This window comes from Antedon mediterranea, chromosome 11 (genome assembly GCF_964355755.1).
Source record: "Antedon mediterranea chromosome 11, ecAntMedi1.1, whole genome shotgun sequence".
Classification (NCBI taxonomy): Eukaryota; Metazoa; Echinodermata; class Crinoidea; order Comatulida; family Antedonidae; genus Antedon; species Antedon mediterranea.
This window is the reverse complement of record NC_092680.1, coordinates 15,582,236-15,870,593: the sequence shown is the minus strand read 5'-3', so window position 1 is coordinate 15,870,593 and position 288,358 is coordinate 15,582,236. Positions and strand designations below refer to the sequence as shown.

General features: G+C 33.0%; 20 protein-coding genes, 2 long non-coding RNA genes and 3 other non-coding genes across 34 annotated transcripts; 11 read left to right on the top strand and 14 right to left on the bottom strand.

Annotated features, from left to right (window-relative positions):
- Window positions 1-19,251: 19,251 nt before the first annotated feature.
- Window positions 19,252-22,087, bottom strand: LOC140062876 (uncharacterized). Of its 3 annotated transcripts, none has more exons than XM_072109258.1 (2): window positions 21,724-22,087; window positions 19,254-21,322 (listed from the first exon to the last, which is right to left on the bottom strand). In XM_072109258.1, exon 2 carries the CDS (start codon window positions 21,255-21,257, stop codon window positions 19,899-19,901), a length of 1,359 nt encoding a protein of 452 aa, XP_071965359.1. In that variant the 5' UTR covers window positions 21,258-21,322; window positions 21,724-22,087; the 3' UTR covers window positions 19,254-19,898. The 3 variants fall into 3 exon arrangements, with proteins under 3 accessions (XP_071965358.1, XP_071965359.1, XP_071965361.1); XM_072109260.1 differs by lacking the exon at window positions 21,724-22,087 and adding an exon at window positions 21,430-21,515; XM_072109257.1 differs by having other exon boundaries at window positions 19,252-22,087.
- Window positions 22,088-25,948: 3,861 nt separating this feature from the next.
- On the bottom strand, window positions 25,949-28,056 carry LOC140062402 (uncharacterized). Its single transcript, XM_072108608.1, has one exon. It carries the CDS (start codon window positions 27,986-27,988, stop codon window positions 26,417-26,419), a length of 1,572 nt encoding a protein of 523 aa, XP_071964709.1. The 5' UTR covers window positions 27,989-28,056; the 3' UTR covers window positions 25,949-26,416.
- A 4,143-nt stretch (window positions 28,057-32,199) lies between these two features.
- Window positions 32,200-33,555, bottom strand: LOC140062932 (uncharacterized). The gene has a single exon (XM_072109324.1). It carries the CDS (start codon window positions 33,535-33,537, stop codon window positions 32,725-32,727), a length of 813 nt encoding a protein of 270 aa, XP_071965425.1. The 5' UTR covers window positions 33,538-33,555; the 3' UTR covers window positions 32,200-32,724.
- A 5,300-nt stretch (window positions 33,556-38,855) lies between these two features.
- LOC140062423 (hemicentin-1-like) lies at window positions 38,856-43,417 on the top strand. The gene is made up of 3 exons (XM_072108637.1): window positions 38,856-38,876; window positions 39,365-39,470; window positions 40,272-43,417. The coding sequence occupies exon 3, from the start codon at window positions 40,350-40,352 to the stop codon at window positions 42,057-42,059; it is 1,710 nt and encodes a 569-aa protein (XP_071964738.1). The 5' UTR covers window positions 38,856-38,876; window positions 39,365-39,470; window positions 40,272-40,349; the 3' UTR covers window positions 42,060-43,417.
- Window positions 43,418-43,730: 313 nt separating this feature from the next.
- Window positions 43,731-61,817, top strand: LOC140062392 (uncharacterized). 4 transcript variants are annotated; one of them, XM_072108595.1, is made up of 2 exons: window positions 43,731-44,014; window positions 55,526-61,817. In XM_072108595.1, exon 2 carries the CDS (start codon window positions 55,604-55,606, stop codon window positions 58,598-58,600), a length of 2,997 nt encoding a protein of 998 aa, XP_071964696.1. In that variant the 5' UTR covers window positions 43,731-44,014; window positions 55,526-55,603; the 3' UTR covers window positions 58,601-61,817. The 4 variants fall into 4 exon arrangements, with proteins under 4 accessions (XP_071964696.1, XP_071964697.1, XP_071964694.1 ...); XM_072108596.1 differs by lacking the exon at window positions 43,731-44,014 and adding an exon at window positions 48,324-48,355; XM_072108593.1 differs by lacking the exon at window positions 43,731-44,014 and adding an exon at window positions 52,523-52,788.
- A 1,832-nt stretch (window positions 61,818-63,649) lies between these two features.
- LOC140062862 (small ribosomal subunit protein eS17-like) lies at window positions 63,650-66,875 on the top strand. Its single transcript, XM_072109235.1, has 4 exons — window positions 63,650-63,699; window positions 64,940-65,091; window positions 65,694-65,865; window positions 66,568-66,875. The coding sequence occupies exons 1-4, from the start codon at window positions 63,697-63,699 to the stop codon at window positions 66,688-66,690; spliced, it is 450 nt and encodes a 149-aa protein (XP_071965336.1). The 5' UTR covers window positions 63,650-63,696; the 3' UTR covers window positions 66,691-66,875.
- A 4,784-nt stretch (window positions 66,876-71,659) lies between these two features.
- Window positions 71,660-72,312, top strand: LOC140062736 (uncharacterized). Its single transcript, XR_011847525.1, has 3 exons — window positions 71,660-71,711; window positions 71,817-71,945; window positions 72,082-72,312. It is a non-coding gene; the product is annotated as an uncharacterized lncRNA (long non-coding RNA).
- A 264-nt stretch (window positions 72,313-72,576) lies between these two features.
- LOC140062694 (uncharacterized) lies at window positions 72,577-73,960 on the top strand. The gene is made up of 4 exons (XR_011847520.1): window positions 72,577-72,715; window positions 73,167-73,403; window positions 73,535-73,715; window positions 73,829-73,960. It is a non-coding gene; the product is annotated as an uncharacterized lncRNA (long non-coding RNA).
- Window positions 73,961-89,037: 15,077 nt separating this feature from the next.
- On the top strand, window positions 89,038-99,973 carry LOC140062280 (splicing factor Cactin-like). Its single transcript, XM_072108424.1, has 18 exons — window positions 89,038-89,376; window positions 89,665-89,841; window positions 90,807-90,930; window positions 91,368-91,433; window positions 91,807-91,887; window positions 92,236-92,307; window positions 92,967-93,029; window positions 93,656-93,710; window positions 94,040-94,131; window positions 94,304-94,457; window positions 95,041-95,114; window positions 95,414-95,596; window positions 96,076-96,269; window positions 96,962-97,151; window positions 97,705-97,863; window positions 98,045-98,128; window positions 98,548-98,661; window positions 99,124-99,973. Exons 1-18 carry the CDS (start codon window positions 89,279-89,281, stop codon window positions 99,247-99,249), a joined length of 2,106 nt encoding a protein of 701 aa, XP_071964525.1. The 5' UTR covers window positions 89,038-89,278; the 3' UTR covers window positions 99,250-99,973.
- Window positions 99,974-100,011: 38 nt separating this feature from the next.
- Window positions 100,012-104,918, bottom strand: LOC140062279 (uncharacterized). The gene is made up of 5 exons (XM_072108423.1): window positions 104,882-104,918; window positions 104,471-104,755; window positions 103,672-103,758; window positions 103,297-103,507; window positions 100,012-102,404 (listed from the first exon to the last, which is right to left on the bottom strand). Exons 2-5 carry the CDS (start codon window positions 104,747-104,749, stop codon window positions 100,552-100,554), a joined length of 2,430 nt encoding a protein of 809 aa, XP_071964524.1. The 5' UTR covers window positions 104,750-104,755; window positions 104,882-104,918; the 3' UTR covers window positions 100,012-100,551.
- Trnad-auc (transfer RNA aspartic acid (anticodon AUC)) lies at window positions 102,580-102,651 on the bottom strand. The gene has a single exon. It is a non-coding gene; the product is annotated as a tRNA-Asp (tRNA).
- Window positions 102,944-103,015, bottom strand: Trnad-auc (transfer RNA aspartic acid (anticodon AUC)). The gene has a single exon. It is a non-coding gene; the product is annotated as a tRNA-Asp (tRNA).
- Window positions 104,919-105,262: 344 nt separating the features above from the next.
- LOC140062885 (WD repeat-containing protein 93-like) lies at window positions 105,263-115,081 on the top strand. Its single transcript, XM_072109272.1, has 14 exons — window positions 105,263-105,674; window positions 106,162-106,360; window positions 106,601-106,741; window positions 107,163-107,290; window positions 107,666-107,755; window positions 108,332-108,464; window positions 108,943-109,126; window positions 109,716-109,867; window positions 111,138-111,269; window positions 111,575-111,852; window positions 112,519-112,675; window positions 112,963-113,140; window positions 113,698-113,794; window positions 114,004-115,081. The coding sequence occupies exons 1-14, from the start codon at window positions 105,417-105,419 to the stop codon at window positions 114,025-114,027; spliced, it is 2,151 nt and encodes a 716-aa protein (XP_071965373.1). The 5' UTR covers window positions 105,263-105,416; the 3' UTR covers window positions 114,028-115,081.
- Window positions 115,082-116,422: 1,341 nt separating this feature from the next.
- Window positions 116,423-150,172, bottom strand: LOC140062540 (BLOC-1-related complex subunit 8-like). Of its 3 annotated transcripts, none has more exons than XM_072108800.1 (8): window positions 150,137-150,172; window positions 149,607-149,780; window positions 148,652-148,705; window positions 146,976-147,088; window positions 135,328-135,392; window positions 125,713-125,823; window positions 125,133-125,197; window positions 116,423-116,723 (listed from the first exon to the last, which is right to left on the bottom strand). In XM_072108800.1, the coding sequence occupies exons 2-8, from the start codon at window positions 149,644-149,646 to the stop codon at window positions 116,671-116,673; spliced, it is 501 nt and encodes a 166-aa protein (XP_071964901.1). In that variant the 5' UTR covers window positions 149,647-149,780; window positions 150,137-150,172; the 3' UTR covers window positions 116,423-116,670. The 3 variants fall into 3 exon arrangements, with proteins under 3 accessions (XP_071964901.1, XP_071964898.1, XP_071964900.1); XM_072108797.1 differs by lacking the exon at window positions 150,137-150,172 and adding an exon at window positions 149,946-149,974; XM_072108799.1 differs by lacking the exon at window positions 150,137-150,172 and adding an exon at window positions 149,951-149,974.
- Window positions 150,173-157,718: 7,546 nt separating this feature from the next.
- Window positions 157,719-171,345, top strand: LOC140062757 (S-adenosylmethionine-dependent methyltransferase Rv2258c-like). The gene is made up of 4 exons (XM_072109082.1): window positions 157,719-158,149; window positions 161,408-161,610; window positions 167,998-168,120; window positions 169,528-171,345. Exons 1-4 carry the CDS (start codon window positions 157,929-157,931, stop codon window positions 170,094-170,096), a joined length of 1,116 nt encoding a protein of 371 aa, XP_071965183.1. The 5' UTR covers window positions 157,719-157,928; the 3' UTR covers window positions 170,097-171,345.
- A 1,199-nt stretch (window positions 171,346-172,544) lies between these two features.
- LOC140062297 (RNA-binding protein 8A-B-like) lies at window positions 172,545-190,646 on the bottom strand. The gene is made up of 7 exons (XM_072108454.1): window positions 190,628-190,646; window positions 188,118-188,256; window positions 186,303-186,362; window positions 186,114-186,188; window positions 185,741-185,877; window positions 178,329-178,465; window positions 172,545-173,522 (listed from the first exon to the last, which is right to left on the bottom strand). The coding sequence occupies exons 2-7, from the start codon at window positions 188,194-188,196 to the stop codon at window positions 173,504-173,506; spliced, it is 507 nt and encodes a 168-aa protein (XP_071964555.1). The 5' UTR covers window positions 188,197-188,256; window positions 190,628-190,646; the 3' UTR covers window positions 172,545-173,503.
- Window positions 190,647-197,176: 6,530 nt separating this feature from the next.
- Window positions 197,177-203,225, bottom strand: LOC140063245 (tyrosine-protein kinase Fyn-like). The gene is made up of 7 exons (XM_072109759.1): window positions 203,152-203,225; window positions 201,478-201,568; window positions 201,023-201,154; window positions 200,422-200,567; window positions 200,066-200,179; window positions 199,363-199,648; window positions 197,177-199,155 (listed from the first exon to the last, which is right to left on the bottom strand). The coding sequence occupies exons 2-7, from the start codon at window positions 201,542-201,544 to the stop codon at window positions 198,956-198,958; spliced, it is 945 nt and encodes a 314-aa protein (XP_071965860.1). The 5' UTR covers window positions 201,545-201,568; window positions 203,152-203,225; the 3' UTR covers window positions 197,177-198,955.
- Window positions 203,226-204,615: 1,390 nt separating this feature from the next.
- LOC140062010 (uncharacterized) lies at window positions 204,616-205,976 on the top strand. The gene is made up of 4 exons (XM_072108050.1): window positions 204,616-204,774; window positions 204,911-205,197; window positions 205,396-205,530; window positions 205,674-205,976. Exons 1-4 carry the CDS (start codon window positions 204,714-204,716, stop codon window positions 205,974-205,976), a joined length of 786 nt encoding a protein of 261 aa, XP_071964151.1. The 5' UTR covers window positions 204,616-204,713.
- A 1,408-nt stretch (window positions 205,977-207,384) lies between these two features.
- Window positions 207,385-215,182, bottom strand: LOC140063244 (tyrosine-protein kinase Fyn-like). The gene is made up of 9 exons (XM_072109758.1): window positions 215,114-215,182; window positions 214,587-214,685; window positions 213,728-213,920; window positions 211,497-211,560; window positions 210,836-210,991; window positions 210,259-210,404; window positions 209,142-209,255; window positions 208,540-208,825; window positions 207,385-208,133 (listed from the first exon to the last, which is right to left on the bottom strand). The coding sequence occupies exons 1-9, from the start codon at window positions 215,131-215,133 to the stop codon at window positions 207,937-207,939; spliced, it is 1,275 nt and encodes a 424-aa protein (XP_071965859.1). The 5' UTR covers window positions 215,134-215,182; the 3' UTR covers window positions 207,385-207,936.
- A 547-nt stretch (window positions 215,183-215,729) lies between these two features.
- On the bottom strand, window positions 215,730-220,670 carry LOC140062462 (cyclic GMP-AMP synthase-like receptor 2). Of its 3 annotated transcripts, XM_072108692.1 has the most exons (4): window positions 220,610-220,670; window positions 219,855-219,957; window positions 218,073-219,606; window positions 215,730-216,345 (listed from the first exon to the last, which is right to left on the bottom strand). In XM_072108692.1, exons 3-4 carry the CDS (start codon window positions 219,579-219,581, stop codon window positions 216,181-216,183), a joined length of 1,674 nt encoding a protein of 557 aa, XP_071964793.1. In that variant the 5' UTR covers window positions 219,582-219,606; window positions 219,855-219,957; window positions 220,610-220,670; the 3' UTR covers window positions 215,730-216,180. The 3 variants fall into 3 exon arrangements, 2 of the variants coding, with proteins under 2 accessions (XP_071964793.1, XP_071964792.1); XR_011847485.1 differs by lacking the exon at window positions 218,073-219,606; XM_072108691.1 differs by lacking the exon at window positions 215,730-216,345 and having other exon boundaries at window positions 217,309-219,606.
- A 1,892-nt stretch (window positions 220,671-222,562) lies between these two features.
- Window positions 222,563-228,633, bottom strand: LOC140062500 (protein FAM221B-like). Its single transcript, XM_072108751.1, has 7 exons — window positions 228,595-228,633; window positions 227,942-228,164; window positions 227,361-227,504; window positions 225,672-225,782; window positions 225,104-225,301; window positions 224,364-224,483; window positions 222,563-223,860 (listed from the first exon to the last, which is right to left on the bottom strand). The coding sequence occupies exons 2-7, from the start codon at window positions 228,150-228,152 to the stop codon at window positions 223,670-223,672; spliced, it is 975 nt and encodes a 324-aa protein (XP_071964852.1). The 5' UTR covers window positions 228,153-228,164; window positions 228,595-228,633; the 3' UTR covers window positions 222,563-223,669.
- A 1,584-nt stretch (window positions 228,634-230,217) lies between these two features.
- On the top strand, window positions 230,218-245,024 carry LOC140062847 (peptidyl-glycine alpha-amidating monooxygenase B-like). The gene is made up of 12 exons (XM_072109218.1): window positions 230,218-230,826; window positions 233,601-233,655; window positions 235,057-235,147; window positions 236,007-236,170; window positions 236,641-236,692; window positions 237,401-237,760; window positions 238,270-238,389; window positions 240,832-241,047; window positions 241,453-241,526; window positions 241,991-242,182; window positions 242,444-242,547; window positions 243,619-245,024. The coding sequence occupies exons 1-12, from the start codon at window positions 230,539-230,541 to the stop codon at window positions 243,730-243,732; spliced, it is 1,830 nt and encodes a 609-aa protein (XP_071965319.1). The 5' UTR covers window positions 230,218-230,538; the 3' UTR covers window positions 243,733-245,024.
- A 1,347-nt stretch (window positions 245,025-246,371) lies between these two features.
- LOC140062244 (parkin coregulated gene protein homolog) lies at window positions 246,372-249,077 on the bottom strand. Its single transcript, XM_072108373.1, has 2 exons — window positions 248,676-249,077; window positions 246,372-247,954 (listed from the first exon to the last, which is right to left on the bottom strand). The coding sequence occupies exons 1-2, from the start codon at window positions 248,922-248,924 to the stop codon at window positions 247,469-247,471; spliced, it is 735 nt and encodes a 244-aa protein (XP_071964474.1). The 5' UTR covers window positions 248,925-249,077; the 3' UTR covers window positions 246,372-247,468.
- A 1,061-nt stretch (window positions 249,078-250,138) lies between these two features.
- LOC140063171 (peptidyl-glycine alpha-amidating monooxygenase B-like) lies at window positions 250,139-287,696 on the bottom strand. Its single transcript, XM_072109644.1, has 18 exons — window positions 287,626-287,696; window positions 286,475-286,782; window positions 285,487-285,541; window positions 279,184-279,274; window positions 277,490-277,578; window positions 274,672-274,755; window positions 273,635-273,683; window positions 272,261-272,328; window positions 271,305-271,465; window positions 269,614-269,717; window positions 265,352-265,779; window positions 261,900-262,023; window positions 261,244-261,354; window positions 257,881-258,176; window positions 257,227-257,406; window positions 255,646-255,761; window positions 255,333-255,435; window positions 250,139-253,262 (listed from the first exon to the last, which is right to left on the bottom strand). Exons 2-18 carry the CDS (start codon window positions 286,622-286,624, stop codon window positions 252,841-252,843), a joined length of 2,631 nt encoding a protein of 876 aa, XP_071965745.1. The 5' UTR covers window positions 286,625-286,782; window positions 287,626-287,696; the 3' UTR covers window positions 250,139-252,840.
- LOC140063297 (U4atac minor spliceosomal RNA) lies at window positions 256,259-256,388 on the top strand. The gene has a single exon (XR_011847616.1). It is a non-coding gene; the product is annotated as a U4atac minor spliceosomal RNA (small nuclear RNA).
- Window positions 287,697-288,358: the final 662 nt, after the last annotated feature.

Sequence of the window (288,358 nt, the reverse complement as noted above, 5' to 3'; positions counted from 1 at the left end):
TTGCTGTTAGTAGTGAAAAGTAGTGGAATTGTACTGTGTGAACATATTGGTAAGTCTCCTAATGCAATAATTCGCTGTTAGCCTACAAATTAAAAAAAAAATATGAGCAAGTGTGTGTTTCGCAAAAATATCAAGGGTTATCATGTCACTATACGAGAGAGATTTAATTGTCATAAATTAAAAGGCTTTATTGGTAGGTCAAAAATCACGACACAATGATCGACGTATCACTAGATGTGACTTACACCTCCAGGTGGTCTTTCCCCTTTCTCATCGATTCCAACAATTGTCAGGTTCGGAAATGGTCGAGTGAATCACACAATATTAGAAATGGGGAGGGACGGTTAATCACCACCTTAATGTATTTGTCCTAAAATATACAATAATGAATTTAGAAGGTTTGCGAAAAAATAATAACTCATCTTATAAAATGTATAATTTTATATTATATTATATTATAAACATCGATAAAAAATAGGTAATTATATTCGAGTATGTATGAAAATGTATAATGTAAAATAAAAATAGAAATAATGTTTTACGAAAGTACATGCTTCTCTCTTATCCTCTGTTTGATCAAGGCAGTTGTTATATTGTCTTGATCAAACAGAGGATAAGAAAGAAGAAGCATGCAATTTTGTAAAACATTATTTCTATTTCTACATTATACAAGGCAGTTGTTATATTGCCTTCATTGGATGTAGCTCTTATAATTAAACATGTATTTTGTATTGCAGTTTCCTTGGCCCAATTCATTCATAATTATCAAGTTTACTTTACTCCAATGTCAGAACAATACAGAGAGAAGTGTTAAATAGGTTAATTCAATGAAGGCATTATAATATTTCAGTGATCAAATACACATTTCACAAATGGTAACAATATACAATTATTATTTTATACTATTATAAACATTTACCAGTTTTCTGCATGCAACAATGACTAACATTATATATGGCTAAAGCGGAAATTTCAATAATATATAATTTAGTTATTTTGTTTAGTTCTCAAACTCAGTATTGGCTCTATTCCATGTGTTGGAGTCATGTTTTAATCTGATCCTGGCTCAAGCTTATTACGTCACTGCTATGACAGATCGTTTAAGTAGATGTTGATTTAAAAATGATAAACCTCGCCCAGGAAACACAATTATGGAAATCATAATTATCATATTTGGTCTTTTTTATTCTACTTTCATTTTAAATAGTTAAAAATAGACTACGAGCACCGATTTATGGTAGAAGTCCACAATGATAATTTGCCTTTTAATTATAATAAACACTGAACACGTAAAGTGATATTTGCAAAGATAATGAATAATTACATGTTATAAGTTAAGTCTTTCGGTGACATGGTAATTATTGGTGATTGGTTGCAGTGTAATAATATTGATACTTCGATTTCCTTTAATTTATCTTGTAAGCTTTTCTTTTGACGGTATCCTCATCAATTGAGTATTCGTTATTTAATGCTAAGTTGTTCTTGATGTTGTTACTCTATATCCTTTCAAAAATATATAAGAAAGTTGCAATGAGCTTTACCAATTCATTTTCTGTAAATTAGAAATGATATTTTATTATCTAAGAAGATCCTGCCTAATGAAAGAAGTGAAATAAGATTGAAACCGCTAAGGACCAAAATCACTCGATAACATCATCCTGAAAGATAAGTCAGTTTAGTTCAGTGTTAATATCCTTTGTTTGGTTAAGGATACACATATACTTTTTGAGAGAGAGATAGGCTGACAAAAGGTTAGATTAATGAACTATAAAAGAGTAACCATTACGAATGCGAGTGAGTGGCCGAGCGGTTAAGACAGTGGAACCGTAATTACGTAGCCATAACATCGGCAAGGGTTCGAGGCTCACTCGCTCCATGGTTCTGGTGGTAGAACGAGTCTTCTCGGATAAGGACTATAAACCGTAGGTCCAGTGTACACATAGCTCATGTGCACTTTAAAGAACCTAGTACATCTTTCGAGACGAGTAGGGGGTTACTCCGGTGTACTAGTCCACACAAACACAGCCACTGTCACACACAGCCACTGTGCAAATTGGTCTTTACAAAAACTAACTCAATTCACATCCCACCAAAATTGCTATAATCTTCAAGTCTGAAAATTGCACTAAATTGGAAGAAGAAGATGTTTTTAACTTAAGCGAGAAAAAATAGAGAAAAGGTTTGTCTGTTTAGGTCATCATCATGTTGAAGACAAATATGAACAAGATAGGACTAAATTAATGTGAATATTATACCTTTATATTATAGTGTTAACGGTGTATTGTCACTGAAATCAATTTGTTTTCGAATATGGTTTACACGCTTGATAAGAAGATTTACCTGGTTGAAATAAATCTCGTTTAAAATTGTGTTATCACAAATTTCCCTTCCGTGGTAACCCCGGTAGGAAGGAAATTCTGATAAAGATGTGTAGAGATTGCAAGTTTTAAATTACTAACATCATTTGCACCTTCCCCGATAATGAGCACCAGATCCTTCCTCTAATTGTTTTGACGATAGAGGTACATCGTCTGAACATGCATTTAAACGTTAAAATTTAGGAAACAAGGGTCAGTTACTGCAATTACCAATTACGCCAAACGGTTGTACTTACTTTATTGAGAAAATTGGTGCATGAATTAGACTAAAAAAGATGAGCCTTAAAAGGGTTAAATATGTGGAAGAGTTAAATTAAACGTTACACACTTATTTTGTAATATATGTATTGTATATTGAATATTGTACTACTCTTTTTACTCATGTAGATAGGCCTAATATCAGTTAAATAATTTTTTTTTTAATTACTAAATTCATTTGCACCTTCCCCGATAATGAACCCCAGATCCTTCCTCTAATTGTTTTGAATATTGATGTATGAATTATGAGATATTAACATGGTTAAATATGTGGAAAAGTTAAATTACATGTTACACAGTTATTTCGTAATAGATTTAATGTATAGTGAATATTTTACTCTCTTCTCTCTTGCTACTAATTTAGATAATGAATTCCATCATAATTATTTTATTTCACTTTTTTTTCAACATTATGCTAAATCTAAATCTAAGTTTGGACAAAACCATTTTTTGAGCTATTATTGTCTTTATTCATGTATTGTTATCGATTTTTTATTTAGACTTTTTGGCATGACACTCTTGAAGTAACTTTGCGATTAATTATTGTTAAATAGGAGACTTGTGTTTCTTATTATAAGAATACGTATGCATTCCTGATCAAACAATGTTACAGCAATTGTATCTGTTGGAATTGGTGAGTCACATTGACTAGATAAATAGTATAATTTGTAGTCTTATTGAACAGGTTTGCAAAAGTTCGGAATGACAACATATGGGCTTTGATGGACGCATCGTTTCTTGTTTGCAAAGAAATGTCATGTTCGTTTTTTTCCAAACAACATCAAACTTGTTGAAACTATAATGACTCACAGTATAAAGATGAGTGGGTCTTAGGTATCGGTACCTGGGCTTAGGTCACTACAGGGTTATTTATTCATTGATTTTGCACAATATTTCGAATAATTCAATAATTTAGTTCAACACGATAGATATTATGCATTATTTTTATTTTCCGGACAATGGGTAAAATATAATATTGTAAAACAATAAGCAAAAGTTTCAGAAGGAAAAATGTAGAATTTCAGTTAAAAGATTAACATTAAATATTATTAACTTTGATTAAAGTTCTGACAATTACCTGACCAATAGATTTAATTTCTGAAATGCTCGCCTTTTCGTTCTAAATCATCAATATAAAGATACTTATACAAAGTGCCTAATAACAAATGTGTTTGTGTGTTTTCTATTATTATTCGTCGAGTTAAGTCTTGTATAAAGTTAAAGAGTTCATGTTACACATTAGACCAGCTGTTTAGATACAAAGCTTATGCATTTACAGAATTAGTATTTTTGATTTTAATTAATCTGGTAGATCCAGCTACAGCATTTAGTGTTAACCAAATCTTCATTGTTATCTTTCGATAAATACAAATTATATAAGATAATCGTAACCACTAACACGTTATATCATGTCGTTTTATTCGTTTGTAATATATGACTGAAATTCTCTTTATGCTTAGATTCCTTAGTCACTGAGCTATAGGAATTTATAGTACAGTAATATATTCATAGATTTTGAGGAATGTTTATTTTTATAGTAGCAGAGAGTTTAGTTGCACGGTTCCCTGTTCTTAAAGTTATACTATACTATATGCAGATCCAAAAAAATATCATAGTTTAGGCCTACGTCTCTCATATAATAATAATGACATTTATTCGGCATGTTATATCAAGAACAAACTTGTCAGGAGCAATCAATATGCGTAGGCCTGAACAACATTAACTGCTCTTGCTCCAAATCGGTGCCCACAACAACATTTTTCATAACTAATAACAGCAAAGCTTTATAAAGATTTCTGACCATCGATGAAATTATGCATTCCTAAAAATGTTGTATAATTCAAACAAATATTTATCTTTTTATTTTCACTAGAAAGAAATACAGTACTGCAACAAATTTTAATGGAAAATCAAAGTTCCAAAATGTCTCCTAAAATAGTGTTGTGTCAGAAGAGGAGTTCTATTGTACTGTAATGATAGCACCTTTTTCCTGATTTTTTTTTTGGAACATCATAATACAGTGCTAATAATATAAACAGCACAATCATTGACAAATCTACCTGTTGCATCGCGTGCACCATGCAACAAAGAGCTTAACACAGCTCTAACCTATAACATGTAATGCCAATTTATTCCAGCATGACGAATTTGGTAATTTCCATTTGAATTTATCAATTTCAATTCTTTCTCACAGTGGAGGCCTTGTCATACTTGCATTTTCTCCAGTATTTAAAACTGTATTGACTTTTCGAAATGAAGTGTTTCTTATAGTTCAATTCAATATTAAAGGTTATTTAATATTCATTGGTTGTCATCAGTAATTTAATTTAAATATTATGATGTCGATTGTAAACCACCTGTGTGTTGTGGCCTGACATTAACAGTGATTCTGATAATGGTCTTGTTTTATATAAGTTTGTTCTGATCTATTTGTTTATATATAATTTTTTTACTTGCTAATATAACTGTTATTGAAATGTTTTTGAACTTTGAACTCCACTAATTGTAGCCTTGTTGTCAGTCTGAGATAAGTATATTTTCATAAAAATCATCAGTATAACAATATAAGATAGTGATGATACAGTACAATGAAGCTCCATTTACAATCAGCAAAAAAGAGTAACTTTTATTTAAAATCTAGAGAAGTTGTTGTGACGTCATCAATTACTATATCAAGATGATGAGTACTCTTACTTTCCCTTTCTCTTGATAGTTATGATATTTAAATGACAGCTTACGATTAGCTTGATTATTTAAGTTAAATTCCTTACGGATTTATCTTTTTGACATTCTGATGACAGTATTATTGATAAAATGGAAATAACGAATGTAACGAAGGAATAACCTACATCCACGTAAATGCTAGGCCTCAACTGATAAGCATTTAGATTCTTGTCGGGATAACAAATTATGATAGTAATTGAAACATATGATTTATTACAATAATGACTGGCGTTTTTTTTTCTTTTTCGGGGGGGGGGGGGTGGGGGTCACCCACATTTATTTATTCTATTACTATACAACGGTACATTATACAAATACATACTATACATTTATGTAAAAATATAAAACAGTACAATTAAATAAAGTAGTTAAAAAGGTACTTTTATACTGTATATCTATACATGCACATACAATCAATGCAGTAAAAGTATGCTTTACCAAGGACATATACATGGCTGCAGTCGCTTGCTCAAGTTAGTGTTTACCGACCAACCGACCGACCGACAAATCGACCGACCAACCGACGCTTAAATTTACTACTTAAATTTACTCTCTATTAATACATTTTGGTTTGTTTCCTTTCACAGTTTGAGCAATTTTTTCTTTCACAGTTTGTATGTTTTGACCTTATATTACATCCATTACAAATATATATACTATACACACACATATTATAAACCTATTTACCTTCACGATTCATTTTAAGTTTAACATAGTTTCTATATTATATGCTACATTTAATGGAATTTTCTAATATATACATATTCTACTACCGATCGAAATTCCTTTCAGCGTGATAAACAAGAATTAAAGAATGAAAAGAAGGGCGTTAGGAGACAAAGTGATAGGCCTACAAGCCCACTATCGTGCTCAAGAAGTGTATATCCTCCACCCTCTTTAGATGTCTTCTATGTTAATCATTGGATCTATTTTATGTGAACAAAATAAACGATTACGATTATAAAACTTTAATGTTTAGAAAACGACTCTGTCTGTGTATAGAGTAAAAACATAGGTGATGTCAATTAATTAATAATTGCACATTATTAGTTATACATTACTGAAATTATTTTTAATGAGTTTCTAACCCATTACAACTTAAATTAACAAGTTAAGTTATTCCTATCATAATTATCGTTTGGGATGGACGTTTGGGAAGAGTATCACCTGTTTTCAATTTTTGTGAATCCGTTTTAATTATACTAATCGTGTGGAATAAATCGGAAATTAATCTTCTTATTTCTACCCAGATCATGTTAATCTCCATTTATCCCAAATCTCAATTGACTATGTCGATGTTTTCATTAACTATTCCTTGTTTCTAATCTGACACATTTTCTTTATTTATATTTTAATGAACATTTTATAATTTGCATTAAACATAGGAACTAAAATGTCTCATAAAAAAAGCGCCATAAAACGATCAATAGTGTGCCATCCTCGTTCTTTGTACAACCAAGTTCACGTTAAATGCCGAAATGATTTAGGCGTTTAACTGGATCTTATGGGAATGTATATACAACCATGAAACAGAAATTCAACCAAAATTAGAGTTACAAATCCCATTTCCATAATGACTCATATTACTTGACTTGAATATAGTTCCAAATATCCACACATTACAGACCTATTTCTGGCAAGTTCAGTTAATTTCATATTTTGTGTCTTTTGTATGTTTTTTCTGAAATAAACAATCTAAATTGTATTGAATAAATATTTCTGCTCCGATAACAGTACTTGTATTTTTTCAAAGAATTAAAACACGTAAGCGTTGTACAGGGTACGTACCCCCATGAATCCCACGAACTCCCAAAACTGGCGCACATCAAACATTGTGAGTACTACTCAGTGAGTAGTAGGGCCTACGTTTGTAAATTAATATTGATTGATAGGGGATTTATTTATTATTGTAATGAAGATGAGTATGTAGACCTTCGTAGGTAATTCTTGTCTACCCTTGGTATGCCAAAAACAGTAGAACAACGTCTAAAACCTATCGAAATAGATACGCACCTGTTAAGACCTGAAGTTACATGTGACAGACGATTTAAGATGTCTCAATGACACATGTCACTGACCGTGGAAATATCAGTCACCTCAGTAATCAAGATTTTTTTCAAAAAAGTCATATACAAATTGTTTCTTAAAAAATATTCTTGGACGACCTGCGGAAAATGGCCGAAAATAGATAATGAAGATGGGTGAAGTCAAGGATTCTCTGATATGGTACCAGAAATAGATAAGGGTCACTTTCAATGTCCGGAAAGTTAAAACGTATTCAAGAATCAGAAAATTGTGACATTTTGGCCTTAACCGGTAATTATGATGTCCGAAATACAGCTTAACAGTACCATGGGCCTTAAAACACGTTACAAATTGGCAGATTATTCTTCGTTAACAGTTCACAATGCGGTTGAAACTATAGTATGTAAAACCTCCGAATGGGCACTGATACGATGACATGCTCGTCGTATCAGGTATTCCATAACATGATGATACTAACAATATGGCAAGATGAAACTGTTGTGAAGCTTTGCGCAGGGCCCCGTTTACCGTACATAAAGATGCAAGGGTTCGAGGCGGACTCGCTCCTAGTTCTGGTTGGTGGATAGAGTCCTCTCAGATAAGGACTATAAAGCATATGTCGTCCAGTGTACACAGTTATAACCTGTGTGCACTTTAAAGAACCCAGTTCATTATTTGAAAAGATTAGGGGGTTACCTCAGTGAACTGATTCACAAAATAGCCCTGTATCAGGAAGATTACATGATAGGACAGTGATTAGTTTACTATTGGTCACATTGCCTAAAGATAAATTTAAAGTAAATAAAATTCAGTTTTTTATTATTAATTATACAGAGTAAAAAAATAGAAGAGAACATTTTTATGGCATTGTTCAGAATAATGTTGATATATTAAAATAATGTAAATGTTTTAACAATTCACATAATATTATATAAAGTATCTAAAAGCTAAGATACTATTTAGTATTGAATAGCACATGAAAAGTTCTGATAAATCAGACAAAGAAAACAAAATATGACTATTATTCCTTTGTGAATTTCACAACCTAATGCGATTTATTCTAATAATCATGCTTAAATAACCCAGCGGAATTCACGTTTTATCCAACTAAAATCATAAGCGAGTCTTCTTTTAAAATGCTGATACATGCTTTCAGAAGCAGCTAAAGTTCATTTAAAGAGAGTGTATCTCTATCGCACTTCCCTGATTTAACAAATTGTGCCGTTGCAAACATAATTACCAATATTAAATAATTAAGTTAACAATGTTCTTATCAAAGACGACAAAGAACAACATACGGAAGCAATAGTATTGGATTTAATAACGTGAAATAATAGGTAATTAATTATAGGATGTCCAGTGATCTTGCAAGAATCAATTTGAGGGCGTTGTACAGGTGAATTTCGGAAAAAGGAAATTCCTATAATAAAAATCAACAGTTTATCTACGCCTATCCTGTGCTAAAATAACAAGATATACCTATAGAGATTTACTGTAGCTGTATCAATTACATTGTCAACTAATTATTCAATTTTCGCTATGTCACTCAAGTGCACTTTTTCTTTGATATTGATAACCACACTCTATAAGTGTCAATTTTCTCACTTTTCATTGGGAATTTTTTATTTTTATAATGTATTATATCCTGTTTTTTCTGCAATTTTTCTTTAAAAACTTGACTTTATAACCTATCCCTAAATTCAATTTTTGGCAAAATTCTACTAGATTATCAGTTGGCCAATTTTCCTGCAGTATTTAGTCTAATTCGGTTAAATTGGCTATTAAGTTTTCTGTATAGGTTAATCCAATTACGTGAGCTTGTTTCGATATAATGTACACTTTTTGAAGCTATTAAATACTAATTATTTTTTACAAAAAGCGTTACTATACATTACATAAGACATCTTTCAACATATAAAATCTCACCACCGTTCTCATAGTCAGAGTCTATGCTTTTATTTTAGAATAAGTTTAAAATGTAGTTGTTTAAAATGTAATATTGAAATTATCATACTATTTTCCTTCTATAATAGCATGTATAGTCTATCAGTCATGTCAGTATGTTTATTTTTCCATGTGATGTCAAATTAATTCTTTGTTCTGTTGAAAGTTAATAATGTTTACAGATCACAAACGTAACGAACACAATGATTCGTTAGATTAGTTTTAAACCTAAATTTCTACAATTGAATTTTAACTTGTTATAAAACAGATCAGTTCATGGTAGTTAGAGATAAGTGTATGCATGTCTGTGGGAACGACGGCAACATAATGGATGACTCATCATGTCTGTGTCAAATGCAGTTCTGTCGTCACCGTTTAATGTTATATTCTATACCCTGGACTACTGAATAACAAACTAAATATAATATTCATATATTTGCATCACTATCCATGTAGTAAATATAAATACAGTATACACCTTTGAAAAAGTATTGACAAAAGAAAAAAAAATGCCTATAAAAAAATACATCATAAAGACCTGTTTTGTCAATGTAATGATATTGAATAGTAACTGAGCTGTGGTAGGATGGGTATATTTTTGTAGCTCCGTTAACGATTCATTTACACCACGCTTACTGTTGTATGGCTATGGATACTGCACCTATATATATATATACATACCCAATATCTACACACAAAAAAAGCAACGACTAAGCTAATAATTCTACATATTAATTATCATTGTATGGTCTCAATTATTTAATTGCATGTTTATTGAAATAGTTGTGTGTACTTACAACAATGATAAACATGTAGAGGGATTCATGTATTAATGTATTTGCATTGTACTGTTAAGCCACACTACCACTTTGTTACCAGTTTAACATTGATATGAAAAGAACGCTTAAACTAAATTACATAAAAACCTATTTTCATATACACTACAAAACACTAGATAGAAAACATAGGATGGATATCAAGATTACTCATTTCGAAATACTGTATGTTCTAATTAGGCCAAGTACCCACGTGACAAATTTGAAAGATAACAGATTTAACAATTTTCGTTAAGTTTTTCCACAACTTCAAAAGTCGGTTAACTTTAAAAAAAAATTAAAATCGTGCTTAAAACCAAAATTACAAGAATTTCATCAATAGATAAAATCATTTATGTTGAATCAGAGCAATTATTATTAATAAATTCCATAGGTTATGGTGTCGAATGTTCACCCTATCCCCGGTGTATAAGTAATGAAAAGCCTGCAACACTAGATAGGTACCAGGGACGTATCCTGTCGTATTTATCTCCCAGTACACCTGTCAGGTATTTTGCGTCAACAAAATTTCCTGTACCTTTACCATCTGAACTCCCGTTTCGCTATTGTGTTCGAAAACGAAACTTTTTTGGCCACATTGGTAAGGTAATAATGAAAATATATTGTAGTAATAACGATGTGGGTTTTGTTATACCGGTAATATATTATTTTTTGTATTAGCTTAAATGTCATGTATTTATCTATTTTTTAAAAATAAATCTGAAACTGAAAATACGGTAATATAGGCCTAATGAATACAATGTTTCTAAAGAACATTTTTTGTCTGATTGTTGTGGCGGTTAAAACTACTATTAATAATAACTTGATATTTTATGGCGTTTTCATTTATAATCTTATTTCATCATAATCAATTTCAATAACAAGATGCAAACAAATGCAATAAATATTAGGCCTAAAACCAATACTCAAGATAGACAAAAAACATTCAAAATACATCATAATACACAATATACCATAAAATAAATTGAAACGTAAACCCCTCTGGTTAATTTCAATGTTATTGTTCAAAAATAACAAAGACATATTACTATTAGGCAGTGTAATTATCTTATTTTCAATTACAGGTATGCCTTGTCAAAAAAAAATCACTTTTGCAATAGTGACATACATGCCACGTTTTAGATCAAAAGTGAAAGTACATGCTGCCATCCGGACACAATCTAGGCATTCTATAAGACCAGATGTTACAGTTGCAATTTCATTAAAGACACACTGAAGTTATTATGTAGTTAAATTTGTTTATACCATATTTGTCTTTCTTTTTTGATCATTATTTGTAACTTATACCAGTTATCATCAGCATTCAATCTTTATTCTTGATAATAAGTAACTGCTTATGAACAATTTCCAAGAATAACTGTTTTAAATAGTATGTGTATGCGCACGTGGTTTGAATTCAAAGCCTTCCATGCTTTTGATGAGCATTCTTTGATGAGCATTCTTTGATGAGCATTCTTTGATGAGCATTCTTTGATGAGCATTCTTTGATGAGCATTCTTTGATGAACATTCTTTGATGAGCATTCTTTGATGAGCATTCTTTGATGAGCATTCTTTGATGAGCATTCTTTGATGAGCATTCCTTGATGAGCATTCTTTGATGAGCATTCTTTGATGAGCATTCTTTGATGAGCATTCTTTGATGAGCATTCTTTGATGAGCATTCTTTGATGAGCATTCTTTCTTTCATTATGACATACATGCGAATTTTGCAGTTGAAATAAAACTAGCTAAGATATTTTGTAAATCTAGAAAGTAGAATTAAATATTCTTTTCCAATATTCACTTTAATCCATGTACAATTTAAAATTCTAGCTTAGTGGATCTGTGGCTTTGTGGTTAACGTATGTGCCTTTTAATCCCAATATCCAGGGTTCAATCCTGACTTAAGTGTCCAGGGTTAAAAAACTCACGGCTTTTTCTGTTCTACTCTCTCAAAGAATGTATTCACCCTTTTAACCATATCTTTAGATATAATTTACTCACGTTCCTCTGTCAACTACTTTCGAATCTATGTCCAACTATTGACCGAAATTACATATTTCTTAACTCTATTTTTCTAGGTCTCAAATAACTAATCTATATTGATTCTGACAAACATTCAATTGTAGAGTGAATATGAGGATATAATATTTTAATTTTAAGGGGATTCGTTGTTGTCGGCTACTGGAGCTTACCTGTATCGCTGTTTATTGCCTTTTCCACTCTACGTTTTCTTTTTTTCTCTTCTTTTTTTTTTTCCTTTTCTCCCTTTTTTATTTTCTTTATCTTCTTTTTTTTAAATTGTTTTTATACTTTTTTCCCTTTTTCCCCTTTTTCTTTTTTTCTTTTTTGTCTTTTTTTTCTTGTTTTCATTTTTTCTTTTTTTTTAGATTATTGTTTTCTTTTTTTTATATATTTATTTTGTTCTTTTTGTGGGTCCTTTTTCTCTTCTCTTTTCTTTTCTTTTTTGTCTGTTTTTTTTTTAATTTGAATTAAATTTAGTACTATCAACAATGAGTAATTTACTCATTTACAAAAATTCTACTAAAAGGCAATAATACTCTAAATCTAATTTTAACTAGAGGATTGATTCAAAACGATAAAGATTTGAAGACTAACTATAGATTGATGTAAAAATCTTAAAGGTTATTGGCTGCTCGTTCCTCCATCTTGATCAGGATCGAGGGAAATGATAAATCTCCGACGGAAATACTTAACTTTAGAACCAGTGTGACTCAGACATCAAACCTGTCTACTGATCATTTCATCCTGCATAGACGACAGACATCAACCTTCTGATAGCTTAATATTCAGCAACAGGTAAACAATCACAACATTGTTTGGGTAAAATTGAGGGCGACATTAATATTATTTACATTTGTTTTTATTCGGTATACCACTAAAATGCAATGAGAGTTGACGTTCTTATGTGTTTACAGAATATAGAAATTAAAACAGTTAATAAAAACAGGCAAGGTAACATTTCCCAGTGAAACAAACAAACAACCTGCCACCAACTTCTAATTCAGGGAACAAACATATTAAGGAGAATCTTTATTAATGTCTAAAGCTGTCTTTATAGGGATTCTATTTCAATACAGAATTATTAACGTAAATCAAAATGTATTTATTTTATTTTAAAATTAAAGTTAACGCATTATTTCTTATGATTTGTTGCTTACATTATAGCGTGTCAATCAATAACATTATCAATTATAAATCCACTTGTAATGTTAATTACTCACTATAGACTAATTATATAATGAGACAAAGTTTATGAAACATCACGTATTATAATTTATGTATGGATGCACTAAAAATGAACTGTGAAATGTTGTATGTAATGGCGCTTTTAATTGAGCTGTCACATGTCAAATTCGAAAGCAGACAGATCAATTCATGAATCCATAATTTAGCATTTGAGCCACGCCCTGGTTACTTTAGATGTCTTGAAGCAATGTACGATATACTAAAAAAACAATATTATTGGAACCGTGTGAAAGTTCTTTTTTAAATAGCAGTAACAGGTAAAGCCACACGTACCTGTTCATATATTAGGATATGACTGTTTCTTATATATACACAGGCGGACTTTTCTATATCAATGACGATTTTCATTAAATAAATATTGCCATTTACCGCTATAGGCTTATGTACAAAGGTTACTAGTCCTACTTTTATAATGATACCATTCAAGTGTCTGTAAAAAAATGTACAGTATGAGCAAAAAGATTCACATTGTTTATTTCGTAATGACCACTTTGCTTCCTTGTTTTAAAAGCATGACTCCCCTCTTCATGTTATGTGGAGAATCGCAAAATAAATCGGATTTATTTAATTCAGCAGTAGTGGGAAGTGTATGATTTCAGTATCATTCGACCCATGTATTACAATATAATTTGTGCTCTAAAACATCAGTCGTTCATGACGCATTATTATTCAACATAATAACGATTGACCCATCTTTCGATAGTTCTTACAGTTATAATTCTAATGTTAATCATTTTGATATGTTCGGTATAAGCACATAATTCCAAGGTAGGCCTACTTAATAAGTAATTCTTAGTAGTAAGTTTTTTTCTTCTCAATAGGTCATTTTCAAGGATGTTTGTATTTTGTGCGTGATTAAAAGTACCGAAGCTTCTTTTCTGTCAGTTTGAGTTATATGACATGTCAATCAATAAATTAATTAATTAATCATCATCATGAATTTAAAGTGTTCACATTCGCCAAAATGCTATATTATTGGTGTTAAACTTACTATTCCCCGAATTATTTTTTACAGCTTACGAACAAAAATAGCTGTAACTGTGTCACTGTGATGATTATTAGTATTTGTGCATGGATATGTAAATAGGCTTAAATCATGATCATATTTTTGATGAGGTAAACAAGATGAATGATCACCATGGTAATAAAGAAAAGAGAAAATAGTTTAAACCTAAAATGTATTGTTCAATGATTTGTTTACAGTAGGCCCTGCACATGTACTTTTTATCTCTGATAAACTACATTTAGCAAAATAATAGATTATTAACGAATACATCCTTATAAACTAACGAAATATGAAATTGCATCGGACTTTTGCATCAGTGGTCAAATTATCGTCAAAATCAGATAATGCGTGTACTGTACCACATCATGATGTAATACATCAGAGCGCGTTATGGTTTGCATGTCGGCAACAACACAGTTGTCTTTCTGCAAGATTGAATTGATAGCTCATGGATTAAAGCTATGCTGATACGTTATATCGGTCAATTAAATCTAATTATTAGCAAATATCCTCTTTTTTGTTATCATTTATTCATATTTATTCATCATAGCTGGACTTATATTGAGAAGAACTATTTTGTTCTAAGTTCGCTGTCAGGTTGATTACGCTCTACAAACTTAAATTGAATCGAGACATTATCTAATTTTGTTCGTTGTTGGATTTTCTTCAAAATTATTCAATTAAAAGTAAGAATAGCGCATTACTGTCTCTTTCACATCGAACTTATAAATGTGACATTATATTGCTTGTCATTTGTTAGAATATGAAACACCATTTAAAAGGGGCAACAAATACAATGTTTTTTTATATTATAATTCCAACTCAATAGTGATTCGGTTCGCTTATTGGCAATGCCGTCTAACTGAAAAAAAACCGAAATAAATTAAAAACGAAAAATACTGACTGTATAATATCATAAAAAACAAAAGCATTCCAACCAGTAAATACTGACTCTTTCTTAGGAGGAAAGTTATCTATATCTCCCCAAAGCCATAACTTATTATTTAAAAAGTCCAGTCATTGCATGGAATAAATAATAGGCTCGGGAGAGATATGTGCTACATTTTTTGGCCATTTGTTTGATTTTTCAAAAACATTCACCTCAACAGAGGTAACATTAAACATCTTGTTTCAGATGGAATACACGAATAAGTGATTCATCATGATGTTTAGGCATATTGGAAGCGCAACTGCGAACCATGGGATACAGATTTATATCTCTTAAGATCAAATCATTTAGACAGGATATGATAATAGATTATTTTTAGATCCTATTTTAAAGTACGAAACTGTTGGTCATTGTCCTTCAATTAATCAGTACCCATGTTTTGGTTGTGTTCTTACCGGTTATAAGATATTACACGCTCTTCTCTATATCGGAGTTAAATGAGTCAAAATTGCAGTTTATTTTTTTTTTCTGCGTTCAAACGCAACAGGAAAAAAAAACACAAATATAGCCTATCTCTGTAATAACGTAATCGGGTAGAAACGTATATGCGTAAAGTGGCTGTTGTATAAATAATGTAATTATATTCCAATACAGTACAAAAAAAAAGTGTATTATGTAAATCATTTCAAAACATTATCGCAGCACCATTAGTTTCATCAAGATTCGTTCTCAGGATCGAACAAAATATCATAATAACTTTTTTTTTTTGTTATCAGTATTATGTGACCTCCAGAAGCTATAAATAAGGGCCTTGCAAAATTAAAAATCCTGTTTTCTAACATCAGGAAGATTGTATGATGTATCCTCCCAGGGGAATTATGAATTTTTCCTATATATACTAATTTAGTTCTTCGTAGATTTTCCTTAAGATTTTCTTGTTTACAGTATCGTTTACGTTTGTTTTGTTTTGTTTTCCTGACGATGAATTAATCCTTTCTGACAATTTGTCTTATATATCAAATAGTTATCTGTAGTTTACTTCTCCTACCATTACTGATATTTACTTGACGGTCTATTGACCTATAAAATACATGGCAGTTGGAAGTAATGATTAGGCCTATTAGAATGACACAACATTAACGATGTTATTCTGTCACCTTGACTTTATAAATTATAATTTTCATAAATAATATTTGTGGTTTTAATGTCAATTTTCATAAATCTATGATTTTGTTCCTCTTAAAAGAATGAACATTTCAAGAAAAGCATTCCATTCAGTAAATAATCTTTAATAATGACTCTTAGATAAAATGAATACTAGTATAATGTATTTTCGGTCATTGCATGCACGGAATAAAATAAAATAAAACTTGGAGGATATGTTGGCATTTTGGTTGTAGAACATCATTTTTATTCACTATTTCTCACTAAGAACCGCGTGTTTAGCCGTGAGCCTATATTATACTCTAATAACAAACCCCTTTTCGGTCATAAACTACATGATGAAAGAGTTTCAAAGGCTAAAATAGTCATTGAATCATATATTGGCCCTATGATTTTTCCCATTCAATTTATTCCCTTCAAATAATAAGCTAACTAGACCTGGATTAATGTGACAGCATTTTTAAGTCCAGATACCCAAAGACGAAAATAAGGGTATGACTTATATCTCGTCATTCAACTAAATACACTTGACAAATGTTGTTTAGAATGTTTTTCAGATTCTGGTCGTCGTTTTACATGTGCTTAAAAGCACATGTAAAACGACGACCAGAATCTGTCATTTTAGTTCATACATACGACTCTATATTGCTGGTACCTTCCATTAACAGCCCCTATGGAAATTACTCATCAAACTTCTTATATGTTTTTTAGGAGACTCGAAAACATATTTATTGGTTCGAGTAACGTGTGTAACCGTATACAAGTATAAACTGAGAAATAAGGAATATTACTTTTTCATCCAACCTAAGGAAATTATTAAAATAAATTTAAAACTATATAAACGTATAAAAAATTCACCAGCGGGATGAAGTAGCACCTGGAATTACACCAACTTTAAGCATTGCTTAACATTTTGAACCTTTCAAACAGAAAATTTTTAGCTTATTATTATTTCTCATATTTCTTAGAAATAGATTAATATACGTTAAGACCTTGAATGGGTCGTTAATTGTAAATGAACCCAAAATATGAAGTTATTGTTCAATAATTAAATTATTTCAAATCAGAATAATAATAATAATAATAATACCACTCAATTAGACCTACTAATGAAATATATCGAACAAACATGTTTGAAAAAAAAAGTATAATAGTAAATACAGTATTGTAGTACAGAGTAGAAAAGAGCTATACTGAGAAAAAAAAGTTAAAATTAACTTAAAGAAATAGAATAGGAAAATACTGAAGCAACAGCTCGGGAATGTTCCTTTTCAGCTTTGTCGTTGTTTTATAACTTGAAAGTTACAATATGGATAAACTGCATTGTATTTACAAGTCTCATGTGAGTCTTACATTGTTAGGTAGAAACATTCTATATAACAATTATAACAATTAACCTACATTGGTATCTGCATGTAAGTTCAAGGGAAGTCCACAATAAAAATATGAATATGGTGTACCACATTATTACTAATCTTATAGAACAATGGTAGGAAACCTTGTATAAAAACAATCAAACAAAACCCTTGAAAGAATACAGCAAACACGGTTTTTTTTCTTGTTTTTTTTTACCATACTTTCGAATAATTTTGTAATTAATACTAAATGAAAATACTTATCACATTTACTTCACTTTTAGGCACATCTATGGATTACTTTTAAAAAGTTTCCAAAGCATACGCCAAACACTTTTGAAACAATCAATCAATCAATCAAAGTAACATTTATTTCTCTTGTCTTTCATAGAAAATAAATTAACAGTAAAAATTATTAAAATAAGAGGGGCAACATTCCTAAAAAGCAAAGCTTGTATAAGGCAGCCCATAAGCAAAGCTTGTATAAGGCAGGCAATGGGAAAAAATATTTATAGTAATTCTACAACGATTTTTGCCAAATCTGTCATTTTTAGGGGGATGATCGGATCAATCTTTCGCGGCTCGGTGGCCTATATTTTGTGGAAAGAGGAAGATGTTTAATCAAGGCATCATGCAATATCGTGTCAAGGTCTACTGATTGTCCAATTTATGGATGCGTTCAAGTGATAAGAAACTCAATCAATGATACTTACCAATAATCATCAAGTTTTCTAATTAGAAACATACAGTACGTTTAATTTATTTTTATCTTGGCTTCGAAGTGGGAAACTATGTTACAATTTTGTAGCGTCAATACTAAGTGATGTCTAGATCAATTGTTAATTATAAATATAATAATATCCGAGAGGATATTAGTCCCACTCTTTTTTAGCATTTGAATACACGGTACCGTACCCTGCCAAACTACCCATGGCACGTATAATCAAGGTTACTTTTTTTTTGGAGCATATTTTTGTTATGACAGCCGGCAGAGTTTATAAAAGCATTCGCAGATATTCCTAATTTATATATATATTTATTTATTTATTTGTTTTAATTTCTAGATTTCAATCTTATAAACATGTTTGTTCGCTCACTTGTTATAGTTTATACTTTCTGGAATAATACCTTATCCTCCATCGCCCAAGAGCTAGTTTATATGGACATCATATTTGTTTAGTAGGCCTATATACTATAAAGCCAAATGTAATTTCCGTGTATTTTTCTCCCACATTTTGACTCTACAGCTCACTAATGTCGTTCGGTTTGTCGGATGGTCGGTTGGTTGGTCGGTCGGTCGCGTGCTCAAATTTGAGCACGCGAATGCAACCATATATTTGGCCTTGTTTTTTTAAAAATAAAAGTTAATATTAATAATGAAAAATGAAATATTCATAAAGTGATTTCGTTTATTTCTTTTTAATATTTAATCAGAATCCTTAACCTTTGGTAAAAAAAATCATATTCAATAGTATTTACGAATTTGTACTGATACATTATTGGAATGAAATAAAAATGGAAGAATGAAAACGGTATATTTTTTTTCATCAATTGTCAAATTACATTTATAATAGAGGGCGCTGTCTCCTTTTCCATAGTTTAAAATCAATAACTTCCGATGATAACTTTTAAAATTAATTACATTATTCTTGTGTATTGCATTAAAGATGACTCCGTTGGGAAAAAAATGTTAAATACATTTGAACTCTCTATAAGTTTAATTTAAATAAGACCTAATAATTTATAAATTTATACAATTTAAATCTCACTTGAAAGTATTTAACGCATATAGGACTACGGAAAATATAAATTATAGTACATTTTTTTAAAAACTGTTTTAACCTTTTCTGGATTTTTTTCATACAATATTCAGATTATAATTAGGAATATTATAGGATCAATAAATTTGCTGATTTTTATTGTTTTATGTTGTTTCATACTAACTTATATAAAATGGTTATTTATTATTTATAAAAATATGTGAACAATATTGGAAAATGTCCAACTCACTTCTAAGAAGGATCAAATTATGTGAGTTAAGCTTTAGCAATTACTGTGCATTATAACATTAAACAGACGGTGTTCTCCACTGCTGTACTTTCCTCGTCAATGGCATTTCTTCATATGTTTGTTCTACAGCTTTTTCCATCATGATACATGGCATTGAACCTGTGTTATCGCTACTAGTCGAAGCTGCTAGTTGATTTAATGGTATTCCCTCAGAAGCTTTGATTTCCATAACTCGTTTGCTAGGTACAGCTGGGTCAGGAACTATGTAATCCTGAAGTGATCTCAGAAACGGAGGCTCGATCCCAGCTTGTGAAACAACAGGAAGTGGAGATGGCGATCTATTAAATGATCCTCTCCGTGGAAAAAACGGTGATTCACTAGCCTGTTTTGGAGATAGGTAGGCAGGTGATCCTGTCCTATTGGGTGTCTCTGGTGGTGTGTTTGACCGACTAGATCTGAGGGACCACCGTCTGTCAAAATGTGGTGAGCCTGCTCGTGAAGATGTTCTTGATGGTGTGTATGAATTTCTCAGTGGATGTGTGATTGAATGAAAGGAATCACGTCGAGTATCTATATACGATGCAGGTCGAGAAGATAATGGATCGATATATCGAATTGTTGGGTTTACTAGGCCTAAACTACCAACGCTTAATTTATCGAATGATATCGCATCACACCGTGAGCCATCCATCTCTTCGTATATACTCTCTTGATAGTTCATGTTTAATTGTCTCATGATGCGCTTTTTTCTGTAACACATGTGAACAATTACAATAATTAGTATAATTATGACGGATCCGAGAGAAACGCCAATGATTGCAATTATACTATAGTCTTCTTGTATGGGTGGCACAGGTACCTGAGGTTGGATAGTTACTATTTCCCGTACTTGAATCACCTCACTTACATTACTCGCTAGGCCTGACGTAATATATACTCGACAAACAACAATTTTACCTTTATCATTAACGGTAACGTCAGAAACAATAAGCCGAGTTTTATCCTCTGACAGTTCATATCGTTCGAAGGATTGGCCAATGAATTGGCCATCATAATACCATTCGTATTCTGTTATTTTAGGCACGCCTACTCCATGGCATTCTAGTTCTACGCTGTTACCTTCATACACGTCGATATCGGTGCGTTTAAATTCCACTGTGGGGTAAACTTTTAACGGAATAATCGTACACGTTTTTGGAGGATTCACAGCAAGTCCAAAAGCCGAACAAGTGTAAGGCATTCCGTTATCTTCTTCACGGAGCGTGATATCTTTTATTAGGTTATTTGTAATCTCGTTGTGGACCACTGTAGCGTCAGCATCCGACCAACTTAAGTGCAATAACGGATCTTCTCCTAGTGTTATACATGACAATCTTATCGAATCTCCTGGCTTTGGGTTGCCATTATACAGAGTCATGCATTTTGGATAGTTATCGTCAGGTGGTATGTACACCTGAAGTTTACCTCTGCCCGAACTCTTACCTATTCCAAAAGATACAATGCAATAAAACGTTCCATTGTCATCACGTGTAACTCTATCTATCTGTAGTGTAAAATCTCCCTTTTTTAACCCGGACGAGAAACTATACCTGTCTTTTCTAACACCTATGATACCATTTCCCTCAAACGCAAATACTTCGGAATCGTTATGAAACCATTTTACGTAAACTGGTATCTCATTACTGGTAACAACGCATGGAACATGAGCCACAGATCCATATATTGCCTTTATAGTTTCTCCAGATGATGGCTCTTCTACAAACTCTACTATTGTTTGAGCTGATATTACATGAGCGTAAAATAAAGTTCCAATGTTTAACACAAATGTAGAAATGTTCACCATAGTGTTCATAAGATGTAAATATGATAAAAGAAATACTAACCAAAACAATGGTATCCTTTTCAAAGTGTTTTCGTCGATTAAGAAATGGCAAGAAAATCTAATATAAGTATATCGTCTTTACAAATAATTACAATCAAAACATTGCGACATCAATTGTCTCAATGTTATAAAAACAAAACGTATCTTTCTGGCTCCTGACTTTTAACAAATATAAACAACTTTAAATAAATCGAATGTCTACCTTAACAACCACCTTGTTGGTTTTGAATAAACTAGTGTGATTACTGTATAGTATGTATACCGGTATTCGTTTACTGTGTTTGAATCATTTCCGTATACCACTTCTCCCGGTTTCCTAAACATACGTACAAATCGTATACGCTCTAGATTTGGTCTGTAAAATATACCGGATGCGAGGAGGAAGCAATTCCAAGGCGTAACTTCTGTAAGTTCAACAATACAAAATTGTCAATCCAAGGATTCATTATTTCGAAACAAAACCAAAACTAGATTTTAAAACAGTTTAAAGATGAAGTGTAATAAAAGCAGACTTCCAATAGAGCATTTTGCAGTTTTTATCAAGTTTTCACTTCTGTGTAAAAAAAAATTATTATTATTTCCAAGCAGTAATTTTATATTGAATTTACAATTATATTTTTAACTTTTTTATTATTTAAAATAAAATAATAATGTATATAATAATCAGATAACTGTCTGTTTATTTACCTTGTCTCAGTTTTTAATTCCATTCAAAATATTAATAATCGTTCTCGTCATAGTATTGTTTTCTTTGTATTTTTAAAATATGTTTTGTTATTGTTTACTCTTAATCTAAACATCCGCCCACAAAAACCAATAAGTACACACATCTTGTTGTTGAAATGGCTACATCATGACCCTAAAATAACTATATATATTAATGGCATTATAAGTCTATAGGAAGAGCGTATCCTGGCAGGGCTTATATTAACCTTTCACCTTTCGTCAGTTTGTGGAATCGGCTTTGGATGTTAACAAAGTAAACGTTGTTGATACAACAGAAAATAAGTTTTACCGCCTGTGAATATTATAAATTCTATCTTTTTGTTTGTAAAAACCTATTATCTGGATGTTGGTTTTTCCCGGTTGGAATACTGTTCTTACCATATAATGACTACTTATCGGGAAGAGAGGTGGGAAATGACCAAAAAAAATAACAGAAATTAATTAACAAATGTAAAGTGGATTACAGTGCAAACTAGGATTCAAGACATCAAGTAAAACTCAAGATGTAGGTGGACAAATGACATCTGCTTACCGAACCAACAGCATATGTACAACCTATATGCAGGCACACAATGTTATGGAAGACCAACAACCAAATAGAGAAATAACATTGTAGCAATTGCTGGCATACCCTATAGACGAGAGAAAAAGATGGGTTCAGCTTGTGTAGCGGATAATGACTGAAATGATGGATGATTGTTATATTTAACAAGTCATTATATCAACCGAAAAACACTATATAACTATCTACGATACCAGTTGGACTTGCATGGCATAGCTATTTTACATTACTCGATGTAATGTGTTATACAAATAACCCGGCTCCAAGCACAAGCAATCTTTTTTAATCCACGTGTTTTTTCTCTGTGTATATTATACTATCCTCTTTCTTCCTAAAGTCAGATAATAACAAACAGGCCATATACATGGCTGCAGTCACGTGTGAAAATTTGAGTTAGTATTTACCGACTGACCAACCAACCGACCGACAGACTGACCGACCGACCGACCGACCAACCGACCGACCGACCAACCGACCGACCGACCAACCGACCGACATAGTGAGCTGTAGAGTCAATGGCCTCGTGTAAAGGAAAAACTTTTTAATTGATTGACTTAATTGAATGATCTTTCTTTACTTCATTTTTATCTATTGTATTTTCAATTAGGCCTAATATTATTTCTTTTTTTTTATCGTTGATTATCCAAAATTATTTTTGTTTTTTTTTCTGTATAAAACATATATTTTAAAGCATTTTTTAAAACCATGTGTATATAATTGGAATACAATTTCAATAAATTAGGTATTAGACATATACATTTTAACACATTCATTTTTATTAATGGTGTCAATTTATATGAGATTATCTCTACCTAAAATAATGAAAAAAGAGGAAATAATAAAGGTGTGTTGTTTCCACGAAATACTAAAAATAAAAAATTAACAAATACCGGTATTGCAATATAACGCTACCTTAATAATAATGGGAAAAAAAGAGGAATTAATAAAGGTGTGTTGTTTCTACGAAAGACTAAAAATAAAAAAATTAACAAATACCGGTATTACAATATAACGCTACCTTTATTATGAAATGTTTTAATTAAAACAAAGAAAATAGTAGCATGTTAACAGCTATTTGTCGTGCAATACAAGAATTAATACGCAAACTAAAAACATGTTTTTTTAGAAGACTCCGGTGTTTCATAAATGTAAAAAAAAAATATGTTTGTCACCAACTGACCACAATAGGGAAAATCATTTCACAACAGGATTGCATCACTTCTGTGAATTGTCCGATTTTAAAAATTAAGCAGTATCGTCACCAAAGTGTTATCACAAACTCTTTATAATTATTTAAATGTACATAATGTGTTACACCTATGGATACTATCTATAAAGTATTCAATCATCAATGTAACAAAGATGATTGAATTGAAACATTGAATTGCTTTTGCTCATGTTCTGATTAGGAAATAAGTTTCTCCATTGATATTTATGCTTTAAGTGCTGCTTAAGGCCACAAAAGAAAAAATAATAACAAATCACCATCCGTCTGCATCGTTTTGAAAAAAATATTATGTTACTCATTAAGTGCTTTAGAGTTATTTTTTTTTAGTATTTTGCATGAATAAGTATTCCATAGAACCCCGTTTATTTTGTATATTATTTTTACCAAATAGTGCTTTATTTTATAGCTTAGTCCTTCGGGTGACGATGGCAACAAAACAGTTTAGTTTAGAGGCCTTAAGCTCTGTCTAAACACACTCAAACTAGTTTGAAAAAAAAGTGTGATGCATGGTAGAGATATGCCCAAATATGGTAGTGATATGACAAAATCATGTCCATAATATGGGCATATTAAATTTGTTATCACATAAAGTTAGATAGTGTAGACAGTTGCCTATGTTTTTATGTCATCTAACCAGGGATATCTAACCAGGGAGATGTAAAATAATTATTTTACATCTCCCTGATCTAACCCAATCTAATGAGCAATAGAATAGAAATGTTTCTCTGACAATTCCAACAAAACGTTATTTCGGGCGATCGTTAATTAGAACTACTCTAAGCTATACTAAAATGACTTCTTACCATTGTCCATAATGTTTAGCAGTCACATGGCAAATGAACAAGACAGTAATGAGGAATAGAATCAGAACTTCCAATTTATTTCAAATATAATACGAGTAAAGTTTAAAAAATAGTTGTTACGGACTGTAGCCTAAAAGTAATAGCATCTTACTATACCTTACCGTGTTGAAAGATATTTTTTTTATTTATGCTAATTATACATACCTTTTGTGTCTTGTTTATGTTTTTTTGATGCAATTTGGTTTTTTTTACTCTATAATGTACATTTATTACATATTATTATACATTTTAAAGTGATTATATCTGCAAAATTGTACTCATATCAGCCTTTGGATGAATAATATACTTTAAATTATAATAATGCAAAATGTATCTTTTTCTATACGTCATACAGTTGTCATAACACAGTGATGCTTTCGTCGACAATTTCAAACAGCATGCTTGTCTTAAAGTAAAATTAAAAGTGCTCTGTTTTATGTTGACAATTGTCCACAATAGAAAGTACAGAATTGTATAAATAAACAATCAAGATTGTTTCGAACTTTACCATCAAGGTGCCGGTAGTGATTTGTTTAATTTCGCAAGTATGGTCTTCTGTTTCGATGCACAAGGTCAGGACAGGTATCCTTATTTGAACAAAATACAAACAGAAGGAGAAATTCTATGTTTCAAAATACGAAGATCAAGATGAGAGAACAGTCTCAAAAAGCCATGTACTCCGTGTTCACGTTTGTATATCATGCCAACTGGTACAGAATTTAGTGTGTTAGCCCATGAATTTATGTAAGTCCACCGTTGGCCTAAAGATGAGTAAAGTCATTTTGCTCGTGACATTCAAATTCAAGTGGTTCAAACCAGACATTATGTGTGTTATTTTTACCATGTGGAATATTGAGCATGTTGTGCAATTATTCTATATTTAAGATTATTTAGACTCATGTGTATAAACGTTTTGAGATAACACAATATGAAATATACAGTCAACCTACTACTTTAAATGTTGATATTTATTTAAGAAAAAATATTTAATTAAACATTTATTACAAATATATTCTTTTACATATATAACAATTTACAACAATATTTATAACTGTAAAATTGTGTTTAAAACCTTTTTATATCTATTTACAATACTTTTGTCTATTTTACTACTATCAAATTCAGACATCTTAAAAACAAAACGGTGATTGTTGTACCCTAAAAGCATTGTGTCATTAATAACAAAAAAATGTGAATCAAATACAAACACATTTTCTTTATAGTATATTTTTGTAGGCCTATTTATTTTTTTTGTATAGCTTGTACAATTATATTTTAAAACAAGATTATACGTTATTACTACATGACAGATATAGTAGGCCTAGATCTAGGACTACTACAGTGAACCAGTACGTTCAAGCGGTTTCTTTGCCACCGGTATACTATCATAAACATTGCTTAGAGAATGCATTGAAGTAAACTGAACATCAGAGGTTTTTTCATTAGGTTTGCATTTCGAATCACGCCGTTTTCCATTAGAAAATGAAGCCGATTTCTTATGCTTAGATGCATTTTTGAAATATGGATTAGTAACATGTGAAGATTTTTCCGATACCGGGGTTGATACATGAGATGATATAGGATAACATATAGCCGGGGAATCAGGTCCTGCTTGGTAACAAACCATCGTCTGGAATCCGATGGGCTGGGCTGGTAATGTACTGGCTTTAGTAACTTCGTCCACCATAGGGAAATCGTTAGCAAACGAGTTTCTGTGACTATTTATTATGGAATCCCTCGGTGAATCAGTATGCATCCTTAAAATAAGCCCATTGCTTATTGGATACGCTGTCTTTACTTGTTTTAACCTGTTAATTTTTTCGTAGCACATACAAACAATAATTATCAATAAAATAAAAATCGCTGATAATCCTGACATTACTAGGATTAGTAAACTGTTTTGACTGCTCAACTGATGATTTGACGCTGGTGACATTGTCTGTGGTTTAAAAGTGACGACTTTGAAAATATTTAGAAATCGAGTAATGTTTGTAGCTAATCCAGATGGAATACTTGCCTCACATGTGACAGGTTTGTCGTGGTCATTTTCGGTAATTTCAGAAATTTCTAGCATTGTATCATCCATCGATAATCTAAATCGCCCGGATGTTCTTACAATCGGACGATCACCGTAAAACCAACGTAATTTTGATATGTACGGTTTTCCAATACTATCACACTTTAAGGTAACACTACCACCTATAGCAGCACTGGTTTCTGTCAGTCCTGTTCGAAACAACACACTAGGTGGTAGACTCATTGGAGTGATATTACAGAACATGTCACTATCTACGGATTCACCACTTATACTACATCGGAATACAACTCCGTTGTCGTTATCGTTAAGTGTTATAGTTGTCGAGAGTTCTCTGACTTGTGCATCTTGCCCTAATGATTTTGAATCTCCTCGTTTAGTCCAGTTCATATTCACTTTTGATGCTTTTGAATCTACAATACAATTTAGTTCTGTTTTACCATTCTGTAATTTCGAAGAACTGCATTGTGGGTATCCGTCAGCTGGAGGAAACAGAACAGTAAGAGTTCCCTTAGTCGAATAGAAAACAACACCATCTTCCTGACGTACCTTACATTGAAAGACCCCAGCGTCGGTTTCAGTTGCGTTCGAAATTATTAGTGAAAAATCGCCTTCAGACGTTTTACCAACAATTGTGTAAGTTTCCTTGGTTTTCGTTATTTCATCAAATGGATACTCTCGTTCTCTTTCATTCTGATCAATATGAATCCAATTAACACTTAAGCCCGAAAGTGACGATGCTTTTAAAATACAATCGAAACGTTCAGTAGTTTTTCCGGCCAAAACTTCACTGTCTACCGGCTCCTTCATAAAAATGACTTCAGTACTTGATGGAACCAAAAGAACCATCACCATAAGTAATAAAATAAACATGGTAATATCAGTATATCAATTTCTTATATAGAATAGTACGGTTCAAATTATAAATGTCAACACGCCGACAAATTATTGTCTCTGATTCTTAATTTGCTGTACTGTTTATCAGCAGCAGTGTCAATAGCGGAATTGGTTTCCGAAAATCCTTGTGTCACTTCCGACTACTACACTCTGAAATCACTGTGCAAAAAATATTTCAAAATAATATGGTTCGATGGCAAGGTAGATTTAATTCTACAATGTAAATCTTACCTTTAGTCGGAGTTGATTTCCGTTTTTATCTTTTCATTGTTTTTATCTTTACATAATGTTAATTTGGTGTGTATTTATCTGCCAATGGGTCAAACACATAGTACAGATGAATTTTTTTTTTCACGTCACGCATGTGTTTTATAGGCAAATATCTGTTTAGTTCCTCAACCCCGGCAGCCCCATCGGGCCAATATTGACCAGCACACAAGGGTTACCGAACGGGCCAATATTGACCAGCACACAATGGTTACCGAACGGGCCAATATTGACCAGCACACAAGGGTTACCGAACGGGCCAATATTGACCAGCACACAAGGGTTACCGAACGGGCCAATATTGACTAGCACACAAGGGTTACCGAACGGTCCAATATTGACCAGCACACAAGGGTTACCGAACACCTCCAGTTTATTTCCTACCATGGTAGGACACCTGGATAATGGTCGAGGTGGTGAGGAGTGAACCATTGCCAATTTCATTTCTTATTATTCGTGGCGCCCTTGCCTTCACCGCTCGACCACTCGACTCAACATGTTTATTTTAATATTTCCTTTCAGTATGTTAATAACAATTATTTTAATGTAGGCCTATAATAAATACAACCTATACTATGAACTAATAAACTTGTATATCGATCTAGCGAACAAAGCAAATTACAATACAAACCTATGTATTCTTGCCATATATACACAGAAATAATTGTGCTATAATTCAATTACAATTCAAATATGTTTTTTCGATTTAATTTTGCATTTAAAAGATATTTCAGGTATCAAATTACAAGGCCGATTCATAGACAAAACTATAATATAAATAATTGTATTGCCGTGCGAATCGTAAAATGGCATCGTATTTGACCAAAGTATACTTGACCTGCAAAATAATGAAAATCGTTTTCAATCTGATAAGCACACCAAATACCATATAAAACCAATACTTACTGTCAAACAGTTTCCGATCTTGTTTTATAATCGGAACTGTTCAGTTAAAAAATACATTTAAATATTATTCTGTATTATTATAATAATAATATTATTTATTCTGTCTTTATTGGATTATTTTTGTAAACAATAAAATAATTTGGGTGTGTTTGTAGCGTTGCGTAGGGGTGGATATGTGACGATACGCCTACTTAAGTCGTAGGCCTCGTCTTTCATAGTAGGTCTATCTTGTTACTGCTATATATGGTAAGAATGAAGTAGACGTCACTGGACTGTAGGTCGGTCATGGTTTAATAACATATTAATGTGACGATGTGGCCAAAGTTAAAGGTTACAAAATGTTCCTATAAATTTACAAAATGCAGTAATTCTTAACACACATGCGCAAAATCAATTCCACACTGTATGTAGGCCATTACCTAATTATACCGTTAGTACTAATCAAAAATCCCTATCATATGCTCGTCTTTACAATTAGAATAAGACCATATACATGGCTGTAGTCGCGTGCGCAAATTTGAGTTAGTGAAATAGTGAGCTTTAGAGTCGCGTTTGCACGTGACTAAAAACATTATTGGACAAAATGTACTACTGTATATCGGCATAACAGTTGGTGGCGCTAGACGCAACCTAAATAATATCCGTTATAACTCGTACCCAAAGTTTGGCTCACTAGTACCTAATGTTGGCTTACTAGTACCCATCAGGAGCTACGTAAGAGTAGCTAGGTTAGTTATTCTTCCACGGTCAATAGTAGGAAGATATCACACTTCCTATTTCATCAATGCAAATAAACGCGAGACACTTTGGGGCTCAAATTCCTCGCACGTCTAGTTAGTAGGGATACGGAACGTTAGGAAATAGGCTATATAACAGTAGAATAATATGATTGTAAAATTAAAGATTTGATACGAATTAGCATATAATGTAATGTTATCTTTATAGAAAGTGCAAATTAATCATATGTTTATGCTTTGGAATACAAATTTGTGTTCATATTTCCTCAAATAAATGTATTGACAATTAAAAATACCCAAAGAACAGTATGAAAACATCACAATAACTTTTATCTTAAAATATATATATTATCTATGAAAAAACATTTATATTTATAATAAATAACAACAAAAATAGAAGTTTGATGTTTTTTTTTTTTTTTTTTACAAAGTATTACCAAAAGCACAATTTTTGTTCTTTCCATTGCGATACCCATGTTTCATTATCGTCTATTCTTACTTGTCGTGAGAGGCGCCCTATCTCGAGCGGGTCTATGATTTTATACACTATCTTTGCTATGTGTATGAGTGGCTGACTGACCCACGTTTAATGCTGTGTTGAACATAATAATCATTATTATGTATAATACATGTAACCAGTTACTATATTTTTAGATGACATTCATGATAACCGATATTATACAGGCACACAATATTGGCTTTACAAGTATAATAGAATATGTAGACTTATACAAAAAAAAAGCACAACTGATTTGGAAAACTTGCGGTGTAATTTTGAGGGCGCTATTCTTCGTTATTTAGCCTATAGGCCTATTATTGTTTTTACATTGTATATCCCTAACCGGTGCGATGGTATTCCAAATAAGTGTTTAATGTTCCTAATAACCACGGAGGAATTATCTTTTTCAAAATAATTCATCCATGTAAAACAACCAAACCAAGTTTGGTACCAGTTGGCATAAGGTAAAGGTTGGTTTGGGTACGAGTTGGCCAGCATCCGGTCAACTTGAGGGCTTTGCCAATATCCAGAGCCATGTTTTAGTAGAAATACAGTATCAATCTTGGCAAATAGAGGGCACTATGTTTGTAAATATAGGTGAGGTCATAGTGCAGTAAACAGAGCCTGGGCTGGGAAAATGTTGTGTTAGCTCAGGGAAGTGCGAAATTACATTCTTCCCTGGTTAGCTCAATAAGCCTCAAAGCAACAAACCAAACTAGTGACTGTACTTGTTGTAGTCAATATTTATATATTTAGGTTACTACAGTTGTTGAGATGAAGAAGATTTTTTTGTCTTTATTGTCTCCATTTTGTTTCTTTTTCATTAGCACTGAGATTTCCAAATATGCAGAGAGTAGGCCTACGCTTTGTATAATTAAATTATATAAACAAATATAATAAAGAGTTCCATCGACAATTTATAAACGCAGTTTCCTATGGAAGAGTAATCGGTTATGTTACAACAATTATGAATCCGATTGTAAGTTATCATTAATTGATATCTATTGGCATAATTGATAATCGATATATAAAATATCAAATTCCGACACCATTTCAGTGTTATCATTAACTTTCAAATTTTATACAAATTAAAAATAAACTTGTGAATTTTGTGGAAATCAAAAAGTTAAGTATTGCTTAATCAGTTTTTTTTTTTTTTCATAATTAGTAAGTAAAAGTGAAAACACGGCTCTTCGTAGATCGCGTATATTTTCGGAAATGTTTTGTTCCTTTTTGTACAGAAAATATCTGAATCTCATTAGCAGTAGCCTAATTTACTATTCAATGTGAAGAATTTCTAATATCACTGTAATCAAATATTCCAAAACATTGATTAAAAATAATTAATTATAGAAATAATCGAGGATCTAAACGAGGAATGTTTAGTTTATTCGGATTTTGGTTAGCTTAGTAGAAACGTTATACAACATATAGTTCTTTGTTTAAATAGGCCTATGATTTGTCTAATTATTAGAGATGATAGACTTAGGCCCACATGTTTCCAATTATTATACTGTTTCTTAAGCTCTGTCTATACTATCAAACTTATGTGACAAAATACATAGTCATATCACTACCGTATTTGGGCATATCAGTACCACTTTTTGTCAAACTAGTGTAATAGTGTAGACGGAGCTTTAGTATATAATCTCTCAATAGATCAATCAATTGTAAACAAAATACAGCATAGTTAACTTTATTTATATTTCAATTAACAATACAAATATACAATATTGGAAAGTTAAGGAAAAAGTGACTAAACAGTGTTGTAGCATTTCTATATTTAAAAAAAAAACGTTGAAAAAGGGAATAAACTATATGGAATTATCACACAAATTATTTATGAAATAATAAGTTGGTATTACTTTATAATTGTTTCTTTCTGACCACTTAACTTACCAATGGTTTATTTTCTTCAGTTCAATACAAACAAACATTACATTAAAAAAAATTATGTTAGTACCAATGTCGCCATCCATTTTCATTTTTGTTCTTTAGCCAATGGTAGAAGCTACATTTAACATGTTTTTATTGTGGTAGTACATACAAATAATAATTATTATAAAAATAAAAATCACTGCTATTCCTGATCTTGCTAGGAATAACAAACCATTCAGGCTACTTAATTGATTTGACGAAATTGGTGAAATTGTCTGTGGTTTAAAAGTGATGACTTTGAAAATATTTAGAAATCGAGTAATGTTTGTAGCTAATATAGATGGAATACTTGCCTCACATGTGACAGGTTTGTCGTGGTCATTTTCGGTAATTTCAGAAATTTCTAGCATTGTATCATCCATCGATTATCTAAATCTCCCGGATGTTCTTTCAATCGGACGATCACCGTAAAACCAACGTAATGTTGATATGTACGGTTTTCCAATACTATCACACTTTAAAGTAACACTACCACCTATGGCAACACTTGTTTCTGTCAGTCCTGTTTGAAACGACACACTAGGTGGTAGACTCATTGGAGTGATATTACAGAACATGTCACTATCTACGGATTCACCACTTATACTACATCGGAATACAACTCCGTTGTCGTTATCGTTAAGTGTTATAGTTGTCGAGAGTTCTCTTACTTGTGCATCTTGCCCTAATGACTTTGACTCTCCTCGTTTAGTCCAGTTCATATTCACTTTTGATGCTTTTGAATCTACAATACAATTTAGTTCTGTCTTACCATTCTGTAATTTCGAAGAACTGCATTGTGGGTACCCGTCAGCTGGGGGAAACAGAACAGTAAGAGTTCCCTTAGTCGAATAGGCAACAAAACCATCTTCCTGACGCACCTTACATTGAAAGACCCCAGCGTCGGTTTCAGTTGCGTTTGAAATTATTAGTGAAAAATCGCCTTCAGACGTTTTACCAACAATTTTGTAAGTTTCCTTGGTTTTCGTTATTTCATCAAATGGATACTCTCGTTCTCTTTCATTCTGATCAGTATGAATCCAATTAACAGTTACCGAAAGTGACGATGCTTTTAAAATACAATCGAAACGTTTAGTCGTTTTTCCAGCCAAAACTTCACTATCTACCGGTTCCTTCATAAAAACTACTTCTGAACTTGATGGTACCAAAAGATGTAACATAAGAAGTAACATAATCATTGCAATATTTATATATTATATAACATAAATCTCACATAATATTTGTTCAAACTAAAATACACTGGTGCTTATCTGTTATTATTGTCTCTATTTGTTTATCCTCAAGAATTAAATAGTGGGATTGGTTTCCTAAAATAAGTGTAACTTCCGTCTACCAAAATGTAAAGTTATTTCTAGTTAGTATTCTAGTTTCTTATTCAATTACTTACTACCCTAAGGAATGAATGGTCAATTACCAAGTATCAACTAAACGGACATTTTGTTAAAAATTTTAACACAAAATAAGAGCAATCAGAGAAATTAAAAACCAAAATATAAAATGTGTAAGCCACGTTTTAAATTCCTGAAAGAGAACTGTGGTGTAGGCCTAACAGGGAGTTGTTTTATGTTTATTTTATCAAAAGAGTATGTTGTTTTCAGTTGCTGTGTAGTTATAATTTAGGTGTTGATAAATAATAGGAATGATTAAATTAATATTTATAAAAAAAAGTAACAAAAACAGGATCCATGTCAGGATTTGCCACCAAAATATAATGGAGTCGTCCACTATGTGTACAGTTAGACACAAACTGTAAGACAAAATGTTCTCGCGTTAAAAAAAATATGTGGTGAAGAAAAAATTAAAATGCTGATTCATACATTCTATGAGTTATCAGGTAGTCTATTATTGTTTTATTCTATTATTATTGACAACTTTTTAACATGACCAGATACTAGAGTGATGTTTCCATTTTTCCCCTAACTGTATATGTGGCACACTCAATGGAAATCAGATATAAGTCGATTAGGTAGTTTTGTATAGACAACTAAAAACAATGAAAGGCTGAAAATCACAATTTGTTGTTTACAGATAGTATTTAAATTTGTTTTTCTATTTTCAGACAAATTAATTCAGGAATTTTAACATTTTGTGTAGTCAGTTGGTTAAAAATGGTGTAAATTGTGTATGATTTTCATAAAACCTATAATGTTTTATGCTTAAATTGAGAGTGTTCTGTTTTTAATAAAAATTGAGCATTATAATAGAACAGTTAATGAACAAATGTGCTAAGTTTTATTTAAATGCAACAATTAGAATACCCCTTTACGTACATTTTAACGCGCCGGTTTTTTTTTGGTTTTTTTTTTCGTAGGCCTACCCACTTGTCATTTCCTGATAAACTTTAAAAGCATTTTTCTCAAAACACTGATTGTAACGACCAAAACTTTATATCTCTGGAAGTAGATATGTCAAGACATTATTTTCAGTATTTTAAATCTTGGACTATGTAGTTTCAGTATTTTTTTTAAATGTCAACTTGTTTGATTTAGCTTGAGTATGAAAAACATTCACTGGTCTTTCATGTTTTTCTGGAGTCTGCTGCCGCCTATCATATATTTTTCTACAACATTTCTTGAATCTGCCGCCCTCTATTCTCCCATATTTCTCCATTAGTATCCTATATCACCAACCTCCAACTCTATAATTTGCTGATCAATGATATAGACTGTACAATACAGATTCACATTCACAATTACAATTTATTATATTCGAAAAATAAGCAAAATCTTAGGCATATCCTTTTTTTCATCTTCGTATTGTAATTACATTTACTAATAACACTTTATTGTTATATCATTATGCCACAGCCATTATTAAATCAATTGTTTATAACACATCCTGTGAACATCATTCATTTGTAATTAATGGAAAGAGGAGTAGTGGATTAAGTGGGCTTTGTTTCATTAGGGCTAAAAAATTCCTTGATATGAGATTGAGTTTTTTTATTAGTTTTACCAGGGTATTGGAGCCTGGATATGTAAGTTTACGTATATATGTGACCTAGTGCTGTTTGGATATTACCAACAGTAGTTTATTCCCTTCATGTTGCCCTATTAATATGGTCAATCACCTTATACATTGTTAAATGGACAATTTATCGGCAGAAACTGGAAACGATGACATCATTAAATATCCTCTTCACACTGTTTAAATGGTTATTAAAAGATTAACCTGACCTTGGAACAACTTTCAGTTGAAATTGTGAAGAAAGTATTGCTTCTTTTTTTTCTTCAAAAATGTCTTTAAAATGTGATATTTTAATCCTAAAATTGCCTTTTAGCTGATTTAGTTTCTTGTGGTTTGGTAAGCAAGTCTCCGGCATTTCCTAAGAAGAAAGTTTCTTTATAGTAATGCCCATTATTGTGCAAAGTTCACGTTTAATTGGAACATCACGCTTTTGATAGGCCTACATTAATGATTATTAATTTAGTTTCATTTTAATTACATGCAATATTCAATTAAATAATGAAAGCACTTAGAAAGAAGGAATAACATGTTTTGATGTAACGCCTTCAAATTAGCATATGTTTATTTTAAACAGCTCTAGAACTAGTTACATACGAAGGATGGTTCCGAAATATCTCGAATTATTACCTGCCAAATGAATTTAACACTCAGTTTATTGACAAAACCTAATTTAACTTTTCTTGTGTCCATTTTAATGCCAGAAGCCTGCAAAAAAATGTTGATTCTATCTATGATTGCATTCAATCTTTAAACTTTAATTTCAATATTATTTCAATTACAGAAACATGGATGGATCACCCAAGCCCACTTATTCAGATACCCAACTATACATTTCTTTGCAATCCTCGTTCATATAAATGTGGAGGAACTGGAATTTTTGTAAATGATAATACACGCTATTCAACCAGAGATGATTTAACTTCTACTCAATACTTCTGTGAATCACAATTTATTGAAGTGCATACAGACAAAGAATCTATTCTAATAGGTACTATATATAGACCTCACGAAATTAATATGCCTTTTTTTACTGAACAACTTGAACTTCTTTTAAAACAAATATCTAGAGAGAAAAAAAGGTATTTCTTTTAGGTGATTTTAATGTCGATATTTTAAAATTTGATTCAAATAATAATGTAAATTATTTTGTCCATTGTCTATTTAACAATTCTTTTTATCCTCTTATCCACAGACCCACAAGAATAACTCCCAGTTCTGCCACTCTTCTTGATAACATTTTCTCAAACAGTCTAGACTCTTCAATGAGCGGCATTGTCATTAGTGACGCAACTGATCACCTTCCCGTTTTCACTGTGAACATTACTAATTCAAGTAAGTCTACAGACAAAGTGAAGCGTAAATTTAGAAAATTTAATAAAAACAATATTCATCACTTTCGAAATGATCTGTCAATAACATCGTGGAATGATGTTTTAGATAAATTAGACCCTGACGAAGCGTATGATACTTTTTTCGTAAAGTACAAAGCCCTATATGATAGGAACTTCCCTTTGTTAGATCCACCTAAAACTAAAAAGAAATTAAAACCTTGGATGACCAACGGGCTTTTAACCTCCATCTCATACAAACAAAAACTTTATCTCAAGAGCATTCGGCACCCTTCCAACGCTAATATATTGAAATACAAAAAGTATCGTAATAAGTTAAATAATCTTCTAAAAAGTGTTAAAGTGGATTATTATAAAAACTTTTTTAATGAAAACAAATCCAATATTAAAGCTACTTGGCGTACTATAAACTCTATACTTAAACCATCAAACAACACAATTCCTAACATTGAGATAATGAGTAATGGAAATCTAACAAAAGACCCGAAAATGGTGTCCAACTTATTAAATAATTTTTGACACATAAACTTAAACACACATCTGTCAGATTTTTTGTTAAAAGTATTGTTTTATGAGTGCAAAATTTAATAATACTTGGTTCCCACTAGAGATGCAGCACAAGAACGTAACGCAACGTAAGGGATTTGACCAATAACAAGCGATGGATTATTCAAACAGTCGTTTGTCATTGTTCAACTCATCTGCGTTACGTCTACGTGGGAATTAAACGTAAGAATAAACTGGGGCTCATGTCATCATTTTTTAATGATACAGTACATTCGCTACTGGATGTATACGAATAATGTTACACCATGAACTTGCTGAACTGTGTTTGTTAATATAATAAGTTAAAAAGAACTAATTAACATTTATAACCCTTAAAAAAACCCTCACCAAAATACCTAATTATATCATATTGTTTCAGATAAACACTGAAAATAGAAACCTTGAATAATAGGCCACTTTTAAATGTAGAACTTACTTATATAGAACTCAGCTAGGTAATAACATAAGTAACATGACAAATTGACACATTTTATTTAAACGTTCAATACACTAATATGATAATGTAATATAATTATTTATCATAATTAATGATAAATGACATGTTTTTGAAAAATTGTTAGTCAGAAAAAAGACCGAAGGGAATCCAACGTCACGTGACGAAAACGTCATCGATGATTCAACCCCGGGGCCACATTACTTCCTTTCAAACGTGTATTCTTCTTAGTTTATCATAAATCTCATTTACTATACAGCGCTTTGTAGGCCTGAAGTTGTAAGTATTATTTCCATTTTTATTTGATTATGTTGTGTGTATGTTGAATGTGTTTGTGTACTGATTTAGTTAGGTACGTCCTTATAGTGTAAATATAATTGGCTCTGGGGAGAAACTTCCCCCTCTGGCCTCTACTGTACACCTGATTTAACATATGGGTCAACATAATCATAAAATTCTTCATAATATATAAGCATTGTTACCTTCATTTTTATTTAGAATAAATAATATTAATAATTGTGAGAATTTTTAGAATTTGAATTCAATCTGTCAGAAATTATGAATAATTTCTAAACAGTAAATTTAATACGGTACAGAAAATAGAAAATGAAGTTTAATGTGTTTATGTATCAAAAGTTAATGAAAATAATCAAATAATAATAATAATACAATTACATAATATTAATTAATAACACTTCCAAAATTGATGATTAAGTTTCAACTTTTAGAAAATTAGAATGGGAAAATGTATTACAAGAAAAGTGACTTTTACCGTTTATCAAACATAATTTTCATTGCAATGTTTTAATACCCCTTATTAAAATGACTACAAATAAAGTATATCTAGTACAGACGATAATATAATACTGTACTATAATGAGTAATAGACAATAATTAGTTTCATTTCCAGACGTTCAAAGCGAAGTAGTTTTACCAGCCGCTGTGTTGATATAGACTTACTTCCAATGGTTTCGGCATCTGTTGAGTGTTTTCAGACCATTTAAATGTCCAAATTTATATTATAAGTTAATATGCCACTAGATTGTCGTGTTTATGCCATAGTTCGTCTGGAAATGAACAAAGGAGGATAGTCTTTTACACGCAGACAATAACGATGAGATTTGCAGCTTTGTGGGCTTGGTTTAATATCAGCTGGTAGAGATATATCACGCCATGAACGTTGTATTATGTTGTAGGTCTTGTACGTATATTCTGATACGTTATAGAAGAGTATTATAATATCTCTATGATTATAGTAGGCTACATTATTATAATGTGTTTGTTGAATTGCTTTGTATGATAATCTTTGTTTGGTAATCACACACATACACGGAGAGCCCATTGAAATAATATTACTGATATTTTAATGTTGTTTAAAGCTCAACATTTTATTTTAATTACTCTTGTGTATATTTATACTTTTTTTTCTTCAATTTTATAATTTGTATGTGATTGTGATATTGAATCAAATAGTTTTGCGTTGTGTGTGCCTTATTTCATCAGACACTGGGTAGGCTACTATAAATTGTAGCGGTATTGGGGAATATTGTTCTCAACAGTTAGGCCTATTCCTCCACATTGCTAATCAACGTGCACTTGCATACATTATCTAGAATGTTAATAATCTACATGAAATTTAAAATGTGTGTTAAAATGAGATATTATCTAAGCTAATCCATTTCCTTTTAGGAGGACGGTTGGTTCAAGGCTGAGCTATGTTGAGTATTTCCGATGATCTGGACTGCTGCAAGAAAGTTCATGTCAAATTTTTCTTCGTGTCCACATACTAATACGGGTTAGACATAGTTTAGTACATTCATTTTCATCTTACTTTATGCAATGGCATATATTTATAAACCTACATAATATAGTGATTAGCAAATAGAGGCACTTTGTAATCAGTTGTTTGATTGCCTTGGTTGAAAAGGAGCTGTTAATGAATGATACATCACAGTTTTGTGATTAACTTAAACTGTGATGAATTCAGAATGTGTACAGTAACCAAATAGAAAACGAGGGCGTGTAAAAATGTTTTTACAACTTAACAATAGGAGGCCAAGTTATTATTATTATTATTATTATTTTTCTTTTTGGATTGGTTCAGTGTAGTAGATCGCGACTTATTGATATTTCAGTGGATCCATCGGAAAGTACCATATTCTTCATCTTCAACTTTATTTATTTCAGATATTAATGATTCTTTAACTGTTGATTGAATAAATGATACAATGCTGATGATAAATTGTTAACATAAATTTCAAATATGGTATACTCATAGTTTGTTATTGTATTGCCTATAAAGCTAACAGAATCTAAGGATATCCGCCTAAATTGCGGATATATATGATTTCCGCTATTTTTATATGTATAGACCTATGATGTGTATAAAACACCCAGTTAATTGTATACGATAAACGCCAAGCCTCTGCAGGCATGACATTTTAAAAACTCACTACATTAATGAATTGGTACACGCTTATAACATAATCGATTTGTATACGTCCGTAATGCACCGTAGAGTTTCAACCTACAGAAATGTATGAACTCAATTTTCTACCATAACTGAATGTCATATGTTGTTTTTTTTGTCTTCCAGGACGCATGAAATAAGGAACGGCCAAAAACACGACGTCAGCGTGGACAGTATAGATTTGACACTTGATTGAACTACACAATGTATTACTTAACAGTCACAACGTCATACGTTGTTTTATTGTATATATTAATTTTATCAAGAACTATTAACTCTTCATTTATTCTGGAGCCTACCGATAAGTCTATTGTTAAAGGAGAGACGGTTGTATTGAAATGTTCTGTGACAAACGACGTTGAGAGGGTCGACTGGTATTACTCGCTTGGGAGGATCGATGGGTGGATTAGTAATAACAATGTTATTCAAAGTTCATTACCTCAATCAAAGCGGAATAGATATTCAATAATTGGAGATACGACCAACAAAGAGTACTTTTTACAAATAAGAAACGTATCGGCAGAGGATGCTGCTGACTACAAGTGTTTTTTCTATCCGTCTAAGCCAACAGGGCCAAATAAAACACCTGTAGCATCACTGGTGGTACTTGATCCTCCTAAAACACCACTATGTACATTAGTTTGGCAAAATACTGCAATACCCAACCAGGCTGCTACAATGCGTTGCACCAGCACAGGGACTCCAATCCCTCGAATTATGTGGCAAAAAAACGGAATTCCTATTGAAGACAACATTCCACGTTCTTCTTTAAACAATTTGGCTTGGAATATTACAGAGAACGAGAGAGGTAGCACCTTTTCCTGCGTAGTTGCCTATCCTAAAGTTAGCAAACCTCCGTCGTGCAGTTTGACTCCTGTACCAATAAAACCTAAAGTTTCCGTTGATCCTGGTGTCCAACCTATGATTTTAAATAAAACTGGGAAGTTTGTATGTGAAGGCAATGACATAGAGGGACCTCTAAAGTATAAGTGGTGGATAAATGGCAAAGGCCCATCATTACTTTTGACAAAAGACGTTCATTTTCAGATTAAACATAATGGAAAAACACTCAGAATACTTTGGGCTACACAAGTATTAAATAAAGCACAGATCGTGTGTCGTGTGACAGGTAAAAAAGACCCCAATAATCGAGATGTCAATATACATTACGGCCAGACAACTGCATTTGTCAGTGAAGCTGAAATTGTTCCTACAAACATTAATATTGCTGTAACAGTCGGATCAGGTAATAATGAAACAGGTGGAGAGTATGTAAATGGTGGTGATGATAAGTCAGAATTCGGTAACGATGCTGAAGCAAGGGGAGAAATCGGAGAGAACGATAGTTTGACTCCTGTACCAATAAAACCTAAAGTTTCCGTTGATCCTGGTGTCCAACCTATGATGTTAAATAAAACTGGGAAGTTTGTATGTGAAGGCAATGACATAGAGGGACCTCTAAAGTATAAGTGGTGGATAAATGGCAAAGGCCCATCATTACTTTTGACAAAAGACGTTCATTTTCAGATTAAACATAATGGAAAAACACTCAAAATACTTTGGGCTACACAAGTATTAAATAAAGCACAGATCGTGTGTCGTGTGGCAGGTAAAAAAGACCCCAATAATCGAGATGTCAATATACATTACGGCCAGACAACTGCATTTGTCAGTGAAGCTGAAATTGTTCCTACAAACATTAATATTGCTGTAACAGTCGGATCAGGTAATAATGAAACAGGTGGAGAGTATGTAAATGGTGGTGATGATAAGTCAGAATTCGGTAACGATGCTGAAGCAAGGGGAGAAATCGGAGAGAACGATTCATCAACAGGAACTGTAATCGGCATAGTGCTCTCCATGTTTGTGTTAGCATTGGTCATTGTTCATTGTTCAACATCACGCTTTTCCTAGGCTTATATTAATAATTAATAATGTTAGTTTCATTTCAATTACATACAATATTTAATTAAATAATGAAAGCACTTATAAAGAAGGAATAACATGTTATGATGTAACGCCTTCAAATTAGCATATGTTTATTTTAAACAGCTCTAGAACTAGTTAAACACGAAGGATGGTTCCGATCCTTTTCCGATGTTTTTCTGGAGTCTGCTGCCGCCTATCATATATTTTTCTACAACATTTCTTGAATCTGCCGCCCTCTATTCTCCCATATTTCTCCATTAGTATCCTATATCACCAACCTCCAACTCTATAATTTGCTGATCATTGATATATACTGTACAATACAGATTCACATTCACAATTACAATTTATTATATCCGAAAAATTATTTTCAGCTTCGTATTGTAATTACATTTACTAATAACACTTTATTGTTATATTATTATGCCACAGCCATTATTAAATCAATTGTTTATAACACATCCTGTGAACATCATTCATTTTTAATTAATGGAAAGAGGAAAAGTGGATTAAGTTGGCTTTGTTTCATTAGGGCTAAAGATTCCTTGATATGAGATTGATTTTTTTTATTAGTTTTACCAGGGTATTGGAGCCTGGATATGTAAGTTTACGTATATATGTTGCCTAGTGCTGTTTGGATATTACCAACAGTAGTTTATTCCCTTCATGTTGCCCTATTAATATGGTCAATCACCTTATACATTGTTAAATAGACAATTTATCGGCAGAAACTGGAAACGATGACATCATTAAATATCCTCTTCACACTGTTTAAATGGTTATTAAAAGATTAACCTGACCTTTGAACAACTTTCAGTTGAAATTGTGAAGTTATTGCTTCTGGTTTTTTTTTTCAAAAATGTCTTTAAAATGTGATATTTTAATCATAAAATTGCTTTTAGCTGATTTAGTTTCTTGTGGTTTGGCAAGCAAGTCTCCGGCATTTCCTAAGGAGAAAGTTTCTTTATAGTAATGACCATTATTGTGCAAAGTTCACGTTTAATTGGAACATCACGCTTTTCCTAGGCCTATATTAATAATTAATAATATTAGTTTCATTTCAATTACATACAATATTTAATTAAATAATGAAAGCACTTATAAAGAAGGAATAACATGTTATGATGTAACGCCTTCAAATTAGCATATGTTTATTTTAAACAGCTCTAGAACTAGTTACACACAAAGGATGGTTCCGATCTTTTTCACTCACAAACTAGTACAAGTTAATGGTCGAAGCGTCTATGGAAATAGAAAGCTCGAGTTTGAAGCTCAGTCGTGACAGTAAAACTTTTTCCTATGCTAGACTTATTTATTACCATTTCACAAAAAAAATCCTACTATTTTCGATCAATTCAATTCAATTTAACATTTATTTCTTTCAAATCAAAATAACAATAAAAAAAGAACATTTCTTTTTAATTTTCAAATATTTATGAAGTTAAACAGACTGAAAAAAAAGAAGTGTCTTTTCAAAAAAGTGGTAATATATTCCCAAAAAGTAAAATCAAAAGGAAAACCAAGATAAACTTGTGTTGGGCAAGACATCACTTAATTGATGATTAAGATCACTTAAGATTGTTAAAATATTAGTAGCACCGTAATAATGTTACTCATTTAAGATTTGTTGACAAGAATTACAATCATACCATTGTTTTCAACTTTAATTATTTCGAGCTTATGAGCAATTTACTAATAAGAATTACATTTTATTTTCAACCAGTCAGAAGTGTGAACAGTGATCACAAGCTGGTGCCTACTTTTTATTACCGCTTCCTAGCATGGTCAGTGTAAATGCGCAGCTTACGAGTTGATCGTGTGTTAACCAGATTTCATGGTCAGCGGGATACAATCAACAGGTGAATAGTGTTTGTAAAGGAAGCATAATACAATCGTATAGGCTACATCAAAGAAAAGCATTTAAAACGATATGTGAACAGGTTAGAATTTTATAATGTTTGTATTCATTACTAAGAAAATGTTTATTACGGAATTCAAACTATGAAGTTTATAGATGTTGTAGTAGATAGGCATATAGCAATGCATTGCTATATACAATGAACTTGTTATAGGTCCACGTTATAACTACATGTCTCTTCAATGACATTTGTTTTTATTATAATAGGGCACATTTGGCATTTCATTATGTAGTTACGAGGGATCTTTTGCCTTATAATAGTAGTAAGAAGTTTTCAACTGTCCCATTCTTGCAGAATTATTTCAATACACAAATGTAATATTGGTTTTGTTCAATAACTGTAAGTAAGTAAAGGTTAACAAAAAGTTTAACGATGAATTATTTAGGCATATCGTCTTTGCGTTATCTTTTTGAACTTCTTTTGTAACTGTATTAGGCCTAGGCCTATAGCAAAATATAGGAAGAGTAATGAAAAATGGAGGTAATATAGAATACAAAGATTTAAAAATGTTACTGATAAAGTTGATGAAATTGTAATGACATAAGAAATTAACACAAATGTGATTTTAAGGTGATGACATGAAAGATGATAGTAATGTGAACAAAAGTAGTGTTTCCTCCACAGAATAAAAAAAACATATTGTCTCTAAACATTAGGTAGTTTAAGTTTGATATTAGTCTATACTAAAGATATGGTAGATTTCTAATAGGCTCAATGTTTGGTTGCTAAAGTACATTGATATTTTCCTGGTAGATGATTGGTTCAGTATAGTCCTATGTTGACTATATGGTAAATGTTGATAAGCAGAATGCTGGTCGGTAATGTTGGTTAGTTTGGATTCATCAGCGTTTGATCAACTGTTTTATAACTGGAAACTGTAATATCATATTTATTACTGACATCATTTTGTACTGTAGAAATCATCTGGCCTATAATTCCACTTGATAAAGGGCTTGCCAAGGACTTCCGTGCTATTCTATACAAACCACAATTAAACTGCAGAATTGAATGCATTTAACACAGGAAAATGTAAGATTCAGCTATGATATAACAACAAAAAAACACATTTCGAATAGTTTATTTAAGGTTAACTTAACTGAAGGATGTGTTGTGAAAAATGACACTTTCAATAAAGAATATGCTTACATAGCCTACAGAGAGAAAATTGAATTATCTTCTGTATTCCAACATTTTCCATTCTAATAATAAGAATAAATAATTAATATATAATTAAATAGAATATTTGGTTAAATAGATATCAATAAATTCATTCATTTCATTCCTTCAATTATTTTTCAATAACATGTACAAGTGTACGCAATATATTGAATACTATAAATGGTATGATAAACCAAACTTTAGGCATGTATGCAAGCCAAAAGAATATCAACCGCCAGTAAAACCAACTAGAAAAATGTACCCATCCATCATCAAACCCAAAAGATTGTATTTTTGTACCACCCAGTATCTGTTGACAATGTCTAAATCACCTTCAGTGTATCATTCTTTCTTTCTTTCTTTATTTCCATTCACAAAATCATAAACATACAATAATCATAGTACAAAACAAATGAATCATCATTTCGATTCTAGCAACACAGAGTAAATGTGTAAACTTTGTTTCGTGTCATGCTGGTGAACTTTCAACATGACAACTTACTGGGTTATAATAGTTTTGATCAGTTTCTAGTATGTTGTGATTTATTAATACAACATTGATTTAGTGATAATCACCTTCAGAGAAACATCGGCTCTATGCAGTTTTTCTCCTTTTTATCGTGAACCACACTTTTATTCATTCAATACGTATCATATGTTTTAATGTAATCCTTTTTTCATTAATGATAATGTTTTAAAATCATTTTAACAGTTTCTAAAATTGTGTTTTATTCAAACAAACAAGATCAAACTGAGATGAAATATAGTTTTTCCAAAAATTTACAAATGTAACAGTTAAAAAGTGGGCAAGTTCGACCGACGTCAATACTAAATAATATAATAACCAACAAATAAATAAAAAATAAATAATTGAAAAAAACAATAAATATAAATAAAATATATAAAATTATCAAATAAACAAATAATGAAAGGTAATTCTCTTTTCAGTAAATTATCATCATAATTATTATATTAGGCGTATACTCCTAAAATCATAACCTTAAAATGTACACAGGCCTGTTAGGTTCCTTCAGGATGTTCTAATATGGCCATGGTCGCCCCCGCTTTGTTTCCTTAACCATAGCTGCCTTACAACAACAACTTCAGTAATACATTCGGATAATAGTAGTATATCCCTGTAATTATGTATAATTTAATTATAATTTTGAAGGTTTATTTTAATTATAAGTCAATTAAGATAATTTATCTTTTAAAAAATTACAAGGCCACTGTGTACTCACAACCAATGATAAATATTATATATGATTATTTTTCTTCTTAATTGTGGAAGATATGCAGTCGATTATGTTATATTATAACACAGTAGGCCAGATGTTATAAGTTGAAATTCTCATTAAAAAAAATGTGTTTATAGTCTGATCTATTGTATTGAATATTATTTTTATTATGAAAACATTTATTGAGTGAGAGTGAGACTCGAACCTGGATCTTCATGTGTTATGATACATGGATAAATTGTGGGCCTGTAGTCTACATTTTCTGCCTGTTAATGTTTTCAACAATAACATAACTAAGAGCATTTTAATATCACTATTGCAATTAGCTTGACTTAATAACATTTATAAGATATATCTTATTCAGATCTGGAACATATTACAAGTACTAGTACCATCATCACATGTGTAGCCTAGGCCTAGGCTTGCAACAACATTTCTACATTGATTATATTATTTTAACCATTATTTTCTTCTCATGCATGACTATCATAATTGTTATGATATAGACTTCTCATTTTTAACCCAATTAACTAATACAGTAGTTGTGAGGTGGTTCATCCTATTTCATCTATCTCCCATTTAGTTGAATTACAATTTACGTCGTGTCATGTGAGTAACTGAAATATAACACACACTCGGAAGTTTTCTGCCCAATTAGTGTCCGTTGTGCATAATCTGAATAATGCTTCTTGAATTCATAGAATGCAATTAGTGATAGAACGTTTTGTATAAAGGAAGTATTCGTTTTCCACTATGACCTGGGTGCAGAATCTATTCAATTCCTTCAAACATCACGGTTAGTAACTTATATTTATATAATGCATGACTTGTGATTTTAGGCCTTTAGTTTTTTTTCTTTTTATCATGTTCGCCTTTCTCTTGTATATTGTTACTGTGATTTGATTATTTCTATTGAGCTATTGACAGAACTTTAGAGTACTGAAGTCTAAAACTAGTTTGACAAAAAACATAACATAACACTTTTTTGGTCAAACTATTTTGATAGTTCACTACTTTAAAGCTATGTCAACACTATATCTTTAAATGGGATAAAGTGTAGCTCATGTGCACATTAAATAACATAATACATCTTTTGAGACGTGTAGTGGGTTACCCCGATGTATTAGTACATCAGCCACTGATCATAACTGGGCCCTTGAGACCAGTCATTGACTGAAGAGGTTGCCCAGTATAAATAAATAATAGCAAACAATAGTGAAACATTGATTGAACAATGGATTCGAGGAAGGCCAGCATGTAAATAAATAATAACAAACAAACAATAGTTTTGGTTCCCACTAGAACGTAACGCAAGGACGTAAACGCAACGCAAGCGTTTTAACCACTCACAAGCGAAGTTATAGACAGTTAGCAATCACAAGCGAATAAGCCATCGCTTGTGATTGGTCAATTCACTTGCGTTGCGTTACGTCCTTGTGTTGCGTCGCTAGTGGGAACCACGCTTTAGATTTACTGGATCATGTGCTATATGTATTTTGTCTATTGTTATATCATATCGCTTTGTATTGAGTTTCGTAATTTTAATTGAATGAAAGAATCCTCATCATAATACTAATTAGTTCTCTCCAATAAGAGATCTTATTCAGTTAGGTATATCCTTTACACAATTTAATACTATCTTTAATGAGGTTCTGTAACTATTCAAAATGAATATTTAAGTTAGATTTAGGCCTAACCTTGTAGCATACTTCTCCGATCTAACACCTATATGACATGCATCAGCTGAAAACCGGAAGTGACTATCCCCAACAGCTAAACCCCTTCCTAAAAATAGCCTTATATACTGTTGCACAGACAGACAAACTTCGTCATCAGCCAACCCTGAAAATAATGGTTAAATCTTCTAAAGTGAGTTTTTCTGCGGGTACATTTGATGTGACGGGAAGTGTGCATTTAATGACGTATTATAGTATCGATAAGGGATGTTATTAGGTTACTGTATGTTGTAAGTATGATACTTTCGTCAGTTTTGTCTAGGTTCTTTATCATGATAATTATAAATAAGTAAGGTTTGTCGTGCATGTGATTATTATACTGTCAACAAGAACAAAAGCAATTGAGAGTATCTCAACGTTTAGCTGCTACAACCATCTTTGGGAGTGAGGACATGTTCAACTTTACTATAATATTTCCTTGTTACATAATTTATTGTACCATAACCCTACTTTACTAGTGTGTATTCGCCATTAAAGCTTTAAACAATATTCTATACAGTTCTACATATTGTATACTTAGGCTTCTGTTTGTTTAGAGTAACATCCACCAAATGTATTCAAAATGTGTTCATCACTACACTCAGTTTGATAGTAATACTTTTATTTTTAAATGGTGAAGTATATTGGCTTTAGGTAATATTCCTCCCATTACCGTTATATAGGCCTAGCCTACTTTCTTAGAAACGTATTTCTCCCTTGTTCAAATACAACAACATGAACTTGTAAACAAATATATGTCCTTACTGTTAGTGTATTCAATATCTTAGCAAAACTACCGTCGGTGATTGGTTTCTAAAGATTGGTTTTGGTCTGTTTAAGTGATCTATTTTTTTGTTTGATAGGAGCGTTTTATTTGCTTTCATTATTCATAATCTGAATACCTATTAATATTTATTGAGTTGCGTGCAAGGACATTTATAATAATCAAAAACAAAATCTTGGTTTAAATAATAATCGTAGATTACAAAGAGTAAGATGGATAAAATAACAATGTTTACGAACAGGTCTACCCTGAGACACCGGGACGCAAAACACCAATAGAAGATATAGAATGTATGGACAACCCCCGTCATGGCATTTTTTCCTATTTTCACCTTCCTAAGATGTGCCATTCCCCATGCCCAAACTAGTATACTAGGCCTAAAAACACAATATTATCTAATGACATAAAAGTAATCTATTGCCATGTTTCAAAATGTAGTGTTGCAGGATTTTCTAATATTTTTTTTTTGCTTCAATACTTTTTTAGATTGTACATTACCAACGATTTATATTTATGGTCATATATGTGAATGATTGATATAAACGCATCGACGTAACGCAACGTAACGTGACCCAGTATAAATATAAATTTCAATCAATCAATCAATCAATCAATAAATCATGTAACATAGTTAATTATATAAATTATACTTCTCTTACTTATCTCTTGACATTGAAAATCATATAAACACGGCAAATTTCTTTATTTTCATGCCAACCAATAATCTTAATAAAGTACTTTATTATCTCTATTGAACCAAATATCCACGAATCGTCCTATTTTTAAAAAGATGAATCATGTCTGGCAATTAAAGATATACGTCATAATTTTTTTCTGTGCGGCTGATTAAAACTATTAGACCACAGAGCAATTGCTCTGGTTTTATCAACACATTCAGCTTTTTTGTTTAGATTTAAAGTGAATTATATGTAGCAGCTAGCTTTTCTAAATCTCAGTTCAGTATACTTGTTGAACATAATATATTTCCCCTCGATCTTGTCACTGGTAAGTATCCCGTTAATCTATAGGGGTGTCCCTGGAAAACTGAATACTGTACTGTATAAAAATGAATACTGCAAAAACAGAAAGTCGTTTTAGTTATTTATTTGTGTTTTACAATAATTATTTTACGATGGTTTTTTTCAATATGTATAATTTCAGTTACAAAACGAAAGTTTTCTGTAGGCCTCTTAAGAACTGTCTCTTGCGAGGTCGAAGTAGCTTACACTGAACCATTAGGCACAATTATGTACATTCAATTTTACTTCATCGTGCCAAATTGAACCCTGGCGATATCACCTCGTCAAACGGAGAATTATGACACACGCTCAGGATAATTTGATAACGAGTAAGGAACTTATCGGTTTTTTTACTTTGGTCTAAGAATCTAAGAATCTTAGGTTAGGCCTATTGTTTTAAATAATGCTTCAAACAAAGACAGAAATTCAACGCTATTATTTAGATTACATTAATGATGGTAAATATGAAAAGATATATATGTAGACCTATGAGTGAAATTAAAGAATGGTTAAATGTTACACAAGACCAATGACGTAGCGTCCCGTCTGAAGGACGTGGCATTATACGCAGGTTGTCCTTGCATTGACAGGTTCCAAACGTAACGTAACGCGCCTACATTACTTTACGCATATCACGTGCACGTATTTAGTTTACATTTTTAGGTTGTTTAGTTGCAGGTGATTTGTTAATAATCCATTTAAATTAGACTAAGATCGATTTTCTAAATAAATGTCGTAAAGAATGGATAATAATAAAGGTCAATTAAGTTGACTGTATGTTATGCTTGTCTGATATCGTACGTAAATATTAAAACCCTTAACAATCAACGAGCCAGAGAAACTATTTAATGATATTTTGTCTAGAATTAATTAAAACAGATTAATATCATTATTTAATATAAGACCTATTTATATATATTAAAGGCTAACTAAAGTTCATTTTGGGCCCATTATTGAAACCCATTGCTGCTTTCCATTGTGTTTAGTTCAATTTTTGCATGATTGTTGAACGTATTCACTAACCATTCTTAATTAGGTTTCCGTCCAACCAAAAACTATCGTTATCACACCCCGACTTGATTTCCGTTTTCAAGTAAATAAAACAAATTCAAACTTCTTTTAAAATAGTGATAATTAGGTGAATGATCCCATCCCGGCTTAGGGTGGCATTTATATATTTAGGATTTATATTTTTGACACACAAACTTGAACACACATCTGTCAGATTGTTTAATAAATGTATTGTTTTATGAGTGCAAAATTTAATAAATAATACTTGGTTACCACTAGAGACGCAGCACAAGGACGTAACGCAACGTAAGGGATTTGACCAATAACAAGCGATGGATTATTCAAACAGTCGTTTGTCATTGTTCAACTCGCCTGCGTTACGTCTACGTGGGAATTAAACGTAAGTATGAACAGGGGTCTCATTTCATCATTTTTCAATGGTAAAGTCGATACCATGTATACGAATAATGTTACACCATGAACTTGCTGAACCATTTTTGTTAATAGAATAAGTTAAAAAGAACTAATTAAAATTCATAACCCTAAAAAAAACACTTACCAAAATACTTGATTATATCATCTTGTTTCAGTTAAAAACACTGAAAATAAAAACCTTGAATAATTGGCCACTTTTAAAAATGTAGAAGTTATTTATAATATAGAACTCAGATAGGTAATAACATAAGTAACATGACAAATTGACACATTTTATTTAAACGTTCAATACACTAATATGATAATGTAACATAATTATTTATCATAATTAATGATAAATGACATGTTTTTGAAAAATTCTTAGTCAGAAAAAAGACCGAAGGGAATCCAACGTCACGTGACGAATACGTCATCAATGATTCACCCCGGGGCCACAGTACTTTCCTTTCATAAGTGTATTCTGCTTAGTTTATCATAAATCTCATTTACTATACAGCGCTTTGTAGGCCTGAAGTTGTAAGTATTATTTCCATTTTTATTTGATTATGTTGTGTGTATGTTGAATGTGTTTGTGTACTGATTTAGTTAGGTATGTCCTTATAGTGTAAATATAATTGGCTCTGGGAAGAAACTTCCCCCTCTGGGCCCTACTGTACACCTGATGTAACATATGGGTCAACATAATCATAAAATTCTTCATAATGTATAAGTATTTGTTACCTTAATTTTTATTTAGAATAAATAATATTAATAATTGTGAGGATTTTTAGAATTTGAATTCAATCTGTCAGAAATCATGTCATTTCTAAACAGTAAATATAATACGGTACAGAAAATAGAAAATGAAGTTTAATGTGTTTATGTATCAAAAGTTAATGAAAATAATCAAATAATAATAATACAATTACATAATATTAATTAATAACACTTCCAAAATTGATGATTAAGTTTCAACTTTTAGAAAATTAGAATGGGAAAATGTATTACAAGAAAAGTGACATTTACCGTTTATCAAACATAATTTTCATTGCAATGTTTTAATACCCCTTATTAAATGTGTGACTACAAATAAAGTATATCTAGTACAGACGATACTATAATACTGTACTATAATGAGTAATAGACAATAGTTAGTTTCATTTCCAGACGTTCAAAGCGAAGTAGTTTTACCAGCCGCTGTGTTGATATAGACTTACTTCCAATGGTTTCGGCATCTGTTGAGTGTTTTCAGACCATTTAAATGTCCAAATTTATATTATAAGTTAATATACCACTAGATTGTCGTGTTTATGCCATAGTTCGTCTGGAAATGAACAAAGGAGGATAGTCTTTTACGCACAGACAATAACGATGAGATTTGCAGCTTTGTGGGCTTGGTTTAATATCAGCTGGTAGAGATATATCACGCCATGACCGTTGTATTGTAGGTCTTTTGGTACGTATATTCTGATACGTTATAGAAGAGTATTATAATATCTCTATGGTTATAGTAGGCTACATTATTATAATGTGTTTGTTGAATTGTTTTGTATGATAATCTTTGTTTGGTAATCACACACATACACGGAGAGCCCATTGAAATAATATTACTGATATTTTAATTTTGTTTAAAGCTCAACATTTTATTTTAATTACTCTTGTGTAGCCTATATTTATACTTTTTTTTTCTTCAATTTTGTAATTTGTATGTGATTGTGATATTGAATCAAATAGTTTTGCGTTGTGTGTGCCTTATTTCATCAGACACTGGGTAGGCTACTATATCTATTCCGGGCCACATTGCTAATCAACGTGAACTTGCATACATTATCTAGAATGTTAATAATCTACATGAAATTTAAAATGTGTGTTAAAATGAGATATTATCTAGCTAATCCATTTCCTTTTGGGAGGACGGTTGGTTCAAGGCTGAGCTATGTTGAGTATTTCCGATGATCTGGACTGCTGCAGAAAGTTCATGTCAAATTGTTCTTCGATCGTGTCCACATACTAATACGGGTTAGACATAGTTTAGTACATTCATTTTCATCTTACTTTATGCAATGGCATATATTTATAAACCTACATAATATAGTGATTAGCAAATAGAGGCACTTTGTAATCAGTTTAGGGGTTTTCCCTAAGTGGACCGGGTGTGTCGCATCATACCTCGGCAATTTCCCCCTGCCCTACCCGGCATGTTTTAAACACGTACCTTCAAACGTATTAATAACTATTTATTAAAAAATAGATACTAATTACAAAGCAAAAATACATGCATATAATTGAATAGGTAGACTATTCGTAATAAAATTATAAAGAAAGGACTACGTTAGAACGAAGCAATTGAATAAAATTAAATAAAAAGACCTTATAAAAATGCATGACACTATATTTCTTTCTTACATTTATTATTTATTTTATTTATTTTTCACCCTCTCATTTTCCTTATTCATTAATGTTACACATGAGAGAATCAAGATAGCAATTTTTTCTTACATCTTTGTTGGATATACTATTTTAATGTCTTATACTACCTATTTACTTTGACCAAAATTGGTTCGGAAAAAAGGTATTTAATCATATTTAACTGTAATTTAAAGAAAAAGATGGCCAAATTGTCTTTCAAACAATGAGGTTATGGTAACAATTTGGTTAGATTAAAATTACTATTTGAAAGAGTATTCTAATATTATTTCAAATAAATATAAATAAAATAATGACAATACTATTATATACCATAAGAATAACTAAAGATAAATGTTACTTATCACAGTCCAATAGAAATGTTGTGGGCCTAATCAAATTACTTTAATTTTAATTTGTGTGCATTGCATTAAGAAGAGAACGCTATAAGAATATACACAATGGTATTGATTTAAATTACATAGCTATATTATTACTGTACATTTGACGATTATGTTTGTACATTTTCAGTTCATGTGTCGGTCATTCGGCCCATCCTACCACTACAGGTCTTCTCGAGATAAAATAAAAATGACCGTAGTTCCCATTTATTTTATTATAATATTATGATAATATTAATATTGAACAATTCATTTGTAATTGTTGTTTTAACCGACGTTTCAGGATCATTAATTAATAACTAATTGTTAGCTAAACACGATTGTTACTTGGTGCTAACTCTTTACACACAATTAAACTTACACAATGAGTATATACACCACATGTTCTTGCTTTTTGTTTAATTTATTGTTTTAACTGAATAATCCCGAATCTAATACACCGAATGAATGGATACACATGGTTCACAGAATATTTTGGCCTAGTGTATTATTACGGCGTACTTATACGCTAACTGAAGTTAGTTGAAACAACAGAACACTAAGCTCGCTTTGCCACGATAGGAACTCGTGACAGTCCTTTGATATTATGTCTGGCTGCGACAATACACACATACTGTAAACTATGTACATATTTTCCCGCGTGGAACTGATCGTGTCGCAGTCACAGATAACGCCTTTGATCTCTCCGGAGCTCGGCATAATGTTGTTTGATTGCCTTGGTTGAAAAAAGGGAGCTGTTAATGAATGATACATCACAGTTTTGTGATTACCTTAAACTGTGATGAATTCAGAGTGTGTACAGTAACCAAATAGAAAACGAGGGCGTGTAAAAATGTTTTACAACTTAACAATGGCCAAGTTATTATTATTATTATTATTATTTCTTTTTTGATTGGTTCAGTGTAGTAGATCGCGACTTATTGATATTTCAGTGGATCCATCGGAAAGTATTCTTCATCTTCAACTTTATTTATTTCAGATACTAATGATTCTTTAACTGTTGATTGAATAAATGATACAATGCTGATGATAAATTGTTAGCATAAATTTCAAATATGGTATACTCATAGTTTGTTATTGTATTGCCTATAAAGCTAACAGAATCTAAGGATATCCGCCTAAATTGCGGATATATGATTTCCGCTATTTTTATATGTATAGACCTATGATGCGTATAAAACACCCAGTTCATTGTATACGATAAACGCCAGGCCTATGAAGGCATTACATTTTAAAAACTCACTACATTAATGAATTGGTACAAGTTTATAATATAATCGATTTGTATACGTCCGTAATGCACCGTAGAGTTTCAACCTACTAAATGTATGAACTCAATTTTCTACCATAACTGAATGTCATATGTTGTTTTTTTTTGTCTTCCAGGACGCATGAAATAAGGAACGGCCAAAAACACGACGTCAGCGTGGACAGTATAGATTGGACACTTGATTGAACTACACAATGTATTACTTAACAGTCACAACGTCATATGTTGTTTTATTGTATATATTATTTTCATCAAGAACTATTAACTCTTCATTTATTCTGGAGCCTACCGATAAGTCTATTGTTAAAGGAGAGACGGTTGTATTGAAATGTTCTGTGACAAACGACGTTGAAAGGGTATACTGGTATTACTCGCTTGGGAGGATCGATGGGTGGATTAGTAATAACAATGTTATTCAAAGTTCATTACCTCAATCAAAGCGGAATAGATATTCAATAATTGGAGATACGACCAACAAAGAGTACTTTTTACAAATAAGAAACGTATCAGCAGAGGATGCTGCTGACTACAAGTGTTTTTTCTATCCGTCTAAGCCAACAGGGCCAAATAAAACACCTGTAGCATCACTGGTGGTACTTGATCCTCCTAAAACACCACTATGTACATTGGTTTGGCAAAATACTGCAATACCCAACCAGGCTGCTACAATGCGTTGCACCAGCACAGGGACTCCAATCCCTCGAATTGTGTGGCAAAAAAACGGAATTCCTATTGAAGACAACATTCCACGTTCTTCTTTAAACAATATGGCTTGGAATATTACAGAGAACGAGAGAGGTAGCACCTTTTCCTGCGTAGTTGCCTATCCTAAAGTTAGGAAACCTCCGTCGTGCAGTTTGACTCCTGTACCAATAAAACCTAAAGTCTCCGTTGATCCTGGTGTGCAACCTATGATGTTAAATAAAACTGGGAAGTTTGTATGTGAAGGCAATGACATAGATGGGCCTCTAAAGTATAAGTGGTGGATAAATGGTAAAGTCCCATCATTACTTTTAACAGAAGACGTTCATTTTAGGATTAAACATAATGGAAAAACACTCAAAATACTTTGGGCTACACAAGTATTAAATAAAGCACAGATCGTGTGTCGTGTGACAGGTAAAAAAGACCCCAAGAATCCAGATGACAATAACATACATTACGGCCAGACAACTGCATTTGTCAGTGAACCTGAAATTGTTCCTACAAATATTAATATTGCTGTAACAGTCGGATCAGGTAATAATGAAACAGGTGGAGAGTATGTAAATGGTGGTGATGATAAGTCAGAATTCGGTAACGATGCTGAAGCAAGGGGAGAAATTGGAGAGAACGATTCATCAACAGGAACTGTAATCGGCATAGTGCTCTCCATGTTTGTGTTATTAGCATTGGTCATTGTTCTTGCAATATTTCTGTACAAACGCAATAATCAAATCAATCAATCTGGAAAACGTATATCCGCTCATTTCATGCAATTTGTATCAACTAAATCGAACTCGAATGATGAATCAGCCGTTAACACATCTAAACACACTAACGAACAAAATGTCCTTTATGCAAAACCAATAAAGAAAAAGAAAGACAGTAGGCAACTAAAAAATGATGATGCTGACGACAGTTTAAGTCAGCCTGCTGTCTTACCACGATTAGTATCTAAGAAAAAGGAGAAAGAAATTACAGATGGCACCTCATGTGCTGTAGAAGAATCAACTGATGTTGACACACCGGAAGAAGGAAATGGTCAAACCAGTAAGACAACAGAACACATTGCGATTAACAGTGGATACATTGATGTTGATCTGTCGGATGAACCAAATGTAGACTGTGAAGCGGATACCAATAAAGAAGATGACATAATTGCGATTGACATTGTATATAAAGAAGAGGAATCCACAGACAATAAAAGTGAAACAAGCAAAACTGGGAGTCTTTTGAGATCTATATATGCCAAGCTTCCTACAGAAAAATTTAGCTCTTTTATAAGTGATCTTCGGCCGAAAAAACCGACAAGGACATTTGCTGAAAGTATGCTAAGGCTCCGAACTCATATAGTTCCAAAAAGAAAGAATAAACCAGATAAGGAAGAGGATTCGGTTGAGGAGGAAGAGTATATAGCCGTTAATGTCGACGATGTTCCAACACAGTCTGAGAACATCGACATTGAAAATGATACACAGGAAAAAAAGATTGACGAGGTCACAAAATCAAAAGCAGAAGTTGTAAAAGTAGAGGAAGATGTAGAAAAATCAAAGGTCGAAGTTCAACAAGTTGAAGTTGACAATACAGAAGTTGCTCAAGAGGAGTCGGATGATATTCCTAGCCTTCCTTCTGAGCAAGACACCTTTGATAAACCTGTGATGCGACGTAATCGCAAAACCGCAGTCGATTCATTGAAAAGCGCATCAGCGAAGTCGGATACATCAAGCAGACGAAGTAGTCATACATTAGATAACATACTGGCAAACGTAAAAAGGCGCAGTCTATCACGGCGAATAAGTGGTTTTGATGGTCGTGGATCTACGCCTGATTTACGTGTGTCACGTAGAATTGACAAAAATGACATTGTTCATTTTGTGCCTCTCGGCAACAAAGGCAATGACATGACAGGAAACGTAGAAGTTGTCAAAAATCGGCAGTCGATAAACTTTGAAAATGAAATGAGTCAGACATTGCTTAAGTCATTCCATGAAGTTGTTCCTAACAGACCACAGGCGGTTCATCAACGAGTTATAGAAGATTTTCCATCTTATGAAAACCTTGATGAAAAAGAAAGTTGCGTTAGTGAAAGTTCAGCTTATATGACAGATGATTTTTCAGACGATGAATTTGATACGGAAGAAAGTAAACCTACAGAAAGAGTTGCACCAATGAGAATTATTGATGATATACCTGTTTATGAGAACACTGATCTCAAACCATTAAATGACTCGAAAGAAGATAGTTCTGGTAATGCAGTAAAGTTTGGCGGTAAAGGCAGTACAAAGCAATCAAAGCCGACAATGCGAGTTAAACCAACGCCTACTCCGCGTAGCTTTAGAAAAAATAATGGATCTAATAGTTCACGTGAAAGTAAAACAGAGGACAGTTACGAAGAGTTACCGAAAAAGAGCACAGCAGAAGATGTAGCCAAAGACATTGATCCAACGACAGGCGAAAGTATTTATGACAATGTTGATTATCAATTGTGATATAAATAAGTAGCCAATAATCGGTACTGTGTCTATATACTTCAGTATTTCAGTTGCGTGACTCCTTTTGGAAAAACAATGTTATCTACTAAAAAAGTATGTCTACTGTATGATTATTATAAATGCTCTAAAATTCTGCATGGGATTATAAGCCTACAATGTTTGCGACAAAAGATCTGAAATCTTAATTAATCTTAAAAATAGGAAGCGTGCAAATCAAAACCAAATGTTTTGAATCAATCAATTGTTCTCAAAATACCATGATCGGATATGTAAAAGCACAAAGCTCATTAATAATGCGGTTTAAATAATTACATTTCTATTACCCATAAACTACATAATTAATAAACAACCTTTGTTAGAAAAGCAAATAATGAATGTTTTGTTATTCTTGTATAGGCTGAATCTGAATATAGTTTAGGCCTATATGAAAATAATAATAATTGTTATTAATGCAATTAACAATCGTTTAGGTGTATAATACTTTAAAGTAAAGTAAATAAGTTAAACCTACATTTGCAAGGTACGTTGATCGTCAATATCTGTTATGTACCGGTACATTAAGAGAACTAAAGAAATATTTTTAAATTTTGTCATAATACATTTTGACATAATTACATTATTTGCATTATGATTGTATATAATAGTTTTGCCATATATCTCCGTATACTTTTCTATTTTACATTTTTTCTATAACTCTGAAAAAGCGCCCATTGCTGTGGTTGCTTGCGACTAAAAATGCATGATTCGGTTTTGTCAGAAAAGAGTTGAACTCGATAGTTATTGACTCAATTAAGGGATCATGTTAAAATTTTTCTTCTACATCTACTGCAGTAACTACGCTTTTTACTGCATTAACATTGTTAGTTTGTTTTAATGTTTGGGGTAGCCCTCCTCCCCTCACCCCATCAACAAAAGCGTTAATATTAAGTAAGTTACTATTGAAATTGAATAATTTCATGGTTCCTAAAGTTTGTGTTGATCTTTTCATTAAGCCATATAATTACGTAATGTCATATTATAAGTAATGTTAGTTCACGTATAATGTTAAATTTCATAATATGTTGTCCATGGTTGTACCGTGTACGTTATTATTATTATTATTATTGTTATGAAGAAAATGTTTTCCTATGCAAGACATTAGATTTAGTGTTTTTGAAAAAATAATTTTAATTACTATTTCAAAAACACTAAATATATTGTATTAAAATAGACGTAGGCCCTTTGAATGTAAGATTTAAAGGCTAAAATACCCAACAACATTCACTATATCATTTTTATTTTTGGTACAGGACCAACAATATTTACTTTAATTGCCTCGCTTGTGATGATACACGCGAGGAGAAATGAAATCCTGTCACTCGAATGTGAGTCACTCGAGAACCGTTGCCCTCGAGAATATCAGGGAAGAATTAGGCCTAACTCTTCCCTGAGAATATTAATCAATAGGAGGCTTCGTACAAGAAGCAATAGCAATGCATTTGGTTGTTATAAAACAATAGGCCTAATGTTGTAGATTATTACAATATTTAAACCTGTGTTCTTCATTAGTTTATTTTGTGACTAATAAGTATATATGTTGGGAAGTATTAATCAAAATGGAATAATGTTAAATGTATTTTTTTAAATAATATTTATTATGTTGTACAAGACTACATCTAACAGTAATAACGTTTATACTACGGATACTAACGATAGACGATAAAAGTACATTTTCCTACTGAAAAAAAAAATAAATTTTAAGTTCAAAGAAATAAAATCATAATAAATAAAAACAATATATTAAAGCTATTGTTCTTATTGAGCATACACTTTTTGACTTTTGAAAATACTCTTTTATAAAGACAATAAATTGATTATACTTCTAAGGTGAAATATTCTTCTTTTGTTTTTATGTAGAAAATGTATATTAACTATCTATTTATCGTCGATCGTTATCGTCCTAGTATAAACGGGCCTCTAATTATAATTATACGAATTGTAATTTGTTTGGGCTGTGCCGCATATTAAACAGGCCTTAATAACTACCGTACGTTTAGATTGTAATATATTATTATAAAATAAGTAGATGAAGAAGATGAATGAAAAACAAATGTCATTATTTACGCATGGTTTGTTGCAATAAACACTGTATTCATGAACTTGTTTGTAAATAAAATAAAACGAGTATCGGCGTATAATAGGTCACAATACGCGTTGGAAGCCAATTTATTATAAGAATTCAAAAGCACAATGTTTGTAGAAAAAGAATTAATAACACATTTAACGATGTAATATTAGTTTTCTCTTAGTTGTTGCAACTGTAACATACACCATTTTTTCTTTGTGAATGAATAAGTTTTTATGAATAGGCTCATGACATCTATGCCTCTGTTATGAATAAAAAACAATTAAAACACAGAACCCACTTTACGGAGATCCTGATCGTGCTCTCAAGGGCTTCCGTTGTTTTTTAAGTTTGAAAAGTGAGAAAATGGGTAATTTGGGTTGATTGTGGTCATTTTTTATACATGCCTAAATAAATGTCCGTAGCCAGTATTTTATGTGGGTTATCTTTTCCACAAAATTTACAATAAGGCTGAGGTATGCTGACTCCATGCTGTGATTCAGAGGAGGAGTGGGGCGTGTTACCCATTTTGCAGTATTCTCAGATCATATCTAGTATCAAGTATGTTATCATTTTCAATTGCTTTTGTCCATATGCATTATGATTTATTATAATATTTGTCTGAAAAAAAAGAAAATTCTGCAAGATATAATGCTCGCGGACCATCTAGGTCGTGCCCACAGTAATTTCAGCGTAACAAAACTGGCGATTTCAAATGTACGTACCGCGGGACTATAATACATTGTCGTTTACAGAAACGAATAATAGACACGATGATTTATGTAGTCAACTAAAATTAGCACCCTGGGAATTACTTCCGAAGGAGAAACTTATCACAAAATGAGTCCAAATTTTTGATTTGGACTCATTTAAAGAAACCCAATTTGTGTTTTGTATGTAACATTAGGGTTGAGGGATGGGAAAGCGGATAGGTACAAAGAGGAACAATTTTTAAATATATTCTTTATCCACTCAGTAACGAAATATTTTTTTCATGTTTTATAGGCCTATAAATAATATACCTCTAAATACAGTAAAACATTTGCGATGTAATACTTTGTTAAAACTGTCACTGTCATAATCGATTGAAATATTAAAGTACAGGTCACGATACACCACTACGACGTTTATATTTGTGGTAATTATTAATTAATACAAACTGTGAGAAGGAACTGTCAATATAAAGTTTATTTGTAATGTGTTTATATATCTAACAGTAGAGCCTATCCACAGTCTCAGTAATAAAGTTTATTTGTATATATTTTTATATTACATCTAACAGTACGAACATTCACAGTAAGAAATGCTCGATTCAAATGAGGACCAAATATAGTTAATAGGTATTTACAGTATTGCAAGTTTATTCTCAAAGGGCCGCGCCCATATATTTACCTACCGTATGTGTTAAACCAAGGGATCATAAATTTACCTACTTGTGTTAAACCAAACTCTGGCAGACTGAGAGATTGGGATATTCCATTCATCGCAAATCAATACATTTATATAATCGTATATTAAATCTATCAAAATAGTATTTTTTTAAGACAATCGGCCTGTCTTCAACATTATGATGCTGTACTCTAGCTGTTCAACCGGTTTTCAGCTATTAAAAACAATTATCGTAGGAGGAGATAGGAAAATGCGAAGCCTCCTCGCATTTTTGTGGCGGGTATTTTTCAAGATGGACATCCATTAGACAGTGTATACCACGATCAGAAAACACCCCTATTTGGGGCAAATCGTTGAACCTAAATTCGTTTTAATCGTCAATAACTAATTATCTAACTTAATTTAATTAGTAAACAGGGTTACATCAGGTGGTTAAAATCAGTACCGAAAGTACGAACCAACTTTATATACCATCGAGTAAAAATTCTAGAAGTAAGGCGCGATTTACCGAATTTTGTCCTTACGTAAATTTATATATAGATAAATAATGTTTGATTTGATTTAAATCAACACATTAGATTGGTCTTTGGTTGGTTTAATTGACCTAAACTATGTGCTTTGAGGTTGGGGAGGGGAGGTCGTCATCATTTATAATCATTTATAATATAGGGGCGGTCGTCATTATTTATAATCATTTATAATATAAATAATTATAAATAAAAAAGTAGTTGTAAGGGGACACCATCGGGACCCAGCAAAATGTTCAATAGTTAAAACATACATTGCTCCTCATTCGTTCCACAAGAGAGGTTCTACTACTATTATTTTGTATATTTAGTTGCCAAGGCAACATATGCATTTGATGCCCGATTTGATGGGTGGGAAAACAAATGGGGAAACATGACAATACATATGTTGCAAACATTATACATTGTAAACAGTTTTAAATGAAAGCAAGTGAGACATACTGCAATATTTAGGCCATAATTGTTCGTTCATATCATTTTCTATAACTGATAAATTACAAGCGCTTCTTTTTAGTGTAAATCAAATCAAACAATAGTCGGATCGTATAGTTAATTAAATGGTCCTACTATAATTAATTAGTTCACAATGAACTGTTTTAAATAGTGTTGATGTTTTGTCTGATGTAGGCCTACAGTAGGCCTAACTAAGATCATAATTAGAAGTATGATGTATGATTAAGAAACTTCCATGACAATTCAGAATTATGCTAAATTCATGCTGATTTTCAATTGCAACAAACAATTAGGCCTAGGTAGAGTGACTTATTTTGAAACAAAAATAATACTGATAAGTCATTCTCTAAAGTGCACAAAGAACTAATCAAAATCGAAATAATACGGGTGAAACATTGTACAGCGTGCATATAAAAAGGAATATTCTTCGAAACATAAAATCAAATTTAAAGAATGCCTCAGTAAGGTTTACACAATTTAATCATGGAGGAAATAATATTATTATTAAGGATAATACTTGAAACAGTTTAAACAAATAGATAGTTTGTCGCCCTCTGTACTTTAGACGAATTTCCTTCCCATCAACCCATTAAACTTCCTTTTGAGTCAACCTTACAATCATGGTAAATACAATCTAAAATGCCTTTAAAATAATCCACTCATTTTAAATTTTTGACTATCCATCAATATAAATTAAATGCTCTAAATATATTTTAGAAATATAATTCATCTGTTTTGGTTGTTATATTTCATAATTGTATTGAATACAAATAAATATAGGTCTAAAAAGTTTGCCCTTCGACTACAATTACGGTCGGCTAGGCTTACTAGCGGTAACCAATCCAAACCCGGCGCTAGGCTAGCCTATACCTACTACCTTAGAATGCTTAAGTACGCTAGCATATGTCTGCTACTGTACTTTCAAGAATCTCGAGTTTAACCGGTCTTTTTAGTTAGGCCTCCCAATTTAAAAATATCTTCACCGGCGGATGAGGGCTCGACTGTGCCCAAAAACGCAGCCACGATGGTGGTGACGGTGTGAGAAGCTTTATAAGCCTAGGCTAGACCTACAACTTTTTACTACGCCTAACTAGCTAGGCACCTAGTCTATGCCAGCCTATTTGCTAACTTGAACTGTGTGTCTAAGCCTAGCAAGGGTAGGCCTATGTAAGTGATCAATAGGCCTGCATGCAATACATTTCACGCCCTCTCAACGATTCTACCAAGCCGGACCAAGGAAGGCCAAGTAGTAGCCTAGACTAGATAGCTAAAAAAAAACACTTCGCAATCATAAGGTTACACTAGTACAAGTACAGTAGAGGCCTAGTGGACGACGTGCAAATGAAAAAGTTTCTTCCATGGTTTTGTTCCACCCGCGAAATTATGCACTTGTCCATTGCATGACCCACTATACGACCCCCGTGAGAGGTGCGTCATTTGTCAGATGTGCGTCATACTTCTGAATACCATGACGCACGGGACCATGTAGGTGACCATGACGCACCTATTTTGACGCACTGTGGCCATGTTGTTTATGATACGGTGGGTGGTAAAGTGACGGACATTGACACACCTTGTTCATTGATGTGACGTACCATCTAGGTTTTTTGACGCACCCCTGCGTCAGTAATTATTTGTAAATGACGCACCTCTCCCGGGGGTCGTATAGTGGGTCATACAATTGACAAGTGCATTAAACAAACAAGTTTTCTTTCTTTTTTTTAAATTTAGGCCTAACAAAAACAGGGTCTAGATATTAGTAGTGGACTAGGGTGATGTGTATTCATATGCGATTATATTAGTAGTAGTTTTAAATTTTATTTATTGTTTTTATAATGTTTTAATTCAACTTAATTTTTACAGGGTCGTGTAAGGACGAAGACGGTTAAGAAGGCCGCAAGGGTCATTATTGAGAAATATTACACACGATTGACTCTTGATTTCCACACTAACAAAAGAATATGTGAAGAGATTGCCATTATACCAAGCAAGAAGTTGCGCAACAAGATCGCTGGGTAAGTTAACAATATTCTAAGATTTCAATATCACTTTATTATGCACTTGTCAATTGTATGACCCACTATACGACCCCCGGGAGAGGTGCGTCATTTGTCCAATGTGCGTCATGTGAATACCATGACGTATCCGTGCGTCAAAAATTTGACTTACCTTTAGGTGACTATGACGCACCCATTTTGACTCACCGTGACTATGTTGTTTGTGATATTTTGAGTGGTAAAGTGACAGACATTGACACACCATCGTTTATTGATGTGACGTTACGTACCTTCTAGGTTTTTTGACGCACCCCTGTGTCATTAATTATTTTTAAATGACGCACCTCCCCCGGGGTTCGTATAGTGGGTCATACAATTGACTAGTGCATTACAAAATGTATGACATTTTTGTAAAGTGTTATTGTCTCATAGTGACCACTCAAGAAGAAATATAGCTACAGACATTACATTGTATAGATTACATAATTATGGTATGTTGTTAATGATTGCATTTAAATATGGATTCTGCATGCCATGTTCTGTCTTGATATGCACATGGCAGACAGGTTACATTCTAATAAAACAAATTCAATATTATTTTTGTATAATATTTCTTGTAGTTTTGTCACGCATTTAATGAAGCGCATCCAACGTGGACCAGTTCGTGGCATTTCAATTAAGCTCCAAGAGGAGGAACGTGAAAGACGCGATAACTACGTGCCAGAAGTGTCCGCTCTGGAACAAGACATCATTGAGGTTGATCCAGACACAAAGGAAATGTTAAAGATATTGGTAAGTTGAATTATCTTACATTGAATATGGTAAAGCCTAGTTTTTTGGGTTTTTTTTCACGAATTTCAGAAAAAGAAGTACCATATTGTGTTGTTGCTAGGAGGCTTGAAAGAAAACAATTATCTAATACAGGGTTCTCGCCACGGTGGTCGGCGATGGTCGGCCCCGCCCACCACTCAGAATTTCTGACCACCACTTTCATGGCGCCGACCACCACTATATTTACGCATGTAGATCGAGCCTATTGTTTTTATAATTATCTATGCATCAACCACTCACGACATGCTTGGAGAACCCTGCTAATAGCACACAATCTAGCCTAGTTTCTAGGTCGGCAACAAAATTTCGTCCTCTGACAATTTAAGGTTGCCAATTGGCGATTGCTGAAACTAAATTGGTGTACTGTTTCAGTAATGTGACAATGGTTTTGTTCCCTTTTTTCGACAATTATGCTGTATATGACCAATTTAAGTCCACTAGATCGGTAAGAAATTTGACGAAAATCAGGTAGCCTGAAATACTTGTACTTGAACATGGGCTTATACTTAGGTATATACAACAGTAATGCTTGGTTCCCACTAGGACGCAATGCAATGACGTAAATTGGTCAAATCGTTTGCATTCTTGCGTTGAGTCCTAGTGGGAACCAAGCTTAGTACAAACATTTGTCAATATTAAGTAATCGTTTTGCTTGCCTTGTAGAACTTTGGAACAATTGCTGGCCTACAGGTAACCCAGCCCATGACATCTGGAGGATACAGAGGCACCGGTGGTGGTGGTGGAGGAGGAGGAGGAGGAGGAGGCGGTGGAAATACCCGCAACTAAGCTAGGTTTACTGCAGAGAAACAGGGCCCTGGCACAATCGGTGGTTAACAAACATCAAGTATATACTGAAGATCATAAAGCGCAAGTGTTTTTGTACCAACCACAGAGTTATGCAGTTACTCTCTAGGTGTGCCCAAATGTGAAATAATATGTAAAACGGAAAATAAAAAAAGGCTATCCAGTGAGTTGTGTTGTCTCTTTGTTTTTATTGGTGTAATTTCGACTACATAGCAAGAAATAAATGTAGGATTCTGCTGTATCATTCTGACCAGTCATAAATACATGTAAAGAAAGAATAGTGAAACTGCCATGATTATAGGGAGGTTTCGCAACCTTACGAATACGATAACGAAAACGGATACGTCATACATTTGTGAAACTTTTGAGCTGATCCCCTTTTCATATTCGTAAAGCGTATTCGTGTTGACGAATATCACCAGTCATATTCATAACTACAAAACGAGTATAGTTTTTGATCTATTTTGCATTTGAATCTGGAATGATTCATAATTATAATATAATTTTAGATTTATTGAAAGTAATTTACTAAAGTAATTTACTAAAATGCCAGGTCAATTTTGATAAATAGCAGTTTTTAAAGTCCTCACTCGCTTTGATGTTACGCTAGGCCTAGGCAGCCAAGCACCAAGCAACACGTACCTGCGCTTCGCTCAAATTTACCACAGTCATATTTTGGACGCGCCTCAATATTTCGTTGCCGTGCGAAACAGATTTTTTTATTGCTTACGTGGTTTAACAAATACGTGTGCATGACGTTTTCGTTATCGTATTCGTAAGATTGCGAAACCTCTCTATTACTAAACTCGTTTTCTGTTAAGGAAATGGTTTAATGTAAAATGACTACATGCATTATTACTTTTATTGACAGAGCAGACAGTTTGGTGATTAGAGCAACTTGTAAAGCTTTTAATTAACAGAAATAAATGTGGGCAATGGGTGGTATTGGTACTGTGCTAGCAACGATTTTTGTTTTCGTACATAAGTTTGGACTTTCTAATTTAATCCATTAGACGGCTCAACGGAAAGTATTTGCATTAGCGAATTGTAGTTCAATTCTTGCGTTACACGTACACCTTATGGATATCATTAATGAATATTCATGTTTATTTTGTGAGGGGTCCCCATTTATGTACGGAAATAAAATCACGTGTTCTAAACTGCAGGGTGTACTAACTGAAAAAAACCCCTTAAAGATGTATTGTCCCTTTGACTAATTCCAAAAAAAATTTTACAAAAATCTTTAAAAAAAAAGTGGGTAATTTTGAAGTATTATAATAGATATTAACTTTCACCAAAAATTAGTTGGAAAAAAAAATTATTTAACTGAAATACAGACGTTTTTTTGTTCAAAAAATAACTTTTCAAAGTTTTCGATCAAAACATATCTCATAATGCAACGCGCTTGTTTGGCTACTCTGTATGCATAATCATAAAACTTTCCTTGCGATCTGTGTAAAAACACCTTCTCAACCGTGACGAGTTGTAAACAATCCTAATTAGCATCATGCATAATGCACACTCGTGGTTTGAAATCTTTGTTTACTTTTGCTGTGACGATTTTCCAGACAAAATGTAATCAAACTAATTTACCTGTTAATTACGTAAATTAATTTTCGACTTAAAGTGAATAACTTTAATATTACTTTGATATGGCCAATTCAAATTTACAATATCTTGACTTTCATTTTTTTGTGTTTCAAGGGACAATACATCTTTAAGTGTTCTAAAAAAGAACTATGAGCTTCTTGCTAAGGTTTTATGAGTAGTGTAATTCAAATACAAATTACAGTACATCATAGTCTATAATATATATATTTGTATATGATTCTGTACAAAATACATAGGTAGGTAATTAAGTTACCCCAAGCCCAAACTAGGTGCTACTTTTCCTAACTAGTATAGCACTATTGTATTTTAGATTTAATACAGTAATTTTATATAGAAACATAGCCACATTGTACGTTCTAAAGCTACCGAATGAGGGCGCTCTCATCACATACTTTTTCTTCTATTAGGTGATGTTTAATTAAAAGTTCACATGTTGTTATTGTATGAAATCTTTATTATTTCTCTTTTTTTTTATTTTTTTTTTCTATACATCAATTTTTTAATACTAGAAAATTATCAATTAAAAAATTTTCCCCCGCTTTCAGTAAAATACAAAATATACAGGAGAAACTAAAGTATTCAAAATTGACAGATATGGTATTTGAAAGCAAAGAATAATCCCGAAATTTCTATTCTGTTTGAATGAAGTGTTTAGGCCTACATCAAAATCTAAAATTCATTCCAATGTATATTAAATGTGGTAAATAAGTCACTATAGGCAGTCTTCAGGGAAAAACGTAGATAATTGTCACTGTTTACCATGCCATAGTACCATAAAAATCAGTGAACTGTGATTTTATAAGTTATAGCGTAGACTTAGAACACACCATTTTCGTACAAACATTAACACGAGAAAATTGAACATAAAAGGGGTTTACAACAGAGATTACGACAAATAACACAAAGACCACTGAGTTAAAGAATTCAAGTAAACAACAATATCAAAAAATATAATCCTTTGTGGCGCACTTGGGGTATGCGTATGACTTGTCGGTGCGCTTTGCATGACGTCACATAATCACCATGGATAAAAATGTAAACGTACGCACGAAACAAAACCTCAAATGGCAACTATTGACAGCCTTGTGCCGGATGGCTGGTGAATAGCCCGATAAATTTCGGTCGACTTTCCAGTCTTTACAACCGTTTTCGGAAATAATAAATATGCCTATTTCTCTTTGTTGTGGAATTAAACTCCGCCTTCCCAAATGTTTACATAGAACAAGAATAGGCAAGTTGATTCATAGGTTTCCTATCTACTAGGCATTATGCCTAATTTAGAATATATTATTATAATGATCTGCCCCCCCCCCCCCTAATTTGTAATGATGTTGTTTTCTTTACATTTTTTTGGTATCTACACTTTAAAAAGATATGGTTAAAAGTATTAAAACCTATGGGAAAATGGCATCATTATTATTACAATAATCAAGGAATATAAATAGGTTGTATCTTCTCCTTTTATTATCTTTGCAATAATGTATGTTAATGTAACCATAGTTACTGAACTTGTAGTGGGGAAGAAGATGATGACTGAGTATCGCGTGCGCGCATGTTGTGAAAATCATTCTACGCTAGCACGCGTCACAAACCTGCGTATGTGCGTAAACAATTGTCGCGTAAAAGAACATCAGCCGCAGCGCGCGCGCGTGGTTTCGGTTGACCTCCTGTTGTGTTTTGAGATCACAAAAAGCGGTGTGACGTATGCAAAAACTGAATTGCTGGGCGTGGCCTGTATTAAATCACAATGCTATTGGTGGAAAGTTAGGCGCTTATTTACGTCATAAGAAAACTTTTAAAAATCGTGATACGTGACGTACGTCGTACGTCGAGCGGCGGCGGAGGCATGACGCAAACAGCCGCCGGTGGTGGTCGGTCGGGGTTGGATCCGGTACGCCGGTGGTCTGGCTGTGGACGTACTGGTACTAGCCTAGCCTAGCTAGGCCTAGTAGACCTACTATTACTACTAGGCTAGACTAGATAAGCTATAGGCCTAGTCTAGCTAGGCCTACTACTACACTAGAGGCTAGGAGCCTCTAGCTAGGCTGACTAGCTACTAGGTAGGCCTAGTTAGGTAGGCTAGCCTGTGTTACTAGGGCCTACTAGCCTAGGCTAGGCTATTATTAATATTTGTATTAAATAGTATTACTAGCGAGGCCTCCTACTAGTGAGTGAGGCGCGCGACCATATTATAGTAATACTAGCCTAGCTAGGCCTAATTAAGCTAGGGCTAGGCCTAGCCCTCCCAGAGCCTAGCCTAGGCCTAACTCTAGGAGGCCTGGCTAGTATTATTAGGCTGGGCCCTTGCTAGCCTAGTTGAGTGAGAGGTTAAAAACAAGGCAATGCTTTAATTATATTATATAAATATGACGAGTGGGGTGGGTTGTGAAGTTTTCAGAGATGATCAGGCGAGCGCCTCTTCTTTCTCATGCTAACTACGGCCCTACATTATTTAATAGTAGCATTTAGTATATGCTATGCTGTTGGAATATTATTACTGTAGAATTAAAGTTTAATTTGAAAAACGTCCACCTGCCAGACATCGCAACTTGCAGTCAAGAGCCCCCATGATGAGGATTCGCAACTAAAACAGCGTGCAGCTACCTTCGTTCAAGGACGTCTTATCAACTGCAGTTGCAAAATGTTAAGCCATAGAGCAAGATGAGAACAACACTGACAGTAAGAACATACACTACCATCATCCGGTACGCCGGTCTGGCTGTGGACGTGGTACTAGCCTAGCTAGGCCTAGTAGACCTACTATTACTACTAGGCTAGACTAGATAAGCTATAGGCCTAGTCTAGCTAGGCCTACTACTACACTAGAGGCTAGGAGGCTGGGGACCCCTTTGGAAACAAGCCTCTGGGCTTAAAGGGCCATCCCCTGCTTTCCATGCTTATTTTCTTGTCTAGTCTTGTATTTTTATATTTAATGTTTCTCTTTTTATTTCATTTACATTATACTGTTTTATATATTTGTACTGTATTTGGAAAGCAATAAATATTACTTACTTATCCTAAGCCAATTCATAGGCCTACCACTAGCATAATAGACATCCAAAAGTACTTTAAGCACTCAAAGGTGGAGAATGTTTACCTAAAGCCAACCTCTGTAGAATTAAGGATTAATTTTTAAAAATTTTACCACAGGCAACTCACTCACTCCTGCTGGCCTGAATGACTCATTACAACTAACAATCGCAAAACATCTGCGATTGACATTAAAACCAGATACATCCACCTACAGTACCAGACATCGCAACTTGCAGCCAAAGAGCACCAACAATGAGGATGCGCAACTAAACAGCGTGCAGCTACCATCATTCAAGGTGTCCTACCAACTGCAGTTGCAAAATGTCAAGCCATAGAGCAAGATGAGAACAACACTGACAGTAAGAAATTGGGTTGTGAAATTGTCAGAGATGAGGCGAGCGCCTCTTCTTCCTCATGAAGAACTACGGCCCTGCATTGTTTAATAGTAGTATCTTTTGTTTTAGTTGTAGCAGTCCCACCAGCAGGACCCCCGGCCCCTGTAGTAGCAGCAGCAACAGGAGATGAAGAAGATGAATCCTATAGACCAATAGATGGAGGTTCAAATAATTAATCATTATCTTCACCCGCTGCAGGTAGGCCAGCCTTGCATAATAGCCTATCATTTACTATTTTCTTTAGAACACCACAGATGTGTTAGTATATAATGCTGTGCTGTTGGAATATTATTACTGTAGAATTCAAGCTTAATTTGAAAAACTTTTATCACAGGCAACTCACTCACTCCTGGCATGAATGACTCATTACAACTATACTAACAAGCGCAAAACATCTGCGATCGACATAAAACCAGATACGTTCACCTACCAGACATCGCAACTTGCAGCCAAGAGCACCAATGATGAGGATGTGCAACTAAAACAGCGTGCAGCTACCATCATTCAAGGTGTCCTAGCAACTGCAGTTGCAAAATGTCAAGCCATAGAGCAAGATGAGAACAACACTGACGTAAGAACATACACTACCATCATTCCTAAGCCAATTGATAGGCCTACCCTACCACTAGCATAATAGATATCCAAAAGTAGTTTAAGCACTTAAAGGTGGAGCATGTTTACCTAAAGCCAACCTCTGTAGAATTAAAGATTAATTTAAAAAACTGTTATCACAGGCAACTCACTCGCTCCTGGCCTGAATGACTCATTACAACTAACAATCGCAAAAGATCTGCGATTGACATTAAAACCAGATACGTCCACCTACCAGACATCGCAACTTGCAGCCAAGAGCACCAACAATGAGGATGCGCAACTAAAACAGCGTGCAGATACATTTGTGCAAGATGTCCTAGCCACTGCAGTTGCAAAATGTCAAGCCATAGAACAAGATGAGAACAACACTGACAGTAATAACATACACTACCATCATTCCTAGCAAATTGATAGGCCTACCACTAGCATAATAGATATCCAAAAGTAGTTTAAGCACAGGTGGAGCATGTGTACCTAAAGCCAACCTCTCCCCCAACACCCACCTCAGTCCACCTCGTTAAATAGACCAATCAATCTTTCATCTTTTGTTTTTTTTACTTGGTTAGATTCTCTTCTCTTTTATATTTCGCAGTTGAGTGACAAAATATATAGCTCATCTTTTTCTGTTTCCTTTTCATCTCATATCTTAATTTCATTTTCTTGTTTTTAGATGAAGAATTTGATGATGAATAACGATTATTTAAATTTAAAAAAATAAACATTCATTTTTTGTTATCATAATCATAAAAGAATTGTCTAATAATTGATTATAATTTTTGACATTTTCAAAGTAATTGTAATAATTATCAAAAATAATATCTATAGACAAGGCAACTGAAGCACAACAGTCAACTGAAGCACAACAGTCAACTGAATCCTCCACCTCTGATGAGGATGTCGAGCTTGACAATCTGGCAACAAGTCTTGTTGAGGATGTTTTGACCAAGCTAGTGCTGGAAAATCTTGCCACCGTTAATAACAATGAAGCACAGCAGCAAACTAAAGCACAGCAGCCAACTGCAACAGCCTACACGGATACAGTAGAGAAAGATCAGAGGAAAGGTACAATATGACTTTTCATTTAAGCCTCCTAACCACCGATTTCCTATACTGTTATATTTTGTTAACAATGAGAAATCTATATTATAACATATCACTAATCCAATTTGTTTTTGCTCTGCAAAATCATCCAGGAACAAAATGACGAAATGGATGAAGCATTTTATAAGTATGGAGTGAAAAGTGACTATGACTGGATAGACATGGGACCTACAGACCCTAGCAATGGAGTACCAGATGCCTGGATAAGGCAGAGAGCTATCGCCCAGAGATTAGCAGCTAAGGCTGCTATGAAATCATCAAATATTAATCCAGGTAAGTTTATTTTTATTTTTAAAAAGCTGATTTGTTTGTCTATGCTTTAAAAATTCTTCCCTATTAGTTGGGCCTCACGAGTACTAAAAATATTCATTCATTTTAATGTTTAGACCAACACGAGCTACAAGACGTCGACAATGATGAGGAAACAAATTGCCGACCAATAGTAGTTGACATGACATCACTGGCTGACATGACAGCAGATGATGATCCAAACTTAACCGATCATGATGCTACGACAGCAGGGGCGCAGCCAACAAAGAATTAAAGGGGGGGTCAACCAAATATGTGAGTATTTTGCGAGCGAAGCGAGCAACCATGGGCTGGGGGCCAGGGGGCCGCCAAGGGCCCCCGGTCGGGGTCCAGGGGGCGAAGCCCCCTGGAAGCTTTGGCGGTCTAGCGCAATCTAGATCATTTGAATCGGTTTACGCACACACAAATATGACAATGTTAACACTAATAAACTGAAACAAAGAAAACAAAAAACAACTCTCATTTTCATTACAGAACATTTTTATATTCCAGGCTGCCACAGACAAACACTTTTTTTCTTGCTTGTTTGTTGATTTGTGTAGAGAGGCTGTAAACTCAGAGGAGGAATTATTTGAATTCCTCCCTTTTCACCAATAAAAAAGTTGCATGAAATGAACGTAGAGTTACAAAAGTTTGAAAAAAGAAATTAGAATGATAGCATGGAGTGATATTATTAAATGAGAACCGTAAGTTTAGAGTTCATACACTGTGCAAGTCCAAGAAGCTATCTTGGCTCCGTGTGTATGTGAGACGCTTATCATACCCAGTACGTACAATATTTTGTTAAAAATTATACCTATTTTGTTCGAATGTATAGTATACAGTAGGTGATAGCTTATACATAATTGTAATAACTAACTTCTAAATTATTATCATACATTTTACGTTAGTTACTATAACGGCGCTCTAGACATCGCGTGATGCATCTTTAAACACATAAGTTTGGAACATTCTTCTTGGCTTGGAGACAGAATTCGCGAATGACATTCTCTGTATTAATGTTCATGTTAAAGTGTATGTTCATGAGGCACAGTCCCGAAAGCTGCTCATAAGACATGTGATTTCGCAAACAGGTTTTCGTTCTCCACAACGTCGAAAAACTCCGCTCAGCTTCAGCAGACGTTACGGGCATAGGCCTACGCGATTAGAAGAAGTGCACGCACATTCGGGAACACATCTGGATCCGCTAATTTTACACAGTCGCTTCCATCACTGAAGCTCGGAATGAAGATGTTCGTGTCTTGGCAGATCATCGTACCAAATTCAAGTTCCTTGAAGACTTCTTCAACATTACACTTCACGATAGACTCGGGTGCTACGCCAAATATTTTAAAGCATGGCCTGTTATCGGCAGAAAAACGGGTTTTTAACTCGGTTTGTAAATGGATCAAGAAGTTGATTTGGTAATACTGCTCGGTAGTAATCTTCCACAGTATCTCCAGGATGATTTGATCTGTATTGTTGTCTCATGTTTTTATTTATTTTTTCTAAAAAAAAGGGGGGGTCAGGACCCCCGTGACCCCCCCACTGGCTGCGCCCCTGGACAGATCAATACAATTGCTGAATTATATTTACAATGGACTAATTATAATCATTTCAATATTAATTTTTACGATAAGGATACATTATTTAATATGTTTGTTTTATGAATTTTACAGTTGTGCAATAATAAAGGATAATTTGATGTATATTGTAAACTTTGTTTTTAATTTATTTATTTCCCTTTCGGGCTTTTGATTTTAATATAGTTAATGAAATCTTTTAACTTTCCTACATTGAATTACTTTCTATTATAATAATTGTAAATAAGATTCACCTAAATAACACATAAAGTACTACAATCATTATTGTCAATTCTGTGATTTTAATTAGTTACAAATTAATTATACCCTTATTCCCATATGAAAAAATAAATAAAATCACTACAAAATTTGTAAATACTAAAAGTATTGTAAAATGGAACGAGAGAAATGTTAAAATTAACTAGACATGAAACTCGTCACTTTGACGAGTTAGTTATCCGCACCACGACAAACGCCACGTGCACGTCTTACGTTGGAATATTGCACACAGGTAAAGATTATGGCATTATGACAAGAACTGAAGAATATGATATGCTGTTAGTGCTGAATTCTGTCAATTTTGTGTCATATAGTATACATGCAAACAGTATAATCTGTATACATATTACATGCAGTGTAGAATAGGTGAAATTACGGGACCCGCCATTTATTCCAATTTTTAACATGGCGACGGTATCAAAATGAAACACTTAGATAGCAATTTCAGAAGGAAATTATCTCAGGAACAACATATTAACGTGTAGAAGAAATTTGAATACGTAAAATATAGATGCGCACCCTTTTAAATGTGATGAACTATTACGCAAAATATGAAAATACGACTTTTTTTATTCAACTGGCCATATGATGACGTCACAACATCCGATTGGCAAAATGTTTACATGAATTCGTATCTACAATCCAATAGCTTCCATAAAACGTTTTAATCGTGATTATCACATTTTATTCTTACGAGCTATTACAGATTAAAATTTACTGTAAAGATGAAATTAATGACCCACGTAATTAAAATTTTTTGGCATGATGACGTCATAAAAATTAAAATATTTTTATCTCATGCTAAAGAAAGTTGATTGACCTACACAATATATAAATGTAGGAGAAAAAGGAATACAGATAAGCGTGATGCGCTCCATTGAATGTGATGAGCAATAACGAAAGAGACAAAAATCCTATATTTTACATTCGTGTGGCCATACGATGACGTCACAATGTTTTTTTAGCCTTATCGATGCATGATCCGATATCTACAACTCATCAACTTCTAGATTTTGTAATAAAAATAAACGGTTCACGGTTTACTTTAGAAACTATGACTGTTTAAAAAAAGACATAATTTTGACGATTTTTTAAGCTTTTTCATAAAAAACGCGCATGAAATGTTTAATTCAACGTGTTCGTATGGCGTTATTTAAATTGGAAAAGGTCTAAATTGTTTTCAAAATTACTAGGAAAGGCTTGAAAAATATGATTCAAGGGAAAAAAATATGTTTTTAACGCTACGTGCGCACCGCGTGCGTAAAAAATTGCGCGCCCGTGGGAATTTTTGACATGCTCAAAATGACAAGAAACGCATAAAAAGTTGATTAGAAATTAATTTTGCGCATTTTGAAATTTTAAATGCGCGTGCGCGCGTAACTTCTTGTGAAACATGCCATTTTTAATCCGTAGAAAGTTTGCCCCTGATATGACTTAAATTTTGTCAAAGTGTCAATACTAAATGACTTTTAGTTTTTAATCTATGATCAATCATTGAAATTCATAAAATTGCGCGTAAGTTACGTTGCGCAACTATGACGTCATTCAAAAATAGGAGGTGCACAACTTCACGTAAATACCCATATGTTGTCAAAGTTATGAAATGTTATGTTTACACATTTTAGAGAAACGCGATCCACAAAAAGGAAGGATGGAAAGAAGAACTAGACATGAAACTCGTCACTTTGACGAGTTAGTTATCCGCTCGACAAACGCCACGCGCACGTCATACGTTAGAATATTGCACACAGAAAAATATTAAGGCATTATGACCTGAATTGAAGAATATGATATGCTGTTAGTGCTGAATTCTGTCAATTTTGTGTCATATAGTATATACATGCAAACAGTATTTCTGTATACATATTACATACAGTGTAGAATAGGTGAAATTACGGGATCCGCCAATTATTCCAATTTTTAACATGGCGCCGGTATCAAAATGAAACACTTAGATAGCAATTTCTGAAGGAAATTATCTCAGGAACAACATATTAACGTGTAGAAGAAATTTGAATACGTAAAATATAGATGCGCACCCTTTTTAATGTGATGAACTATTACGCAAAATATGAAAATACGTCTTTTTTTATTCAACTGGCCATATGATGACGTCCCAACATCCGATTGGCAAAATGTTTACATGAATTCGTATCTACAATCCAATAGCTTCCAGAAAACGTTTTAATCGTGATTATCACATTTTATTCTGATGAGCTATAACAGATTAAAATTTACTGTAAAGATAAATATAAGTGACCCACGTTATTTATATTTTTAGACATTATGACGTCATAAAAATAAAAAAATGTTTACTCTTGCGTAAGATAGTTGATTGACCTAGAAAATTTCAAAATTTGGGTTAAAATGGAATACGGATAAGTGGAGAGGCGCTCTATTAAATGAGATGCGCTATGACGAAAGATACAATAATCTTATATTTTATATTCGCGTGGCCATACGATGACGTCACAATGTCCGGTTTGCCATATCAATGCATGATTCCTTATCTACAACTTATCATCTTCCTGGATATGTAATTTAAACAAAGTTCACCTCGTAGTTTAGAATCTATGATTGTTTAAAAAAAGGTATAATTTTGACAAATGTTTGAACTTTTTCCTCAAAAACGCACATAAATTATCCAATTCGACGTGCCCGTATGACGTAATTTGAAGTCGAAATTGTTTCAAAGTTGGAAAAATTACTATAAAAGGCTTGAAAACATAAATCACGAGAGAAAAATGGTTTTCAACGCTACGTTCGCACCGCTCGCGTAAAAAAAAGCGCGCGTGTGGGAATTTTTTACATGCTTAAAATGACATGAAACACGTAGAAAGTTGATTAGAAATTGATTTTTCGCATTTTGAATTTTAAATTAGCGTGCGCGCGTAACTTTGTGTAAAACACGCAATTTTTTATCCACAGAAAGTTAGCGCATGATATAAATTAAACTTTTGCTAAGTTTCAATTTAAATTGTTATATGGTTTTAAATCTATGTTAAATACGCGAAATTCATAAAATTGTGCGTAAGTCACGTTGCGCATTTCTGACGTTATTCACAATAGGAGGTGCACAACTTCACGTGAATGCCAATATGTTGACAAAGTTATAAAATGTTATGTTTACACGTTTTTTAGATACGCGAGACACAAAAATAGAAGAGAAATGCGCGTGCGCGCGTAACGTCTTGTAAAACATGGCATTTTTAATCCACAAAAAGTTTTCCCTTGATATGACTTAAATTTTCACAAAGTGTCAAAACAAATTTATGCTTGGTTTTTAGTCTATGATCAATCATAAAAAATCATAAAATCGCACGTAAGTCACGTTGCGCAACTCTGACGTCATTCAAAAATAGGAGGTGCACAACTTCACGTAAATGCCCATATGTTGACAAAGTAATGAAATGTTATGTTTACAAGTTTTTGAGATACGCGAGACACAAAAATGAGGGAGAAAGAAATAAGAAAAAAAAAAAAAAAAAGTAACAGGACGATTACAAGCAGTTATCCGCTACTAAGCGGATAACTAACTAGACATGAAACTCGTCACTTTGACGAGTTAGTTATCCGCACCACGACAAACGCCACGTGCACGTCATACGTTGGAATATTGCACAAAGATAAAGATTATGGCATTATGACAAGAACTGAAGAATATGATATGCTGTTAGTGCTGAATTCTGTCAATTTTGTGTCATATAGTATATACATGCAAACAGTATAATCTGTATACATATTACATACAGTGTAGAATAGGTGAAATTACGGGACCCGCCATTTATTCCAATTTTTAACATGGCGACGGTATCAAAATGAAACACTTAGATAGCAATTTCAGAAGGAAATTATCTTAGGAATAATATATTAACGTGTAGAAGAAATTTGAATACGTAAAATATAGATGCGCACCCTTTTAAATGTGATGAACTATTACGCAAAATATGAAAATACAACTTTTTTTATTCAACTGGCCATATGATGACGTCACAACATCCGATTGGCAAAATGTTTACATGAATTCGTATCTACAATCCAATAGCTTCCAGAAAACGTTTTAATCGTGATTATCACATTTTATTCTTACGAGCTATTACAGAATAAAATTTACTGTAAAGATGAAATTAATGACCCACGTAATTAAAATTTTTAGGCATGATGACGTCATAAAAATTAAAATATTTTTATCTCATGCTAAAGAAAGTTGATTGACCTACACAATATATAAATGTAGGAGAAAAAGGAATACAGATAAGCGTGATGCGCTCCATTGAATGTGATGTGCAATAACGAAAGAGACAAAAATCCTATATTTTACATTCGTGTGGCCATACGATGACGTCACAATGTTTTTTTTGCCTTATCGATGCATGATCCGATATCTAAAACTCATCAACTTCTAGATTTTGTAATAAAAATAAACGGTTCACGGTTTACTTTAGAAACTATGACTGTTTAAAAAAAGACAATATTTTGACAATTTTTTAAGCTTTTTCATAAAAAACGCGCATGAAATGTTTAATTCAACGTGTTCGTATGGCGTTATTTAAATTGGAAAAGGTCTAAATTGTTTTCAAAATTACTAGGAAAGGCTTGAAAAATATAATTCAAGAGAAAAAAATATGTTTTTAACGCTACGTGCGCACCGCGTGCGTAAAAAATTGCGCGCCCGTGGGAATTTTTGACATGCTCAAAATGACAAGAAACGCATAAAAAGTTGATTAGAAATTAATTTTGCGCATTTTAAAATTTTAAATGCGCGTGCGCGCGTAACTTCTTGTGAAACATGCCATTTTTAATCCGTAGAAAGTTTGCCCCTGATATGACTTAAATTTTGTCAAAGTGTCAATACTAAATGACTTTTGGTTTTTAATCTATGATCAATCATTGAAATTCATAAAATTGCGCGTAAGTCACGTTGCGCAACTATGACGTCATTCAAAAATAGGAGGTGCACAACTTCACGTAAATGCCCATATGTTGTCAAAGTTATGAAATGTTATGTTTACACATTTTAGAGAAACGCGATCCACAAAAAGGAAGGATGGAAAGAAGAACTAGACATGAAACTCGTCACTTTGACGAGTTAGTTATCCGCTCGACAAACGCCACGCGCACGTCATACGTTAGAATATTGCACACAGAAAAATATTAAGGCATTATGACCTGAACTGAAGAATATGATATGCTGTTAGTGCTGAATTCTGTCAATTTTGTGTCATATAGTATATACATGCAAACAGTATAATCTGTATACATATTACATACAGTGTAGAATAGGTGAAATTACGGGACCCGCCATTTATTCCAATTTTTAACATGGCGACGGTATCAAAATGAAACACTTAGATAGCAATTTCAGAAGGAAATTATCTCAGGAACAACATATTAACGTGTAGAAGAAATTTGAATACGTAAAATATAGATGCGCACCCTTTTAAATGTGATGAACTATTACGCAAAATATGAAAATACGTCTTTTTTTATTCAACTGGCCATATGATGACGTCCCAACATCCGATTGGCAAAATGTTTACATGAATTCGTATCTACAATCCAATAGCTTCCAGAAAACGTTTTAATCGTGATTATCACATTTTATTCTGATGAGCTATAACAGATTAAAATTTACTGTAAAGATAAATATAAGTGACCCACGTTATTTATATTTTTAGACATTATGACGTCATAAAAATAAAAAAATGTTTACTCTTACGTAAGATAGTTGATTGACCTAGAAAATTTCAAAATCTGGGTTAAAATGGAATACGGATAAGTGGAGAGGCGCTCTATTAAATGAGATGCGCTATGACGAAAGATACAAAAATCCTATATTTTATATTCGCGTGGCCATACGATGACGTCACAATGTCCGGTTTGCCATATCAATGCATGATTCCTTATCTACAACTTATCATCTTCCTGGATATGTAATTTAAACAAAGTTCACCTCGTAGTTTAGAATCTATGATTGTTTAAAAAAAGGTATAATTTTGACAAATGTTTGAACTTTTTCCTAAAAAACGCACATAAATTATCCAATTCGACGTGCCCGTATGACGTAATTTGAAGTCGAAATTGTTTCAAAGTTGGTAAAATTACTATAAAAGGCTTGAAAACATAAATCACGAGAGAAAAATGGTTTTCAACGCTACGTTCGCACCGCGCGCGTAAAAAAAAGCGCGCGCGTGGGAATTTTTTACATGCTTAAAATGACATGAAACACGTAGAAAGTTGATTAGAAATTGATTTTTTGCATTTTGAATTTTAAATTAGCGTGCGCGCGTAACTTTGTGTACAACACGCAATTGTTTATCCACAGAAAGTTAGCGCATGATATAAATTAAACTTTTGCTAAGTTTCAATTTAAATTGTTCTATGGTTTTAAATCTATGTTAAATACGCGAAATTCATAAAATTGTGCGTAAGTCACGTTGCGCATTTCTGACGTCATTCACAATAGGAGGTGCACAACTTCACGTGAATGCCCATATGTTGACAAAGTTATGAAATGTTATGTTTACACGTTTTTTAGATACGCGAGACACAAAAATAGAGGAGAAATGCGCGTGCGCGCGTAACGTCTTGTAAAACATGCCATTTTTAATCCACAAAAAGTTTTCCCTTGATATGACTTAAATTTTCACAAAGTGTCAAAACAAATTTATGCTTGGTTTTTAGTCTATGATCAATCATAAAAAATCATAAAATCGCACGTAAGTCACGTTCCGCAACTCTGACGTCATTAAAAAATAGGAGGTGCACAACTTCACGTAAATGCCCATATGTTGACAAAGTAATGAAATGTTATGTTTACAAGTTTTTGAGATACGCGAGACACAAAAATGAGGGAGAAAGAAATAAGAAAAAAAAAAAAAAAAGTAACAGGACGATTACAAGCAGTTATCCGCTACTAAGCGGATAACTAACTAGACATGAAACTCGTCACTTTGACGAGTTAGTTATCCGCACCACGACAAACGCCACGTGCACGTCATACGTTGGAATATTGCACACAGATAAAGATTATGGCATTATGACAAGAACTGAAGAATATGATATGCTGTTAGTGCTGAATTCTGTCAATTTTGTGTCATATAGTATATACATGCAAACAGTATAATCTGTATACATATTACATACAGTGTAGAATAGGTGAAATTACGGGACCCGCCATTTATTCCAATTTTTAACATGGCGACGGTATCAAAATGAAACACTTAGATAGCAATTTCAGAAGGAAATTATCTTAGGAACAACATATTAACGTGTAGAAGAAATTTGAATACGTAAAATATAGATGCGCACCCTTTTAAATGTGATGAACTATTACGCAAAATATAAAAATACAACTTTTTTTATTCAACTGGCCATATGATGACGTCACAACATCCGATTGGCAAAATGTTTACATGAATTCGTATCTACAATCCAATTGCTTCCAGAAAACGTTTTAATCGTGATTATCACATTTTATTCTTACGAGCTATTACAGAATAAAATTTACTGTAAAGATGAAATTAATGACCCACGTAATTAAAATTTTTAGGCATGATGACGTCATAAAAATTAAAATATTTTTATCTCATGCTAAAGAAAGTTGATTGACCTACACAATGTATAAATAAATGTAGGAGAAAAAGGAAAACAGATAAGCGTGATGCGCTCCATTGAATGTGATGAGCAATAACGAAAGAGACAAAAATCCTATATTTTACATTCGTGTGGCCATACGATGACGTCACAATGTTTTTTTAGCCTTATCGATGCATGATCCGATATCTACAACTCATCAACTTCTAGATTTTGTAATAAAAATAAACGGTTCACGGTTTACTTTAGAAACTATGACTGTTTAAAAAAAGACAAAATTTTGACGATTTTTTAAGCTTTTTCATAAAAAACGCGCATGAAATGTTTAATTCAACGTGTTCGTGTGGCGTTATTTAAATTGGAAAAGGTCTAAATTGTTTTCAAAATTACTAGGAAAGACTTGAAAAATATAATTCAAGAAAAAAAAAATGTTTTTAACGCTACGTGCGCACCGCGTGCGTAAAAAATTGCGCGCCCGTGGGAATTTTTGACATGCTCAAAATGACAAGAAACGCATAAAAAGTTGATTAGAAATTAATTTTGCGCATTTTGAAATTTTAAATGCGCGTGCGTGCGTAACTTCTTGTGAAACATGCCATTTCTAATCCGTAGAAAGTTTGCCCCTGATATGACTTAAATTTTGTCAAAGTGTCAATACTAAATGACTTTTGGTTTTTAATCTATGATCAATCATTGAAATTCATAAAATTGCGCGTAAGTCACGTTGCGCAACTATGACGTCATTCAAAAATAGGAGGTGCACAACTTCACGTAAATGCCCATATGTTGTCAAAGTTATGAAATGTTATGTTTACACATTTTAGAGAAACGCGATCCACAAAAAAGAAGGATGGAAAGAAGAACTAGACATGAAACTCGTCACTTTGACGAGTTAGTTATCCGCTCGACAAACGCCACGTGCACGTCATACGTTAGAATATTGCACACAGAAAAATATTAAGGCATTATGACCTGAACTGAAGAATATGATATGTTGTTATTTCTGAATTCTGTTATTTTGTGTCATATAGTATACACAGTACAATCTGTATACATATCACAAACAGTGTAAAATAGGTGAAATTACGGGACCCGTATTTTATTGTAATTTTTAACATCTTGACGGTTTCAAAATGAAATGCAAAAGTAGAAATTTCAGAATGAAATTATCTCAGCAACAACATATTAACGTGTAGAAGAAATTTGAAAACGTGAAATATTGATGCGCGCTCTTTTAAATGTAATGAAATATAACGCAAAAGATGAAAATACGACTTTTTGTATTTAACTGGCCATATGATGACGTCACAACATTCGATTGGCACAATTTTCACATGATTTTGTATCTACAATACAATAGCTTCCTGAAAACGTTTTAATCCTGATTATCACATTTTATTCTTACGAGCTATAACAGATTAAAATTTACTGTAAAGATGAAATTAATGACCAACGTAATTTAAATTTTTAGGCATGATGACGATAAAAAAATTAAAAAATGTTTAATTCATGCAAAAGATAGTTGATTGACCTAGAATATATTAAAATCGGGGTGAAAATCGACTACGAATAAGTGGAGATGCGCTCTATTAAATGTGATGAGCTATGACGAAAGAGACAAAAATCCTATATTTTATATTCGCGTGGCCATACGATGACGTCACAATGTCCGGTTAGCCATATTAATGCATGATTCGATATCTACAACTCATCAACTTCCAGAATATGTAATTAAAAAAAAGTTCTCCATGTAGTTTAGAATCTATGACTGTTTAAAAATAGGCATAATTTTGACGAATTTTTGAACTTTTTCACCAGAAACGCGTGCAAATTATTTAATTCGACGTGCTCGTATGACGTAATTTTAAGTCGAAATTGTTTAAAGGTTGGTAACATTACTATAAAAGGCTGAAAAAACATGAATCACGCGAAAAAAATATGTTTTTAACTCTAAGTGTGCACCGCGTGCGTAAAAAGTTTCGCGCGCGTGGGAATTTTTGACATGCTCAAAATGACATGAAACGCATAGAAAGTTGATTAGAAGTTGATTTTTCGCACTCTGAAATTTTAAACGCGCGTGCGCGCGTAACTTTTTGTGAAACATGCTATTTTTAATCCATAGGAAGTTTGCGCTTGATGTGACTTAAATTTTCACAAAGTGTCAAAACAAAATTATGTTTCGTTTTTAGTCTATGATCAATCATTGAAATTCATAAAATCGCGCGTAAGTCACGTTGCGCAACTCTGACGTCATTCAAAAATAGGAGGTGCACAAGTTCACGTAAATGTCGATATGTTGACAAAGTTACGATATGTTCTGTTTACACGTTTTAGAGAAACGCGACGCACAAAAATGACAGAAGGAAAGAAGTACTAGACATGAAACTCGTCACTTTGACGAGTTAGTTATCCGCACGACAAACGCCACGTGCACGTCATGCGTTAGAATTTTGCACACAGAAAAAGATTATGGCATTATGACCTGATCTGAAGAATATAATATGTTGTTAGTGCTGAATTCTATCAATTTTGTGTCATTTAGTACAGTATAAACAGTATAATCTGTATACATATTACATACAGTGTAGAATAGGTGAAATTACGGGACCCGCCATTTATTCCATTTTTTAACATGGCGACGGTATCAAAATGAAACACTAAAATAACAATTTCGGAAGGATATTATCTCAGCAACAACATATTAGCGAGTAGAAGAAATTTGAATACGTAAAATATAGATGCGCGCCCTTTTAAATGTGATGAAATATTACGCAAAATATGAAAATACGCCTTTTTTTATTCAACTGGCCATATGATGACGTCACAACATCCCATTGGCAAAATGTTTACATGAATTCGTATCTACAATCCCTTAGCTTCCAGAAAACGTTTTAATCATGATTATCACTTTTTATTCTGATGAGCTATAACAGATTGAAATTTACTGTAAAGATGAAAATAAGTCACCCACGTTATTTACAATTTTCGACATGATGACGTCATAAAAATTAAAATATTTTTAACTCATGCGAAAGATAGTTCGTTCACCTAGACAATATCAAAATCGGGGTGAAAATAAAAAACGGATAAGTGGAGATGCGCTCTATTAAATGTGATGCGCTATGACGAAAGATATAAAAATCCTATATTTTATATTCGCGTGGCCATACGATGACCTTATAATGTCCGATTAGCCATATTAATGCATGATTCCATATCTACAACTCATCAACTTCCAGAATATATAATTTAAAAAAAGGTTCACCTCGTAGTTTAGAATCTATGAATGTTTAAAAAAAGGCATAATTTTGACAAATTTTTGAACTTTTTCATCAAAAACGCACGTAAATTATCCAATTGGATGTGCCCGTATGACGTAATTTTAGGTCAAAATTGTTCAAAAGTTGGTAAAATTACTAGAAAAGGCTGGAAAAACATGAATCACGCGAAAAAAATTTATTTTCAACGCTACGTGCGCACCGTGCGAGTAAAAATATGCGCGCGCATGGGATTTTTTGACTTGCTCAAAATGACATGAAACGCGTAGAAAGTTTATTAGAAATTGATTTTTCGCATTTTGAAATTTTAAACGCCCGTGCGCGCGTAACTTCGTGTGAAACATGCCATTTTTTTTCCACAGTCAGTTAGTGCGAGATATAAATTAAACTTTTGTTAAGTTGCAATTTAAATTGCTATATGGTTTTCGATCTATGTTAAATACGCGAAATTCGTTAAAATGCGCGTAAATCACGTTGCGCAATTCTGACGTCATTCACAATAGGAGGTGCACAATTTCACGTGAATGCCCACATGTTGACAAAGTTATAAAATGTTTTGTTTACAAGTTTTTGAGATACGCAAGACACAAAATTGACAGAAAGAAAGAACTAGACATGAAACTCGTCACTATGACGAGTTAGTTATCCGCTCGACAAACGCCATGTGCACGTCATACGTTAGAATATTGCACACAGAAAAATATTAAGGCATTATGACCTGAACTGAAGAATATGATATGTTGTTATTTCTGAATTCTGTTATTTTGTGTCATATACATAGTATACACAGTACAATCTGTATACATATCACAAACAGTGTAAAATAGGTGAAATTACGGGACCCGTATTTTATTGTAATTTTGAACATCTTGACGGTTTCAAAATGAAATGCAAAAGTAGAAATTTCAGAATGAAATTATCTCAGCAACAACATATTAACGTGTAGAAGAAATTTGAATACGTGAAATATTGATGCGCGCTCTTTTAAATGTAATGAAATATAACGCAAAAGATGAAAATACGACTTTTTGTATTTAACTGGCCATATGATGACGTCACAACATTCGATTGGAGCAATTTTCACATGATTTTGTATCTACAATACAATAGCTTCCTGAAAACGTTTTAATCGTGATTATCACATTTTATTCTTACGAGCTATAACAGATTAAAATTTACTGTAAAGATGAAATTAATGACCAACGTAATTTAAATTTTTAGGCATGATGACGTTGAAAAAATTAAAAAATTTTTAATTCATGCAAAAGATAGTTGATTGACCTAGAATATATTAAAATCGGGGTGAAAATGGACAACGAATAAGTGGAGATGCGCTCTATTAAATGTGATGAACTATGACGAAAGAGACAAAAATCCTATATTTTATATTTGCGTGGCCATACGATGACGTTACAATGTCCGGTTAGCCATATTAATGCATGATTCGATATCTACAACTCATCAACTTCCAGAATATGTAATTAAAAAAAAGTTCTCCATGTAGTTTAGAATCTATGACTGTTTAAAAATAGGCATAATTTTGACGAATTTTTGAACTTTTTCACCAGAAACGCGTGCAAATTATTTAATTCGACGTGCTCGTATGACGTAATTTTAAGTCGAAATTGTTTAAAAGTTGGTAACATTACTATAAAAGGCTGAAAAAACATAAATCACGCGAAAAAAATATGTTTTTAACGCTACGTGTGCACCGCGTGCGTAAAAAGTTTCGCGCGCGTGGGAATTTTTGACATGCTCAAAATGACATGAAACGCATAGAAAGTTGATTAGAAGTTGATTTTTCGCACTCTAAAATTTTAAACGCGCGTGCGCGCGTAACTTTTTGTGAAAGATGCTATTTTTAATCCATAGAAAGTTTGCGCTTGATGTAACTTAAATTTTCACAAAGTGTCAAAACAAAGTTATGTTTGGTTTTTAGTCTATGATCAATCATTGAAATTCATAAAATCGCGCGTAAGTCACGTTGCGCAACTCTGACGTCATTCAAAAATAGGAGGTGCACAAGTTCACGTAAATGTCGATATGTTGACAAAGTTACGATTTGTTCTGTTTACACGTTTCAGAGAAACGCGACGCACAAAAATGACAGAAGGAAAGAAGTATAATACAGAAAAAAAAAAAAAAAAAAAATATGATGAAACAGGACGATTACAAGGAGTTATCCGCTACTAAGCGGATAACTAATAATACAGAAAAAGATGATTTCATACAGTTACAAGGAGTTATCCGCTACTAAGCGGATAACTAATAATACAGAAAAAAAAAAAAAAAAAGATGATGAAACAGGACGATTACAAGGAGTTATCCGCTACTAAGCGGATAACTAATAATACAGAAAAAAAATGTTGATCTCATACAATAACAAGGAGTTATCCGCTTGGTATACCAAGCGGATAACTAATAATACAGAAAAAAAATGTTGATCTCATACAATAACAAGGAGTTATCCGCTTGGTATACCAAGCGGATAACTAATAATACAGAAAAAAACTGTTGATCTCATACAATAACAAGGAGTTATCCGCTTGGTATACCAAGCGGATAACTAATTAGAGAATTCAAAATTATTAATCAAAATTCACTCTTTCATGTTGATTTGTAATTGCAGTACTGTACAACACTCTAATAACTTAAAAATAAAACAGCGCCATCTATTTTTTACCAAAAAAACAACTCTCCAACCGTTAGGTGGCGTTTTTGTTTTCGTATTGTTTACGCTGCTGCTTTTTTTTTCTGAAATATCCCAGACAAGATTTTCGTTAAGAAAGGTCAAAACAGTTTTTATATAGATATGGGTAGAAGTGAAAAGAAACATAAAAAGCACAGATCACGGTCGAGAGAAAGAGATGAAGCTAAATACAAAAGAAAATCCAAGAAACGACGGTACAGGTAGGTCAAGTAAGCTAGGCCAGACATGCTTTTTAACCATCTGATAAATTAATGCCGGAAATCGAACTCTTTTTGCTGCAACAAAATATCTGTAAAATTTGAGGAAGTGATCCTGCGTGCTGAATATATTTTTTGTGTAAGACTGTTGTGTGGGTTTTTTAAATAGTACTACTAACTAGGCCCTAGGCTAGACTAGGCCCTATTTTACACTCTTAAATTAAATATTAAAAAAAATTAAATACAGAGCTTGAGAAAGCAATATATTCATGTTCAATTCATCTACTTCAGTTCAAGTGATGACAGTAGCAGTAACAGTAGTCCAGAGAACAGATACAGAAAGCACTCTAGGCGTTCAAATTCAAAATCCCCCATCAGGCGGAAACACAAGCACAGTTCACCCTCAAAAGAACGAAGAAAGTCAAGTCCACCATCCAGACCAAGAGAAATGACAAAGGAAGAGAAAAGGTATAAGAAAAAAGCGTTTTGTGTTTGAAGAGACATTAATTACATAGATTCTATATTTTTATTCATTAGCGTGTGTCAGCCTGTATGTGTAAATTGGCCTTAAGACTGCATACTGTACTTCCAGGAGACATGACTACAAGCGAGTGAGTGGCCGAGCGGTTAAGACAGTGGAACCGTAATTACGTAGCCATAACATCGGCAAGGGTTCAAGGCTCACTCGCTCCATGGTTCTGGTGGTAGAACGAGTCTTCTCGGATAAGGACTATAAACCGTAGGTCCAGTGTACACATAGCTCATGCGCACTTTAAAGAACCTAGTACATCTTTCGAGACGAGTAGGGGGTTACCCCGGTGTACTAGTCCACACAAACACAGCCACTGTCACACACAACCACTGTGCAAATTGGGACTGGACCGTTTTAGAGGTGTTTACCACCTGTTGGTCCAGATCCTTCACTAACTGAGTTAGTGAGAAGTCGAATAAATTAAAATTAAAATTAAAAAATTAACACTCATGCGTATGTACTTGAATTGCTTCTGTTTAAATTATACTAGTGTGGAATTGTACTAGAGCAACATACAGTAGTACATTAACTTCTTCATGTTTGTGCCTTAAAGATGTATTGTCCCCCTGAAAATATAATTCTTAACACAATTTTTGTTGAATATGCAATTTTAATGTAACATATAGTTATCCACTTTGACCAAAAATTGGATCGAAACAAAATGTATTTACCTGAAAAAACTGTAATTTAAAGCAAAAAATGGTTAAATTGGCTGCCAGTCAGTGGGTTTTTGGTTGAATAACCATTTATTTTGTCAATTTATAAGTGAAAATTTTTATGGAAGTGATTAACTTTATAAAACTACAAAATAACAGTATGTGATTTTGATTTGTGTTATTACTGATATGAAACATTTTAAAATAAAAATTGTGTATGACAGGATTCATTGTATTTGTTTCAGAAAGCAGAAGTCAGTGATGAAGGCCCTGGAAACACCAGAAGAAAAGAGGGCTAGAAGACAAGAAAAGAAGTTAGCTAAAGAAAGAAAAAGAAAAGAAAAAATGGGATGGGATAAAGAAATGATGGTAAAATGCTATAAAACTTGACCTGTGATGACTGGATCTGTTGCCCTTATAGGGCCTATTTCTGGTGCATAATCCCAAATAACAAAACAATTATATAATTTAAAATATAATTTTTAATATAGCATATTTAGCTAAGTTTGTGCTCCCAAACAGTCGGTGAATTGATGGGTGGTCATTGACAAAAAACATTTCATTACTCAAAATGAAAATACAATCAATCAAATAACAGTGACACAGCAATATCAATTTCCAACATCAATTGGGTCTTTTTAAATAACTGTTATAAAAGCCATACCCGGTTATTTTAAATTACCTGTAGGTGTAATTGTATTTAAGTTTTTTTTCACAGCAGAACAGGTCCATAGTGGCTAGTATAGATTATTATGTTTAATGTCATATCTTTAACCTTTAACGCTTTGATTTCTTCTCACTTTTAGGGTTACACAAACCAAGACAATCCCTTTGCTGATCCAAACCTATTAGAAATGTTCACTTGGCATAAGGTAAGACAATTATATCTTAGACATGTCAAGAATACTAAGACACAAATATATTTTTATTTATTCAATCATATAAAATAAAAGGTGTTCACAAACCAAGTATTATTATTTTATTTTTTTCCTCCTTGCACAAACAAATGTTTCACAAGTTTTAATTCACAATAGAATAAACAGGAAATCATATACAGTACAAAGTTCTTTGAAGTGCACAATAGCAAATTGTGTACAATTGAACAGTGGACTCTAGTCCTTATCCGAGAAAACTTTTATGGCTACAATTTTAATTTGTGGCACACCTGCCTTAACCAGGCAACATCTAAACTCAACTATAGTGATAAATTGCCTCATTTTATAACATATTTTCATTACAATCTAGAAAAATGACAAACTTGGATTAAAAGATGCTGATGCGAATGTAATTAAGAAGTTAAGTCGACATAAGCAGATTGAAAACAGGGTAAGTGTATTTCTGCACACTGATTTTATTATAAATAATAAAGTTTTATCAAAGCTGGTTTTTGGAAAAAAGTCTTATCCAGATTCACCAAAAATGTATATGATTCTTTAACTGTGGTTGTCTAGATCACAGACAGATGCATACAGCGTAATATTGTTACATTTTCCAGTCCACGGACCTGGAGCTTGTGGGTCCTACCCGAGAATTACTTGCAAAATTATTCTCCATGTACTTAGTATGAAGTACAAATTATGTCTAGATCACAGACGGACACATACAGCGTAATTATGTCAGAGTAGGGCAAACATCTGACCAATTATTCCTTACTTATGTAATGTTTATTTACAGCTTGAACTGCAAAAGGTTAAACAGAGAAGGTTAGAAAGAGAAAAAGAACGAGAAGAAAGAGAAAAAGAAATGGTAATGGTTTTACTTTATGAAAAATAGTTAACCAGTGTGGAAAAACCATTCAAGAAAGTCGCAATATTGTAGCTCTAATAGATATTTAATAAAACAAATTGAATACTAAAATGCTTTATTTGTCCATTATCATAATAAAATAACAATATTAATTTTTCTTAAAAATTGCCAAATATTAGTATGATAAAAACCGATAAATATAGAATATAATCAAATATGCATACAGTATACAGAATACACAAACATTGAAAAATAAATAAAGAAGGGGTACCTTTCTAAAAATTAATATTCATAAATCATTTTTTTAACAAACTGTCTCCGAAATATTTAATTCACTTTTAGAAATAAATATATATCTTAAACAAAAAAAAATAATAATAAAATTCTTTGTTTTTTTTTTAACAACCTTAAAAACTGTGCAAACTTATTAGTGTATGTTTTGAAATTGTAGTAATAAAAACACTGCTCAGTTCTTTATTGAGTGCTAATGGTCTAGTTGCTATACTCTGCAAAACATTGTTTTCTGTTTTTTTTTCTGAATTTTTTCTTATAGTAAATTGTTTACACATTTTTCCAGAGCAAACTATGCTTTATATTCAAATGTATACTAGAGTTCTTATACATTTTGTAATAAACAAAATCTGTCCTTGAAATTGTAGGAATTAATGCAGCGACAAAGGGAAGCAGAATCTTTTAAGGAATGGGAACAACAAGAGGATAATGTAAGTAAACAATTTAAAGGCTTACCAGCAAAATACAGAACTTTCTGTTCATTTATTTTAACAGTAAAGAGCATTTGTATTTTTTTTGTTATTTATTTATCTCATGGTATCAATAACAATACAAAAACAGGACCAACACACCGGAAAAAAAATGATTCTGCAAAAAACGATTCAAGTGCCATCTGAGTACATTGTTCTTAGTAATTCAAGCATATCTTACTTCTTAACGATATATTGTCCACCTGAACAATTAATAAAAAAAATGTTTTGTTAAATGATAAACTTCGATAAAACTACAAAATTGTCATTCAAATTGCATTTGTATAACTCACTCTCATAGATGATGTTCTCGTATTACTTTAACATTGTATAAGATAAGTATTCTTTATTGACATGATCACAAACAAACATGACATTTGGTTTCCTGATGTTTGAAAACACAACTAATTACACTGCATGATGCATGATAAACCTACTAAAAAAATATCCTTTGTGTCCTGGTATTACCACCTATCTTATAGGGCACTGATTAATTTACTATTGGTCATCCTTGACCACATGTTCCTAAAGACATAAAATAAAAATGCATTTGACAGAAATTTAATAATATTTAATTTTGTTTGTAGTTTCATCTTCAGCAAGCCAAGCTACGTTCCAGTATTAGAATCAAAGATGGCAGAGGTAAAAGTTGTTTTGGTAGAAGTATCAATATCAGAGATCTCTACTCTTCTGTTCCCTTATAAATCATACGTTATCACTATTTGCCCAAATACAGTACTGTAGTAATACAATGAATGTAACCGTGAGAGACGATTTAAAATCGTTTAAGAAAAATGGACCCATTTCTATTCTGATTTTCATATGTTGTTGACTGCACATTAACCTTTCATTTCCAGAGTTTGTAGTACATGTGTGCTAACAATAAAACTTAAAATGTATAAGTTGTAATATTGTATGTATTACTTAGTATGAAAAATATATTACAATATATATTTTTAATTAATCCACAGCTAAGCCTATTGACTTGCTTGCACAGTACATCGCTGAGGATGACGATGGCGATTTTTCTCTAGAAATACAAGAGCCATATAAAGTCCTAATGGTAGGTGGTTTTACTTAATTTAATATTTGTCTCACAAACCTTAAAAATACTTTGGAAATAATAAATAAGTAAATTGTAATCGTATTATTTCTTTTTTGTTTGCATTTCTATATTTTAATGGTAACATTTTAAATACCTAATTCGGTTTGACACATCTTTATTTTTATTCTAGGGTTTAACAATTACGGATTTAGAAAATTTATTAGTAGACATTGATGTATATATGAAGTTAGATGACAAGAAAAATGTAGATTACTGGCAAGACATAACATTGATAACAGATGATGAGCTGGCTAAGCTAAAGAAGATAGATCCTGAATGCCTAGGTAAGGCATGTTTGGTTGATATCATAAGACTATGTGATTTTAGCAACCTAGGCTAGCTAGAGCATGGCTAGCGAATATGCAATACTGTCTGACAATGGAAATAGGTTTTTTTTCTTAAACTTTCTTGGGTTATCTTAGTTCATTCAGTTAATATTGTTTTCTTGTACATTAAAAAAAAAATAAAGTTCAATGAAACATCACACGATCATACAATATGAGATAAATTGTCAAGTACAAACGTTACTGTAATTTTACAAGGGTGGTTAATATAGCCGAAACAATCAAAATCAAAGTACCTTATGTTTATATCTATGGAATCTATGTCAACTATATTACAATAAATACTCAAAATAAGCCATTTTTATTTTATGCAAATTAAGCCCAAGAAGATCAGGGTATATTTTAAACAAACTCAAAGTCTATTTTTTAGCCATTTCCACCAATCTAAAATTTTTCGATCTGGTCTACATCACTGCCTCACTCTATTGCACTTTGCAATCTACGACCGGCAAAACATGCCTAACTCTAACCTATTTCCAATTTAGAACAGTTATTTTTTATGAATAATACCTTGTGTTTTTAGATGGTGCTGATAGGCGAGAAGGAATCAACAACTCTGTTAGCTCGGAAGTTGAAAAAATCTTCAAAGGCAAAACAGTAAGTAAAACAATATAACTATATGTTTGTTGACATTTTATATTGTTATTATAAAAACGAAATTAAAAAAATAATAAGACTTTCTAATTAAAAAAAAAAATAGATGAAAATCACTTCTCCATGTCTTCTTGATTTTAAACTGTACTCAACTTTTCTTTTTTTAAGAGGACACATTCGACACAGTTTAATAGCGTAAAATATATATTTCCTCCTTTTTTGGAATGTGTTTCCACTAATTTGAAGTATCCCATTAAGAGTTTGTTCTCTAAGTATAATTTTATTGTCTTTTCTTCATTCAGCATAGCCAGTTGATGCTTCTTCAAAAGCAGATCATGAGTCGATTAAATGGGGATGATGGCGCTGTTGATATTGGGTACTGGGAGACACTCCTTCAAAATTTGAAAGCATATATTGCCAGAGCCAGGTTAAAGGAAAGGCATCAGGCCAAGCTACGAAACAAACTACTAGTGCTAAGACAACAGGTAATGTGTCTTATTTGTTTAATTTTTCCTTGTCTTATCATTTTGGTATTTTTTCGCATTAAAAAAAGTGGCATAACGGCTATGAGTTCTCACTGGCTACATCAAGGGGCCTCAGAGCTTGCAGGGCCTAGAGCATAAGCAGCCCCAATGCATCTACCCAGTGTTGGTGGGCCTTTATGAGTGTTAAACCAGAAGAATTAATTTGGCCCCTACGTTACGCCACTGACAAGGTTTCTTCAAGTTACAGAATAATACTAAGCCTTTGTTTTGAGGGTTCTATAATGGTTAATGGATACATATTTCTAATGCGCTTTATACAGTACAACCATCTCAAAGTGAAGTAAACTGAAAGTTACTTATACAACAATTTTCATCCCCTATGAAGAGTACCTTTGTGTAAAGCTTCCACCATACTGCAGTCATTATTCTTTCTTTTGTCAACAAATGGAAAACATTCGTCATACTATATTATTTTACAGCAAGGGGTCGAGAGTGAACCTATGTTTCCTTCTGGTTCATCTGAGCAGCAGCCTACTGCTGTTAGTGGAAGTGGAGAGATTGAACTTAGCAGTTCAGATTCAGATGAAGACATTGAAGAGGAGAAACCTGAAGGAGCGACAGGTGGAAAGGAAGAGGATCAGCCTTCTACCAGTAATGATGCAGAAGATGAAGAGTATGTTTATTTTAACATTTATTTGTCAAATTTGCATTACTATTATACTGCAGCAGTTAAAAAGAATATACCGTAAATCTTCTAATAGTAACCCACACTCTAATAGTAACCCACTGCTCTAATAGTCACAAAAACTTATGATGCAGCCATATTTTGAAAATAAGGAGATAATTCGTGTTGATCTCGATAGTGGGGGAGGAGGATTGAGTGTTTTTGAGTTTAAAAAATAAATAAAGAGTTTAATAATAAAATAAAGTTAGATTAAGATTAGTAATAGTAACCCACTACTCTAATAGTAACCCCCCTTCTAATAGTAACCCACCCTAAAAAAACAATCAAAGAATAATAACCCAGGGTTACAATTAGAAGATTTATGGTAATACCAATTACTAAATATAATTTAGGCATATGAGATATATATATAGAAACAAAAACTTATATACTACAATATATTTTATGGTAAATAATGTTAAGTTTTGTTATAAGGCTTCTATTATTTCCCTTCATTCTGCACCAGCATCAGCCAAGCCTGCATGACTGGTGCTTTTGTCTTGATACAAGATACAAAAGGGTTGAACAGCTTAGCTTTGGTTGGTACTACCAATCTACAGTGTATATTGTTACAAGACAGTACTTCGATTTACTTATTCCAATTTTTGATGCACTAAATGAATCTCTTTTACTTTTTTTAGAGTGGAAGCATTGATCACAGAAGAAGATCTTCAACAGCAGAGTCATGATGACTACAATGAGGGCAGGTATTCACCAGCACTAATGAGAACACGGGATCTGCCACCAGACACTATCCTCTTTGATCCAGAAGAAGACATGGCTAAATTGGAAGTCCTACGTAAAAGGCTAATGGCCACTGGATCAGCTAAGGTAAGTGTTTAATGATCATGAGTTCAAATCCCGTTTAAGCAGTTTCCACACCGCGCCTGTATTCGGTCGGGTGCCCTGAGAAATATATTGCAAGTGTTAAGTGTGCTTTCACGTCGAGCATGAACATGGGTGTCTGTTGTGATGAGAAAGCAGCTTAAGGCAGTTTTTCCTCACAAAACTGTTTTTGATTAGCTTTATGTAAAGCATTTCGTGCATTTTGTATGAAAAAAAAAATTACTTGCTTATCCTGTACCTCACTAATAAAATATTTCTGTCACTCTTTCTCCTCACAATAACTTTACCTGAAAGCTCTTACTCTTCCACCTGCAGAGCCATCATCTTCTTTCCACCAGAACTTGTATCTTTCACCTTTTCCTCTGATAAACTGTGCACTGCCTCCATTCCATCTTGCAGGCAACATCAATGTACAATTTCGCAATTCGGTGTTCCATGTATTAAAATTGTAACACATTCTCAACCAAATCCTCATTTTCACTGTCTGTGTAAAAGGGATAACATTTTTCATTGCAATATTCTTTATTATTTTTTATAGGATACAGCTGAAAGTGAGTTCATCAAGAAGGCACGGATGGGTATGGGGTCAGATGAAGCAACTTTTGCAGTTGAGATGGACATCAAGAAACAGGAGCCGTACCTCTGGTCTGACAAATATCGTCCCAGGAAACCACGTTTCTTTAACCGTGTCCACACAGTAAGTACTAGAAATTATTGATTTTCTGATTATTTAACAATAGAATAATAAAAGTAATTATTATAAATTTTTACTGAAGTTACTAGTGAAGCAATAAATTCATTTGTTTTAATACATTAGTATTGATTCATAAAACAGTGTGTTCAATATTGTAGTAAATATTATTTGTTTAATAATGTAGGGTTTTGAATGGAACAAGTATAACCAGACTCATTATGATATGGACAACCCACCACCAAAGGTTGTGCAAGGATACAAGTTTAATGTGAGTACTTTCATAACATCAATATATAATTTACTATCTGAAGTAAGTTCTGAAACGGATCCTCTTATGCTAACACCACCTAGAACCAACCTATAATCCGTGCTTCTTTGCTCAAGCACCAGAGATCTGGAACTGGTAACTTCCTTGTTCGATCCGTCACACTCCATCCCCTTTTCAATTAAAATCTGTCTTGAAAACTCACCTATTTCAGTAGCTATTCTTTTCATGTTGCACTGTGAGGCTCCGGTAAAGGGCGCTTCATAAACTAAAATAGTGCATTATTGTAAACTTCTTATTACTTATTAAATTAACACCCATGTTTGAATATAATTCTGCACATTTGTTTGTCTCTTCTGTACAAAATCAACTGCTTCAAACTGTGTTAGTAATTCCTAATGTTTTTAATTGTCAAATTTCAGATATTTTACCCTGATTTGATTGACAAAAGAACTGCACCAGAGTACACAGTAACTCCTGATACCACCAATGAAGATTTTGCTGTGTTGCGGTTCAATGCTGGACCACCATACGAGGTAAATGCTTGGTTTCATCTAATTTATTTTAAACATTAGCTGTAATACCTTGAATCTGAAAACTGTTTGCACGTATCCTGGTTGTGTACCTTAGTAGAGTAGAACCCCACTTTTACATCATGCTCCAGATTCAGTCCGGTGCCCTGAGAAAAATATCGTTCAAAATGGGTTTAGTTGTAAAGCATAGGATCATTCACACCAAACTCGTACGATTTAAATCCATTCCTTATTAGGGCTTCAAATACGTAGATCAAGAAACCATTTGTTTTCTGAAATCATAAGATCATGATAATGAATAATTGAATTCGTGCTCGATCTGAAAGCATGCTTGCAAAATTTTTCTCAGGGTGCCAGACCGAATCAGGGCGAGATGTAAAAGTAAAAGGTTTTTTTCTACAACTAATGTTGGAAGAATACAGTATGTTGTTTCATTTATGTACAATATTTGTTTTCTTATCATAGGATATTGCTTTCAAGATTGTGAACAGAGAATGGGAATACAGCCACAGGCATGGCTTTCGCTGTCAATTTAGTAACAGTATATTCCAGCTTTGGTTTAGATTTAAGAGATATCGCTACAGAAGATAAGTGTGTGGGAATTGATCTGTTATGTAGGTTATTTGTTGGTCATACTGATGCCATGTTTGAGTGGACAGAGTTCATTAAATTGATGCCATTTTAATTTAATATAGTTTATGGAAATGTACACCAGTCTTAAACAATGAGTGTGTATACATCATTATTTTCACCCTCACCATTTTTGCATGGCATCCAGGATGCAGTATTTGTTTTCCTATTAGGTTAAGGCAGAAATCATGATTAATGCATGACCCTAATGTTTTTCTATGATAAAGAATTACTTCCTACATATAACTTCTCAAAAATCTCTCTCAACTATTAAACAAAACACGGATGATGTTGATGAATCCAGGGAGCTTAGGTAGTCTAAAGCCTATACCTCCAAAACCTGTTGACACGGGGTCGCTTTATATAGCGACCCTATAATGTCATAATTAATCATAAATTATTCATGAGTTCTGCATTAGCCTCATAGACGAAAAAAATAATGCATCCTGGATATTCTGCTGATAAGTACAGTATTTACTGCTCATATTCTTCCTCAGTTTTTTTATAGGCATATCCTACTGATGGAGTACAGTCTTACGACATTCATTAATTGGCAAGCTCTATTAAATTGTTTTATATAATGTAAATGTAATTTTTTTGTGCATAAAGTTATGCAAATTTGTTAATAAAACACTATTGTACACATTTTTTTCATTTATTACAAAAATTTGTACTGTACCAAAGACTTTATTTTATTTAAAAGAAACTATTAATGGACAAACCATACCATCATTATTTTTTTATCCGATCCTGATTTTTTATTCTTAACCATTGATACAATACACTGTTCTACAGACTCCAGTCACCAGTAAACTGGTTTACAGACTCCAAGTCACCAGTACACTGGTTTACAGACTCCAAGTCACCAGTACACTGGTTTACACACTCAATGTCACTAGTACACTGGTTTGCAGACTCCAGGTCACCAGTAAACTGGTTTAAAAACTCAATGTCACCAGTACAATGGTTTTCCGACTCCAGGTCACCAGTACACTGGTTTGCAGACCAGACCAATAAAAGGGTTAACATTTTCAACCATTTTATTTTTTTACATAACTGCTTTACTATATCATAATTAACATGCACAGAGTTAAATTATGTGTTCTACGCATGTCAATTATTCTATTTAGTAACCAGAAAAATAAAAAGGTCGAAATTAGGCCATTTTATGAAAAAAAATCCCTCTACTATATACTATTCCATCATTATTTTTTTCACTTAATTCTGATTTTTTCTTCTAAACTGTTGATAGAAATAATTAAATTACTGATTTTCATACAATCCTTCGACATTCTCTAATAATTTCAGTAGTGAGTTCACATGAAAAGGAAATAACCTCCGATTGACCATTCTCTCAATCGACAGTCTTAACCTTATCAAAGTGGTCATTGTTTTATCTAATGAGGAATCATCATCGTCTGAATCATTATCAAAGCTATCATTATCAGAGCTATCATTTAAGCCGATGACGTCAACTTTTGTGGTGATATCTATATTATCATTGCTAGAGGTAAGAACCAGAGGAGTACTCATTAAAATGTCACCAGTACACTGGTTTCCAGATTCCAGGTCACCAGTACACTGGTTTGCAGTCTTGCTGTCACCAGTACACTGGTTTGCAGTCTCACTGTCACCAGTAAACTGGTTTACAGTCTCACTGTCACCAGTACACTGGTTTACAGGCCCAATGTCACCAGTACACCGGTTTACAGGCCCAATGTCACCAGTACACTGGTTTACAAACTCCAGGTCACCAGTACACTGGTTTGAAGGCTTACTGTCACTACAATGTACTTTAGAAGAAACTGTAGTAGCATCACCAATTGGCAAGCCACTACCTTCATAGTTCACTGAATATCTAGCTTTTTTATCCATTTCACCTAATTCATTCATGACATTATTATCATCATGATCTCTTTTCAAAGCCTCTATTTTAGAATGCTTTGTTCCATCTTCAAATTCGTTCTGACTTTCTTTTATCAAACCATCAATGTTATATGGTGTGGAATCAAGTGTTTCATGTTCTTTGTTTAAACATTCTAAATCTTTATCAATATTTTGATTTTTTTCTGGTTTAATTATAATTCCTGTTGGTTCATTCTCTTCTCTTTGCCATGAGTTATTCATTACTGTTCCTTTACTTACACTAGGTATATCTTCTGGTTTTGTTTTATATACTTCATTATCTGTGCTTGGTAAATCTAAATTTGAATGAAGTTCCTTAAAAGCCGACCAACTGGAAACAACTGTATGCAAATATTGCACAAAATAAGCTAAAAATTCAGTTTCATCTGAAATCAACAGATCCAGCAAAACGCTATGATCATAAGCAACTGTCTTTAGGAATCTTTGAAACACTTCATGTGGATCTGATTTAATGTCAGTTGATAAACTCTGATTATGTATTCTTAACAGCAAGAACATTATACAAATAAGACTAGCATCATTATCAGCATACAGGTGGAATAGCCAATCACAAATGGTGTTTGATTTGAAACCTAATTTTGAATTTACATAACGTGAAAGTTTGTTAAAACTTTTAGTTACATCAGAATGTAAGTTTGTAAGTGAAGATGTCATGTTTATCACCTCACAGTTTTTAACAACCAGCACAGACAGCTTCCTCAACATTTCCATATCTCCTTTTTGATGTTCATCTCCAAGATTTGAATAATCACTAAAAACAGATCCACCAAACGCCATGTATACATTTTTGTATGGAGCATTTTCAAACAGGTCACCCTTGGTCATAGACAGCAGTTTGGTTGATAATATAACTGTGCATTTGAGTTTCTCATTTTCATTCATGTTGAAAAGGTAGACATTTAGCATGTCCAGTATTTTCTTATAGACAAGTGGATTGATACATCTGTTGAGACTATCTGCGATACACGCAAAGAAGCTTTCACAACTTTTCAGGATGGATACTACATCTTCAGTCAGATTCTTGATTGCGTATTTAAGACTCGCTTCAATAAGTAACAGTATAGACATTAAGCAGTTCTCATTCTCATCCTCTTGTTTGCTACTATCCTCTATCATGTAACATATGGTGTTATATTCTTCTGGATTGTTAAGTAATTCAAGCACCGTCTTACAGCAATAAGTTATAAAACCTAAAACAATAACATAAATGTTGTAATACTATTATGGTTCAAAAGTAAGTATATATATATATATAAACACAATAGGCAAAGAACATTAATTCCAAACCGCCCGGTGATATACTGAAATTTAATTAATTAATTTGAAACGATAAAGATGAGGAAATCTGTGAGAATGAGAAAAAGTCGCCCCAACCGAGACTCGAACTCGGACCGCCTGCTTGATATGCAGATGTCCTAACCATTAGACCACTGGGGCTTTCATGGTATTGTTCGAACTCGATTGGATAACGACTCTGTAACATTCTCGGCGTGGTACGGCGGAACAGCAGTAGTCCTCAGTTGTACGCACGCGCAACAGAGATCAAATTGATACGCCCTCATCTTTCAGTATTTTTATTCACGAGACGGGATCTCCGAAGAGATACTTTTATATATATAAACACAATAGGCAAAGAACATTAATTCTAAACCGCCCGGTGATATACTGAAATTTAATTAATTAATTTGAAACGATAAAGATGAGGAAATCTGTGAGAATGAGAAAAAGTCGCCCCAACCGAGACTCGAACTCGGACCGCCTGCTTGATATGCAGATGTCCTAACCATTAGACCACTGGGGCTTTCATGGTATTGTTCGAACTCGATGTCAATTACGCTTCATGTGTGACAATTGGGAATAGCCTTATCTAATGGTGATAATGAACGTGCTCTAATTCTTAACTGAAAAATTATTAATTTTATGTTGAACCAAAAAATACATACACAATTGGTATAAAACTAATAATTTTCCAGTTATATTCGGAACCAGATGAATTTATTTTATATTGCTGTAATTCTGTAAACATTTTGAGAATGTTTTCACATTAAATTTAAGACAAAATATAAGCAAATATTATTAGACCATTTTCAGGACCAGGCTGATAACCATCATTCATGCAACATGACTTAGCCTTGTTTTCTTGTGTGCCGATTCTGTTGAGTACAGTGGTCACAACTTCCCAGGGATAGACAGTCTTTTTTTGCATTTCACCTTTACATGATTCATACATCTCAATTGACTTATACTTGTTGAATGAATTGGTTATCAGTGAATCAGCAAGCTTATAGAAATCCTACAAAAAAAATACAATTAAACAATTTGAAGATGGATAAACTATTTTATAATCTATCACACTTATTATAAAGTGGAGTTGAATAAGTCATGAGTTACACAACCCTGGCAGTAGATTAGAGATTAATTTTTCATTAAAATATGTACCAAAAATAAAATAATTACCAGAGATTTCAGAGAACAAAGAAGAGTAGCTGTTGCTTTACATGCACTATATGCCACAAATGCATCATTGTCACTAAGGCAATTGATCTGAAAGAATTAAAATGGAAAACAATAATATAATAATAATAATATTTATAATAATAAAAATGAAAATAGTATTATCATGATTGATAATGATGACAACCAATCATGAGCATTGTATTATGAAAATACTAAAGATAATGACAACATAAATGAAACAGTATACTGTTAACATTTTTTATACAAAGTTGATTGTCTACCTGACATACCCTTGATACTCTAAATCTTAATTTAATCTACTTTACTTGTTTGAAGAATTAGTTTTAAAGATGTATGTTTTTGGTTAAAGTTATACTAAATGACATTAAAATGGCATAGATCAGGAAATTAAGATTGGTGTAATCTGGCTCGGAAATGATAGCATTTTTGTACCATAATCATTGTGTACATCCGGGCTATTGGAGTGGACAAAAAACCGCTGCTAGTATAGGTAATATACATTGCAATTATAGTTAATTATTTTCAGGCTTATCATTTCTTTATGTTTTACTAAAGTAAGAAAGCCGTAACATTATTTTGGTCATGTGATTGATGTAAACACGCGACAGCTCGAAACAGAATCGAATGACTGACAAGTACTGTAGGTGAAAATTGGTCACAAAGGATAGCTTGTCACAGAAATGTAAAAAGCCGGATGTCACCCATCTTAACTTCATCCTGGTCTAGCATTATTCAACAACAATTTCAGGGGGGCAATATATCTTAATTTAAAACCTACCAAAATTTCAATAAGCTTTTGTTCCTGAATGAGATTTCTCAAGATAGACTCTGCTGAGTTGCATCCACCTCTACTTGCTAGCATATCCAAGCTTGATAACACCAATAGTTTAAGGTGGTAGTTACTGTTTCTGGAGGTACATGTATTGTTACTAGTGTTTTCAGATGGCTGAGGGGGTATGGTGATGGTTTTGAGTGCTTCAGAAAATTTATGAAGAAGTAAACCTTTCGTTTTGGCAAGGCATGCATTCTTGATTACTATGTCGTTGATTTCATCCATTACATTCTGTAAATAAAATAGAATATAAGGTTATTTATTGGTTAGGCCCAAGTACAACAAAATTAAAATGGTATAGGCCTACATTTGCTAACGAGGCTCTTGACACTCGTATAGGGAAAGTAAATATCGTACATGTAATGGATGTAGCTATGTGTCTAATATCTTGTTTCTATCTGTAAATGAAGTACGGATTCGTTTGGGTACGAGTTGACCAGCACCCCCATGCAATCTCCTTGCTGGTGCATGCTGCTTAGAAAAGTAAAAAGTAGAAGAGTAGAGAGGGGCCTGCCTAGCTGGCCTAATAAGAAGCTGAATAAGAACGCATGCCTTACAAATAATTAGCTTGCGTCTACTACTAAGCGATGTTTTTATCAGTTAATTAGCAGTGAATTATTTAAATTAATTAAATTTGCTAGGCTGTGCTGCATGGATGACAAACAAAGGAGGAAAGACACTCCAACTCAACTAAAGTTGTGTTATGGTGGTTCTGCATCACTGAACTTGAGTGCATGACCTTTGACACCACAATAAGCAATGTTGATGGCTGCCGAGCAACAGCAAGCTTTACTTCAGATTCGTAAGACAATTTTAAGCTAAAATTGCAGTTCAAATCAACAATCTTCTGGTAAACCTTACATTGCATGTCTTCGTACATATTAAACTGAAAATGCCTGTTTACGTTCGCAAGAATTTAATGTCAATAACACCTGATACTTTGACCAATTTATCAAGCGATGAAGATGACTTCCTCGCCGATCCTGATCAGTTACGGGATCCACTTCCTCAGCCGTTTCGATTGATAAATAAACTATTGGTGCAAATATTTGACCGGGCCTGGGAGCAACTTAGCATCCGTGAAGAGGTTAGAGTCGAAGAAGCTGCTCGTTATAAGCCAACACAATGCGAGGATGCAATTCAATTAGAGGTACCTACTACTGGTATTTGTTTTATATTGTTTGTTACTTGGCCAAATTGAAAATTGCCAATTTTTTATTATATTGTTTGTTTGTTTGTTATAAAAAACGTTTCATCTGATCATGTACTGTTTGTTTATATATGGATCATCATAATATCATGGCTCTCCCGGGCTCAACCTCATTTTGACCTCATGAGGATAAAAAACTACCACGCTGTTTGTGTTTGTATTAACGGTAAATAAAGACGATCGGATCTGCTGTTTGTTTCTCAAAAAAGGGGAAAAAAATTAGGAAAAATAATCAGAAAATTAAAATAATACATAACCCTCAGATCCTTAACCACATTATGCCAGTTGCTAAAATGAGTCAGTATTGAATTAACTGCAAAAAGTATGTTGCATGCATGACCTTTTTTTAACTGACCTATCAAAACTCAGTTGATACCTGATCTCTACTCGCATAATATTCTTATAAATGTGTGTGTTTTCTTAATAGGATCTTGGAAAAGGAACATGTCTAAAAGAGAGCCCAGATGGTCGCTATATATTTGTTGGTTTACCTACTGGACTCGCAGTCCTTGATGCAACACAACATATTATTTTAGCAAATTGGGAACAAGATGTTGCGATTAGCGTATTGGAAATCTCGCTGATTGGAGTCCAAATGTATTTAGTTACCACTATTGATGAATTAGGTAATATTTCTTTTAAAATATAGAATTCTTAACTCTAAACATTTTACCTATTTTATTGCCCGTTCGATTTCAACTTCTGTGGCAAATTTTGAGTTGATTAGTGGGGCCTGGAGTTGCGTTAGAATATTCATGAATGTTGGGAAAAAAAGTCTAAAATAAAAAGTAATGGTAATTTCTATTAAGGCCTACAAAATTTAAATTTGAATGAAATATTTAACAATGTTTTTTTTAAACTTTCAGGTATCCTGAGAATGTTTTTTTATGCATTCGGTGGCATTCACTTATTCAGAATTTTAAATGATCAAGATGGAATGAAAGCGCAAGCAACAGGAGTAACTCTATCAAATGAGGCAGACTATATGGCTGTATCTATGACTGGTGGTAAACGAAGAAGTTGTTTTAGATTTTTGTCTAGTTGAACACAATGTCCTTCAAACTTTTATATTTTTAATTGTTTTAAATGTTTTGTGCAAAAAAGTGTGTTATTGAGTTGAACCTATTTGAGGGAATAGTGTATCTGTATGTTTGAAGAATTCAGTTTAACATATCTTAAAGCTTTCTAAATTCTAGAGGATGATCAGCATAGCTTACAGTATATCACAAGCAGATGATGCATCCAAGATGTCATCTTGTTATTGGATGTGGGGTCGCCACTGTTTTAGCCATCACTCTTCCGAAAGATGAACTAGGTTCTTTTAAGACACGTACCTCATACCTTTTTAAAACCAACTAAAATGCTCGTTGATTAATCAATTACTTAGACTTAAGCATTTATTTAACATATTTGTTTTGAAAATGTTAGGCAATGATGAGGTATGGCTAGATGTGTACAAAGTTCCCAGAGACAACTGGCAACAGGAATTGGAAACAGCTGCCAACAATGCACTGAAACATGGAAGCCAAGCAAAGACTAGAATGGAACAAGCACATGTACAGTAGAATTATGTTACATTTTACACTAAAGCTCTGTCTACACTACCAAACTTTCTGACAAAAAATGTGATGTGCCCATAAGTATGGACATGATGATGTCATATCTCTACCATATTTACGCATATCACTACCAGTTGGTCACATCACATTTTTTTGTCAAACTAATTTGATAGTGGAGACAGAGCTTTACAGTTTGATATGCTATTTTTGACATGTGCATATAAATCTATCTATAAGCATGGTCAACCATGCATGTAAATAACTATTTAATCAGTATACAGTTGACTGTGCCAGTAGTCAATATTTGAGGCTGCAAGATATCAGCATATCATGCATTCATTTACTTATCCTTGATTTCGTTTGATGCCATAGGATGCAGTTGGTGACCAACCTATTGATGTAAGTGATCCCTCGGACCATATAAGTGGTGTGCCGTTGGAGAGGTCAACAAGCAAATCACAAGTGAGTACATCATATATCAATCAAACAGTGTGGTGTGATTGTGGAAGCTGCAGTTTACTCCCACAATGCTTTCTTTGATTGTTTCCTCTTTTTGCTACAGTTGAATCAATCAAAGGTAAATAATATTTTAAAATCCAAAGGCAAAACAAAAATGACAATGCTCTGGATCTCAATGGAGATATAAAATAAAATAAGAAAAAAGCTAAATCAAAACAGTCAGAAAAATTAGCAGAGCTTTCCGGCGACACTGGCCCTTAAGTCATATATACATATATATATATCAAAGCAAAATCAACGTCAGCCTATGACCCCTGTCCACTGGGACTTTACCTGGGGATATGATTGTATAAGAAGATGATCTTAAAGTCATGGGTGGATTTATACCCGAGGTGGGGATACATTCGGAACTCAGTATAACTTGACTTGACCCAAAAGTCATAGTTAAATGATAACTGTTTCAAAGTAGCTTACTTTAGAGAGCTTATCCAACTCTACTGAATAAAACTCTGCTTTTTGCAAAATGGTCTCAATGTACTGAGCCTTTAGTCAGCTAAAAATGTTTTTGTACATCAACAGATTCCATTATCCCGTACTCAAAGTATGGATATCGTGACAGAATCAAAGACTTCAGATGCCAAAGCAATGAATCTAAGCAATCTCTCAAGACCTGTACACATTCTGAGAGTAAAACCACCTCCACCATTTACAGGTAAAATTGTGCATGAATAATGTTTGGTTTACTGCAGTGCCATGTTTCTTATTTTTCTACTACAAGGTATCTGCCACAATTGTTAAGCTCTGTCTACACTATCACACTAGTTTGACAAAAAAGTGTGATGTGCCCAAATATGGTAGTTATATGCCCAAATATGGTAGTTATATGCCCAAATATGATAGTTATATGCCCAAATATGGTACTGATATGACATCGTGTCGATATATGGACACGATATAAAGTTTGCTAGTGTAGACAGAGCTTAAGGTTTAGATTCTGTCTATTGCTTTTCATTTATATTATTTTTTTTACTGGAATTGATACCAATAATGAGATATGTTATGTTATAGTGTGGATGGATAGTATATTATTTCTTTCATTGCATATGTCATGAAATATATTACTAATACAAATTACAGTTTTTTGAGTAATGATGGCATTTATTATAACAATTTTCTTTTTAAAAATGAAGGTACTGCAAACTGTACACCTCAAGTGGCTTTGAGCAAGCTTGATGATGGCGTTATTCTTGGATCTGGAGCTAAACATCTTATCACAGAAGCTCACTGTGACCTCAGGTCAACTGTTTTCCAACACCTTCATGAAAGAGATCTCAAATGTTTGCGCAAAGATGAAGAAGCAAAAACACCAACAAGGTGGAGAATGTTTTTAATTTAGCTTTATGACAATAATCCCGGAATTCCATATGAAAATGGATAAACTACAGTAGACCCTCATTACTAGCTTTCATAATCTGAATGTGATAGTCAAATAGTACATGTGTAGGCAATCTTTTAACCAAACTAACATATTGTACACGGCCACATACAGTAAAGTGGATAATTTTCATTTTATGTGTGAGATTCCAATGATTGATAATGTCTTCCTCTAAATCATTATCGCAATGCTAAACAACAAAAATAATTTTAATTTTTAAGATGACAAATGAAGATTATTAAAATCAGACTTTGAATACTGTATGTAATTTTGTTTTTTTTAACAAAGTTAATCACTTCCGTAGAAAAAGAATCCCGAAAAATAATGTTTTCACTTATAAAATGACAAAATAAACAGTTAAATTCTACCAAAAACCCATTGGCTGGCATCCAGTTTGACTATTTTGTGCTTTAAATTACAGTTTTTTCATTATGTGACATTAAAATGGCATATTCAATAAACAAATTTCAAAAAAATATTTTTTCAGGGGGGCAATAAATCTTTAATATTACTTTCATCTTAATACAGACCACAATCATTATGCGTCTTTCTGAATGCTGGCAGAATGCTACCTGTAGGATTAGAATTGCCAGCAAACACAGGACGACCAAACAGCATTGCAGTGGCTTGGTCTGGCTCAACAAACCTATACCACTATAGCCTGTTAAAACAAGCAAAAGGTACATTTAATTATTGTATTTTGGTTATATTGCAATGTTTCCTTTGTTTCAAAGAGGGGTCAAAACTGATTGTGCTACCCTTTCCACTACAAGAGCTAATATCTGTGATTTTCATGTTCATTGCGTATCTTCTGAGCTTTTCGATTCGCACGAGTGCTCTGAGCTTTTCGATTCGCACGAGTGCTCAAGTCCTCAACTGTGATTGGTTGTGGAATTGTGCGCTTCGCAAGAGAGTAGAAACAATTAAAACTATCAATTTTGCTAAAGCAAAAAACGCAAGGAACTAGAATTCGTCACAGAGAGGGATTTGGAAGATTAAAATACAAGCGTATTAATCTGATGCTTTCGATTGGAAAATCGGCTTTAGTTGTTGTTCTATGTCATAAACGTCATTGATGTATAAATACTAGTTTTTCTAAAGAAGCCCTACATATAATGGTCTACAAATTTTGTAAAGCATGTTTTAGGCATTGATAAAACTTAGGGGGTCATAACAAAAACAACCCCAGGGCCCTATGTTCCTCCCAAATGGATTACTAAAACTAGAACACTTGCATATCGACCTATTTAAAAAAAAATTATTTCAGTATTTTTACACATAAGATAAGAAAATATTCCTTGTAGACATTGTTTGTGTCTCAGTGGAGAATGTTCATCAAAAATATGCTTAGCTAGTCCTGCCATTTCTCACTCAATTTTCTTTATGACTTATCTGATATTCATGTATAAAAGTGTCAAACTTGAGATAATTAAATGCTAACAAGTTTTCAAAAATCATTTTCGTCTTGATTTACCCGTCAACAATGATTTATTTATCCTCTAAATTGTTTAATTTTTTTCAAACTTGAAGTCAGTTTGAATTTTTAGAATGATTGTTAACCTATAGTGAAACTGAATGCTTGTCTACTACTGTAACCGACCTGTATTTATTTAAATGTTGGATAATTTTTTAAATATATTGAAGCAAGGACAATAAGGGTCTGTTTCTGCCGCATATCCTATTACAGTATCCTGTTGATAAAATACTGTATTTGATACTGTATTGATACTGCTGTTTCAAAACCTCTTTTAGGGAGGTTTCATCAAATTGTCATTATAATACTGTACAGTATTACCAAACTTTAACTTGTCATTGAGCGTCTAATTTGGCCAATATGTAAAAATGTAATAATACAGTGGTGTCTTCAAAGTACTATATACTGTAGTACTTTACCCCTCCCCTTATAATATTAATTTGCTAGCAGAAAGATTTTTTTTTAATTATTTTCAGACATAGAACATAAACCTGAAATGGTATGGCCACACTCTAGCCCTATCACTGTTCTTTCAACAACCCCATGCACGTCATTGCTTGCTATAGGCTTACAGAACGGAATGCTGCTAGTATGGGATATGCTCTATGGTATGTATGCATGGGAAATAAAATATCCCATTTAAGATATTATTGTGATAATAATGTTCTTACAATTTTTTTGGTCTTGGGAATTTTTTTTTTTATGATTTTTTTTTTTTAGCCAGTACAGTAATTGACTTTCGTAATTGAAATTAGAAATAAGGTTTTCTATAAATTAAACAAAATGTTATGATCGAGGGGTCATAAAACTAACAATTTGATTACTCCATGATTTGACCTAATAATGCATTTTACTATTTTCTGTACAACAAGAATGTTCCAATCATAAACAAATGTGTATATTTTAATTGTAGGTATTCCTTTAAAAGTACAGAAGGTTTCATCGAGTGGATTTGTCACGTACATAAAGTTCCTCAACCCAAATGTTCTGAGTGAAAGCACTGGTGGTACCAACGCACCTTATGCCACAAAACAGCCTTGTATTGTCCTTGTAGGGTGCAGTGATGGCTCACTCACAAGCATACCATGTGGGGGTACACAAACAACACAGAACGTCAGCATTGTGAAGAAGTCTACCTATGAGGTTGAAAAGCTTTGCTTCATTCAGACTTTTCCATTAATTCCTCAAGTGGTACGTTCTATTTTTTTTTGCGAGAGAGTAGAGAAAATTTAATACTGGAATAAAGATTTGCTACTACTGTATAAAAGTAAATCAATACCGATCAATACCAGAAGAATCATGAATCAAATTTTTGCTGATTATTAATTGTAAATCTCAAAATACAGTACTGTAGTTCTATGGGTTAAACAAGAGCAACTAGACTATAACAATAACTATAAACATTTCTTTAGAGCATCATAAACAATGGAAATATTTCATTTGGTTGTTTATATTTTATAAAAAAACATTAGCTTGGGGAGACCAGGGTCAACTTACTTAACTAAATCACATTAGCTTGGGGAGACCAGGGTCAACTTAGTGAACTAAATCACTGTAGCTAAGCCGGTTGACCCAACCCCAGTTCAAAACATTAACATGCAGTTAAAAAGGGGAGGGTGGGGGGGGGGGACCAAAATGATTCCCTTTGCTTATGGACCCTATTAGAAATAGTTAGATTATCCAGGCATTCAATAAATTTTTTCTTCCATTTGTAATTGTGTCTCCATGTGTACAGTATTCATTCATTCATTCTTTATTTCTAATTTCACTGTATGTATGTTCTCTATGTTTTGGTCTGTTTTAATACAAATTAAATCAATCAATTAATAATGTAAGAATCAATCATGTTTTATATAGATTTTAACAGCGTGTAAGACAGGAACTGTAATGTTATATGATGCAGTGAAAGGTGATGTAATATGTGAAATACTTCTTCCGGAATCATATCAGCTGTCCATACCATGGTCACCAGTAATAACGCTAGGAGCAGAGGGACAGATGTTGTTTATGAAAGGTAAATATCATCAATACTGGACAGATGAAGAGTGTATTATACCCATAGAGGTATGGTACAACTAGATAATTAATTAGGTTAAAAGAAACGGCAAAAACTCCTCAAAATGGCCACCATACTGTATATCAGCCTAATCTCAGTACTGTATCTATTTCTGAAGTATCATAGGAATATTTGGTATTACAACATCACATGTGTTTCACATGTGATGTTTTATCTGATATAAATGAGATGCTGTATTACCAAATATTTCAATGATACTTTGGAACCAATGTTATCTTTTACAGCTAACAAGGTAAATTCTGATAAGGATTACATTTTACAAAACGAAGACAGCTCAATATTCGTATTTCAACTGCGTTCAGCGCCACCATTAGAAAGCTACTGGCAAAATGTACAGGAGCCTCAGCCATTCACAGTTCATATCAGCACTGAGAAACGATTTGATGCCTACCTAGCTGACAGGTAATACAAATGATAATGTGACCAGTATCTATTTTGACAGTGATTTATGCGTTTGTAAATTCTTTTCAGAGCCATTGAGCGAGTCAATAACCGAGCAGTAAGGCAGGGGAACCATTTACTGTACTTTATTAGCCAACATTATCGGCATGATGGGTCTGTGGGTGAGTCCCTCCTAGTTCTTGTGGTGGAACAACTTATTTCAAATAAGTACTATAAACCGTAGGTCCAGTGTACACAAGTAGCCCATGTGAACTTTAAAGAACCCAGTTAAGCATTCAAGTAGGGTGTTACCCTGGTTCACAAAATAGCCCCTATATCGGGAGATTACCACCAATCTGATAGGACAGTGATTAATTTACTTTTGGTATTCCGTGGGCGCATGTGCCTAAAGACATAAAAACATAACATAAAAAGTGGTTTATTACGTTTGTCAGCAGGCTGAGGCGGTGATAGGGATGAGAGCGCATATTTGCAGTGTATCTTCTGTATCCCCATACCCTTAGCAAACATTCTTGCGATGAGAAATAACATAGTGTGCTTACCTCTGTATTCCTTAGGCTTGCAGCTCAGAATAAGAGGCAGATAAGGATGCAGGATCGCTGGAAGAAACTAAAAAATGATGTAGATATTGTTCAGAAACTACGCCATGCAAAGGTAAGCACCTCATTTTGTCACAAAAATTTTGTTTTTAAATTAATTTTCCCACTTTTAAAACAATTGAAAACAACTTTCTGTTAAATGTTAATCAATTTGGAACTCTACTTTACTACTCTATTAACAATTTAGTTTATTTATTTATTATATACAATATTAAAGTATCTACTTCAATGATCACTAATTTTTAGTTCTTCTTTATTTCCTAGGTTGACCAGAATAGAGATCGTTGATTTCTTTCACATTATACACAATGGCTACAGTATGTGAAGAGAAGTTCTACTGTCAAATTCAAAACCTGTCACAATGCATGAACTCTAGTTGTAGGACATATCTAACAATTACATGACATGCACGAACCCTAATACTGAATTTGAATACATGTTTCACATATCTACATGAATCATCACTATATTCAAAGAATATACTTGTGTACTTTGATGGTTAATTCAAACCGGTAAAATAACTAGGTTGAATTCTGAAGCTCCTTGATTGAAATTTTGAAGAATGTATATTTTGAAATTCAAAATGTGTATATAAAATATTTCTTCATAGAACAGACAATAACAATGAATAAGTTGATTTTTGCAGCTGGTTTGTGTTTGATTTTTGTGTTTGTTTTAACATTAACACTATTTGCTTAGATTATTTTGATAACAATTTAATCAGACTACCAAAACAAACAAAAGAGTCGGCAAAGTTACTTATCTTTGGAATAAATACAAGTGGGAATCAACATTTATCTAGCAAATAATTATTCCCGTAAAAATCTGAGCATAGTGTTCATATAAGGAGGAATAATTGGTTCTTAAGGGACTCAGCAGTCTTCAGGGACTAAGCAGGCTACAGTGTGCATAGTCTATGAAATGACATTATAACAAAAGGATTTTCATATACAGTACCAATGGGTGTTTGAATTTGGAGTTTCAGAAAACTGAAGTAATCTATAAATTCTTCCAACCCCAGTAAAATGCTTATGATTAGATTAAAATTTTGGCTAAATCAAGTCGAAGCTTTTGATATTTATAGTGTGTCTGAATATACATGACAAACATTTCAATTTAAACGTTCTTTGTAGATGGAAATAGGCATTTCGTAAGAATATCGTCGCATTACAAAATCGATTAAATTTGATTGAAACTATCCATCACACCTACACAAGTTGACTTGCATATTTGTACGTGCTTCGTATGTTGTACGTGACGGTCTATGACAGCATTTCACCTTTTCTAAGATTTTGTCTATAAAATGGTTGATGCGGTTTTAGTCCTCCAGCTGATCGCAATAATGCGAGATCATTTTAAATTGCATGGAAGAATCAACTACTGATTGAAGAGGGGTTACATTGAATGATGCTTAATAATTGGCAACATATGCTAGTGTATAATGAAACCAAATTCTCATTTTAATTCACTCAAATTGTTGTGTTTTGGGAATTTTGAACCAATGCTATTGAGAACACTATCTGAATTCCCAGCCTTGTCAAGGTTGGTTTGTCCCCTTTCAAACAAATTTAATATGTACTAATAATATTGGTTCAGAAATGAATTAATTTTTATTTTGTTAATAGATCTGGTTTTTTGTGAAGCAAGCCAGACATTTCCAGGTAAAATCTTTGTCAAGTCATGCCACTATAGAAATTTGGGGTTCATCGTAAACTGTCCTTGGCCCGGTTCTATGTTGTCCCCAGGCGTACATAATCTGTCAACAAGCAATGGAAGTTTTTATTCAACTTTTGACAAACAATACCGCAACAGACTTGTTACTCATTTTAAATATAAGTTGTGAACACAAAGGTGTTTACGCATATCCTTCACAAATTTTATCTTTCGTCTTCATTTAATCACAAAAAAGTCATTAAAAAAAACAAAAAGTAGGACCTCCACAGAGACCAAGCGGGTGACTGACAGAAACGATAAACAAACCGTAGAAAAACGAGGGCGGAGATGTTGGAGGACGCTTTTGCGTCCTGCTTTCTGACAGTCGGGACTAAATTTTCAATAAAATACAGAGGAAATGTCATCTCCGATTAAAAGTAATACGATAACCTTTCTTGTTAGTAGGGCTTGCAAATTAGTTGTGCTCTATTAATAACAATTTGTGGGCCTCTTCCATGATGTAGCACTAATATGGCATAGAAACATATCTGACATACTTTCTACACAAGGCTAGAAAATTCTCCTATAGAAATATATTAGATTTTAGAATGATGTTCTCATCTCAAGTTTATATCATTTTTATATCAGTTGTAAGGGTGTGTGGCGCATTGTGTTGGACGTTGGACTACTGATCGTGAGATCATTGGTTCAAATCCAACTCTTGCCGCATTGCTTGTGCAATTAGGCAAGGTACTTTACTTACGTTTGCCTCTCTCCACCCAGGTGTACAGCACCTGGCGCTCGTTTAGGTACAGTACTTTAAATACTTATTTGATATCATCAAAATAGGGTCAGATATAACTTGCATACTTATGGGTTAAATTAGTCAAAATATCTGATCATGTAAACAACCACACATTGAAGTTGGTATGTTTATATCCCAATTCACTTGAATATTGTAAAAAAAACCAAACATAATTTTCCAAATCCAATGAAAGGCAAAACAACTATGGTGCATATCATATCAAATAAAGATTTAATGGACAGTTTTGTACACCACTATATGTAGTATTAAATAATATTAGTATAAAAAAATAAGCACATTTTTATACTCAAAAGTAAATTACATATAAATCTTATTTTACATTTTAGTGAAAAAAATCACCAATTGTGCTTCTTTCACTTTTGGTTTAACATTGTCTTCAATATTGTATTACTCTTCCTTTTGTGTTACTTTTAAATAGCATTTGCTTTAGGCCTACAAATATGCATGGTTCATCACTCGAGTTTTGGGCTCGTTGACGTTGAAGCATTTTCATGTGAAGGGCGGCCTAAAAAACAAACAAAAATTATTCATTTTGAAATACATTAAACCACAGTAGAACTCCTATAAAGGCACGTGCACTCACAAAAAATCCACCAAAGTGTCTCCTTAATCAAGGTGTCCTCTGAAGTGGATAGTGTTTTGCCTTTCATTTGTTTGAAAGTGTCCCTTATAGGAGTCCCCTTAATAAGCGTGTCATGTGTGTCCCAAGAAGGGGTTCTAGTGTCATATCAAATTATTTTTATAACATCACATATTTAATATTTAGTTGCATACTGCCACCATACAGCATTAGTCCACCAAACAGCTGTGTGGTCTCAAGATGACTGACATCAAACTCCCACAGAGGCTATCCACAGATTAATAGTTAGTTGATTCAATATTAACACATTACATGTCTAACAGTTGATATCCATTGGTGATGGAATTATTACTACTTACTCGCCCTATCCATTAAATTGGTTACACTACTTATATTATTCATATGGCTGTTGCACAGTATTAAGTATTCAGGTATTAAAAATACAAAAACCTATCAGCTTTTGCAGTACTGTATATCCTTGTCATTGCCATTGTTCTATTCTTTGTTGTGAGGGAGAGATCATGTTTTGGGCGCATCACTGCTTCCGTTTGCACAAAACAAGATTATGCTTCTATTGGATTTCATGCACATTTTTTCAAGATTTTTGTTTACACAAAAAAAGTACTATCACAAGATCATTAAATAGTATACAAATAATGCTTTGCCTCGTTGATATAACCTTTCATCATTCACCTCGTGCCATTATTTGTACCATTGCACGAATACAAAACATTCATTATTTGTTTTATATAACATCTAAATAACAAACAAAAATGTTTCAAAAAGTACTATTTAACGATCGTTGAATAGTGCGTACTATTGCACGCCATGTGACCCACATTCGTCCAATCAAATGACAGGAATTTATATAGGTGTTATATAATACAAACTATTACATGCCATGTAACCCACAATTGTCCAATCAAATGACAGAAATATATTTAGGTGTTTTATATGATATTATATTTGGCTTTAGAAGGTAAAAGTTGAGCTCTGATAATTTTAAAAGTAGATACAGATGCTGTACATATCTACAGTACATCAATACTACTGACCGATGGCACAAGAGGAACTGAATTCTGTCAGCAACTGTACAGTCCTATATGACCAAAGCATTCAACAGCTAAACTATGTCTTACAACCTTTAGGGTGTTAAATTGTTACAGCATTTTATAATAGTACACAATGCTCAAGGCAATGTTATACAAATTTAGCGTTTGAATAAATAAATTGAAATGCAGTCCTCTTCCAATGTGATAATAATTGCTGAGTGGACTACACAGTAGAATCCCTACTTCTTGTTGACATTTTTATTAAGGGGACATTTTCATGTAAAACGAATAAATACTTTAGAATAGCAAAAACCTATAAAAATAATGTTGATGTATTATTGTAATTATAGTAATAGTATGAACTCAAACAAAAACTATATTATTAACATTTATAAGATTTCGAAAAAAACTGGGTCATTTTGAAGTATCATAATAGTTATTACCTTTCACCAAAAATTAGTCGGAAAAAAAATCATTTAACTGAAATACAGACGTTTTTTGGTTCAAAAAATAACTGACTTCCAGTCAAAGTTTTCGATCAAAACATATCTTATAATGCAACGCGCTTATTTGGCTACTCTGTATGCATAATCATAAAAGTTCCTCGCGACCTGTGTGAAAACACCTTCTCAACCATGACGGGTTGTAAACAATCCTAATTAGCATCATGCATAATGCGTACTCATGGTTTAAAATCTTTGTTTACTTTTAATCGCGACTATTTTCCAGACGAAATGTAATCAAATTAATTTAGCTGTTAATTACGTAAAATTGTTGTTTTTGGCTCGAATTTTCGACTTAAAGTGAATAACTTTAATATTACTTTGATATGGCCAATAAAAATTTAGTATATTTTGACTTTAATTTTTTTGTGTTTCAAGGGACAATACATCTTTAAGATTAAAAAAGATATTAACCCAATACTAGGTCACTAAGTTACCTCCAAATTGCATGCATTGTTAAATATGTATTCTTAACTATTCTCCAAAATTATTATTAATTATTCTATTTAAAACGATTATCTAAAAAAAATCTTTTTTTTTTTAACGTAGGCTTCATAAATAAACATTAGAGCAAGTTTACTAAAGAATTAAAATTGCGTTTTGACACTTTCATTTTTTTTTTCAATAAGTGAAAACATTTTAAACTTAACTGCAGATGGTTACTGAATGTCATGAATAAATTTAATCAAATGCTTCATATTAAGTTTAAGTCAAAACTAACAATCATGATTTCTCCAATTGTTCCTTGAAAACAAGTTCACTTATAGTTTAGACCTATATTAGATGGCTGTCATCCAACATATTTTTCGTTTTAATAATAATTATCTTTGTCAACCCTACAGCGTGTGTATGTATTTAAAGGTTTTCAATTCAGAATGCTTTATTTCAACACAAGAGTGTTTTATACAATTTTTATGACGAGTAGTGGAAATGTGGAATTTTGGTATTAAAATATCTGAAAGTCAGTTATTACACAAAAAAATTACATTTTCTAACATTATTATTATAACAATAACATAACAATAGTTGAAGGATATATAAACACACTTTAAAATGGTCAAATCTCTGCTGAACAATTGGAAGGAGGTAGGCTCTGCCCAAGTCTATTATAATGCACCACTATTTCATAAATCCTGGATTTTGCTCTGTACCAACCCTAACATTTGGTCAATCAGATTTGTGTAGATGGGTAATAATAGTGTCCACCTTAGGTACAAGGCATAAATTTTAAATATAATATCAGATTAATTGTACATAAATCAAACACATTTGTAATAAAAATCAAGAAGAAAAAATATGAATTTCCCTTAAAATGGTAAAATACAAAATTTGGCAAAATTCTGCTCTAAAAACCAGGAAGACTTTTTTTCAGTAGTTAGTAGGTAGTGCAATAACATGTCTGGTGACTCCCTAGAAGAAGAAAAAAGATGGTGGATATACCACACCGTTTCATAGTTTTTTAAAAATGCAACATTTGTGTACAAAAGAATAGAGATTTTACTGTGTAATTTTATCTCCCCACTGATAAGAAAGTGCTTATTTTCAACAAGCTGGTGTAACACAAAAAAATCCCAAAAATTATGAAACCTAGGGGAAACTATAGATCGATAATTATTGGAATGTATGACATTTTTTGCCCGCACCTGGCCTTTAAACAATCCTGTACAAAAGTACTCAATACAACCCCCTAAACCCCACCCCGAATCTGCCTATCACCCTAGCACTATTGCATTATTCAAGCTATGTAGCCTGAATACATCCACCTATTAACGTATTAATTAACACGTTAACAACCATACTTGGCTTGTCAAAACTAACCGCAGAAAATCAATATTTATAATAGTGTAATTAAGCTGAGGTTGGTGGTTAAACCGCTAGCCACAAAGTTATACTACCAATGTTTTGCCTTTGAACCAAAAGACACTCATTAACAAGCTTGTTAAAACATGTTAAATATCATAAAAAAGGGGTCAGTTACAGTAACAGATGAAATGCATCTAAAGAAGAACCAAATGAAAAACCTATATTATAAACCTACATAGATAGTACTTCCATAGATACTACAGATTTGTTACACATTTTTAATTGCATACATCTAATATCTATACTTATAGGCCTACTATGTTCCTAGTATTTTTATAGTATTATAAAAGATTCTTTTCTTGTTTGACTTGTTTTATTCTTATAAAACATTTAATTTTCTCAAAATATCATGATAATAAGTACAAAATAAAGTAAATATTAAATCTAAACTAAACAAAGAGTGTGATATTTTAAAATTACTAAATAATAATTACTAATACAGACCAAAAGTTCAATGTACAGTACATGGGTGGACTTGAGGCATAAACACAACTTCCTGCCCCCATAGTGGCCTTACAGTACAACTATTGAATTCTGAAACAGACAACAGCTGTATTGACCATCTGAAGTCATCACCCATAGCCAAATCTGTCATCAGAACCATGGCTGACCAACGAAAATTTACTATCATGATGTCTGTCTCGGCGTGGGCTCTCTCAAACCATTCCCTTGGCAATGTCTTTTGCCTTAGTTACTAATCAGTATGGCTAGTGTTTACAGTTGTAGATGTGCAATTCACTTTGTTGGTAACACTTTTGAGTAGGGGTCACTGAAGGCCAGTTTTCCTTGGGGAGTTGGAATTTAATATCTGTAGGGCAGTGATCCTGAATCACACTGAAAATAACACAACCTTTGGGAATTTTTTATCCTTAAAAAATATTATCTACAGCTTTTATATTTGTTTTTACATATTATATAAAGTTTTACCTTCAAATAATATTAAGCAGAATATTCTTTAGCAGGTGTCAATATAAAATGTGTTTAAATTTAGAAATCTGTTTAATTTCAAATTATACAGTTCAACTAACCAACCATGTATTGTTTTTAAATGTAGTATGGTGTAGTAGTATGTACTCCAATATTACTGTAGTATTCATTATAGTACCGCCACAAAGGTAATCACAATTTGTACCATAGAGTTTAATTGATAAGTAATCAGTGATTATCTGTTGATCTGCACTGTAATAATTTACACACAACACATATGTAATAAATTGTGACACGGATGGAGCTAGTGACATTATACTGTAAAAGACGCATAAAGCATGGTTCCCACTTATACAAGTGCAACACAAGTAATTTGACCAATCACAAGCAATGGGTTATTCAAATTGTTGCTGGTCATTGGTCAATTCCTTTGCGTTGTGCTTACGTCGTCGCATTGCATCCTAGTGGGAACCAAGTTTAGAAACATGCATCCATCATTATGCAAACACAGTTGTTGAAATTATCAAAATTTCACATAAATGTAACAAATAAATGCTTTTATGTTTGTTCATACTAATGTAGAAATTTGTTTTGTGCAAGAATTAAAAATAACAAACTAATTTATACATTTTTCAGAATTTAAAATTAGAAAATAAATAAATTGTAGATTGAATTAATCAATAAATATTTTTTTATAAAACTGTAAAACTGAATATATTTGTATTTAATAATCTTAGGCCTATAATTATTGTGATTATAATACTATATATAATTATACATTTAGGAACAACACTGGATGTTTTAAATAATTTATATATCAGCTTAAGTGTAGGGCCTACTGTAAGAATAAAATTAAAATAAACTTGAGATTAATATAATAAAAATATTCTTGGCAAGCATGTTCGTTGTTCCTAAACAACATCATCAGTAATAATTATATTGGTTACCTTTAATCTGTAGACTATTAATATTTACTCTTATCAGTAATCAGTCAAATGTATTGATTGATTGAGAAATTCATTATTAAAATTAATTTAAAATTTTATGTTTTGTACTTTATAAATTAATATACATATACCTTTGGGAGGTATTATTTAAACATAATAAGTTTATAGACGATGAATGTAAAGTGAACGTAGAATTTAAGACACTAACATTATCATTTTTGATCAAACTCAATTTGAATCAATTTTACACCAATAGCTCAAAGTAAATAAAGCATTTAGTTGTTCTACACAGATTTACTTCCACATCAACAGATGTTAACACTGAAGAACACAAGAAAGTACTAAACGTTTTATTTATTTATTTGGAATTACACCTTTAGATCGGTGGCACACTTAGCACAAAGGTGCATCCTTCACAATATAAAATATAACAATTAACAGAAAAGAAAAAAAAGGCAAAAGCAACTATCAACCCCTATCCTACCACCCCCCCCCCCCCCCAATTTACATCGATACATACAGTAGATCATTACTTTACACAATGAATACAAAACAAGATATAGTAAAAGTGTATAAAATAAAATCAGCTGATAAACACAGCTTATTACGAAAAACCCCCAACTCCTCCCCCCCCCCCCCCCACTTTTATAATTAGACTGTTTATATACTACAGTATACTGATAAGCTTAGATCAACAATTGTCTATAATACTTGCATACATTTAGCTCCTAATTGGACATGACGCGTACATCAAACCAATCAGAGGGTAAGCAAAGAGAGTAGGAAGCACCTGGCCTAGGATCTTTACACACAAAGACAGACTGACAAATTAGCAATGAACTTACAGACACATAGTATACCATCAGAACAAGCACGGGGGCGGGACAAGATGACAGCTAGGGATGAAGTGAAATGACAGGGAATTCGCTATCAATCAGGCTGCTCCCAAAGGAACTCGAAAGCCTTAGCAGTAACACTAGTCTGAAACAGGTGTATAAACTATCTAAAACTATACAAAGTAGCAGAGCTTAGAAGTAGTTCACTAAATATTGCGAATCAACTCAGCCATAACGCCCAGGCTACATCTGTGTGAAATTGGAGTCAAAATATACGGATTTCTAAATTGGAATGAAATACAGAAGTCAATTTCGTTCTAGCATATAATTACTTCTTTTCTAATAAAGGTGGTCCATTTTGTTTTCTTTTTCATACAGTACATGCTGTTTGCCTGAGGGAGTGACGGAAATAAACAACTCTAACAACATAAACAACAATGTTTAATAATGTACTTTAATTTCCATAAAGACAGTCTAAAATAACATCTTAAATATTTAAATGCATTTTCCTCAATTATGTAGATACTGTAGATAAACACACTAATGAACTCCACATGACATGAGACTATGTTTGTATAAAGCATATTGTAAATAAATTTCCATTTACTCTGAATGTTTGTGAACTTGAATCAATACAGTGAATTTTCTTTTAAATATTAACATTAAAGTTTTTAAGAAATGTATAAAGTGTTTTTATTTGTCTAATTACCATGAGTAAAAATATAACTGTCATTTACATATATTTATTTTCATAATTACTTATATAATTTTAAGTCTAAATAAGGCGTACTGTATACCTTTTTCCTTATTAAACTATTTCTAATATTTATTTTGTTAGGGGTCTGATTGAGACAAGTTTAATACTTCTATACCAGATCCCAGCCAAAAAATAAGTAGAAATGTTATGTTAAAATGTTTAATATTTATGTTAAATAATATGTTTTTTGGTTGAATAAATATTACGAAACGAATTACGAAACGAAAGTAACACTGTGTCCTGATTCTCATACATTCTTTTAGGTTGGATGAAGATCAGAACAAGTTTTTAGAAAAAAAGAAACCTGTTCCAATGCAAATAAGTAATGAAGCCAGTGGTGGATCTAGGGCTAGCCATTCCCTTTAATTCTCAAAAAAAAAAAAAAGATGCAACATACCCGCGACCATCGCTAGACTTGGATTCGACGCATCTTAATCTTTTTTTAATTAAGAAGAGTAGGCCTAGAGCTGGGGTAAGCATTAGTTGTGTAAATAGGCCTACAAAGTGAAAGAGCTAAGAATTTAATTACTATTTATGAATTCAAAAGTTTAAATCTTTGGAAAATAACCACAAGTTATTTTCCTCGTGTGAATGCTGACGTCATCACTCTCCAAAAATACACCATTTTCCATTTCAGTTAATTACCGCCCTGGTCCGTGTGTGCAAGCAAGCATCTACAGTATTTTTGAAAAAATTGTCTGAGGCTCCGGAGAGGGACACCCCTTCCTAAACTTACTGTAACCCCACTCGGTCCTACGCACCTCGTTTGCAACTTTCGTGGCCACCCCACCCCCAAACCCCCCTTTGTCAGATCCTAGATCTGCCACTGGAAACAAATATAACTTATAATTCCTTAAGATGGAAAATACCTTTTTCCAAAAATGATATTTACGAAAGTTTTATGCCGTAAACCATTTTCAGGAATTATCGAGTATTAATAATACCGTACACTCATACAAGTAATTTCAGAACACATGTGCCTACTACTGATAGCAATCTGTTTTGTTTGCTTTATCACATACTGGCGGTTAAATTGGACGTCGTATTCTTTTTAAGTGAGAAAATACTGTACAATGATGCCTGGGCGTGGTCAAACAGCAATGCATTATTTTATTTTATTTATTTATTTTTAATTTATTAAATCGAAACCAACAGCGATGATTACCGTCACTAACAGGTTTGATACAAACAAAGCCAGGACTGTTTAAAGTACCTTGATTTGTCCTAACATTGATCAAGGGCTTCTCTCGTCCATTGCCCGCCTTCACAGAGTACATGCATTGTAACTAAAAAGGTTGCACCCATGATGGATTGATGCTACTGTACCTTGTTAAAGTATTTACTTCGTGAAAAAGTTTTATGTTGCGAAAATGGACAATGTAACCGATTCACGAAAGTTTCAAGTCGCGAACGTTTCTGGTTATATTGCCAATGGCTTTTATACTGTACCTGAAAGTAGTTGTCGTTGAGGACTTGAACTAATACTTGACCGTTTTTCTTGTTTTGATTGCACCCTATAAGAAAAAGTCAATTACATATCAACATTCTTTTTCCATCAAATCTAAGAAAAAGAATTAAATTAAAGAGAATGACACAACAAAAATATGGAGCCTCACAAGCCGTATTAGCAAATTGATAGCTAGTTGAATTTGTCAATTATAATATCTGTAACCTACTGTTTTTAAGGCTTACAGCTGGAGCAAGCCCCTTTAAATCCCGGGTTCAAGTACCGGGTTCAATCTCGACCTACTGCCCGGGTTGAAACACATGAATGTTTCTACTACAGTACCTAGCCTCAAATGAGATCATTTTATAATATATTAGTTTATAAGCATGATATATATATTTGAGACTCTGCCTTAAATCCCATTTGGCTACGATTTTGTATAATTAGTATGTAAAGCATTTTGTTGTTTATGTGGTGAAAAAATAAAATACAAGATTGAATGAATTTATCCTGTAATTGTTTGAGGTACTTGCTAAGGGATTTGTATGAAATAAATATCTATAAAAAAACAACATACTGTACCTGAGAGCAGCGGACCTTTCATTAAGCTGTTGTTTATGGTAGATTGATGATTTTAGTAGAGACTCAATATTGCTAAATGGTGTCTTGCTATCATGCATAGCTTCAACAGCACTGAAAGAAACAATAAGAAAAAAAAACAATTAACAAAATATCAACCTATACTGTCCAATGATGTTTACTATCTCTCATGGATGGACACTTTCCTTCCAGATAAAACCAAACATTACTGACTGTTGGCAGAGATAACTATCATGGAAAAAGGACTGCTAATTCTGAACAAAGGATAGTGAGGACAAATTGTGCTCCACACAGTACAGTGAAGTCATGTGGTACTCCACATAGTACAGTGAGGTCCTACATGACGCGGCACTCCAGACAGTAGGACTGTAAGGTCTCATGGTGCTGCACACAGGACAGTAAGGTCTCATGGTGCTGCACACAGGACAGTAAGGTCTCATGGTGCTGCACACAAGACAGTAATGTTCAGTAAGGTCTCATGGTGCTGCACACAGGACAGTAAAATCTCATGGTGCTGCGCACAAGACAGTTATGTTCAGAAAGGTCTCATAGTGCTGCACACAGGACAGTAAGATCTTATGGTGCTGCACACAGGACAATTAAATCTCATGGTGCTGCACACAAGACAGTTAAATCTCATGGTGCTGCACATAAGATATTATATCATGGTGCTGCACACAGGACAGTAAGATATCATGGTGCTGCACACAGGACAGTAAGATCATATGGTGCTGCATATGGGACAGTAAGATCTCATAGTGCTGTACACTGGACAGTAAGATATCATGGTGCTGCACACAGGACAGTATAATCTCATGGTACTGCATATGGGACAGTAAGGTCCTGTGGTGCTGCACACTGGACAGTAAGATCTCATAGTGCTACACATGGGACAGTAAGGTCTCATGTTGCTGAACATAGGACGGTAAGATCCCATGGTGATGCACATAGGACAGTAAGATCTCATAATGCTAAACATAAAAGTAAAATCCCATGGTGCATGCATATAAGAGTAAGATTTCTTGGTGCTAACACAAAAAAGTAAGATCATATGGTACTGAACACAAGAGTAAGACCCCATGGTGCTGAACATAAAAGTATGATACCATGGTGCTGCATATAAGAGTAAGATCCCATGGTGGTGCATATGCTGCATCTAAGAGTAAGATCTCATGGTGCTGCATCTAAGAGTAGGATCTCATGGTGCTGCATCTAAGAGTAAGATCTCATGGTGCTGCATCTAAGACTAGAGTAAGATCTCATGGTGCTGCATCTAAGAGTAAGATCTCATGGTGCTGCATCTAAGAGTAAGATTTCTTGGTGCTGCATATAAGAGTAAGATCTCATGGTGCTGCATCTAAGAGTAAGATCTCATGGTGCTGCATCTAAGAGTAAGATTTCTTGGTGCTGCATATAAGAGTAAGATCTCATGGTGCTGCATCTAAGAGTAAGATCTCATGGTGCTGCATCTAAGAGTAAGATCTCATGGTGCTGCACATACTGTAAGTGTAAGATCTCATGGTGCTGCATCTAAGGATAAGATCTCATGGTGCTGCATCTAAGAGTAAGATCTCATGGTGCAGGAGTGGAGCTGTGGCTTGGTGGTTATGATGCTTGGCTACCAATCTAAGGGTCCTGGGTTCAAGTCCTGTCATATGTCAGGGTTTTTTTCTCATGACAATTTACAACTCCACTCCCAAAGACTTAATAATAAGTCTTTGTCTATGTAGAGCATCTTGTGTATATGTTTGTCTTATATGTTCTAGTGCAGTATATGGAGAGCCATCTCGATAGTGCTTTGCACTCATGGCAATCCTCAGGGTGCTGCACCGCTGTGTTGTCATGTATGTTTGCCTGAAAATTAAATAAAAAATAAAAAAAAAAAATCTAAGAGTAAGATCTCATGGTGCTGCACAAAAGAGTAAGATCTCATGGTGCTGCACAAAAGAGTAAGATCTCATGGTGCTGCACAAAAGAGTAAGATCTCATGGTGCTGCACAAAAGAGTAAGATCTCATGGTGCTGCATCTAAGAGTAAGATCTCATGGTGCTGCACCTAAGAGTAAGATCTCATGGTGGTGCACTACTACTGGAGTAAATCTTAATTCCAACATTATTTCTATTCAATATTTATATTCTTTCAGTCAACATCTCTTTCAACAAGATGACAATTTGTTATCTTCACAGCTTTCTTAACACATTTATCAACAACCTTTCATAACATCTGTTATCACCTTGATTGTGATACATATCTATCATCATTGTTAACACATCTTTCAATCCAAAGTCTCAGATCTTTTTCATTTTTTATAAACCAAACTCTAGAATTACTGTATATGGAACTCGCAAGAATCTTCTTATACCTATTGCAAACATAAAGATATTCCCTTGAAAAATATAATGTTAAAGAGGCCATATTAATGTCACATAATAGTTTTTTTTTACCACAAATTGAATAGGTAAACAATTATGTAATCTACAGTATTTGTTCATATTTAGGAAGACCATATATCTTTAAATGAAAATAACATTTTAAATAGTAAACAAAGATCTTACAACTGAATAAACAGAACCAACCATGTAGCCAAGATTTTTATATGGCATTGGCATTCAATGTTCCACAAAGATCATCGATTTATGCTTAGCCCTATTTATTACAACATTCATTGCTGGTGTCTAGTTTGAAAAGGGCACTTTAGGAAAAAGAGAGCTTTGTTCCCACTGGCTATGGCTTGAGTAAAGTACATAACATTAAGTAAATTTGTTGGGAACACAATGACTTTTAGATATACTTTAAAAGCCGATTTATATTAAAAGAGATTCATAGTTGAACTGTCTTTTCATCAGTGTATTTTTAAAGGAACTTAAAAATAAATAAGTCTGTACATACACGTATGATAGACAGAGACAAAAAACCAAAATATTATACGCTCGCATTTTCCTTTTAGAGACAAGGGTAATTTTAGTTGAACTCGCGAACATTCCGTATAATTGAAACGAGATGTGTTTTAGAGCGTGTTGCACGCAATCTATACTTAGTAGTTAAACTATCGTACTTGTACCTTCTGAGGTGATTGAACACATGAACTTGAATGATACCTTGAACTAAGAAAAAAAATGGTAAAAAAACTCACAAAGAACTGCTTATTGCAACATTTTAAAGAGATAATTGTAAATTATGAAACACAGAGCATTTACACTTTGCTAAAATATCGTTTTTTTGTTTTTCTATAAAAAATTTAATTAAAACAAAGATGTTTACATTCATAAATATATTTTTTCCCCAGGAAATTGTACATTTTATACATTTATTTTGTTACGGTTATTTTGAGTGGTACCTTTATCTAATACCCCTTTCATAACCTACCAAAACACATCTTGGAGCAAACAAAGTTTTGCTAGGTGAAGGAGTATATACTGTACAGTAATATAAAAATATTAAACTCATGATTATCTAATATTAATTTGTAAATATTAATTCATTAATATAAAGATAATACTACAAAATAATTAGACAACTATCAGAACTACATTTTTAAAACACTTTTGACTTTGTGCCAATTGAATAAGAAGAATTATCTAAAATTCAATTCACTTCTAGTGAGAATTATATACATAATTTATTTATTTGAATACATTTAACAATTTGTAAAAACCTCAAATTATAGAATTGACACACCAGCTACAAGTAGTTCCACTAAAAATGGCATTTATTAACATGTATTTCAGATTTTGATGCCTTAGTGTTTAAAAGGCACATTCCTATTCTAACTAGGAGCATAGTAGTAGTACATGAACACATTTAAATAACCGGACTCTATAGCTTTGATACAATTGTTCCAACTTGACAAGGTGGAGAGGCAAACTCAGCGGTGCACTTTAAAAACGAACTTTAATTTTTTAATATAAGTTTAAGGTCAGTGAGGATCAAACATGAGCTTCATTAAAATTTATAAACAAATACTAAGACGACATTTTTTTCTATAAATCATTTTATGATAGACTATTCGAATAAGCGAATTCGCCATGTTCTCGATGTTGTAAATTAAAGAAAATAAACGAACAAGGACACGTTCGCATTTCATTTTCCAGAATAAGGTCACGATATGATCAAATTTGACATGTTACCCGATCCTTTGAGGTATAAATCCTTTATTTATCCGCAGGGTTATTTCTACGAGCCTATCAACCAATAGAATTGTTAGTTTACTGGGTAACTTTTTACCCACGGGAGGTACCTAGGTTTAATAAGCCTTGAACTCCACCCAGAAACTACTTTTAAAGAAATCACATAGTTCAATGATATCAATTAAATGTACCCTGAAATACATCACAGTTAATTTGAGAATTTAACGAATGAGTCGACACAACGGATTGTATATGTCATGAATCGACAAAGTTTAGCCTAAACATTTGGGTGGGTTATTAGAAATGAGTACTTAGTCCTGAGAAGTTAGAGAAGACCCAAAAGTGAATGAATATAGTATCGAACACACTTTCAAAGGGGTGGTTTGGTGTCAAAAAACTCATCAATTACATAGAAATGGTTAACAATTTATGTTCCACATTTAACACCAATGCCAAAGCAATGAATATATCTAATTTGGTTAAATTTGAAATACAGATCTAGAATTAATTCGGTTTTCAGTGATAAGTTTATTTATGGGAGTCATCTTGGTGCTCGCCGATATGTCGTATGACAAAGGAAATGCGACTGTCAAAAAAAAGCGTCTAACATAAATTTTAGCACCCTAATACCACCGCGTACACCCACTTGTGAAAGGGTATGTATAATTTTCCCCGGACTCTTGTAAAATAAAAAAGTACAGGTCCCTTAGACCATGAACCTAGGATGTTGTCAGACCTATAAATTCACTTCTTATGTGTCAAAGCTCTAAGGAGATTGATAAGGATTACGAGTAATGCATGTATTCCCCTAACCGTGTTTAGGTAAAGTGTTTGGGTTCGATGTTTACCCCCAGCTTTGATTTATAAAAATGTAACAATAAAATATTCTATAAAAAGGCATGACATATTGAGAATTTTAACATTAAAAGTGTTTCGACGATTTATTTAGAATTTGTTGAGGTTGTGCATTATAAATGGCTTTACTCAATAACCGATAAATTAGGAAGCATATTGGACCAATCAGGAAGTAATAAGATTCACAAAGAGTGATTATATATAATGAACATTGGGGTATTTAAACTGAATGTATAAGGTATCACCATGATTTGAAACAAAACATACTGCAGTGAACGCAAATTTGTAACAATTTAAACAGTTTTTAACATAGCATACTGTAGCTGTGCCTGCCCTAATGCGTGTAGACATTTGAATGGCATATTCTGAATTTAGAAGAGTAAAACAAGACCTTAAATATTGACAAAAATGGAAAACCATTTGTATAGGAGAGATTATAAATTGCTTATTATTTTTAAAGTATTCTTTTTTACAAAAGCATTTTTTTTTATGAAACATTTAAAGTTCATTAGGTTTCTTTAGAGTATGTCATTAATCTCAGATAAATTAATTTCAAAGAATTGTTTCAGTGGATATTACAGGTTACACTATCAAAACTGACCCCACACATCTTCGAGCAACATTGATTTACATCACACAAAATTGACACAAATGACTTTCGATATTTTCGCTTAATCTGATGACGCCTAATACGTTGCCAGAACTGATTCCCTAAAGACTCAAATACAAGTAATGAATACAGGCATCTGTCTCCAGTTCACAACTTTCAAAATAGGATCTTTCATTGACATAGAGTGATGGAAAACATAACACAGTATCATGAAAAGCATGGTGTAGTTAGGGAGTTACAGTTGAAGACCGCAGCTCTTTTCTGGAGACACCCCTATTAAGGCAACACTTTCCTATGAAATGAACAAGAGGCAATGTACTGTACCTTTTCAAAAAGGGCCACCTCTATTCAGAAGACACCTCTATTCAGAGGTCTTACAGTAACTGTATTTGAGTACAATGTGGTACAAAATATAGCAGTGAACCCCTATTAACAAAACACCTTGGATCCAACAATGTCCCCTAATCTGGGTGTTAGTTGTTAGTTAGTCTATTTATATACAGTACTTTAGTACTCATTCGCTTTACAGGAAAGTGCCCCCTTAATAGGGGTGTTCCATATAAGAGGGATTCTACTATCACAATTCTTCTTTTCTTTTCCATAGTTTGTACACATACAGGCATAATGGCACAATAGGATAACAAATACATTGAAAATTCAGCAAAATACCCAAAATACTGATGAGGGAGTTGTTACACAACTCTCTGTACTGATGATGTGATATGGTCTGTAATATTTACTGTAGGATGAGAAGTTTAGTATTTCTATTAAAATTTATCTGCAAAATCAGTAATTAGATAAAAAGTAAATCAGTTCTATAGGAAGGACACAAGATAACTCTGATGCAAAGTTAGCATGAATTAGCTGATATTTTTTAAGAAGCTGGTTAGAAAGACCTTTACTACAGTATCATTGTATGCTCTCATTCTGTGTGGAAATAGCGTCTATACTGAACTCTTTTATTCACTGCTGTTGATCAGCTTTAGGTAATTTTACTTTATAGTAGTTTTCAGTATTGCTTATAGTTTATATAAATTGCCATTCTTTCACACATTGTTTCTCTTTTCTCATTTTTTTTTCGTCCTCCTATAATTACAGGAAACAATTTTACTGTACATCATGAAAAAAACACAGTTTGATTGATGGCAATGGTTAAACAACAAAAAATAACAATTTATTAAATGACTAGAAACATCCGCTACCATTTCTTGATGGATATATATGGGGGCCAGGGATGACCAAGATAAAATAAATAACTTGAAATATATATTTATACTGGGTAACCTCTTCAGTCAAAGACTGGTCTCCCAGAGGGCCCAGTTGGTGATCAGTGGCTGTGATGTACTATTACACCGGGGTAACCCCCTACTCGTCTCGAAAGATGTACTTGGTTCTTTAAAGTGCACACGAGCTAGATGTCTACACTGGACCTACGGTTTATAGTCCTTATCCGAGGTTAATAGCACTATTAACGCACAAACATCCGAAGGTCTCTACCACTGAAAATAAACTAGTCTTTCTTTATAGATACGGGACATTTGAGATGATTTACAAGAAATGGGACAGATTACTGTAGACAGGCCTACTTCGAAACATCCCTATCAAAGGGACACCTGTGAAAAGAACATGGTTATATTATGTTTTAACACATGATCAACCCTTATTTAGGGGTAAGCCCTATTCAAAGGTGACACCTACATAAAGGGTACACTTTTCCGTGGAAATGAACCAAGGGTAACATGAATGCTTATACCATGGCCAAACCCATATTCAGGGGAAACCTTTTAATGGCGTTAAAATGGTGTACACCTCCTACCCACCCCTCTAAAAGGGGATCTACTGTCTGTTACACTTTTTTTGCAGTAAGCATATTTGGTTGTGAGTGAGCTTTTATACTTATAATAGGGAACAAATTGCATCGTTTGCCTTTAACATCATTTTGTGTATTTTGTTATTTAAAATTTTGAAGGATGGGCTTATAATATCTTAAGATGGGCTTATACACAAGTCATCATCCCTATACATATAGGGAACAAATTGTAGTCGTTTCCCTTTATCAACATCATTTTGTGTATTTTGTTATTTAAAATTTTGAGGGATGGGCTTATAATATCTTAAGATGGGCTTAACCACAAATCATCATGGTACTATCAAAACACCTTTCATCAACTGTCAACATTCAGAGTTGGTGATGGAGTTGCGTCAGGAAACAAGGTTGAATTGATAGGATCAACTTGTCAACAACTTGTGAGTAACAGGGAAATTTAAATTTGTATTACATCCATAGATTGAAATAAATACTGACAGTTAGTAACCATCATTGACCTAGCCTACATTTGGCCAAGCGATGACCACACGAGTACAGTACATGCACACAACCACACGTATCTTACAGTACATGCGATAATATACCCAAACAACTTTACATAGGCCTACACCGCCGTTTTGCAACCTATGGGTTGTGACCCATTGTTGGGTCACATGAATTCCCAAAATAGAATCATGGGGTCGCGGTCAAAAAATGTTGAGGAACGCTGGTCTATTCTACACAGTATAAACATACACGTATGGCCAACAGTATGTGATGACCATACCCGTCTACACTAGATGCGAAAAACCATACACGTCTACACTACATGCGTTAACTATACACTATGCGTGATAACGTGATGTTTAGTAACGAAGTGAAGGCTTTTACATTGCTCAGCAGAAAAATGAAAAATTACCAATCTCCAACCATGAATAGTTGTATCCATATGGAGAATTGACCAATGAAGTTTTTAGGAATAATTAGTAAGCCAGAAAATTGGTAACAAAGATTGTATTTGGTAGCTTTTATGATACTTAAGTATGGTTCCACTAGTGACGCAATGCAATGACGGAGATGGAACGTAAACGAGTTTACCAATGACAAGCGACAGTTTGAATAATCCATTGTGATTTGTCAAATTACTTGCTTTGTGCACAAGTCTTTGTGTTGCGTTATTATTATTATTATTATTTAATTTTCAGAAGTCAAAAATAAATTATGTTAATAATAATAATGTTAATAAATATATCTTTTTAAATTGTATTTAGCGTAATTTTAATTTAATTAAAATATAAACTGAGAATCACAGGTCAATTTTGCTTAAGTCATTATGTATCCGGATGCTGGCCATGGTTGAAATCATTTGTAATGTTATAGTACTGTGCTGTAGTATGGTATTCCAGTCAAAACATGTAGTGGTTAGTTAGCCTGAAACATTCCAGACGAAATGAGCAATTTCAATTTGCGTTTCATATGTAAAAAGGCAATTTCAATTTGCCTTTCATATGTACGGTTTACTTGAGTTTCCGTGAACTGTATCCCAGCAAACTTTTTGAGGTAAAAATTTAATGTAAGAAGAATACTGAAAATGTACACAAGGAGAAATAAAGGTGGAAATGTCGTTGTCAATTTGGTCACTTCAACGAGTTATTCCACGCTTCATTAAAAGCAACTGACCATTCAAAGAAGCAAAACAGCAACAAGACCTCACACACGGCCAGATGCTTCTCTTTTCCCACGCCATCTTCACTAATTATATTTGATAATATACAGAGCTGTACACTGACAAGACAGATAGGGAAACTGACCGGCAACAAAAAAAACCATGTATTATTTATTATATTGATAAAAAATAAAGAAATTGTATTCTCTTCTCTAAAAATAGATGTGGGGTGGGGAATACTTTAGTACAACAGTATGAAATTGATAAAGACATTTATATGTAAATTGTAATACATATGTTTACTATACTTTTCGGCAACACATGTCATTATCATACAAAAAGCATTATTTAATACTATAAACCAATAGAAGCACTGTCTGAAGAGTGTCAATTTTAAAATATAATTTTTACAATTATCTGGCCATTTTTGGGTGAAAATACAACTGTAAACTTCAATGATCATGAACTATCATCAAATCTTTAACAGCTGAACATATTTGTGTCATAACTTACTATGTATAAACAGTCTTACCTGATAGCATAGCTGACATCATAACTGTGACCTTTCACATCTTGATGTAATAATGTCAGATCAGCCTAAATTTAATAGTAATATTAATAATTAGAACATTATGATTAATATAACAGCTAGGTACATAAAGAAAAAAAAAATTGAGATTTTACAGTGAAACATTTTCATTTATTTCTAATCCATTGATGCATAAATTGACATCAGAATTTGTCGCATTGTTCTTCACATAGACATATTCAAAGAGTTACGACATTCCTTTCACAGATAATAGAAAGTCATGTGGTACACTACTGGCCATATTTGTGTCCAACTATTCTTAGGTTTTTTTAAAAATAATAACGAAATTATAAGGTTAATGTGAACATTATTTTAACTAACTAACCACATTGTTCTTCACATAGACATATATTCAAAGAGTTATGACATTCCGTTCACAGATAATAGAAAGTCATGTGATACACTACCGGCCATCATTGTGTCCAACTACTCTTAGGTGTTTGTTAAAATAATAACGAAATTATAAAGTTACTGCGAACATTATTTTAACTAACTAACCACATTGTTCTTCACATAGACATATACGGTATTCAAAGAGTTATGACATTCCGTTCGAAGATATTAGAAAGTCATGTGGTACACTACCGGCCATCATTGTGTCCAACTACTCTTAGGTGTTTGTTAAAATAATAACGAAATTATAAAGTTACTGCGAACATTATTTTAACTAACTAACCACATTGTTCTTCACATAGACATATATTCAAAGAGTTATGACATTCCGTTCACAGATATTAGAAAGTCATGTGGTACACTACCGGCCATCTTTGTGTCCAACTATTCTTATGTAGAGTAGAATCCTTTATCCTCTATAATTATACAGTATACCATTGACAAGGCCTACTAGTTTACAGTACAGTGTACATCAACTTTAATATCAAAACAATCCATTTGGTTAAAGGTTTTTATTAAATAATAACGAAATTATAAAGTTATTTTAAATAACAAAAATTTACAAATAATGCATTTCTATGCAAAATTGATCAACTCTCCCAATATCATTTGTGTTGGCCTGGATTTTTTCCAAGCCTTTTTAAGGTAGTTTCAATTTCTGCAATGAGGCCTATGTTGCTAGTTAGACTATTCCTGGATAATATTAAGAATGTGGGAGAGCCATGATGATATTGATAAAGAAAGCCGCTAACTGTCCAACAGCATTATTGCTAAACAGTGTGCAAGCAATTAGTCAAAATAAAAGTTCGTTTACTGAAGGTCACACTAAGATTCAATTTATTTCATTAATAATACTATTACTATAAAATATAGAGAGAGAACAAAGAAATGAATATCGCACAACATTCAATTTCAGTTGTATTTTCGTACAAAAAAAGACATATATTCAAAATGATATGTAGATAATTTAATACTGAACATATAAATATCGCTAAAAAATCAGGAAAAAAAGAATGAAAAAAAAATTATAATGTTTAAAATTAAGAACTTTGAAAAATGTACTGGTGTAGCTTTTGGCATTAGTGTACTGTACATAAAATGTTTTATCTAAACTTACTATTCCTGTCAAAAATACATTCTACGTTCCATACGAAAGTAGGTTTTTACAACATAGCATTACACGTAACTAGGGCATTTTCTAGGCCAGGGGACTAGGGCGGGTTCTAGGTCAGGGACTTGGGTGGTTCTAGACCAGGGGACTATGCCAAATGACTAGGCAATAGAAGAAATGAGAACAGTACAGCTGTGGTGTCAAAAATAGGGCAGTAGAATAGGCCGTCAGAACTAGGACAAAAGTACATTAGATAAATTAGCGCAGGTATAGGTTCTAGGACAGGGCACTACATTTACAAGTTTTATAGAATAACAGAATACAATGCTGGAATGCTTCATTTTATTACTAATTTAAATGTATTTTGGCTTGGACAGATTCATCAATATTCGGACAACTTTTATCATCTCTTGCCAAATATTGCAATTGTTTTATAAAATTAATAATTAACTGTATTCGTCAATACTTACGAAAACAATTAAAGTATATATTTAATCAATATTTCACCAATTGAAATATAGAAATTGAAATAGGCAACATAGAGTAAGGCTTTTATATTATTATAAAACAGCGTATAGTTTTTAAATCATTGAGATTAATTTCTTTTCAAATGGGTTTGTCTTTTTACGAGGTACATTCAAATCCATTGTCTATGCATCTGTATTTCAATGTACTGTATAACTAAAGCTACAGTATAAGAAAAATGTATATTAAAGTTTAATTAATTATATATAATATTGTGATCACTTAGAACTCAACAAGTATGTGCAATAAATAGTTGAGAATTATATGATTTAATATCAATAAGTAACACCATCAACGTGCCATACCATATTGGTGTACACAACTCATGTACACCGAATGGTCAATTCTGTATAAATACCTCAGTTTAAGAACTAGTGTATAACGCAAGACAAAACTACAACCATTTTGTATATTTATTTTGGAAATAATAGTTTGGTGACAATATTATAGTTTGTTGACAAAATAATAGTTGGTGACAAGATTATAGTTTGTTGACAAAATAATAGTTGGTGACAAGATTATAGTTTGGTGACAAAATAATAGTTTGGTGACAAAATAATAGTTTGGTGACAAAATAATAGTTGGTGACAATATTATAGTTTGGTGACAAAATAATAGCTGGTGACAAGATTATAGTTTGGGGACAAAATAATAGTTTGGTGACAAAAAAATAGTTGGTGACAAAATAATAGTTGGTGACAATATTATAGTTTGGTGACAAAATAATAGCTGGTGACAAGATTATAGTTTGGGGACAAAATAACAGTTTGGTGACAAGATTATAGTTTGGGGACAAAATAACAGTCTGGTGACAAGATTATAGTTTGGGGACAAAATAACAGTTTGGTGACAAGATTATAGTTTGTTGACAAAATAATAGTTGGTGACAAGATTATAGTTTGGTAACAAGATTATAGTTTGGTGACAAAATAATAGTTGGTGACAAGATTATAGTTTGGTGACAAAAAAATTGTCTGGTGACAAGATTATAGTTTGGTGAGAACATAATATAGTTTGTTGACAAAGGTAAGAACTGTATTATATTCTGTATACAATTGTATTGACAGATTGATTGTCATATTGACTGCAATCCTTTGCTTTGAAAAGGATAGGTTAGAGTTTGAAGAACTTGGCCAACAACACATTGTTTTATTTATTTATTGATTAAACACTTTTTTAATACAAAATTTAATTGATTTTGCATGGCATTAATCTAGAAACTGTTGGGATTTTAGTACATTACAGTAACATTTGAAGAAAACTTGTTTTCTTATTTTAAAACCCAATATACATCATAATCATTGCCAAAATATATGTTAACTATTCCAACATTACAATTTACTCTATTAACTCTAACTTCCGTATTTCAAAAAATTATTTTTCAATTTTCTAAATTCTTTATTTCCTTTTTTGTTTGAAAAAGCATAACATTTTATGAATTTATCATCACCAAATACAAAAGCTTGTTCACCAAAATATTGGTGTTTTCTACAAGATTGTAATAATGCATACTAATAGATCTGCATCTATAAATTCATTAAGTATAACATAACAAGACAGTTTTTTGACTGTATTATTTTAACAATAACAATTTCCTTTTGGACTTGGCAAACTTTTACTCCTTTTCTTGGGAATACAATACACTATCTACTTTATTCATTGGTAGATAGAATTGCATTGGCCATATAATATGATATTGATTTCATTACCACAACAAACACTGTAGGGAATAGGAGGGGGTCATGGAAAGTTATACTGACCACATCTCATACCAATAACTGGCTTGCACATACAAACTTTAACTAGTTGTAAACAAATTTTAATTCCTTGAGAGAGTTACAAAAACTGTTTCATGGAATCATTGGTCAAGCTAGTAAGTTTATAAGCATACAAATCACATCACTAGAGTGTTTACAAAATGAGTTTCTTGTAAATAAAATTAGAAATATCAAGAGTAAACACATCCTTTAAAGCCCTGTACATGAACAAAAATATTTCAAATCCTGGACATGAAATTAACAATCTGTTTTTATTTGGCCATAAATAGTTTGATCTTAAATAAAAAGAAATATAACTAACATAATCTTACTAAATGACAACTTCATTAAGAAACATATGAAATATTTCTTTACTTCTAAAGTAGACCACTTCACTAAACTTCATTCAATTTTAAAGAGACTTTAATTGTACATTGTCTACGTACTAATCCATATTCTCGGACCATTCTTCTTGAGTACACCATAGATAATAGTTAAACAATAACAATGATATGTCAGTGAATCTTAATATAAAGATAGTGAGGCAACTCTGGATGCCTTTTAATCGGAACACAAACAGCGCCTTTATACCAGCACACGATATTCAGATTAAACAGTATTAGTGTACCGGTCAGAACAACGCAACTATTGTCTCCTCGTTTTAGGAGGCTGGTCTAAAGTGCTCTTCAATATCTTATACATTATTTCAAATTTCTTAATAACCATATGTCCTGGTGTCAAACTGACGCAGATTTCTCTGAATCAATGCATATTGCATAATAGATAATGGCTCTTCATTATAAAAATAGAAATAAAATTTACATAAAAATCAATGAAGATGCAGAATCAAATTCATTTTGATTTCTACTACACACAGACCCAAGTCGAACAGCGTTAGAAGCAGAAAGCGGTAGGATCAAAGGTATTTTTTATTCATTCATATTTTATTTCTTTATGGTTTGGAGACTACAGTACAAAATGTTTATAGATAATACAGTAGAACTCCTACAGTATTAAATGGACAGTATTATAGGGACGCCTTAATAGGGGTGTCTCCTGATAAGGTGATCAGTTTCATTCATAAAACATATAATTCTCTTGTTTTTTTTTTATGAGAACATGTTCCCTGAATTGGGGGGGGGGGGGGATGTCAAAAAATGGGTTTCCACTGTAGAAGTATACAAACATAAAATGGATAAATATTTTTGAGGCAATTTTTGTTCCGATTGTTTCCCATCTACACCCTGTCTATGCAGGTATTTGAATTATACATTATATAATGTTTATAATGTTTAATGGGAAGTTGGAGCTGGTTGAAGACAGTCAGGCTTTCAACAAATAATATTAAAAGTCTTAATTTACTGTTCATTATTTGTTTATTAATAATCTTTTAACTTAATATTGATACTGATTTTGGAAAAGGTTCTTTGTCTCTGTTCACTTATTGGTTTTGATTAGGTCAACCAATCACAAGATTTTAGTATCCTGCATTTGTAGCCCTTTTTTTTTAGTTTTCCTTAATTCCATCAAATACAGTATCTTTGCATCCATTCATGATTTTGTATTCATTAGTACAAAATGTAAAGAAAATAATATATACTGTACAGTACAGGTATTACTGTTTTATGCAGTGAACATAGTTTGCTAATATCATACACACACTATGATGTAGTCATGCCTGGCTTTAATATGTTGCTAATTCAATCTTTATTAAATTTCCTATTTCTAAGCAAATCTGTTTTAGATTTTCTATAATTGTTCAATTCTCATAGACATAACCTACAATGAATATGATCATTTCTTAATAGGAAAGGAGGTTTCCTTACTGGAAACCAAAGTTTCAGAGAAATGTATTTTTCTCTGAGTATAGTTATTTTAACGTTATGATTTCAAAATAATGTGCTCAAAATTTAATGTCACCAACATATCATAGAATTCTATGAGGTTTCTAAGAATAATTGTTAAAACTAGGAGATATTTTAAAGAAGATACATTTTAATATTCTTGAACATACTTACAGATAGATCTTTTGGCTTATGTGATAAATATTTGTGGTCAACCTAAACATACACTTGACATTGTAAATAACTGATTGACCACTAATAGTGGACAAACTATACTCTGTAGCTTACCATAATCACTGTTTAATCATGTAAAGTGGTTTAAAATGACAAATATAATAGAGAGGAGGTGGTATTGTTCAATGAATTGACCATTAAAAAAGAAAATATAAGCTTTTTTAACCGGTGCATTTAGTCTTAATCGTAAAAATTGGTCAATGACAAACATTGGGTAGGCGGGTAGAGGGTGACAGTCGAAGTAAATAATTGTAAGCTTTTTTAACAACTACCTATAACCTTGCCATGAACATTGGTTTAAATGACAAATATAGGGTTAGGGGTGATATTGTTAGTATACAGATTGACCATTGAAGTAGACATTATTATAATATAAGCTTATTTTTAATAAGCCTTGCTTTGAATAAACTCCACATTGAATAAACTTTTATTTATTTCCTCGAATAAATACCCCGCCATATGCATTACACAACAATATTGTACTATTACAACACATTTCTATTTCTAGTAGAATTCATTGATTGACATGATCTACAATTTACCAAGCATTTTGATTTTTACTGTATTTATATCAACTTCTCGATATTAATTGTGTTATATTTTGTCATATTAAAAAAGGGGTATTTTGATAAATATATGTTACAGTACCACATTACATCCAAAAATAAACGCTTCCCCCAAATAAACACCTCCTAAAAACACTCCCAAACAGTAAATGTTTTCGGCATTTATTAAAATAAAAAATGGTATTTATTTTATTTTTATTGTACATAGCATAGTACAATAATAAAAATTACAGTTCGTTGACCTTGTCACAATCTATTGAAATGAATGAAATACTTCTTCTGCCATATTCCCTGCTCAATCCAATCACAATTCATCTGGTCTTAATTTTACTCCAGATAATTCTTCAATTTCTCAAATGTCACAAAAGGTCATATAAATTACTCCAATTCTCTTAAATCTTTTTGAAGAAAAATAACATTTTATTTTTTAAATATATTTTTGTTTGAAGTCAAAGAATTATATAAAATTCAATAGTTAAAACATTTCAATTTGTAGTTTATTTACCACAAGAACATTATGTATACAGTTAACAGAAATATTTTTTTTTAAGATAAAATCTTTTGTGGTGGGCAATCAGATATTCGAAAATTTAAAAAACAACTAAATGCAATATGAATTAATAAATTTACGCATAAACATTTTTGTACATGCAACATTTGTATTTACAGTATTTATATTTTTACTCTATAATAATCTACTTTTGAATATTTATTTGAATAAAATTCACCATTCCTATTATTTGTAAATTATTATAATGAACATTTTCAAATAATGTTTAATAAAAAAAAATGTTAACATGGTCTGTATGTTTTCCACATTTATTTTTGTTTTTTGCTAGAAGAATACTAACAAAAAATATAATTTCATCCTAAATATGATGTCTTAAAAAGTTGGCACTGCATAAGAACATGAAAGTTATGTGAAATCTGGAATATGATCAATATAGATATTGACAAGTATATCTTGTCTCTTATTGCATCTAGAGTTGACCTACTATGTTGTAACCTACATCATGTCCTAACAACAATACAATTTAAGTAACTATACTGTACAGTACATAAAAGTAAACTACTATTTAGTGTAGACTTTACTCTGGAATAATTGTTGAATATGCCATGTTAATGTCATGTAATTAAAATTACCAAAAAAAATGCTTAAATTGTCTGTCAGACAATGGTTTTGGGTTAAAATTAACTGTTTCTTTGGTCTTTTTATAAGTGAAATTTATTTTTGGGTGTTTTTTGTTACAGAAGTGAATAACTTTATTAAAACTGCAAAATGGCAATAAAGTATGATTTTATTAACCTTCATTTTCCATGATTTTTGGGGACAATACTATTTTTAAATATAAAATATTATTATTTAAATTGAATTATTAGGCAAGATAAACAACACAAAAAGAATACAATATTAGTTCAACGTTTGATTTTATTTGTTTTATGAGAGACTTTTGCTTTACTAATAGTAATATGTATTGGCTGAAAAAAAGCTAACTGCTATTGAGTATTAGAAACATGCCAGACAACACTGTGTAAATTATATTAATCTATACAACTTCCTTCTTCAAATCAAAAATTAATTATTAAAGATTTTAAAATAATTTATGCTTCTCAAATTGAACAATGTTACTTTGATTGATTGATACTAACTAAGAATGACAACACTCACAACTGCTCACAAATATATTGCAGATCCTGGTCACATCATGGGTCATTTAAAAATTGTATTTTATGAGCACAATCTAGTGGTTTACCACAGTTTTATTGTGTGGTAAATAAAGTCATTACAATTGACAGAAGGTAACTAGATACAGTTAAAACTATAGCAAATCAAAGTGCTACCAATTACCATACAGAATAGGCACTGCTGGCATCAAGCAATGAAATGAATTTAAGTTCATTCACAGGGTTTAATAAAATATCAAGGCCAGAATAAGGAAAGATGGTCATGAAGAAAGATCAAAAGTCAAATTTGAAGGAAAATTACTTTAATAAAAAAATGAAAAAGCTGAATTCACTAAATCCTTGTTCACAATGAACTTGAAAATAGCTGGATCTCAATTGACTATTAAATCCTTGTTCACACTATACAGTACTTGAAATTAGTTGGAACTCAATTGAATAATCCTTGTTCACACTGGACTTGGTAACTTTACCTAGTAAAACCATAGGTCATTTTGAAAATTGTTTGCACAATTGGATTAATAATTTAGATTTACAAAAATGATGTTGAACTTGTAATAGCATAGTTAATACCAAGATCTAAGTTTTACTGGGCAGGGGTGATGAAATTGTTGCCAGTCACTCTTCTATTTTTACCAATCAAGAGAGTCCAATACAAAAATGACGCAGGAAAACCCTTTATTGATTTTCTACTACTTGATGAAAACATCATGGCATGTACTTGGCAGTCAACGGTTAGTAAATTTAAATATTAATCTAATTGGATGCCAAGTGAATTCTAGCCAGCATTCGGATTGGACTTTTTATGCAATAAATTTAGCCAGGGACTGACCAAAGGATCACTGACCAAATTACACAGAACTAAATGTGGTGTTGGTAGTCTATAATAAGTGATGATGGTTGTTTGTTGGGATGTTTCCACTTGATGGCAGGGATCATGGAATGTATCATTATAATGATAGGGATTTTTCATAAAATGTTATATATTCAAGTTATAGCTCTATTGTTAGAGAGATTGGGCAAATGTTGGTTTATCCAGGTAAGCACGAAATAGACTAACTCAGTGTGATATTGATAAAGTAAGACTACAGAAACCATATTGAGTAACCATGTTGAATAATCCCAGTGCAAACAACGCTAGATATACGATTGGAATGTCACCCACAATCTCACTAAAATCTTAAATCCAATATGAGATTATGGCTTTTCTGTCTATTTTTCTTACGATTACGTATCAACTATCGTGGACACTTCCGTTCTATTATAATAAGATCAAATGCCAATGTTATTGTATCATACTTTAAATAAAAAATATGCCTAAACACTATGTATAATCATCCGTTTAACAATTCTATTACTTTCCATTATTCTTTCCTCTCCTACGCATTTATTTATAACAAAACAAGATTACAAATTACTCAACAAGATTATTTTATCAGAAAGGATATACCAAAAGAAATCTTAATTTTAATAACTAATAAATTATGAACAATGGTATTATATAACAGTAAATGTTACATATGATGTCATAAGTAGTCTTATAAACAGCAATATGATGATGTAATGAAATACTTTAAATAACTTCATTATTCCACTTTAGGATGTGGTTTTTATAATTTATATATAAATTTTGCAGAATTCACTATGACAAGATAATCTATAAATAAAAAATTTGTTGGAATTCTCTGACCCAAGATAAGAAATTGAATTTAAAACAGGGCTCTCAGGGAAAATTTTCATTTAAAAATTTTGTTTAGCAATATTGCTAATCAAACTGATTTTTAAGTCGAGAAACATAGTTTTGTATTGTATTTTTTGCTACACAATTTTCAAAATGTGTAGCAATAAGGTTGTTTTGTATAGCTTTTTGCTACGCTACACTGGCGAAAATGTTCCCTGGCTCTGTGTTATGTCTGGTTAAGTAAATCAAACAAATACAGCCCCAATAATAAATGGAAAAAAGGAAAATACAGTTTAATCTTTTGTATTAAATAAAAATTTGACATAGCCATAACATCAGCATGGGTTCGAGGCTCATGCGTGTAATGGTTCTGGTGGTAGAACGAGCCTTCTCGGATAAGGAGTATAAACCGTAGGTCCAGTGTACACATTCTGGTTCAATGTGCACTTTAAAGAACCTAGTACTGTACATCTTAAGAGATGAGAAGGGCGTTACCCCGGTGTACTAGTACACACATAGCCACTGTCACACACAGCCATTTATCTAGGGAGCTGCAATTCTTTCAGGCGACAGTGGTTACTTACTATTGCGACTCCTAGGCCAAATGAATAAAAAATAATAATCTTGTCTTTATGTACTCATACATGATGGTAATTAAATTTATATTTTCTTGGCAGGGCACATAAAGAGGCCATCCCCACAGTTATTTTTACGTCATAATACTATTTAGAGTCAACACTAATCCACCAGCCATGTGTACAACATTATACCATGACTTTTGAGACGTAGTTGGGTCATATTTATATTGTAAAAATTCTTTACGATCTTGTAATCAAAGAAACTAATAAAATAAAACCATTACACAGTACATTCCCTGATTTTTATATCAATACAGAAATCCATACGGTAGGAAAAATATGTCCTTGATTTTCATGTCTTTCATTACACTTTAGAAACACGAGTCTGATATAGAATATCATTGCTTCAAGAATAACGTTGACTATATTACAGTACTTGCAGAATACATGAGTTTCTTGTACTTGTTGACTTATTAACCACAATGTTATTAGATAGTAAGACTTAAAGCCGATTTCCCACTAGGCGAATTTGTTCGCGCGAATCGAAAGCGTCATGCTATGCACATGCGTATTCGCGTTTCTGTCTGTCATACCGCCTTCTTCGACGAATTCTAGTTCCTTTGATTTTTCGCTTCAGCGAAATTTACTAGTTCGAATTGTTTCTACTTTTTGCGAAGCGAAATATTGCGCAACCAATCAGAGCTCAGGAAATGAGCTATGACGCTTTCATGAGCACTCATGCGAATCGAAATTCTCAGCAACCACGCGAGGAACATGAACGTCGCAGCTATTCGCTCTGTAGTGGAAAGAGAGTAGGCGATTTTTTTCTCTTCGAAACGTTGGATTCGCGCGAACAAATTCGCCTAGTGGAAAATCAGCTTAATGAATACCTACCTTGCACTGGGCTTGATGAGGTAGTGATTGACTTATTAACCACAATGTTATTAGATAGTAAGACTTAATGAATACCTACCTTGCACTGGGCTTGATGAGGTAGTGATTGACTTATCAACCACAATGTTATTAGATAGTAAGACAACTTAATGAATACCTACCTTGCACTGGGCTTGATGAGGTAGTGATTGACTTATTAATATTAACCACAATGTTATTAGATAGTAAGACTTAATGAATACCTACCTTGCACTGGGCTTGATGAGGTAGTGATTGACTTATTAACCACAATGTTATTAGATAGTAAGACTTAATGAATACCTACCTTGCACTGGGCTTGATGAGGTAGTGATTTTCTTATGTGTTCTTGTATTCTATACATAGCTAGAGATGGATCGTTTGCAACAATGTGTAGGCTTTCGGAAAATTTCTCAGTAACTATAAAAAAAATAATAAACATCTTACAAAAAATAAAGTGTTTTTTACCTCCGCCAAGGAGGTTGGCTTACGAAAAACGAATACGTGTGCAATACGTATCCGTTTTCGTTATCGTATTCGTAAGATTGCGAAACCTCCCTATTGTTATTGCAAAAACCATTTTTTGATAATTACATTAATATGACATCAATTTTTGGTGTATGTTAAAAAATCCAGGATTTGTTGAGGTACTTAAATGGTACTGTACTGTCCAATAATATCTTGTATCCATTATACAGCAGGTCTAACCAGGACAGACCTTGAACCTGGTCCAAATAACAACCAGGCCCAGTCATGTTGACGTTCACACTCCAAATCGAGAACAAATGTAGAAAATCCGGATGTACACAAGCATTTAAGTGATTAGACAATTAAACAGGTCAAAGGTCGTAACTATTTTAGTATGTTTAATGTTGTGGTTTAAGTGATTTTATGTAGGGCAGTAAGTGAAGTTCATCTCTTGGGTTTATTATGATGTTCTTATTTATCTACTGTACTACTGAATTAAATCAGTGTTTAAAGAATGTATAGTATAATATAGGTCAACAAGTTAACCCCAACCATGATGTTAATATTACTGCTTTTTATTATATAATTACTGTACCTGTGTTTGAATTGTATTTAACAGCATGGGTTGTTTTTTATAGGGAATGTAAGACATGTTTTTATTGGCAAAAGCATCATTTAATTACTGTACTGTAAATACCGTAGGCTAATGTAATAAATTATATTCTCATCAGATTCATAAAGTTATATATTTTTATTTTAGTCAACTGTTTGTGCACCAAAATTTACTCAATATAAATGTGAGCGGTGGGTTAATTGTTAAATCAAGGAAATCTATTGTAACCTGAGCTCGCCTTGTCAAAATAGGAACAAATTATCTACATATTCTCTGTGGCGTGCGATGTCTGTTAAGGGGCGTGGAACTGATCGTGTCGCAGCCACAGATAAACCACTTGATCTCCAGAGCTCAGCATGTCCTGTAGTTAGATTTCCTTGGTTGAATTAAGATAAGGACATAAAACTGAAGGTCAAGTGTACACATCTGGATCATGTGCACTTTACAGAACCATGGAGGAAATATATATTTCCTCCATGAAGAACCCAGTTCATTTTTCGAAAGATTAGGAGGTTAGCCCGGTGTACTGGTCCATCTTAGCTCCTGTCATTGCCACCAAATGCGCACCGTTTGGTGGAAGCTTCACAACACAACCTAGAGAAGATGTTGTATGTCATCTGCCCCTGTGCACAATTCAGCCCAGTGGGCTGCAAGACACAGGTTATTCATTTACATTTCTTACTCTTAAAGTTCTATCTGACCGTACACTATCTTTTTATGTGACAACAAATTGTGATATGCCCATATATGGATATGATGACTTTTTTTTCAAACTAGTTTGATAATATAGACAGAGCTTTATAGAACATTAAATATGTTTATATTTTGGTGTACTGGATAAAAATAATTATTGTTTGTTTAAAAACAAGAATCTAATGAAAAAACAAGTATTTTAAATGTACCTCGTCTAACTTTGTTGTCCATTTCTGGTTCTTGAAGGTTGTCACTTGAGTTGGCTGTTAAAAAATATCAATAGTTAATTATTATTATTAGCTATCAGTATGCCTAGTAGGTTATGCACGATGAAAGTAGACTGGCATCATTGTGGACAACATGTGAATCTTGGCAGTTAAATATAATCTGAAGTTATTATGCACTTGTCAATTGTATGACCCACTATACGACCCCCGGGAGAGGTGCGTCATTTGTCCGATGTGCGTCATACTTTTGAATACCAAAAAGGTGCCTTACCTTTAGGTGACCATGACGCACCCATTTTGACGCACTGTGACCATGTTGTTTATGATATGGTGGGTGGTAAAGTGACGGACATTGACACACCTTGTTCATTGATGTAACGTACCATCTAGGTTTTTTGACGCACCCCTGCGTCAGTAATTATTTGTAAATGACGCACCCATGACGCACCTCTCCCGGGGGTCGTATAGTGGGTCATACAATTGACAAGTGCATTATTGTCATGTCTTGATTTGGTACTGTATCATACTGTACCTCTAGCTACTAAATGTATGGTAATTATACAGGCTGTTATGTACTCTACATAATGCAATAGGTTATGCCAATGGTAATCTGTAAGCTAGTTGCGTGGCTGAAAAGGTGTTACTTTACCAAAAAGGTGTTACGTTACTAGGCCTAGATAATTGGGCTGGGAGGAATCTAATCTAAGGATGTTGATTGTCTAGGGGGATATATTTTTTAGGTGAATTTTAACATTTTTTTTAATGTACCGGTACATGCATGCATGCATTTTAACTTTTATTAATCTCTTTACTTTGTTAACTAGCCTAGGCCTAGGCCTACTAGTGCTAGGCCCTAGCCTACCTAGTAGGCCTAATTCAAGACAAAATATTTTTATTATATTTTTAGGCCTGACAGAACAGTCTAGAATACTCTTACCTTTACCGGAGTCAAATAGAAACCCAGAAAATCTATCCATACTCAACACCAACAGTACTAAATAAATTGAGTTCAGGCTAGGCCTTAGCTCTCAACCTATGTTTGGCGGGTTCCAAAGCATCTAGTCGCAGTACAATTCCGTTCAAGTTTCGTGCAACGATAAATTATAGAGGCCTAGCAAAACAAACCAAAAAATGTAAAATAATACAAATCAATACATTAAAATTTCAAACGAAAGTTCTTATTTGCTAATAAATACCCTAACGGTTAAAATAAAATTTGCAAAAACGTTTCTTATTATTAAAAATAATGTTTTAAACAACAACGATTTTCATTTACTAAACTGGTGTTTTCATTTCAATCAAAGCCATTCATCCAACAAATTCAGAGAAAATGGTTCTCAAAACTAAAGGCACTTTTCCAAAAACGGCAACCCACAAAAAGTTCAGTAAAAATGTTACAATTATTTAGCTTTACTTATAAATAAATTAAATTAAATTATCATTTTTATCAGTCCTAGTATCCCTTACACTTTAAAACATTTTTTTTTATATAAGACCGTGCAAGACTTGTGCCTAAACAACAATTTATGATAACACATTTTTATATGTAGCCTAATATTTGCAAACTAAGGTACATGCGGGTCATTTCCGGTCATGAGCACCAGTTTTTAAATTTAACTGGTCACCCAACAAAAAAAATTATGTAAAATGATTCAACGTACCGCCACCTCTACTCTTGTTTTATAGTAATATTTAATATTAAATAAATTTTGTTTACACTTAAAATAATCTGAAATATAGCATTAATTTAAGAAAAGATGTTTTCAATATACTGTAAATTATAACAATCTGCAGGGGTCGCCGTTATGTCAGGAAGTCGTTAAACATAATACAAGTTTTAAGGAAGCAACTCGTGGTTTACACTTATACCCATCACATCAATTTATGTTTGTCTATAAAGTCATGTTACTAGTACAATACCCACGCAATGGGTTTATGATAAATAAGTTGACATGTCAATTTTTCAATATAACGCCGATAGAATAAGCAAATTTCGCTTGATTCATTGTTCACCTTTGACACAAGTAGTACCGGCATCATGGAATAATTATTTGTACATTGGTAATTAAAAGTAACAGCAAAGAGGTTAATTACCAACACAAGGTGAATAAGGATACTTGAAGATTTTTCAAACCTTTCTGAACTTTTACACGGCAAATAATTAAGATTTGGGAATAGAGTTTGATTTAATACATAGTCAATTGGTTGCCATTTTTCTCGGGCATTGACCGTAACCATCACATATTTAACGCGATTTGTACTTTCAAAATCATGATAGAATAAATAATAAGAAAATATGCATACTTTCTATTGTACCTGTATAACAGAAACGGCTAATCTAATTCACAACACTTTTGTCGTCGAAGGTCAAGTCCAGCAACTTTCTAATTGTCGTATTATCATTTTTCCTCCTTCAGGTTGTACAGTATAAAGAATGAAACTAAAAACTCTCTCAAACCAGACTTTCCCATAAGGTAAAAAGGGTCCCAAACTTTTTTTTAACCATTTAAAATACATTGCGGGAATAATGTATGGTATGGAAAACCAGATGCCAAAGTTCGGGCCAAGTGTCACCGTATTTGGAAAGGTCAACCATGTCGACATCTTAAGAACGTAACAAAAACTAAAAACTCTCCCTCAAAGAACTTTACTTGAGATTCCAGAAGGTCCCAGCTTCTTTTTAAACAGTTAAAAAGACATTCAAAATACTAGAATGGTGGTATTAGGCCTATAGGAGGCCATGCCCACTGTCTCGGTATATTGGAGAGTTGACTAAATATCTTACATCCATGCCGACATTTATAGAACGAAAACTCTCTGCAAACCAGAATTTTCCCGGAGGTTCTAACTATTAAAAACAGAACGGAATAGGCCTATTATAAGAATGTTATTTGGATATGAATCAATCTTTCTAATAATACGATTTCTAAACATTATATATTTGGTCGTTTGCGCTGCTTTCAAAATACATTGGCCGTTTTAACTTAAGTTAGGCCTAATAAACATCAAGTGGATAATTCATAACTTAACTTTTTGTAAAGCCTAAGTGTTAATGGTGAATACGATTGTTGAATCCCACGGGGAAGTCACTTTTAGGTGTTCAATACGTTCTCTCAGCAGGCGGATTTTGAGTCTATGTCTTCAATGACAATAATCCAAAGTATTATATGAAAGCTTACTTAATTTAGCGGGCTTCAACAAAGATCTACCAGGGTTATATTTAAAATTCTCGGAACACAATCTGAAAAACTAATCATTCGGATACCTTTTAAACCCTCTATAGGTGTACAGAGTAATCTTTAAAAACCACAATTAAACACCCACCCACATAAAGAAAAATTTCCACAGCGTAGGTAATGAAAACGTTTTGGGTAAAAATAAATCTGAAATGGCAAACAAATTGTTGACAAATTGTATGGGACAGGGATATTGTGGTGAGTTGAGACATTCACACACAAACAAAACACGCACAATAATCATTAGTTTAACTATGAGTAAACCTGCAAAATTAAACATCATAAATTGTATTGTGGTACGTAGGCCTACTGGTTCATAAAGAGGATGTGACTTGATACCCTTAGAGGTAAATGACATAACGGAGGAGTATGCACAGCGCGTGTAAATGATGATGAAATCATGTACGACTTTTGTACGCGCGCTGTCAAAGAAAATGTACTTGAATTATTTGTTTAAACATATTTAGTATAATAATATAATATGTTAAAATTATTTATTCTGTTCTATTTATGAATTTTAAAATGCATTATTTCTATACGATTATTACATTTTAATATATTGTTAAGGGCCTTTCACACCACTGTTCCGGCATGGTTGCGGTCCGGCGAATCGAACGCCAATGTTTCGTTTTCACGACGCTCCACGCGGCCAAGCACCAATCGATATGCACGTAGCCGCGTAAAAACGAAACATTGACGTTCGATTGGATTTGCCGTCGCCGGACCGGAACCGTGCCGGAGCAGGTGTGAAAGGCCCTTGTGGTAGGCCTATAACCAAATCATTGCCGTCATAATAGAAAATTTTAAATAACTATAACCATGCAAAAAGCAAGCACGAATGTGCAATACTCGGGGTACAGCAAAAGAAGCTCTAATGACGTCATAAGACGGGATGTGACGTCACATACACATCAACCTCGCTACCAAATACGGCTATACGGTCCATTTTTTAGACGTGATATGGCTGCATCCGGTTTGAAATTTAAAAATCTGGCACTATAGCTTCGAGGACATGTCCCTGTAGTATGTTCATGCCAAATCCCAGCTCCATACTACAACGAATAAGGGAGGAGTAGTACTTTACAAATCGCTTTTTTAACTCAATAGTGTCCAGATGGAGGAGGAGAAATGAGTAAGTCCTAGACTCGGGTACCCCGAGTAAAAATCTTTGCAATATTGATTTTTAACCAAATGTCTGTCATAAAGCCAGATTGTCGAAAAATTACAAAGTACCGGTACCTTTAACATCATTAATGTCAGTGCATTATAACGAACTGATTCTTTGTAACAAAACGATGCTTTGTGTTTTGGATTTTTAAATTAAATTATTTATAATCGTTTACAATTACTCTCTATTAGGACATTAGTTTCTTCAATTAGACAATTTCTCAGATGAACTAAAAGTTTAAAGTTATACACTAATCTAATTGAATCTTGTTGAATTACTAATTTAAGTGTTTTACATCAATAGGCCTATATTAAAACGAAAGACAATGACATACAAAAGAAATTATCTATTGTGATGTTGTGCGCGCACACGGATGCGTACAAAAATAAGCGTCAGAATAATTATTACTTCGAGGCATTATCAAATTAAAAAGATTATGCAATGGCATGGTTTGTTCAAAACCTGCGTTAAGCGTGGTTCTCACTAGCGACGCAACGCAAGGACGTAACGCAACGCAAGTGAATTGACCAATCACAAGCGATGGCTTATTCGCTTGTCATTGGTTAAAACGCTTGCGTTGCGTTTACGTCCTTGCGTTACGTTCTAGTGGGAACCAAGCTTTAATATTAATTGTAATAATAAATGTATCTTTTTAGCACCTCTCTGACTTAAAATCAGAATTGGAACTTGCATTTTATATGGAGCGTTTTCATGACTTTGGTGGCATGAATATCTGGTTATTGTTATCCTGGAAAACTAAAGTTGGGGCCTCTTTCCTTCCGATTTATTTATTATTTATATTTAATCATTTTAAATAACTAATACTACGTTTTGTATAATATGAGTCAGTTTAATAAAAGGAATTTCAGTGAAATTTATTTGCTGCAATGTCATGGTGAACCACAAACACGGTTAATCGTTTTTATATCAACTTTGACCTCGATATAATCTTGGTTTATCTCACAATAATCCTTATTTAATAACGATATTTAAGTAGTATCTACACTATTACATATGATGCTTCTCTACAATCCGTTTTGGATTAATCCCTTAGGTCTACTTCCGTTAATAATATTATGTTTTGCACTATAATGATATTAATGTTAATCGTGGTTGTTGTTGTTGTTGTTGTTGTTTACATTCAAATCTAGATTAACAATGCAGTATTATTAAAGTTTAATGTACAAAGAAACCGCGTTTAATTAATTTTAAAACACGTAAAATTACGCAATGAAGTTTATCTTAAAAATGAGACAAATGAAAAAAAAAAAGTTACCACACTCTAGCCTACCATCCGTCGTACTTTAGATGCTTCGTTGTGAGGCGGGTGGGATGGTGGTTTTACTGATGGTTTCCACAATACAAGGATCTGAAAATGTTCCCAGACGTTCGATTTAACTATGGTTACGTTCATTGTATTAACGGTATTAACATTATGACGTTTAGAACCAAATACATAGCTGTTTCGTCAACGATTGGCGCTAAAAATACACCAATCACACGCGTCACCTTGTTGATACGGATTATTAAATCATTACAAATGAAAGTATAAATTGAATTAGTTATTTAAACGGTAAAAAGCCAAACGGATTGACTCAGCAAAACCTTAGCAACAATATAGCATCTGTACTGTAAGTTCAATTGATTTTCTGTAAGAAACTTGTTAAAATTGTTATAGTCGTTTTTTGTGCCTATAGGCCTACTATTTTATGTTCTGAGAAAGATTTTTATTTTGTATATTAATAATTGATATTTAAATCATTAGTATTCTATTTTATAATTACCAATGTACTTTTTTTATAAAGGAAACAAAATAAATAAATAATCTTATTTCAATTGAAACATTTATTTCTGATTTTTAAAGAAAAGTATATTACATATAATATTAAATATAAAGAGGCGAATTCCTAGAAATTATACCGTAGTGCTGTTGTGTTAGAAGAAGTAGGTTTGCCCCGTGTTTATTGACGCGTTTATCTCTAAACAAATTTAATCTATAGTGTGTTGTGTTATTGGTAACGCGTTTACAACTACACACATTTCTTTGTTTTTATATTTCCAAATGTTTTTTGGCAGAGCAAGACTTTCCCCGAAGCCCTATATAGTTTGATCGGATGCGCGCATCTAGATTAAAACATGTTTCCCGTATGTAGGCCTACATTACGTGTATAGGGCTATATATTTTGTTTAAAGATTTCATTAAATATTCACAATTAAGGGACGTATTATTCTATCAGTTGTACATATTAAATTCGATTAAGTCAATTTAAAGAAAAATATGAATAATACATAATAGTTAATTCAATTAATTTAGAATAATACGCAATGAAACATAAATTGATAAAAATTAAAAGAAAGATGGTTAGAAAAATGTCATTGACACTCACAATAAAAGGACGTTACCAACTAGGCCTACTTATCAAGTTGATTTAAATTACGATACTATTCAGAAAGTGTTCGTTTGTTCTCCTTAAAAAAAAAGAAACATAGAAGGTATTGGACTATAGTTACATAAAAAAATGTGGATCCTTGACCATGAAGGGGAATATTGAGATTAAACGTTAAACGGATACCGCAGTCTAGAGTTCATTGTATTTACGTAATAATTTGCTATTGCAAAGATAATTTTAAACATATTTAATTTTGTTCGTATAACAAAACTTTAAATACTTGAATTAGAGTTGTTTTTTTTTTATAATATTCATCAGGCTTTTTGATACAACTAGCTTCATGTTTTTTCATTATCTAATTTGTATGTTAAGTTCTGTCTACTCAACAACCAGTGTCATGTGCCCAATTTTGGTAGTGATATGCCCAAGCACGGTGGTGATATGACATCATCATGTCCATACACATCAGTTTTTTTCACATACAGTTTGACATGGTAGACAGTGTTTTGATGGACAGTACTGATCTTGAAATGTTGCTCCTCGATATACTGCATCGATTCTCTTGATAAACAATTACAATCCTTAATTTTGTGGAAAATCACATTTACAATCATGAAATTGCTCATATGGCCCTTTATCTAACATTTTTAAATAATATAATGAGGAGTAAAAAATAACCAATCGTATAGTAAAACATCACGATGACCTTCATTCAATGGTCTGACTGAAAGTGGCATCGTGCAAAACAAAAACAAAACAAAGAACCCGTTACAATTTCTAGAAGTTCTCGAGAGTATAGTCCTAAGTTAAGGGGATAGCACGTTAAAAAAAAAAAAAATGTTTTCAATGGTATTGTGTTGAGCGCAACCGCAGCAGTGGCAACAATAGATATATAATAATAATCGCATAATTATACGTAAGGTTTTGGAAATTTGTAGGCATACATTAAGACCACTACCTAAGCCTCCCTCATTTCGGTTATCACTGCGTTGTATTACGGTAGCTTCTTTTTTTTTGTAATGCGTGTGAACAAATTTATAATGATCGTAATATTCAACTTAACTACTAAATCGAGGATAAACATAGTAAAAATAACTCGCTGTTGGATGTAAATTGATGTCAATGATTGAATGTTATTTGGTGACATTTCGCATTGGGTTGCAGAAGGTGTGTATTTATTATACACAGACATGAAGCGTAAAACCGTCGATAGTAGTCCTAGTTAAAGGATATCACTTTTTGAAAAAAATACTGTTTTCAATGGGATTGTGTTGAGCGCAGCCAGCAATACGCGTTTGGTAATCACGAATAGAGTTCTTTCTGTCGAGGATGTCACTAAAAAGTTGAATAGAAACAACAAGCAAGCAATCATGTCATATTGACACGAGGTGACCATGTTTAACGGTACATGTTTAATAGCATACCTGTGTAAAAGTATCCAAAGAAAAGATGAGGACCCTCTCTAAGTAATGAAGTGTATATTACAGTAGTATCAAGTAATACACGTTTTTAGGGTGTTGTGTTTAGATTAGTGACGCGTTTAGCTATTGTTAACCATACATTCCTTTGATTTTAGATTTAAACATGTTTCCCGTATACATACGTTAAATGTATTTTTTCTATTAGATTCCTTTCACAGAGTATTGCAATTTCGCATAGACACTCATAACAGTTTTAAGTATGTACTTATATAACCTCCCCCACCCCCTTCCATATTAACATTACCAAGTTTATGTAAAGCCTGATAAATAGTTATGATCTCATAAGTAGTTGAACGTTGATTCGTCTCAATGGAGTACTTATCACGTGTCTAGACAAATTGATATGGTAATACGAAACAGTTCTCGCATACATTTTTCGAGTTATTATGTATAATTATTAAGTTTATTTAAATAGCTGATATATATCTTCTTTTGATCAATGGAAGTTATATGGTCACTTGGCATTTTGCCCATATCGGTTGGACAGTAGCTAATTATATCAATATCATACTGACTATACCTCCCTTAAGAATAAATTGTTCCGTTGGGAGATTAACACCTCCACACGAAATTGTCCCCACTAGAAAATAGTAGTATCAATACAGGCAGAAACCACGTGAATAACTCGTCTGCCAATCAAATAAGTAGGCGGTACTTTTTACCCTGCCTATTCCATTTGAAATACTGGGGATGCTTAATACTTGAATAGAGCTCAGGAAATGTCATTATGATGGACGATCCTCTAACAAGGAATTAAAAGTCGATTATTCGCTATTACAAGCATTTGATAACTTTGCTACCCTTAGAGCAAGTCGTGAAACCCAAACTTGTTGTCAAGTGTTTTTTTTTTCAAACTACACATTACACCAAGTATTATAAATACAAATTTACCCACGATCGTTTTACAAAGCGATTTTTTCGTAACAGCTGAACGAACTCTGGATTAATTGTTGGTGTATTTTTATTTGGTAGAAATTTTTCAAGATGGAGATGGATATGAAAATAAAGAATATGAATATGAATAACAATGGGATGCAAGAAGGCCCTATGGAGTTTGCACAGCGCCTTATGGGCATGATCAACGGTGCAGCCGTAACAATTGCTATCAGCCTAGGCTCAGAAACAGGTCTCTTCAAAGTTATGACAGGACTAAGTAAACCGAAAACATCAGAAGAAATCGCCAAAATTGCTGGATTAAAAGAGAGGTCAGTGGTTTTTTTTTTGTGTGTATAACTTTCAAATCATTCTGTTATATAATGGCACAATAAAAATGTCATCCTACACTAGATGGTTAGATGATAAGATAATTTATTACAATCCATATAAATATATATGAATTGAAAATAAAGTTTAAAAACAATATAAATGATAAAACATAGATAAATAGCAAAATTATTATAATAATATATTTCAATCTTTAGTGTATTTTACTATGTGTACCGAAAACAAATTAATGTATTTTCAATTTCAATTCAATTCAATTCACCTTTTATTTCAGACAATTGTCCATATGGTATATACATTACAAAAAAAGATGAAGGAGAGAGGACCAAAACTTGTATCTATTGGTATATAATGCCTCTCTCCATTTGTAGTACATGTTTGAATCCATCAACAAAGATTTGAATATTTATATCCGATTTAGTATCGAATAGTTTTCATAACACTAAGCAATGTGATATTTTCAAATGTTGTTATTCAAACATAATGTTAAAAACGATATTTTTGTTTTCGCGGTTGAAGATAAAACAATTATTCTTTGATATTAACGATAACTTTTGTCAAGTGAATTACGGTTGAAAGTTCCTAATCGGAGAATGTTGCTCCTATACATTGGTCGGTAGCAACCTAAAATGATTTGATAACTGCTTTGTTGCAATGATACGGTATCAGATTTCAGATAATAATAGTTTGACCATAAATTCAATTTCCAAAGTTATTGGGTCACAGTGTCCCTTGGTGAGTATTTCAATATCGTCGAAAAATCATTTTTCTAAATCATTTGATTAATTATTACTTTATTTATTACTCATATTCGATTAGAATCTGTTTAGAAAAGATTTAAAAACAATATGAAATGTTAATTGGCATGGATCAAATAATAGATAAACGAAACGTTTGTGATTAACACGATAAAGATGATAATGATAACAATGACGAAGATAATAACAATGTTAAGAATTTAAATTGTCAAACACAATTTTAAGTTACTGATTTTTATCGATGCAAGTTTAAATGTTTCTTTTCACTTTCATAGCCGCTTTTTTTTCAAGTATATTTAATATGTCGGTAATGTCCTTCAATTTAAATGGTGGTAATGACGATGTGGTGGTATATTTATAGGTTTATTAAAAGCTATTCAATTTGCTAACTCTATGAGATACATTTTAAAGTTTCAATCATATTGTGATATTACTATTGTGAATAGTTCCCATGGGTTTAGTCAAACCTTTAAGTTCAATCGTTTGGAAAAAATTGTTGTATTTTAATTTAATTATGATTTTCATAATCTCTACAATGGGATTTAACATGCCGATATTTATATTCAGATCAAATTTGGTTCAATATTCTAAACCATGAGGTCCAATTGCAAGCTTTCACTGTCCATATCGGACATCTCGGCCTAATTGAAAGTTAAGTGCGATATTTGATTATACGCAACCTTCTCCAATGTTTCTTAATGTATATTAAATGTAATCTAAAATATTGTTCGTGAAAGAAGGTATTTAGACGTTCTTAATGGGAATGCACCAAGCGAAACGAAATATGTGTAGGCCCAATGTTACATAAAATTAACATTACATAAATTGTTCAAGTAAATTAAAGATTCTTTATTTATTTGAGGCGAATTGAAAAAAAAAATAGCATAATTTATTCTTGCTCATAGATCATTGTCACTTTAAGTAAACATTATAGTGATGGGCCACACAAGGGCGGATGCTTACCCTTCTAAATTATGGCATATTGGTCAATATTCCATCTACCTTACCTGTCTTTCATATAGGCCTAATAGTTACAACATAACCAATAAAAAAACATTTAAAATAAATTACGACGAAGTTTTCCTTGCTAAATTTAGGCCTTATGTCACTTATTACTGTAGTTTAGTGGTTACAATTAAATATTATAGTTTTTTTGCATCGAAAATGTCCATTTTTGTAGTAATTACAAATGGATATAAAATAAGTGGAACTTATCTTCCCAAGTTATAGGCCTAGCGACGCATCATCATCTCATACACCATTGCTACAAAATCATGTATCCAGCAACGTTTAGTGTCCGATTTCATGCACTATCACATGGACATCTATATGACCTTGTAACATATACAATCAAAATAATTATATAAAATATTCGACTGACCCAGTAGCATTGCTTCAAACACGCCGATAGAAAAACTACCACACAGCACATTATCCCTCCTGCACGGTGTGCATTAAACTTCACCCCTCTTAAATTGCACGAGGGCAATGAAGGGTTAAGTTAAGCTAGCAAAACTATAAACAAAAAAAGATGAAACACATGTCTATGGTTATTGGGAAACCCGATTGTTGTAATCTTATAATGAAAAATACGTTTCCAATATAAACACCACAAAGTGCTTTACAATGTTTGGCGATTTATCTTTATAACAACAATTCAATACTGTACAATGATGAATAAATGATAAAGTATATAGGGCCTAATGCACGTTTACATTGTAATATATTTAGCCCGAATCGATGGTTTCAATAAGATGTCAACTAATTGCATCTGGAAACAAAATAAAGTTTAAAAGAAGTTAGAAAATAAAGATATACTTATTATACACTGGAGTACTTTCTCTGTCTGTGGAACTATAAACAACTTTAAAAAAAAAAAGTTATTATAAATATTCTAAATTCACCCGTTGTGGAACCAGCAGTAACCAAAATGAACCCCTCCTTGGAAATCAGTACGTCTACTATATAGTACTTTTCAATTAAGGTGTAAACTGATTGTTAATTGTGAACTAAATTGGTTCATAATTAATCTATTTCAATAAAATTAATATTAATAATACACCAAAAACACAATAGATTTGGTGTATGTCTTCGGATATTAAGATTATTATAACTTTTGATTTACACATTACGCCATTATTTTTATTATTTGTTGACCATACATCTTTGAATCGATGCACAACATGCGATTGCATTTTTTTTGCAAAAAAAAAATGAAATAGAACAGAACAGAAAATATTGACCAAAAAAAATATGAATAACTTATGAACTAAATGAAACCATAAAAGAAAAAATATTTTTATTTTTTATTTTTTATATTATTTCCTACGTGATGAAACTAAAACTATTTACACACAATCAATCATTGAGCTGAGAAGCCTTCTAAGATCGTTTCTCCCATTTAATATTGTGTTTACAAAATGTATTTATATGATTTGTCAGAAGACAAGTGCAATTTTAATTGTATATTTTTTTATTCAGGTATGTTCGAGAGTGGTTGGCATCCATGGTTGTTTCTCGTATTGTAGAAATGGACGAGGAGAATGGCACATACTATGTACCACCATATCGAAGACCTTTTTTGGAAGGTCCAAAAAATACAGCAGGCTTTGCACGTATGATTCCGATGCTGTGTGAAGCTTACGATAGCGTGGCAGATTGTTTTCAGCTCGATGGACCAAATGGTAAGCTTATACGATATTAATATAGGGCCTAAATTCTGACTGATTTTAGTATTTGAACACGGGGGTTGAACCATGCGGCTAAATATGTTCACTTGCTAAGAACGGAATTGTTAGTTGGTAGAAAATCTTTGGTGATAAAACATTCAATAAAGTATATTCATTTAGTGTACACTGTTTAGGTAAATAACATATTTTTATAGATTGCTCGCGTGTTTTAAACTAGACCTCAATGTTGTTAATATTAAGTATATACACTCTTGATTTATTCTTGTATTTTAGATTTAGATACAAGATACTATGTATCATACACCGTCATGTGTGTTAGAAAAGTATTTAGTAAATGTCTGAGATGTAAACACCCTGACAAAGAGGTCGTTATTCTTTTCTCATTTGAAATATTCTCCCGGTGAGAACCATTTCCATTCAATTAATTTAATGTTTTCTCGTTTTAATGAGTTTCACCGATCGTGGCCCGAATCCGAACTTAACGGATCCGGCTTTTGTGTTCCGCCTGTGCGTACTTGCACCCTATTCGAATGTAGTCGAACTCACCCCAGGTCTGGTTCAGCGAGTGTTAATAGCTATCGCGATTGGGTATCGAGGCAAACCGAGGGGAAGGTATGGCTTGTGTGATCAAACCATAACCTAGCCTATTGGCAAGGCGCCAGTCAAATTTACTATTAATACACAGACTGTTGAACACACATATAACACTTTTAAACACACATTTATCATTAAAATTTGCAGAAGAAAATAACAGCAAAACAAATTTTTTCCCATCAAATAAAAATAATAAAACATTTTCATTTCCAATTCTGTTCTGTTTTTTCTATCTACTGTAACCATAACTGATTTAAAAAGAAAAATGATATAATGATGAAGAAATATTAAACACAAAACATGTAAAACTTAGAAATAATGAAAAAAATATTTCATTAATACTTTCGTTTTAGATTAAAGTACATTCATTTTTTATTGAAATGTAGGCCTATAGTTTGTGTTCTTTTAAACAAAAAGTAATAATCAGAATCAGACTCGTTTGTGAGGGAGGAGTGGCGCCCCCCCCCCCCCCCCCACAAACATACACACTTAGTGGAGTCTGGCCCAACGCTAAAGAAATGGAGATGGGCATCACGGCCGTTAGCATTAGCTTAGGTTTCGACTTTAACCCCCTAATAATCATGAAAATAATAATATTATAATAGATCTATTTGCTGTCAAAAATATTTTATCGTGTGTTACCAGTCTATTTTTTTTCTGCCTTGAATTCTAGTCTCAACTTTCGTCTAATTTCGAATTATTTGTTTGTATAAATAATAATGTTCTTAAAACTCTCAATCAAAATTGGGAAATGTCTATACTGTCACTTGTGAAACAGAGTGTATGACATCAATAACCACAAACATGATCCCACCCGCGAGGTTACTGGAACACATCAATAGAATCGAAAAAAAAAAATACATTATTTTTTTAAACATTGCACTTTGAATTTTTCAGAGGATGCAACAAATATAAGTAGGCCTAAGTAGGAAAACAAATTAAATCTAAAACATAATCTTATCTGGAACAAATCAATGTCAAATTCACAGTGAGTGTAAAAATAGCCGATGGATAAATGCATGCTTTCCGTTAGGATACGGTCTCGACTTAAAGGTGATGTTTACCGTATTCAATAATCGGTACATAATTCATAATAAACTGAAATATAACGAAATTAGTTACCAATCAACAATTATTGATTGTATATGTTTTGCTAATTTAATGTAGCGTTCTGTGTATGTAAACGCATATCTTTGCAACCGATTGAGGTGGAAATTATTAAGGTTGTAAAGTTTTTCTAAACCTTTAAATGCCCATTCACCTCAATAGTATTAATACACACCACGTGGTTAATGTTGTCATAATATTGTGGAACTAACTACGTACGTGTCATGCTTGATTTAATATGACTAGCCAATTGCATATTTACATTGGCAAAATGTATAGTAAATGTTATTTAAATACTCTACCACACGGTGGTGACGACACAATTATTACTTGACAATGTTCACAGTAGGCCCATACTCAGTCGTTAAAAGTCTTACTTTGAGTGAGTTTAGTATTTAGTTAGTATTAATGTTGCTGCTGAGAATAAATATATGTTAATGAATCAAACAAATTATAAGTTTTTTTTCTGTAGTTTAAAAAGTAGGCCTAAACAAAATTATAGGATTTGAACCCATGCTATCTGGATTAACGTTAACTAGATGAGGGCGAGGATAGTAACCATCCATACGCCTAAATATTATAAGGTTAATACCAGAAGGACACATCCATTGACTGACTCTTTTTCCCCGATTTAAGTTATATTTGAGACAGGACCACAATGCAAAACACGTTTTTCTTTTACCTGATTGTCTAATCCTTGATAAAGATGTTGTTAAATAAATGAATTAATTATAAACAAAACTCTATCCAAGGAGTCCTCAAATGTTTATTATTAATTTCTATGAAATTTTAAAATAAGCCATGTGGATCTTATTTGTCTATGGAGAATGTGATCAATTCATTTTGATACTTTTATCGTTAGTATATCCTTAGTATAAATTACGGACGTCCGAGCTTACAATTAATGGTTTATCTAACATCTCCGATGAAAATTTTATGAATTTACTGTTCATAGACACAAAACGTATATAAACATCTACGTGTAAGACGTTCATGTATTTAACAACCTATTTTAGATGTAGGAACACTCAGACAGATTTTGGTTTGGGTTATCAGGAATTATCGTCAACTATTTATTCCTTTTATTTTTATTTATCTCGATATTTTAGCCTAAATGGATTGAGATATCTCTTCGCTGCATACCATATAATAAGCAGATTATACTTTAATTATATGTGTTTAAACATAGAGATATTATTTAAAGAGAATCTGGCAAGGGAGTTTTTGGTTTAGCAAACGTGGTGCTGCTTGGTGGGACATTTTGTTTCATCAACATCCCAAATCCGTTATACTATTCTAAAATTATATACAAGTTCTATAATTCAAAGTAGCTGTTATCAGGAAAATACTTTTACCAACGACAACACAATTGTGTGTGGTTCGTGATCTATTGATCCAGTGTTAAGTATTAACATAAGAAAGTGTTACGAAATCTAAAAGACTGTTGTTTAGAGGATTAGATATTAAGCTCATAATTTGTTCAACATGTGGCAACAAAATAAAATACATCACTGATGTGACATTAAATAGGCATATTATATATCATTCCCCGCTTAAAATGCTAAACAAACTGTTCGATTAAAATGTCCGTCAGCAGACACGATACTGGGCTGTTTATTGTGGCTATAGGCCTAGACATGATACCGTAGAATAGGCGAATGTCTAAGTTCAGGTGTGTCATATTAATGGAACTTGGCTTTAGCAAAAAATCATCATCTTAACATTATTTTACTTGAATGGTTTTACCTAAGTCAGTTTTAAAAATAATCTATTCAAATATTTGAGCATAGTTTTGCCTTGTAAATTTTAGATCTTCTTACTTAATCACTTCTTGACAGTCTAGTCTAGTAAAGACTTTACAGGAAAATGTGCTAGGAATATTCTCAATTGTAGTAGTGGTTTGGAAAGAGAAAGAGGATGTTGTAAGAAACACTTATTCTGGAGACAGTCATATTAACAGGACACAGAAATATTTAATTATGCTAACCAAAGTCAATCTGGAAACAGAAGAAATCTCTGTTGCGACATTTTGCTGGGTCCCGAAGGTGTAGTAGAAGATCTAATGCATTGATATATATGCCACTGAAATCACAAAATTTACTTTTCAAACATAGGGACAATTTATATTTTTATATGTGTTTTATATTTCTGTTTTACAATTGAGCTTACGCAATAACTTCAACAAAATGTTATGAGCACTTCAGGATTTAAGTTACAGAAACAAACTTTGAGATGCCTAACAAGCATTTTACCTAATCTGCTAGTAGCCTATGTTTATACATTATGAAAGTCAAGAGGTTGGTCAATTTACTTCCATCGTATACTATGAGTAGTGAACGTAAAATTTGATAGATCACTGCTGTTTCCATACTTTGATAAATGTTATATTGCCAATGTTTGTGTTACTTATGGAAAGTCGACCGCTTGCTGAGTTTGACTATTTTAGACATTGAAAGGTATATGATTGATTGACCCAAACCGTTGGTTAACATACCGGTCCGTCCCACTAACCCAAAGTATTCGTTTCGTATAGGGAGGGGTGCTAATTGTGCGTCATGAAATTGCTTATTTGTACTTGGCTTGATCATTGATCACCATTCACACTCAGAGGTATACGTGAATATCAAGGTATACCATTATATGACTTAAGTGAGTTAAGTATGATTCTATGACTGTGTTTCCGCAGTCAAAACAAAATTTTCGGTTATTTTTTCAACCAATCAGGTAATTAATTAAAAAATAAAGTGCGCATGATCAGTCATTACCAAACAACCAGGTGCCCAGTCACAATGCAACCATTTTTCGAAAGTTTATACATTATCGCATTTGTCAGATAATTATCCGATTTGAATGAGATAATTATCGTTAAATTTTTCTTGTGTGGATCGGTTAAACCCCGTTTCCACAGACAGTTTATCACTGTAATGTTAAAATGGTCATCTTATCCTAATTGTGTGAAAATGGCGAATAGGACCACTGGACCGTGTCGCTATACGTGCATAAAGAAATCCTTCCGTGTCGTGCTAGACCAAAGATCTTTAAACAAAGTTGATTATTGTATCTGTTCGGAGTTTTAATTTGTATTATTGTTTTGTCTAGATTATTAATTCATAAATTACAAAACCATATACGTCTGTCTGAGAAATCGTGTTTTCTTAAACCTATTGGTCTAAAGAAAGAAACAGACCGATAATATATCTCATTAAATTGTGATATATAATGTTCTAAGACAAGAAAAAATAAACACCATCTATTTCTAGACTTAACAAGCTAAATACGTAAACCGTTTTGAACTGAAGTCACATTCGTTCTCTGAACTAATGTTAAAATAAAGATAATTTCGATCTAATGATAAAGTGTTTAAAATATAAATATCTTCATGTGTGCAAGAGTTTAAATATAAGTATTTTACAATCACATTTATTTATAATACCGACTATATTCCAGTAATGTTGAGAACGGCGGTTGTGAAAAAATCTCTGTTAAACCAAAAGTGGTGTTAGACCTACATGAATGAGTGTAACAAAACAATAGACAAATTAAGACTTTCACTTATAGAATCTGATAGGCCTAATAATATAAATTAAAACATTTGGGAAAGAAATTGAGTCACCTACTAAAACATATTGTTTAAAAAATGGTTCAAACCAAAGATGATGGTTGTCGATAAACTAATGAAAATCATGAGAAAATCTGTGTCCAAATGTATATCAGTGTATATGAATTACATTGTTTTTGTTACAGATTTCTTATAAGTTGATGTATTTTAAAAAAGTAACCAAAAACACGTTTTCTATGGTTAATTATTTTGATTTCTTTAAATTACAGCTTTATCAGGTACATTTTTCTTTTGGATCAACTTTTTGTCAAACTATGTGGTAAAAAACAATAATGACCATACTTTTTAATTGACAAAATTATAATGCATTCGTTGAGTATAGTTCTAGGTTGGAGAAGTCTGCATCTTTAAACCCATATTCAGACAGCTGCAACATTGCATCCTTCCCCTTATCTTTAAGGTTGAACGGAAACTCACTGTACATTTCTTAACATTCTTAAGTTAGGCTACTTTAGCAGCTGTTTGAATTGCATTCCATCCCGAGTTGTCATATATACACGGCCGAAACCGGCGACTGTCAAAGCCCGAATTTGAAAATACGTCAATAAATAGGCCTAATTATATATTAGTGGTATAAATTATTATTTAATGGCAGTAATATTTGGCACACACAAAACCTTGTGTTATAATTAGGAAGTAATAAATCTTTTCCTGAGGTATTGAAAAACAAAGTTATAACTTTATGTTATTTATTACTAACATTTCCTAACCCGGTTAACTACATTTATCATTTAATGATGCGTTATCACAACAATAACATCATAGTTATTTTATTAATAGGATGTTATGTAAACATAGGCATTCCATTCCTGGGTTCCCAACTCGGTTGTAGTGTTCGTAGTAGCAATGTTTAGTCGCATAATACGTCATTGATATTACTCATTATGTACCTCGGCGAACTTTGCTATTTTAAAGTTTGCTAAAATAAATAAAATAAACTATAAACACTATATTCATTTATTCCGGTTGTAAACCTAATTACGTCACGGCGCTGTTGTGACAGTAATTGTCGTAAACATCCTTATTTGTAATGTGCTTTTTTTTTCTCTCTCTGTATTTAGGCGTTTCATATTCACGATACGGCAAGTTCCACCACCTGATGGACTTTATTTCCAACTGCCTTCATTCAGGCTCATTAATCCCACGAGTGTTACCTCAAGTTCCGGGCATGTTGGATATTCTTGGTAAGTATGCCTAACTCAAGAAAATGATTATATCCCGCTCATAATTTGTTATTTCTCACTGGACTTGACTTTATTGTATCTCTTTTGCATCAAGGGCACAGTATCAATAAGATGTGCAACAAGTATATAACATATTTACAAATTATGTTTTGTCATGTCAAATCACTGAAAAGGTTGAGATCTTCAAATATTAATTTGTATAGTAAAACAAAATTTCTTAATAAATTAAAATAAACCGAGAAACATTCAAAACTAAGATAATGTGCAAAATTAAATGGTAAAAATTATATTGGTCATCATTCGTGTCACATGGAATGTATCACATGTATGAAATGTAATATAGCTTGCGACCACATAACATCAGATAGCGAAGCCTGCAACGATTTATAGAAATCTTGTAAAAACGAAATTACATTATATGCCTATCTATTTGAAAAGAAACATTACCTGCATAAAGGGTCTTTCACACCTGTTCCGGCACGGTTCCGATCCGGCGCCGAAAAATCCAATCGAACGTCAATGTTTCGTTTTCACGCGGCTACGCGCAAATCGATTGGCGCATAGCCGCGTGGGGCGTCATGAAAACGAAACATTGATGTTCGATTCGCCGGACCGGAATCGTGCCGGAACAGGTGTGAAAGACCCTTTACATTGTAATATGTAGCAATAAAGCTGTATACTATGCAAATGCGGTTCACTCCTTCATTCCATAAATTTTCAATTTCTGTCTGGTCTGCCCGGGTTACGATTTCTGAAACCATACAAATTATATTGACAATCAGCATGAGTACATAAATACATACATGAGGAGTGACTATACCATTCAAACTGAATATTGTTTAAAACTCAAGCTGGTAAAATATAGCTAGTAATCATAGGCCTACCTATTTTAGCCTTTACTGTAAAATCTAAAAAACTAAAATATTCTGAAATAAATAACAAACAATACGACTCACAAGGTTGAGCTTCTCTCATGTAAACACATTATGCTATACAGTACTACAGTACGAACCTACTCTAGTATTTAGTGTGTTCACTGCCCTTTTTACATTTCTACAATCACTACACTATAACAAAAGATTGGAAACAAAGGAATGCACCTGCATGTATGCAAATTAGTAGAGTCGATATGAAACAAACCAAGCATTAAATCAAACTTTTCCTCTATCAAACTAAGCAGAAACTAAATAATGGACATTACAACAATTGTCTTCAGATGAATTGTATAATGTGGTCGCAAACGGATTTTTTAATACTGATTTTTAGATAGAAATGACATTCTATATTCATATCAATAACATATCACTTGAATTTAGCACTCAATTTTCTTAAGATGAATTTTATATAAAAAAAATGTATAAATGTCAACGTTTGATTACCGTTACTTTTTTCTTTCTAACCAAACAGAACAAGGAGGCCAATCATTAGATGTGGGATGTGGACGAGGGAAAGTGGTTTTGCTTCTGGCACAAAGATTTCCAAAGAGCAGGTTCTATGGAATAGACATATCTCGTGAGAGTATCGAATTCGCAAAGCGAGAAGCTGAAAAACTGAGTCTCGACAACGCGGAGTTCTACACACAAGATGCAACTCAGCTACCGTCCGATTGGTCAGAAAAGTTTGATTACGTCACATCCTTCGATGCTATCCACGACATGCCAAAACCGTACAAAACGTTATCAGAAATTAAGCGGATCCTGAAACCCGGTGGTTATTTTTCCATGCTTGAAGTGAATGTCCACAGCCACCCGGTGAGAAATATTGGCAACCCACGGGCGATGAATGGTTACGTCATCAGTCTGATGCATTGTATGGCTGTGTCATTGAACGTTGAGAATGGGGCGGGCTTAGGGATCATGTGGGGTAAAGAGGAGGCAACAAAGACGCTCGAACGAGTTGGATTTTCAGACATAACACTTGAACCAACCCCGGATCGATTTAACTGTCATTACATATCGAAGAAAAAAGTAGACTAGTTTTTAAGAGATAATGATGCGCATATAAAATTTAAAAAAAAAACACAAAAATAAACACCTTTAAATACATAAAAATGTCAAAAACATGAATGCAGGGAGACTGTGTTGTCAGTATTATGATATGAAGATTATATTGTATTTAAGTAACATTTAGAGCATAGGTTATTAATAATGTAATATAATAATTCAAAAAATATTTAGAGTGTTAGAAAGTTTGCCTTGTTTTAGTATCGGGGGTTACTACAAGACAAGTAAGGTAACCGAAGGTGTCTTAGTAAGCAATTACTATCATGTACACAGATACAAGTGAAAACGAATGTTTAACCTTGTATTTCATTCAAGACATTGAATTTAGATACACATGCGATAATTTCTCTGGTCAATTATTATAACATTATTTAATTTCATTATACGTACGGCACACTGTACGAAGGTCATATCTATCGGAGAGGTATTGTCCGATCCCTAGTTCAAACAGAGATATATGTATAATATAACGTAACAGAAATTGAATTAGTTTGCAGTTGAAATGATACAGTTAGTTACATCAAATAAATTGCACACCCATAAACCAATGTTGTCCTTTTTTACTCAAGATCAATATATCTAAACGGTCTGTGTTCCCCCAATGCCTTACGAGAGTATCTGCTGTTCATTCGTTTTATCAGCTTATGATGCCATAGTAAAAATGTATATAGTAAAAAAAAAATACAAACTATTTTCTTAACAATTTTAGAAGTAAATAAGATAGGATTGTGAAATATTGGATTTACCTATAAGCAATTATATGAATAATTAAATTAAATCACACGTGTTAGTTTTATGTAAATATTTTATGATATATTTTAACATAACATTGTCTACATAAATAAAACATTGTATCCATTTAGTAAAGGTTATCCCGCAGTGAAGTGACTGGGTTCTGCAAAGAGCCTAGAAGCATAAAGGCCAATTTACACAGATGAGTGGTAACGGTAAGCAGAAAATATCAGAAATGAAAACGTACACTACCCATATTAAAAATTGAATTTATGGGAAGTGTGCATCTTGTCGGAACTATGCACTGATTACCATACTTTAAAGCCTATATTCAGTTCATTAAAACCATTCTGTAAAAGTGTCCTTAATTTTTATATAATTATTAGTTTATTATTTTTCTATTTATAGGATTGGGTCGGAAATAAATGAGTAGTAATATTCGTAGATGTCCATTTTCTATCCAATATATCCTTATTTTATACAAATTTGTATATAAATGAGAATAAAAAAGTTGAATGTATTATACAATGTGTTTGTTTATTTTTTCCTAGTCGTATGAAAAGAGAATTTATATATGATATTATACAGCAAATGGTTGATATCAAGGGTTATTGATATTTCAGCAAATCAGTAAGAGTAAAACTGCCGTCTGGTAGTCCACTCTACAGTGACCCAACACATTCTCTACGGATAGTAGTCCACTGTGGTTCAATCTACTACAGTGAACCATACACACTCTCTACGGATCATTTCCACACCAGTCTTAAAACTGCGTCTAAAGTGAACCATACACATATATGTTTATTGCTGCTTTATCGTTAAAGCGTGGTTCCCACTAGCGACGCAACACAAGGACGTAACGCAACACAAGTGAATTGACCAATCACAAGCGATGGCTTATTCGCTTGTGATTGCTACCTGTCTATAACTTCGCTTGTCATTGGTTAAAACGCTTGCGTTGCGTTTACGTCCTTGCGTTACGTTCTAGTGGGAACCAAGCTTTATAGACTAACATGCTAAACAAAGGTTTAAGCGTGGTTCCCACTGGCGACGCAACGCAACGCAAGTGAATTGACCAATCACAAGCGATGGCTTATTCGCTTGTGATTGCTAACTGTCTATAACTTCGCTTGTCATTGGTTAAAACGCTTGCGTTGCGTTTACGTCCTTGCGTTACGTTCTAGTGGGAACCAAGCTTTACGAAACATTACGTAACACGACGACGATGTCGTTCTTGAGCGACGGTGCGCCGCAGCGTCTTCTGTTGAGTAAGATGCTGGTTCCATTCAACACGACCGGGTTATGTACACATTATATTATTATTTCTGTCACTTAAGCTTGGTTCCCACTAGAACGTAACGCAAGGACGTAAACGCAACGCAAGCGTTTTAACCAATGACAAGCTATATATATAGACAGTTAGCAATCAAAAGCGAATAAGCCATCGCTTGTGATTGGTCAATTCACTTGCGTTGCGTTACGTCCTGGCGTTGCGTCGCTAGTGGAAACCACGCTTTATATGGACCACTATTTTTTTTCACCGATTTGAATGCATCCCTCTTATATTTTTATAACTGTACTGTTGATTCTTTACCTATTTAGGCCTCTGATAGGGCCTAGTACATAATACTGTAATGCAAATTTACCTGCACACACTCTAATACAACAAAAACACAATGTAATAGTATTTGGTAACAAATTTATTTCTTACAACTAGTTATTACATTACTTTTATAAAAAAGCAGCATACTGAATAATTGGTTATATTCTTCATAAAGAAAAAACTCATTATATCATTGCAGTATAGAAAATAATGTTCATAGAGGGCACTGTTCATAGAGGGCACTGTTCATCTTTTTTTCTCTCTCAACAGACACAAATGTAGCAAACTTTTTATCTGAAAAGTTTTTAAATATCAACAATTTTATGGACAATTTTATTATTATTTTATTTAATATTAATTAATATTTATCAACAAATAAAACTGCAAAACAAGATTTTGTTTATTCTATAAAACTCTTCCTGGTTAAAATGACATAAGCTCTGTCTACACTATCAAACTTTATGAGATAAAAAGTGCTCAAATATGGACCTGATGATATTATATCGCTACCATATTTGGGAACATCACACTATTTTTGTCAAACTAATTTGATAATGTAGGCATAGGTTAAAACAAAAAGTGTATAAAGCATAAGGTTGGTTTATGGTCTGAAGGTGATGCTTATTTATTTCCACTTATTTTCACTTTAAAAAAAAATTCTGATTGAAAAACATTTCTGTGTGTTTTCTTCCATTTCAAAGATTGGAAACATCATTAACTATACAGCCCTACTCTAGGCCTACATTAGATAAACATCACATCCTGAATTCCCAGTGAAAACAAAGTGTTTAAAGTCTGCAAATGTTTATTTAGAACAGAGAACAATTTTTAAAATGATTGTTGAATAAACTCAAGAAAACTTAGTATGGAATGGTGCATTGATAATATCGATTGCCACTCCCTTGTTCATAAATATTACATTCTCCCCCAAAGATGTTGAAGATGTCTGCTGTAACCCTCAAATATGCCACTTGATATAATCTTCAACTGGTATGAGTGATGCTGTAGATGACAAGATACACCAGATAGATGAGGAGAGCACTGCCTACCGCCTCTTGTTTCGCCTATAGAATAAAATATTTATATGCATGTAATGTATACTAAATAGTACAGTAAATATGATTGGGTGGGAAAATATAAAGAAATATGTATGTATCATAAGTATGAAAAAGGTACAGTACAGTATTATTAATTAGAGATATTATATAAAACTACAACAAGTTGTGTTCACAGTATTTGTTTTAAAGATGTGCGAATATTTCTTCTAAATTTCGGCCACTGCCTTAACCCTTTATAGAGCAACATTTCAGGCTGGTTTTGAGGAGATCTGAGATGAAATAAAATATGAGAGTAAAATTGAAATTGTAGGTGCCATGCTAATAAGGAACATTTTACAACATGTGAAATAGGCATTCTTTATTCCTTTTTTTACAAATGAAAATTATGATTTATTTTAGTTATATTTTTCATAAATTTTTCAAAAATTTAAATGGGCAGAGCATAACGCTTCTCCTCTACATCTTTGCATCAACTGTATAATTATGCAATTGCAATGGATATCTACTGTAGGTCTAACCATTCCAAACAAAACTGCTGCTCTTAAACTACCTTAAAGTTTCCAATACAAGATAAAAAATGACAGACAATTCCATCGAAATACCCTTTGGGTCTTACCCTAGGCAAGATATTCATGATGAGTTATATTATTAGGTTACTACTGTATAACAAAAATAATATTTGTATAATTGTAATTCAACTCAATAAAAAATAACCCTTTGGAGAGGTAAAGTGTTGAGGTTGAATAATATGACTAAGATGTACATGTCAATATTGATTCAGTATAAAATGATAAATGATCAATTTACTTGTAAAGTTCACTCATAAGCACGTCATATTTCAGGGCCTGCTGTTAAGTGGTCCGGCACGGTAGGAACCCACAAACCAAGGTCCTTTCGATAAGTTAACCTAAATAATTTCATTTCCACCTATAGTGACCGATTCACCGCTCCTTTCAAAACACTCACCGCGTACCTGTTTACGATACAGTAAGATGATTATATACAATATTTTACAATTTTAATTTCCTCACACCTTAATAATAATTAAGATAGGGTGTAATTAGTTGTGACAGAGGCTATGTTATCATTATTGTAAGTTATTATTGATTGAGTAAGAAGTATTTTGTTAATGTAAATCAGCTTCAAGCATAGTTTTTACAGGGAAGTTGTATGTTTGTATTTTACTATAACAAAGCCCTAGGCTGTGACAGTCAATATGGACATTTAGGTACCTATGGTACAATAACAACATACACTTGCGGCCTAAACCCAAGTGCTCTATATCCCTCTATACACTACATTAGCTAAAAGATGAAGAAATAACAGTCAGTGAAGATAAAATCAATGGTAAGGTCAATATTGTGTACAGTACAAAAGGCATCCTCCCTCTCCCACCCACAAATACAGTACCTCATAACCCTCTTCCCTACACAGTTGTTGTAATCTACATACTGTAGGCAGAACAAACTGAAAATTAACATCCTAGCCCCAAGTAAAATGATGTGCAAACCCCTGAGATTCTGTGGGGGACGGACTAAGGATATTTATTCCCTGGATGATGTTAAAATGCATGAAAAAATTGTTTATACCCAGTTTCATTTCTCATGTGATGTTAATTTTAAATGTCATTGTCAATAATACATGCCTTTTATCTCAACAGTTTTACCACAAACATTGGTCACCTACCATTGAGCTTAAGGAATGCTTACGACAGTGCAACATGTTTCAATTCTGACCAGTATGTGGCTAGCATGGACGGCCTACTGTCCAGTCTGCTGTTATTTCTCAGTGTGACTATTAACTATTATGTCATTTAGTTTGTCTGGTCATACTGGGCACTGTAAATACATCGCTAGACAAGTTCAATATCTACTTTACGAATTAAATGGCGATCTTGGCTTAGAGTCACAGGGTACCTTCTCACCCAACTCTGTGGTAGCCTTGTTTGCCCATCACAAATCATCATTCTCAATTACATAGATAATTCTGTACCATAACAGAGGTTTACAACTAAGAAAACATAAATATGAGAAACTACGTCAAAACAGAAATGTACAGTATTTTTAACTTTTTATCTTGTATTTTTAATCTGTTATAATACTGCACGTTTTTCAATTGTTGCAATTATTGTTGTTTTAATCTACCAAGCAAAGTGAATTTCCATTTTTATGGACAAATAAAATTTCTTGAATCTTGAATCTTGAATGTACATATGTGACTGACATGAACACGGCCAGTCAGGCACTGGTAAAATAGCTTTCTTTTTATTTATAATCTCAAACACATAAAGGAGAATGAATTAATGATTAAAACAACATATACAGTACAGTACTGTATGTAATTTAAATATACAGTAGAATGAAATGCAATTCTGTTAAATATATTATAAAGATGTACATATTTATAGAAAACTGAACAATGACCTCCTTCTGAAACTTAATTTGTAAGTTAATAAAAGCAGACCAATTTTTATTCCCCTAATCACATTTAGGGAAAGCATGTTTCAAACAGTGGAAACACCATCTTTATTTAAATTTGTTTTCCACATTTACCAATCACATGATCCATCATGGTTATGATTGGCCAAATAACATTGGAAGCAATTTGACCATAACATCCTTGTGAAAATAAATGTATTACTGTACATCAAAAAGTAAATTGTTTTGTAATTGTTTGTATTGTATTCAAGGGAACGATTATTTAATATCTCAAGACTTTGATATACAGTACTGTACTGTACTATAGACTTTGTACATTTTCCCTTTCCTCTTGAAAGTTAAATAAAGGGACAAGACAATTTTTAGATAGGAGTTTTACTTGATCAACAGCTGTTCTCTGCCTAAATTTAGATTGTACCAAGATCCACTCAAACCAAACCAAGACCTTGAAAGATAAACTGTCAATGTAAATTGGTATAAGCTTAGATCATTTTAGTCTGTTTTGTGGTTCTTTCAATAACACTTACCATACTATGGAAGGCAATCGCCGCCAAAAATACAAAAGTAAAACAAACAACGTACTTTCACAAACGAACAACCTACTTTCACAAACGAACAACCTACTTTCACAAACGAACGATCTAAATTAAAACAAAGAATGTACTTTCACAAACGAACAACCTACTTTCACAAACAAACGAACTAATGTAAAACAAACAACGTACTTTAAAAAACGAACAACCTACTTTTACGCGAACAACATATTTTTGCAAACGGACAACGCTTTACCAAACGATGAAGATTGCCGAATGAACTAAGGACTCGTCCATTTTTTAAGTTTATCCATTACATATTAAAAAAAACAACTCAAAACAACAAATAAATTCAATTTTTGTAGGGTATTATTTTACCAATCAATCTCCTTAAAAACTATGCTACATAGTTAAGTTCAATAATATGTTATCCAATTTTAACATTTAAACATAAAATACTAGGATTTTTATCAAAGATCATAGAGAAATATGCAATTAAGATAACATAGACAGTTCAGTATGGATTGAAATAATATAGATACGGTCATTGTCCTGGATTTATCAACAAACCTCTAGACCTGAGATAACTTCTTCAATTAATCAATGCTGTTTTCTGCAAAAATGTTTAGGTAAATAAACTTGATCTTCAAATGAAAGCCCTACATTTAATTATACATACTGTACATGCCAAAAAATAGGGTACCCAGTGAAGTTTTCATGGTCTGGTTATTATGTTTGGCTAAAAGATAGATTAGTACTGACATCCAATTGCTGTTGGTCCTATCCTGTGTAAAGAGTTTAGTTGATCTTGTATCCCATTGAAACATAGGGCCTACCATGTGATTTTGGTTAGTGATTGAAAGTGGCAATCTAACAACAGGACACTGAGCTTGCCTTGACAAGATAGGAACTTGTAACAGTCTTTTGATCTTACATCTGGCTGCGACAAACACCAACAGTACTGTACAGATACGGTGTACAGTGTCTGTTAGGGACGTTTGGAACTGATCGTGTCGCAGCCACAGATAAACCCTTTGATCTTCGACGCTTAGCATCCTGTTGTTAGGATTGCCTTGTTTGAACACAACCGCTAGTCATTGATCTACTGTGGTTTTTGAGTTTTTTTTGTTTTTTTAATTTATTTTTTTTTTCCTTTTGTGTGTGTTTTTTTGTCTTGTTTTTTTCTCTTAATTTCCACTCTTATTCAATTATCCATTTTATTTGCATAGGCATACCCAGCACAAGATTTCCTCATCTTCTCAGGATTATACCTTCCTCCATAGCCAATTTTCGTAAATTCACTTTTTTTTTGTATATCCAACAATCATCTATTTCATTTTTAATTTACCTTACCATTTCTGTTTATTATTTTGTATTGTATTGCTATGGAGGAAAATAAATGTCTTTTGAAATTGAAATTGAAAGTTGATTGGCCGAGCGGTTAAGAATGGGGACAAACAATGGGGAGAATGTAGTAGTGCATGACTGTGTAGGGGCGTATCACATTTGATTGCAGCCGCCATCTTGTTGGTTCCCCTCCATGAAGAATAATGTTTCCTAACTGCGATAACTTTAGAGTTGACGATCTAGCCTTTGGCTATAGAATCTTTGATCATCACACATTTTTGTAGATACTGTATGTAGATAAAGGTTTTAAAAGAAATGCTGATGGAAACTATACTCCTTCCAGAACCCTTGTCCTCCCTCCATACACACCACAAAGGAAACCCATGATTACTGCTTGTAAAGATGTTTCGGGTTCTTAAAGTGTACAAGAACTCCACTAGCTGAAACTTAATGCCACGTCAGTAACACTGCTAGAAACAAGAATATAACATTACCCTCTTTTTCCAGATTGTGGTCCTTTTACAAAGGCCCAGTCAACATTTACTTCTTGCTCTAAGATCTGTGATCCGTTGAGTTCATCCATGGCTGCTCTTGCCTCCTTGAATGTTTCGTACTCTACAAGTGCATATCCCTGCAATAAACAAACGTAAACAAAATCTTTATTAAAAGAAAGTTTTTTCGTTACAGTCACATTTTTGTTAACTGCACATGGGGTATCAAAATGATTGGAATTGTAATGGGAAGGTTTTAAACTGAAAATTGTTCGCTATCTTTACAGTATATCAACTATTGCATCCCAAATGGTGTCTACATTTTCTACTTAAGCTTCGTTCCCACTAGAACGTAACGCAAGGACGTAAACGCAACGCAAGCGTTTTAACCAATGACAAGCGAAGTTATAGACAGTTAGCAATCACAAGGGAATAAGCCATCGCTTGTGATTGGTCAATTCACTTGCGTTGCCGTTACGTCCTTGTGTTGCGTCGCTAGTGGGAACCACGCTTTACAGTACTTGTACTGTACAAGAGATTTAGATGTTCTGTGTGAAACTATTCTAGATATACTGTAAAAAAATCAAGATTGGATTCGGATAAAAATAATACAATTACCCTGTACATTCTTAAATCGATCAATTAAACTTTGCACAACATTCATTTTAAAATAATGTGGACATAAATTGAAAAAATATATTTTGACCTCTATACAGTAACTCAGAAATTTCTAGGCCACTAGAGGCCCCTCTGAAGTCTCTAGGCCTCTGCAAGCACCCCTGAAATCTCTAAGCCTCTGCAAGCACCATAAAATATCAGCCAACCCAGGATGCACTTTCAATGCAATTTTCATACGTCAAAGCCCATAGTGACTTGACAGTTCCAACCCCGATGCCACAAATAAATCAATTTTTTTTCTGATATCGTTTGCTTAAAATTACTGTATGCTACGATAATTATAGGAGTCTCAAGTACGGAAACGCTTTTGACACCTGTGCGTAAGGTCACAGGTGTCATAAAACTTGGTTTGTGCTTGCCCGCAATGTTATTTCATTCTAGCGTCATGCACGTCCAACAGGGGGTTCCTGTGGTACCTCGCTAAAGCCTTGGATCTTACACCACCACCTGAATATAACAAAGCACAAACACCAATGAAGTAATACAAAAATATGACCATTGCATTCCAAAGGATTCTCACAAGAGGGTTTCTTTAATTTCTCAATTAAATAAACTTACAAATGTTTGTACTTAAATTTAGGAATTGGAACACTGATCATCGTCAATAAAATTATTATTTTTAGTACCTATATAGATTCTTGTAGATTAAGAGTCGGAGATTTTCTGTTCTCAATTTTCATGATGGAATTTAATAGTCATACAGTACCAGTATAGTTTACAGTATGTATTTGAAAAATATAAAATCAAGGAAAATGAATACAAAGTTTAATAAAATATAGTAAACTTTAATTAAATGTGTCTATTTTCAAACAATCAGAAATAAAGACAAATACTGAATGAAATTAGCATTTCCAATTAAAACAGTTCATCCATTGTTTTACAATTTTTCATTTATTGGTGTTAATTAGTTGTTGCTGTTACAGAACTTTTTCTACCAAACAAAACCACTATGGTGGGGAACAAGGGTAAACCATGGAGGTATACCTCCATGGGTAAACATACTAAAGCTGGATTCTAAATTTAAGATAGTGAAAAAATAACAGCACAACCTACAGTACCGTATCATGTTGGTGTTTAACATAATGAAACATTACAGTAATCTTCACATTTATAGCAACTGGAAAAGTACAGTATTTAAAATGTACGGTATTTATAATTTTGCTATAAATAAGCTGAGAATCAGGAATAATAATTTAATAAATCAAACATATACTGTACAGTAGCAGCAATTCCAAGAAGATAATCAAAATCCTGACATTTGCTAAATAAAGAGTTTTCACAAGTAGGTAAAAGTTTTACATGAGGATGAATTTGAACCAAAGAGAGAATGCAATGAAAAGAAAGGAGCTTCTAGAAAACACAGACTTTATTTTGGGTTCATCTTTAACTTCAACAAGTATTTTCTGCCTACAGTAGATATTTTAGAAACGAGGAGAAAGCTGTAAATAATGTAGAAAGGAGAAATGGAGCAAGACACATCAAGTTTACAGTGCCAGCTAAATATACATCATCACACAAATGAAAAACCTATAACATTATACAGTAACCCACTGCTGCTGTAACATAACACATATGTCTTAACTGATTATGTTGAGTATATATTTATGAATGATAGTGACAAAGACTGTATACTACAACCCCACTTCTACAAACACCTGCTTAGCATAGTATTGTACACGGTAGCACTGAACATTATTACAAACAGCAGCTGTTCACACTACCACCCACAACTTTCTACATTTGCCAGTTTACATTGTAAAATACATTATTTTTATAAACACCTAAAAGTCTGAACCTAACTGTACTGTACATGACGTTTTGTAAAAAGATTGCGTACACATTTTATATACTTCTACAGTACTGTAGAATCATGTTGACATCATCATAAGACACATTATAAACGCAAAGCTCATCAAGTTGAGATTGTAGTAAATTATTAAAAAATATAATACATGTATTTGCATTAATATCGCATGCATTAACTGTACTTGAAAACGAATTGGTTTTACTAACTGTAGTGTTACAGTAAATTTTAAGTTTTATTTTCTCATTCCTACATTCTCTACTTGTTTTATTTTTCACTGTATCCCCTTCAACAAATTAAAAAGAGCAACTGGCCATAATATGGGGTTTTCCCTCTTAGTGGCATCATTGAATAATGTGTGATTAGAATAAATCCTCACTGTATCCCCAAACCAACGAATTACAAATAGTACCCATCCATACAATGGAGTTTCACTTATCAGTGACATCCTTCAATACTGTATGATTAGAATCAATCGTCACTGTAAACAGTACCTACCAATGAATTATACAGAGCATCCTACCAACTATACATACAGTACTGTGGGGTTTCCCCTATTACCTGTATACAGGTAGCAACCTTGAATACTGTATGATTAGAAATTAGGATATAGTCAATAGTCAATGTTTTTTTACCAAGTAATTCCTCCATGGTCAATAGAGGGAGCTAAAAGTTGAGGCAATGTTCTGAGTTGACATTTTAAAGAATTTTGTTGGTCTTCTCAAAAAATAAATTTTCAGTTGTTTGTCCTTCGCAAATAAACATTTACTGATCATAAACTTTTGAACTTTAAAAAAACTTTAATTTACTTTGATTAAATTATTATAGAATGTTAAAATTACAGAAAAGCAAAGAATTATTTGGAGTTCATGGAAAAAGTAAAATTTGGTAATTAAATTTTAATTTACATTAAATTAGAATAGCAGATACATGTGCAATACAAATGTTTAAAAATTAATTTACAATTGCTCTAAATTCGTTTCTGGGGGGATTGGACATGACCTTCCCTTCATTTTGTTTCTATAAATTTAATTTCATTGGCACGATGTGTAAAAACTTTGAACTAAAAATATACATTATTACTAATTCACATTATATAATGGCAAAGAAGCATATAAACAGAGCATAAAAAATAATCTTTCAATTTACCAAAGAATAGCCCATCAAAGTTTCCCAGGGAATAAAATAAACTTAGGGGACGTAAAGCACTTTCTACGAGTTTAATTTGATTTATTCTGATACGGCGTAGTCGCCAAACATCTAAAGGCAACATTAAAACGCATACACTGACAATGACCTCAATTTTGTCACAGATGAAAAAATAAAACATTTGTAGATTTACGACAATTGTAGAAATGCGAGCTGGAATGTCACACAGTCAGACAAACTTAATTGAAGACAGACTACGGCCCTGAAGGGGCATGATTTTGAACATTGGTACAGTCCGACCAAATGATTGCCATCATGCGCAATTATCGGTAACAGATTTGTCAGCGATAATGAATAAATTCATTTGTCAATATACAATTGATTTAGCAGTGGTAACGCATTAAAGGTCTAATGAGCTACATTAGTGGTATGCCAGTTTTAAAACGGTTACAATGTGGAGGACAACACGATTGTCAAAATGCCAATAAACATGCGTCCCTCAACTACCATCGCAAACAATTACATCGCTAATAAACACGCGTGACACGGAAAGTCAGCTGGCAGAAGAAAACGAGAACCAGGGAATAAAAGTATTCTCGTTTTGTAATTGCATGGCACTGACGATTCAAACAGCATGACACGGCATAAAACTGAGTGTTGAACATTGCCGCTCTAAGATAAAAATACATTCCATATTTGGAAATTGTTTATTTAGAAGAAAAACAAATATAGAAAGAAATTGATTAAGCATATTATGTTCCCATCAGACTGACAGAATACTGTAACTAGGGCATAGTCTAGTCATTGATGAATGTAATGCCTGTCTATGTTAGACCAGGCCTGTCAGTTTCACGGGAAGTTTAAATGATGGCGCTCTTGAGATTCCATGCATGAAAAGTGTGATCAGAACTAAAAAATTGTTGACGTTATCGTACATACAGTAAAGTAGGTAAAATACTTGGTATATGTTTGTATTAAGCATACTGTATCAAAGTATAAAATAAAGGCTTGTTTTACCTTTAAGTTTGTGGTACTGTATAATGTAAACAGTTTTTAAATAAAGATATAAATTACTGTTCATTTTTACAGAATTGAAAGATATTTAAAATTACGCTGTTTAGAAAAAATGTGGCCATCGGTATTTGTTTAATAAAATAGCAAATTGTAATTTGATATCATAATTTTTAATAAAATTGCCTGTACAGTAGTCATCAAAAGCTTACTTAGTGCTGCAGTATTATTACAGTTACTGTAGCAGGCCTTTTCTTTTAAAAATTGCAGGTGGGCTACAAATTATTGCACTCAACAGTCAATGGTGCTGTAGGTGTTGCTTTGGTATTAATTATAAATTGGTTGATAAAATATGATCTAAGTAAACAGCAATAGTGATGTTTGATCATTCAGGTCTGTATAAGTTATGTGTGTCATCATGCTAGGAAATGTCGGGCATTCCTCTATTCTCTGTATGATATGCAAGACAGCATGCCTTACATGTAACAACAACTACGTTAACTGTAATGTCATCATCTGTATCTTATTGTGCATATATAGGATTATTGTAACAATTGAAGCACATTGCGTACTACAATGTAGGGCAAAATATCCATGTACCACTGTATCTCATCTGGCATGAATTCCCGGATAGAAACTACGGGTCTCGAGGGAAGGCACATATTTTAATCCTAATTACCCACTGCTTGGATTATCTAAAACAAGTGTTACCTGGCCTCAACATGTAATCAACATTTGTCAAGTTGAATGCTCCGACCTCATTTTGCAAACAAATCATTCAGTTTTGTGATTTTTTTAGAACATTGATAAAATGGCATGTACTGAATACTCCAGTTTACTGAGCTACACTTTGCAGTGTTGCACAGTCGCATTGTTTTGTATACAATACCACTCTGCCTATTGAATAGTCATTTTGGTGCAGCTAGATCACCTACAGTACTGTTTGTATTACAGTATTTACAATTTACAATTTGGAAAAGTATTGGAGTATAAAACAGTAATTGTTAGTTGCTACAGTAGTACTGTAGTAGCAGTGCTCACTGTACTATACATTACTATTACTACGTATAATTTTGAAGCTAATTTATTGAAAAATACAGTTACCATACCCGACAGAATTATTGCAGATTTGGAATGTGTACAATGCATAAAGTGTTTGGTGACAACGCATAGAAAATGCATTGTACGTTCGTTATTGAAGTGTTTATTCAACCACAAAATGTGTTGTGTTGAGGTTGAGTTATCAAATATCACAACAATACAAAAATTACAGAATTCATCTTCATATCATATACAAATTACAACACAGTAATTACATCAATGAAAATTACTAAAGTATACAGCTTTATAAAGAGAATTGATGAAATGGGGTCAACCAATGAATAAGAGCTTGATTACAATATAATAAAAATATCTCAAATTCACTAATTGAGAAAAATAATGACCGAGTCATAAATGGCCATCAGAAAATGGGTTGTACAGTCTCATCAAGTAATTTGGTGTGCTCTCACACCAAATTATTTATTCTTTCATGCCTACAACCCCTAATCATAGGAAAAAAAAAAAGTGTGGGGATAAAATGGTATCCTATTTACTCGAATAAATACTCCCTCTATATAAAAAAAACAAAACACAATAAGTGAGAAATAAACAGTACAAATTTACACTTTCTCCCTCTAAACTATAAACATCTGTAAACCATACACAATTTGGTTATACACCATATTATGTGGCGGGGCATTCATTCAAGAGAAAAAATAATTGCATGTTCCAAATGTTGTACCATAGGAAACAAGCAATGTACCTATATGTAAGTGTACAATAGCCTACAGTACAGTGGGTTAACATAGAGTTTGAGAACCATAGCCTAAACCGACCTAGAGGGAAGCAAAGATTTTAAAGAGAAAAATATATACATGTACAGTAATTAACATGGCCATTTTGTAGTTTTTTGGCCTATTAAAATAGAGTTTTTCATTTCTTAAAAAAAAATAATTTTGCTTTAAATTAACGACAAAATAATTAAGTTAAAAAAAAAAGTTAACTTTAAGCAGAATTTTCTTCTTGTAATATTTATTAACATTTTCTCAACATTTTAATGTGTTTTATCAATTAAAATTGATTATAAGCCAGTAACCAGATTTAATTCACAATATACAGTACTGTGTAACAAACAACATCATGTAAAAGCAATAAAACATTAATTGACAACAGAGCATATAATTCTCGTCACTAGAGGGTAGCAAACACAAAATAAATGTCTTCAAGAAAATGTTGTGTATTTTACTTATTGTATAAAGTCAGCGATGCAATATTTTTTGTCTTTTTTTATCCTAGTCCACACATTTGATTTTTGTCTGGGAAATACACTGAGCTCAAGTATGAAACACAGTATGTGCCAAAATATTTATCCTCACTAATTACGCTCCAGAACCTACAGTAGATATCTATTTATTTATTTATTACCATATTTACTGAGGGTAGCCTATCCAGTTCCTAATAGAACTGATCATTCAGGGCCCTCGATATTGGGTGTCAAACCAAAAAATATTGGCAGGCAAGACGTTGGATTGGGTTTTCGATCAAAAGAAACGTGTGATATTAATTTGGATAATTTCAAAAAGTAGTAGTAGTTCAAAACAATGACAATGAACGCTGCTTTCCATATCGATTTTATCTATTCCATCTTAAGCTTCTTTTTTAGATGACAAAGAACAATTTAATTATTTGTTTCTTTTTTCTGGTAACCCCATAAAAACAAATGGAACGTTACCTTCAGATATCCTGTTCGTCTGTCCAGATTCACGTGTAGGTTTTTGATCTCACCAAAATCTGCAAATTTATCATGGATGTCTTCTTCTGTTGCTTCTTCGTGAACACCAGTGACAAATAGGATCCAACCTTCTACGGCTGAAAAAGATTATTTGGACAGAAAGTGTATAAGAGATGGGTATACTGTAGTACATCATACAGTATATTTATTATTACACAACTGTATATAATATCTTATATCTCAATTGAGATCCAGTCAATATTTTATACACACAGCATTGTTAACCATATAATAGTTTGTTCATATATTGTTATACAGTTTTAAGGTATGAAAATTAATAGCAATAGGTAAAAAAAAAATTTATTATGCATACATCTTTGGGGTCCACTTTCACTGTTATCCACTTCCATGGCTTCAAAATCATCTCCTGCTGTTCGTACACCAGCATCTAAAGGGGGAAGTGTGTTTACAGTTGATTAATTATTAATTATATACAATAATGTTTATGATTGCAATGGTACAAATAATTTCATTTAATTAATAATCATTTAATCTTACTTACCTGTACCAAATCCTCTTCCTTTTCTTTTCTTCACATTTTTTTTCAGTTTTTGAATATTTTCTATAAAAAAATTAGTTTATTGTTAAATTCAGCCCATTTAATAATTGTCGACTTTGTAATGATGGTTTTTGGGAACCGCGATTGCTAGACAGTTCGGATATAGCATTACTGTGTTTGTCGTCATTTACAGTCAGAAAGCAGTAAAGAAATGCCTATCCAAGCCTATATTACAGATCAGATGATGGAGAGAGTTTGTACTGTAGTATAGTAGTAGGCCTACTGTACTAAAAGTTAGGCTACCTCTACCTGTAGCTAGCTACAGTATAGTAGGCCTAATGGATTAGGCCAAGTTGAGCCGCCACCAGAAAAATGTTATTTTATTTGAAACGTTGAATGTGAACTATCGGTGGTGCTCCTTTCTTGTAATCTATTTATATGAGGGATAACCATGTAAAATAAAAAATTAATATCACATATTTTATTTTAGCATACTGTAATTAACTTTGAAGACCTGGCCCATACGGCATATGACAGGTTGGGCCGCCGACAAGTTGAGCCGTGATTACAGTAAGTACTACTTGTGCTGTATGTACAGTACACATAGTACTGTACATAAGTTTAGGTTTATTGTGTTATAAAAATAAATAATATTAAAATTACATAAAGTTAAGTACAATTTTGTTGGTTTGAACTGCCATAATGCACTTTTCAATTGTATGACACACTACACAGTATACGACCTCCTGGAGTGGTGCGTGTATTACAAATAATTACTGAAGTAGGGTACAGTGCATTACAGTATTTAATAATTTAATTGTTTTTAATCTTTCAAGTAAAAAATTCAGTGCACTTCATAATATTTTTCTCAGTCATGTTGTCTATCAGGACTATTAAAGTATTGACATTCTTCGAATTAGGTTAAATATATATAACTAGGCCTACTGTACAGCAGTAATCATTTAATATCATATTTTATTGAATTTTACAATGTTAATACACAAATAATTTACTACAAAATGTGATTTTATGTACCGGTAATTATTTTACAGAAAAATGGCGTAGTTCATACAACAGTCGGCTGAGGGGGCAACATGTTTACGTCGATTTTGGCTAAAAAAGATCATTTTCGGCGATGATTGGGATTCCTATACAATACAAAGCATTTAATGACTAACGGTGCCAAATGTTACACCTTATTTTATTCATAACTTTCGAAATAATTACTCAATCAATTTTGTTGATTTAAAGTTTAAAATGCTTATGAATATGATTATTTAGTCTTCCAAACGTAAACACTATTAAATGCTGAACGATAAACTGAAAAATATATGCAAGTCCCTACCACATAATATACAGTGGGCCTATAGGCCTAGTATAGTGAGTACTGTAGGCCTACCATACATTATTATTATTACTAGTTTAGTTAGCCTCCTCTATTAATTAATATTATTAGTTAGGCCTAGCTAGCTAGGCCTACTACTGTAGTGTACTACTAGTAGGCCTAATAAATATAGGCTAGCCTACTAGATAGTAGGCCTACTATGAGTAGGCCTATACTAACTAAGCATATGCATATTTTTACAAAACGTTAACAATTGTAGGGAATGGTCTTTAGCCTAGGCGCGACTACTCACTAAGTGAAGCTACCCAAGAAGGCCCTATTAGCTAGGCCTATCCTCTAGGGCTACTACTAGCTAGCCAGGCAGGGTTGGGCCGGCTAGAGAGGCCCTGGCTGGCCCCTAACTAGGCCTAGTAGAGTAGCCTAGCTATAATGCCTAACTTATCTCTTTGCTCAAACTAGGATTAAATACTTACGGTCTGAATTTTCATCGACCTTAAATTCTTCATCTTCATCCTCTTCGTGAATATCTAGTACATCTGCTTGATTGTCCATTTTAGTCCTAAAACAATGTACTTTAAATTGTGAAACAACGCGTTTTCTCAGCGTCACGTCCAAAGATACTATAGCGCCACGAAGTGGCGCAAGATAGGGAACTCCTATCTCTTATACACTGCGCATGAGTGAAATTCCATGGGCAGCCATTCCGGCAAGCAAGTTACGCGATCACATACCCCGGAAGTGTATAATAAACCATTGAACCACATCCACGTGTGACGTGTTATTGTTTGTTCGGGAAGTTTTCTCGTGTTGTATTGGGTAAATTGTAGTGGTAAGTTTTTAGAATATATATTTTTTTGTTAGTAAACATTAACAAAATTATTAAATTGTTGTTTAAATTTAGTTCAGGCAGGCGTTTCTGCGCAATCCGATCTAGGGCCTAGTACTAGTAGTAGTAGGCTTGGCATATTTAATGCCGAATACTAGGCCTAGTTTAGTTAGTATGATTAATAAAAAAAAGTCTGGGAGGATGAATGATATTGATTGGCGTCTTGATGATAGATGGATCAAACAAGGCTTGGATGGATGGAAGATTAAGAAAAAAACTGAAGCTGTTCGGGAATTAGGAATTTTTAATAAAAATGTACAAGACAATATAGCGTTTTATTAATAATAACATTAACAGAAATAATTAAATGTAATGAAATCAAAAATCGTGAGGATGTTGTTATTGTTGTTAATTTGTCGTTGTCTTGCTTTACATGTTTGTTTGTCTTGTTTTGTTTCTGTTTGTTTAAACTCCAATATGATTACAATTTCTTAACTGGCTACCCGTCACAAGTTTTTTTGGAGGGAAACCTCCAAATGTTATTACTTTCTGGGTGTTGCCTCTTAATTATTTATATTTAAATTGTTATTTTGTTTACTTTGAAATGATAAGAAATAAATGTTATTATGAATGAATGAATTGTTTGTTTTTTTTATTTAATAAATTTAAATTATAAATTTGATCCTCATATTTATTTTGTTCTTCATCTTTATTTGAAAAATATTTAGTTAATTAATGTAAACATTTTTGAATACTTACAATTATTAATAAATAGTATATTGACTTTTGTTTTGAATTTAAAAATGTATAGTATTTTAAAATACTATAATAAGTAATCAAATGATTATGTAACAGTTCGAAAAGTGACCTAATAATTTAATGATATATTTTTCCCTATTTCAGAAAGATATAAGTCTGTCATCATACTGTAAAATTGAGAAGATAGATGATTGAGTGCAAAGTGGTATTTTACACAAGAATTAAATACAAAGGCCAGAACTGATGGACAATTATATTTCAATAGTAATAATAGTTTATATTTTTGATTCTTGAAAAGGAGCAGTATCCTATGGGATTACAAATAAAATCACTATTTTCACACACCTCATACTTTTAAGTGAAAGGAAATAACCAGAATTCAGTTATTATCAGTACTGTTGTTTAGGCCTATTGGCTTCTTTTGTAATACAAGAAATCAAAATAATAGAATTTTCCTTGTATTTAAGAAGGCTAAAACCATACATTCGTAATTTATTTATTGAGTGTATTTAATTATTCCATCATTATTTATTAATATTGTATAAAGTGAGATTTTTCAGTATTTTTATTGCATTTTAATCCTGTCTGTAATATTGAAAGTTGAGCTAATAAAAGTGGGTTGAAAAGAACAAATTATGATTATGAATTTTTAAAATTAATATTTAATACTTTTACTTTTTTGAAATTAAAAAAATGTAACAATTGTTTTTGTATCTAGTAATGTTTGTACAGTATACTACAGTTGTGGCAGATCGTAGTAAAATTCCCCTTGCAATGAAATAACTTTGTAGGCCTGAAGCACACAAAATAGAAAGAGAGGGTCCGAACAGGGAAAAGAACATCCCCCTGCCCATTAATTTTTTTTTTTTTTAAATTAAAAAGACAGTTTTGGACAATATATTTGGCAATTATTACAATTCATCTCCAAAAAAATGCTTCTCTCGCACATAAACTAAGCCATCATCCCAGCCTAGGCCAAACGCGGCCGACCTTGGGCGTGAAGTGCGTAGCATCGCGCTGCGCCCCGCGACACTATTTATAACTATGCCTCAACCGACTGCCTACAAAATTCGTCCTCCATACAGTCAGTGTTTATTCTGTAGCCGTTTGAGGTTGGACAGTGATATACGCATATGTAAGTGTAATATCAAATGGAGTAAATTTATATAATCGAATTTTATATAGATGTTCTTTCATTTTGACGCGAAAGATAAAATAAAGTCGTACTGTTTATCGCGTAGATGTAAATCCTATTTGTTTTCATTGATTTGGTGGCGTGCCGCATTGCCTACTGGGTAATCCGCTTGCCGGAATGGCTGCCCATGGAATTATCATTTTTCGAGCGTCAGTTCCATATCTTGCGCCACTACGTGGCGCTATACGATCTTTGGTCACGTCTAAACAAAAAATTTGCCGCTGGAGTTGTGTTTGTTTGTTGTTAAATGATTACTCGCGTACTATTATTCGCAAATATAGAGGTCGCACGGGGAATATAATATACAGTAAAAGACGTTCGCGTTCACTTTATAATATAGCTTCAGCGCCTAGAAAACCGCGACGTTCCATTGACCGTGAGAGTAGGCCTACGTCAGAGGGCTATTATGCACTTTTATATGGAACGCCTCCTCTGCCTTCAGTACACAATGGTCATGCAGTACACACCAATCGTCATGCAGTACACACCAATGGTCATGCAGTACACACCAATGGTCATGCAGTACACACCAATGGTCATGCAGTACACACCAATCGTCGTTCACATTTATCATGCAGTACACACCAATGGTCATGCAGTACACACCAATCGTCATGCAGTACACACCAATGGTCATGCAGTACACACCAATCGTCATGCAGTACACACCAATCGTCATGCAGTACACACCAATCGTCATGCAGTACACACCAAACATCATGCAGTACACACCAATGGTCATGCAGTACACACCAATCGTCATGCAGTGAAATATTGCGTAATTTATACAAAATCGAATATCACGTGACGTTTATTAGACGGCTGTAAAACTAGGCCATCGACTCTAAGATTTCTTTTATGTTTGACATACTGTACTTATTTTAACCGCTACACATCTCTGTGAATGCTCTGTTTTTTTATATATACAATAATTTATTATGCGAGACACAGGCGCGGCTAGGAGGCCATTGCAATTATTGAATTCCATAAAAGAAGTTTAAATAGTCTTAGTTTTACAGCCGTCTAATAAACCTCACGTGATATTCGATTTTGTCGATAGGTGGCGGTATAAATTACGCAATATTTGACTGCATGACGATTGGTGTGTACTGCATGACGATTGGTGTGTACTGCATGACGATTGGTGTGTACTGCATGACAATTGGTGTGTACTGCATGATGTTTGGTGTGTACTGCATGACGATTGGTGTGTACTGCATGACGATTGGTGTGTACTACATGATAAATGTGAACGACGATTGGTGTGTACTGCATGACAATTGGTGTGTACTGCATGACCATTGGTGTGTACTGCATGACGATTGGTGTGTACTGCATGACGATTGGTGTGTACTGCATGACGATTGGTGTGTACTGCATGATGTTTGGTGTGTACTGCATGACGATTGGTGTGTACTGCATGACGATTGGTGTGTACTGCATGACCATTGGTGTGTACTGCATGACGATTGGTGTGTACTGCATGACGATTGGTGTGTACTGCATGATAAATGTGAACGACGATTGGTGTGTACTGCATGACAATTGGTGTGTACTGCATGACCATTGGTGTGTACTGCATGACGATTGGTGTGTACTGCATGACGATTGGTGTGTACTGCATGATGTTTGGTGTGTACTGCATGACGATTGGTGTGTACTGCATGACGATTGGTGTGTACTGCATGACCATTGGTGTGTACTGCATGACGATTGGTGTGTACTGCATGATAAATGTGAACTGAAGGCAGAGGAGGCGTTCCATAATTGTCTGGCGGTATCCCTTTGTACGAATCGTTCACCGTTGGGTCGAGACGCCTGATATTATGGAACGCCTCCTCTGCCTTAAGTTCACATTTATCATGCAGTACACACCAATCGTAATGCAGTACACACCAATCGTCATGCAGTACACACCAATCGTCATGCAGTACACACCAATCGTCATGCAGTACACACCAAACATCATGCAGTACACACCAATCGTCATGCAGTACACACCAATCGTCATGCAGTACACACCAATCGTCATGCAGTACACACCAATGGTCATGCAGTACACACCAATTGTCATGCAGTACACACCAATCGTCGTTCACATTTATCATGCAGTACACACCAATCGTCATGCAGTACACACCAATCGTCATGCAGTACACACCAATCGTCATGCAGTACACACCAAACATCATGCAGTACACACCAATTGTCATGCAGTACACACCAATCGTCATGCAGTACACACCAATCGTCATGCAGTCAAATATTGCGTAATTTATACCGCCACCTATCGACAAAATCGAATATCACGTGAGTTTTATTAGACGGCTGTAAAACTAAGACTATTTAAACTTCTTTTATGGAATTCAATAATTGCAATGGCCTCCTAGCCGCGCCTGTGTCTCGCATAATAAATTATTGTATATATAAAAAAACAGAGCATTCACAGAGATGTGTAGCGGTTAAAATAAGTACAGTATGTCAAACATAAAAGAAATCTTAGAGTCGATGGCCTAGTTTTACAGCCGTCTAATAAACGTCACGTGATATTCGATTTTGTCGATAGGTGGCGGTATAAATTATGCAATATTTCACTGCATGACGATTGGTGTGTACTGCATGACGATTAGTGTGTACTGCATGACAATTGGTGTGTACTGCATGACCATTGGTGTGTACTGCATGATGTTTGGTGTGTACTGCATGACGATTGGTGTGTACTGCATGATGTTTGGTGTGTACTGCATGACGATTGGTGTGTACTGCATGACCATTGGTGTGTACTGCATGATAAATGTGAACGACGATTGGTGTGTACTGCATGACCATTGGTGTGTACTGCATGACCATTGGTGTGTACTGCATGACCATTGGTGTGTACTGCATGACGATTGGTGTGTACTGCATGACCATTGTGAACTGAAGGCAGAGGAGGCGTTCCATAGTTACCGTCGGTAACACGGGTATTTTTTTCGGGGAATATAATTATGCAGTAAAAAACGTTCGCGTTCACTTGGTAGCTTCAGCGCCTAGAAAACCACGACGTTTCATTGACCGTGAGAGTAGGCTACGTCAGAGTGCTATTATGCAATTTATATGCATTCATTATTGCCAGCGATCTAACTTACTACTAAACATTAGCTAGGTACGCACTTATCTGGCGGTATCCCTTTGTACGAATCGTTCAACGTTGGGTCGAGACGCGTGATATCAAGTTCCATCCAGGGACCAACATGTGTAATGTAGTTATTTTCCAGGCGAAGTTTACCGACGGTTACCGAAGGGAACACGGGTACTTTTTTTCGGGGAATATAATATACAGTAAAAAGCCTTCGCGTTCACATCGTAGCTTCAGCGCCTAGAAAACCGCGACGTTTCATTGACCGTGAGAGTACGTCAGAGTGATATTATGCACTTTATATGCCTTCATTATTGCCAGCGATCTAACTTACTACTAAACAGTAGCTAGGTACGCACTTGTCTGGCGGTATCCCTTTGTACAAATCGTTCAACGTTGGGTCGAGACGCGTGATATCATGTTCCATCCAGGGACCATAATGTGTAATGTAGTTATTTTCCAGGCGAAGTTTACCGTCGGTTACGTCGTGTACTGTGTCGACGTACGCTACACTACAGCAAAAACGAATTATGTTAATTGTTCGTATGTTCACCAATTTTTAATTTACAAGTAACCTTCTGTACCATAGGGGCACCCAAAATAAATATTTAATCCATTACTAAACAAAAAAACATGCCATTTTCGCTTAGCCAACATCTTATTATAGCTAAGTTATTAAATTTTCAATGTCCTGTCAGTGGTGGCGCCAGGATCTTCCCGACGCGGGGGCTACATTCCCCGACGAGGGGGCTATGCGAGCGAAGCGAGCATCACTAGGCTGGGGGCCAGGGGGCCGCCAAGGGCCCCGGTGGAAGTCCAGGGGGAAAAGCCCCCGTAAGCAACGCGTTCTAGCGTCATTTGAGGTAATTTTAATCAGATTTAGGGTAGCCATTTTTTTCATTTTTTATAATGTATAAATAAAATACTGCGTGCAAAAAAACGATGCGCGATGACTGTTTCAATCCATATTTTTCAATTTAAAAAATAAATGTTCAAAGAAAATTTAGAAAAATAGAGGTGGAGGTCCCGGAAATTGGACTTATTATACTTCAAAACATGAAACAAAATATATAAGTCCCTATCATGGTTGTGACTGAGCTAAGAAATGTTTGAAAAATAGAGGTGTTAGGTCCCGGAAAATGCACTTCTTGTACTTCGAAATATGACCAGCTTTATTGTTGGGGCTGAGCTAAGAAAATGTTTAAAAAACTAGAGCTGCAGGTCTTCAAAAATTGCATTTTATACTTTGGAAACATCAGGCATAGAGGCTTAAAAACATGGGTGGCGCCAGGATCTTCCCGACGCGGGGGCTACATTCCCCGACGAGGGGGCTATGCGAGCGAAGCGAGCATCACAAGGCTGGGGGTCAGGGGGCCGCCAAGGGCCCCCGGTGGGGGTCCAGGGGGCGAAGCCCCCGGAAGCAACGCGTTCTAGCGTCATTTGAGGTCATTTTAATCAGATTTAGGGTAGCCATTTTTTCCATTTTTTATAATGCATAAATAAAATACTGCGTGCAAAAAAACGATGCGCGATTACTGTTTCAATCCATATTTTTCAATTTAAAAAATAAAAGTTCAAAGAAAATTTAGAAAAATAGAGTTGGAGGTCCTGGAAATTGGACTTATTATACTTCAAAACATGAAACAAAATATATAAGTCCCTATCATGGTTGTGACTGAGCTAAGAAATGTTTGAAAAATAGAGATGTTAGGTCCCGGAAAATGCACTTCTTGTACTTCGAAATATGACCAGCTTTATTGTTGGGGCTGAGCTAAGAAAATGTTTAAAACTAGAGCTGCAGGTCTTCAAAAAATTGCATTTTATACTTTGGAAACATCAGGCCCAGAGGCTTAAAAAACGCAAGCGTAGACCTTTTTCAGTCGGGGAAATTTTGTATTTTTTGTATTTGTATTCATGACATACAGGACATTGAAAATGTAATAACTTAGCTATGTTGGCTAAGCGAAAATGGCATGTTTTTTTGTTTAGTAATGGATGAAATATTTATTTTAGGTGCCCCACGGTACAGAAGGTTACTTGTAAATTAAAAATTTGGTGAACATACGAACAATTAAGATAATTCGTTTTTGCTGTAGTGGTAGCGTACGTCGACACAGTACACGACGTAACCGTCAGTAAACTTCGCCTGGAAAATAACTACAGTACACATTTTGATATGATATCACGACCCAACGTTGAACGATTCGTACAAAGGGATACCGCCAGACAAGTGCGTACCTATAGCTATTGTTTAGTAGTAAGTTAGATCGCTGGCAATAATGAATGCATATAAAGTGCATAATATCACTCTGACGTACTCTCACGGTCAATGAAACGTCGAGGTTTTCTAGGCGCTGAAGCTACGAAGTGAACGCGAACGAATTATATTCCCCGACAAAAAGTACCCGAACCGTCGGTAAACTTCGCCTGGAAAATAAATACATTACACATTTTGGTCCCTGGATGGAACTTGATATCAGGCGTCTCGACCCAACGTTGAACGATTCGTACAAAGGGATACCGCCAGACAAGTGCGTACCTAGCTAATGTTTAGTAGTAAGTTAGATCGCTGGCAATAATGAATGCATATAAATTGCATAATAGCACTCTGACGTACTATCACGGTCAATGAGACGTCGCGGTTTTCTAGGCGCTGAAGCTACCAAGTGAACGCGAACGTTTTTTACTGTATATTATATTCCCCGACAAAAAGTACCCGTGTTCCCTTCGGTAACCGTCGGTAAACTTCGCCTGGAAAATAACTACATTACACATTTTGGTCCCTGGATGGAACATGATATCACGCGTCTCGACCCAACGGTGAACGATTCGTACAAAGGGATACCGCCAAACAAGTGCGTACTAGCTATTGTTTAGTAGTTAGATCTCTGGCAATAATGAATGCATAAAAGTGCATAATAGCCCTCTGACGTGACGTACTCTCACGGTCAATGGAACGTCGTGGTTTTTTGGCGCTGAAGCTATATGAAGTGAACGCGAACGTTTTTTACTGTATGTTATATTCCCCGACAAAAAGTACCCGTGTTCCCCGACGGGGGGGCTAGGCTCCCCGACGAGGGGGCTAGAGCCCCCGTAGCCCCCCCGCTGGCGCCACCACTGCTTAAAAAACGCAAGTAGACCTTTTTCAGTCGGGGAAATAAGTTTATTCCTCCCAAGTGTATGCGTGCGTACCATCTGGACTTCCGAGTGGATTGAAACAGTCATCGTGCATCGTTTTTTTGCACGCAATATTTTATTTATGCATTATAAAAAATGGAAAAAATGGCTTCCCTAAATCTGATTAAAATGACCTCAAAACGCTAGAACGCGTTGCTTCCGGGGCCTTCGCCCCCTGGACCCCCACCGGGGGCCCTTGGCGGCTCCCTGGCCCCCAGCCTAGTGATGCTCGCTTCGCTCGCATAGCCCCCTCGTCGGGGAATGTAGCCCCCGCGTCGGGAAGATCCTGGCGCCACCGCTTACACAATGTCTGATTACCTCAAGATGATTACGAATTTCGAAATTCAATTAATATTTATTTTTTCTACCAGAAAAAAGTTGAAATAGAAATTGAAATATTATTAACTATCCTTTGGGAGAATGCGTCAAAAAACAACGTACCCGCTAGTTGAGGCAAACTGTCTATTTGTTTTTATTAAAGAAATTGCATAAAACGAATAATTAAATATCTAATTATATGATGTTAACAATAACATGTATTTTGATTACATTTGTTTTTCATCATGAAACTTAGATTAGTGCCTACCATCTAACTTCACCCATAATTTGGTACAAGCAAGTACCTTATAAAATTGAACTTCCGTAACTTGTAATGCTGTTTCATCAACAATGTTTTTATGATGAAAACAACATTTTATTTTAACATCAGAAGCATGGCTTTCGTAATCGAGGCCATGTTGTTTGTGTGTACCCAAGAATCTCCTCACATAGGCCGCCGCCATTTCCTACTTCACAGCGCCCTCTCCAAACTAGAAAGACAAAACAAAGATCTTAGAAAGTTCTTTCTAAGATCGGTCTTTTCAAAACTAAAAATATACGATTTCTCTATGATGATCAACTGCACAAATAAATAGTTAATCAAGTAATTTTTCATTCTTTTATTTGAAAACCCTCAATTCAATCGATATACCCTAAAGAGGATAATAAAAAATACAATATTACTTATACAAAACCTAAAGAGAAATTGAAACAAAATTCATGGCATAAAATCCGCAAACGCCCTGTCATGCCCATCCTATCTCCTCTCAGTATACCAAAGATATCCAACAATGTTGCGCGCTTCGGGACGAACAGGAAATGTTTGTGTTATATCTTTGAATGATAATGTTATGTGCAATTTGAAGTTGCGCAATGATTTCCTTGCGCGATTGAATCAAAATACTAAATTTCAAATTGCGCAAAGTATCTCTCTATCTTTCTTTGTTTTGTGTGTGCATTGTCTGAACTGTTAGAGTCGCTATCCAATCGAATTTGAACAATAACATAAAAACCCCAGTTTTCTAATGGTTAGGACATCTGTAGGGGTATATAAAGCAGAAGATCGTACAGAAGAACTAACCAGACCAGATCTCAAAAGAAATTGCAAGCGGGAATAGATCGAAACTGCTATTTAAAGAAAGCAAAATGTATTTCTCGCTGTCAGAGATACTGAAGTACCAAGCACGTTGACCAGAGTGCCATGGTCACAAGCCTCTCATATCACCCTATGTTAGTCCACTCATCTCAGGACCGTTTTTCCGGAACTACCCGGATACAATTAATTGTCTAACAAAAAACGTCATTTATCTATACTGAGTATTTGTGGTAACTAAAGTACGTCGTCAGCTATCAAAACATTAAAGTTTGACCAACCTGTAAGTGTAGCCGAACATTTTAATTCAGCAGATCACACGATTGCAATAGACAATTAACGACGTCAAATGGAGCGACAAACCTCGCAAGGACAAAGTAATGGGAATTACTACTTAAAACTACAAAACCTTTAGGACATTCCTGAAAATACTCTCAGATCGGTAAAATTATTCCGACTACCAAGCTATCTTCAACGTTTCATTGTTACTTTCTCCTCCCTCTATTCACCAGCCTGTGCCTCTTTTGTTTCATTTATTTTATTCCAGTCCACTCAGACGCGGCTTTATATTATCAAATCAAGTCCAAGTAGTCTCACTTGCACTGATGAAGGGATAGTGTTGCCCGAAAGCTCTGTTAATTTGTCTGGCTGTTTTACTTTATCGTTTTGATTTTAGCCTTTTGCTTAATAATTGAGATCCAGTCGCTAATACTCACAGCATTGTCATTGTTTTCCAGTAATTTGCCTTTTGATTTATATATTAATTTCATTTGATACTTCTTGACTTTGTATTTGTTTGTTTGTCTGTTTTGTGTGTTTGTTTTCTCAGGATTGCCTTTTGAGTGATGGTTCTATTCTAACAACGTAATCTTCCAGGTAATGATGAAGGAATTCAAATGTAGGCCTCAACAGTGGTTCCTTATTCCAACAGTTCATCATTAAGTTAAATAAGGAGTCTGGACAGTTTGAAGGCTTTTGCATTCGGTATCCTCTGTCTACTTGTTCTAATACATCACCCAAGATTTCTATAAAAACAAAATCAAAATAATGCGTTTAAAAGTGAAGAGTTGCCCCTATCGATGGAGAAAAATGACCTGCTGAAAAAAATAACACGGTCTCGTGGTCTAGAGCCCACACAACACATAGACAATTGAAAGCATGTCGGGGTTATAGCACACATCTTCGAATATAAAATTATTTAAAGTGACAAAACGTAAAGAAGGGTAGCATACCCCAATAGGGCTTTCGTCCATGTGTAACTAATTCAGTTAGAAGAATACCAAAAGACCAGACATCAGATTTGATAGTGAAACGACCAAACATAAAAGCCTCAGGGGCGGTCCATCTGATTGGGAAATGGGCACCTTGTCTATTGACATACTCATCATCGTCAACCATTCTTGCCAAACCAACATCGGCAACTTTACACAAACGATTTTCACCGACCAGAATATTACGTGCTGCAAGATTACGATGGACATAGTTATGCGTCTCCAAAAATTCCATACCATTAGCAATCTGTCAAATAAATATATTCATGTTAAAATAATTATAAATTAACAGGCATAGAACGATTCTCTAATACGCCCGGTGATAATATACTGGACATGAATTATTTAATTTAGAAACGATAAAGATGAGGAAATCTGCTGTGAGCATGAGAAAACCCCACTCGAACGCGTGAACCTTCCGTTTTATATGCAGATGACTTAACAATTAGATATATGTGGCTTTTCATGGTATTGTTTGATTTAATAACATCCTCGGCGTATGTCCGGCCAATAATAAGATTCTACTCTTCTTCTACTGTCAACTTTATTTTGTTGCTGTTTCCAGAAGAAAGATGCTCTTGTAATAAGGACATTAACGGCCCGGTCACACCTAACCGATATTTCACGTCCGATAGTTATCGGTTAGGTGTGACCGGGCCTTTACCTGTACAGACATGTCAACAAGATCAACAAGCTGCATATTACGACCGTCTCCATCTTTTAGATATTCAAGCAGGCTGCCGTTGGCCATTAATTCTGTGACGATATATATTGGTTCCTGTGGAATACAAGCAAGTTAAGATTCAAAGAGAAAAACGGATAATGTACAGTATTTGTATTAAGTATTGTGGTTTAAAAACATACACATAGTACTCTCTACATACAGTACGACTTTAGGCTTCTATTAACCACTTACTGAAAATAATCCTGTGACGCTTTTAGTTTGTTTCAATGTAAGCGACATTCGGCAACAAACGACTTCTTGACAATGGATTTGAAATGTATATTAAATAAATTTACCTTATCTGAGCATATAGCATATAACTGCATCAGGTTGTCGTGTTTTAATTTGTTCATATAAATGTTTGCTTCTTCCAAAAATTCCGATGGAGACACAGTTCCTGGTTTGAAGGTTTTGATAGCAACTGTCTTTTCAATCCAACGACCTAAAATAAAAAAAAATAATCAACAAAAATCATTAATCCTTATTTTAAAAGTAGAGAGATGCCAGGGTAGACTAATAATGGGAATTCAAATATTACTAAGATCAACAATTTTAAAATACTATTAATCTGGCGAAATTTCTCTGTGATCTTTCTAACCATTTCAATATATTTGTCATTTTCAAAAGATGTCATGTCCAATAATAGTAAAGTTAGGATTGCCTTGTAAAACAGACATACGATATAAGATATATACAGAACAGATACGGTATATATAGTTTATGTTTACTTGCGGCCATGGTACTTTCTAATTCCTCTGTGTTGTGTTTAGGCTCACAATGGCGATTTTCCATGACACTTTTTGAAATGACTTAACGCGCCCTGTTATCTTTGCACGTCACACATTCAGGTCACAGCAAAAAGAAGTATCAACTCTAAAATAGACCGCTATTTCTTACCTTTCCAGACTTCACTAAACGGTCCAGCACCAATGATTTTTTCCAGTTGTAATGAATCTCTTGGAATTTCCAATGTATCCTTGCATTTTGGAATTTGTTGAGTAATTGGTTTATCTAGCCCGTCATCTTGTTCTGAACATAAAAATAATAATTGACCAGTCCCTATACTAAACATAAAGGAAAGTGGTACCAGTCATACTGACCGAGTTTTGTCGTCTGCAACTCTAGGCCCGGTAAATAACATTTTAAAAGGTTGCCAGAAAGAAATAGCTACTCTAAGGAAACAGTTTCACCTGGCTGGGTAAAACTTTAAGAAAACAGTTGCAACTGACTGGGTAATGGCTGTAAGGAAACAGTTGCAGCTGACGGGTAAAAAACTGTAAGGAAACAGTTGTAGCTGGCTGGGTAACTGTTTAAGGAAACAGTTGCAGCTGGCTGGAATCAATCATGATTACCTGTGTTATTAGTGGAGGGCCCTTGAGATGACTCCCTTTCTTTTTGTTTTGTTCTACAGTTCCCCATTTATAATAATGCTAGTATGTGAGCCTACAAGAAAGAGAAAAACAAAAATTAATAACCGGAACATGCAGGATACATAATTAATAGTATGGTGTTGCACCTGTCATTTTGTATTGCTTGTCCGGTAACGTTTTTAGTCGCGTGGACGTGACTCTATAGTTCACTATGTCGGTCGGTCTGTCGGTCTGTCGGTCCGGTATCACTATGCGTTTTATCGCTTTCTGACCTTATCTTGATATCAGTTTAATCTAGCTAAGTCAATTTTTCACAGTATATTCCTTATGGCCAGGAATCGATGTGGTTATGTTTTCACGGTGCGCAATAAAAAATTACGCGGTCTACGCACGATTTAACGAAATCACGTTTTGTAATCATATCTTCACAACCATGAATCACAATTAAATACAATTTGGTACTCATAAATTTCAGGGCATAAATCATCATATGGCAATACAATTACGTGCGTAGCGTATTTAACGCATGCGTACGCGCGCTTAAAATTTTCAAAATTTATTTTCGATGAAATAAAGCCGATTTTCCACTAGGCGAATTTGTTCGCGCGAATCGAAGGCGTCAGCTAATACGCATGCGTAGAGAAGGATGTGGAAGATGTAAACATGAATACACATGCGTACAAGCTTTCGATTCGCGCGAACAAATTCGCCTAGTGGAAAATCGGCTTAAGAGTACGTTTCAGGAAATTTTAAGTGCGCAGATTTTTGCGCGATTTCTGTTTTCTTGACTTACTTTTCAACTCGAAATTACGTTATACGAGCACGTCAAAAGTGACAGGCTACGCACGTGTAAATTGAAAAAATATAAACATGTTCAGTAATTTCGGTCAGTTGGTAGGTTGGTCGGTCGGTCGGTAAACACTAATGAGCACGCGACTGCAGCCATCTATATGGCCTTGTTAATTCTCGTTTCTTCATTTTCACGTATTTACATAGGAATTTAGACTAATATTACAATACGTGACTCTATTCCTTATTCACCAGCTCGAATTAATAGGCCTATAGTTAAGTTTAAAAATACATAATTGTGTACTACGAAAGCCATCTTCAAAGATGACAAGGTCGTGATCACCGTAACCTACCGTAAACCAAACAAACAAAATAACATAGCGTTTTAAGGGGGTTTTCCGGACGCGATACGGATACTGTATTTCTTTTCGTACATAAGTCGGCATGACCCCACATAAAACGTCACAAAATAAACATGAATATTCATTAGTCATATCCATAAGATGTGACTTAAGAATTGATCTAACAACAATTCTTCAATATAATGCAAACGCTTTCTGTCCAGCCGTCTGTTTAGTCGAATGGATTAGACTATGGACTTTACATGTCGAATGATGGGGTTCGAATTCCATGAACTTCTTTCTACTTTATAGTGAGGAAGTATAGTTTGGTTTCACATAAGGGGTCCCCAACTTATGTACGAAAAATAAAATCGCTTTCCGGATACCATGTTAATTAAGTGTTTACAGACCCACATTTAAAACGGGATATACTGTAGTGAAAGACAACTTATAATATAATAAATATTCATATATCATTCTAAAAATATATTATAAAAAATCAATTATTTATGTCAGATTAACTTACCAGTATTGCTTTAGAGTGTAAACAACAGTGTAGGCCTACGACGTTTATCAATATGCGGAAACACAATTGATCGGTTATGCGGAATAGAAACACAATTGACGAGTAAACACACTTTGGTCTTTTTATAGGCTATTGCATACGAGAAGAATATAATAACCTTTTCGTGTGAAATTAACCATAACGAACCAACAGGATCTAAAACGTTGGTAGCGCAGTACATCATGTTATAGAGGATGTAAACAGAAATGATATGTTTTCGCGTCGCTCCGACCTTTAGGAAGTTATTTTCAGGAATCATTATGAAACAGTTACCATGCGCTAGCTTATTGTTTATAATTGTTTGTAATAATGGTCAAATCCTTCTTCTGTGGTAATAGTTTTGGCGAATTAGTGTGTGTATATCCTGGTGTGCATAGACGACATCCGATAGACCCTGCTTTATGATTAAATTGAATGGAGCATTTCGTACTATACGTTACACTACATTTGTACTAGGCATACTGATTGTAAAACAAATAAAATTATAAAAACATCATTATTTCTTAAATTAAAAAATAGAATATCAATTAAAAAAAATTATTTAATGACGAAAATTAATAAAAACTGCCTAACAACTATTTGCTACTATCTGGTGATGTATTTTAATGATTCGATTCCAGGTGTATCCACGACAGGCAGCACGTTTGAAGAAGAAGTAGCAACTTACCAAGTATCAACTTACCAGGTGCATATTGCACGTGGTGTTAAGTTGTCTCAGACGTTAGCTACAAACAAGATGATTCATTGTAAATGATGTAATGCATTAACTGAAAAAATGAACAAAAAAATCAAACAAAATTAGCTTTAATTAATTAATTTGTTTAAATAAATACATTAAGACAGAATTTATATATAAAAACAAGTAGGGCCCATATCATCAGTGTCGTAGAATTGCATGTGCGTCGCGTAGTTTCCGCGTATTGCGTAAATTCGTTGCTCGTACCAACGAGTTGCCAAACAACACCATGTCAACAATAACATTCTGTCTTTGCCTTTGCTAAGACAAGTACCTTCACAATTTCTCAGTGACTATTTGAAATTAAACTACGAAATTACTAGTAATTATGGGATCGTGTTATTCTAAAATTAAAGTCAAACCTGACGCAAAAGATGATAAAAATCATCAAACAAGGAAAGAAGTGAAAGAACGCAACAAAGTAAATCGAATTTTTAGGTTTTTACGACGAAGATCAAGCAAAGTGGGCGTCATGCCAGAGGTATATTTTTGTATTTTGTATATTTGGCTATTGTCACGTAACGTGCATGTGCACTTTACCATACATATACATTGCTGTTAAATTTTGTTAGCTGTATGCCAAAATATAAAAAAAATATAGGCCTAGGCCTAATTTATTCGTACCAACTTTTTGTTTTGTCGAGAGGCTTACGTAAATCTTGTCCACCGAATATACCAAGGCGCCGTTATTATTTTTCTCTTAGTTTTTCTTAATTAATGTTCATTTACATTTCTTTTTTCTTTTCAGAATGATTCAGAAACCAATCTATCTGATCATGCATCTTTGATGAGCCATGACGAAAGAGTGAATACCGAACTATTAAGATTAAAGGATGGAAACTCAACTGGTAAGACACGAGGAAGATAATAATGCTAACAATTATTAAAAAAAAGAATAAATTGAAAAAATGAATAATGATATTAATATGATTACAATTATTGTAAACAGACAAATAAGCAAATTTCTTTTTTTCTTACTTTTAGCAAACATTGTTCCAACTCGTCGACTTCCACCTATTGGTAACCGAAGTATGCCGACTCTTACAGACAAGAGCACTTTCCAGATCTTAGAGGAGCTAAGAATGTCTGGTGTCATCGTTAACCCTAGACCTGGACAAAATGGATGCTCCTTTGACATTTTGGATAAAGTCAAACCTGTATTAGAGATGCCACGGTCATTGTCCAGACTCGAGCGACAAACAGACGACGAGAACAATGGAAGAGAAACTAATCTTACATGGAAGCTAACAGCAGCCGAAAAGAGACGCGAAGTAAGAATACTGTCAACCAATATTAATACGCTAGAATAATAATTGCCATACTCTTTATCATCACTGTCGTCATTATCATTATCTTCCTTTTAATCAAAATGACGACGGTCAACATGCAGAGTCATCAATGTCTTCACTCTTAATATCTCCTTTATACTACACCCTACTATAATAACAGACAAATTGTTGTAATTTTAGGAGTTTTTTCGTAAAAGAAAGCAATCACTCAAAGTACGAAAGACCACAGCATTCCAACAGACACTTTCGGAAAATCGAGAGTTCCAAGAGATGCAAAACCAAGCGAAACAAATCGCAGCCGAAGAGAGAAGACAAGTATGTAGTTTTGTTCTGGTTTTTCATTTTACTAAAAGTGACTGTAGGCCTATTCAACAATACTGTAATAATAAAGGAGATTTTCAGTCAAAGAATGCAGAATAGGTTTAAATTTCTATCATTGTGTATTGTTTTCATATTAGAACCAACTTCTTCAAAAGACAAAGAAAGTGAATATTGAGGATGTCAGAAAAAGATTTGATCGCATTGACGATACAATCAGAGAAAATGCACAGAAAGTACTTAAGGAGAAGGAAGAAACCTGTAGACTAGTGATGATGAAGAAAGAGCACAGGCAGATAATTACTTGTATGGCCACAAACCAGCATCAGAGGGCTGTCAGGTACAGGAAACGAGATAGGCTTGAACAAGAGAGGTTGGATTTGGAAGTTGAAGTAGAAAAAGACAACACTTACTTTGCACCGGAAGAACATTATGATCTTTAAATTTATCATTTGAAGCACACTTTTACACTTTCAAAGTATCAGCTTTACCCAGATATTTCAGTCAATGTTTAACCGAATATAATATTATATATATGTATATATTTATTTATCTCGTGGAATAAATTATAACGAGTTTTATCTATATCCATTTTTGTTGATTTTTTCTGGTATTTGTAAAAAGTGAAATTATAGAGCATTTCATAATATATCTTACGTTTTCTTTTCTACGGAAGTGATTCACTTTATTTAAACTAGAAAATAACCTATTCAAAAATCTGATTTAATTATTCTTTTTCATGTTTTTGGGGGACAATGCATCTTTAAATTAATAAATAGAATATCAATTCAAAAAAACATAATTTAATGACAAAAAACAAATTCACAATTGACAATAATACCCCTTTCACACCAAAACTCCGGAGTGTCTCCGGAGTTTTGCTTTTGGTGTGAAAGGGGTATAAGACAAACGGCGGGCTTGTAAGAAATATTTCTGTTTAATTTCTGTATGGTTATAATATTCAGTGGAGTGTTTTCCTAGCCTCCATGAAATGAGCGTGCGATGAAAAAAAAACTACTGTAGGCAAAAGTGATCCTATCTATGAATTTAAATACCAATTATTAATATGTATTTATTTGCAAAAATAGGATAATAAAGATGTTAAGTTCTACTCGGAAAATTGTGTTAAAATCTCATATACGGATCCAGAGACCCTTTTTTCAGGTAAAAATAATATAATCATTCATATTATAAATATTATATAAAAAATTATTGCACTATTTTTGTTTGATCCTAGACAGATTTTTAAACGCTGATTTACCACATGGCTTAACTGGAGTGTCCTGTTTGATGTGTCTTACTTGAGGTATTGATCCCTTGCCTTTCACTAGTTCCCGGTAAATTCCGGGATCGCTGTCTACTCCGACCAACGCTATGTTACGCAGGTCAGGCATCTCAACAAATGGTAGGTATTCCTCACCTGAAAAAGTACATTATTTGAATAAATTTTTTGGCTGAACATCTTATGAGACTGGATATGTACAAACATAAGAATTGTTTACAAGCCTTTAGCAAATATCGCTTTTAAGAAACCCCCTTATCATAGCACAATATTAAACAATTTCAATTACAACATAATATAATACCGTTTTGTCTTCGTTCAGATTCTCCTTAAAATACAGACTTAGTTTTTATCACAAAGCAGAACATAACAGAGTTAAATATAACAGAACCACACCCTAAAAATAAACGAAATACATAAAACCAATGATAAAAAAACAAATACACATTCCATTTTTGTTTACGTAAAAAAAAAGATTTTAGAAAATAGATTCAGGTATCGATATTTAAATATCAAATCTGCTTCACTTTAATAATTATTCATTAGCTGAAGAAGAGAAACACAAGCAGTAGAGGCGAGATTATCCATGATGAAATTAACAAACTACTCTTTGTGACGAATCATTGACTTTAAAAATGCGATCATATTTAATAACATATTTCACGAAAGAAATCATTCAATATGTAAAACTAGCAAAAACTACTCATAGGAGTGTAAACATATGCCTACGGTTATATTAAACTTGTAGGTAGTCCAGTAAATTACCATTAATCATCAACTCTGTACGTTACAAATTAAACTTAATAATAAAGACGATTTAAATATTATTACTGATGAAGAGAGAAACATGAACAAAAGCTATACAGAATGACGGGTAGGCCTACATCATATCCTGAACACCAAACAATGTTTATTTACTATAGAATACTAGTTTATTCTATTACCATTAATCATCAACTCTGTACGTTTTAATTAAACTTTAATTAAACTTAATAACAAAGACGATTTAAATATTATTACTGATGAAGAGAGAAACATGAACAAAAGCTATACAGAATGACGGGTAGGCCTACATCATATCCTGAACACCAAACAATGTTTATTTACCATAGAATACTAGTTTATTCTATTTTTACATAATCTGGTTCTGTTGCAACAAAGTAATCGTCCAGGTAATGATGAATGAATTCAAATGTAGGCCTCAACAATGGTTCCTTATTCCAACAGTTTTTCATTAAAATATATAAGGTTTCTGGACAGTTTAAAGGCTTTGGCATTCGGTAGCCCCTGTCTACTCGCTCGAGTACTTCATCCATTCCTAAAAGAATATAAAAATAATGTAATTATACGTAAAGAGTCACTGTAGAGTCAATGTACTAAAAATGTTTATAGAGTTGCCCGTATTGACATATCAAATGATCTTATAACTGCGACACCAAGCACCACATACTCAGCCAATTCTCTGTACTGTATGTGTTCCACATGTATCTATAATAACTAACTAACCTTTAACCTAACCTTACATGATACAGGTATCACATGATACCACGTGATATAAAATACCAAATGTTCCTATGATACTTCGGAAATAGATAGTTTGTGGAAATACAGCACTGGGAATCGGGTGGAATATTAATTCAACTAAATTTACAGCGACTATCAAAAACAAAAACGGATATAAAACGATGAATAGAAAAAAAGAGTAAAGTAGAAGGGTAGCATACCCCGATAGGGAAATCGTCCATGTGTAACTAACTCAGTCAAAAGAATACCAAAAGACCAGACATCAGATTTTATTGTAAAACGACCAAACATTGCAGCCTCAGGGGCAGTCCATCTGATTGAGAAACTGGCTCCTTTTCTAGGAGTATACTCATCATCTTCCATTATTCGTCGAGCCAAAAACCCCGCAACTTTACACACACCATTTATATCAACCAGAATGTTGCGTGCTGCAAGATCACAGTGGACGTAATTCCGCATCTCCAAGTATGCCATTCCTTGTGCGACCTGCCAAATAAATATATCCATGTTGTTATATGTTGCTATTATAATGTATTATTTTACGACATAAGTATTTATATATTATTTGTTGTGTAATAGCTTTTATCTAGAGATAGAGTAAGATCCGAAATGTATATATTGCACTCTCAATGTATTTTGTAATAATAGTCATCTCTGTTATTATTTACAACAATTTTTTTCGAGAATTAATGGTGTATTTAGGTCAATGTTTGGAAACATCTTGGCACATATAAATTGATCTAACATCTTTAAAAATTCATAAAAATTGTATGCACAAAGGTAATTTTCATGAAAAATTCACCTGTGCAGACATGTCAACAAGATCAACCAGCTTCAAGCTACGGCCGTCTCCATCTCTCAGATATTCAAGCAGGCTGCTGTTGGCCATTAATTCTGTGACAATGTAGATGGGTTCCTATGCAATACAAAAGAGTTTTTTTTTAAATTTCTATTATTATTGTGTATGATAGTAAACCTTTTCAGCGTATCTCATACTGTCAAAAGTAAGATAAGCATATTTATTGTTCCATCATAAAATATGCTTGCACTGATGAAGGGCTAGTGTTGCCCAAAGCTCTGCCAACCTTTCTTTCTGTCTGTTTTACTTTATTGTTTTGATTTAGCTTTTCGCTTTTTCTTTGTATCTCTATTGAGATCCACCCACTAATACTCACAGTATTGTCATTTTTTTCCGGTAATTTGTCTTTGTATTTATACATATTTACAGACATATAAATAAATAAAACCTATACGGGCAAGGACAATAAGGCAAATTAGGTTATAATATTACTATTATTCATATAAATGGTTCATCTTAATGCACGGTGATTATAATCTTATACAGATCATAAAAAATTGTACAAACAGATTGTACTAGTTAAATTAATATTGTTACGGTTGCTATATTGAGTGAGTGGCCGAGCAGTTAAGACAGCGGAACCGTAATTACGTAGCCATAACATCGGCAAGGGTTCGAGGCTCACTCACTCCATGGTTCTGGTGGGAGAACGAGTCTTCTCAGATAAGGACTATAAACCGTAGGTCCAGTGTACACATCTAGCTCGTGTGCACTTTAAAGAACCTAGTACATATTTCAAGACGAGTAGGGGGTTACCCCGGTGTATTAGTACATCACAGCTACTGATCACCAACTGGGCCCTCTGGGAGACCAGTCTTTGACTGAAAAGGTTACCCAGTATAAATATAAATTTCAATCAATCAATCAATTTCATAATTGAAAAATTAGAAAACCTATTTCAACCACTTGCTGAATAAGAATATTGAATACAATGATTCACATCCTGTACAGTACGACTGAAGTACCGACAATCTGCTTCTAGAATTTTTCCAGTGCCAGTTCTATTTGGAGACAGAACGACTTCCTAAAAATGGATTTAAGTGGATATAAAATAAATTACCTTATCTGAGCATATAGCATATAACTGTACTAAGTTTTTGTGTATAAAATGTTTCATAATGTTTGCCTCTTCTAAAAATCCCGCAGTAGAGATAGTTCCTGGTTTAAGGGTTTTGATAGCAACTGGTGTCTTTCCAATCCAACGTCCTAAAATATAAATTATTTAAAGATGTATTATCTCCTGAAAAATAATTATATTGTTGAATATGTATATATGTTTTTTCTTTTTTTTAAAATTTATTTATATATATATATATATATACTTATTATATATGAATATGCCATGTTAACGTCACATAATAGTTATCCACTTTGACAAAAAATTACCTGAAACATTTTTAATTTAAAGCAATGGGTTTTTGGTTCATGAATTTAATCAATTAAATTTAAATCAATTTAATTAATGTTGTCGTTTTATAAATTTAGTGAAAACATAATTTGTTTTCTACAAAAACTATTAAAACTACAAAATAATCTATTAAAAAAAGTCTGATTTAAGTAAGTTTGTAAACAAAAACCCAAGACCAAAGACACACATAGGTCAAAGGTGAAACCTACAACAAACATATTTCTTTTACCTTTCCAGACTTCACCAAATTGTCCAGCACCAAGAACTTTTTCCAGTTGTAATGAATCTCTTGGAATTTCCCAGGCATTCTTGCCTAGGCTTAATATTTTGGGACTTTGTTTCTGGACTGGTTCTCCTAGCCTGCAGCACAACCCGTCAGCTTGTTCTGAACATAACAACAAGTAAATCATTCATTAAGTAACTTGTCATTGTTTCAATGTATAATGACATTTTTAAAAAAAGAGACGAACATTTTTTTGGTAAGTAAGCTGCTAAGGGCTATTTTTCTATTACAACATTTAGATTGACTAGTAGTGAAGTTTTTTTTAACGTTAACCTCAGCAGGGGTCAAGCTTCAATTAACCTTTCCTTTGATGTTTTGGTCATGACATGTGAATGTAGTTTTACTGGTACAATAACGTTGAATTTCTTCGACACATTGGAAACTGGTTTCTTGTTTAATAATTTTAATTCCAATAAAAAAGTAATACAGCAAATTGCAAAAAAATATGGAGAATATACTACTGAATGCATGACTATGATGTGGGTGTCAAAAGTTTAGTGACACCCGTCTTTGCCATGTTCTTTTTCAGTCCATTCCATATGTTTGAATGTACAATCGTGAAGCTACAGTATGTGCATTATTGGGTGCAGACTGTAGCCCTACTTACGTTGGTAATGGTCAACCAGATCATTAAGTGTGCTAAAATGACTTCTAGACGCAATGAAATAACCGGGTGTCACGAAAGCTCAGACCACGAAAGCTCAGACCCCCTAAGACCTAAGATCACGAAAGCTAAGACCCAACACCTAAGATTACAAATATTTATCTTTCGCACCTGCCTTGTATTTTAACTCCCAACATTTATTCTGAATACCACACCTTAGAATTGGCACTTTCATGAAAAAGAATCACATAAAAAGTAACAAATACATTTTTAAATTGATGATTTTACAGACGTTTTTCTCGCACACAAAATGACTAGCCTACAGTACTACAGTAGGCGTACCCCATGTTCAATGTTTTTGTTTCTATGGAACGTCAAAAGAGCAAAAATTATATAGAGGGCTGAAAACTCTGTGGAGTCCATCTACAGTGTGGATGGAACAATGTAAAATGAAAATTGTAATGATAATAGTATAATCATGCAAGTACGAAGAAATAAATACTGGCAAATAAATTTTAATTTAAAAATCATGATAAGTTTTTTTGTTTCGTTTTCTTTCTGTTTTTATGCTTGTACTATTATTGTTGCTCTTTTGGCGCTCCATGGAAACAAAAACATTGAGCATGGTGGGAGCTCGAGGAGTTACATTACAGTATACAAAGAAACACATATGTAAAATCATCAATTTAAAGGATTTATTTATTTGTTATTATGTGTTTCTCCTTCTGAAAGTACTTATAAGTCCTAATTTTAAAGTGTGGTGTTCAGGATAAAGTTAGTCAACAAATTTGGAGTCAAAATACAAGAAAGGCAGGTGCGTAAGAAAAACATCCTCTGAAGCAACACAATGGAGTAAATATATACCAACAAACAACCCGTCAAGTTTGGGTGTCACGAAAGCTCAGACCACGAAAGCTCAGACCCCCTAAGACCTAAGATCACGAAAGCTAAGACCCAACACCTAAGATTACAAATATTTATCTTTCGCACCTGCCTTGTATTTTAACTCCCAACATTTATTCTGAATACCACACCTTAGAATTGGCACTTTCATGAAAAAGAATCACATAAAAAGTAACAAATACATTTTTAAATTGATGATTTTACAGACGTTTTTCTCGCACACAAAATGACTAGCCTACACAGTACAGTAGGCCTACCCCATGGGCCATGTTCAATGTTTTTGTTTCTATGGAACGTCAAAAGAGCAAAAATTATATAGAGGGCTGAAAACTCTGTGGAGTCCATCTACAGTGTGGATGGAACAATGTAAAATTAAAATTGTAATGATAATAGTATAATCATGCAAGTACGAAGAAATAAATACTGGCAAATAAATTTTAACTTAAAAGTTTTTTTGTTTCGTTTTCTTTCTGTTTTTATACTTGTACTATTATTGTTGCTCTTTTGGCGCTCCATAGAAACAAAAACATTGAGCGGGGAGCTCGAGGAGTTATACATTACAGTATACAAAGAAACACGCCTGTAAAATCATCTATTTAAAGGATTTATTTATTTGTTATGTGTTTCTCCTTCTGAAAGTACTTATAAGTCCTAATTTTTAAAGTGTGGTGTTCAGGATAAAGTTAGTCAACAAATTTGGAGTCAAAATACAAGAAAGGCAGGTGCGTAAGAAAAACATCCTCTGAAGCAACACAATGGAGTAAATATATACCAACAAACAACCCGTCAAGTTTGTTTGTTGTAAAGAAAAAATATACATTTACTCAACGGGCGAAAATAATGTGAGTTTATCTATGTTTTGCGGTAGTATTAAATTATATTTATGGTAATAAATGAAACCTACTGTGTTTAAAATTATGTATGGATAAACAAGTATTGTTTTTAAGCTGTAGTATATCTTAGTATTTGTAATCTTAGGTGTTGGGTCTTAGCTTTCGTGATCTTAGGTCTTAGGGGGTCTGAGCTTTCGTGGTCTGAGCTTTCGTGACACCCGTCAAGTTTGTTTGTTGTAAAGAAAAAATATACATTTACTCAACGGGCGAAAATAATGTGAGTTTATCTATGTTTTGCGGTAGTATTAAATTATATTTATGGTAATAAATGAAACCTACTGTGTTTAAAATTATGTATGGATAAACAAGTATTGTTTTTAATCTGTAGTATATCTTAGTATTTGTAATCTTAGGTGTTGGGTCTTAGCTTTCGTGATCTTAGGTCTTAGGGGGTCTGAGCTTTCGTGGTCTGAGCTTTCGTGACACCCTGAAATAACCTCCCTTGTCCAGGATTTTTCGAATTTTATAATGTTTAACGTCGTCCTCCCCTGTGTCGTCATAACTCCTTGCTGACAATGAGAAGTTCCCTGGACTTGCTACATTGTCTCGGATAATAAATGTGCCTTGCGGTAGACCAGGTAATAGTAGCCGTTTCTCTGCATCTTTTCGACTAACTTTTCCAAAATACCAACTGCAAAGTGACAAAACAAATGGTGATCAATTCCATTAGGCGAGAATATTAATATGGTTTAAATTATAATTGAATGGATATAACTAACTGTATGGGAGAAAAATATGGTCAGAGTGAACATGAAATTAACTCATATTAGCCTAAACATTGATGTTTCTGATATTCATAAATATTACATAGAGTTGTTTTCAAGATAGTTTAGTAGAGTTGATATTCTATTCTACTTGCAAATTAATTTATGAATATACAGTAGTATAAAGGTTACTGTCCCCATTCTTTCAATGAGTATATTAAAACTAGTGAAAGATGTCCGGGTAGGCTTTTACGTTGGAATTCGAAAGGCAATACTTTTCATAATTCTGTATTTGTTTCCTTTCCTAGACTATGGAAGCAAATACCAAATGACATAAAAGATTCACAAACAATTTCAATATTTAAGGCTGCTCTAACAAAACACTATATTTCATGTTATGTATAATTTATTTGTATTTTTCTTGTATATGGTTTTATCTTTAACTGATTGTATTGTATGGAGTGAGTGCAGAATCTGTTTGGGCTTTAGCCTATTCTCATTCCTGGTTAATTTTACATTGATGACCGAATAAATATTATTATTATTAGTACTAAATCTTATTGGTAAATTATTTTAAAAGCTAGGCTACTTACTCTTCAGACTCTATGCTATTTACTGGCGCAATATAGTTGCTAGGAATGTATCCTTCTCTGTTTGTTACTGTCGATCTTGCTAGCCACCAATCACCATCACTAAAGAAAAAGTAAATAATAAAGTAAAATTAAATGAATTATTTATTATGATGGAAAAATATTTTAAGATGCATGAATCCCAACTTGCCATTGATATTCAAAGACATTGTTGTACTGTAGACTTACTCACACTGTGCATACAGTTTCAACATGATAATAATTATTATGATTGTTTTACAGTGGCAACCGCTATACCTAATTTAAGGCTGAGACAAATTATTGTCTCAGAGGAAATAATGAGTCCTGTTGTTATCTCACTGTTGAGAAGCATTGGCAATAAAAGCCTGTAAAAATTAAATCAGTCTATAGAGCCTGACTTGCATACACAATGTACTAGAACTGTATTCTAGGTATTAGTTATAATAATTCTATTCAACAAGCAATACATTAATAATTAAAAACCATTTTGAATGAACAAAACTGAATACCTATTATTTATTCTTTCCATCAAATCGCCTTTCTTAAAGGAAATATCATCTTCTGTCCTAGCATCATAGTCATACAATGCTCTGTATGATAATACTACAAAGAGAGTAGCTCTATATGTTATTCAAATACTTATTTGTGATTATTAAAATCGTATAGACCCTACTTTAAAATCTTCAGGTTGCTCCAAAGTCAATTCCGGAAATGACCGCTAATTTTTTTTTAAAAGAAATTTAGACATTTTGCAAAATAGGAAATGATTTATGCTTTAAATAATGTCTTTACTAGAGTTCTAGTTTCCTAGTGGTCATCAGATTTTATTATGTGTGTTTATTATTTATTTCTACTGGGCAACCTCTCCGGGGTAATCCCTACTCGTCTCGAAAGATCTACTAGGTTCTTTAAAGTGCACATGAGCTAAGTGTTTACACCGGACCTACGGTTTATAGTCATTATCATTATCATAAAATTCAAATAAAGATGAAGATAACGCTAATGATACATTACTGAAGGTACAATACAAGATAAGATAAGATAAGATAAGATAACTTTTATTGATCCTCAAAAAGGAAATTCATTGCTCGTCATAATAACAAAAAAACACTATAAAACCAAATATAGCATAAAACCATTCATATAAAAACATCTAAAAAATTACAATATAAAATTATCTTCTTGACTTCCTGTTGTACTGGATGATACCGGAGGGAATAAAGGATTTAGCAAATCGATTTGTTTTCACACTGAGGAACCTCAATCTACCACTTGGATTAAGTTGGTCTATGATCACTTTGTGGAGAGGATGAGAGGCATCCGACTCAATGCGTTCGAAATCTTTCTGAAGGTGTTCTAGGTGCACATCGGTAAAGGAAGGCAGTTCCAGACCAATCATTTTACCAGCCCGACGGATGAAAGTTTCAAGGCGTCCTTTATTCCCTCCGGTAACATTACCAGCCCAACAGGAGAGGTAATAGGTCCAAACACTACATATAACGGATCTATAGAACGAATACCTCACATCTACAATTCTTCCTTCATTATTTCTAACGACATTTCTATTTCGCCATATTTATACACAACTTACTTGGCGGCATTGGAAATGTATTGACTGGGGTTGGTACAAAACCTTCAAACACAGAATCAGCATTATTGGTTTTATTAGTTGAATGCCCATGAGTTGGCTCCCTTTGTTTTTCTGTTGTTCTACAGTTTCCCATAATAGTAGTCTGTGAGCCTAAATGAGAGAGAAACAAAAATGCAATGGATGCTACAGCTGTACCATAATACTAATAGTTAAATTTAAAGTTGTGAACAAATGAGAAAAAGGTGGATAGACACCAAAACACCTCTTTCCATTAGCGGGTGACATTTTCTCTTGTATAAAGTATCTGGTATGAGCCCTAACAAAAGTAAAACAAATGCCATTATTGTGGATTGGAAGAAATAAAGAACTAATCACGATTTAGAAATTATTTAGGTTATAAAAGGAATGTTGTTACGTCACACTTTGTAACAACATGTTTTATTTTCAATGTCAACCCGGTGTGTTACTGTATCATTACTTTGGCTTAATATTTGGTACGAACATGTTTTTTTTCCTGCATGCACTCTTGGCATAATAATATCAATGTAAATAAAATATCAATGCTACTTTTGTACTCATAGAATAAGCTTCCATAGTTGATGCCATTCCAAAAGATTCGATAAATATAATTAAGAATCATATAGCAAGAATGTGTTTGAAATATACCATTCGAACATTACTACAACCATTTGGCCATTAAGATTTAAAAGGAAGTGGAACATTGCCTTCAATACTAATAACAAGAATGTAAATATATCGTAAATATTAAAGATCTGTGGATTATAACGAATGACACAATTAATTAACTAAAAACATATAATACTCAATCTTTATTAATGGAAAATGTACTACTTCTCAGTTCATTAATATTGCTTTCGTCATTCAAAACAGAAAATGAAATAATAAGAAAATTATGAAAAAATGGAGGATATAGAATGTTTATAAATAATTTTGATACATTGTATTGATATGTTATTATTGAATGAATAAAAGCATCTCCATGATTAAAGTGATGGTTCACATCACAAAAGAGAAAAAAGCTATATTTTCCAAATATGTAAATAAAATCTCTATAAATAAGACAATGTTCAGTAAAAACGACGGTGTGTTAATCCGGCCTAAACCTTTTACTCAATACAATAGGAGGTGTTTTTTTAAATTTTATTTAACTCGAATGTACCTTTCTAAATAGAACCGTCACTTTTAAAGAAATATTCTCTCCATTCAAATAAATTATCTGTATTGTACTGATAGCTCGCATCGGCGAGCATACTTATCTGAAAAGCACTTGTGTTTAAAATCAATGTATTTGCGCTGCACCTACGTCGTTGCGTCAAAGTGGGAACAGCTGATCTTTTATAACATGATGATATCGCTACAAAAAAAACGACTATTATAGGCCTAAACCAAATGTTTTTTTACTGGAAATTTCCGTCAGTCAGCATTTCAACATTTATGTATTCCAACAAGAAATGGTACACGTCCAGTTGCTCTCTAGGAAGATTGTGCAAATATTTTTCAAATCCTCGGAACAGTCTAACGTAGCGGCGCACTAGTGGAGCGCGCGTGTTTCGCTGAAGCTTAGCAGAAAGCCTCAACATTAAATAAAATGCAAACGCCACGCTGTTTATGTAAGTTTTTGTTTTTGTCAGCGCCATACTGTCGATTAAACTACGTAAAACTTTATCTCGTTCTAGAAGACACTTTTGAATATCAGACAGAGCAATGGAAATTATTTTGAAGGAATCGGTCTGTGCCTCGACAAGATCTTTTTCTATGCTCTGTAGTTTGCATAACGACTCACTGTCCCTCGATCGAGTGTAAAGCAAGAAAGAAGAGTATACTGTCCCATAAATGAGATCTTGGTAGCCACTTACGGGGTACGTTATTACTCGAGACGACTCAAGAAGTTCTTCAGTTTTCTGCATGCTTAGTCTTGTCGTATGATAATCAAATAACATACTTTTGGCAAGTTTGTGTTGTAGAAGAACATCAAATTTCTTTAAGAAGTCATCATCGGATTCTCGTATCATTGATTGTGTGTACTCGATGGCGCGGGGGTTATCTTCTTCATACACCTCCAAGAAGGTAGCAAGGAGTTGAGCTTCTTCTGCCACACCACAATGACGATGTGGCAAAATGTGATCTTTCTGCCAGTGCAATTGCATAAAATCAAGGAAAGACTTTACATTAGTTTGATTCTGTGACTCGTCTACTTGAAAAGACACTCCGTTGCTGTTATTTGGACACTCGTCAGTGGTCACCCCTGAAATGGTCGAGTAAGTTAAGCAGTCTAGCACTGCGCGAACGAAGGTTGAAACATGCAGCATATCTTCGAGGCTTTTGGCAACACGAAGGCAAGCATGTCTGTCCTTGTGAGAAATGAGGTTGTTCTCTGGGAGAAAAAACATTGGTAAATAATGGTGTTCCATAAAACGATGCAGCAAATACAGAGCTTTGTGAAGGTTTCTAATAAAATGTTTTCTGATCCAGCAACGACGTTCTGTATTCTGAACAAGCCACAGCATGACGGTCTTGCACCAATAAGAACACAGCACAGTTTCCTCTGGAAAATGATAACGAAGCACCATCTTTAACATAAAACAGCAAAAGACCTGGGTGTCATTGAAACTACGAAGTAACTCCTGTTCAGCCATGTTGAATGACACTCTCCACAGCTGGTTTTCCTGGTGATGCATTGGATGACCCACCGGCACCAAACAACAACCCTTCTGCATAATACTTCGCATGACTTTCGACGATGGCCACTTGGAAATTGCACGTTTTCTTCGTTGAAAACCTTTAGCGCAACTTGGCCATTGAGCACAGTGGATTCCGTGGACAGTGTCTTGCAAACCGGTTTCATTTGTTAGAGCCGGTCCGTGAACTTCCGATATGTCAGGATTTTCTTCATTATTCAGAATTCCTTCTTTCCACGCATCGTTCTTCAAGTACAGTCGTCGTTTTTCCACGTGCACATGACCGGGGATCATGCCGTATGATCTAGCTGTGGCTAAGGGAACTCGCAGTCTAACATAACCCGGTTTGGTGGTGTACTCAATCTGTAAAATTCCCTTTTCACTGCGATGAACGTTACGCTCTGTAGCTGCCAATTTTAATGAAAGGAACATAACGTCTCTATCTGATGACGCTAATGATATTCCCTCCGGTGTACTTCCTATAGAAACAAATAATCTGTCCATATTATCTATACACTGAATGTAGTAGTTAATAATCGTGTCATCTATATCACAGATGGCTTGCTCAAGTTTGCGATTTCTTTTAAGCATACTACTCGCTTCGAAAATTGCAGAATTAAAGCCGTTAGGCCATTTATAAGAACTGGCCTTACACTCCCGTAGGAACGCACGTAGCTGATGCGTCATTCCGGTTTAGGCTGATGCATTTGACCTGCAAATAAATAAATTGGAGTAAATGGACTGGTTCATTTTATTCCTGGAAACACGTGCAGTCCTGAACACTGAAATGAATTTGTGTGATAATACCTAAACTAAAATCACGTCAGGGTACGCATATAATTAAATGCGCATGTTATTTACAAAAAAGAAATTAATACAACCAGGGAGTTAACTCCCTGATACAACTACTAAATTTGGAGCAGTAAGCCTAACTTAGATTTGCTGGTTAGTTTCCCTTACCATAAAGCAATTGATGGTCTTCGTATGGTATCTATGGTGGAATCCTTAATTACGTTTACGTACCCTGCGCAGTGTAATAATTCAATAAGAATGTTTCCAGTCACTTTTGGAAAAAAAAAACAAATTCATTAGATCAAATAGACATATAATTATATAATCTTCTGAACAATTTGCAAGCTAATGTAAACGAGATATAAATAGACTAGTTCACGTTATATTGTGCATAGCCTAATATCATAACTGTTATAGTGACTCTATTCCTGCTACAATGTATACTATAGGCCTATAATACAGTATATAGTGAACTTTGAAAAAACACGATTTACGTGCTACGGAAGCCATCATACAGACATGACAAACGTCGTGATCAGCAAAGCGTATTAAACAAAACAACCAAATAACAATAAATAACAATGCGTTTTCTAAGGGATTTCCCGACACTATGTTAATTTTAGAAGTGTAATTCTGAATGAAGGGGTCGTATAAGAACATATTTTTGAACAAAGATTATCTTACATCACTGTAGGCCTTGGATGGATTTAAAGAATTTATTTTGTTTTAAATCTCAGTAGGCTAACCACGACGTTTGTCATCTAGGCTATGCAAAATGGCTTGGTTGCACGAAAATCGTGTTTATAGGCCTACCATAAACATGACGTTCATTCTTACAGTCTATGTATATGAATGAACAACAGTAGAATATAATTCATTCATTCTAAAATATAGATAAAATCGTTTATGTGATACAGACTTACCAGTAAAGCGTTACAGACATAATATATTGGCCTCATGAACACAGCGTTTACCCAATGACTGCGGAAACACAATTGATCGGTTCATTATGTGGAACGCAAAATGATTGGTAAACACACTTGATCTTTTTATAGCCTATTGTACGAAGAATTATAAAATCAATTTTCTTGTGAAATGAACCATAACGGACCAAATGCTAGTCTTATATATCGTAATATGGAATCTATATATAAATTATGGTTAATACTGACATAGGCGAGCACAATGGAAAAACTTCGGTACTAATCTCCGCCTAGGTTACCTACCTTATCTATCTCAGATGTATCGCGAAACATAGATTTTATAAAATTAGTTTCCACTATTACGATATTGTTCCATATTTTTAGTTTTAAATAAAGGGTTTTATAAAAAAAATACTGATTTCAATCGGTAATTTTTAACTCTACGTGCGTTAGAAGTAATTTCCGGGTTCACAGTAAAAGCGTGGTTTCAACCAGGGAGTTGTAAAACAACTCCCTGTTTCAACTAAGTTGGCCGTTGGTGCTTGGCGATAGCCATTTTTTATTTTTATTTTCAGACCGCGCGTGTGAAGATATAGTACATAAAAGAATTAAATATATTCATAAAACATAGGAGTAAATTGTGGGAAATAATTATATAAAATTACCGTTTACATCGAGAGAACTGATGATAAGAGCTTTTGTTTGAAATGAATGAAACCCCGATAGCCGAGTTGTAGACGGTCAGCTGCCAGGACTTTATGTTTGCGCTGTGTCCCGTTATCGCGTCCCGTTAAGACCCTGGGATACTTTTGCCCATGTTGCAAGCCGTCTTCCTTCTTAGGCCAAAACGGCTCACTGTGTCGCGGAATAATGTATTAATTATACCAATTAGTATTTATTTGAATAAACGCCCGGAACACCTCCCCAATAAAACATCAATTAAAATAATTATCGCCACTACCCCCCCCCCCCCTCTCATCCAAATACCATCTAATAAACGCCCATCCTCATTTATACACAAAATATTGTATTACTTTAACACAACTATAGGCCTACTATTTTTAGTAGATTTCATCGCACTGTTATCTACAATTACCAAGCATTTGTTATTCTTTTTTACGACTTTTCATATCTATGCAATAAACACTATACGTAAAACGCTATTTATAATCTAAGACAGTGTGAAACAGGTTAATGAGTGGGTTTAGTTTTACGAATATCAAAAGCATTTCAATAATGGTAACCCACCCGAAATCGTCCAGGAGAATGTCCTTCTAAAACGTTTTACCCGAGTCATTATCATTCCGAGAACCATTCTCCGAGTCTACACTTTCTAGAAGTAAAATGTTCCTTCTCTGTGGTGTCACACTATAGAATATATTCTATAGTGTGACACCACAGAGAAGGAAAATTACTTTTTGTTTCATTTGAACATTCAACAATTTCAATTTACAGAAGAAAATAATTACTCAATTTCACAGTGGAGCCATATTGTTGAATATTCAAATGAAACAAAAAGTAATTTTCAAAATTAGACAAAAAAAGTTTTACTGTTTTTAGCCGCGTGCGTACAACGCGACTCTACAGCTCACTATGTCTGTCGGTCGGTAAACACTAACTTGAGCACGCGAATGCAGCCATATGGCCTTATTTTCTTTCAATACGTTGTTATATTATTGTTATAGATATTCCTCATCATCTGTCGAAATAATATTGTGTATTCTGTGTGATTCGTGATCAGTCGTTTATAATTGTCAGTAACTTCATTAATTTACTTTGTAAACTATTATTAAAACTTAATTTTGTTTGGCTATATCGTCATTTTTTCTTAAAGTTTAATGTATTTTATCTTCTTTATAGTTGATGCCGGTACCTTTGTAGGCATAACATATTTGTGTAAATAAAAAACAATTGAGTAATTCCTTCCTTACATCTTTTGTGAGCCAAGGCTTATTATTATTAAATATTCTAATTTTCTTTTTAGGCAAGATCAGATTTTGACAGAATTTTATTTATTCAACAATTGCTACAGTACGTAGCCTCATTTAAAGTTTCCGAAGAATCCATAAACATATTCCAATCAGTGGCTTCATAACACCCTTTTAACACATTATTAGATTAGAAAAAGCGGTCGATTATGAAAAGCGGAACCATTACGAGAGGAGGTGGTCCTCTAAAAGAGGTACTGGTCACTTAGGAGTGGTGTGGTCGTTAAAAGAGGTGGTCGATTATGAGAAGCGGTCCCTTATGAGGGATAGTGGTCGTTCAATAGAGGGAGTCATTTACTGTACAAGAGGTGGTCGTTACTGGAGGTGGTCGATTATGAGAGGCGGTCCCTTAAGAGAGATGGTTGCTAACGATGTGTGGTTATTTCAGAAAGTTGGTCGCTTACGAGAAGTGGATTGACTGAGAGCAAATTAAAGAGATGCATTTGCACATGATACACAGTTTTGTAAAATATATAATTAGTTGGCGATAGTAACTACATTAGCTGTTAGCCGTTCTACATTAGCTGGTGTTGATTTTTATTTACTACATAAGCTGTTGGTGTTTAGGCTATACATTAGCTGGAGGTTTTACGAAATTAGCGGTGAATTGTTATACTTAGCTGGCGTTTTCTACATTAACGGTTGTAACACAGCACTAAAGCGTATACTGCATCAGGTCATAGGATGGCATACATCAACATTTTGCGATCGTATTTTAACGTGCGTGCATTGTTTTTTTTAAATTAAATGTCAGTAAAATTATGAAAAATAAAAATAAACTGTCACACATTTAACCAGAAAAACATTGACTTCCAGACAACGGGCTTCCCGGTGGTTGGCCTTTTCACCCCTTAAAATTACAGTTTTATCGGGTAAATAATAACTTGCTACACAATACTCCCTGGTTACTACGCATTTATATTCTACTCTCTAAATAACTTATGGTATAAGTCAACTTCTGTCTTTTACTTAAAATCTATTTTACATAATTAATTTAAACTCTTTTTTAATCAATTAAAATTGTATTTTTATTTATAAATATATAACATAATTATTATTGCACTATTTATGTTCAATCCCAGACAGGTTTAAAAGCTGAGGTAGCATTTGGCCTAACTGGGGTGTCCTGTGTGATTTGTCTTCCTTGAGGTATTGATCCTTTCCCTTCCACTAGTTCCCGGTAAATTCCAGGATCACTGTCTACTCCGGTCAACGCCATATTGCGCAGGTCAGGCATTTCAGCAAATGGTAGGTATTCCTCGCCTGAAATTGAACATTTGTTATTTTGTTGACTGAAGTGCAAAAAACATTATTTAGATACAAGACAAGTATATAACAAATGTTAAGTTTTGGTCTAAATAAATTATTCACTGTTATACTTATTGTTAGTTTTTGCAAGAATAAATTAATTTTGTTGGAAATTGCTAGAAGAAATGAAAACTAAAAAAAAAAAGATCTTTGATTTAGAAAATAGAAAGCGTGGTTTAGAACGCTACGCAGCGACGTATTGACGCAAAGTGCTGTATTGCGTAATCACAAGTGGGCGGAACCGACGACGCAATAGTGCTGCAAACATCGTAGCTTTGATTGCACGCAGGCAGGGGTTAACCCAATGATTGGAAGGGCATTTTCTTACATTGCGTAGATTGCTTTAACCAAGCTTTAAAGTTACTTTTACAATGATGGTATACAAGCTGTTATCAAATACAGCTTGTGGAAAACTTTAATATTGCATAATATGAATATAATTTGATTATATTTCTTACCACATGGAATGCCATTTTGTCTTCGTTCAGATTCTCCTTCAAATACAGTTTCATGTTGTTCCCAGTGTTTATCACAAGCAGCACATAAAAAGTTAGAGTTAAATGCCCCACAACCACATCCTAAAAATAAACGAATAATACAACTTGTTGAAACTCCATCTGTAACATTGTGGGTAACCTTATGATAGATAAGCACATTTCAAGGTATGCAACAGAATTGTGTCGACTTTTGAGTTACTGAACAGAACTGTGTGCGTACTGTAATCAAGTCAACATTTTGATTAATAGCAAACTAATATTACACATGGAGAAATTTAAATTTGAAAGATAAGCACTTTTGTCAACATCGACAAACTGATTGCAACTAGTTACGGTAATGATAGTTATTTTCAACTGAAAGCAAATGAACTATGCTAATGTTTTGTCACAGTAGAAGTCGGTTATGGCGCTCGACTAGTTGTTGAGTTGAGTTCTATGTTGACCTAATGCTACATTAATAATATGAGTTAGAAATGCAGGAAGAAAAATATTTTGGTGGTGCCTTCCAATTCTAAGGTTCAGGGTTCATTCCTGACCTAGTGCCAGGGTTATAATTCATGAATGTTTCAACTTCACTCCTTAATCCTCAAATGAGACTTAGTTGATGATCAATTATAAAATAATTTATCCATTCTGTAATTGGTGAGTTACTCTGTGTTGGATGCGCATGAAATAATAGTTTAAAAGAATACAAAACTAACCTCTAATTTTACAGTGTCGCATGCCTGTACATTTGTGCTCTTCATGTGTGTGTTTACAGCGGCATTTTGCTCGCCACGTTGATGGATCAAAGTTTCTTCGTCGCTGAAACCAGAATTCTCCAACGTCTTCAGGCCTTCCAGGAACAAAAGCAAATGCCTTGCATTCACAGTGGCCACAAGGAACCCTTAGACTCCTTGCTAGGAGTTCAATTGACATTTGTATTATTTTACTTAATATATTAGAGGTATTGAACAATATCACAAAATGTAGTACAGTAGTTAAATAAAGTTAATGATGTTGAATTATGTAATCCTGTATAAGAACTGAATAAAAAAATCTATTTAAAGCTCAGTCTATACTATCTAACTAATTTGACAAAAAGTGTGATGTACTGTACCCAAATATGATAGTGATACGACATCATCATATCCATTATGGGCACATCACATTTTCTTTGATAGTGTAGACAGAGCTTTAGGATACAAACAAATCATACAATATACAAAAGTAACAATTTATACTCCTGGCAGAATGTAAACATACAAGTTTTTTTTAAATGAAGCTTACCATTATATTTAGCATGGTCTTGAAGGATATGGCCACAGAAACAACGGGAAAGATGACCAACACGAATGCAATCAAACTTGTATCCTGGTAACCTCCATCCAACATACACACCTATTAGCAAAAAAAAGTGTGAAATATTGGCATTGAGTGTTAATGTATTCACTTTATAGAATACATAACAAAATTAAATTCATTTGGGGAGTTCATAACTCTTCATAATCTCCCTAGCAGCAAGTGCATTTGGAAAACTTAAAGTCCCGATATGAAGCAAAAGAAATATAATAAAAAAGTAACAATTAGATTATACAATGCATTAATCGTTCCCATTGCGACATATGCATCAGAAACATGAAATATAAAAACCAATGACAACAGAATTAAAGCACATTTGAAATAATATGCTTAAGAGCAATACTTGGTGTTACGCGTTGGGACAGACTACTGTAAGACATAATAATAATAATAAATAACATTTATAAAGCGCAAGAGACAGAGGTTTCAAAGCGCTGTGTTTTCCAAGATCTGTGCAAGTAGTAGCGTGCGATTATGCTTCTCTGAAGAGATGAGTTTTGAGTTTAGTTTTAAATGTGATAACAGATTTTGATGAGCGTGTTCCAGAGTTTTGGGGCTGCGACAGCGAAAGCACGATCACCGTAAAACCGAGTTCTGGAACGGGGTCCAGGTTTTAGAAGAAGTCTGCTGGATGAACGAAGCGAAGAGTTGGTTGACGGAGTAATGATGACATAAGGTACACATTAGGAATAAAAGAAATAATCTTCGAAATAATTTTAAAAAAACGAATACACTGGATGTGTTTAGGTGCACTATAAACACATATGTTAACAAAAGTTACAAAACAGACTTTAAAAACAAAAGACCAAGAGGTCGTCCGCCAAAGAGATGGAAGGAGCAACTAAAAGATGATACCAGGCTACAGTACCTCTACTAACAGCAGAACGGAACATGCTACAAAGAGACCGCTGATGTGGTAAAAACAACATGACGTGTGCAAGGATCCGAAGAGGATTACGTAATTAAGTCAGTAACTCTTTGAATCTAAAGACAAAACGGGAATGCTCAGATTCCTGTAACAGGACTTTTTTATTGAAAAAACAATTTACCAATAAAGCTTTTGATTTTCTACGACCTACAACAATTATGCATACTACAGTATATAGTATACTGTATCGATTTCATTTGTTGTGTCTGTACACCAAAAAAAGGGTGGAAATGTGTATATATGTTACAACAGAATCCAAAAGGTTGTCATAAAATTGACAAAAGTGGGTTAGATGACTTACAAATTTCCAAACCAAACTCAAATGCATACGCACAATAAATTACCATGACATCATACTGTAGGTCCTAATTGTCTAACATGCGTCATTTACAAATAATTATTGACCTATAATGAACAGTGATGTGTCAATGTCCGTCACATTACAACCCACCAAATCATGAACAACATGGTCACAATGCGTCAAAATGGGTGCGTCATGGTCACCTAAAGGTAAGTCACTTTTTTTTATGCAGGAGTGGGTCATGGTATTTATAAGGTATGACGCACATCGGACAAATGACGCACATCGGAAAAATGATGCACATCAGACAAATGATGCACCTCTCCCGGGTTTTGTATAGTGGGTCATAGAATGGGCAAGTGCATAATGCTGTAAGTGTATGTGGTACCTGTTTGTATTGCTTGCAATGCTGCGTCAGTTTCTGGTTGAAACAATTTCTGCATCCTTGGACCAAACTCTTCACGATGCATAGCCCTAGCAACAGATATTAATTCTGCCTTCTCTGCAGGAATAACAGGCCTTACTGTATATCCTAATAAAACATACAATTATATATGGTTATTTCAAATAATCTCAATACATTTTAATCCATATTGTTTCCTTTGTTCTATATTTAATTGAGAAAGTTCAATATTGATCAATAAATAATAATTAAAAAGTGTACAGTAAGGCTTTTTTTTAAATGCTTCTGAATATTACATTACATAACGGTCTAAGAATGTTTTAAACACATTTATCATTCATCCATCAATCTATCCAACCATCTAGAAGGGCTTTTCTCCACGGTAAAATTCTGAGCTTTTTGTAAGATGTACTGGTCTACTTAAATTGGCTCAACCACAAGTACATCTATCCACAGCTAGGCCTAGTGTTATATTTGTAAACAAAGAACAAAAGTATTTTATTCATTCATTATTAAGCTGGGGTTAGGCCTATGTATACTTTAAACGATTCACCCTTTCAACCCACCTTCAGGATGCAGTGTACCATCTGCCATCTTTTTCATTGGTATAGCCTGCATTTTAGGAGTTTTAACAAGTTTATTTTGTGCATTCTTTGGTACTACGGCTCTACTCACTACTGGTTTTCCTGTTTTCTGTTTTGTGCTGCTTATTGAGTTTGTCTTGGAACGAGCACCTGAAACTGAAGGGCCACTTTGGGGTTTTGTAGATTTCTTCATTTTCAAGCATCCCTGAAATTAAATACAAATGTTTAATATCGTATTACAGTAGTTTAATTCACAGCCGGCTTATATACTTAATAATACTTGTATTAAAATATAAATTAGGCCTAGCCTAGGCCTACTTGGATGCTAGGGTATAGGCCTAGGGGCCTACTAGTACTACAGTAGCTAGAGGTAGGCTAGGCCTAGGCCTAGGCTATTTTATTGTTGTTGGCTGCGCGATATAAAAAATCCTACCCTCTAGCTAGGCTAGTTAGGCCTAGCTAGGCTAGCCTAACTAATACGCCTAGCTAAATATAGTATAAATAAAATCTAGGCTTACTAGCCTAGGGCGTTAGATACTTATATATACCGCCTCTACGTCTACTACGAGCAGTATAGGCCTAGGCCATATATATATCTTTATAACTGTAAGATATTAGCTAAGTTTTATACAGACCTTTCTTGGACTTTATATTGCGCTTGGTGTGTAGTCATGCTAACCATCTGGAGAGGGCGCAAACACACACAAAAGGAAAGCATAGTTCTCTCTATTTATAACAGTAGATGAGCAGCAGTAGAAAAGATAGTGTTATGTAGCATAGAGCTGCTGTTCCTGATTACTGCTGAGAATTTCTTTCACATAAACATTTTCCGTTTTAAACAATTTTTCTAAATACAAACTATTAGAAATATGAATAATTGTAGTGTCCTGTATTTAAATTGAATTCAAACCCACTCTCTAATTTCTTTTTGCATAAAACACCTCCAAGAAATACGAAAGAAATTATGAATATGAATCAATATAGCAATAATATGACTCTTTTCAAGCAGGTTTAACCCGATGTTACCATCCCAGAAAATAAATTTAAACAAGAAATATTTCTTACAAAAAAACGCTGCTCGCTTATTGAAAAATATTTTTTATTTCAAATGTTTTTGAATGTGTCATTTTATTGTCACATAATAGTTATTTTACCTGAAAAAAAAATGTAATTTAAAGCAACAAATACTTAAATTGTCTATTCCCTTTTTATATGTGAATAAATATATTTTTTTTGTTACAGAAGTGAATACTCAATTTCTGTCACTTTAGTTAATTTTATTGCTAAGGTCAAGTCTGGGGGTCACTTCATCACCCTAGATATTTCAAGTGTGAAGTATCCTATTACAAACACAAACTTTAATAGACTGTTTCGATAATAATTCAATGAATATCTGACAGTGAATATACCATCAGAAATGCTTTAATTGAAATTTTAGCATGACATGTCCTAATAGATTCTTTTCCCAGACGTTTTTTGGGTCTACTGTAGCAGCTGGAATCAATAAATTATACTGGAGTTTCCATCTTCGCAAAACTGTCGTCATTAGAACTATAACTGCTGCTTGCTTTAGCTTCTGATTGAGTAGTCGTAATGGGACGTAGCGGGCTAGAGCAGCAGCGTGAAAAATGCAAGGCAAGTGGCAATTTGGGATGATATAATAATATCTTGCGTTTTTCTTATACCAATATTTAATTTTTATATGCAAAAATAAAAATATAAATTTGAATAACAATGAAGTTAAAGTTATATGGTACTGTATTTGTGTTATGTTATATTTTTATATGTACAATAATGATTATAAGAAATGATGAATGGATTTATTACATGGTCGTCTACATTTTTATAAATGTCACGTCTATAGAGAAACTATCAATAGAAATTGATTCCGACATTTAGCTTATTTAAAATGTAAGCCCTTAAATAATTTATTATATTATTATGTTTTATTTTACTTTAAAGGTCCGAGTCAATTTTGACCCCTTTCGCACCGCCGCAATCGAATCGTCAAACAAGCGAATTTAAAACATTTTTTTAATTCAATATATGTTATTATCTACATATTGCATGATTAATGATAACTTCTTGGTTTACCAAAACAAATTATTACTGCATCAATGGAATCATCATGCTTTTGCTTAGCAACAAGAAGTTATGACGTAAGAAACGTCGAATAATAATTAGCTTAAAAGGACAATAACTTGCGCAACATGATGCGCAGATGGCATTCAGTTGACTCTGACGCATTGGGAATTTTCGTTCTCATTTAAAATCATTTTCTCCCGTTATTAATACGCTCGATAGCATTTCTTAAGAGGAATATGGCGGACGAATTCAAGATGATGCTATTATAATTAATGATCAGTTGAAGCGTGGGCAGCAACGGCTAACCAATCATCGATGTTACTAAATACAAGATCATCTATATTATTTTTATTTTCGATAGATAACGCTCTACATTACATCTGAGATCGTGCTTACTTCATTATTTTCATAATTAACACAAGATAGAAATATCGTAAATTAGGATAATAATATTCCGAGCTGAGGAGTATTCATCTAGTTATTTCTACCGCAGTATGAACATCTTTCACCTGTATGTCGTGGTCGTAGCCTTGCTCCTAGGCCTTTTCAGCGTTACTACAAATACGTTACCAACGTCTAAGGATGTACCGTCAATTGATAAAGATACAGCGGGTGAAATAAAACAGGGGATACTTATAGAGAGTGATGAGAATGAGGACGGCATGAATGGTGTCGCCGAAGGTAAGGATGGGACGGACGAAGAGGACGAAAATACCGAAAGTGTCGATCCCCCTTTTGTCCACACAAAGATTATACGAATGGATAAAGTAATCCCAGAAGAGGTAAGAACTTTTAAATTGTTATTATAGGCATGTTGAATGCTTTTATAGGATCATTAGAACATTTTGCCGTGTCGAATAAAGGCTTAAAACAACGTAATGTTTTTAAATTGATATCATGACTTTCAGTATTGAGATCTATAAAGGATAACATTGATTACTATCACTGATGCAAAAAATAATCATAATTGTATATTCCAACCAAACCGACTACCTTTATTCAAGCCATTCAAAGTACTTCTTTCGGTCACCTAAACACACCAATAAACACATTATAAAAGATCGTTTTAAATTACCCCGACGAAAAGGGTGTTGGCTTGAGACGGTTTAAACAACATCTTCTTTAAATACAGTTGTGTTTTTCCAAAAGCGTTATTGCGAATTACCCGTAAATGTTAAAATGCAATTTTAACTACCTACACATGTCATTCAAATTGATGTATATTTCAAACGCAGTCGAAAACAATTAAGAACTAACAGCAAATGTAAATTGGAAACCTATAAATAGACTTTGTAATGAAAAGTGTACTTTATGAGAAAGAGCATAATGATTTATATCGTTCTATATATAGCGCAAACACATTTGTTGTTCATCTAAAATACTGATGGAAACATAAAAAGGATGTTACAAACACGTTACTAACGTCACTTATCACCATGTTATGCTGTCTATAACGTATAAAAGCCTTTACATAGTGAAAGCACAAGCACTATTTATACTGATTCCATGGCGCGAACGCGTTACCAACGTAAACATGTTATCTAAAACGATAAAAACGTTTATATAGCGTTACCAACGTCACTTACCACCATGCGATGCTGTATAATTATTATAACGAAAGCGTTGTAAGCACGGGCTAACATAGTTTCAAATAGCTCTTAGTCATTGTTTTGAAATTCTGGATAGAATCTTGCTAATAAGTGGTTATTCAATAACTACGGTTTTCGCATGCAATACAATTATTAAAAATAATCAACTTAATTTTCAAATTGATTTTGAGTTGAATTGAATGATTTTTTAATTGAATTGAATTATGAATCTAGTCACTGACGCGAAGACGCATTTCTCCATATTCCGCTTATGAATTGGAATGGCAGCGCTAAATTTTTTGTTATTGTATTTTCTTTTTTAGCACATTTAGAGAAAACTGTTCGATTTTCTCAAGCGATATCATAGTATTATATTTCTCCTGTACTTGCGTCTGAAAGAAAAACTTTTCGAATTGTTTCAAGCGATATCATAATTACGTTACTCTTGTACCCGCGCCTGCAGAAAAAATAATCACATTTTCTCAAGCGATATAAAAATACGTTACCCCATGCACTACGTGTATTAAACGTTACATCTTTAGTGATTCGATACTAACTCACTATGGCGTGTGTTGGTCCAAATCAAATACATTTCTTCTGGGTTGGATCCGTATCACTATTTCACTAGGTATTGTTTTCTTTAATGTACACGGCACGATATAAATTCTTTGTTAACTAAAAACCGGGCTAAAAACACAACGTAGTAATGATACCTCCTTCTTGTTCGAAGGTTCGTAACTCTAGGCCTATAAGGTAAAGACAAATAGTATATCCTTCTTCATTCTATGCTCTGTAATTGCCTTTCGATTACTACTAAACTACGAGTGTCGATGACATTTAATGTTAACGTTCGCAAGTGACTCTTTCTATTAAGAATTGTTCATTGTGACCAATTTTGCATATCAATTAATACGAATTTAGATTTAATAGGTATGAACAGATATTTGAGTTGAAAATCAATTATTGGATGGACCAATGTTGAGTGTATTAATTGAATTATCATTACCTCGCGTGTCACATGCGTGTCACATGCGTGTGTAGTATATGTGGCGTGCGTGGCCATGTCTACACTATCAAACTAATTTGAGAAAGTGTGATGTGGCCAAATATGTCACATACGTGTGTAGTATATGTGGCGTGCGTGGCCATGTCTACACTATCAAACTAGTTTGAGAAAGTGTGATGTGGCCAAATATAACATGACATTATCGTGTCCATATATGGGCACATCACATTGTTTTTGTCACATAAAGTTTGATAGCGTAGACAGTGCTTTAGATATAATATCAAGCCCTCGAATTGCACTCGATACACGCGAGTTTATTATCAAACTAGTTTGACAAAAAAGTGTGATGTGTCCATATATGGGCACATCGCTTTTTTGATGGTAGACAGAGCTTTAGATTATATCAAGTCATCAAATGTTTACTTGATCATTCAGCCCTCGAATTTAACTCGATACACGCGAGTTTATTATCACGTATACTACAGTTTGCAAATGAACATTTTTCAATCTCTGTTTTGTCCTGATGACGTCATTAAATTAATATTATTTTTAAGTCGATACACTTGATATTTATGATATTGTTTAAAGATGTATTGTTCCCCAAAAACAAGAAGATTATTTAAATCAGATTTTGAATAGGTTATTTTGTAGTTTTAATAAAGTGAATCACTTCCGTAGAAAAAAAAAATGTAAAAAAAATAATGTTTTCACTTATAAAATAACATGATAAATGGTTATATTCAACCAAAAATCCATTGGCTGGCAGCCAATTTGACAATTTTTGGCTTTAAATTCTAGTTTTTTCAGGTAAATAATTTTTGTTTCGATCCAATTTTTGGTCAATAACTATTATGTGACATTAAAATGGCATATTCAACAACAACAATTATTTTTCAGGGGGACAATACATCTTTAAAGCTTAAACATTTGAGAGAAATGTATTTTTTTCTTTCCTTTTTAGAATGACATGTACGCTTGTGCAGGTGTATCACTAAGTACAGAACAAAGTTGGATTGGTGAGTTTCTTGATGAAATAAAACAAAAACATAAGATGATTTCTTCCATTAAACTCAAGCATGTTATAGTTCATTGCTATAAGCACACAGTGACTGCTATATGCACACATGAATACTATAGGCACACATGAATACTATAAGCACACACGACTATAAGTATAAACATGTGACTACTATTAGCACACAATGACTGCTAAAAGCACACATAAATACTATAGGCACACATGAATACTATAAGCACACACGACTATAAGTATAAACATGTGACTACTATAAGCACACAATGACTGCTATAAGCACACATGAATACTATAAGCACACACGACTAAAAGTATAAACATGTGGCTACTATAAGCACACAATGACTGCTATAAGCACACGTGAATACTATAAGCACACACGACTATAAGTATAAACATGTGACTACTAAAAGCACACAATGACTGCTATAACCACACATGAATACTATAAGCACACACGACTATAACTATAAACATGTGACTACTATAAGCACACAATGACTGCTATAAGCACACATAATACTATAAGCACACACGACTATAAGTATAAACATGTGACTACTAAAAGCACACAATGACTGCTATAAGCACACATGAATACTATAGGCACACATGAATACTATATGCACACACGACTATAAGTATAAACATGTGACTACTATAAGCACACAATGACTGCTATAAGCGCACGTGAATACTATAGGCACACACGACTATAACTATAAACATGTGACTACTATAAGCACCCATACTATAAGTATGACCACTCTAAACACACATAAATACTATAAGCACACACGACTATAACTATGAACATATGTGACTACTATAAGCACCCATACTATAAGTACACACGACTACTCTAAGCACACACGACTACTATAGGCACACGTGACTACTATAAGCACACAAGAGTGACTCTTCCCTGGTAAAATACCTATCCACAAATGCATTGTGATTTGTAAAACAGACATAATGTATATTCCCGGATCTCCCACAATTGAAAACGATACGGTTTCGTATCAAAATTGTACACAGTACGTAGTAACCGTTACAGTAGGCCTAAAATTATGTTAAAGTAAGTTAGAGCTAATTAAAATGGTTTCTGCATAGTGAAGCTATACATTGACTGTGAACATAACCCGTCTACAAGATACGTTAGCTCAAAACTTGAGCCAAACACAACCATTGGTAGAAAGGTATGGTGCCAATGTTTTGATAATGATTCCCAGTCATTGGTACATTGAAGCTATTTCTTACGATGTTATATAAAACAGTCCACTCATTTACGTATAAGGACGATATTAATTTGGTTTTGAAATATTCATTAAAACATAAGTATACAGTAATTCAAGGGATACAACTTTTATTTTTTTGTTAGTTGGATATGTACCCCTACCTCAAAATGAATCGGTTGATGCAATGACTGTGTACGGATGTCTGGAAGAGCCATCTGTATCAAATACAGCTTGGTACGTATCTAAAGCTCTGTCTACACTATCAAACAAGTTTGACAAAAAATTTGATGTGTCGAAATATGGTAGTGATATGACCTAACATGGTAGTGATATGACGTCTTCGTGTCCATAATAATATGGATCAAAACTTAAGGTGATAAAAAAATGTAATGTGCTCATATATATTATATATGAGCTCATTACATTTTGTTATCACCTAAAGTTTGATAGTGTAGACATGAGAGCTGAACTTATTTACTGAAAATAGTTTTGGTGAGCATATTAGCATAATGTTTAAAAAGGATAGTACATTTGTTAAAACACATGTTGGCAATAGCGTACTGTTTTTCTGATGAGAAACACATTATTCTCCAATGGGTAGGAAATTGTTTATAATGGGTAAAAAATCTTTTCTATTGTAATGGTTTTAAATAATTAGCACAATTCAAATGTGCAGCATTATTATTTAGAGAGTGTAGCACAATTTGTTTAATAATGATATTAATGGTAGGCTTATATAACGCGCCTAATACAATGTTTCTAAGCGCTTTAAACACACAAATGATCCATAAAATCCTAAGATAACCAAAAAGAAAACAAGAAAAAAGCAGAGGAACCCTTTATACCGCTCCGTTCTCCAGTACTTTACAGTTTCACTTTTGTAGCATGTTGCTAAAATGGGTAGCGCATTCTTTCAAATGCAGCACAAATTAAATTGTAGGCACAATATTTCAAATTTGTAATGCATTGTACCAATGTGTAGCAAGGTATTTTTTCTTATCGGAGAACATAATCATATAGGATGCATATTATTACAATTTGCAGTAGTCCTACATTGTTTGAATCCCTTTACCTTTTATACTAATATATTTAGGTCATGTAATCCACATATCGAGAAGACTGTATGCAGCGGTCCAAGTTCAATTATTTACAGTTGGAGCAGATCATGTGATATGATTGGAGAGCGGAAACAGCAAGTGTTAATTGTTGGCGGAGCTTACATCAGAGATATAGTCCTAATGGTTCATTACAAAGACGGTAATCACAAATTTATTAGGCTGCATAATTATTTCCATTTACCTACCCACCTACTAAAAGAATACACGAATGCGCCTACATTTTGCAGTGGCTAACCCTCTACACAGACTTATGAATAGCAAACTATTTTAATTGTATTTCTTTTAATAAAAAAAATGTAAAAAAGTGACACAATATTCATTAGTATCACAGAATTTTGTGTAATTTGCCGGACGTCTAGAAGACAGAATCAAAGAGGAGATATTTTGTTCAAATGTTAAAGTGATAATGTCAACAATTGTGATGAAATTGCCATAACCCATATCCAATAGGACATGGGACAATAGGGCAAACAATGATAAACCTCAACAAGAGTTGGTTTAATCAAAAGTGAGAGTGGTTAAAACTATTTTTAGAAAGAAAGAATTAAGTTAACTCAGAGGGAAAATCAGTATTTTATTTATTTTATTATTTTTTAATATTGATATTAGGTGATATACAAGATTCGTCTGCACTAGAGTTGAAACTTCTGTCGGGGGAATAGTAAGTATAAAACATATTAGTTAGAGGAATGATAATTGTACTGACATTTAACGCTGAGCAGTTCAAATATAATTGAAGATGAAGCTATGAAAGCTATAATGTCAAGGGCTAGGATTTGTTTTTAAGCCTACTTCACATTTGATTAAACGAACATATCATATAACTATTATATATACGGTAATTTATTCTTATTAACCTAAATAAAAAATAAACGTTGTCAATGTTTATTTTTAAGAAATTTATGATTTCCAACATCAAAATTTACTACTAAAGTTTCATTTTTACTTGGCTATCAACATTATGAATCCTTTCTTTGGTTTCTTTTTACCAATGCAAAACAATTCAGTGTTTTTCAAAACGTAAACAATATTGTACATACACTATTTCGTTTTTTACACAATAAGTATTTTAATAACAACATGAAACAAGAACAACAGCATTATAAAAACCATGGTAAATCTGCACCGTCCATCATACAATTGAACCGACTGACATCAAACTGATTGCTTAATTTTAAGTTAATTTAAGCTAAGCTTTTTGTACGGGAATCGTCTTGTTTTTAGTACAACTTGAAGAGATGTTTCCTATAACAATTCTACAATTGTTTTCTTTGTACAAATTATTGATTCTTTATGTTAGCAAAACATTACACTAGACATAATTTCTCAAACGTCAAAGTCGGCATAACGTATTATTTAATATTTTTAGCACCGAAACAGATGCACACTACCTGTCTAGGTACTATTCACAGTTTGTTGATCCATTATGTGACGAAAAGTTAAACGATTTAGGACGACTTTTGGAAACTATAAAATGGCAGGACGAAAGTTATGACGCCACTTACGATTATGACGACAGTTCTCAGCAATTAAACCTTCAAGATAACAGAATAGGCACGAGTTTTGATGAAACATACTCAAGTTCCTGGGGGTACGACCCTGAATTGGTCCAGGACCTAACGTGGCCCGCCCCTAATGTTAATCTTGGACAAGTAACGGGAGTTGACGCTAAGCCAGACACTGGTGACGTTTTTGTGTTTCATCGAGGAGAGAGGACATGGCAATTGAGGTAGGTTATTTTTAGATTTTTCGCTCTAAAATTATAAAAGTACTGAATAGACTCAAAGAGTTTAATAATGAGCTTTGGTGGGTTAATGCGGATCTTTATTTTATACGCATCCAACAGCGAGCAACTCGCCAATTACAGGATGGATAAACTATTATTAATTTATCGTGCTTATAAAGTCTCATTTGAGGCTTAGGAAATGGAGTTAAAAGAGCCGTAACACTAGGCCAGGATTGAACCCTGGACCTTGGCATAGGAAGGCAACAACGTTAACCACCAAGCTCCACTCACTACTTATTTAAGGCATGACATATTGGATTGCGCCTCAGAGTTGTATAGTATTTTAATGTTTTAATTGAGAAATCGTATTTGAAAAGAGAAACATTTCTACATGGTGAAAGAAATCGAAAAGCAAAGAAAACCATTTCGATAATAATAATATTTTGCTTATTGTTAAAATGAGTATACCCAGTGTCTTGTGTTAATGTGGTAATAATAATTGACGTTCACAGTGACTTTGATGAAAATAACATATTTATCAATGGCAATGAACGTGGACCAATAGAGGCAGACGTCTTGTTACTACTTAGCAAACGAGGTGGTTATATTAAAGAGAAAGCAGGAGCTGACAGGTATTAACATTATTATTAATTATTATACTTAATTTTTCTTTCTTAATTATTAATTCTTTTTTTTACTACTTAATTCTTACTTATAACTTCCTAATTATTTGTAATTCTTCTCATTTCTTTTTATTGTTTACTTCATTTTCATATTAACTTCTTTTTACTGCTTACTTCTTCCAACTACTTATTTCTTACTTCCTAATTCTTTTTTACTTCTCAATTTTTTTTACCTCTTCCTAATTATTTTTAATTCTTCTCATTTTTTTATTGTTTACTTCATTTTAATTTTAACTTCTTCTTACTGCTTACTTCTTCCAACTACTTACTTCTTCTTACTTCTTAATTCTTCTCATTTCTTTTTTAATGTTTACTTCATTTTAATATTAACTTCTTCTTACTGCTTACTTCTTCCAACTACTTACTTCTTCTTACTTCTTAATTCTTCTCATTTCTTTTTTAATGTTTACTTCATTTTAATATTAACTTCTTCTTACTGCTTACTTCTTCCAACTACTTACTTCTTCTTACTTCTTAATTCTTTTTTACTTCTCACTTCCTTTTACCTCTTCCTAATTATTTTTAATTCTTCTCATTTCTTTTTAATGTTTACTTCATTTTAATATTAACTTCTTCTTACTGCTTACATCTTCTAACTACTTACTTCTTCTTACTTCTTAATTCTTTTTTACTTCTCACTTCTTTTTACCTCTTCCTAATTATTTTTAATTCTTCTCATTTCTTTTTTAATGTTTACTTCATTTTAATATTAACTTCTTCTTACTGCTTACATCTTCTAACTACTTACTTCTTCTTACTGCTTACATCTTCCAACTACTTACTTCTTCTTACTGCTTACATCTTCTAACTACTTACTTCTTCTTACTGCTTACATCTTCCAACTACTTACTTCTTCTTACTGCTTACATCTTCTAACTACTTACTTCTTCTTACTGCTTACATCTTCTAACTACTTACTTCTTCTTACTGCTTATATCTTCTAACTACTTACTTCTTCTTACTGCTTACATCTTCTAACTACTTACTTCTTCTTACTGCTTACATCTTCTAACTACTTACTTCTTCTAACTGCTTACATCTTCTAACTACTGCTTACATCTTCTAACTACTTACTTCTTCTTACTGCTTACATCTTCTAACTACTTACTTCTTCTTACTGCTTACATCTTCTAACTACTTACTTCTTCTTACTGCTTACATCTTCTAACTACTTACTTCTTCTTACTGCTTACATCTTCTAACTACTTACTTCTTCTTACTGCTTATATCTTCTAACTACTTACTTCTTCTTACTGCTTACATCTTCTAACTACTTACTTCTTCTTACTGCTTACATCTTCTAACTACTTACTTCTTCTAACTGCTTACATCTTCTAACTACTGCTTACATCTTCTAACTACTTACTTCTTCTTACTGCTTACATCTTCTAACTACTTACTTCTTCTTACTGCTTACATCTTCTAACTACTTACTTCTTCTTACTGCTTACATCTTCTAACTACTTACTTCTTCTTACTGCTTACATCTTCTAACTACTTACTTCTTCTTACTGCTTACATCTTCTAACTACTTACTTCTTCTTACTGCTTACATCTTCTAACTACTTACTTCTTCTTACTGCTTACATCTTCTAACTACTTACTTCTTCTTACTGCTTACATCTTCTAACTGCTTCTTAATTCTTCTGACTTTTTCTCACTTCTTCTTATTTCTTACATTTTCCTACTTCTTATTTCTTTTTACTACTTCTCACTCCTTATTTTTTTTACTTCTTTTCACTTCTTTTATTTCTTCTATATATTTCTAAATTCTTCATACTTATTTTTTACTTCTTCTTAATTCATTTTACTTCTCACTTCTTACTTCTTCTCACTCTTTCCTACATCTTACTTCTTATTTTCATTTTATACTTCTTTTTCCTTGTTACCTCTTCTCACTTCTTCTTCTTATTATTACTTCCCCCACTTTTCTTACTTCTTACTTCTTATTGTTTATTTCTTCCTTCTTAATTCTTTTCCTTCTCACTTCTTATTTCTTACTTCTTACTACATTTTATTCTTCTTTCTATTTCTTTCTTCTCACTTCTTCCTACATCTTACTTCTTACTTTTTCTTCTATTTTTACTTCTCACACTTTTCTTACTTCCTTCTTACTTCTTCATACTTCTTACTTCATTTTAATCAATATTTCTTATCACATCTTCTTATTTCTTTTTATTTCATACTTCTGTTTAATTTTATTACTTTTTTTAAAATGTTTACCTCTTCCTACTTCTTACTTCTTTAAAGCAAGTTTTGTGGTACACCATGTCCGGTTGTAGCATAACGAAAGAAATGTCACAGTATTCTCAAATTTACTTCATATCTTTACACACGGTATATTTGCATGCTATACCTGTAAATAATATTGTACCCTTCAATTTACATCAGATTCTATATGCCGCATGGTCTAACTTGTGACTACAATGGGGACCTCTGGCTAACTGACGTTGCACTTCACCAAGTCTTCAAAGTCTCTGGTAAAACATTTAAGACCGAGATGACATTAGGCGAAGCCTTTGTTCCCGGAGAAGATCACCATCACTTCTGTAAACCCACTGATGTAGCTGTCGACAAAGCAACTGGAAATGTTTTCGTAGCAGATGGGTAAGAAAGTTATTATTATTGTGTCCCTTCACGTGGTTAAGGAGCTTATACAGTAGTACGTATGTACTGTCGGTTACTTGTTAATGTTATTCGTTCCTCCTTTCCTGGTTGGCTCCACATAACGTTTATTAAGAATATTACCAAAACATCACTCAGCAAATAAAACACATTCATAGTTCTTTGAAAATTATTATCATTATCATTACCTATTTAAATCGCGTGAACAATCTACATATTGATTCCTATCAGGAACATTTAAAATATGGTTTCATGATACTAAAAAAAAGGGGAATGCGATATGTACATGGAATTAAAAATAAACTTCTAAGTCTAAGTTGAACCGAAATTAGAAAGATTATTAACCTTGTTATCAATTTAGTTATTAAAAATATGTTTTATTTATAGTTATTGCAACAAACGGGTGTTAAAGTTTTCGTCCAATGGGACATTTCTTCAAGAGATCAAAGCACATAATAAAGGTAACAGTTGCCTATAATAGATATTTATGATGAATTATTTGCAATATAAGAGGTTATGAACCTGCCTAATGAAAAAATAAATGCCCATTACACATCAGTGCTGTACCGGTGGTAAAATTAGTTATAAATTATTATATATCAAGGGAATTAATGAAAGCGTCATTTAAAACAACTGGCTGTAGAACTTCAGGGACGCATTTTAATGAGTTTTTTTAATAATCAAAATATTGAAACATAATAAATATGTGATGAAGACCTGACTGCAAGAATATTGACAATCTCAGATGTTTTAATAAAATCATTTAAGTTTTAAAATTAAATTGTGTTTAGCTGAATTACTGTACAGTAACAAAATAGTGTTTGCACAGGAAATTTGGAAGTCACCTCGACAAAAATGTTCCACATTATCATTAATATATTAATAAAAATGAAGACATAATTAATTCTTCCTATTTTATAATTAGGCCTAGCAAAATCGAATTTCAACATTCCTCATAGTTTGGCTATTGTCGAGTCCCGTCGGATGATTTGCGTCGCTGACAGAGAGAACGGAAGAATACAATGCTTCAATACGATAACCGGTGACTTCATTCATGAAATAGAAAAGAGGGAATTTGGAGGCCAGGTTTTCGCAATAGCGTACGACAGGGTTTTAGGTGAGTGTTCTGTTGAATTTTATATAAAGATTATTTTTCTTCAAGAAAGAGATTTAATGAAGTCCACAAAACTATTACAACTAATTTTTTTCCCGCCCAATATTGACCGTTTAATTCATAGCTAGGTTAAAAGTAGGCCTACATAAGTTCTACGTGTTGACGAATAAAGTTATCTTATTTTAAATATTACGACGATCGATGTCCTAACCTAAATGTTGTTATACTATTATTTGAAAAAGATGATTTTGTTTCTACCATCAGATGTTATGTACGCAGTAAATGGGCTGTCAGAAAGGATTCCAACACAAGGATACACGTTAGATATACAAACAGGTGAAATACTTGAAACATGGGCACCGCCACAGGTAAGAAATTCACCATGTTGGCCAAAATGTCGACTGGCCAAACACAATGGATGATGTCAAATAAAAAAACGAGCACATAATAATGTCTTATGCCCCTATCATATTCATACCATATACTAATGAAAGAGATCTGCAAAAGAACGACAACCAACACATATGCACAACTAAATGGTGCAAGAGAGATATAGCACTAGAACAAAACTCTTAGCGACAAAAATTGAGCCATAGGCCTACAATTTAAACTTAACTAAAATATCGTAAAATAAAAATATATATAACCAAACAGAAATGAAAGTATATTGACATTCAACCATAATATTGATCATATGACCTGGTATCTGTCGTAATGAGTAGGGTGGGGAGGGGGTGGGGTGGTTACCCTGGTTTTCTGATTCAAATTCACTTCGTTTATGTAGCAGCATGGGAACTTGTTTTTTTTTTGTGCACCTTCAACCTATACTATAATATTATCAAGAACCAGGAATATTGACTCCTCACATTATTTGTTTCCAGTAACGTTTTGTTTTATTTTCTCATTTTAAAATGACACACGATTTTTTACGCTTCAACATTGTCAGTAAATTGAAACTGACGCCAATTTTGAAAATAAATCTAAAAAATGCAATACATTCGATTTTTGATGGTTCATTGCTAGTGACAAAGTTCTCATGTTACTAATAACGTAACGTAATTTATTTAAAAACACGATATTGTGTTTATGTGCAATCAAGTCAACCAATGCATTTCTTAATTGTTACACGATAGAATAATGTTAAAATGTAGTAACATTTTGAAAGTAAACATTAATAGAGAGCTTTCGCTATCTCGGATCGGGAACGAGAACCAGCATGAATTACCGGTTCTCGATCTCGTACTCGTTCAAAAAACCCTTACTTTCTCGGCGGCTCGTTCCCGATTGAGATAGCGAAAGCTCTCTAATATCGGTAAAATTCAAATTAATGGTTAATTATTATTTTTAAGATAATCTCATCCATGATCAGGCAATACAGTTCATACTGTAATAATTTTAAAATTAATAATAAATAATAATTGTTTTCCTTCTTCCAACAGGGATTTCAAATGCCACATGACATCGCAGTAGGGCCAGACGGGAACTACGTGTACGTTGCTGACGTAATTAATGAGGGGGTATTTAGGTTTTTACGCGAAGATAACAATATGTAATATGTAACAAGTCCAATGAGAATAATATGATATAGGGCCTAATGTATATTTTGTTAAATGTAAAAACGTACATTGATTTTTTGTTTCTAGTTTTTTAAAGGTGTTTAGACAATGTGAATGTTGAAGAATATTCGTCACATGATATTTTTATGTCATTTCGAATACCGGTTGACTGTATAAAGTAACAAAATTGTAAAATTTTAATATGTATATTGTGGCGTAATGTGACATTTGAGACTTGGGAAATTAAGGATAAAAATAGTAAAATATCATATTAGCCTACTGGGTGAAATAAAAAATATAAAACAATTCGACTCAATTAAAGAATTGCACAATTCTAGGTGTCCTGTATATTGTGCAATAAAGATATATCTCATGAAAAATTGTAATCCAATTCAATTTAACACTGTGGTTGTCACTAAATGTTATTCCTCAGATATGACGTGACTTTAATGTTATAGAAAATACTACAATTGTTGTCATTTATACTAGGCCTATATGGCTATAAAATGCATAAGAATAGAAAGGTCGTTAGAATTCGCATGATGGAAATACCTCCTATTATACAACAAACTCTCTAAATATTGTCTCTCATAATAAGGATAAATGACAAGTGCAAAGAATAATCTTTTCCCCTTGACCAGAAAAAGTGGGAAAACGACCTCCTGTATAAATAGTCCTAACCTTCAATCTTCAATTCGAAACCGAGTGTATGAGGTGTAAAACAGATATGTAATTAACCACTCGCATTTGGCTGATACTGTTTCAATGCCATTGTGAGGGATGGAAACTAGCATGCCCTATATTTAACCGCCAGTAGCATTAAGAATGCCTCTACCCTCCACTCTTCCCTGCCCATGTTTTTTACCACTATTTGACTGTGTCTCATTTAGTTAATTAATGTGCGGCCTACAATACAATACAACAATAATCTTCTGTAATTGTAGGGAACACAAAGTTAATGTATCCAGAGTTAACGGGAATGTTGATTTATTTTTAAATAGTGGAAAATGTTGGGTTCGAATTATTGCATATATTTTTTTATAAAGAAAAACAAGCTATTTTGATTAATATGTACTTTTAGGCGTAAGTTAAAAATCCTTACCTGTTCTCAATTAGACACGGATATAAATTGCAAGTCTATAATGTAATTAATTATAAATCACGTAAGGATTTTGACGATTTTTGAGCGCTTTGTGTGAATGTAATTGTTCTACTTGTTGAACTATTGAAACTGAAATGTCTATACATTGTGCAGTTAAAATAAAGATTCAATTTATTTGTTCATTTAATTATGTTTTTGTGTATGCTTACTGTGTTCATACAAATAGCTATATCTTTTTGGAATAACTTACCGTCGTGACGTTTTGATACGTCACCAGTAGCAGTGCTGTTGTATTCAGATTTTTTTTACAACGCAATCTTCAGTTCAGACAAACGAAAATGCTATTTTAAAAAATTATTTTATTTATACTGTATACGCTTTCACAATAACCATTTATACACAAAATGCATTAACCAGAGCTGTTATTCGAATAAAACGAATATATTATTTTAAATAAAGAATGACAGGTGGTGTTGGCAGGAAGATTATCAGTAGTGGAATAGTGGATTCCAATAGCAATAGACCTAACCAGGGAAGAATCATACTACACTCTTTATTATAGGCCTACTATAAAACCTCGTAATCCTAATACTCAATAAACTTGTTAACGTCGGTCAGGTAGGGCCTACGTCCCACTTGGACGCTAAAATGTTCTATTTATTCATAATTTTCTTACATAACGAGTGCTCCTACATTCGAGGGCGCTAAATATACACAGTTACGAGATCAAATACAGATGCTGGCGTAAGAAGCCACAAAAAAAAATGTTATGATACTCTCCCTGCCTCAGCACTAAGGCCCTTCCACATCATTGAGGTCGGTTCCACGACATCAGATGCATTGATGTTCCGCCTCATATGTGGTGGAAAGGGACGTATTATTCTGTGAACCCATAATACAGTAGGTCGCATAGTTTTAAAAATGGAGGAATGAGCTTCAATTGTTGAACGTTCTGACCAGCATGGGATTCGTACATGACTCGTGTTGAAACACGACGCTTAGTCGACTGAGTTAACCGATCGTCTTCTTTATAACGACGACCATGGTAATACTGGTTTGTTTCCTCAAAAAGAAGTTAATATGAATATGCATATTTATGACGTAACGATGAATTACGTAATGTGAAAGCATATAAATAGACTGAACAGATGTACGTTCAGTCACGTACTCTGTGGTGTAACGGGCAATTAATGCTCTGTTTTTGAGAATGAGCTCACCTTGGGTTTGATTTCTACGTATTTTTTTTTTTTTTTTTTTAATAAATGGAAAATATTTGTTTTTTTCTAATTTGAAAGAAAGATAATAGGAAATAGGTAAGCAATTTTGCGATTCCTACCGTCATAAATGCATTTAGTATATAGTCAACTGTCGTCATGATGCATACACATACATGATCACTATCTATTTACAACAATCACTATCTATAGCATCTTGCTTGCTTCTGTCATGCACAAATTAGCCTCAAATCGGTTTTGGGTTCATTTTATTTTGACAAACTAAAATACCAAACACAACATAATTTAAGACTGATCAGTTATTCTACTGATATGCTTTATTTCTTCATCCAGTCATAGTGGGATAGGTGGCCATTTAATCCCAGGCTTATTACATTACACTATATAGTAACATATTAAATATGCAGTTGTATTATTATTATCTGGGTCATACTTATATACAATTATTCATGGTAAAGCTCTATATGAACATCTATTTTAGATCTTTTTTTTATAACTAGTATACTAAACATGGTATGTTTAATTATTTCGTATTTATCGTGCGCGTAAAAAGCTCTGTTTACAGCAAGCATATGAAATACAACTTAGATTGCACGTTATCTTAATTATCTATAAATCTATCTTAATAAATTAATGTATCATTATACAGTAAAGTTATCGTTTGAAACTGTATGAAAAAAAATACGCTCGACTCTTGTTCTAATGGCTCATTTTGGTAGAGTTTGAATACAATTCTAGTGATGATCATATTAGTACAACCTTATTAGGATATTAGGCGTAGTGTAATTAAAAAAAAAACAAAACTGTTGGTATTTATTAAAGATATATTGTCCCTCTAAAAAAATATTGACCTGAATAAAATACAATTCAAAGCAAAAAAAATACTTAATGACAATGGTTTTTGGCTAAAATTAAACGTTTATTTGTCTTTTTATAAGTGAAATAATTTTTTTTTTTTTTTTACAGAAATGAATAATTTTATTAAAACTGCAAAATGGCCTAGTTAAAGTCTCATTTTATTAATCTTCATTTGGGGTGGGGGGGGGGGGACAATACATCTTTAATCTTTTTGCTTAAATTGAGATAGTATTAAAACAGGGCTTATAAGTAAAACATTTTCAGGACGTTTTTTCCTATTTATAAGAAATGGCCAAATCAATAAACAGTCATTAATTTTTAAATTGCTTATATGTTTTCCTGAAACTGACTAAATAAAAATCACTCACTTAAACAAAGTTACGTTTATCTATTGATAATAGACCAATGGAAGTGTATTATAAATAAATTATGAAAGTAAATTTCATAAAAGACTTATAATTGGGGTTTTCCCCCAACAGATTTGACCTTACTTATTAACATCATAGACTCAGAACATAAAATAGGGCATACAATAACATTAATATGTCAATACACATGATTCATACGTCGGTACCATATATTTGATATTTATGTATGCGTCCTGCCCGCCTCGTCTCTCTAGTAGCTCTAGCGTAGCGTTCACCATATCACCAACGTTGCATCCTTTCCATTGGTCGTACTCGATACCATCACCTAGGTTGTTGTTCGTATTCTTGAATAGGTTCATGACGGGTAGCAGCTGCCGGTAGTACGGTATTAGTGCCTCCCCTGCTAGCTCATGGCTCACTACCAAATCCTGAATAACCTTCAACGTAGCACATATGATGTCTTTGTTCTTAGTCATCAGAGCTTTCTTTAATGGTAAGATGAGTTGAGGGATAACTGGGAGGACCTTGTAGCCACCATGGGTCAGCATATCGTGTATACCCTGTCGAGCTAAAAACTGGTAGGGATGCTTTGTTTCTGATAACCCGTCAAAGAAAAGAGGAAGATAATGATGAAAATCTAGTTTTTCTATCTCAACCTGAAATGAGAATAAGCGCATGAATAAATAAATTAATGAATGATTAAATTAGAACTTTTATTTCTCTCTCTGGACACACCATTAACCTGGTTGTTATCATTATTATCATTATAGTACCATTGTCTACGTACCTTTTTTTTCTTATGAATAGAATATTGATATATTTGTATTGCTATAGTGTCGAATGCTATTGAATTTCTAATAAATTAACTAGTTGTATAACCACGGAAAAATTCCCTTCATTTTAGTCAAATGTTTCCATCTAACAATATGCCTAACTGTTGCAATTGTAAAGTGAATCTCTATAATTCTGAAATGTGTTATTTGGTGACACGTTTGTCAGCATGTAACATAACAGATTTACTAGTGAGCTAGCCAACAAAATACATCGCCACAACATAAATTATCATCACTATAAAAAAGTAAAACACTATTAATTATTTATCATATTATATTTGTATAATGTATTACCGTATATTTCATTAGATATGGTGACAGACATTGATTTGATATCTGTCGTAGTTTGTAGCCTCAGTTTGTTTTTAAAGGACAATTACGTTCAGAAATAAAAGTGATCCATCCGTCCGAAAGTTAAAATCGTTCAAATTATCTTGGAATGCATCGAATAAATGACCAAGTATAAAGCATAAGTGATAGTCAATATAGCAATGAGTAGGCTTATATCATTATTATTATTTAAATAGGATAAAACAAATCTTACCTGCCAGGCCACCTTTATCGTAGCATTATGTAATATGCTTACAGGGAAATCACCTCTGTCGTAGAAATAACGGAACCCTGATGGCGGGGCAGGATTCTCTCTAAATGCTCCCGCTGACGGAGGCGGTCGGATCCTCTCACCTTTCGATCGAATCGTAAAGGCTTTAGATGGGCATTCTTTATCAACGTTCAATGGTTTTCTAGGCGAATGTTGATGAACGTCGAAATGCTGACATGTTCGTGTAGACATCTTCTATTCCGTGATGACTTATCAGCTACGTATGTTAAAATATATTAAAATAATTTATTCTGTTTCCTTCTGAGCTTACTACACAGCCGCTGCCATATTTTGTCATTTATTTTATAAGCACGGCCGCGAATATTTTGTTGATACCTAATTCCAACTACAACAAATATATTTATATTTTGCTGTTGTCCTGGAAACGATCGTATTATGAATGCCTGAATAATTTTAATATAAGGCAAAATTTGTCACAATTGAATGCACTTAATGATTGGTTCGGTTCGTACAATTCTCTAATATGTGAAATTATTATTCATGGGCATGTAAAATACACGTACGTGTAGCGTCCGTATGCTAATTTATATAATTACACTGACATGTTATAAACAACATGTCGTAATTAGGCACAGTTGTGTTTCAGATTCATTAGGAGAATCATGTTGTAGGCCTACATGATTACATAATTAATTACAATGGCTTCAATAATGATCGAGCATAAGAGCACTTTATGCAGTCATTATACGAAGACGAGGTGATCGACTCAGCATGGTATTGCTGAATGTGGATAAATATTTGATATGTTTTGTGTGTGTGTAATGTCATGTGTAAAATATATAGAACAAAAAAATATTTTCAAATGTTAGTGATTTTTCGCGATGATGACAGATGGTGTTTCCACCATTAAAAGGATATTCAGATATACCTTAAAAATAAAGAAGTCCACATTTGCATAGAAAAATTCAAAAGTCCACCATTTTGTTTTGGTTCATCGGACCTACAAGTTTGAATTAGTGTTATTAGGTGGGAATAGGTGTAACTCTGAATCTTTCCAATATTACTGTATGACGCTCTAGCTGTACCATATACTTATGACTGTTATTGGTGGAATTCGCTTTTACAGATATATAGTTTAGTTGGTCACAGTTTAGTACTTAGTACGCAATAGTTACAATGCAGCCGTGAAATCGTCTAATCGTATTGGTGAGGGGTATAGGCGAACACAGGAGATTTGTTTGATAAAGAAAACGGACAGATACTGCTAATTATTTACAGTCGCCGATCTGCAGTCAATTTTTAATCTGTTAAAATATTTCTTTTCTTTGGTGATATGCATGTAATAAATGTATTATTATTTAGACTCGTCCATTATTACATAATAAACGCCGGTGATCATTTTTCTATATTTTCACACAATCGTGGAAACCAGGCAACTAAATGCATTAATATACAAAGTGACATTTATTATCTTCATGCTTTCTTTAAACATTAATGCACATTAAATACAATAAAATAAATAATATCTGAGAATAAAACACCTGATATAACACTTATCGTATCCACGAGTATAGCGACACAGAAATGAACATAAATGGAGGGTCGCCAATCTTAAAACGCACAACTCAAAATAACAACACGCTCAGCATTATAGGCCTACTTATGCTTGGTTCCCACTAGAACGTAACGCAAGGACGTACACGCAACACAAACGTGTTAACCAATGACAAGCGACAGTTCGAATAATCCATCGCTTGTGATTGGTCAATTCACATGCGTTGCGTTACGTCCTTGTGTTGTGTCTTGTGGGAACCAATCATAAGTAGTAATGAATCTTGGAAATTGTTTAAATTTAAACATTTTACATACAAGAATAACACAAAACACAGCTGAGAGCAACCGTTGTTTTTGCTGAATCTGACCTATTAGTATAATATGTGAGAAGACAAGTACTACAAACACCTTTGAGCATGCGCACTTATAAAATAGGCAATGTCAAATAAGTGAAAGAGTGAAAATAAAATATTTATACCGTTTACACATTAATATGATATCCGACATAAAACAGGCAATGACAAGCTGTGATAATCATAATCATATTATTATAGAGTAGTGTACTCAAAATAAACCAGAGAAATTCGACAACTAAACAATTGTACTGTAAATTAAAGATGCTAGTAGTAAACCATGATCAGTCTTTTATCACTGGTTTACTAAAACCGGGAGTCAATTACGACAGAAGGTTAAGTGAAATAGATATGAATACATTTGACATATCAAATTTACTCTTCTTCCATCCAACATCGTCCGGTCCAAATCCGCGTCCATTTCATGAATAAATTAACCTTTTTGCACCGAGCATGCGCACCAGATAGCAATGCATTATCTCTTAGGATTGTACGAAATACATTAATATAGGACATAATGAATCTGATTATAATACCCGACTAACACGAACATTTCTGTATAATATATTCATAAACACATAAACATTTGGGTTTATACAACAAAATTAGCTACAATATTTACAACTATATAGAATTTCATTATATTTTTTCTAAAATGTAACCGATCACCTATCACATTAAGTACATTTGATATTCAATTTAATCGATTTTTCTACCAACATAGGCAAGTTTAAGTATTAACTAGTTAACGAAGGAATTAAGACACACATGATTTTGAACACATTGCAGAGTCTGCTTACGTCATGTTCTATAATATTTAATCAGGCCAGGTTAAAACAATGGAGGATTAATTATTCCATATTATAATATTAAGCTAAATTTTAATAATTGTCATTACGTCACAAAAATATGGACATAACGTGACATCTAAATAAATGGCTTGATTACTGTGTTGGTTAATGACCTAATTAAAATTGTTTCGATATTTTTAATATATTTCATTTTACAAAAGACATATTTTATATAAACGTTTATGTAATTATTTTTGAAGGTCCAAGTATTTAGCTTTGCATACGTAATATTTTCATGTTTAAATTATATTTATCATAATTATTCTATATTATTTTTAACTTATTGGAGGTTTTAGTTTTTTTTAATACATTTTAATGGTATGCGTGACATAATTTTTTTTGTTTATTTACATAATTTACATTTTCCAACTTATAGGCTAGGATGTACGTTAGTTCCTATGTCATGTATAAAAGATGTCTGTCCAACAAAAACAAGACAAAATGGTTTTTTCAAATTTTTTACTATTATATTTTATGATATGGTATTATATGCAATTCTAATCTGCCATGTTTTAGGGAAATATATATACAGATACAATAAATATTTGAATTTCTCATATTTAAATAAAACACAATGTAAAATACTTACAGAATAGGTCACTATATTTAATTTATAAATTAAATAAAATCATATCATAAATATAACTATAAAATAAACTATAAATAAATATTTAATTCTGATCTATATAATATATATAATATATAAGAAAAACCCAAAATATAAACCTATTTAAATGTAGCTGATAAAACAATTGAAATGATAAAATTAAAAGTCACTATTTTACATGCCTGCACCTCGTACATTCTGATGAATGCAAAAATATATAAATAGCTTTTAAAACATACACACAAAAATAGAAATGGTTTGATTATGGTTTGAACTAGGTTTTGCAGAGATCAATGTACTTGGACAGATGTATGGAAAAGTTAACTGGACAACCAATAAGTGAGCCTAGAATTAATATAATATTGTAGAGATAGACACCCATTCAGCAATGGTACAGTCCGTAATTGGTGGTTTTCTCCTCTGCATGGTTGATGTCGGATTCCTGGGCAATACACTGTACAAGTCCTAAGAACTGAACAAACTTATAAAAAAAAAAAAAAAACATAATATCACGTACGTCAATAAACATTCTTAAAATCATCCATTTCTGTTAAAATAATATTGGGACTATAATCTTCTTATAATATCTTTATATTATTTTTAAAGACAATATTTTGTATTATTAACTATGATTCTGAAATTTTTAGACAAATAATACAATTACAAAAATATACTATACAGGTCTTAGGATAATAACACTAACACACTGTACATTATTGTTTACATATCTAACACATGTCCTATTACCCAACTAAGGAACAAAATAAAATCAAAATCAAAATTTATAAATTTTGCGTTCTATTTCCAGTTAACCTGCTGTATTCTTCTACATCTGATCCACCACTCCAACTGCCTTCGTCCTCGACGTCGCTTCCTTCCGTCGTCACCGGATTGAAACCCTTACGTTTGTTGAAAAAATTCCCGACACTGAATCTATCCTGTGTTGATTTGTAACGGGGAATTCCTTTTATGACCCCAAAGTGACCTTGATCACGAAGTCGGACGAAAATCGCGACGATGAATATACAGACAATGGGTACGATGAGAATACAAACGACAATGGCAGTTGCGGCATGCGCAGCTTTAGACATCACTGGACTTTTGTTTTGAGCATTTTTTCTGAATGTTTTTATTGATTCATCCTCATTAAAGTTGTCTTCTGAAACTGAAGATAGTGTGCTCTTTTTGTCCTTTTCTTGAACAACTTAGAAAAAAGGATGTAAATAAGTAATTAGTTTTGCATTGCAAGACTGAACGAAAAGAATAAATATTTCATATCTTTTTATATTTTGTATCTTTGGCCAAGAATTATTAGTAAAATTAATCACTGTCCTGTCAGATAGATGGTAATCTCCAGATACAGGGGCTATTTTGTGAACAAGTTTACCGGGGTAAACTTTGTACACTGGACCTGCGGTTTAGAGACCTTATCCAAGAAGACTGGTTTCAGCACCAGAACTAGGAGCGAGCCGGCCATGAATCAACGTTGGCTATCTGTGTACGATAAACAGCTTCGCCACTTTACTTGCTAATATATGATGTGTTACAATTAAAAATAGCTCTACGATACATGAGAACAAAATGGGCAGTTTCAGTTGGGATGGGGAATTGAAGAAGAGGGGGAGGGGGAAGTGGAACTAGAATGTTACCTCTTCATGGGTAAATTATTTTACTAATGTAAACCAGTGGCTGTATTCACCAAACACACATAGGCTAAGGGAAACACACTGAACAGAAATCTTAAATTATCATTTATAAACACTGTAGTTATTAATTAAGGGAAATATGACCTAGTGTGACTGTGATTGGTGAATTATTTTTGTTGAATTTTTAAAAACAGTGGACATTTGAAGACCAATATGGCTCAAAATGTTGTTTGTGTTTCTTCCCTAAATAGATTAAAATCTGGGTTAGAGAAAATATGGTCTGATCACCACTAATTTCCATACTAATAAAATACTTTGCAATGTTTATATTTGCTATTTTAGATTATAAAAGGATACCAATGGAAATAAGCTAATAAGCTTCCTGGAAAATCTCTTATAAATGTATTTATTTGTAATGTTAGTAATTTATGTTATCTCTTTGTATATATTTGTGTGATTTTCCTAATAAATTCAAATCATAAGTTTTCAAGAATGATCAAGAGGGAAAAATGAGCATAGTTCTTAAAGTCCTATTCAAAGGTATTTAAGATAATTCAAGATATGATGTACTTATTCAGAAAAAAAAACCCCAAATTTTCAATAGCATTTTTCAATAATTATAATTTGTTAGCAGTTACTAGCGACAGCTTTTCTGGTAAATGCATTTATATTATAAAATGGAGTATATCACAGTAATGAATAAGTTATGTAGGATAAATTAAACATGTATTAAATATCATCCTCTTTCTACAACATGTATGTGTGAAATCGTTGTGCACCAACGCACTTCAGCTATGCAGTTACATTTCACAGGAAAACAGATGCTTAGAACTTTGTCAAACATTTGTAAAAACCCTCCCTACATTAAAGATGCACCAACTCATTTCCCAATAGAGACAGAATAAATCGGGTTATAATTTAAGGAACAGAAAAGAAGAACTTTGGTGTAATACAGAATGTAGAGCAATACCATTTCTAACAGTTTCAGTGGGAACATCTATTTTCATTTCATAAATTTTCTTTCTCTGTCTCTTTCTCTCTCTCTCTATATATATATATATATAATATATATATCCAAAGAATAAAAATGACAATGCTGTGGGTATCAGTGGCTGGATCTCAATGGAGATACAAACAAAAAAGCGAACAGATAAATCAAAACGATAAAGCCAGCCAGAAAAGTTAGCAGATCTTTCGGGCAACACTAGCCCTTCATTAGTGCAAGTGAAGGTACTTGAACAAGATAGATAGATATATCAGGCAAGCGCTGTCTCTGAGTATATATATATATATATATAAATCCAAAGGCAAATTACTGAAAAAATGACAATGCTGTGGGTATCAGTGGCTGGATCTCAATGGAGATACAAAATAAAAGCGAAAAGCTAAATCAAAACGAGAAGTAAAACAGCCAAAAAAGTTAGCAGAGCTTTCGGGCAACACTAGCCCTTCATCAGTGCAAGTGAAGGAATTTGGATGTTTTTTAATGTACCTGTTTTTACCATTTATTTTATTGTAACATTTTTCGCAAATTGGCCTTCGGGTCATGATGAAAATTGATTTGAATAAACCATAACAATACTAATATCGTTAATAAATATAGTAATAATAATAATGCAATAACATACTTAAGTCGAGTTGAAATTTCCATACAGAATTAGGATTGATTTCAGACACATACACTGATCTGCCATCAGGGGACACTGCTACATCATGGGGTTTGGTAAAACCCTGAATGAGAAACAAATATTATACATAATACATAGTTGAACAAGTGAAAATATGCCTAAAGCTCCATTCGCACTAAACTGATTGAGGTCAAAATACTAGTACTGGTTTTAGTAACCGTCTTCATAGTACAGTACTAGCCATTGACATAAAGTTGGCATTTGGATTAATGAAGAACAATTTTAAAAATTGTCTAATTTATAAAAAACTGACCTCATCTGGTGACCATTTCTGCAAAATAGATTTATCTGCAATATCTATACTAAAACCCTGTATTTTCACTTTATTCCCACTTGGAGATGCTCCATTCACAGCATACATGTTGCCATCTGAAAATAATAAACATACTGGTATAACAAAATGTATTTTATTTAATAACAGTAATATATTTATTGTAATTTTTTTTTTTGTTATTGTAACAGTACAAGAATATAATGGAATAATCCTCATTATAATATTTATATGATTTTATATTGTTTTTTTAATAAGAGTAACATATATATATTGCTAACAAATCAATTCAATTGTACAGAACAGTACACAAAAATAGCCACCCCTTTCCATATAATGGAATAGTCCTCATTATAATATTCATAGAATATTGGATAATTTAAATGAATGAAAATTTATGATTATTTATATTGTTTTGAACATCATATTATGATTTATAAACAACAAATGTATAAATAATATAATACTAAATCAAAAAGTAACATTAAAATTTATTAAAAGTTTAAAGAAAAAAAAGTAAAATAAATATCAAATAACACCAATACAAAATAACTAGGTACAATGTATATAGCCAGTTATAGCCTAACTCTCATTATCAGTCCTTGTCTTGGGGTGCAGGTTGCCCAATGAGCGACTAGCGAGGGTAATTTTGCTAACACCAAGTAACAACATATCAATGCATCAGCTCAAACTTTGGTTAGAGTACTGGTGCAATTTTTGGAATCTTCTCACCAAAATGGTGTAAAAATTATAACATATGGAACAAAAGATAAATATTAACTTTTCAATAATACCATGCACGAATAGGTTATGAAATAATTTCTTTTCATTTAATTAGAAGACTGTGGGTTACATGGCTGGCAATAGTATACAAATAATGAATGTTTATGAGTGCAATGGTACAAATAATGGCACGAGGTGAATGATGAAAGGTTATATCAACGAGGCAAAGCCGAGTTGATATAACCTTTCATCATTCACCAAGTGCCATTATTTGTACCATTACACGAATACAAAACATTCATTATTTGTTTTATATAACATCTAGACGTTTTTTTTTCGTACACAAAAATGTTTCAAAAAGTACTATTTAACGATCGTTGAATAGTGCGTACTATTGCACGCCATGTGACCCACATTCGTCCAATCAAATGACAGGAATTTATATAGGTGTTATATAATATGTACTATTTAATGATTGTGTAATAGTACTTATTTTGTGTAAAAAGACCGACAGAAATGCGCACATATCTCCTTCACAACAAGATCAGAGTAATAAGAAAGTTTTTTTATACATGCAATGGTACAAATAATTTATTTGTTCCTTGCCTCATGAAAACAAAATTTTACCTCAAGAAATTACTTGTACCATCTAACTCAAAAATACATTAGTTGTATAATAGAAACGGTTAAAGTTACTTTTTACAACTTGGTTGTCACAAGGACTTCTAAAAACTCAAATTTTCCACAGAACAGAATTGGAAAAACAGAGCCCTTTATTTTTCCTATTCAGTGAAGATGGGAAAACATTTTATTAATTTTGCCAATCAAAAATTGCCTTACCAACACTGTTTTCTATTGCAAAGACACTTCCAAATTCACTAGATTTGAAGTATTTTATGAATTGGCCACTGTTACTATCAATACATACAATACGTCCTTGTTCTCGATCTGCTACACAAACTTGATTTTTTTCAGGAATCAATGTCAAGCTATGTGGGATGTTTAATGGTCCTTGTAATTCTAGAAAAAGAACACTTTATAAATTATTCTCTATAGTAATGGAGAAATACTTTCCCATTTGAAGGGGGGGGGGGGGGACGACAAATAAAAAAGGTTCAAAATTATGGCAATTCCTTTTCAAAGTACAACAGTAAAATAATTTGTTGATTTCCTTCAAGATCTTATATGTAATAAACAGCCTAGTCGCTGTCTCCTTTCATGCACTAAAACATTCCCTAAACAAATGTACTTTTGAAAATGGAATAGCTATTATTTCCATTCATTGGCCGCTGATTTTTTCCATGGGGAGTATCCCCTTAATAGGGGTAAAAAATAAGGGGTTGTACTATTAGGCGCTTATCTTTATACATTGCTATACTAAAATGTTGATATAATTTGCGATACACCATGAATATATAGTTCTGAAAAGACAACAAACTTTATATCAACATATTGATTACGCAAACCTTCAATACTTTATGAATAATCACTTACGTATAATTTGACCATGGTTTTCAAATACAAAAAGTAGTTTTCCTGTTGGTGAAAACTTTACTATACGTGAATTGCAGTAGCCATCCGCAACAAAGAATTCTCCAGTTGCCTCTACTGCAACATCAGCAGGCTTACAAAAGTGTGCATCATCGTTACCATTTACAAGGCGCTCTCCAACTGTCAATAGCGGTTGTGTAGCTCCACCTGCAGGATATTTGAATATTTGGTGCAATGCAACATCTGTTAGCCATATGTTGTCCTCTTGGTCAATAGTTAAGCCATGTGGCATGTAAAACCTACATAAACAAGAAAAAAATGTTAAATAATAATTTTATATTTGTCATGGATATAAAAGCATACAAATGAATATAAGATTGAATGACCTATTCATTTAGCATATTAATAATAAATAATGTGAAATGTAAAACAATCACATAAAGTATTAAATAACCTACCTAGTAACCTTCAACTTATATTATTATTTTTGTTGTTGAAATAAATAATCAAAATCAGGGTAGGACAGATGTGTGAAAGTCAAAAGATCTACAACAAAAGACATACAAATGAAAGCCAAGTTTGCTAAAGCACTTGTGTGGAGTGTAGCTTTATAGAATGAATGAAGCTTCTAAAACTAAAACTTTGTAGGTTTATAACATTAATAATAATTAACGAATTAGTGATTACCGCATGCTTTGGTTTATCTGGGTCTTTTTAATGATCTGATTTACTGTGTACTTGTATATATTATATTGTTGTTAGAGTCTTAAAAATTTTTACTTTGTACGTTGTTTGCAGAATTGTTCAGCCGTTGGGCTGCCTTCTGTTTGTACTATTTATGTGTTTTTTTATGAATAAATACCTATATATAGTATGGTAAAAGTTGGACTTTACAAAGGAAAAGAAAATTGAGGTCCTTAAGATGTGAACTTGCCGCAGAGCCTGAAGGACACACATTTTTTTGGACAAAAGGGAAGTAGGCGTGCCTACTGAGAATGGTATGCTGTAAAGTAGTATCAAGATGGAAATTGAGGAAGTTTAGTGACAATTGAGGAAGTATAGTCATTGGAAAAAGTGACAGCTTGGTGATGGTAACAACAGAGGGAGAGAAATGTGCAAGTGGAAGACGTGGTAGAAGAACTGAATTGATGGATAATATAATTCAACGGAGAGACTTTCAATAGGAATGTCTACAGTTCAACAAAGGACTTTGACAAATGTACTATAGAGTAAGTTAGTGGCTAGTGAGTGGTGGAACCGTTATTACGAAGCCAACATCAGCAAGGGTTCGAGGCACACTCGAGTCGTGGATAAGGACTACAAATCAAGCTCATGTGCACTTTAAAGAACCTTAAAGTACATCTTTCGAGACGAGTAGGTGGTTACATTGATCATAACTGGGCTCGTTGTGCAATTGGCACCGGACTGTTTTAGAGGTGTTTACCACCTGTTGGTCCAATTCTTCACTAATTTCTTTGGATGTACATCTTAGTGATAAGTTGAATAAAAAATAAATGAACTGAACTGATATGTATTATATTATATTTATGATCATCAACCAAATATGTATATAGGTATTATCACATACTTGTTTAGATCCGTGGAAAACATTATATAGAGGCATCTAACAATTTTATTTATTTAAAAAAACATGGCTCCGTGTTGTTATATTTGAATTGAAAAATGGTTTTTCTAATATCTATTTTCTGTGTTTTGTCTACTTTTTCCTTTGCATATGACATCACAAGAAAGTTGTAAGAAGTATTGTTTAATTTATCAATTTTGTTTTCAATAATAAATACATTTTACCAATTATTTACAATACTTAATTGTTTTTTCTAGACAAAGCAGAAGCTGGATTGCTTAGCATAATATCACAAGGATGTTGAAATAATATTGTTTTATTTTTTTGAAAAACAATAAATAAAATACTTCATTTTTTCTTTCATGACAGAGCGGAAGGAAGGTAAGTTAAAAAGAAAAAAGAAACACAGTATAAGCAATGATGCTGGATTTGCATAAAGGAACTATATTTATCACTCTTTAAATCAAGCAATAACAAGAAATTTGTGAGGATACAGTCTGTAGGATCATGTGTTATGAAAACAGATACTCATCCTTAAGATAATATAACTAGAGGGTACTCCGAGAGTACAAACCTCCGCCTACTGTAAAATTCCCCAACATAAAATGCCCCCTGAATATTTTTTTTTTTACATTTTTTTTTATTAGTTCTAAGTGTAAATATGTTAACTGCACACTACAAAGTTGTGGATGACAGTGTGGTGTAATGGTTATGTATCCAGCCACTCACAGTTGAGATCGCTGGTTCAAGTCCCACTGAGGGTTTTTTTTTTTTTTATTATTTTTTTATTTTTTATTTTTTTTTTTTTTGTGGACATTGATTTTTGACCCTGACCCTTTAAAATTTAACCACAATTATATGATGTGTCATTGATCATTGTGGCTAACTTTGGTGAGAATCGGATCAAAACTGTGGTCTCTAGGCAGTAAAATAGTTTTTCGTTAGTTGTGACCTTGACCTATGACCTTTCCCCCTCAAATTCGAACTCGTCCGAGCTTTTTGGGCATATATCATTGTGTCCAAATTTGGTTAGAATCGGATAAAAACTGTGGCCTCCAGGCTGTTCACAGACACACACACAAACACACACACACACACACAAACATACAGGGGTGAAAACATAACCTCCTTGGCGGAGGTAATAACATATATAATGTTCTACCGTCTATTCATTCCCTCAACAGTATTTAGAAATTACCATTTTTAACAAATTTATAAATATTGTTGATGGGTCTGAAATTAATTTCTATATAAACTATCTCTAAGAACTGATACGCACCAATACAAATTTTAGTATCGCCAACATTAAACAATGTTTAAAACAGCCAACTGAAACATTATATGAAAAGGTGATGTCAAAATATGCATTTAAATCACATTTCTAATAATCTACCCAAAATTTATATTTTTAAGCCGATAGACTAAAGTAGATTTTTGTCAAGAATCTACTTGAAAAATAATGGACAGCATGCCACAGAAAATCTACAAAATGAAATGAAATAATGCTTATGAGTGAAATGGTACAAATAATTTCATGAGGTGAAAGGAAGGTGGCGTAGTTCCATTCTTCCATTCCACTAAACAAAGAGCATGCTCAAAGCTTTGTTGCTGTACTGTTGTTAACGTCTTGCACCATCTGGTCTTCCCCCGACAAATATAGAAATACACCGCACTCATGAGCGTAAAAATAGGGCACTTATTTTTATCGTGTGACCTACAATCATCCAACCAAAAGAATCTATTTAGGTGTTATATAAAATACTATAATATATTGTACTTACTGACTGGCTCCCCAAGATTCTTTCTTACTGCCTGTGTCTTTGTCAAGCGTCACCACTGTATCTTGTTCTATGGCACTTTTGCCTACAAAGTTGTTGTTGCGATCAAATGAACTATATAAATAAATTGGATTAATCTTTCATATCATTTTATTCGATATTTCGACTAATGTTCTTGTTTGGAATAAACTCTTAGGGTGAGAAATTGATTTGACTACATAAATCAACATCAACAGCCTTACAATTTCCAGTTTTTATGACGAAGCTTCATTACAGCATTTAAGGAGCATCTGTTGGGACTTACTAAAAGGTACACAAGCAAAGTGAATGTTCTTTATAGTGTTAAGAGAAGTAAACTATTAAAAACGTATGTTCAGTTTTAAGTGATTTGAATTGCTCATAAAGAGGTATGGAAAATTCATCTCATTAGGACATAAAGCTCTGTCTATCAAAATATATGTGACAAAATATGTAATATGCCTATATATGGACATGATGCTGTCATATCACTACCATATTTGGGCAAATCAAACTATTTTGTAAAACTTAATTTGATAGTATAAACAGATGAGCTTAAGGCCACTCTTGTAGTTTCTGTAAGTAAGTTTTATTGATAGATAGAATAGTATAGTTATATCACTGCATTTTTGTCTACCTACCTGGTATCCCAGACCCTGTCACCTCTGTGGAACACATGTACAGTTCCTTTTGAGTCAACAGCCACACCCGACACTTGACCCAAACCTAAATCACTCTCTGGCCAGTTCTTAACATACTGTAACTCTGTGAATTAGAAATATTAATAAGTTTTAAAATCTAAATTTACTTGATCAACTGTCATTTCTGTTTAAGGATAGCTTGGTACAACAGACAAATGTTATATCTCGTTACAAAATGAGCCTCACCATTATTGAAATTTTGTTATTTTAAGTTATTGAAATATTTAGTACCAGAACCTATAATTCTAGCCTCCATTCATTGAATGTCTGTATATTTGTTGAAATGATTTCCCTTTAAATGAATTTATATTTTATGTATATATATTGATATTCTCTTTTTTTTTGATATTTTTATATAATAATTGTACAGTACAATGCCACTGATTCCAACATTTTTGTAGTACATTTATGTATTGTAAATTATTCTTTTAGACACATTTAGGGGGTGTCCAGAAAACTCAGATGATCTCAGATATATCAGAGGGTGCTGGTCAACTCGTTACCAAACTAACATGTACCCATGCTGGGGCGGATCCAGACATTTTTGAGAGGGGGGTCCGCCAATAAAAAGGGCACATCAGATATTGAGTATTTGAGCCACAGCCCCCCCATGGTGGGGGTTGTGGCAAAGCAAATTTTGTTACAGGACACACTTAGATGGCCGGAAATGGCACTCTCGCACGCAAAATCCATGATAAATGGCACCTTTCTAGTTCGCCGGAAATAACACTTTATTAGCAGGGATAACAATGCAAAATTAAAAGTTGTTATTTTTCAACCAATTTAAACATTATCTGTTGGTATTTTGTTTCAATATTCCAATAAAGAAAGAATTACGAAAATCTGACTTGTAGTTTTCGAAATATAGGGTCTAAAACATTGCCGAAAATGATCGTTAAAGCTTGGTTCCCACTAGAACGTAACGCAAGGACGTAAACGCAACGCAAGCGTTTTAACCAATGACAAGCAAAGTTATATACAGTTAGCAATACAATACAATACAATACAATTCTTTCTTTATTCTGGAATAGCTCTTTCAATACACAAGTACTGGTCTCCCAAGAGGTCCAGATTTGGAAAAAAATACAAGAAAAATAAAAGTAAAAGCTATATTAAAACTATGTACAATAGAAGTTATACAAGATGTTTAAATTCAACTTGACTAAGTGTCTCATAATTTTTACGGATATGTACAGGAAGATTATTCCATAAGGTTGATGCTCTATAATTAAACATTCTCTTTCCATAAATATTGTTCCATGCTGGAACATTTAGAGTTTTAGTTGATTGACTTCTTGTATTTTTTGTGTGAAAAGTGTCCATAAATTTGAATAGATTTGCTAAATAAGATGGTGCTAAACCCTGTAGGCATTTAAATAACATAATTAATAAATCATTTTCCCACACTCTTCCATTTTAGTGAGGACATCAATTCTGTTATAGGGGTGTACATATCAGCATAAAGAATGATTCTAGCTACTCTATTTTGAAGTACTTGAAGACGATTAACAAGTTCTAAGTTACAATTTGACCAAACATTACTACAGTAATCAAAACAGGGTAATACTATTGCATTAGCAAGTAGTCTTAAAGCAAAATTTGGAATATAATATCTTAATCTACGAATAATACCGATACGTTGTGATACTCTAGAAGCTACTTGTTCAACATGCTGTTTCCATGACATAAATGAATCAAATGTAAGTCCAAGATATTTAAAATTGTCAATTGTCAATCACAAGCGAATAACCCATTGCTTGTGATTGGTCAATTCACTTGCGTTGCGTTACGTCCTTGTGTTGCGTCGCTAGTGGGAACAACGCTTTATAGCCACGAACGTTGTAAACAAATTGTGCCATTTTTCGCTAAAATAATTACATATAATTACGTTTTATATCAATAAAATATGTTATTAAATGTTTATAAAATATATAGAGTTGTTTATTTAATGGAATTCGTACAAATTCATTGCTCTAAATTTGTGTAGTACCGTTCAGTACAGAGAGATCACGTGACTTCTTGGTACACGCGAGAGAAAACATTCCGCTGTGGGTGATTCGCGTCCACCAATCAAATAGCCAGAATCCAAAATCATTCAACCGTAAGCTCTGCCGATCGCGGGAAAACTCAGCTTTGATTGGCTTACGATGACCTCATATCACAAAATGGTGGTTTTGTAGTTGAGCCTCACGTAATTTTCACAAATATTGTTTCAAAAATGAAATAAATGAATTCTTTATGGTATGTGTGATTTTTCTTTAAAAGATTTGAATAATAAAGGCTTCATATCGAGAAAAAAACATTTTTTTGGCACTTGTAATAAATATTTCTCAGAGAAAAAAGCACATGGCTTGTAGAACTATATTATCTTGGCGTAGGAAGACAAACAAATCCCAGGTCATGAGAGGCTCAACTACAAAAACAAGGTTGAATAGTGTAAGGACCGTTCGATGATTTTTGAGTAAACAATCTACCGCGTATGGTCGTACGCGCTAGATAGTACGATATTTTAACTACATTTTTACATGTTTGGTTGGATGTAATGGAAATAAAAAATAGTTGATCTGATGGAATGATATGTAAATAAACAAATACTCAAAAGAATTATGTTTACAGTTCAATTATTTTCAGAATAATAATACATAAAAATGTGTTTACCAATGGACAAATAATCGCGTCAATGACATAGCGCGCATGGTAATGTACGCGGAGTTGAATCGTAAAAAGTTTACATGCGCCCTCTGTAGTATGTGAAACGATCTATTTTTAGAAGTTTAAGTAGAGATCATCACGCGTCACCACCTCTCACGATGCTCTTTGATTGGCTGCCGTAACTTAACATCGCGCTCATTGTGATAAATTTCTGTTTTAATTTTTGGGGTTAGTGTAGCCTACTCTGTACATACTAATATACACACATATATGTCACACGAATAAAATATTGAACCTCTAAAAAAAGGGCACCCTTAAAATTTAGGGGGGGTCCGGACCCCATGGACCCCCCCCCCCCTCTGGATCCGCCCCAGCCATGCCAACTCGTACCAAACTTGGCTAACTTATACCTAATTAACTTGTTATGATTGCCCCATTAGATTCGACTTAGGCAGAGTTGCCTGGTATTACAAGTTAGAGTTATGTGAATTTCAAAAAAAAAATGCTAGGCCTACTCGCTATGGCTAAGCCTTACTCCATGGGCCTAGCTAGTAGGCCTATATAGGCCTACTTCACAAGTTTGCTTAGCTAGGCCTAAATGCTAAACCTAATTAATTAATAATGAAACAATCCATTTGATGATCTGAGTTTTCTAGTTGAAGAATGGCACTAGAAAACTCAGATATATCTGAGATCCATATTTAGGTGCTAATTTATGCAAAGCTTTTATGATTATTTACCTGCTTTACTTTGAAGTTGTTGACCTTCATTGTCCCCTTGTGGACTTTGGATGGCAGCAACACTTGATATTTCTTCCATTGTTGTCTCAGGCTGATGAGTCGCTTCCTTCCCCAACGGAGTGGTCAATTGCAGTAGAACATCATCCCCCTCGTTTGCCACATAATCTTCATGAACACCGTTATCAATATCATGCGCATGGTCGTACGCTGGTATAGAGATCTCAACAGGATTTTCTTCATTATGGTGATGATGCATCATGCCTGGTTCGAATCCAATTGGGTCTGGGGGTGGGTCGTCGGATCCAGGTAGAACCTTTTTAAAGAGTTGGGGATTCTGATTATTGAGGCATTGTTCAAATGATGAGCCAAGTTCTGAATCGGTATAGTACATCATGTAAAAGTTGCACATCTCATCATGTCCAGTTGGTCTGTTAACAAATTCAAACAGAATAAAAAATGAAAATGAACCTTTTGGAAAAGAGACAACATTTTTGTGTTTGATGACAAAATAAATAGTGAGTCTCATTATGTGAACTCATGAACAGGCCATGTATGGAACAATTGCTTCCTATTATAAAAAGAAATAAACAAGAAATATTTCTTACAAAAAACGCCGCGTAACTTTTTGACTGGACAGTTGTAAGAACAGTCTTCATTAATTTAATATAATAGGTCGGCCAATCAAAACGCAAGTGAACAATTGGGACTTTACTTGTGATTTATGTCATTGGACTGTCAGCACAGTCGTTTCTTTCTAGAATTAAACGCACAAACTTGTAATAGGAATAATGTATGTTTATGTGGTTATTACTATCGCATTTAGGTATTGATAATAATAATAATATGGCTTTTGAATATATAATTACTGTCTGTAGAATAACATTTATACATTTTCGGTTCGCGATGAAAAGTTATATGAATGGATTTGTAATATAGGTATTTATAATAATAGTATATGGGTTGTATTATTGCTAAGCTATCACCAAATCGCGTTATAACATTATTTCTCAGGGTTTTTTGCACCATTGATCAATACCAAACGCGCATCGGTATTATAGTTTTTAATGAATCGTTACATTAATAAAAATACCCAATTAAATCAATCGCGTCAGTCCAATTCCGACTTATGTTTCGATCACATAGTTCTGTGTCTACACTGTCCCAACTAGTTTAACAAAAAAAAAGTGTGATGTGCCCAAATATGGTAGTGATATGCCCGAATATCGTAGTGATATGACATTGTCATGTCTATATAATATGGGCACATCATATTTAGTTTGATAGTATAGACAGAGCTTAAGGATTATATTTAAAAAAAGTTTTCTTACATTTTGAAAAAAAGTATTTATTTGTTTATAAGCCCAATTTTCCAGTCTTAATTTTACATTTTGAAAAAAAAGTATTTTATTTGTTGATAAGCCCAATTTTGCAGTCTTATTTTACATTTTAAACGAAAGTATTTATTTGTTGATAAGCCGAATTTTCCAGTTTAATAATAATGACCCCTTCCACAGTGCTTATACCATATACATTTTACATGATATTGACCGTGGGTTCTTTACGCCTCTGATGCATTTGTTTTTATTGTACCTTTTTAATAAATTATTATATGTTTAGGCCTAATCACACCCAATTTAATGAAACGGTCAGATTCTGATTTCAATTGAACGAAAGTAGTACTGTATTTATTATTCATTGATAAGCCAAGGGTCCCATGGCGTTAGCCGATATCTTGAGCATTTGACTCTTGTGTGAACCTGTAACACAAATCATTCTTCAAAATCTAAAGAAAGAACCTCACACGTCTTTTTTGTGAGTGATACACTATGGATATGCCCACGGAAATAATATGTGGACATTGCAAACAATCATAGGCCTACAGTAACAAACATAACATGGCTAATAAGCATAACATTCAGACTGGTTTGTTTTCTAGTGGATTTTTATTTACTTTAGCATGTAGAATAAAACTAGTAACAGTGGCTATATTAATAATTATACTGACTATCCTTGATGTTATCGCGTCTAATAATAAAATATTTTGTTGTTGATAAGCCCAATTTTTCAGCCTTGATTTTACATTTTGAACGAAAGTATTTATTTGTTGATAAGCCCAATTTTGCAGTCTTAATAATGACCCTTCCACAGTGCATTTTACATGATATTGACCGAGGGTTTTTACGCCTCTATAGCCACTGATCAATACCATAATTAATGTTCTTTTTTAAATGAATATTGAAATGTTTCAACATACCCAATTCAAAAAACGGTCCGTTTTCGAGTTCAATCTTTTGATTAGAGAGGTTGGAGTTTCATTTTGAACGAGAGTATTTATTTGATTGATAAGCCAAATTTCTAGTCCTAATGATTTGAGATTCAATGGGTTTTGCTTTCAATTGTATAATAATATAATTATATATATATATATATAAATATAATATTAAGTATAATTATGAATTCACCAACACTTTCAGGCCCAATAACAATGATCCCGGGCCCGAGTTTTTGTAGACCGGACTTCCATGCACAGCCACATGTTAAGGAATATGAATCTCTTTATGATTTTAATATGGTTCGAAATGATATTACACAACAACGATTAGACAGCAACTGTGCAAGAGTCCAACTAATCAAATCGGAATGATCAATTAATTGAACATTTACAGCATAAGGCCCATACACTAGGACGATAACGATCGACGATAAATAGACAAATGTGCATTTTTAATACATAAACCAAAAGAAATATAAACAATTCCTTTGATGAAAATTATATTTTCACACGTCCAATCAAATGACGTCATGATTAGTAAGACCAATAATACCGTGACAATACAGCGATTTTATTGTTTTTATTTATCATGACGTCATTTGATTGGAATTTGAAAAACATTATTTTTATCAAAGACAGCATAAATGATTATCCTATAGGTCTAGAACGAAAACCTTTCTAATTTCTTTTGGTTTATGTAAAAAAAATGCATGCTATATATTTATCGTCCGTCGTTATCGTCATAGTGTAATTGGGCCTTTATACCAAAAAAATAAATTGATTACGAAGTGACATGTCATTTTCACCTATCACCAAAAAACTAACCTTTTCAACACTAATTAATTGTTACGAAGCCAATTTATATTATATATTTCATTAAAACTGAACTTTACGGTAAATGAAGAGTAAGTATCAGTTAATATGAATAATATAACTAGTAGGTCTATGAACTTGCGTCCAGACACAGAACTGTGAAATTACTATCGTAAATGTTGAAACCACTTATAAAACCTTTTTTTAAAGAAAATATAATTGTGTTAGGAGAAGGCTAATAAACAAATAGATAATGTACAAACCTTTTTCTGGATTAATTAATGGAGCAGGCGTTAATAATAATCTGCTGCTGCTACCTAGACTGATTGTTCACCTTCTGACGATAATTGATTGGACCCCCCCCCCCCGGCATCTGATAACCAAAAAAAAATTTACCAGGACTGTTTCAATGATTTAATATCTGACGGCGTATTATTATAACCTTGGCCTAGATTGACAGTCAAAAGAAAGTCATTGTAAATACCTCCCTTTATGTTGACAGAGCCAAAATAAAGTTTTGACCATTATCGAATGATTATTTGACAGTGACTTATTATAATACCGGCCTGGTTGACAGCAAAACGAAGTTATTATTTATTGAACAAGATTTTACAGATTTCCGTCTACATCTCAATAATACTGTATTATCAGCAAAGGCTTTCATATAGACTCTCTTCTCCCAGACGTTTTTTTGGGTCCAGCAGCTACCTATAAATTATAGTCGAGTTTCCAAATTCACAAAACTGTCAGCCTTAGATACTAAAGCTACCGCTATGAAACAGCTTATTAATGAATGTGTCCTCCTGGGACATAGCTGGCTAGAGCCGCGGCGCGACAAATAATGTTCATGTTCAATTAAAGAAAGAATAAAAAATATATTGTCTCCCTGAAAAAATAATTTTTCTAATGATTTTGTTGAATATGTCATTTAAATTAATAATGTTTATGCACTCTGAGAAAAAATTTGATAAAAAAAAATTTACCTAAAAAAACTGTAATTTAAAGCAAATATTGTTGAAATGATCTATTTTTGTTTATTATCTTCATTTTTCATGATTTTGGGGACGATAAATTTAAAACACATACATTTCATTTACATTTTACTAAAATATTTTTTTTTATATTTTGTTCTTGGTATAGTAGTCTATGTAGTTGAGCAATAAAACATGTTACATACCCAACCTGTGTGTAGGTATCCCTATTGGGTGCACTAAAACTACACCTCGCTGCAACCATGTCTCCATATTTAATTTCATACTCTTCATCCATCGGATAAAATGCCTAAATGTGAAATAAAAAAATGTTTTTACTTTCAGAAACGCTTACAGTACTCATATACCCACTCAGCAATACGCACCTCCAATCACTTTGAATAACATTATTATACCTGGATTAGTATGGTAAACATACAAACACATAATTGATCAGTTGTAAATTTAAACTTAGAAATGCATTGAGATATGTGCCATTTTAAACAAAGCTTTAAAGGCAATTACACAACATTTTCACTATTTTCAGTTTCAATAACGCGCATTATAAAGTACTAAATTTTTAAAATCATTTCTAGGCATGACAACTGTGAAGTTATCCACTTCGAATAATGTAGAGGGCGCAATGCCTTGTGTAATTATCTGTAATCTTGTAATGTAATACTTTACCTAGGTGTGTCAGTGCATGAACAAGATAATAAAAGCAACACGAAATTGTTCAAATGCCAAGGCGGTTGTACCACTAATAGTTTACCGAAAGATGACAAAGCACGGGAAAGGAAAGAGTCTCCTTGTGTTTGTTAGCCTATATTTTTTTTAATTCCTGCAAAACTGTTTATGGAAACATATGAATACGAACGTACTTTGGTTGCCTACTTTCATAAATAGCATTGCCCCAAGTGTAAATTGATCCATGAATATTTCTCAGGCAAGTAAAAGTCCTGATGGAGAAACTGTCGGTGCAAATTGAGGGTCTCAACGGATTGATGATGCAACCTTACTACCGATAACAGAAGCTGATGGCTATCGATACTTTGTATATAAAATGTCTGTTTCTTAATTGATGTCGAAGATTTTTTTTAATTTTGTATGCATGAGTATTTTGTACAGATTGTAAAACTATTTAACATTTCTTTGAACATGTTTACTATTGTGAATCTACTTGCAAATTCTGCCTTGTTGCAATAAGATATCTTTTTTAATAAAAGCTGACCGTGACAAATTGTATAGATAATTTATTGCCGACATATAATATTACATAAATGAGAAGTAATAATTCATAGGAAATCCTATTAAATATAGCTATTAAGGAGGACAATGATATGTCCAGGCTGGATTGTGATGAGATTAAGTGGTAAATGCAAATACAGCTTTTTATCAAGCAATTAGTAAAGACGGCTGCTAGATAGATAATAATTAATCTGGTTGCAGTTACAATGGCTATTAAATCCATTTTATTACGCAGTTATTTTCACACCAATAATAGTTAAACTATCCATATACAATATTAATCACAGTGATTGATAGGCTATGGCCCAAAATAATTATGCATTTGCATATATTATACAGTATATACTCGGATTCACATTATTGATAGCAAGCTTTTGATTTACGATGGTCAACGACCTATGTAGATCAGGTCAATCGATATGTCGTCATTCGTCGCCTGGACCTAGAACCCATCAAACATGTGTTGAAGTAAGGAGTGAAGATATGCATCTCAATATGCGCACAATGAATTAAAATGACATAGTTTGGTGGTCTGTTGTCACAAATCAAAAGCTCACTATTAAATAAATTCATTGTTATATTCCATATAATATGAAACGTGCCGTTATAGATGTAGTTTAACTTTTTAATGAGAATTCCTTTTACATACCTGAGGCCACTGTGGGTTGCCTTTTCCCAAAAGCTGCCAATGTCCATTACGAATACGATAACCTGTAATCACGCGACCAAGTTCATGTGAGTGTGTTCGAAATGCGAATGCGTAGATGGGCGTTGAACTCTGGTATTCACAGGAAATATCGGTGTGAACATCTAAATAAGAACATAATATATACTAAAGCTCTATTCGCACTATCAAACTTTATCATTATGTGATAAAAAAATGTGATGTGCCCATATATGGACATGATGAAGTCATATCATTACCATATTTGGGCATATCACTACCAACCCTATTTGGGCACATCACTACAATATTTGAGCATATTATCACACTTTTTTTGTCAAACTCAGTTTGATATATCCAGATACAAAATTAATAGAGGTTCTTGAATATTATGTTGATCCAGTATACCTGTATATAAAGTTGAGAGTGTACTTGAATATACCATACACTTTCCTGTGAAAAGGTCAATGACTACATTACCTATCCAACCACTATTAAAGGACACTTTATTGGGTCCCAAAGGTGTGTCCATTTAATAGAGGTTACTACTGGATGCCATTTATTTAAGTCTAATATAATGGTACAGTATATAAAGATTGAGACTGGCAATTTGACCTCTTTCTTTAGTAACCAATCAACTACTTGTATTTCTTTGATATCCAATCAAGGTTTTAGGCAGCTCAAGTATATTATTATAATCGTTTGGTTGAATTTGTGTATTAAAGACCTCCAATATTAATTGATTTCATAAAACTGACTTGAATTGGAAACAAACAGATGAACTACACGCACAGTTTCTTTGAGCTAAATAATTTGTTAGCTTGTGTGAACACATCCTAAAGAAGGCATATATGACTCTCAGCTGTGATTTATTGTCCACCTGCTGTTATACTACAGGTATCATGGAACAATTAACATAATTAGCACATTATAATACTCACTTTCACCATGAGGTGGAATATAAATACTTCCTGAGACAAGTAAGTAGATACCGGCCAAATATTGTTGCCTGAAACAATATTTAAAAAAAGACAATTTATTGATAATTTCTACTTCGTTAATTATTCATATACAATCAACGATTCCATTACCAACACTCCTCTGAGAATAGAGATATCATAGTTCACAGTTCATTTTATTTGTTTAAAAGGAAATTCATGTTGACATACAATTGCTCAAATTAGATATACTGTAGTTAATTTGAATAATAAGTATATCAATCAAGTAATTTAAACAAAGTAACAAACCACAATGCCTGGTTTCCAGGAACAGGTTTTAGGTTTTTAAAAAGTGGGAAACATTAAACAAATATATTTATATACTGTATACAAAAACAAAGGGAGGTTTAGAATTTCTTCCTGTAAGTATTCATATATTTAGCATGATATATATGTACATGAATTTAATAATATGATGAACTCGTTTCTTTCATTAGGGATAAAAAGAATGTATTTTTGTTTTGTACGTGTGTAAACTAAAGCCACATTCACACGGAAAATGAATTTGGTTGGGTGGAATTTGAAAGAGTTAGTTTTATTGATTCTAATCTTAAACACTGCACTAATTTTTCTTTACAATTTACCTGCCAATTAGACCGGAATCATGTCTCAATGTGAATATAATTTTAGATGACTTTATTGACATGTTGACACTCACATATTGTATAGAGTAGCTTAATACTCATGGCACACTTTCTGACTTCTTAATCACATTACAATGTTTAAGGATGAAATTACATTCATAGCCTTTTCTAATCATCCAATCAAAAGGCGTAAATTTAATCTAAAAATATTGGTTAGATTACATGTACCATGAGAATATACTGCTTCAAAATCATCGCTTTAATTAAAGTCAACATCCCATTAATAGCTTTAACATTCATAAAAACAATAGGTTACTGCCATTAGAAAAACTAATCTATTAAACAACAAATATGTAATAGGAAATATATTGTCCTTTAAAATATGTAAAAGTTAAATAAAATCAAACTTTGATTAGGCCATTTTATGTAGTTTTAATAAAATTATTTAAAAACAACAAGCAAAAATAATTATTTCACTTATACAAAAACAAAATAAACATTCTTTTTTCAGACAGTGTTTTTCAAGTAGCCATTTTGTTTTTTTTCAATTACATTTTTTTTCCGGCTTCATTTTTTTTTTCCGATCCAATTTTTGATAAAAAGTGAATATTAAATTATGTGACATTAAAATGGCATATTCTACAACAGAACATTATATTTCAGGGGAACAATAGATATAACTTAATTTTTATAACGGTATTCATCCTGTTGTATAGATTATTATTTTTATTACCTTTGCATTGTCATCACAAGTGTCAATCCTGAATTATCTACACTACCATCTGTTGAAGAAAAACAAAAACATACATAAAGTGTCTATTAATGACATAAATAATAAGACAAAACATAATTTTCAATAGTAAAAATATGTGAATATAAGTGTTAATTATATTGTTTTTTCAAAATTTGAATACATTAGGATTTAAAGCAATTTGATCATATTTAAATTATGAATTAAAAATAACAAATGAGGGTACGTTTATTGTAAATACATAACATAAAAATAACGCTTAAAAAAGAACGACGTCGTGAGGTAATTTCTCGATTGATCGTAATCAAAACGGTACAGGGTTTGGTCTACTAGCGTTCCTGCTCCCAACCAGTACATCCATTCATAGAAGCCTTGATGAAGTAAGCCTACCTGGTGGTGGCCATAGAACGGTCCCGAGATAACGACTATACTTCGGCTTTAGTCGATAGAAGATTGAAAAAATTGTTAGAGATAGAGTATACGATGTTTGATTATGTGTAGATGTGTGCTTTGTTCTTTTATTCAAATGATGTTACTTTTTTAATACATTTTTTATATCAATTAATTACATTATCGTAGATTGTATATTATGGGATAAATATCATTTAATAAATTTTGATATTATATTATTATCAAGTCCAATGAAAAAATTTAAAACAACAACTAATTAAATAGCACAAGCCAAGGGTCAAAGTTTATATAACAAAAGACCTGATAATGACCCTATGATGGAGTCAAAACGTCGTTCTTTTTTAAGCGTTATTTTTATATTATGAATTTAAAATAATTAAAATAAATTATGTTAATTTATGATGTTTATAACAATACACTAATTAAATTATAATAATAAATGATTTAAACAACTTTTGAAGTATAAATTTTGCAAAAATGTGGTTGATATAAAAATTATATTTTTAAATCAATTTTCAAATAAACGGTTATTTGGCGTGGTGCAGTATCTGAAAAACCAAATGCACCGTGTGTATTTATATTATGATACTACTGTTATTTTAACAAACCTTGAAAGGGCTCAATATGTCCATAGTGAATCTGCAGTACAAGAAAATTGACATTTGCTTCACGACCAATCCTAAAACCAACATCTGTTGAGAATTGAAAAAAAATATTTATAGAAATTACAATTTTAATGTATATATAAAATAATTGCATGAGGTGAATAATGAAAGGTTATATTTCAATGAGGCGAAAGCCACTGGAACTCATCTAGGCTAATTCTGTTTTTATCTAACGATTTCATGTTTTCCATGTTTTTTCGGTACACAAAAATAATTTTTACTATTGAACAACCGTTCACCACAATCGTCCAATAAAATGACAGGAATTTATTTAGTTGTTACATTATATAAAAATAATTATTTAAATAAGTTGAGTCGAGTGGCCGAGAGGTTGCTCGAGTCAAGTTGCCGAGTGGTTAGGCAGTGGCGCTGCAGACAATAACCATACCATTGGCACATGTTGATGCCTCTCCTTCCTTTTATGTTAATATTCACGTTTGATCGTGAGTGTACCTTGACCATACTGTCGAGACGCATATTAAATCAGCTGTTGTAATTTCGTAGCCATTTATTATACATTCGTTCTACATTCAATAGTTCAAATAGTACAGATATTTAATTGCAGTTCTATATTCCAGACTGCTTTTACAATTGTCACCGTCAATTAGATTTTTTTTAATTTGTCTGATAAATGTGCATAAATTATTGTATATCTGCTCAAAATTATGTGTTACAGTATACTGCAGTTACTGCAGTAATTACATCTTGTTTAAATGTCAAAATAACATATGATTTTAGTTTGCTTTCCATTGAGGAAGTATAGTTATAACCTCAAAATGTGTGTTAAATTATAACATGTTATTGGAATCAATAGAATGACATGATAAAAAAAACTATATAACAAATGTATTTTAGAGAAAATTAAATTAAAAATCCTCTTGGTTATTTTTCATATTTTCTAGATCATATTGTGGTAAAGTGCATTATTACTATGTCCACAGATATTTAAGTATCTACTCACAAAAAACCTAATTGTTAACTAAACAATGCCAAATGTCGTCATGTTACAACAGGATGCAATTACTATATTTGGTATACTTAAGAGATATGTAAGGATGTCATTGTAGTGAAGAGCCTGTCTAGAGCAAAATATTATTTTTTTATATATTTTTGTAAACATTATTTTATTAAATATTTTTATATTTTCCTTGACATGCCCCTTTAGCATTGGCTTGTCCTTGCTTAAGATAAGCAGTTGTACTATGATTTTTATTCTCTTATTTGATTGTGTTTATACCAAGATATGATATTATCATTATTATTGTATCAAGATATAATATTATCATTATTATTGTATCAAGATATAATATTATCATTATGATAGATTACTGTTATAGTACTGAATGTAAAATATGCTATTTAAACTTATGGGAAATATCTCAAAAATTAAGTTGTGATATGATAATAATAATTTTAAAAATAGGAAATAAAAAAAACATATTAAATAGAAAATAATTAAATTCATAAAATATTACTTATTAATATGGTAAGTAATAAATATCATTTAGATCAGCTGTCTACTGAATAGTAAATGATGCTTTTTGAGATGATTATTTCGCAACCTTACGAATACGATAACGAAAACGGATACGTCACACATTTGTGAAACTTTTGAGCTGATCCCCATTTCATATTCGTAAAGCGTTTTCGTGTTGACGAATATCACCAGTCATATTCGTAACTACAAAACGAGTATAGTTTTTAATCTATTTTACACATTTTGCATTTGAATCAGGAATTATTCATGATTATAATATAATTATAGATTTATTGAAAGTAATTTACTAAAGTAATTTACTAAAATGCCTGGTCAATTTTGATAAATAGCAGTTTTTAAAGTCCTCACTCGCTTTGATGTTACGCTAGGCCTAGGCAGCCAAGCACCAAGTACCTGCGCTTCGCTTAAATTTACCGCAGTCATATTTTGGACGGCGCTTTCAATATTTCGTTGCCATGCAAAACTGATTTTTACTGGCTTACGAAAAACGAATACGTGTGCGTGACGTATCCGTTTTCGTTATCGTATTCGTAAGATTGCGAAACCTCCCTATTATTTAACACAGTACTGTAGCTTATTTTGTATCCAAATTCCCTTTTTTAAAATATCTTCTTTTATTATAGTTGTAATGTGGCTGATTATTATTATTATATCTGGTAATCAAACAAAAAAAACTGTAAATCAATAAAAAGAAAAGTAGCCAGCCTACAGCATTTTGATATCACTTTTTTAAATTCTTAAGACAGTATTATAAATTGATGTTTACTTCTTAAATGTACTTAACAGTTAACATTAATCTCCAATGCTTTTCATCCAAAATATCCAGATTTTAGAATCATATTATGGTAAAAGATGTTGATAACCTATGACATTTGGCATTCAAGAAGATTACAGCAGCATAATTTACTGTACAGAAATAAAATGAGCAAACATCAACATTGATGCTGTGTGAATTAGAAGGAATCGTTATGTTATGGTACACGGTACTCTTAATGATGGGATAAATGATGATAATGAATTTGAGTGACCAGTAATTTCATTCATAAATTTGATTATTCTGTAATTGAAATTTTGTTTAGGATAAAACATTACTCTGTATAATGTGAGGATGGGATGTCGACTCTTAAATGCCCACTTTACATTTCAAATTTAGCCACCCTGCCTCCATTTCTTTCAAAATGGATCAGAACTGGTGTCTTAATGGTTTGTAGAACAGTAAAACAGTGATAGTGAATAGTTAATTGTGAGGTGGTCATGCCTTACCTGCTGGGATATCAGGGGAAGGAGCATTCCTGGCCCAAGCAAATATAATTTTGGACGGTCCGTTACACGTTCCCATTGAGCCACAATTCCTAAAAGAAAAGAGAACATCCACTTTTATTTATTTTGATATCTTTCAGTGATGGCCATGGTGTACTGTACAGTAGGTCTATATTTGTTATTTACATACATTATACTGTACTTTATAGGCAATATATTTTCACTAATTCAAATTCTAAATGTTTAAATTTTCATTAAGGATGCATTGTACTGTACAACATATTAAACCTAGCTACAGTATTATAGCAACATTGCTTTTTAAAACATATACTGTAATATAGTGATTCTATGATAAAGTTGAGATATTAGACATTAACATATAGCGCACATTTCTATGAAAGCTCATTACCAGTGGCGCTTCACATACTCTAATAATATTGGTTAAAATAAAAAGTCTTTTAATGATACTGTATTAATTATTATTTTATAATTGTTAATTTTCATCCAGTAATTTAAATAAATTCTGAATAATTTCCTTATTAAGCCTTATACTTGAATGCAACAATGTTACAGATACAGATTAATTTTTAAACAGGCAACAACCAATCGTTTTCTACAACATATCTAAAAAAAGACAAATGTTTAACCTATGACACGTCTAGCTGCAAGTTAAAATTACTTTCTCGTTGCTTAAATGTCATATTCATCACAACAAATGTGACAATAGTTCTGCATTTGATGTTTAAATTACACAAACTAAACCAACATGTCTCGAAAAGAAATGATGGTGGTTTGTGGGGAGGCTTCCACATGAGGGCATAGTTCATGGACTATACCATTTGTCTCTCTCCCGATTCCCCACGCTCGAGCTCTGTGCAAATCGCATGTTGTTGCATGTGACACAAACTACAGTACTGCTCTGGTCGGTATAGAGGGCGGTGTTTTTTTTATGGTAATCAAGCATGCAGTAGTGTAAACAAGGCATGCAGAATGTACACGGCGAGCGAGTGTGCGGCGAATGCATGATGTGCAGAACGCGAAGATCGGGGCGATGATATTAAGGTTGTATTCAACTTTACGATGGCCAATGTTTGATGAGTTTTAAGTCAGCCGAATTCAGAGAAATTACTCTATTTTTTGGTGAGAATTTCTTTAAAAAAAATCAACATCGGCCTAGCTAGCTAGGCCTACCTCTGTCCTAATGATAAATTATACACTGGGACTTTGCCCGGGGATATGCTTGTGTGCGAAGGTAATCGTAAAGTCGGGGGTGGGATTATACTCGAGGTGGGATTATACCCGAGGAACTACGGTATATATTTTTTTGCAATTTTAAAACTAACTCATTCCAAAACATTCTTCGGTTTAGCGACCAATCACAACCTATCAAATATATGAAATACTGTTATTACTTTAGACTAGACTGTACTGTACTAGTAAGATTGGAGTATGGATGAATATTTAAATCTGAAAATCTAATTGATTATTGTGGAAAATACAGTACTTTGTAATGTATCAAATCTGTGATATTCTAAAGGCCAACTGAGACAGCATTATAAGACGAGGCTTGATCAAAAGTCTTGACTTGTCGGCTCTGTCCGAGATTAATCCCGACGAGTATTGAGATAGTATCGGACATTGTTTTAGGTCGTCAGGAGAACTTTAAACATGTTTAATTTTTGACAAATAACTCTTACCAAGCTTTGCTTTTATGTGTCTCAATTGAATCACATCCAAACAACAGAAGATGATGTGCTGTGTCCATGGTGGCCCTCGGTATAAAATCCACTGTAAAAAATAAGAGTATTAGAATTAAAAATGTATTAAAAAAATGTACTGTACTTTATAATATGCCTAAAATGAAAAGAATTCATTCATTCATTTATTAAGTAATATAACAATATACAGTATAAAATACAATATAGGAAAAAGGATTTGATTGTCGGCTATGGACAACAAAAGTAAACTCCATTTAACTATAGCCTGACAGTCCAAACTAAGAAATTAAAATATAAAAATACTTTATATAAAGCGGTATAAAAATACATAATTCACATAAAAAACATTGAAAATATAAAAATAGAATGAAAGGATACAATCAAATTTAAATGCAATTACAATGAATTGTTATGTAGCGATGTTAAATTTTACTGCACTGATACTGTACATCATTTTGTACTATACTGTACGTAGTATAATCACTTTTCTGGATATTAAATCATAAATTACACATTTAATTAACATATTCTATATTATATGCATTGCAATAATGTTTGAATAATGTGTGTCTAATACATTGTTGAATAGATGCAATCAAATGTTTGCATATTTTTCTCATACAAAGAACACTTTGCCTCAATGAATTCTAATTATCTTAAATTTGACTTCATAAAGAATACAATTTGCATGAATAACTTTAATAAACATGACCTTCATTGAATTGATGAGTTTAATGAAAATGGCAAAGGTGCATTTTATATTTAATATTCTCAATGATGCAGTAGTACATGACATAAGGTGTGTCCATACAGTGTCTCCCTACCCTTCCAATAATCGTGGAGTATATCCCAATATTTCAAGATACGTGTATACCAAAAAACATCCCAAATCTGCCTCTGTACAAGCTAGCCTGATTTCTTATGGCCAATTAATTTAGTTGAGTTGTTACAATTTTTAACACCAGATACCGCAACCAGCTTCAGTGATCTGAAGAGAACCAGTGTCTCGATGTGGACATATTGTCATACTCAAATGAAAGATTAACACATTTGTAGTTACTATGAATTTGTCAATACTACTACTACTACTGTACTATAATAGTAGATGTTGAGTAGGCCGTGTACATTAACTAGGAAGTCTTTTCATGTGTGAGAGGTTTATTTATTTATTTATTTATTTTATTTTATTTTATTTTATTTTATTTTATTTTATTTTATTTTATTTTATGTCTTTAGGCAATGTGGCCAAGGATTACCAATAGTGAATTAATCACTGTCCTATCAGATAGGTGGTAATCCCCCTGATACAGGGGGCTATTGTGTGAACCAGTTCACCGGGGTAACCCCCTACTCTTTTTCGAATAATGAACTGGGTTTCTTTAAAGTACACACAGGTTATAACTGTGTACACTGGACCTACGGTTTATAGTCCTTATCCGAGAAGACTTGTTCCACCACCAGAACTAGGAGCGAGTCGCCCTCGAACCCTTGCCGATGTTGTTGTTGGCTCTTTAGGTACGGTAAACGGCGCCCCTGCCTTAACCGCTCAGCCATATGACTCACTCATTTGTTTTATTTGTATACAGGTTTGTTTTTGGAATTGTAAATGAAGGTACTGTATTCAAGTACAGTTACTGTTATACTAGTATGCAAAACCTGTTACATTTTGGTTCAGAGCCATATATACAGTATAAAAGAGTTATGGCATTGCGTTCACGGATTTTAGAAAGTCATGTGGGGTGCACACCGGCCATCTTTGGGTCAAACTATGCTTATGTAGAGTATGGAGTCGTGTCATTTGCTTAAAAATGTATAACATTCACAAGGCTTTAAATATAGAATTTAATATCAAAACAATCAATTTGTTTAAAGGTTTTTGTTATATATTTTTTTTATGATAATAATGAAATCATAAAGTTACTGCGAACATGATTTTAAACAACAAAATACAAAAACAATGCATTAACTATACAGAATCGCTGTACAAACTAAACCAGCACGCGTAGAGCGCACATCCAGAGCCGTTTCGAAATTGCTTTTTTTGTTGTTTAAAAACATGTTTGCAGTAACTTTATAATTTTATTATTATTTTAACAAAAACCTTTACAGAAATTAAATTTGGATATTAAATTCGATAGTTAAAGCCTTTTGAACGTTATACATTTTTAAAACAAAAGACTCAACTCCATACTCTACATAGGAATTGTTGGACACAAAAATGGCTTCTACTCCATTCAAAGTCGCAACTCTTTATATATATGGCTCTGCATTTTGGTACAGTACATTGTATGTTATGATTCTGTGGCTGTATTCAGCAATCATGGAGAACATTTGGGTTTTTGAACAACTAGCATTATTTATTTATCAGCTGTTTTGTCTTTTCTTCAGTATCTTTTTTACAGTATACAGTATACTCAGCATCTGTTTGTATTTGGCAGAAGTTTGAAACAAAAAGAGTATATTCACAAAGTCAATAAGTTTCATTACATGAGAAGAGAACATTCTAAAATATTAAGTGGAAATTGTTTCTTTTTTTTGTCTTGTGTGGATACGTCCCACTTTTATTATATTGTAGTTCTCTGTTATAAATATAATAATATATATGCACAGTTATTGAAATTGTTTCTTATATTGTAGCCTAAGTGTGAATAGTGAATTAGTTACTAAAGTAGTTGTACATACTTTCCACTACAGCATAAAGATTTAATTAACATACAATCAGTATCACTGAATCAAATGTAGCCATACTGCGAAATTAAAACTGTATAAAAATAAGTTATGTAATAATTACTATGACCTTTTAAAATTAACCTACAGATTCATAAATCAGCTCTAACTGATGAAAGGACATGCTGTGTATAGTACAGCATGTAGTCAATTCAAGAAATGTTAACATATTGGCAAAATATTGATGATGATTATTCCATTTAATTCCTGATCAAACATTAAGAAGAAAAAAAACACCCTCCCCTGAAATGTATGCAGACGTTCACACTTAACAAATATATTTGTTTATTTTAGCCATACACAAAAGAAGAAGCACCATTCTCTGTACAGTGTACAAGCACAATTCATGTCACATTTCTATAATATAATATCCTATCAGTAGAAGTAGAATAAAATTGAGTTTATACACCAAACGTATTGTTATTTGACACGATCGGATGGAGAATTTTCACACAATAATGGATTCAGTTGGGAAAGTACTAATTCTAACACGGCGTTACCATTAACACAATTATAATAAGCTAAAATCAATCGCACCCACATACAATATTGTACAGTAACTGTTATCAGAGGATAAATAAATTATTAGGGTAGTAGAGTGTGAAACAAGTTTAAAGATCTATATATACTTAAATTGAACATATGTGTTATATATTTTTTATTTAATAAAAATAAATAAAACTAAATATATAAAGTAAATAATTATATAAGTTACTGTAGTCTATGATTTCCAACAATAAATATCAAATTTCTCTTAAAAGCAAGAATCATTTATATTTTAAAGGACCGGGTACTTTGTCCTACAGTAGTCAGCAACAGTGTGTAAACCATTGCCGGACAAAACCACAAGCAAATCAGAACAAACCTTCAGATCAACTACAGTACCTTTGATAGAATACAGTAGTTTTTTTTTTGTTTTTTTTAAACTAAATTTTACTGGTCTATTTTGTGCCTGCTTACCTGGACAAACTGACAATATAGCCCTTCTCTCTCCGAAGAGAGGATACAATAACAAAAAGAGAAAATACATATATATAAATTATATATTGTCATGCAATTTTAATCCTTTTTAATTGTTTTAAATTTTTAATTCTTGTAGTATCGTAATTACACTTGATTGTAATTTTTGTTTACAGTAGGTATTATCCTGCCTCATTAAAATAAATTTGTTATGTCAGTATGTTTGTTTTTGTTTTCTATATGGCGAAATAAATTATACGATATGAATCTGATACTATTATTATAGTAAATGTGTCAATTTGCAAGGATGAATTTTGAGCCCAGCTGTGATATTTTGCTGTCACTTCCTCAATTGTATTAATAAATATAATTTTAATTCATTCACAAATATATGAATTACTAATTTAGGCCTACAGTAGTATCAGTCAACCTATTACAACAGTTGAAGCCAAAATCAATGTAAATTGATTGAACAAACACAAAACTGAATCTTCATACTGTATATTCATTGGTAGCAATTGTAAAGCACGCCAGATGTAAAATCAATAATGCTATGAATATAGCAGCAAATCAAATTCTACAGTATCTTATTGATGTTTTTTACTTTTATAGTGGATTTTGTCCTTTAGATGTTAAATGCATTATTTTTGTGATTGATTATTATTATTAAATACTAAACATAATGTTATGCGAACACGTCACATGCATAGAGCTACAGTAGATAACTGCATTCAAATTGACACGATCAGCTATGGCTTTTTATAATACTGAATGGTAAAGCCTTCATTATTGTTAATTCCAAAATTTTGAAGAAAAAAAAATTAAAACTAAATCTATTAGATTGTTATCAATTAAAAAAATTATTGATTTACATTTCGGCAAGCAATAGTAGAGTGCATATAAAATTATGTTAATAGAGAGGGAAAAAGTGGATTTGTCCGGTAAGCCTATTGTAGAGTTCCGTAAACCTTTTATTTTGCGGTCTAAAATAGTTTCCGGGACTGAACTGTGGCCTGGCCGTGATTTTTTTTTTGTGTGCATGAGTTGGGGACACCTTATGAGACAGATAGCCGAACTACTTCCTAAATACTATCTAAACCTAACCCTAAATAATCTCTCACAGTAAAAATAAGTTGCTCAAGGCATTTGAACCTCATACATCAACATGTACTGTAAATGTAAAGTCCATAGTCAAATCCACTCAACTACACAGACGGCTCGACGGAAAGCATTTGCATTAGCGAATTGTAGTTCAATTCAGCTCAATTCTTATGTCACCTTATGGATACAGTATAACTAATGAATATTCATGTTTATTTTGTGCTGTTTCAGGGGTCACCAACGAAAAGAAATATCGCAGCCTGGCTATCCAGCTAGACTAACAAAATTAAGGAAACACATAGTGCCAAGAACAAATTAAGCGCAGCACGCAGTGTTTCCTCTTTAACTCTATTATATCATCTACACACGACATCATGTCATTGTGTCGTGCTGCCCCAGCGACCACTAGTTTTTCGGTTCGGTAGTTTTTGAGTCTGTTTAAAGTGCAGTGTTACTGTATCTTCCAACAGTTACAGTACAACTGTTTGGTAATTGATAGTGCTTATAACTAGCGATGAAATACATTTTTTTTATGGCTGAGAGAAGACAGGTGTAAATGAGTGGGCAGGTGGTTTGAATAAAAAGCTTTCAGATGATTTATTGTATCTCTACAGTAATTATCCATTTTATTTTAACTTTTCTTTATGTTATGTTATATTTTACTTGACTTTTTTTTTTACTTCTGATTTTGATTTTTCTGATCCACCAGTCATATCAGTACTATGATACCGAAGGTTTCTTCACAACAAAAGACAGAAATAAAAAAAATAAAAAAAATGGACGCATGAAAGGTGTATAACAATGGTTCAAAGATTCTTATTTAAACAAGATGGGTATGAAACTAGAATGGCATTATTGTTTAAACCCACAATTCTCCAACAAATGTGAAACAATTTACTGTATATTTATACAGTCTTACTGTAGATTAATTTTAATTCATTTGTGAATAGCTAGGTTGTTTGCGTGAATTAAGAACAACGTACAGTACAAGACCTGGTGGTCTGGCTTCCTTACGCAAACAAAGGCTTTTGTCGTAAAGATCACATGATTACGTCAATAGTCCAATTGGGACTATTATTAATAGCTTTAAAGACACGCATCTCATTACAGTAATAAATTCACTAACATAAAAAATTTATTATGTAGCATTAAAATGGTTTTTCATGAATTACTGTTTTAGATTGATATTTTATAACATCATGATATTAAAATAATAATATATTATAAATTGATTGAAATCACTTTTGACTTTTACAGTACACACGAATATCCACATCTTGGAGGAACCATGATTTAACATTAAACTAAATATTAATTACAAAATAAAGTTTGCATGTACAGACATATCAAGTTTACATTGTTTATATAGTACAACTAATACATGTAATCCAAAAGTAACATGATCTTAGCATAGTATTAAAGTGTTGCATTTATTAATTACTGTAGTGTATAAATATATAATTAAACAAAAATCATATTTAGTATAACACTTACCAATATATATATTGTCTACAGGTATTGACATTGCGGTACAAAGATAATCATCAGGCTAAAAATAGAACATACAAAGTTTAGTTTCCATTACATACAAAAACAGAATAACAAAAAAAGATATGTGAATAAATTTTAAAAAAGATTAAAGAAACAAAAAAACCCACAACATAATGTTGCAAACAACAATTATTGTTTTGTAACTAAAATGTAAAGTGGGTTTAAATGTAATGTACTGTTTATGGTTTATATCTACAGTGCAGTAGCCATTCTGTATGAACCTAAACGTTTCCAAAACAGATCAATGCTTCAAATTACAGTTGTTGCAGATCAATATTTTATCTTTTTATCCAATCTTTGGTCAAAGTAAAGTGAATAACTATAATAAAATGGCATATTCTAAAAACACTAAAACAATTATTTTAACAATTAATACACAAAGCTACAGTATGTCTATACTATCAAACTAGTCTGATAAATTTAATTGGGACCTTCTGCCGATGTTAATCTTAATTGTCATCTTTCAACATGATTTATAAATTATTGATCAATATGATTATTCAGGGATAAGAATTTCATTAAATAATATTTTGATAATTCTAGTGTAATATACAGTAGTACTGTATCTACTGTAGTTTTAGTTTTTTTACATAAACTGCAGTTTATAGTTTTTAACCCATTAAAGACACAAGGTTTCTACCCCAAGTGACTGAGGCTAAATAAGGTATTTTTAATAGGTTTAGTAAATTACCCCATATGGGATGGGCCACGTCTTGAAAGGGTTAAATACAGTAAGTTTCTTTATATTAAAGTGTGTAAACACAGCTGTAAGTATTGTCATAGTAAATTGAAAACAGCAATGTTTCGACAGGAATTGAAAATGACAATGAAAACACACATAGACATATTATGATGTAATGTAAAATACTTGTTGACCTACAGTAAATGACTGAATAGGCCATCTAAACACAAGTGATATACTGTACTGTACCTGAGATGGTTGAACACCAGGCATTAGAATATCCTGCATGAAGGTGTCCTCATCATACATGGACTGATCACTTGAACCTCCATATCCCATACATCCATAAAAGGAGATAAACAACAACAAAAGGCAGTAATGGCGAGTTACTGGGAACATGATGACAATAAAACATCCAGAATACCAGAAGTAAAGATATTGGTTTCCTTTGTTGGGAAAAAAGATTCTTGTGAAGATTCTTATAACATTTTTGTCATATTAACGTATTTAGAAGGCACTGTACTTCACATGTACTTTACCCCCGGGCCTACATGTACCTAAATGAAAATAAACAAAAGCATATAATTATTATACAGTGAGTAGGCCATACTAAATTACAGTACCGGTATTGCAGGTTACTCCCATAATACTGTACAGTACAAAATGTAAATTGGGGTGTGAATTATTTACGGTTTACATCCAGGGAAAAATTTCATTTGAAAATTTTGTTTAGCAAAATTGCTAATCAAACTGATTTTTTAGTCAAGAAACATAGTTTTGTATTGTATTTTTTGCTACACAATTGTAGAAATGTGTAGCAAAAAGGTTGTTTTGTATAGCTTTTTGCTATGCTACACTGGCGAAATTATTCCCTGACATCTGCCAATGAAATCCGCACCGCTGCATGATTTTTATTTAGGGGTTAGTTTGATTATTCATTAAATATTAATTAAATATAAATACCAACTCATGTGAATAAGCAGACCATTAAAATTATATATATTATTACAAACTACTCAAACAGAGGAAAGTATTTTTCTCATACTGTACATTTCGCACGCAAAACATTTATAGAGTTAAATGTACACATTTACTTGTTAAAAACAGTAATTTATTAGGCCTATATTCATATCGTCACCCTCCCACGAAGGCCTTATCGTAGGCTACATAAATGTAGGTGTCATGTGGATATCAATTCTGATCCTTCAGTCAGGCCTCTAGCTAGCTACAGCTCCACCAAATTGACGATAGGTAAATATTTCGTGAACTTATAGGCGTTAAAAAGAAATAATTTAAGTGTGTGTTGCAGATAGGCTTCAATGCAATTTTGAAATACATTCCACAAACTATATATTATCATTTTTATTCAATTATAACATGTAATTTAAGCACAAACTTACCAAATCTTCGTAAATAAGTAAGCTCTGCTTTTACAGAGCAAACTGTCCGTCTGGTAGGGTGCTTACTCAGCTAGCTCGCTCCGCATCAGTGATTATGAGAAACCAATGAGGTCGCACTATCACAATTTTAATCTGTCAGAAGAAAATATTTTTTCTCATACTGCGTATTTCTGTAATTTCACACGCAAAACATTTACAGACTGAGGCGTCTTATGTACAAAATTGCTATTTAAAAAACAAGTAAATTATTAGGCCTAGGCCTATATCCATATTGTCACCCTCGCATAAAAGGCATGCTCTGATTGTAATCAGTCTCACATAAAAGTCAGAGCAAAAAAGTCGTTGTTGAGTGAGGACGTTGTGAAAATATATAATTCGAAATTGTAGCTTTATTTTAAATTTCTCGCCATAGGCCTAAGCAATACACCTTGCTGGTAAACTGATCCATTTAATAGTTGAAAACAGTGATAAATATTTAAAACAATAATGATCATAACAGAATAATACAAAAATGCATTTGAAGTATTACGGCACATCACATTTGTTGTCACATAAAGTGTGATAGTGTAGACAGACTTTATCATAATATATACATTTTGAGACGAGACTATTTTTAATTATAATCAATGTTACACATCGTTACCCTCATAACAAAAGTGCCTACGTCATTTTTTGTAGTTTTGAGAAAAAGACAAAAAACCTCATAAATTTTTTTAAAACAAATAGTTAGGCC

What these genes read in the sequence shown, in the direction of transcription:
- LOC140062500 (XM_072108751.1), bottom strand. Translation starts at nt 228,152, where the DNA reads ATGAAGAAATCTACAAAACCCCAAAGTGGCCCTTCAGTTTCAGGTGCT. An exon ending in TGGTACACTGCATCCTGAAG is followed by an intron (nt 227,505 to 227,941) that starts GTGGGTTGAAAG and finishes ATGTTTTATTAG; the next exon opens with GATATACAGTAAGGCCTGTT. An exon ending in AGACCATGCTAAATATAATG is followed by an intron (nt 225,302 to 225,671) that starts GTAAGCTTCATT and finishes TTGAACTCCTAG; the next exon opens with CAAGGAGTCTAAGGGTTCCT.
- LOC140062540 (XM_072108800.1), bottom strand. Translation starts at nt 149,646, where the DNA reads ATGGATAGATTTTCTGGGTTTCTATTTGACTCCGGTAAAG. An exon ending in CTCATCAAGCCCAGTGCAAG is followed by an intron (nt 135,393 to 146,975) that starts GTAGGTATTCAT and finishes TATTAAATTTAG; the next exon opens with GCTGATCTGACATTATTACA. An exon ending in GATGTCAGCTATGCTATCAG is followed by an intron (nt 125,824 to 135,327) that starts GTAAGACTGTTT and finishes TGTTTCTTTCAG; the next exon opens with TGCTGTTGAAGCTATGCATG.
- LOC140062876 (XM_072109257.1), bottom strand. Translation starts at nt 21,692, where the DNA reads ATGAACACTATGGTGAACATTTCTACATTTGTGTTAAACATTGGAACT.
- LOC140062462 (XM_072108691.1), bottom strand. Translation starts at nt 219,581, where the DNA reads ATGACGCATCAGCTACGTGCGTTCCTACGGGAGTGTAAGGCCAGTTCT.
- LOC140062392 (XM_072108595.1), top strand. Translation starts at nt 55,604, where the DNA reads ATGTATTACTTAACAGTCACAACGTCATATGTTGTTTTATTGTATATA.
- LOC140063244 (XM_072109758.1), bottom strand. Translation starts at nt 215,133, where the DNA reads ATGGAAAGAATAAATAATAG. An exon ending in ATGGAAAGAATAAATAATAG is followed by an intron (nt 214,686 to 215,113) that starts GTATTCAGTTTT and finishes CTTTTTCTTTAG; the next exon opens with TGATGGTGATTGGTGGCTAG. An exon ending in TCTGGTTGACCATTACCAAC is followed by an intron (nt 210,992 to 211,496) that starts GTAAGTAGGGCT and finishes TGTTATGTTCAG; the next exon opens with AACAAGCTGACGGGTTGTGC.
- LOC140062932 (XM_072109324.1), bottom strand. Translation starts at nt 33,537, where the DNA reads ATGATTATGTTACTTCTTATGTTACATCTTTTGGTACCATCAAGTTCA.
- LOC140062847 (XM_072109218.1), top strand. Translation starts at nt 230,539, where the DNA reads ATGAACATCTTTCACCTGTATGTCGTGGTCGTAGCCTTGCTCCTAGGC. An exon ending in ATAAAGTAATCCCAGAAGAG is followed by an intron (nt 230,827 to 233,600) that starts GTAAGAACTTTT and finishes TTTCCTTTTTAG; the next exon opens with AATGACATGTACGCTTGTGC. An exon ending in AAACTTCTGTCGGGGGAATA is followed by an intron (nt 236,693 to 237,400) that starts GTAAGTATAAAA and finishes TAATATTTTTAG; the next exon opens with CACCGAAACAGATGCACACT.
- LOC140062297 (XM_072108454.1), bottom strand. Translation starts at nt 188,196, where the DNA reads ATGGACAATCAAGCAGATGTACTAGATATTCACGAAGAGGATGAAGAT. An exon ending in AGGAAGAGGATTTGGTACAG is followed by an intron (nt 186,189 to 186,302) that starts GTAAGTAAGATT and finishes TTCCCCCTTTAG; the next exon opens with ATGCTGGTGTACGAACAGCA. An exon ending in GACGAACAGGATATCTGAAG is followed by an intron (nt 178,466 to 185,740) that starts GTAACGTTCCAT and finishes TGTTTATTGCAG; the next exon opens with GGATATGCACTTGTAGAGTA.
- LOC140062402 (XM_072108608.1), bottom strand. Translation starts at nt 27,988, where the DNA reads ATGTTTATTTTATTACTTATGGTGATGGTTCTTTTGGTTCCATCAAGT.
- LOC140063245 (XM_072109759.1), bottom strand. Translation starts at nt 201,544, where the DNA reads ATGGGGAACTGTAGAACAAAACAAAAAGAAAGGGAGTCATCTCAAGGG. An exon ending in GTTTAGTGAAGTCTGGAAAG is followed by an intron (nt 200,568 to 201,022) that starts GTAAGAAATAGC and finishes TTTTTATTTTAG; the next exon opens with GTCGTTGGATTGAAAAGACA. An exon ending in ATGCTATATGCTCAGATAAG is followed by an intron (nt 200,180 to 200,421) that starts GTAAATTTATTT and finishes TGTATTCCACAG; the next exon opens with GAACCAATATATATCGTCAC.
- LOC140062423 (XM_072108637.1), top strand. Translation starts at nt 40,350, where the DNA reads ATGTATTACTTAACAGTCACAACGTCATACGTTGTTTTATTGTATATA.
- LOC140062280 (XM_072108424.1), top strand. Translation starts at nt 89,279, where the DNA reads ATGGGTAGAAGTGAAAAGAAACATAAAAAGCACAGATCACGGTCGAGA. An exon ending in GATGGGATAAAGAAATGATG is followed by an intron (nt 90,931 to 91,367) that starts GTAAAATGCTAT and finishes TCTCACTTTTAG; the next exon opens with GGTTACACAAACCAAGACAA. An exon ending in GATAGATCCTGAATGCCTAG is followed by an intron (nt 94,458 to 95,040) that starts GTAAGGCATGTT and finishes TTGTGTTTTTAG; the next exon opens with ATGGTGCTGATAGGCGAGAA.
- LOC140062010 (XM_072108050.1), top strand. Translation starts at nt 204,714, where the DNA reads ATGAGCCATGACGAAAGAGTGAATACCGAACTATTAAGATTAAAGGAT. An exon ending in CAGCCGAAAAGAGACGCGAA is followed by an intron (nt 205,198 to 205,395) that starts GTAAGAATACTG and finishes TTGTAATTTTAG; the next exon opens with GAGTTTTTTCGTAAAAGAAA. An exon ending in CAGCCGAAGAGAGAAGACAA is followed by an intron (nt 205,531 to 205,673) that starts GTATGTAGTTTT and finishes TTTTCATATTAG; the next exon opens with AACCAACTTCTTCAAAAGAC.
- LOC140062244 (XM_072108373.1), bottom strand. Translation starts at nt 248,924, where the DNA reads ATGTCTACACGAACATGTCAGCATTTCGACGTTCATCAACATTCGCCT. An exon ending in CGATAAAGGTGGCCTGGCAG is followed by an intron (nt 247,955 to 248,675) that starts GTAAGATTTGTT and finishes TTCTCATTTCAG; the next exon opens with GTTGAGATAGAAAAACTAGA.
- LOC140062757 (XM_072109082.1), top strand. Translation starts at nt 157,929, where the DNA reads ATGGAGATGGATATGAAAATAAAGAATATGAATATGAATAACAATGGG. An exon ending in ATTGCTGGATTAAAAGAGAG is followed by an intron (nt 158,150 to 161,407) that starts GTCAGTGGTTTT and finishes TTTTTTATTCAG; the next exon opens with GTATGTTCGAGAGTGGTTGG. An exon ending in GGGCATGTTGGATATTCTTG is followed by an intron (nt 168,121 to 169,527) that starts GTAAGTATGCCT and finishes CTAACCAAACAG; the next exon opens with AACAAGGAGGCCAATCATTA.
- LOC140062885 (XM_072109272.1), top strand. Translation starts at nt 105,417, where the DNA reads ATGCCTGTTTACGTTCGCAAGAATTTAATGTCAATAACACCTGATACT. An exon ending in AGGATGCAATTCAATTAGAG is followed by an intron (nt 105,675 to 106,161) that starts GTACCTACTACT and finishes TTTTCTTAATAG; the next exon opens with GATCTTGGAAAAGGAACATG. An exon ending in AGAAACTACGCCATGCAAAG is followed by an intron (nt 113,795 to 114,003) that starts GTAAGCACCTCA and finishes TTTATTTCCTAG; the next exon opens with GTTGACCAGAATAGAGATCG.
- LOC140062279 (XM_072108423.1), bottom strand. Translation starts at nt 104,749, where the DNA reads ATGGATGAAATCAACGACATAGTAATCAAGAATGCATGCCTTGCCAAA. An exon ending in AAAAGCTTATTGAAATTTTG is followed by an intron (nt 103,759 to 104,470) that starts GTAGGTTTTAAA and finishes TAATTCTTTCAG; the next exon opens with ATCAATTGCCTTAGTGACAA. An exon ending in TTTGTTCTCTGAAATCTCTG is followed by an intron (nt 103,508 to 103,671) that starts GTAATTATTTTA and finishes TTTTTTTTGTAG; the next exon opens with GATTTCTATAAGCTTGCTGA.
- LOC140062862 (XM_072109235.1), top strand. An exon ending in TTGCGCAACAAGATCGCTGG is followed by an intron (nt 65,092 to 65,693) that starts GTAAGTTAACAA and finishes TATTTCTTGTAG; the next exon opens with TTTTGTCACGCATTTAATGA. An exon ending in AGGAAATGTTAAAGATATTG is followed by an intron (nt 65,866 to 66,567) that starts GTAAGTTGAATT and finishes CTTGCCTTGTAG; the next exon opens with AACTTTGGAACAATTGCTGG.
- LOC140063171 (XM_072109644.1), bottom strand. Translation starts at nt 286,624, where the DNA reads ATGTTCCCAGTAACTCGCCATTACTGCCTTTTGTTGTTGTTTATCTCC. An exon ending in TGTAGACAATATATATATTG is followed by an intron (nt 279,275 to 285,486) that starts GTAAGTGTTATA and finishes TATTTTTTACAG; the next exon opens with TGGATTTTATACCGAGGGCC. An exon ending in AAACCATGGTCAAATTATAC is followed by an intron (nt 257,407 to 257,880) that starts GTAAGTGATTAT and finishes TTCTTTTTCTAG; the next exon opens with AATTACAAGGACCATTAAAC.